Source organism: Desmodus rotundus, chromosome 2 (assembly GCF_022682495.2).
Source record: "Desmodus rotundus isolate HL8 chromosome 2, HLdesRot8A.1, whole genome shotgun sequence".
In the NCBI taxonomy this organism is placed as follows: domain Eukaryota; kingdom Metazoa; phylum Chordata; class Mammalia; order Chiroptera; family Phyllostomidae; genus Desmodus; species Desmodus rotundus.
In genome coordinates, this window is record NC_071388.1 from 47177742 (window position 1) to 47466099 (window position 288358).

At 38.0% G+C, this 288358-nt stretch overlaps 1 protein-coding gene and 2 pseudogenes across 10 annotated transcripts; all 3 read left to right on the top strand.

Moving 5' to 3' along the window:
• The first annotated feature begins 4160 nt into the window (after nucleotides 1-4160).
• Nucleotides 4161-234331, top strand: TP63 (tumor protein p63). 10 transcript variants are annotated; one of them, XM_045199286.2, is made up of 14 exons: nucleotides 4161-4242; nucleotides 99149-99277; nucleotides 100062-100194; nucleotides 160046-160300; nucleotides 202260-202446; nucleotides 204372-204487; nucleotides 205608-205717; nucleotides 206377-206513; nucleotides 208080-208162; nucleotides 211136-211272; nucleotides 224348-224505; nucleotides 226723-226867; nucleotides 228226-228319; nucleotides 231181-234331. In XM_045199286.2, the coding sequence occupies exons 1-14, from the start codon at nucleotides 4181-4183 to the stop codon at nucleotides 231475-231477; spliced, it is 2043 nt and encodes a 680-aa protein (XP_045055221.1). In that variant the 5' UTR covers nucleotides 4161-4180; the 3' UTR covers nucleotides 231478-234331. The 10 variants fall into 10 exon arrangements, with proteins under 10 accessions (XP_045055221.1, XP_045055224.1, XP_053774187.1 ...); XM_045199289.2 differs by having other exon boundaries at nucleotides 206377-206501; XM_053918212.2 differs by lacking the exons at nucleotides 226723-226867; nucleotides 228226-228319 and having other exon boundaries at nucleotides 231181-231342.
• LOC112308566 (acyl-CoA synthetase short-chain family member 3, mitochondrial pseudogene) lies at nucleotides 63896-64480 on the top strand (annotated as a pseudogene).
• A 14936-nt stretch (nucleotides 234332-249267) lies between the features above and the next one.
• Nucleotides 249268-249885, top strand: LOC112309531 (COMM domain-containing protein 3 pseudogene; annotated as a pseudogene).
• The last annotated feature ends 38473 nt before the right edge of the window (nucleotides 249886-288358 follow it).

A 288358-nucleotide genomic window follows, 5' to 3' on the forward strand; every position in this document is an offset into this window, starting at 1 on the left:
ATAGAATATTTTCTTCACCATGGAAAGTTTGATTGGATAATGCTATTCTAGAATATATACATCTTGTACCTGATGAGAAAAGCAAGAGGGCAATTCTCTAGGGTCAGCAGTGGGGAAGGTTAACTGCAAAGAGGTGTGAGGGAGCCGTGTGGGTGATGAAACATCCTTTATTTGGTTGTGGTGGAGGCTGCGTGGCATGTGATGTGTCAAGACTCCTCAAGCTAAACACTGAGAACTACTGGCTGAATTTCATCGAATGTAAATCAGATCTACATAAGGTTGATTCTAAAAGGTCAGTTGTTTGATGCAAACTTTGTTTTAATCGCTTATAATACTTATTGTTAGTTTATTTTTGCAAATATATAAACATTTTATTCATCTAACCACATTTTGCTGGTTCCTGGAGATACGGAGATAAATCAACCAGTAAACTCACCTTTAAGTTGTTCCTGGTCAGTGCAGTCGATGGGCCCTATGCTAAGGAGTCAAATCTGGGAGGAAGGTAGCAGCTGCCCTTACACAAGTGCGTAATGATTCAAGGCATCAGAAAGCGAGCAGCTTCCTTTTACCTGGAGGCTTAAGAAAGGCTTCCTGTTTTTTTTAAGGATTTGTAAGATGACATAAGATATATGTCGATGGGGTCTAAAAATATTCTGGATGGAGGACAAAATACGATCCAAGGCAGGTGAGCAACCAGAAGAGTATGTGACTAGTGGATGGAGTGCTTGAAAGAGGGCACGGGAAGTAATTCACGTGAATGTAAGCGAGCCGGGTTTTGAATACCTGTGTGTGGCAGAGTGCACATGCCCACCTGCAAGGAGCTGTGAAGGAGAAAGTGTTCCTTTCTCTTACATTATGTCCAGAGTCCCAGGCCCTCATGCTGCGGTTTCCTGAAGTCCTTCACTTTCTCTTTTTCTTCATACAAATCAAAGTCTTCACACACGGCATCATTCAAACATGTAGGTCATAGTCAGAAAAGCAATTGCCTCTCTAGGCATCTGAGCACCTTATTCTATTACAATCTGTTGTCTGAAACTTTAATTGCTGAAAACATATCTAACTTGCACACCAAAAAAAATATGCATTTGTACAGTAACCTGAGTCCCCTGGGAGAAGAAGGATGGAATATATATGTAAGTGGCAATTATGGTCATTAAAATATAATTGTCACTTACTTTCCCAGGTTGTGGATGGCTGTGAGCTGCTGGTGTGCTATTGGATCCTAGAGAGTTTGTCTTTTTGCTCTTAGTCTAGGTAACTCTGCATTTATTTTCACAATGCAATGGGAATCAATGTTTTCCATAATTACTTATATAAAATTGTTTGCCATTTAGTATCTGTCCCTGTTAGTTAAGTAAATTTAGGATTTTTTATAACAACTATTCATGTCAGGACATGTATTTTTAATGTTTTTTCAAGTAAATTAGGCTATAAACCTTTTGAAATTAAAAACATGTTAGAAATGTTTACAAATGGATGATTTATTTGAGAATCTGGAGCCCCTGCTGGTAATTTAAAACATTTAGAACAGTTCTGCTTATGTCCTAGAGTAAATAAACGGCAGGCCCGAGAAGTGCAGTCGGTCTTGTTACTCTAAGTAGGACACCAAGAGCAGCAGCATCACCAGCCTCACCTGGGAGCTCACTGGGAATGCAGAGTCGCAATGCACAGAGAACCTAAATAGTCACTAATTCAAAAGAACATGTGCACCGCTGTGTTCACTGAAGTGTTATTTACAATCGCCGAGATTTGGAAGCAGTCCAAGCGCCCATCAGTAGCTGAGTAGGTAAAAAAAAAAAACGGTGGTACATTTCCTACCAGTCCATTAAAAGAAAAAAAAAAAAAAGGAAATCTTAGCTTTTGCGAAGGCATGGTGGACCTGGAGAGCATGATGCTGAGTGAAATAAGCCAGTAAGAGAAAGATAAGTATCATATGATTTCACTTAAATGTGGAATCTATTGAACGATGAAATCAACAGCAAAATAGACGCAGACTCATAGAGAGCAGGATGACAGCCATGGTGGGGGTGTGGAGGGTAGAGGGAATGAGCAAAAAACTCCAAAAAGAGAGAAAACACTCATGGACAACAGTGGGGTGGTTGGGGGTGGGGGAAGAAGGGTGGGGAGAGATGAAGGATGGTGTGGGGGAATAAATGGTGATGGGAGACTAGACGGGGTGGTGAGCCCAATGCAGTGCACGGATGATATGTCGATATGTTGTGGAACTGTGCACCTGAGACCTTTACAATTTTGTTAACCAGGGTCACCCTGATAAATTAAATAAAAAGGTTAAAAAAAATAAGTAGAGACTCAGGCTCCATTCCAGACCTTGGAAGAGAATCTGCATTAACCAGATTTCCAGGTGACTTGGATCATTAACATTTGAATAGCATAGCACTAGAGATCATTATGTTACTTTTCGCTTTATAAATGGGAAAGGCAAAGCCCTGTGTGATGGAAAAATTTGGCCAATGCCAAAAAGGATATTGTGTATTTTAAGTTTAAGAACTTCGTATATCATGGTCATCTGTATTTGCCAATAGCAAGGAATAAAGCCAAACACTTTAACTCCAATTAACAAATCTATAATTAATTAGTAAAATGATCTTCCCTTCAAGTTTCACATTTTGTAGAACAAGCTGTTTGATTTGGCTGGGGCTCAGGCCGGCGTGTCTGTGAGTTTCACAATTCACAGATGTTAGACACTCTCAGGCTAAGTAAGGGAAGAGAATATCAAGTTTTAAATAGCTTCTTCCTTCTATTCTGACTGAGGCAACAAATAAAATAGTTTTTACAAAATACTTTTTGAATTTGAATATCTTATAAGGAAATGTCAAATTCTCTGAAAAGAACTCTGGATTGTCTCACGACTTTGACAAATACTGGTGTCACCAGTTCACAGGTAGCCTGTGAGTAGAGGCTGCACGGAAGATGTAAACTTGTCACGTTAGTGACACTTGGGCACACACTTTTTTTTTTCTGTTGGAGTCTATTTTAACTTAGCTTCTGAATCATATTTCATTCAATTTCCAAATCCACAAAACCAGGATAGGTTTACAGCCTGTATCGCAAAAGGTAGTAAATTATTCCGTATGCAAACTTTTCTAGTATTATATAATTTTTGGATATATGAATAATTTAAAAGTCTTACTCCCAAGTAGGTTCAGACAAAGCAAATCCAAAAACAGCAAAAACAATAAGACATAAGTAAGAGAGTGAGACTGACTGATAGAGACTAAAATCAAGTAGAATGTTTTTGCTGACCGGCAATTTGAAATAATTTTGTAAACTTCAAAATAGTCTCAAATATTATAGTATTTTTCATTTTAATATCACTTTAAGAAGAGTGTGTGTGTGTGTGTGTGTGTGTGTGTGTTTGAGGTAAGATACTTAAAAAAAACCAACAAAGGTTATTTTCTTTTATTTGGGGCAGGCAAAACTTCTAAGGGGTTGTGAATAGATATCTCTTTCTCTTGGTTGAGAGGAAGAGTGAGTTCTAGGTTAAATATAATCAAGGAATTTCCCTGTCTTTGCTATTTGAGATTGTGACCACAACAGGCGGTTGGCTGAAAGGGAGAATGAAAGGGGGTGGGGGTTGGGGGGAAGTGGAGATGAAAAATAAACAACCTTCCTAAGCAGCTCTGTACAAAATTTAGCTCCAGCGCAGCTACAGAAGCCCTCAAGTCAAGTCAGTATGCAAACACAAGGAAGTGTTAATTAGCTAGAGCAGAGTGGACACCGATAATCTCAGTTCTGTCATAAAAGTCCAGGCTGCTGAAATTAAACTCTGATGCCATTCATGCCAGCATCCAATCACCAGAGAGACCAGAAGTTCAGAGATGCCTTCAAGTTGCCAACAAGCGTGGCCACTATACGTCAAGGATTGTAAAGCCGTGATAGAGGAGGAAGAACATATTTAGAGAGGATGCCCAGCTGGTAAGATTTGACTGTTTCTGATGTTTTAGTTCCTTGATGAATCTCATTGGTTAAAATCAAGACATGCTCCGCCTCTTTGCAAATGTGTGTGAAGGGGAAAAGTGTCTAAACTTCTATGTCTGATAGCAGTTGACCCTATTGCTTTTAGTTAGCCTTCTGGCTTTCTATCTCTATATACACAGGTATATGTGTATATGTTATATAATTGTTCTCCATCTGTTGATATCAAAGAGAATTGAAGGAAATGAATTTTGAAACTTCACGGTGTGCCACCCTACAGTACTGTCCTGACCCTTACATCCAGCGGTGAGTTTAAATGTGACATAACTTCTATCAAAACTTAATTGCAGTGCCTTGTGTATTATGAGTGTTTCTGCCGTGTACAAACAGCCACCCTCCTTGTTTATGAGCACAGTGATATTACTTTGGACTTTCTGTGGACTTAAAGTGGTCTGTGGGCATCTGTTTTTAAATTAATTTTTCTTTTTCAGTTTAAGTCTAAATGGACAAAATGACTAAGTTTGAAGACAATCTTCCCACGGTTTCTTTTTTAAAAATCACACCATTTTAAGGTGTTTAAACTCTGTTATTTGCCTTGCTCAGCACTCACCCACCCAAGAAGAAGAAATTTCATTGGATAAGGATCATTTATGAATGATCTCTATGTCAAAATAAACACAGAATAGTTTTGACTTATTAAAAATAGGTAGATAGCCATTGTATTTATATCAAGGAGACTATGGCTTGTCATTTGGACTCTATGGAATATTTTCTCCTTAATTTGTTTCATAACAAATGTCATCTTTGAGAAGTTTGACTTTTAAAACTCATGATTATATTGAAGTTGATTTATGTTTACAGGAAAAAACATTTGCCTAGCACTAAGAAGGAATATTAGTGAGCATGCACGATGTGTGTATGTGTTTCAAATTAGAGTTTGCTATTTTTAAACTGGTAAATGTAATCTGAACAGTGTTTTTCCAGTCATAAAGTTATGGGAGATATTCAAGTCGTATATAGCAGTGTGATGTTGTTAATTCAACAGCATGAGATTTGATGTTGGAATTTCATACTTTATTTTATAAGACTAATGAGAGAGGACCTCTGAGTGTTGAAAACAGTCGGGTTACGAAAGGGTTAAATTGTCACACACCACAGGTGTCTGTTGGAGCCTCACACTCGAAGTGGGCCTTCTGGGCAGAGCTCAGTTACATTTCCCAGGAAATTATGGAAGATGTGTGATCTTTTTTCATTAATATAATTTGTTACCATGTAGAACACTAATGTGGACTATGTAGGCTTTGCTTTGCTTTTTGTGAGGTTTCTGGTGGGCTGTGTGAAAAAGCAGAAGAGAAAAGTAAATGGAATGATTGAAACAGAAAGAAAAGAGAGAGAAAAGGAAAGAAAGAGAGAGGGAGGGAAGGAGGGAGGGAGGGAGGGAGGAAGGGAGGGAGGAAGGAAGGAAGGAAGGAAGGAAGGAAGGAAGGAAGGAAGGAAGGAAGGAAGGAAGGAAGGAAGGGAAGAAGGAAGGGAAGAAGGGAGGGAACAAGTTTGTGGTCTTCCAAGATGAAATGGAAAATGTGAATGATGTTTGATTCCTTCCTTGCTCTCTCTGGAGTTTATATGTTTTTGGATAGCTTGAAAATCAGATTTAGTTGGAGTTGGAGATTGGATCGATAAAATGCAGAACACCAAAGATTTTCTCATTTTCAAAATCGTTTGCAGCCTCAAAATTTTCTGTTCCACTAAAAACCCTTTGAAACTATTTCTAAGAGCATAATTCTGATGAAACATTAGTTGGGTTATGCTTCCCTTGAAGGCATCTTTTTAAAAGTGGGTACTTGGATATACTTCAGCTCTAGAGGAAACTTTTTCCATTGATTAGGAACCCACACATTAGTCACCCTGTACACTTCTGTCTACAGCAGCGATTTTCAACTGGTGCGCCACAAGAATTTTAAATTATGCAATATCTGACTATTTAGTCAGGGACGCTGACCTCTTTTCCCTCAGATTGTCAAATAAAAACAGACAACAGCCAACATAATAGCAAGCCAGTATGAATGAATCAAATTTATATGTAATTTTTGTCAGATCAGCAAAAAATATATTTTTGGGGTGCTGCAGAAATTTTGTAATTAGTTTATATGCCATGAGATGAAAATGGTTGAAAATCGCTGGTCTAGAGGCATTTGTAGTGATTGATGAGAGAGGCCTGTAAATATAAATAAATGAGGAAATTGCTTTTCATGTTGTTCCAACAAACCGTTACTTCATGGAGCACATCTTCAGAAAGCTCAGTTTTGGAAGATTGTAAACTTCAAAATAGTAACAGTATTTTAAAATAGTTTTAAATTTTGCTGAGTGCCCTCAGCTTAATAATGGTGACTGTCACCTTTGGGGAAAGGGGGGACATATGTTGGAGAACTGTGAGACTGTGGAGCAGAGTGGTCAGGTCATTGTTATTTGCCTAACGGACTGTTTTAGCCATGATTATGCACTTCCCATTTGTAATGAAACTTGACTGGCAAATAAAATAAAGAGCAGAAAAATATTTGTTACTGAGCATCTACTCTGTGTAAAGCACTGGAGATACAAAATAAATAAGCTACGACATAATGTTTATTTAACTCTACAGTACCTGTATATTTAATAATATATTTTCTCAAATACTCGGTTGGCCAAAAAGTTCGTATGGTTTTTTCCATAAAATAAAAAACACGTTTTTCACTTTCACCTATAATTTTACTGATTTGGATGTTTTGAGTATGTTAGCTATCTCCCACTTGGTGTAATTGTTATGGTGGGGAGAGAGGGACCCGAGTCAGGAGGCCTTTTTTCCCAACCTTGGTTCTTGTCTCACCGTAAGAGATGAATTCAAGTAAGAGACAAACACGTGTATAGTTTATTTACACACTTGAGCAAAAGCTACAAGTGGGTACTTGGCTAATCCGAGTGCCCTGACTATTGGGGTTCGGGGGCTGTATCCCTCAGCTGGCTTCTAGAGGTATCCCTCCTTCCCTTCTAAACCTTGGGAATAATTTACAGCTACAAAGGCTTTCTTTCTCAGTTAGTAAAAGCTCTTTGTCTTAGTGAAATTGTTACAGAGGCCCCCTTTTCCAGTACAGAATCTCAAGGACTCGGTATCCCTTCTTCCTGCTCGTGATGTTCAGGACACCCCGCAATCTTAGTAAGATCACTACAGAAGCCCCTTTTCTCAGCACAGAGTCTCAGGGGCTCGCTCCTCCTCCTGCGTTATTTTGCTCGTAATGCTCAGGGCACCTGGCAAACTTATCAAACTGAGTTCAGGACTGCTGAGTCAATTGGTGAGACTTGTTTTCATTTTACTTCTAGCTTCCTGTATTTAAGTTCTTTGTTTGACTGTAATGGCGAGGACTCTGCCTTTAATTCCCCTCTGGCCACTCATTCTTAGCTGCAACTTAACATAATGTTGATTGTTCTCAATTAATGTCTCCATTTGATCACTATCAACCTCAACTATCAACCCGACAGTGGAGCATTGTCTAGAGAGAAATCTCCAGCACAAAACTTTGCAAACCACTTTTGACACATTCGATCAATCACAGCACCTTCTCCACACACTGCACAAATCTTTTTTTTGCATTTCAGTTGCATTTTTACTTTTCTTGAAATAATAAAGCATACTATGCCAAAAACATTGCATATTTACCTTCATCTTCAATGTTAAAATGGTTACACAAAAATTCACCAATTTTAATGTTTTTTTTTAATGCATGCTGATATAACAGCCATGACTATACAATCTAACAAAATTGTTTTGAATGAAGTTCATGACAACTAAGCGCTACTGGAGCCATCTTATGGGGAAAAAACCAAACTTTTTGGCCAACCCAAAATTCTTAACTGTTTTCTTTTAAAGAGTGAATTATTAGTACCTTCCCATCTATTCTATTTAGTGACTAAATAAATTAATGAATAAGTGAAAAAACACTGTAAGTGATATTGTCAAAGTGTAAGAATCATACATATAGTGTGATTTGGTTTGAGTTGGTTTTCTAAAGGGACAACACGTATAGTTCTCGGTTTATAAAATCTATTTCAAGATAGACCAAATTTAATCATTCTATAATCATAGTCATCTACATAGTTAAATTTGTCTTTTCACTGACTTTGTCTTTAGAAAGAAGTCACAAGAGAACTTTCAAAAACAGAAAGAAAAATATCTTGTTATTTTTAACTCCAAGCCACCTTAATGCATGAATTTCCTTTTATCACAGAACAGAATAAATGAGAGATGCTATTATCATTTATTACTGAATGTTAATGCCTTCCCCAAAAGCCAATTTTAGTATACATTTTACAGTACTATAATAATCATTCTTTCAGTTAAAATTGAATGAATGCTTTTTGTGTGTGTCTTAGCATATTGACATTTTATACATTTAGTTGATCTCTGAAGTCGATTCTAATTTATTTCAGTCTTTGTAAAAACTTCTCTGAAAATCAAAAATGCAGTTCAACTACAGAGCTTAGATTTCCACTTCACTGACATTGACCATTATAAAAAGAAGCTAACAGAATGATGTCTTGTCCTTTTATTGCTCATTTACTTTTAACAAAATATCAAAGCATAGATGAAATTCTATAAGATCGATAAATAAGAGCCAATGGGTAAAGCAGTATTTCCTTATAATAAAAATTTTATAAAATAAGCTCTGTTGATTTTTTTATTAGGTCAACACTCAAAATAAATCTAAAAGTTAACTTTTTACAAGATAAATCTTCATTAATTTGTTTTTGGGGTTGTATTTGGGCCTCCTGGAATCCCTGCAATTGCCATCCAGTTTTTAAAATAGGTATTTTAATCAAGGAATACTAAAAGATTAATTTTTTTTCAAAAGAAGCTGAAACTGTTAAAGTGCTGTGTGGGTGAGTAAGAAGTATTTCCTGTGAAAATTACATATTGATTGTGAATTTTATGCTTTTCTAACTTAAAGGTCAACTTTATTAACTGTTCTTTCTAAATATATCCCAAAAGGAAGGGTGGTGACAGTGAACTTATTAGTGGGAGATTGTTTCATTAAAATCGCATAAAGACATATGTGCTTCTGGTTGGGTGCCCTCTTTACATCTGCCTTCCATCCTTCTGCTTCTTGTTCTGTACCCCAGAAAGTTAACTTCTAAAAATCCATTGACACTTCCTTTCACTTCCGGTTCCCTCTTGTGTTCAACCCCTGGGAACCTCTAGCAGGATATTGAAGGATACAAGGAGAGTGAAGTTGGGGTATGTGTTTCCCTGCCCACCTCCCTGTTGGGTTTTCTACTAAAGGCTGTATGTAGGTTCTGTCAGAGACCCCTGCCCCAGGTCTGGGTGTCCTGAGTTCAAGTGACTGCGCCTTCCTCTCACTTTCCTTCAAGTTTAGGGGTGGTAACCATTCCCAGCCACTGTTAACCCCCAAAACCCATACCAGATCTCTTACCCCTTGATAAATAGTCTCTTCATTAAACTCTCTTCAATTACTCTTTGTTCAAGCACTCTTTTTCCTGCCAAGATCGTGGCAACTACAAAAATTAAAATATGACCATAGTGTTATGTGCATAGGAAGCCTTCCAAAATGGATATTACATAATAATACAATAAAATTTCTGATGTGCGATAAAGGACATGTCCACCCATTGCAATAAGCAAACCAGTTTTTAGTAAGGCCAGTTTATTAATTTTAGTCATCTCCATAGTCACTAAGTTTCTGTATCTGACTGAAAAGGCTGAGCCTACAGGCTGCAGTCTGTGTATGTTGTTCATGCTAGTCCTTGAAAGCAGCAAGGCGGAGAACAAGGGAGTCATTTCATAAAGAAATAGGAAGGTACAATTTATCAACAGGCACAAATGTATCCACCAGTTGTGGCCAAGGAAGAGTTGCTTTAAAGCCTTACAATTTGCACAAGAATACGTTTTAAAAGACCTTCATGGCCAGCTGTGACGAGCCAAAGGATGGTGTGTTATATTCTGTGTGCTGCTCCTGAGCCGTGAGTGCACTTAAATGGTGGGGAGGCAGGGAAATGTGTTAGCGCAGTGCACACGGGACTTGCCAGAAATCCAGACAAGAGTTTTAACTCTACCACTAACTCATTCTATGACCTTCATGAAATCACGTAAGCTGTCTAAATCAAAGATTTCTCATCAGGTAAGTAAGGATAACACACCTGGTCTACTATTCACAAATAAGACTTTGAGAATTAAATATGAACCCAGCTAAACTGTGAAGTTCATTTCCTTAGTGTATTTGCTCAGCCCTACTGTTTTGTGGGCAGCACACCAGCAGACTGGGGAGTCTTTCGCAGCAACAATTGTCTTCATGTAGGCATACCTTACATTCCATTTTGCTCCATATCATCGTTAAATTAAGGACAAAGGTCATTATGGGTCTTGACAGGACCTTGGCTTGTCTCCCTCAATTCTTAGATTTTAGATTTGAGAAATCTGAATCCCAGATGGGTTAAGTGATTTGCTGAAAATCACACAACAAAGTAGTAGCAGAACCAGGTCTGGAATTCAAGTCTTTGACTCCCAGTGCAATGCCATTTCTACAAGAGTCCCCAACATTCTGAGATATGCATAGGACTTTACAGTTAAGAAAGTGTTTCTCAAAACATCTATCTATCTGCTGGAAGGCGAGTAGGTGTGGTAGACAGAATAATGACCTCCATGGTAGCCATATCTTAATCCCCAGAACCTGCAAATATGCTATATCGCACAGCAAAGGGGAATTAAGATTGCTAATGAAGTTAACACAACTAATCAGCTGGCTTTAAAATAGGTGGATTAACTTGGATTATCCACATGGACACAGTGTAGTCATGAGTCCTTCCAAGTGGAAGTGGGAGTAGGAAAAAAAGTCAGAGTGATGTGATGTAAGAAGGCTCCACAGATTTTGACGATGGAAGGGGATCGTGAGCCATGGAAGGCTGGCAGGCTCTGGGAGCCTGAAAAATCTGACCTACAGAAGTGTAAAATAATACATTTGTATTGGTTTAAGCGGTAGATTTGTGGTAACTTGTTATAGTAGCATTAGGAAACTAATTCACTGGATTAAAAAATTTTAATCCCAATTTGCAGCCATGGAAACGAAAACTAATTTTTTTGTTTTGATTTCTTTGTTAAAATAGCCCATGAATTTATGCATTTATTTATTTATTTTGATGCTGCATGGGGAAGGTAGAAGCTATGAGTCAAATACAATCTTGGACCTCAGAAAATCCAAAGTAGAACCACATGCATAGGCATAATACAAAAAGGTACAAGGGAGGATAGAAGGACCTAAGCAACCTGGCTATAGCCTGCAATTGCAAAGCATTCATCCTGGAGGCAGCAAATTGGAAGGCCAATTTTTGTTAGTAGCATCTGTTAAAGTATCTCAAAATGCTTTACACGGACATACGCCTGACTCTTAGTTAGTAACTGAAAGTGTGAGGCCCAAATTCAGATTCAGGAAAATACAGTAATTATATACTTTCACTTCTGATCCCAGGCATTCAGAGGGATGTGAAAGCAACACCCTGGGACAATGATTTGATAAGTCTAGGTGGAGCTTTGGAATTGCACACAAGCAAATACAAACAATTTTCATTCATGTAGCTCTCAGACCACTCCTGGAAAACAGCTCCACTCCTTCTGGTGCTGTAAGGTTCCCAGTCATCCCTGGGTTTTGTGATGCCTCCCTTTGAAAAACTGACGTTGAGCAGCGGAAGGAATTAAAAATCAGCATTTTTATCAAGCACCCCAGTTGATTTGTTTGTTTGCAAACCTAAGTTTGAGAACTGTTACCTATAGTGAGGGAAACTTGGATCTAATGTCCCAACAGAAGCTCATAAAACAGTATCCAGGGGTATGAACAACAGACACATGCCTTCCAAAAGACAGACTTCATGCGCTCATTTTACTTAAAAGCCAAATGGTTTGTGAGATTAAAGTGGCAATTTTCAATCTGTTTCAAGTTAAAAGAGCCAAGTTTCTGATTAGCTGTTTTGCAGCTCAAATTTGTCCTGACAGGGTTTCTATCTTCTTTAAAGCACTCAGCAAGGAATAGTCCTCAAGCAACAAGTGATGGATGGAGAAAGCACTATAATTATGATCAAAGTCCAAAGACTCTGGTCTATATAATTATGCACTTCCCAACCTCGGAAAGTCACTTTGTTCCATTTAAAATAGGATGAGAAATGGACATGGGCTGAGGTGTACTTATTGGTTAGTCAAGGTTTTGGAAATGACAGTTATTAACATTTCTGTTTTACCTTAAGCCATAATATTTGTGGATGATTTAGATGGAGAGAATTGTCTATTCTCGTTCTTATCATTTGCCTCCCATGCTTCACTTATACCTGACCTTATTATGAATTAGACTCTTCAAGTTCAAAATGAAATCATCAAGTTTAACAGAAATGTAAGGACTCAAAATCCCCTTACCACTTTCAAATTTTCAGTACCTGTATTTTGTTTGTTTTTTTGAAATGAGTAAAAACTTAATTTGCCAACTTGAACAGCTACCAACCACTCTCACTTCCCATTTACCTAGGTAGGTGTCTCGTAATTGAGGGCAAAACCAGCATTCTAATAATGATAAGACTGATAAAGCATTTTAAGGCAAGAAGTACAAAATTGAAAGCGAGTGAGATAATTTAATCAGCCACATGGCTACCTAGAGTAAATTTTTAATGTAACCTTTATTACAGATGTAGTGTAGATTGAAGTAAATAATATATTACATATAAATTCATGATGGGGTAATAATACAATGGAGACTTAAAGTTAAGTATCTTATGCCTTAAGGTTGTTGATTGCATTTAACTTAATCCCCCATGATATTCTGACATTGCCTCAACTTTTAGAGCTTTCTTAAAAATACCAAGCTTTAAATCTTTTAATTGAAATTCATCATTAGCTTTTTTTTCTGACTCATTGAAGCATCTATTTTATATTTGATAAACATACATAAAACTGAATATAATAGTGCCATTTAATTCTTAAGTCCATAAATAATTATAGTATATTTACTGAGTTATTTATTCAATGAGAAAACTTTGTTCCAACTTTTTCATGATACTGAAAACTCCTCTAACTAAAAAGTGCTAATAAGATGTATATTTCATTTTATTATTTTTTAAAGCACTTGTTATCTCAGGAAATGAATAAAAACTTTGTGTTTGACAGGATTTTCAGACTAAATTAGGAGCAACAAAAAGACTTCTGGAACAAAAGAATTTTTTTCAACATCTCAATTGATAATAAAATACACCTAAAATATCACAAGTACAATTTTAATGCTGTATAAAGGCTGATGTGGCTTTAATCGTGATTACTTCACTAAAACTTGAAATATGAATGAATGACTTCTTCAAGTTGGCACTGATATGAATGTGGGCCCTCTTAGATTTTACACTTGCGCTGACTCACTTTTATATAGAGTCTCATGGGGCATCGTGTCTTCTCACTGAGAAAAACCTTCAGTGTTGTCCTGTCTGTGAATCCACTACTGGTCTTTCTATTTGGCATTTGAGGTCTGACCTTACTGTTCCAAATACAATTTAAATACAATTGCACCTTTAAATCTTGAATCCTTCAACATAGTAAAATAGAAAGTTCAGTTTTTCCTTTGTACTCTCTTCCTCTCTCTCTCTCTTTTTTTTTTTGTCTTTCTCTCTTTCATAGAAGCTCTGTATTTCTTTGGTTCTTGAGAAAACAGGATGTACCTGAATACGCTAAAAATATCACAAAACGTTTTATTCAACCAGCCCATGCTTTGCTCTGCCAAAGTAAAATTGGAGCATTTTGTAAGAAAAAGTGAAACATTGTGACAGCAAAATCTCAAAAGTAAAAACATAAAACTGACGAAATATACGACTTGGATTTTATAGGAAAAAGTTGTTTTTAAGTATTAGTTTATCAGAGTTGCTAGGCACATTTTAAAGGAGGTTTATAAATTAGCTACTATTTAAATAAATGTAAAATACTGTTTGGGGCGACAAGGAGGAATAGAAAAAGGGAAATAATAATGCCTGAAAGAGTTCAACCGCTTTGTAAACTATAAACTATTTAATATGTTCGGTAAATATTTACTAAATGCTAGATGTTGGATATGTGGTCAGTTTAAAAATTCAATGTTTATAAGTATTTGTTTTTACTACTGAAAATCTGGTTCTAGAATCATCTGAATTAAGTGAGAAGTAAAGGAAGATCTTTGAAGCTCAGGCAAACACGTAAATGTCAGAGCACCTTAGGTATCTCAGATGAGCCACGTACAGTTGAGAGTACTTGTGACTCGATATTAATCATATCGAAAATTATTTATTAAATAAATGACATGTTCTCAACAATAATGGAAGCCAGAAAAGAAAAATCTAGTTAAAAGAGTTGTTTTCCATGTCATCATCTAGGTAGATAATTTTTTATACACAGGAGTTAAAATCATAAAATAATTTCAATGTTTTATTCATTAAACTACATAAGAACTCTCCCTTTGTCATGTATGTTTGCATTTATCATATAACTAACTGCATAATGATCTCATAGCAATACAACTCAATACATTTATCTTCTTTATTGAGCCTTTAGGTTGGTTATACGTTTTACTATAAATTAAAATATCATATAGCCACCTTTTTTGAGTTACTTACTTGAGATTGTTCCAGGGAACAAATATTGAAAGAAAGCAAAATAATATATGTTCAATTCATTCAAATTGCCGTGTATTTACCTGCATTATGTCATAAAATACATCTTTTTTTAGTTAATATCCACAGTTTCCAGAAAAGGAAAATGATTCTCAGAGAAATAACCTATTTAACAAGGGTGACTCAACTAGTAAGTGGAAGGAACTCTTTGTGTTTTCACTCTCCCCTGAGTCAGAATTTGAACACTGGACTCTTATCTAAAGATTTTGCTTCTTCCCCCCTAGAAAATACTACCCCCTAAGAAGTGAGAGAGTGGCAAATAATAGGATGCATTCTTTTTTAAGTTTCTGGAAAACATGTCTATTTAAAAGGGTGTGCTGGTATATTTTGCCAGAGTTCCAGCTTTGGATGTTATTACATTTTGCTAATTTAATAGATGTAAAATGAGATGTAGTTTTAATTAGCACTTTTTTATTAACTACAATTACAATTATAATTACAGAAACTACAATTACTAATTTTAAAAGATCTCAACTTTTGATCCTGTATTTTTAGAAAATGAGGATGAGACACAAACAAGCTAAATATCTACTATTTATGGAATTCTTACCATGTGCCAGAAACTGTTCAAAGCACTTGAGATATTTAATTTTGCACTTTAATCTTTGAACCACTTAAAGAGGTATTTGACATTATTATCTATTGCTAACCAAGGGATAGTAGTATAATGTTTAAGGAACTGCAGTCGGGGGCTGTGTGCCTTGGTCAGTTCTCTCTCTACCAATAGTTAGATCTGTCAACTCAATCTCTATGTGTCTGTTTTTTCATGTATACATGAGCATGATAATAGTAGTGCCTAAATGACTGGATTGTTTTGAGAATTGAGTCAATTGTAGAAATAGCTGAAGACAGACTCTGGCACATGGTACACACATATAGGTAGTAGCTCAATTATCATTATCATTTCTATAAAGAAAGATTGAGGCACTGATTGACTGTGTAACCTGCCCAGGCTAGACAGAGCGAAGATGGGTAAGATCCTTATTTCTGCAATGTGATTTTTTTATGGCCAGTAAATACTATGTAGGAATGATTTTTAAGCACAAATAAAACTTATAAAAGGGACCCTAAATACTTATTCACATTCTAGTGAAATGGTTTGAATCTGAAGAGGGAAAATGTTACCAAGTGTCATTTTTACGATTAATACAACCCTGGAAAGCCAAATTTGAGGACAAATAGACCTATGGAAATACATAACTATCAGTCAGAATAAGTAGGGCCTTATACACAAAGTTTCAACTACACAAGCTTGGAATTGCCCAATTTGGGAATTTGGGACCACTTCCAAAACTCTCTTCTAATTATATTATCTTCTTTTCCTCACTACTTTTTTTTTTTTGGCAAAACAGTAATTTTATTTATTTTTTAATTTTTATTAATGTTTGAATACAGTTGTCTCCATTTTCCCGCCACCACTTTCCCCCACTCCACCCACCCCCACCTCCCACCCTCAATCCTACCTCCCTTTGGTTTTGTCCATGAGCCCTTTATACGTGTTCCTCATTACTTTTTCCACCTTTAATAATCTTTTATTCCTTCACTCTTTTTGCTACCTCTTTGCTGTTGATAACTCATATCTGCACTATATAACTAATTCTGTTATTGAAATTTTCCAATTTAGATAGAACACTCTTCCACCTACTTTCAACCCTGTCCAGATTAATCCTACTTTTTTTCCCATTTCCACTCTACTAATATGATATTCCTTTGCTATTGTGATATTTTGACTTAACAGCATCTTTTGAACAAAGTTTCTCTGCCTATTAGACTTTTTTCCTTTTACTCTCTGCTAGAATATCTTAATTAAAAGCTGTTCTTTCTCTGAAAATACTCGTATTGCCCATTGATCCCAGTTGAAGCAAAGCCTTCTACACTCACTTCTTTTCATTCAGAGGGCAAGAAAAGAAACTAACACATTTCTTGCACAACACTGCTGTTTTCAGATTCTTCTTTATCTACTATCAGTCAACAATCTCATGTCTTCTGCAGTCTCTTTCATCGAAGTGATTTACTGAACTTCGTGACAATGCATTGATCTTTAGGAGATCTGCCTTTGTAATTTGGCTCCATTTTCCTCTTCTGCCATTCTTTGGAAACTCTTCCATGCCTTTGATGACCTTCCTACAATATAAGTCTCACAGTTCCTGGACTTCCTCAACGCAAGGTGTTCCAATTTCCACCCCATTCCAGACACCAGCCCACACCACCATGTCCTAGACGTCATCATTAACTAAAGTTATTCTGTCCTAAATCATACTCTCTTTACCTCCCTTTCTGGTCACAATCTATTATTGGCCTATCTCACACCCCAGTCTGCACTGAGTCTGTTCTCTCTGGTTGCCTTCACAACCTCCCCTGAGAAAATGTAATCCTTTCTTCAAGTGTTGTATTCATTTTTATTTATTTCATAATGTCTTTTGTGCATGCTTACTTGTAAGTTTCGGTTCACCTACTAGACCCTCACTATTCAAAGTGAGTGTATAGAATAATACAGAGCCTGGGGGCCCACATCAGGCCCAATAAATGAGGATTTATATTTTAACAAGAACTCTTGGGGGAGTTGTGACTACATTAAATTTGAAAAGCATTGTTCTAGACTAGTAATTCTCCAGGTGTGGTCCTGAGAGCACAACAATAGAAATGCAAATTTTCAAGCCTCATATCAGCCCTACTGCATCAGAAAACCTGGAGTTGTGGCCCAGCATGGCGGTGTTCAGCAGCACGCTCTTCAGGGCATTCTAACGCACACTGAAGTTTGAGAACCCCCCTGTCCAACTTTCAAGGGAAGGGATGGCTTGTTTATTTTGATATTCCTGTGTTGCACATTTTCAATCCTCATTTTCTTACTATGCTATTTTGTCTATATAACATATACTACCTTCCAAAATACTATTCCATTTACTCATTTGTCGTTTTTTTTTTCTTATCTGTCTCTCCACACTGGAAAGTACAAAACATGAGGACAGGGTATTTGTCCACTTTGTGCCCTGAGTTATTCCAGACACTTAGAACAGAGTTTGGCACATGTGGGTGCTCAGTAAATAACTCCTGACTGAATGAATTATGCAGAAACAGTTCATAAAAAATCATTAGTTGCTTATATTGCTTTTCCTGATGACCAAGAAACAATTTCTTTAAAAAGAGTAAAAAGTTTTTATTGGGACAGGGTTGTTTTTTTTTTTTTCCTGGAGGGTGGGTGTGGGAAGAGGGTTTAAAGAGTTGGGTAACTGAATCAAAGTCACAGAGCTGATCACTGGGAGAATCTGGATTTATATTCAGCCTTTCACATTCAGAATTCAGTGTTCTTCTCACTAAACTTCTCACCTACCCTGTTTATAAGCCTACACATCCTGTTTGTTCAAATTCCTTATAAGTTGTTCAGGGTTTTATCTTATAAAACCTTTTCACATAGAGTATTTGAGCCACACAGATATTTTTAGTCACATTTTAGAGATAAAGACACTGAAGGTAGGGACCTAGTGACTGCTGAATGTCCCTCACAGGGATGCTTAATTGAGGACAAAAGAGGACTCAATTCCTGGGATCTAATCTAATAAGCTTTTTGTTATTGTATACTATTTCTTTCTTGCAACTATTCATTTAAAAAGTATACTGAGTACCATCTATGGCCTATTCCAGGCACTACTAGTAAGAAGAAATGTACCCCTGATACCTTGGATCTTATATCTTCACTCCACCTGTAAGCACAGGATATGTTGAGTGGCTGAAAGTTTCTGCATAAAAATGAGGCACAATAAGGTATATAGAGAAAGAAAGTCAATGCTGGAAGGAATGCTATATTAAATGAGATGTTTGTTTAAAAAGGCCTCTTACGTAAGGTGACCTTTGAGTAGAGATTAGAAAAGAATAATCAAGGAATTTGAGAAAGATAATTTCAGGCATGGAATGCAAGGAGATCAGAGTGGCTGGAACAGAATAAGTAAGAACAGGAACTTAGGAAATAAGATCAATTCTCAGCGAGTAGGGCTGTAAAGAATATATACTTTTTCTATTCTTTCATAATGCTTTTTGTCTTACATTTTAAATAATAACTTTTGTTGTGTGGTGGGTGGGGAAGAAACTATAGAGACCAAGTCTAGGGGCTATTGTTCTAGATAAGATAAGATGGAAAACAGTGGAAGTGTCAAAGATGTGTGTCAAAAGATGATGAACAGAAGTGTTGATGTTTACAGAGATGGACCTTATTTTGGGCATATGTGTCATCTGTAGCAGGCATGGCATTACCTGAGTACCTCTCAAGCTTGAAAGCTTATACACCTAGTGTGTCAGCATAAGATTAATTTCTTGGTTAACCAAACACTCAGATATTAATATATGAAAATATGAAAGCCAATGTACTACCTCTTAAAACGAGAAATACAACTGCCTTGAATAAGCTTCTGCTAACCAATAAGCATATGTTTTCCTGCAGACATATTGTTGCAGGATACCAGATAATATTCAGCATATTTGTAGGTAAATATGGCATAGCAGAAAAAGGGAAGGTAGGTGGATAATTCAATAGCTTGCTGCATTCATCTCCCCGCAGCTAACTCTATGAAGGTATACCATATAGAGACTCATCTTCTTGGGCCAGAATATGCATGTGCTGACACAGAGTTAAAGACCTGACCATCAGAATATATCTCTCTCTTCTTACTCTTCAGCCCTAACCAATAACCAACAAAATCTCCCCACCATCCACTAGCACATTCTCCCTGAGATATGTTAATATATTTGATCAGTTTCACTCTAGTTTTGGCAGAGATTATTTCATTTCTTTGGTGACCTTGCCAAAGAGATCCACTTTATTTTTGTATTTATACAAGGCAATCAATTTCATTTCTCAATTTCTGATTTGTCCCAATTATATATGTCATTGTTATAAATGAACAAATTCTCCTAAAACTCTGCTCAATAGTGCTATTGCTATTTTATTGCTATTATAGTTATTATTATTATTTTATTTAATTGTTATTATAGTTGTCATTTTTGTCATAATAACTCAACCCAATTTTCCAGATGTCCCAGCTTAATCTACCTAAAACTAGACCTTTTTTAGGTGTATGGCAGGTAGATTTTCATGAGCTATAATCGTTAAGCAAAAATTCCTTGAGTGTTTAATTTTCGTAAAGCTTTTGTCCATGTTTAATTTATAATAAGATGCCTGTCTAGTTTTCTATAACCTTTATATTTTTAAGGGATTAAACCTAAACTTATTCTTAGTCTTTGTTATTTTAGCACCAAAAGAGTGTGTTAAGGGGAAGCATCTCAAGTCTTTCATGTGGTCCTTTGTGCTTGGGGGAGAAATGGTTGAATTTCAGCCCACCCTCCACTAAGACTGAAGAGATTAAAGAATCAAATGATGATTACATTTTCTCTTTATGTGTGTTTATGTTATTCAGAGTAAATGCTATATACTTAATCTCTCATTTATTTGTGAGACAACTTTGTGCTTATTAACTAAAGCTGGAAAAGCATAAGATCCATTTGCCAGAAAGATGTCTCAAATACAAAACCAGCTGAAGTATCCCTCTAAAATATGAAATGAAATATTTAAGTAAAAGAATGTTAACACCAAGTTTTTAATTTAAAAAAGTTAATCATTCCAAAGAAACAAATGACAGAGATCATTTATGATGAAATAAAAATATAGCTTATTAAACAGAAGTGTATGTGTAAGAAAAGTAATTAAATTGGAAATTTAATATCTGCATAGGATAAAAGTGCCCAAATTTTTGGTGTGCATACTTTTAATTTTGTATGAACTAATTTTAAGAAGTATTTTTCAGCTGCATCTTTGTGGGAGAAAAATAATATTACTAATGGTGGTTTTTTGTTTGTTTGGATTTTGGAAGAGACTGAGTTTCTCAGGTATGCCAATGTTGTAATGGCTTTTTACAAAAATTTTTTTTTAATCACCTTAAAGAAATGATCAATAGAATAAATAAGTTGAAAAATTTAGAAATTACAAACTCTTTTCCTTTTTTTTGTATTAATGACCTAATTATTTAGAAGTCTCTTATGTTCAGAGGCACCTAACACTCAGATTTCAACATAACATTTCCTGGCCCAGCTTTTTCATGCCATGTTTTATTATTTTCCATTGTCACATGTCCTCAATACAGTTTTTGTTCAGCCTGATGAGTTGGAAGCTATCTTAATTTGGTTACTGGAGAGAAGCCACGTTTCAGCATTTGCATTCCACTGAGAACACCTGAATGAGAAGATCATGAGACAGCTCTTGAACCACAGCACCCTGCAATGAATTCTGTAGTGATGTCAAGCCCTGATTATCAGTTAAGAAGAAATGCCATAGTTAACGTGTTCATGGACTCACAGAATTTGAGGGAGGAAAAGAAACGTTAGTGACATTTTAAAGCTACTTTTGACCTCTTGGAACACAAATGAATGAAAATTGTGAGATCTGCTTCTACATAATCTTTAAAAATATGTTAGGTAGAGTTCTGGTTTAACTCTAACATGTAAAGCAGGGGTGTCCAACCTTTTGGCATCTCTGGGCCACACTGGAAGAAGAAGCGTTGTCTTGGGCCACACGTTAAATACACAAAAGTAACAAAAACTGATGAGCGAAAAAAAGATCCGTACATAATTTCCATGATATCTGCCACCAATGTAAGCAAAAAAGTTCTTTATATAATAACCCAATTATGCAGTGGCCCTTTTGATAATCTTTTAAAATTGTTGAGCAGGTCTCAGGCTCCTGACCACTAATATAGAAAATGTACATATCTAAGTAATAAAATGTCATTGATTTTAAAAAATAGTTTTTATTATAAAAGTAAAAGAAAAGAGGGCAGCATAAAACTAGTGGGATATTTGACCACTAGTGCATCGATATCTGGTTTGAGAAACAAGTGCATCAGTATCTGGTTTGATATAAATAGTTGCAATTCTCAGTGAATTCTCAAGGGGCTCATCAGATATTTTGGTTCTAATTTTACTCTTAATGTGTGTCATTCTTGAATATAGTTGCTCACAAGTATAGGTGCTGCCAAATAGCAATGACATGAATAATGTGTGATTATGAAGCAAGAGATAGTTGTCTCTGGGAAGAAAGGAGCTATAAAAGTCCAGTAAAGAGACAAGAACACATTTTTCTTTAAGGTGAATGTCAGATTGCAGCTCTACACATTCCATTTGAAAGTTGGCAGGTAAACATATTTATATCAACTGAAAATGGAGTTGCAAATATAACAAAATATTGATTATTTTCCAGGAAATCTTGAAGTCTGTTTTCAAATTCTTGTATCAAATCAAAAAGCAAGGCTGCGTATTTTTTGCTGTTCACAGGACTGTCTTTAGCCAATGTGTTGAAATGCATAAAATTGTTTGCCTTAATTTAAGATTGCCATCATCTCAGTTTCATTTGGAACACTGTTACAGTTTGAAACATGGTATTGATAAGTTGGTTGTCACCTTGAAGATGCATGTTTCACTCATTTAAATGAGCAATTAAATCCACTAAAAATGCTAAATCTGTATGCCAGTTTTCATCGTCAAGTTCCGGCACAAATTTGTTTTTTATACCCTAAATGACTTGATAACATGTCTCAAATCATAAAATCTTTTCAACATTTGGCCTCGACTTAGCCATCTTACTTCCAAAAAGTAAATGATGTCGCCATAGTCAGCATCAATACTTTTAAGGAATTCCTGGAATTGGCGATGATTCAATCCCTTGGCTCTTATGAAATTCACAGTCTTGATGATGATTTCCATGACATTATCTATTTTTAAAGCTTTTGTGCATAAATTTTCTTGATGTACTGTGTGATGATACTTCACCAAACATAAGATTTGGGCAGCAATTGCATCATCTTCTATTAATTTTACGAGCCCTTCTCTTTTACCTACCATCACCGAGGCACCATCCATAACTATACCAAATGTGTCACCAACGGACAAGGAAAATCTCTTTAACATATTTTTTACTGCCTCATGTAAATCTATTTAGTTGTGTCTTTTAATGGCACTAAAGAAACCATTTCTTCAGTGACATCATATTTGTCATCAATGCCTCTAATAAAAATGGCAAGTTGAGCCATATCAGTAGCATCAGTGCTATCACCCATCCCCGAAGCATGCAATTTAAAATTAGCTGCTTTACTCTCCAAAGTTCTTTGGATAGATTTTCCAGTTTCTTCAGTTCGCGTGGCTATGGTCTGGTGAGACAAACTGATTTTAGAAATATCCCCCTTTTTTTCAGGGCAAATTATACCTTCCATGCTTTCTACACATTGTTTAATAAACTCACAATCAGTAACTGGTTTTGACATTTTTGCTATTAAGTATTATACCACATAACTAGCTTTTACAATGGAATCTGCCCAAGTTGTAACTTTTTGAAAAAAATTTTGTTGAGAAGACAAACTTTTTTTAGTTCCATTATTTTTTCCTTATGACACAATCTTGTATACGCATTGAATTTGGCAGCATATTCTTGCATATAATGCCTTTTCAAATTATAGTCTTTGAAAACGCAAAAATTCCCTACAAATTAAGCAGAGTACCTTACTATTTGCCTCATCAAAAAGTAGTTACCTGTCTACTTTTCATTGAACAATATTTCTTCATCCATAACTTTTCTTTTTTAGGTCTTTTTCCCTTTGAGATGTTATAGAAGCCATACTGGGTTAAAAAAATAATAATAGATAAAGGACTTCATTTACTTTTATTATGAAAACTAATTGACAGGAAAATAGAAAGCAAGGTTTGGGCCCTTCCATGGCCCTCTCGGCTGCTGATGCAGGGCGAGGCGGGAGGCCAACTGTAAAGTATGGCAGGGAAAGCATGAGGTGCTGCCAAGGACTGGAGGTACCTTTAATAATCAAGTAAGAATGCTTACCTGACTTCTAAATAACATTAAATGCCTAACATTGCAATGGCTGGTTGAAATATTATTGATAATCTCTGCCTCACTAAGTCACCACAAGCACATGTAACGTCTGATTGTGTCAATTCTACTGTCTGCCCTTGGAAGATAACACACTGGAAGCCGCACACCACCATAAAACTGAAGCCGCGCATGCGTACAAATAGTGAGAGCATCTGCACGTTCATTTAACGAGACATTGTGACACGTAATCACAAAACAATCTCCTGATGTTTTAAGTAAATGGACGATTTTGCGTTGGGCCGCATTCATAGATAGCCATCCCAGGCTGCATGCAGGCCACAGGCTGCGGGTGGGACAGCCCTGATATAAATTGGCCAGAAATTTTTCACTATTTCTCTTACAACCAAGAAAAGCTGAAGAAACCGAAAAAATCAGTAACTTTTAAAAATATTTTTCAGAGAATTGAGATTGCAGGACAAATGGCATCATAAAATCTGAAGAGATGGTTGATTCAGAGAAATATACTAGAGATTTGCTTAGTTGAAACAGAAGCCACAAAGTGGTAGGAATACTTAATTGGTAATATTGATGAATTACTTGAAGTTTTATCAACCAGCTGAGTGAGAGGCCCCTTGGAACTGCAGTTTGGGGGAAACCCTCACTTTTGGAGGCTTCTAATAGGAACCTGTGGCAATGTTTAATATGAGGATCTCAGTGAGGTCCCTCACTGAAGGCGAAAGAATGAGGAATCATTGTGAAATATACAGAGATTTCTCTCGTACTCCACCACCGGCCCATGATCTCAGGAAAAAACTTTGCCAGAAAAGTTCATCACTCGGGGATCTTCCCACTCAGGCCACATTCTGGCTTAATGTTTTAAGAAAAATAACATAGTTGACAGGGGTCAGGACTTCAAGGAAAAGATTGGGAATATTGCAGTCAGAAAGGGGAATAAGTGTTGGAGGAAATAAAACTATACCATTGAGAAACGCTTGTGAAAATAACAACCCTATGATGCAGACCCACTAAAAGACTGAGATTTAATTAGAAATTATAGAACCTTTCCCCTCCTCAATACTTTACCACTACAGCAACCAGACTCCAGTATAATTGCGGTAGATTACAGCTGAAAGACCTGAAGAGCGCAGACTCTAACAGAGGAAAGCCCAAAGTCAAATGAGATAATGATAAGGACAAGGGATATATTTGAAGCCTCTGATATCTATATCTAAGCAAACTTTAATCCTAGCCTGAATTCTAGCTATATTAACATAAATCATCACACTTAAGGTCACATTACTTCAGTTCCTATTACCCTATTACATGTCTAGCTTCCAGCATAGCATTCCAAAGCATGTAAAAGGTAGAAAAGTTACAAAATGAACAAAATAATCAAGATAAACAGTCTCAGATATGACACAGGTGCTGGCATTATCAAATAGGAAACATGCAAGAATAGATGAGTAAGATAAAATGAGAAATGGAAATTTTAAGAAAGGAAAAGGAAATGTGGGAATCAAAAATACTGTAACACTATGACCAAATATGATTTATCCCAGTTATATAAGGCTTGTTCAGTGTTCCAAAATCAATTAATGTAATCTCAAGAAAAATCACATGATTATATTAATAGAAACCAAAAAACATTTGAAAAATTCAAAACCTGTTCATAATAAAAGAGACTCTCAGAAAACTAGGCATAAATGGAACTTCCTTCAGATGATTAAAAATATATATATATATATAGCTAACATACTTAATGGTGAAAAACTAGAAGCTTTCCTCCTAAGATCAGAAATAGGCAAGGATGTTTCCTCTTACCACTCTTTTCAATATCATGTTTGATATCCTAACTAATAATGTAAGATAAAAAAATCAATAAATGCCATATAGATTGGAAAGAAAGAAATCTCTTTTGTTTGTAGATGGCGTGCATAATTGTCTATGTAAGAAATTTGAAAGAATCAATCCAAAACTCCTAGAACTAACTAATAAGCAATTAATTATAAGTCAAGTTGCAGCATATAAATTTAATATGTAAAAGTCAATTGATTATTTACATATTAGCAGTGAACAAGTGGAATTTGAAATGACACAATGCTACTTACATTAGAACACAAAAAATGAAATTCATATAAATCTAACAAAATATGTACAAGATATGAGGACCATTATATGAGATCCTCATTGTATAAGGACCACTGTAATACAGTGATGAAAGAAATCAAAGAATAACTAAATAGATGGAAGATTTAATATTGCCAAAATGTCAGTTCTTCTCAATCTGACCTATACGTTCAACAGAATCCATACCAAATTCCAGGATGTTATTTAGTTGCTATTGACAAACTGATTCTAAGGTTTATATGAAAAGGAAAAAGACCCAGAATAGTAAACACAATATTAAAGAAGAATAGTGTTAGAGGACTCACACCACCCAACCAGAAGACTTAACAACACAAAGCTACCATAATCAAGACAGTTTGGCATTAGTGAGAAAATAGGTAAACCAGTGGAACAGAACAGAGCCCAGAAATAGATATATGTAAGTAGAGCCAATTGATCTTTGACAAAGGAGCAAAGGTAATGCAATGGAGTAAAGACTTTTTTTCCCAAAAAATGGTGCTGGAACAAGTGGACATCCATATGCAATAATAACAATAAAATAATCATAGCAACAATAGTGATAACCTAGACACAGACCTTACTTACACTTTACATAAAAATAAACTCAAAATTTATCACAGACTCAAATATAAACCTCAAAGCTATAAAATTCCTAAAGTATAACAGAAGAAATGTAGATGACCTTGGATATGCCAATAATTTTTAAGTTATAACATGAAAGGCACCATTCATGAAAGATATACTGTATTTTTTGGACTATAAGATGCACTCCCCCCCCAAATTTGGGAGGAAAGTGGGGGTGCATCTTATAGTCCAAATGTAAGTTACCTGGCTTGCTGGGGGGTGGGTGCTAGTGGCGGAGTGGGTTTTTTTTTTCCTATTTTCCTCCTCTAAAACCTAGGTATGTCTTGTGGATCGGTGCATCTTATAGTCCCAAAACTATGGTAATCGATAAGCTCAACTTCATTAAAATTTTCAAAACTTCTCATCCATAAATGACAATGTCAAAAATGACTAAACAAGCCACAGACTGGTAGAAAATACTTGCAAAAGACACATCTGATAAAGGGTTGTTATCCAAAATATACAAACAACTCAAATGAAATTTAACAAACCTGTTAAAAAGTGGGCAAAAGACCTGAACAGACATCTCAACAAGGATGATATACAGATAGTAAATAAAGATATAAAAGATACTTGACATCATGTGTCATCATGGAATTGTGAATTAAAACAATGAAACACCATTTTCCATCTATTAGGTTGGCTAAAACCCACAACTTTGACAACACAATACGCTGGCAGCAACACGGAGCAGCATGAACTCTCGTTCATTGTAATGGGAATGCAAAATGATACGGCCATTTTAGAAGACAGTTTGGCAGGTTTTTACAAAACTAAACATAATTTTACAATGTGATCCAGCAATTGTGCTCCTTTGTCTTTTTCCCAAGTAAGTTGAAAACTTATGTCCACACAAAAATCTGCACATGAATATTTATAAGTTTTATTCATAATTGTCAAAAGCTGAAAGCAACCAAGATGTACTTTAGTAGGTGAATTGATAAGCTGTGGTACATCCAGATAATAGAATATTATTCAGTGTTTTTTAAAAATGAGTTATAAAAATATAATATATGAAGAAACCTCAAATTCATGTTTCTAAGTAGAAGAATCCAATCTGAAAAGGCTACATAGTGTCTGATTTCAATTATGTGACATTCTGGAAAAGGTGAAACTATAGAAATGGTAAAAGCATCAGTGATGGCTGGGGTTTTCGGGAGCGATGGATGAATATGAAGAGCACAGAGGAGTTTTAAGGCAGTGAAACTACTCTGTACCATACTAATGATGGACAAATGTCACTGTATATTTGTTCAAACCCATGGACTGTACAACACCGAGAATGGACACCGATGTAAACTATGAACTTTGGGTGATAATGATGCATTTAGGTGCATTAAGTGTCATAAATATACCACTCTGGTTGATACTGAGAGAGACTGTGTACCTAAAATAAAGTAGATTTTAGAAAAACACCCACAACCAACAAACCAACCAAACAAACAAAAAAAACCAGTAAAACAAGAATGAAGAATGCCTTCTACCTAGACACAGACAACAGTATGGTGATTACCAAAGGGAAAGGAAGGTAGGGGGAGGTAGAAAAAGATAAAGGAGGGATAAATAGTGATGAAAGGAGACATTACTTGGGGTGGCGAACACACAATACAATATTCAGATGGTGTATTATAGAATTGTACACCTTAAACATATAATTTTATTAACCAATGTCACCCCAATAAATTCAATTAAAAAAAAAAGAATTCTTTGAGTTCATCAGTAGACTAATAGCCCACATCCAGGGAAAAAAACAGTGAACTGGAAGGTAACTCAACAGAATCTTCCAAAGCTGAAGTACAAGGAGAAAAAAAAAAGTGCAAAAATAAAATAAAACAGAGCTATGAGACTATATCATAAAGTGTCGAAAGAAATATTTAAAGTAACAATGACTGAGAAATTTCCCTAACTACTGAAACAAAGAACCACAGATCTCAGAAGCTCAAATAAGAAGAAATAAGATGCATACACAAAAAAAAACCAAATGCATACACATACCTAGGAACATCATATTTAAACTGCAAACAAACAAAAACAAAAAACAAAGACTAAGAAAAAACTTGGAAAAAAGATGAGAGATTTGGAGGATGTGAGGGAGTCACCTTACCTAGAAAGAAACAAGGATAAAAAAGGGATAATAATTATAGCAGACTTCTGAAAATCTATTCAAAAAGTAGACAGTAGAATGAAACACTGGGGAAAAAACAACGCATGCCTAGAAATCTGCACGTCCAGTGCAACTATTTCTTAAAAGTGAAAGAGAATTAAATACTTTTTAAACAAACCAAAATTAAAGGAATTTATTGTCATTGAGTTTGCCAGAAAGATCTTTTAAAAAATCTGTTAGATCTGGGCAGGCCTAGGACAAATGAAAATCACCAGGCGAAAAAATGGCACCGTGGGAAGCTGCCTGCAGACCCTACCCAGGAAAAATAGATGAAGATTAGGGTCTGGGCTCCATTTATTTGACATAACAGGATGCAGCTTTCACCCAGGAACCTGCCCTAGCCAATCAGACTCTGATACCCCAACTGCAGGTTTTTGCACTTAAAAACCCTGATCTAAGAACTGAGCGAGTCCTAACCTCCATTGGTTGGCTCCGCTTTCCCTCTTAATCCGGCTAATACACCCTGCTCTCCTTAGCTCACTGCATCCGTCCGGTTTCTTGAGAGACTCCGACCCAACAAAATCGGTAAGGCAAAAGGGAAATAATATAGTTAAGATGCTTGAATAAAAGTATTTTTCCTATATGAAGCAAGGAAGAGGACTGGAGAAAGAAAATGCAAATAAAATAAAATCTATATTTTTCTTATTCTTAATCGATCTTAAAGAAAACAGTTTAAAACAATAATCTTAACAATGAATTGGGTGATTAAAGCATATACCTATGAGAAAGGAATGACAGCAGTGTCCCAAGGAATAAAAACAAGGAATTGGCAGGGGTTTTTTGATTATAAAGTACCTACACTACACATGAAGTAGTATAGTGTTACTTAAAGGCAGACTTAAGTAGTTAAAAATGCATACTGTGAACTCCAGGCCAGTTACTAGAAGAATGTTTAATTGTATGTAACTGATACATGAGAGAGATGATAACATGGTATCATATAATATGCTCAATTAAAACTAAATAATGCACCCTGGCTGGCGTGGCTCAGTGAATTAAGCACCGACCTGAGAACCACAGGGACACTGGTTTGATTCCCAGTCAGGGTGCATGTCTGGGTTGCAGGCCGTGTCCCCAGTGTGGGGCACGTGGGAGGCAACCACACATTGATGCTTCTCTCCCTCTCTTTCTTTCTCTCTTCTCCTCTGTCTAAAGATAAATCAATAAAATCTTAAAAAAGAACCTAAATAATGCATAAAAAAAGGTAGTTGGGGCAAAGAACAAATGCAAAGAATAAAAAACTCTTATCAACAGGGTAGGTATTAATCTATCAAGAGCAAAAATACCCTTACTGTGAATAGCCTGAACATACCAATGAAAAGACAGAGATTATCAGAGCAGAGTGGAAAAAATCTAAATATATGTTGTGTACAGGAAACTCTTTTTAAATATCAAGATTCAGATAAGTGAGAGGTAAAGGGATGAAAAGATATACCATCCTAACAGTAATCAAAAAGAGAAGGAAGGAAAGGATGCCAAGATGGCTGCAGAGAAGGTGGAAGCCACACTCATCTGCTCCCATCCCCAAACCAGATTTACAGCTAAATTATAGAGCAACTAACCTGAATAACCAGCTGAAAGCTAGCTAAACTGAAATATAATAACCAAGGATACAGAAGAAGTTACAGAGAGATTGGTAAGAAGGATGGAGATGCAAAATAGGCTAGCCCCTGCACTCAGATATGGCGGCGGCAGTAACTGAGAAGAGAGGGAGCTGCAAAACTCCCTCCCTCAAGGAGTATTGGGTCCCAACCCCATGCAGGGATCCTCAACCCCAAGCAACAGAGATGGAAAAAGGAGTCTGCATCACATCTGGTGGTATAAATCAGTGGGGATTCAGTCTATCTGAGAGACCCAGATCCCACCTTCCCAGGGATAAGAACTCCTATTGTTACAGCACCAGCCAGGGAGTGCACTGCCTGGTCTCGCACTGCTAATGGGGACACACTGCTCTACTGAGGTGCTGGACAGGGGTCTGCTGGCTTCACCCAGCAGTAACTTTAAGGGGTCCCCTTTTTCTTTTGGCAGAGACTCAAACAGTGATTAAACTGTGTGGCTTGGAGAAGAAGGCCTGCCTCCTTCACCTCAAGTGCACAGCTGGTGCTCCTCCTTCTAACCTGTTTAATCACTTGGCCAGCCCTGGGCCCTGTCTTGCTGAGTTCAGCAGTGCAGAGGATCCCGAGTGCTATGTGGAGCTGGGACTTTCAGACTGTGTCCCCTAGGGAAGCTTTTGTCTGGGAACCAGATAGGTGAGTTCTGGGGTATGTAAGTGTGTTGTCAGGAGGGGGCCAAATCTTCTCTCTCCTCTGAGTTCAGCCCAGGCTACCCTGGGAAGGAGAAGAAGTGCCTGCCTTTCTCCTAGAGGTTTGCAGGCGCTATTCCCAACAGGAGACTGGCTGGATTAGTCCTGCCAAGTACTAGGTACCTTCATTTCTTTGGGGGTAAAGGAGAATGGCTTAAAGCTGGGACATTTAAAGTGTGAGACCCTCAGAGGCTATTTTCTGGAACTAGAACAAAGTGCTTAGCCCCTCCTATGAACTCCACAATAACCCAAAATCTATGGGACACGGTGAAAGCAGTCCTGAGAGGAAGGTTCATAGTTATAGGCCTACCAGAAGAAGCAAGAAAAATCTCAAACAATCAAACCTGATACTGGAAAACTAGAAAAAGAACAACACACAAAGCCCTGAGTAAATAGAACAAAGGAAATAATAAAGATCAGAGAGGAAAAAAAATGACATAGAGACTATAAAAAAAAAAAAAAAGCAAAAGATCAATGAAACCAAGAACTAGTTCTTTGAAAAGATAAACAACATTAGGAAACTTTGACCAGACTCATCAAGAAAAAAAGAGAGAGGACAAAAATAAATAAAATCAGAAAAGAAATAGAAGTAACTAACAACTGACATCACAGAAATACAACGGATTGTAAGAAAATATCATGAACAACTATATGCCAAAAAATTAGACAACCTGATAAGGGCAAAATAGATAAATTCCTAGAAACACACAATTTTCCAGAACTGAAGCAGGGAAAATCAAAAAACCTGAATGTATACTGATTACAAGTAATGAAATTGAAACAGGAATCAAAAAACTCCCAGCAAACAAAAATTCTGAAGTGGATGGCTTCACAGTCAGATTTTCCAAACAGTGAAAGAACTCTAATACCTCTCCTTTTCAAATTATTCCGAAAAGTTCAAGAGGAAGGAAGACTTCCAAACTCTTTTATGAAGTCAGCATTATCCTAATTCTAAAGTCAGAGAACACAGTAAAAAGAAATAAAATTATAAGCCAATATCCCTGATGAACGTTTGCTAAAATCCTCAACACAATATTAGCAAACTGAATCCAGCAATACATTAAAAAGATCATACACCATGATCAAGTGGGATTTATTCTTGGGATACAAGGCTGGTACAATATTCACAAATGAAAAAATGTCATACATGACAAAAAAAAATAGAAAATAAAAAATAAAAATCCCATAATCATATCAATAAATCCAGAAAAAGCATTTGATAAAATTCAGCACACCAAAGCTCTCAGTGAAGTGGGAATAGAGTGATTCATACCTCAATATAATAAAGGTCATATATGACAAACCTACAGCTGACATCATACTCAATGGGCAAAAACTACAAGCATTTCTCTTAAGATCAGTAACAATACAGGGATATCTACTTTCACCTCTCTTATTCAACATAGTACTGGAAGTCCTAGCCACAACAATCAGACAGAAAGAGAAATAAAAGTCGTCCAAATTGGAACAGAGGACGTTATTATTTGTGGATGACATGATATTATATATATAGAAAATATATATTCTAGGGGCTCCACCAAAAACTACTAGATCTAATAAATAAATTTGGCAAAGTATCAGGATACAAAATTAAAATTCACAAATCAGTGACATTTTTATACACCAATAATGAACTATTAGAAATAGAAACCAACAGACAATCCCATTTACTATTGCAACAAAAAAAAATTAGGTACCTAAGAATAAATTTAACCAAGGAGGTAAACGATCTGTACTCGGAAAACTATAGGACATTGAAGAAAGAAATTGGGGAAAACACAAGCAAGTGGAAGTATTTTTACTAAGTAAAAGAATTAATATCATTAAAATGTTTATACTACCCAAAGCAATCTAAGGATTCAATGTAATTCCTATTAAAATGCCAATGGTATATTTCACAGATATGGAACACAGATCTCCAAAAATTTATATGGAACCAAAAATGACCCCAAATAGCCTTATTAATCCTGAGAAAGAACAAAGTTGAAAGTATCACAATACCTGATACCAAACCATAACACAAGGCCACTGTAATCAAAAGAGCCTGCTACTGTCAGAAGAACAGGCATCTAGATCAATGAAAGAGAACAGTGAGCCCAGAAATAAACCTATGCCTTTATGGTCAATTAATATTTGAAAAAGGAAGCAAGAACATACAATGTAGTAAAGACAGTCTATTCAGTAAATGGTGTTGGCAAAACTGGACTGGTACATACAAAAAAAAAATGACTACCAACTTACACCATACATGAGAATAAACTAAAAAGGGGTTAAAGAATTAAGTGTAAGTCACAAAACCATAAAAAAGATTGTAGAAGAAAACATAGGCAGTAAAATATCACACATCTCTCACAGCAATATTTTTGCTGAAATATCTCCTATGGCAAGAGGAAAAAAGGAAAATTAGCAAATGGAACTACATAAACTAAAAAGCTTTGACACCACAAAAATATCAACAAAATGAAAAGATAATCCATTGCATGGGAGAACATATTTGCCAGTGATATATCTGATAAGGGTTTAATTTCCAAAATATATGAAAGACTTCTACAACTCAACACAAGAAAGACAATCCAATTTAAAAAAGGTGCAAAGGACTTGAGTTGACACTTCTCCAAAGAAAACATACAGGTAACCAATAGACATATGAACAAATATTCAATGTCACTAAATATCAGAGAGATGCAAATTAGAACAACAATAAGATACCACCTCATACTTGCCAGAATGGCATCAATAAATCAACAAACAACAAGTGTTAGCGAGGATGTGGATAAAAAGGAATCCTTGTGCACTGTTGGTGGTAATGCAGACTGGTGCAGGCACGGTGGAAAACAGCATGCAGTTTCCTGTGCAGATAAAGTTTAACAATTCTGAAACCACTACACTTGTATACTGGAATTAAGTAATTAAGTTAATTATTTGTGGATGGTGATGTGAGATTTCCCAACATTGGAGTGAGAGGTTAAGGATAGACAATGAGAGGAAACTAGACTGACCCATGTGATGATGGATTCGAGTTGGAGACATCAGTATGAATTCATGCATGTTTTGCTTAATGTAGATACCAACACCTACACATTTCTTTCCTCTATCAGCTAAAGAATTAGAAGCATTAACATCCCAGTAGCAATTAGAATGCCTAGCACCAGGAACTTGGTTTCTAATGCCTGTCTCAAATATTGTAGCTCCTTGGAAAAATGATTTACTCTTGGACTGGGGCAAATACACAAGTTAAGTCTGGAGCATTTTGTAGTTCTAGAAAGTAAAGATTTACTAAGATTAAAAACCACAAACACGGCGATGGGATTATGTTGAAGGGACAAAGGCACCAAATATAAAGCTTGCAAAGCCCAAAGCTGAAACCATAGGAGTAACAACATTAATAAAGGAGTATTGGATCATAATAAAAACATTTAATCAATACCTATGAGTCCACACTAATATGAATTACATGACTCAGTAAATAAAAATGTGGCAGAATAGGCAAATTTCCTGAACAGAGGAGTTCTAAACAATTTAGGTAGGTACTCTGTCCTCAAGTAGGTGGATCAGAAGTCCCTACCCTTTCAATGTAGACTACACATAGTGACTTCCTTCCCAAGAATGCAGTACGGAAAGGGACAAAAAGGAGTAACTTCTCAGTAGAGAAAGCAAACACTGCCCAGATGAGTGACCAAGGTAAACACCAACAGTGATCTGTAACTCTTTGTAATAATTCAGAGTTTGATTCTACACTCCCATTCTAAAATTAAAGTCACTGGGAAAAAAAGGAAAATATTTTTACATAAATATATCACTTCCTATCTGCTCTTTCAACCAGTCTTTTTTGTGGAAGGGGTAGTGGTTCTTCAGATTCTTAAACATACAGTTTAAAGAGAACATTAGTAAAGATGAGGAAACATAGTTGGAATCCAAATTTGACCACTAAGAGATTTTCTTGGATTCATTTTTTTCTGTTTAAAATGAGGAGTCTGTAACTTCTATAAGGCCCTGAAATGGTTTTTAAAATGAGCTTTTGTAAAATAGATATATTTCTGGGGTACAAGTTTATGGTTTTGACCAAATTCTGAAAAGCATCTATTACCCATAAAATGGTTAAGACTTTCTCGTCCTGCTAATTTCATTCTGTGAACACCTGGAAGATGGTAATCTTCACTAATGTTTACAAATATGAGTAAATACACAACTAATGTTTAAAACACCATTTGAGTTCCATAGAAGAGTGATTATAGTTAATAGCACAGGATAGAGTCTGAAAGGACTTCAAAGTTGGCAAGAACCATGGAGCCCATGTCATTTAAGCCCTATTTCATCAGTGGAGGTAGTCAAGACTCAGAAGAATAAATTTACAGAAACATCAAAGGGTCTCAAATATTTTACACTATTCCTTGCAGTCCACAAGGATGAGCTGCTATAGATCTAAAAGAATGTCAGTTCTAAGCAAGATAAACTAAAATATCTAGTTCATAATTTGAATGTCTCATTCATTCTTTTGTTGCCATTCTTTAATTTACTTATGCTTTTAGCAAACAATAAGTGTCTAATATGTGCCAAGCACAATGTTAAGTGCTTTGGATACAAAAAAATTACATATGTATACAATTTCTTGAATACAAATTAAGTGCTTTAACCCATTGAATTCACAAAATATTTTAAAGACCCAACAACATGGAGACTCATTACTCATCTCCATGAGACAAGAGATTACATTACTTGTCTATGCTTATTCAGATGATAAAATACATATTTGGCCTTTTAACTGAGATCTGACTGTCCCTCAAAGCTTTATTCTTTTACCTTCTTTATGTCTTTCCCTCACATCTGCCCTTAAAGAACTTAGAGGTTTGGGGGAAAAGTGGACATGTAAAACAATAATAGACATGCCAAAAATAATAACAACAATAATAAAATGCCCAGCAATATTAGTCAACATAAATTGAACAAATTATTTGTTGAGAGTCTTATTTCATTACTCATATCCTTCTTATATAATAAATTAAAAATATAAAGGTTAGAAGAGTTCTATTCAAAGTCAACATTTTTTTTTAAACTGTCAAAATGACAAAACTTTAAAGCTAGAATAGTCCTTCAAGATTATCTGGCATTGCTTCCCTTGACCAGGATCACATAGGAATCAGAGCTAGATCAGAAACATTGAGGACTTCTGCTCAAGAGGGAGGCATAGGTAAACATGCTTCACCTACTCACACAACCAGAGGGAAAATTATAACTAGACCTCAAAACAAATGACACCCAGAACTGTCAGAAAATTGAGCTATATGGAAGTCTGATGACCAAGGATTTAAAAAAGCCACATTCAGCTAGACAGGTAGGAAGGGTGAAGACTCAGAGATATGTGAAAGAGCTCGGAGATATGCTGTGGCACAGAGAGGAGGTGGCGGTGGACAAGCTATCCCTTTTTTATATGTGGTGAATAAAAATAGGGAGGGATACCTTGGGAGTGAGCAAGCCCAGCCCTAGGCCATACTGCACAGCTCATGGTTCCAGCATCAGGAAGATAAATCCCCATTACTTCTGGCTGTAAGAATCAATGGGGTTTGGGGCAGTGGAAGAAACAGCTGGATTTTCAGAAGACTCCACTTAAAGTACCCACATGGACTTAAAACATATGCAGACTCACCCCCTCTGGGATCCAGCATCAGGGCAATAGCAAAAAAGGGCACCAGTCACACAGGACGTGCGGCAGGCAAACCTCCAGAATCCAGGCAGCCACATTGTCCTCTCCCCAAACCATCCCTCTTCACAGAGCCACAAAGCAGTGAAGCGGGTTGCACTACCCTGGTGATTACCTACACAATTTACATGCACCTTTTCTACAACAGGCCACACTACTAAGACGGAATCAAAACAGCTCTAGCTAATACAAAAAAAACAAACACAGGGAGGCTATCAAATTGAGGAGACAAAGAAATATGGCTCAAATGAAAGAATAGAACAAAACCCTCAAAAAGAACTAAACCTATCAGATGCAGATTTCAAAACACTGGTGATCAAGATACTCAAAGAACTCACTGAGAACAGCAACAATATAAAAAAGATCCAGGAAAAAATGAAGGTTACAGTAAGTGAAATTTTAAAAAAATCTACAGGGAACCAACATTGAAGGGGATGAAGCTGGGATTCAAATCAACAATTTGGAACATAAGGAAGAAACAAGCATTCAACCAGAACAGGAAGAAGAAAAAAGAATTGGGGGGAAAAAAAAGATAGAATAAGTTGCCTATGGGACGTCTCCAAATGTACCAACATCTGAATCATAGGGATGCCAGAAGGAGAAGAGAAAGAGCAAGAAATTAAAAACTTATTTGAAAAAATAACAAAAGAAAACTACCCCAGTTTGGTGCAAGAAATAGACATGCAAGTCCTGGAAGCACAGGGAGTTCCAAACAAGTTGGATGCAAAGAGGACCACACCAACACACATCATAATTAAAATGCCAAAGGTTAAAGATAAAGAGAGAATCTTAAAAGCAGCAAGAAAAAAGCAGAAATTACCTACAAAGAAGTTACCATAAGACTGCCAGCTGATTTCTCAAAAGAAACTCTGCAGGCAAGAATGGACTGGCAAGAAGTACGCAAAGTGATTAAAAGCAAGGACCTACATTCAAGATTGCTCTATCCAGCAAAGCTATCATTTAGAATGGAAGGGCAGATAAAGTGCTTCCCAGAAAAGATGAAACTAAAGAAGTTCATCATCACCAAGACATTGTTACATTGAATGTTATAGGAACTTATTTAAGAAAAAGATCAAAACTGTAAACATTAAAATGGCAACAAATTCACAATTATCAACAACAGAATCTTAAAAAAAAAAAAAAGTAAGCAAACAGAACAGGAACAGGATCACAGATATGGAGATCATTTGGAGGGTTATCAGCTTGGAGGGGTAAAGGGAAGAAAGAGGGAAAAGGTGCAGGGATTAAGAAGCAAAGTTGGTAGGTACAGAATGGACAGGATGTTAAGACTAGATATAGGAAATGGAGAAGCCAAAGAACTTATATACACAATCCATGGATATGAACTAAGGGGAGGGATTGCTGGAGGGAATGGGGGTACTGGGTAGAGGGGAACAAGGGGGAAAACTGAGGCAACTGTAACAGTATAATCAATAAAGTATGTTAAAAAAAGAAACTGACTCAGAATTCAAGACTTCTGGCTCCATAGTTTATTCAAGATGCTATTTTATAGTTTTTTTTCTTGATAAAATATCAGCAAAATGGTATAATAAGACTTTATTAATTATGCCTTTTTGTTCTGTTTTAACTTATAAAATATCTTAGTGTTCTTAGGCTATTGCTCAATTTTCGGCCTTGCATATTAAATAAAATGAAGTTTTACCTACTATTATAATGAATGAAATAGTAACTTTTTTGTATAGTGTTTAATAAAATCCTTAAGTTTTCACATGTCCGCATGGAATGAGGGTATAATTTTATTAAAGGCATATGGGAAATGGCTGGTGTGGAGACAGTGTGTGCTGGAGCTGCTCATATCTGCTCAGAGCAGCCGGCTATTAAACTTTCAGGAATTTTGCACACCAGTTTATAAACAAAGGGAATACTTAAAAATGAAGTATATAAACTTATAACTAAATAACACTAAAAATAAAGGCAAAAATAATCAAATTTATCAACTTAATTATTTTACTGCTACTATGCTCTTCAGGTATATCCTGATGGCATTTGTGAGGTGAAGCTCCTCCTTATCAGAGAGTGCTGCCACACATCTCTTGTATATTCTGCATTCAATGGCGTTATTTTTATAGCTTAAAGTTGGCCATGGCTGTAGTTGTTACACAATGGAAATTGACATATACTGCAATTCAGGGATATTTTCCTCATGTATCAGCATTCCACTGGGAATAAGAGAATATCACAAATATCAGTTGGCTCCTCCAGCCACAAAGGCAAGCCTTGTTTGATATTTTAATCTGGGGCTTATGTTAAACTCCTTTTGTACAATATCAGATCCCAGTTTGGTATATTCTATGTAAAAATCCTCAGTAGATTTGAGTCTAAGATACTTGGGGATGAGGTAAATGTGATACTTGCAGCCATCACAACTTACTTGAAACTATGAGGGGACACATCTGAGGATTAAAGCCAACATGTTCAGGATGATAGAGAAGGAAAAAGAGAACTTCAGTCCTTTGATGATCTTCTTGAACCACTGAATGAATTAATTCTGGACTCACACTTCAGACATCCTGTAATGTGAAAAATACATTATTTTAAAGACACTTTTAATTGGGGTGTCTATTACTTACAGCAGAAAAGTAACCTAGGTAATATACCAATTACCCTTTTTATAGATAAAGTCAGCTAATTTCTACAGCCAAGACAAGAAAGTTCACTTAAGGTCTTATTAGCACTTCTATTTTAAAGGCTTGCTTTTTTATTTTTAATTTTAAGTACAACTTTGACTTAATTATAGCCTCCAGCCCATGAAAGTGTTATTTGAACCTAAGTTCTTTATGTAAAACATAATCAGAAAGAAACTTTTTAAAAAGTATGAAACTCCAAATTTATATTCACATAATTATTAGTGCTAATAACTATGACAAATATCCAATATCTAATCTCAAATAAAAATAGTTTTCTTTAGCAAAATAAGTGGTGTAAGAATCCAGTTATTTAAACGTTTATGCCTTTCTTATTTTTGGAGGCTGTTTATAGTCATAACATACTTATCAAATATGTTATCAGTAAGCATGCATCCAATTATAAACTAATGAGTAACATTTCATTAAACACCATTCTTCCAATTCCTTGGATATTCAAGTGGTTATGGAAATAACATCTACTGATCTGATTTTATGCTATTAAAAATATGATACCTTAACAAAGAAACTCCTTTTTGGTTGAATAAGGAAAAAGTAAACGCTCTACATTAACCAAAAAAGTATCACACAAAAGCAATACCAACTGGCACAAAAAGAATGATTACTGGTTAGGGGGGAATCATTTCTTCTATGCAATGGAGGGACCAAGGATAGTGAAACAGATTTCTATGGTAAGCATAGTATTGCATATTCTAACAAAAACAATACACTTGAAAGTGTTCAAATTCAACCTACACTCTGAATTCCAATATTCTATTGAAAGAAAAGTGAGAAAAAGAGAAAAATAAATAATTAATATTAATAAGTGATTTGGAATAGACAAACAGAGTAAAATAGTAAAAGATAATACAATATTGTTTAATCTTTTGCTTTTTTTTGTCTTGTGAGTTATCAGGGATCTGGAGGGCAGCTAAAGAAATTCTTTGCAGCTTATGAAAGGAATAAAATGATGCACTATCTTAAATTTAAGCTTATTTTATATTGATGGTTCTCTAGTAAAATAATTTGAGTGTAATCTTGTAGTTGGCTCAATGTATAGTAAAAAATAAATGTTTATATGTGTTTACCCAGTCATATATATTTGCAAAAAGTGGATTTGTTATTTTAAAGTGACAATAGTGGAACTTATATTTGTGACCATATACAAACACTAACATTGACCAAATATTTGAGAAAACTGTCTTCAGGTATTGACAACAAATAATGCAAGCTTGCTATGCTTGAAAGAAAGAACACCCATGAAGTGTGTTCCATGATTGTCCACGCTCTCCACCCGAGAACAATGTCCTAAAACTCTGACACATGACGTTGAATCTTAAGCCGAACACAGAGGTCCCCCTGAAGTTGGAGTGCAAGCAGAATTTAGAGTTGCTGCCGTAGCAGGAATCTGCAGGAGAAGGCACCAGGAGGAGGACCTTCACTGAGTGGAGAATTCCAAAAATTGCACAGGTGTTTCTATCAGGTCTCTGGCTAAGGGCCGAGCTTCCCAAGTTCAGGAAGAGACTAAGTGAGGCTTACAAGCAAGCAAGTGCTCCAGAGGTGAGAGCAGAACAGAAAGACTGCAGACTTTTGGAAGACATTGATGCTCCAGAAGTAGACAGAGTGGAGAGTTCTTGTTAATGTCCTGAGCGTTCAGCTGAGATATCAGAGAGACCATGCCTTAAGAAGATGGGCTATGCCCTAGAGCAGATATCAGCATACTTTTTCTGTAGAAGACCAGAGAGAAAAATTTTAAGGCCTCTGGCCCAAATGAACTCTGTTGTAAAAATTTAACTCTGCTTTGTAATATGAAAACATTTATAGACAATATATAAATAAATGGGTGTGACTGTGTTCCAATAAAGCTAATTACAAAATAACCTAGCGTTGGCCAGGCTTGACCCGTAGGCCATGGTTCGTTCACTCCTGTCCTATAGTAAAGTCTACTCTCTACCTCCTTTTTTAAAGCCTAAAACTAAGTGTTGATAATATCCACAGAAGATACAGAGTTTATAGGTTAAGTCTCACCAAGTTATAGGAGGTTGAGAAACACTTTAGGACGATACAGATATGTCCTGACAAAGCATAAAACTAAGCTAATACAAGTTCAAGATAAATACTCAGTATATAAGCTACTTGTTTGTACAAAAACTCACAATCTTAAAAAAAAAAACACCCAAATCCAGTGTATCTACATCATACAACCCCAAATACTCAGTATAAAATTACCTTATCCAATTACAAGACAAGAACAAAAAGTCAATATCAACAGACTTTGAGATGGCCCTGAGGTTTGACTTAGCAAACAAAAAGTTTAGGGAGCGACAATGAGTAATATCAAGGGGTAAAGGAAAATATGTGTTTAATGATAGACAGATGAGGGAATCTAAGCAGAGAAATAAAAACATAAAAGACAAAATATAAAATCTAATATTAAAATGTACAGTAACTGAAATTTTAAAAATCCACCATAGGAGCTTTATAGTAGACTGGAGATAGAAGAAGAAAGTATCAATGGATTTGAAGCAAACAGAGATTATCCAACATTAAAGAAAAAAAAAGACTGAAGAAAAATTAACAGCACCTCAAGGGCATATGAGGCAATATCAAATAATATTACAAATGTTAAAATTCTAGAAGAAAAAGAGAGTGAGAATGGATGACAAAAGTGTTTAAATAAGTAATGGTTACAATTTCCCCAGATTTTATGAAAAACATACACTTACAAACCTTTAAGAAACCCAGGAAACTCCAAGCAGAACAATACTGGGTTGGCCAAAAAGTTCATATTTTTTTTTTCTGTAACATGATTTTAGTAACACTTAGTTGTCTTTAACTTCATTTGAAACAATTTTGTTAGATTGTATTGTGACAGTTGTCCTAATAGCATGCATTTAAATAAAAACATCAAACTTGGTGAATTTTTATGTAGCCATTTTAATAGTGAAGGCGGAAGAAAATGTGCAACATTTTTGGCATATTATGCTTTATTATTTCAAGAAAGGTAAAAACGCAACCGAAAGGCAAAAAAAAAAAAAAAGATTTGTGCAATGTATGGAGAAGGTGCTGTGATTCACTGAACATGTCAAAAGTGGTTTGCAAAGTTTTATGCTGGAGATCTCTTGCTGGATGATGCTCTGCAGTCTGGTAGATTAGTTGAAGTTAATAGCAATCAAATCAAGACATTAACTGAGAACAATCAATGTTATACCATGTGGAAGATAGCCAACAAACTCAAAATATCCAAATCAATAAAGTTATTGGTGAAAATAAGAAATATGTATTTTATTTTATGGAAATAAAATACATAATTTTTTGGCCAACACAATACAAAGGACAGAACACTTAGGTATATCATAAATACATTTATAAAAGCCATCCCCCCAAAAACCAAAAAAACCTTAAAAGGAACCAGAGAAAGTAGAAGAGCTTTATTGAGGGAACAATATAAATTATGGCTGGTTTTGAATTAGAAAAGTGGAAGCCTAAAGACAATGAAATGACAACTTTTAAACATCAAAAGAAAAAACAAAATTAACTGAAAATGAAACAAAACAAAAATATACCCCCTTACATCAGCATTCTATATTAAGTGAAAACATCCTTCAAAAAGAATGGTACTTTGAAGACATATTCAGAAAAAAAATGTGGCAAATTTGTTGTTATCTAGTCTGTACTAATAACGAAAATGTTAAAGGAAATTCTTCCAGCTAAAAAGAAATTATACCAGATAGGAACTCAAATATAGAGGAAATAATAAACAGCATCAGACGTAATAAATAACTGGGATGCAGTCAAAGCAGTATAGAGGAAATTTTATAGTTTTAAATATCTATATTAGAAAAAAGGTTTAAAGTAAATGACATGTTTCTACATTAAAATGACAGAAGTAGAGCAAATTGAAGCTTGAGAAAATAAAAGGAAAGAAAAGATTAAGATATAAGCAGAAATTAACACTAGAAACAATAAACAAAGCCAACAGTTAGCAAGACCAATAAAGAAAAAATTAATAAAAATCACAAAAGGCAATATCAGGGGTAAAAGAAGAAGTATCACTAGAGACACTGAAGACAGAAAAAAAGATAATATGGGGATGCTATGAACACCTTTATGCCAATATATTAAACAACCTAGATAAAATTGACATGTTTTTAGAAAAATATAACATACTGTATATATTGACTCAGAGAGAAATAAAAAGTTTTAGACAGCTCTAAATTTATTAAGTCAGTTGAATTTGTATCAAAGACATTCCCACAGAGACAACTGTAGGCCCAGATAGTTTCACTGATGAAGTTAATTATACAGTTAAGCAAGAAGTAATAAGAATATTACATAAATTCTTTCAGAATGCAGAGGACGAAAGAACTCTCCCTGAAGCATTGTTTGAAACCAGCATATTCCTGATGCCAAAATGTGGTAAAAACATTACGAAAAAAAGAAAGAAAATTTCATACTAATATTTTTCATGAACAAAAAGGCAACATCCTAATAAAAATATTAGCATATCAAAGCTAGCAGTATATAAACTAACAACATTTAATGACTAAGTTGTTTTACTCCATAAACTTAATGTTTGTTTAAAATTTTAAAATCAATTTATTTTATCACATTATTGGATTAAAAGAAAAAATTCTTAATTATCTGAACAGATTCAGAAAATGTGTTTGATGCAATTTAACATCCTTTTGTGGTAAATCTAGGGAGGAAGAGATTCTCTTTTATAAAAGACATCTATAAAAATCTTCAGCTCACACCTTACTTAATGAAACATTGAAGTATTTCCTGTTAAGTGGGGAAAAAGGAAAGTTTGTTCTTGCCAATTATATTCAATATTATTCTAGAGTTTCCAGTCAAGACAATAAGTCAAAAAAACAAACACACAGACAATAAAATAAACCATGATCAGAAACATATAAAGTAAACCAAAGAAAATCCTAAGGAATTTACAAAAACAGCCTATTAGAATAAATAAGTTTAGCATGGTCACACAATATAAATGCAAAAAAAAAATCCATTAACTTTCCATATATCTGGAAAACACAGTGAAAAATGAACACTATTGCGTACACTTGTATAAAAATAAAATTATAAAATATTTAGGAGTAAATTTAACAAAAGTGACAACTATATTGAAATACTGTTGAGAGAAATTTATGTGTTTTAATGTACCATATTTTTTGGACTATAAGATGCACCAGACCATAAGACGCACCTAGGTTTTAGAGGAAGAAAATAGGAAAAAAATTTTTTGAAGCAAAAATTGTGGTAAAATATTTAATAACATAAGTAACATAATATTTCACCAATATAAATGTAAACAGAACTCAACAGCATCATTAACAACCATTATTACTGACTTTAAGCTTTAAGTGCGGAAACTCCTCTAATCATCAGGGAACCCCAAGAACTCCTCAACACTACTGTCCACATTTATGAAGCTCAGTTCCTCAGAATCACTAGTATCACTGTCTTCACTCTGTTCATGGAGGATGCCATCTTCAGAGCCGTCTAAGGCATCGCTGACACTGTTATGGGGAGATCTGCTGCTGGAGGACCAGATTTGTGCAACACTCTTGTATGGGGACAGCAGTTTTGCACAACCTGTGTGGCTCTGCAGCTGCTGCCAAATTACAGCTCCCATCATCCCAATCTGTCCAAGCATGATGGGAGTTGTAGTTTTGCAACAGCTGCAGGGCCACATTGACAGGTGACCCTGCAGTGGAATTTGCCTATGCTAATGGGGGACACACCAGTCATGTGATGGAGGCACGTAAGGGCGTCACAGGCTTTCTTCTCCTAACGTGCCTGCACCGCCTGTCCCCTCCTCCTTAGCACTACAGTATGCCGCAGTGGGGAATCTGCTCCTGCCTCCCTTGCTTCGCACTGCTGGGATACCCCCTCCTCCCAGCCCAGGGCCCGCAGCATCGCCCCACTCCTGCAGCCGCCGGCTTCCTGCAGCAGCGACCCTACTCCTGCCCCCTGTGACCCGGCTCCACCGCTGCTTCCCCACACCCAGTGAGCCAGGTAAGCTACATTTGGACTATAAGACGCACCCCCATTTTCCTCCCAAATTGGGTGGGGGGCGGGAGAGTGCATCTTATAGTCTGAAAAATATGGTATGACTTTCTGGAGTAAAAACAGAAAACACAATTCCATCATCTACAGCTCTTTGGCAATGTACTTAGTTTAAACTGTTTCATTACTAAAATCCACTTTGCAGATGTGTTGTTAATAGAATTAGAAATATAATATATAAAATAATTGACACAGAGCCTGTATGTGACAGAGGCTCAGCAAATGGAAATAATTTTGTAACTATGAGTACTAAGATACAGAGATACTTGTGCTTACTACTTAGTAACAAAGAAATCATGGGCAAGGCTTTGAATAAAACCAACAAAATATAATTTATATCATGAATGAAGATTAACTTTCATAATGCTGAGAAAACCAGGCTTCTTTAGTCCTGTATTTACCAATAAATTCTGAAGATAAGAAGTAGTAAGCAATATATGGATAGTAAACACACTAGTGTACCTATTTTATCCTAGATCTCTACAGAAGTGGCAAGTGACAGAAGAGTGTGTCAATATGAAGGATTTTTTTTTTCCCTAAGATGATCAGGACTTCTAATCAGGGCCCATTGGATCCTGGGCCATACACCTAAATTTGCATAACACCAAAAATCATAACTGTCATTATTAAATGGAACGAGGATCTCAAGTGTCTTAATTCAGGTTCCCTCTAAAGCAGACACTGAGACAAACTCTTGACTGCTGAGACAAGCACTGGGGTTTACTTGGGTGATGACCCCAGGAAGCGAGAACAGAGGAAATAAGATGGGGAGGCAGAGTCAGTATAAAGTGATTTATTAAGGTTACTGCTGTGGGCATTGGGGGCTTGTTTTCCTTTTCACCAGGATCTCCTGAGAGACATACAGAATGTGTCCGAGAATTTTCTACTAAAAGAATGAAGACTACAGCGCTTATCCACAGACTCATGAATTAAAGATCATTTTGGGGAGCATTAAGTCCTCTAATACTCTCTGCTTATCTGGGCTGAGCCAACTCTTGTAGCATCAGAGAAAGCCTTGAGGCAGAACGCAGCAGACACCCAGTTTGAGCTGAGACTCCATCACTGTGTGGTGGATCCAAACTGGCGTGGAATGGCCCTGAAATCCAAGATAAACTGAGGTGACGTGACCTCAAGTGGAAGAACCAATCTGTGACACAAATTTGAAAACACAGGTTAGGTTTTAGTTGTTAATTCTGGGAAGTAGATAGTATATTCTAGAAATATTTTCCTCAAAGGACAATTATTAAATTAGAATATTTAATGTTATTCTACATAGAAAAAAAATCACCATGCCTGTAGGTCATTTTTTAAATGTTTATAAAAATATAGGTAACTCAAAAGAAATTTAAAGATCAGAAATATATTCTAACCTCATATTCTTCTCAAGTCCAGGTTGCCACTGCTCTTTGGCCCAAAGACTGCAAACAACCAGTACATATATATATAAAAAATGCTCAACTTTGCCAGAAAGTGAAAAAAAAAAAGCCAAACTAAGAATGAGCTGTCATTTTCTGCTGAATAAATTGGCAATTTATTTTCTTTTTTAAATTTAATACTCAGTGTTGAGTGGGTAACTTCTTATATGGTTAGTTTTAAATTGTTATGCCATCCTGGATGAAAAGAGGATAATCTTTTGCAAAAACTTTCAGGAATTTCACCATTTGATCTAACATATTCATTTCTGGGAATTGATCCTAAGGAAAAAAAAATCAGGTGTGGACTGTATACAAAGTGCTTCATTGAAGTGATATTTACAATAGCAAAAACCATCCCAAAGAATATTAATAATAAAATGCCTTCCACAAATGTCTTCAATAATAAAATGGCTTTCAACAATTGAGTTTGTCTCAGGAGCCTTTTGCCCTTGTTCTGCTCTAAAAATTCCTACTCACGAGTAACACAGGCATCACTCCTGCCTGTGACTCTACGGTCCTCTCTACATGTTTCCAGGGTTCTGACCCCACTGCACCAAAACCACCCTTTCACTTCCTGCAGTTGACTGAGATTCTTAGAGAGGATGAACCTTGGATCCCCAGAGTCATAGTTGTAGAATGACACAAGGAGAGTATTATAAACAACACTGATGAGTTCTTAAACACACCCAAAATCATGCTAGATACTTTCCACATAATATCTCACTTAATGCTCACAAAAGTTTTGTGCTTTATATGCTGCTTTTAACATTTCCAGTAAAGGTGAAAAAACTTAGGGTAGGCAGTGAAGTTGAGATATGAGCCTAGGATTATCTTGTTCTAACGGTCAAACTGTTAATGATTATAAAGACCTAAAAAAAAACCAATAATATCTAACTCATATTAGATAACTACATGCCAGGCATTATATTAAATGATTTATACATATCTATTTATTTCAGCTTAACAACAACTCCATAAAATGGAGACTATTATTACCTCCACTTTATACATGAGAAAATAGTCACAGAACAATTTAAAAAGTTGTCCCAGGGTTTATAGCTAGTGAGTCACAGAGCTCAAATGAAGCCACATCCATTGCCCTTTTCTGCCTTGGGAAGCCCCTACCATCTGTACAATGCTTGATAATTTATAACACATGCTAAACTCGTTTGCTTCATTTAGAAGCAAACAAAGGAACTTTTCAAATCTTCCTTTGAAAACTCGGTTGCTGAAATATAAGATGCCAGAGCAGCAACACAGTAAGAAGCAGGAGAAATGCCATTTCTAAAGACGATGGCTATATTTCTTCCTCAGCATCCGGTGAATCAGTTTCATCCCTTATCATACTCAGCATATTGAATATCTCACCATATAGTTGGACAACCTCAGTTTCCAAACACAGCCCAGAGAATGACTTCATCCTCTGTTCCTTCATTGGGAACATGCTCTCCTCTTTATACTTGAACATGAAGTCATCACAGTAGCCTGCCAGTCGTACCCCTGCTCACTACTTCTGAATCTCTAGAATCTCTGTCTTGCATGACCAGGAATAATAACTCAGCACCTGCTCTCAAAGTGTTAAAGCGCCCAATGTTCTCACCAGAAGGAAATCTGTAGAATTCAGACATGTCACCTAGGATCAGTAAGGTTTTATATTCAAAGTTTTGGAGACTAACAAGATTTGATTACACCCTAGACATCTGCAGTTTCAACAACTGCAGGAAAGCAGTTGGTGAAATATCATTATGACTAAATATATGGGTGTGAGTGGGTGAAAGAGAACTCATAGTGTGATGTGGTCTTCCTTTAGAATTTTAGCAACTCCTCATGATTATGGGGCAGTGTTTTTCAACATTTTTCATCTCATGACATATAAACTAATTACTAAAATTCTGTGGCACACCGAAAGCTGTATTATATCTTTTTGCCTATCTGACAAAAAAAGTATAATTCTGATTGATTTACAAAAAAATAGTAATTACCGACCCTTTTTGCTCCAAAGTGACTTTTTAAAAAAAATCAGGTACCTATATTTGTATATGAGGATTTTGGTACCAAGAATTAACAAATCAGATGAAACGTTATCATGTGACATGACCAATAAGATGCAACACTATTATACAACCTATATATTTGTGGTTCAAGACAGGGCACTCATACCAGAGGGCTATTGTTGTGTTGGCTGTGTCATTTTTCCATTTGACAATCTATGGGGAGTAAAGGTCAGTGCCCCTGACTAAACAGTCAGCTATTGAATGTGTTAAAAATTGTGAAGCACACTGGTTGAGAGTAGCTGCTATTGGGCCATATTGCCCAAAAGAAATGTTTTCCTTTTATTTTTATTCTTTGATTCAGTACTTCATCATTTATTTGATACCTATGGTTTGCCAGGTGCCAGGAATATAAAACTGAGCAAGTTTTCTGAAAACAATATTCTTTGTTTTCAAAAAGCTAACATCCTATAGGGAAGAAAGATGGTTAATAAAATAATTTCCATGCACATAACTACTATGGTGGACAGCTAGACAGGGAGCTGTAAAGATAATATAGACATAGTGACCAACTCCTCTGTAGGAAGATGAAAATGCTGGGAAAAGGCCCTGGCTGGTGTGGCTCAGTGGATTGAGCACCTGACTATGAACCAAAGGATCACTGGTTAGATTCCCAGTCAGGGACATGCCTGGATTGCAGGCCAGGTCCCCAGTGGGGGGGGGGGGCACATGAGAGGCAACCACACACTGATGTTCCTCTCCCTCTCTTTTCCCCTCTCTTCCCATCTGTAAAAATAAATAAATAAAATCTTTTAAAAAATGCTGGAAAAGGGAATTTCAGAAAGTGTGGATTATATGTAAGTGGGCACAAAAGTGTGAATAAAGCTGTGTTTTAAGAATTATGGTTAGTTTAGTGTGTCTGAAGCTTGTGGCAAAAAGTGGGAGTAGTTTAAGGCAGAGGAAAATGTGTCAACCTTGTGGGTGATGCTAAGGGATATAGACTTAATCTATGTATCTTTAGGGTATTCGCAGCTATTCTTGGAATGGGAGTATAAAGAAATATGGATGTAGAGGCAAAAATAGAAAAGTATTTGTTAATAATGCTAACTGTGAGGAGAAAAATGAGAGTGTGGAAAAATAAGAGTCTCTGTGTCTTACTCTGTAATTATCTGTATTATTTGAATTTCTATTGTGGGAATGTACTAATGTAGTATGAATATAAGAATAAAGACAAACAAATATATAGAGAGTAAAATTTTTTTTAAAGAAGAGAATAGGGAAGAAATATGACAGGCCCACTAAAGATGAGGACAGCCAAACAGAATACTAAGAAAATCATAAGCAGTTCCTAAAAATATATGAGATCATTTTTAATATAGCCAGAGATAGGGACCAGTGAATAGATAACCATAGCACAGATGGGACTCCAGAAAAGGGAGAAGATTGCACGAGGTAGGAGGGACAGAAGGAAAGGCTGTGGAGGGGATCTTAAGGGATCTGGATGAATTAGAGTTTGCAAAAAGATCAAGAGCCAAATGGACTGGAAGTATTGGTTTTTGGCTCTTCTTCCAGTTGTCTTCCTACTTTTGTCCCTTGCATGTGTTCCCTCTTTGGCCTCACTTTGTTTTGAGTATTTCCAACAGTTTTCTTCCCTGCCTTCAGTATATTACTTTCTCTGCACTCCTGCTTTTACTCATCTTATCCAGCTTCTTCTATTTTCTAAGGCCCACACAGATGAGACTTTTCAGATTACATCTGCCACTTTTAGGTCTTCTCTATCTGACTTCCTGTAGTGCTTATGTTGAACCTCTCTTGTAGGACATGGTTTTCTGTGTACTCTATAATTTTTGTAACAACCCACGTGGGGCCAATTTCTGGGTTTGGTTCATAGTCTGTCTTCAGTAACTGTGTGTGTTCAATGGAAGAAAGAAGGAAGGATAGAAAAGAGGACAGAAGGAAAAGAAAGCTCCTCCTCTCTCAGTTGGTTTTTCGATAAAATTAGAAATTTGAGAACAATATTCATGTAATGCATTTGTCTTACCTTTAAAGAGTGAAGGGGTGTATCAGAAGTTACATATTTCTCCTTTTTAAAGAAAGCAACAACCTGGAGACAGTATGAACACACACACACCATACCCACATACACACATGTGCACACACACAATGAGACTATTATATTAAAATACAAATGAGCAGGGAAAGGAGAAAGGAGCAGTGAAAAGAGCACGGCTTTGGAAACTGAAAACCCCATATTCCAGCCTTGCCATCCAACAAGTAACTCGGCAGTCTTGAATGTTGCACTTCGTGTTTGAGTCGCAGTTTTCCCCTGTACAGTGAGGACTTTGGCTGGAAAGTCCATAGATTTTTTGGTAGAAGGACAGGGAGAGAGAGAGAGAGTGCAAATCTGTGACTAGTCCTTCTGGGAGAGGAAAGTCAGGTAAGAATGTGTGCTCTGAGTGTTCAGGTCCAGATCCCTCCCAGGCACCAATTTCTAAGTTTGGCCCCTGCTCTTACTTGCTTCTTTTGTGAGGAAAAAAAAAAAAAAGAAAGAAAGAAAGAAAAAGAAAAATTAGAACCAGTCTTTGCATCTTGTCCTTCTCCACACAGGCTTGGAAAAGAAGACAGTGAATAACCTCAACAGGAGAGGCTAGGGGCAGGACTCACATGGTGGCAGGGCGGGAATGCCATTCAGAGAAACTGAGACATGGCAAAGCAGAATGCCCTCGATTCTTTGCGAACATAGACCCTCACATACTGGTTTTCAGAGAGTGAATTGCAGGCAGCTTTTTCAGAAACAAAGATTCATGGACTGCTAAAACTAGATAAGATTTTACAGTCCACCTAATTGAAAAAGAATAACTCAAAAACCACCCAAGAGCTAAAAAATAACTACAAAGTTCACTGTCTTTCGAGGTAAGGGAACACACCACCAGTTAAAAAAAAAAATCACTGACATGTCTATTGAGAGAAAGATCAAGGTTTTTAAGGGTTAGAAATAAGAAGTTCATTTTGATTGAGCTACCGCAAGACTGAAAATTTACACTCTGAACAAGAGAGAAGTAGTTTATGGGTCTATACACAGCTGGGCAAAATAAGTCACACCATTCATTGGTCAGGAAAAAGTCTTCTGTTAGGTTGATAGAGTATGAAGAAGCAGGATCACTCAAAGTCCATGGTCCCTTATTGGCTCACTTGATCTCACTCAGTTGTAATGAAACAGAACTGTTTCAATATTTTCTAGGCTAGAGTTTATGTAAATGCAAAGCTTTCCTTTTACACAACCTAACCCTTTCATTTTAGAGATGGGAAAACCAAGACAAGAAATGGAAAAGCACTTGCTTGTTTTGAAGGACCTCATCTCTGTGTCAGAAACCAGTTTCTTTCTACCCTTCATGGCAGCCTGAGGCCCTTGATGGGCCTTGATTACTTTGATGGCCCCTTTCCCAGCCCTGCCCTTCCTGAACACCTATACTTCTATATAAATTGCAAACCTAATTTGTGCTGTTGTATAATTTCAAAGGAATTTGAAATTAGAAATGAAAATGAAGTGGTCAGCTATAAGAAACACTGAGACATCCGATTATCTGAGTTGGCCACCAAATACCCAGACAACCACATGGCAGGGCCCCCATGAGGAAATACCAAGCTTTAAATGGGGTGAGGGTCGGGGTCGCACTCAATCAATGCCTTTTAAAGTGCCCTCGAAATCTAAAACTTTATGATTTCCAGCCAAGATGGAGGCGTAGGTAGACACATTGTGCCTCCTCGCACAACCAAAAGAAGGACAACAACAATTTAAAAACAAAAAACAACCAGAACTGACAGAAAGTCGAACTGTGTGGAAGTCCAGCAACCAAGTAGTTAAAGAAGAAACATTCATCCAGACTGGTAGGAGGGGCAGAGATGAGCAGCTGGGAGGAGAGGACTTGTAGCAAGGCAGCTGCTTGTGAACTGGGCAGTTCCACATTCATGCGCAGATAAACCAGGAGGAATAACTGGGGAGCAAGACAGACCATGCAACCCCAGAGTTCCAGCATGGAGAAATAAAGCCTCAAACCTCTGATTGAAAACACCTGTGGGGCTTGAGGTGGCAGCAGGAGAAACTCCCAGCCTCACAGGAGAGGTCATTGGAGAGACCCACAGGGTCCTAGAACATATACAAACCCACTCACCCGGGAAGCAGCACCAGAAGGGTCCAATTTGCTTGTGGGTAGTGGGGGAAGTGAGGGAAAGCTGGCAGAGAGCTGAGCAAGCACCATTGTTCCCCTTGAACCCCTTCCCCACATACAGTGTCACAGCACAGGTGGGTTACCCTGCCCTGGTGAACACCTAAGGTTCCACCCCTTTATGTAACAGGCGCACCAAGAAAAAAAAAAATGGCCCAAATGAAAGAACAGATCAAAGCTCCAGAAAAAATACAACTAAGTGACAAAGAGATAGCCAACCTATCAGATGCACAGTTCAAAACACTGGTAATCAGGATGTTCATGGAATTGGTTGAATTTGGTCACAAATTAGATGAAAAAATGAAGGCTATGCTAGATGAAATAAAGGAAAATGTACAGGGAATCAATAGTGATGGGAAGGAAACCGGGACTTAAATCAACAGTGTGGACCAGAAGGAAGAAAGAAACATCCAACTAGAAAAGGATGAAGAAACAAGAATTCAAAAAAAGGAGGAAAACTCGGAACCTCCAGGACATCTTTAAATGTTCCAACATTGGAATTATAGGGGTACCAGAAGGAGAAGAGGAAGAGCAAGAAATTGAAATTCTATTTGAAAAAATAATGAAGGAGAACTTCCCTAATCTGGCAAAGGAAATAGACTTCCAGGAACTCCAGGAAGCTCAGAGTGTCCCAAAGAAGTTGGAACCAAGGAAGCACACACCAAGGTACATCATAATTACATTACCCAAGATTAAAGATATGGAGAGAATCTTACAAGCAGTAAGAGAAAAGGACACAGTTACCTACAAAGGAGTTCTCATAAGACTGTCAGCTGATTTCTTAAAAGAGACCTTACAGGCAAGAAGGGGCTGAAAAGAAGTATTTGAAGTCATGAAAGGCAAGGACCTACATCCAAGATTGCTCTATCCAGCAAAGCTATCATTTAGAATGGAAGGACAGATAAAGTGCTTCTCAGATAAGGTCAAGTTGAAGGAGTTCATCATCACCAAGCCCTTATTATATGAAATGTTAAAGGGATTTATCTAAGAAAAAGAAGATAAAACATATGAACAGTAAAATGACAGCAAACTCACAGTTAATAACAACCACACCTAAAACAAAAACAAAAGCAAATTAAGCAAACAACTAGAACAGAAACAGAATCACAGAAATGGAGATCATATGGAGGGTTATCAACAGGGGAGTGGGAGGGGGAGAGAGGGGGAAAGGCACAGAGAATAAGTAGCATAAATGGTAGGTAGAAAATAGACAGGGGGTGGGTAAGAGTAGTATAGGAAATGTAGAAGCCAAAGAACTTATATGCATGATCCATGGACATGAACTAAAGGCAGAGAATGTGGGAGGGAGGGGGTGTGCAGGGTGGAGGGGAGTGAAGGGAGAAAATGGGACATCTGTAATAGCATAATCAATAACATATATTTTTTAAAAATCTAAAACTTTATGATAGAGGGACTGTGAACATCATGCTATCACTATCCCAATATCTTCTCTACCATATGGGTATTGACAACACTAGTGGTGTTTTCTTCACGGTTCTCTGGAAAGCAGCGACAGTCCAAAAATACCTGCTAACTGAGTGAACATATAAAATGTGAAGCAAACAATCGGAGGTCTGTTTGGAAGGACTTCTATCAAGATTAGGATGTGTTATTGCTCTTTACTTCCTTTTCATTACAAAGAAACTTTCAATGCACTGTGGTCTGAAAAGTTGCAACTTGCTTAAGTATTATAGCCCTGCAATTTTATTGGAGACAAAGTAAAGCAGTGACTGTATCAGAAAGTCCAGAAATAAGATTTAATGACTGGTTCCTTAGAAAGAATTTGGGGTTGGGCTGCTGAATTTAAAGAAATGTTTTTGATTTTGACAAAAATACACTAAAAATCTTAAAAGTTAAATGCCTTAGAGGTCGTGTCCCTCCTCCTCCACCCCTCCCCTCACCAATCATAGAAATGAGTAACTTCAGACCTAGAAAAGGGATATAATTTAACTCACGTCTCCAGATCTCCAGGTCTTGAAAATGTGGAAATGTTATCAGTCAATGTGAATAAGGGTGTGATCTTTCCTAAGATAAGAAAGATTTATTCCAGGCCTTTCGTGCCTGGGGAAACCTCCTTGACTGCAGACAGACTCTTGGGATGCAGTTTACACACACTTCTGACACTGAAAGTATTGACCACAATTCCCCTGTATCCAAGAAACAGCTGTTTAGTTTCCTCTCACTCTGAAGTTACTTCCTGACTCATTCTGCCCCCCAAACCCAATTGAGTCTTTATCGCTGTGCCCTTTAGCAAGTGAAGATGTGGCTGCTGATAGCATTCAATCTTCCGGGGATTTATGGCCACCAAGTTTGGCTAGGGAGCTGATCAAAAAACTGTTATCCACTGCTACAGCGTTCCTACTCACCTGTCACACCCTGTGACCGAGCCAGGAGCAAGTAGATGTCCTGACTGTGTAAGTGGTAGCTTGAGAGGTCATGGGAAGGTTTCTGTTTACAGCAGGTGACTCCAGCTCTACATGCTTATTAGAGAGATAAAACTGTTTCCGGCACCACATTGCTCTTCACCGAATTAAGAATCTCAAAACATTAGAGCCACGAGGTACTTTACAGGTATTAATTTCTCACTCTACAGTGGCAGAAATAAAGCCCCAGAGAGAGGCAGTAAACCTCCCTGAATCACGCATCTCCAAAGGCAGATGTGGTTTCCCGAATCCTGGAATACTTTCCACCATACTGAGCTGTATCCATCAGCAACAGAGTGACAGAGTGGCCAACATACAAATCTACCCTCTTATAGGTGGTGAAACGGAGACACTGAGGTTTATTTAACTTTTACCAGGTCATACATCTGGTGGCAGAGCTTGTTCTAAAACAAAATTTCTCCACCTAAAAGTTTGAGGTCCGTTGATGGGCTTGCAGGGTTCCCATGAATTGTCTGTATGTAAAAATGTGTCAAAACAGTGTGCACATGTGTACCTTTTTCTGAGAGCTTTGGTAACTTCCACTAGATTTTCAAAAAGGTTCTGATCTCCCTGAAAAATAAGTATGTTTTAGATTAGCTGCTCTTAATGGCAGTTATGATTTTTAAAAATGTCTGAAGCTCATACACACGAGGAGATTCTGCCTTGAATTGTTGGAACACTCTTTCCGATCATTCATGTCTTTGTTAAAGTAATATTTCTATAAATCAGTCTGCTATACATATTATTATCTACTTTATCAGACAGGCAGTTGAAGAAAGACAGAGGGTAGATATTGAAAACAAGGAGTCAGTTTTCTAAATTTTTATGTATTTTTATATAAAAATCTTTATATTTTTATCAGTGAAAATCTTTGGGTATTTCATCTCTAATGTAATGGTAATCCTTGGCTTCTTTCCTCCACCTCACTACATCCCTGCCCCTCTGAATAACACAAGCAATTAAATATTTTGAACTTAGAATGAGATAAAATGGGTTTAAATCCAAGCTCTGCTACCTGCTAGCTTTGTACCTTGGAAAAGTTGCCTTTTCAGACTTCCAATCTCCTGGAAAACCTTTTCAGTCAAATAAAATATAGTGTTTTCTACTACATGGGTGAAATCAACACCATATACAGAAGCCAACAAATATTGTATAGAGTATGTTTTTACTTAACCTGCATGTCCATCATCAGTTTAATGGGGGTCAAGCTATTCAGGAGCACAGGATTCTGGCTTTAACACTAATTTCTTCTTTTACACGGGACCAGTCATTCTTCTTCATCCCCATTTTAGGACCTCTCTTTCCTTGTCTGATGATTAAGGTACTTAAAACAGATTTCTCCTTTATTTATAGCTCTAACATTCTGTGGTCTCTCTAGCTGTCAATGAAGTCTCATTAGATCTGTGGAAAATATTATTATTGCATGATTCCTTCATAGCTTCACCTTGTTAAACTTCCTAGAGAGACTTTTCTTTGCATTGATCTTGGATGATACTCTCACAGCCCAAAAGTTGAGTTCCTCAAGGAGGAACCTAAACCTGTCTAGAATAGGGGAAAATGAAGACTGATGGCTTAGGCCTGTTATTGGCGTACTTAACTGTTCTTTGTGTTTTCCCTCTCTGTTGTCCAGATCAACTCAATCTAGGTATTATTCATTTTATTCATTAGTGAACTTTCTGAAAATTACAAAACTGTTTTTAGAAGTATATCTAATTCTTCTGTGTGATACCTTATACATGTTTTCTACCAGAGTTAGAATACATTCCTACCCCTCATCCCTTACCTCTGGCAATCACAAATCTGATCTCTGCTTCTATGAGCTTGGTTTTCTTTTAAGTTGTTTCCTTAGGCACTTGACATTTACTTCAACAAATGTAAAATACTTCTGAAAGACTTCAATTTTGTTTTTAGAACGTATGCTCTTTGTTTTTTCTTTTTCTTTTCTTTCCTTCTGTTCTCTAATGTTTTTATTCATTCCATTCTTTTGTATTTATTCATTATATTCTTTTTCTTTACTTGTCTTTGTGTTTTATTTTTATTTATATCTTCTGTTATTAACTTTCTTCCTTTTCCTCTCCATGCTTACATTTTTAAATATAGATTACACTTCATCCCAATAGGAATGTGACATAACTTGCAATATAATAGGCTAAAAATAGACAATGGTCATGGTGAAAAAATAGAAACTTTCCTCAATCCGTAAATGAAAATAAATTTTATATCATTTATAGTAGAATGTAATAAAAACACAAAATATAATGAATAAATGTGTTTTATTCTGATTTTGAGAAGGAAAAGACTCTGAGCAATTGAACAATGGGAGAAAAAAAGTATGGCTACCACAAAATCACTGAACCAGAAAGCATTTGATGAGATACAACATTCATATATGGTTAAAACACTGAATAAAATGCGTATAAAAGGAAAGTACCTCAACATAATAAAGGCCATATATGACAAACTGACAGCTAATATCATCCTCAATGGTGAAAAACTGAAAGCTTTCCTCTAAAATCAGGAACAAGAGAAGGACATCATCTCTCACCACTCATTCAACATAATTCTGGAACTCCCAGACAGAGAAATCAGGTGAGAGGAAGAAATAAAAGGCATCCAAATTGGTAATGAAGAAAAAGTGTTACTTTTTACAGATGCCATGATTCTGTTTACAGAAAACCCTAAAGACTCTGCCAAAAAAAACCCAACAACTATTAGAAACAATAAACCATTAAATATAGTTGCAAGACACGAAAATCAATGTACAAAAGTATACTGCATTCCTATACACTAAGAATGAAATATAAGGAAAATAAATTGTAAAAATTTATTTTACAATTGCAACAAAAAGAATAAAATACCTAGGAATGCACTTAACAAAGAATGTGAGAGACCTATACCAAAAACTATAAAACATTATTAAATGATATTGAAAAAGACACAATGAAATGGAAAGACGTTTTGTGTTCATAAACTGGAAGAACCAACATAGTTCAAATGTCCATATTACCCAAAGCAATATACAGATTTAATGCAATTTCCATAAAAATCCCAATGCTGTTTTAAAGAAATAGAACAAAATTGTAAGATTTGTATGGAACCACAAAAGACCCTGCATAGCCAAAATGATCCTGAGAAAAAGAATGAAGCCAGAGGTGTTATACTATCTGACTTCAAATTTTACTACAGAACAATGACATTCTAAACAGCATGGTTTGGACAGAAAAACCGGCACACTGACCAATGGAAAAGAATTGAGAGCCCAGAAATAATACCACATGCATATGGGCAAATAATTTTTGACAAAGGAGCCAAAAACACAATGGAGAAAAGAAAGCCCCTTCAACACATGGTGTTGGGAAGATTGGAAAGCTACATGTAGAAGAATGAAAATAGACTACAATTTGTTCCCACGTACAAAAATTATTTCAAAATGTATCAAGATCTAAATATAAGACCTGAAACAATAAGTTACATACAAGTCATAGCTACTAAACTCATGGAGCTTGGTCTTGGAGAAGATGTTATGAATTTGACCCCAAAGGCAAGGGATATAAAGGTAAAAATAAATGAATGGGACCACATCAAATGAAAAAGCTTCTGCACAGCAAAAGAAACTACTAACAAAACAGAAAGGCCACCCACTGCATGGTAGATGATACTCACAAACAGCAGCTCCAACAAGGGATTAATATCAAAAATAATTACTTCAAAAAGAATAAAATACCTAAGAATAAATCTAATCAAAGATGTGAAAGACCTGTGCTCAGATAATTATAAGACACTGAAGAAGACACTTCAGATAATTGGAAGCACGTACGTGTTAATGGATAGGAACAATTAACATCATTAAAATGCCCATACTACCCAAAACAATCTATAGATTCAATGCAATTCCTATCAAGATGCCAATGATATATTTCACAGAACTAGAACAAATATTTCAAAAACTTATATGGAACCACAAAAGGCCCTGTACAGCCACAGCAATCCCAAGAAAGAAGAACAAAGTTGAAAGAATCATGCTACCTAATATCAAACTGTATTATAAGGTCACAGTAATCAAAACAGCATGGTACTGGCATAAAAACAGACACATCAATCAATAAAACAGAACAAGGAGTCCAGAAATAAACCCACACCTTTATAATCAATTAATACTTGACAGAAGAAGCAAGCATATACAATGGGCTAAAAACAGTTTGTTCAATAAGTGGTGTTGGGAAAATTGGACAAATACATGCAGAAAAATGAAATTAGACCACTTTCTTATACCACGTTCAAGAGTAAATTCAAAATGGATTAAAGACTTAAATATTAGATCAGAAGCCATAAAAATCCTAGAAAAAAACGTAGGTAGCAAAATCTCAGACATGGCATGTGGCAGTATTTTTTTCTGATATATCTCCTCAGGCAAGGGAAACAAAAGAAAAACTAAACAAATGGGACTACATCAAAATGTGTAAAAAGGTTTTGCACAGCAAAGAAAACAATCAACAAAATAAAACCAACCCACAGAATGGGAGAACATATTCACTGATACATCTGATAAAGTGTTAATATCCAAAATTTATAAAGAACTTTTATAACTGAACACCAAAAAACCCAGAAACAATCCAATTAAAAAATGGGCAAAGGACCTGAATAGACACTTCTCCAAAAAGGACACACAGATGGCCTGTAGACATGAAAATATGCTCAACATCACTAATCATCAAAGAAACTCAAATTAAAACCATAATGAGATTATTACCTCATTATGTCAGAATGGCTGTCATCAATAAATATACAAACATCAAGTGCTGCCAAAGATATGGAAAAAGGGGAACCTTTTTGCACTGCTGGTGGGAATGCAGATGGGTGCAGCCACTGTGGAAAGCAGTATGAAGTTACCTCAAAAAATTAAAAATGGAATTGCTTTATGACCCACCAATTTCACTTCTGGGAATTTATCCAAAGAAACCCCAAACAATAATTCAAAAGAATATAAGAACCCCTATGTTCATTGCAGCATTATTTGCAATAGCCAAGATTTGGAAGGAGCCCAAGTGTCCATCAGCAGATGAATGGATAAAACAACTATGATACATTTACACAATGGAATACTACTCCACCATAAAAAAGAAGAAAATTTTACCTTTGTGACAGCATGGATGGACCTGGAAAGCATTATGCTAAGTGAAATAAGCCAGTCAGAGAAAGACAAATGCCATATGATTTCACTCATGTGGAATCTAATGAACAAATTGAACTAATAAGCAATATAGAGACAGTCTCATAGATAGCAGGCTGACAGCTGTGATGAAAGGTTAAGGGGAGTGTTAGGGAGTAGAGGGATCAAGTAAAAAAGTAAAAGGACTTATGGACATGGACAACATTGTGGCAATTGTTGAGGGGTGAGTGGAGTGAAAGAGGGTGTAAGGGGAATAAATGGTAATAGAAAACTACAATAAAAAATAAATTTAAAACAATTCATACAACTCAACACCAAGCAATCTAATTTAAAAATAAGCAGAAGACCTGAACAGACTCTTCTCCCAAGAACCCATACAAATGGTCAACATATATATGAAAAGATCCTTAACTTCACCAGCTATTAAAGAAATGCAAATCAAAACCTCAATGAGATACCACCTCACACTCATTAGAATGGCTATTATCAACCAGACTAGTAATAACAAGTGTAAAGGTTGTGGAGATAAGGAACTCTTGTTCACTGCTGGTGAGAATGTAAACTGGTACAGCCACTTTGAAAAACAGTATGTAGGCTCCTCATAAAATTAAGAGACCTGACCGGGTAGCTTAGTTGGTTAGAGCATCATCCCAATACACCAAGCTTGTGAGTTTGATTCCTGGTCAGGCACATATAAGAATCAACCAATGAATACATAAGTAAGTGGAACAAAAAATCAATCTTCCCCTCTCTCTCCTTTTCTCTCTATCTAAAAATCAATCCAATTGATCAATCAATCAATCATTTTTTTAAATTAACAATATGGTAACAAGAGTTACCATATGACCCAGCAGTCCCTCTTCTGGGAATCTACCCTAAAAACTTGAAAACATTTATTTGCAAAGATATATGTACCCCTATAGTCACTGCAGTACTATTCATGGTGGCCAAGACATGGAAACAGCCAATTGTCCTTTCAGTAGATGATAGGATAAAGAAGATGTGGTCCATATACACTATGGAATACTAGTGAGTCAAGAAAAATACTGCCATTTGCAACAACAGGGACGGACATTGAGAATATTATGCTAAGCAAAATAAGTCAGACTGAAAGAGTTAAGAACCATATGACTTCACTCAAATGTGGGGTATAGAAACTAAGAACCATATGATTTCATGCAAAAACACAGACAACAGTATGATGATTACCAGAGGGAAGGGTGTGGGGGTGTAGTAAAGGGTAAATGGAGCCAAATATATGGTGATGGAAGATCATTTGACTTTAGTCGGTGGACACACAATGCAATATACAGATCATGTATCACAGAAATCTACACTTGAAACCTATATAATCATGTTAACCAATGTCACAACAATAAATTTAATTTTTAAAAAGTGTTAAAAAAGAAAAAGAAAACAACCTAGAGCTGTACGAAGAGGCAAAGAAACTGAGGTGTTGGGAAGAGCATCCACACAGTTCTTATGAGTGGCTAACCTGTCTACCAAACTCAAGATCATCATCTCCATCTCTGAGCAGATCTAGCATGATTAAGTTATTGCAGCGTGGCCTTTAGCAAGTGTATTAGAAACTATTTAATATGGTCTCAAGACCAGATTTCAATAGAATTTATACAAAAGAAAATATCTGTACTTATCCTCCCCCTCAGGAAAAAACAAAACAAACAAAAATGAACAAACAAAGAAAAGAATCACCATTGTTTTCAGTGATGTTACAGGCACCTATTACAAACAGCCTTTGACTTGTGGTCCTGTCTCAAGCATCCACTTGCATGGACTCATTGGTAAAATGACAGGAATAGACAAGATGGGTACTCCCCTGACTCGAGATTTTTTTGTAAATGGAAACAAAACACTTTTAAAAATATGTGCATTGTAGTATTCAACTAAATACTCAGATTATTTTAACTAATTCATTAAAGATTTTTTTATACATTCATATTCCTCAGAACAATTTTGGATTTTGAGCAATAGATATCCAAAGAAATGCCTTCTTTCAAAGTACACATTAGTTAAACCCAGGGGAGACGAGAATGAGATGTGACAGATTTTCTGTATGAATTAAACTTGGTTAAATACCTGAAACATAAGCACTTATTTTGGGATATCACCTTAGGTTCCTCTTTGCTGTGACATATTCTTAGATTTTTCTAGATTTTTGATGAACTTGACTGTTTTAAGAACTGCTGGTCAGATATTTTATAGAACACCCTTCAATTATAATTTGTTGATTTTTTTAATGATAAAACTGGGTCTATGGGTTTTGGGGAGGAAAACCACAGAGGTAAAGTGACATTTTCATCACATCACATTAAGAATACATACAATTAACTTGAATAATCGCTGTTGGTGTTAATATTGGCATGGGGCTAATGAACTGTTTATCAGGTTTCTCTAGTGTAAAGCTATTTATTCCCCCATCTCACTCTGGAAGAAAGTCCCTATGTGCGGCCCACACTTAAGGAGTTATTTTCTACCTCCTCAAGGGTAGAGGATCTGCACAAATTATTTGAAATTATTCTGCATGGGAAATTTGCCTTTTCTTTGACATTTACTTCTTTATTTAATTATTTGTTGATGTGACTATGAACTCATAGATAGTTATTTCATACTCTGGGATATAATTCAGTACCACTTTCTTTATTTTGTTGTTTAAACTACTCCAGTTTGGGCCATTGGGATCATTCAGTTGATTACTGTGTTGCTTTGACACACTTTCATTACTGTCTGTGTATGTTACTGTTTCTTTAAAATGTTTTTGGCTCTTTCTTAATTGATGCTTATACAATATGTTCCAAACTCATCTTGCATGTTTTCCATCCCAGTCTGAGAGTCAACTATTTATTCAAAGATTCCTGTTTCCTATTATTGAAGAATAATATTATAAACCAAGATCTGGACATTAGGTATTCTCATTGCTGCTGGATTGTTTTGCTTCTAGGCCATCTCAACAAACAGAACAAAGAAATATTTGTATGAAAACATGTACAATATATAATTATTTTTATATACAACTATCTATTCTGTATTAAGCTAAACATGAATTTTTACTGATGTTTCCAACTTTTATCCAATACCACATGAACTGGCTTGCTCCCCTTGTTTATCTGTATCCACCCATGTTTATCTGTATCTGCCCATGTCTCATCGACTTCTATGTTTATTCTTTTGCCAACACCGAGCTGTCTTGATTGCTGCAACTTTACAGTATGTCTTGAAATCACGTAGGGTCTTCCAATTTTATTTTTCTTTGTTATGTTGCCTATTTTATATCCTTTGCCTTTCCACATAAACTTTAGAGTCAGTTTTACTAGTATCACTGTGAACAAGCAAATGTGTCTCAGGATACGATGGACAATGACTAGGTAAGAAAACGAGAATCATTTGGTTTCACCCAGAAGATGTATTTATACAAAGACACAAGAATTTTTTACAGGGCAGAAATAAATGTCCCATGGAGTCAATGACACCTCTAGGCATGGAAAGTTAGGGTTTGGGATGACAACATGCAAAACTGAAGGCTCGGTGTTTAGGAAATATGGTGGTAAAGTTGCCATTACCTCCGGGGGCTTTTTCAGGACTGAAAGAATCAGAAAGCAGTCAAGCATTTATACTTTGAAAATTTTCCTAGATACTATGACACCATGGGTGATGGCCACATGGATGAAAAAGGCTATTTTATATATGTCTTGGGTTGATGACGTGATAAATGTTGCCGGTTACAGGATTTCTGCAGGTGCTGTTGAAGAATCTGTCCTTTCCCATGGCACTGTGGCAGCCTGTGCTGTTGTTGGCAAGGAAGATCTTTTGAAAGGTCATGTCCCTTTAGCCCTCTGTGTGTTGAGAAAAGGTTTAGATACAACTGAGGAACAAGTTTTGGAAGAATTGTGAAACAGATTAGACAGAGCACCGGCCCTGTGGCTACTTTTCAAAATGTAGTGTGTGTCAGTTACTCAAAACTAGATCTGACACAATTCCCAGGGCAGCTCTGTCTGCCCTTGTTAACGGCACACCTTATTTGGTAATGCGTACACTCGAAGACCCCAGCATTTCTAGTCACATAGAAGAAATGCTGAAACAGGCATCATAACTTTCTTTTTAGTCACCTTGAGTCAATTTTTTAATTGAAGTCAAGTTTTTAAATTATTTCCCAAAGATAAATGTTTAAATAGGTTAAAAAATAACTTGCTGTGATTTTGATTGGGATTGTGTTAAATGTATAGATGAAGTTGAGAAAAATTGACATCTTGACAATACTGAGTTTTCCAGTCTGTGAACCAAAAATATATATCCAAGTTTTCAGATCTGTCTTGATTTTTCATGAGTTTCATAGTTTGCTTTATATAAGTCCTATATTAATTTTGTTAACTATAATATTGTTAGCTATAATATTTAGCTATACACTAAATATTTCTTTTTGGTATTATTGTAAATTTTTTTTAAATTTTGATTTCTAATTGTTCATATCTGATATATAGGAAATTAACTTTTACATAGTAACCTTGTATTTTGTGAATTTCTTTTACACATTAGTTAAAGAGCTTCCTATAGACTCTTTGGGGTTTTCTACACAATCATATATCTAATGAATAAAGGCAGTTTCCTATCTTTCTTCCCAATTTGTATACATTTCGTATGCTATTCCTGTCTCATTCTATTAGTTAGGGCTTCCAGTACAATTTTGAATAGAACACCTGAAAGAGAACACCCTTGCCTTCTTCCCAATCTTAGGATCTTATAAAATGTCTGGTCCCTTGCTATTACACGTGATATGAGCAGTTTTATTTTATTTTTTGTAAATATTCTTGATAAACTTGTGGAAGTTCCCCTTAATTCCTACTTTCCTAGATGGATATGGAATACTGTCAGATGTCTTTGCTGTATCAATTGTTATGATCACATAGTTTTTCTTCTTTAGTCTGCTCACACAGTCCAATACTTTTTAAACATTTAAATTAAAATGTCTCTTGAGCTTTGATAATTAGCGCTTTTTTTTCTTGCTTCTTTATATTTTTCTTTTCTCATTTCCCCCCTCAATTAGAGCTGGCAATTATTTCTTCCTTTAAGGTGGGAGCTATAAGTTATACTTCATAGAGGGAAATAGAGTAGTTAATGATACTTTTCTAAAGCCAGAATGCCTGAGTTCACAGTACAGCTTTACTTTTTAATTGGGTACAAAGCCATATATACATCACTCCTTCATTTTCTCTACTTGTAAAAATAGACTAGTAATAAGACCTGCCTTGTTATGGGGATTACATATATTGATTGACACATTTAAAGTTCTTAGAACAGTATCTGGATGTAGTAAATTATACAACTGGTTTTTTATTACTATATGTCCATCACTCACACTTAGCACATTACTCTGCCCATTGTAAGTAAAAGCCTATTGATTTTACTTACACCAAATGATATTTAGATTACTGCTTGAGGTAACTTTTTAAGTAATATTTGATTACTTTATATCATGTTTTATTTAAATATAGAACTATACTATTGTAGACTTGACAATGTATAACAGATTAATATCAATTATACTTATCTCACAAAACTTCTATTGGAATAAAAAGTAACAGTAAAAATTAATACAAGTAGATTCAACTAAACTATTATTGAATGCCTACTAAGGGCTGACCATGGTAAAGTTTGTGGCTCGCAGTGAAATGGCCACATGGTTTCTGCTTTGACAGAACTTACAGTCTAGTAGAAAAGACTAATTTTCCTGTTTGTTTTTTAAATTAATAAATTCTTTCCTTCATTCATCACAGTACCTCTTCTGCCCCAGGAGTTCCACACTCCCTGCCTCATTTTAACACTCATAGTAAGCCCTCTGAAGTTGATCTTAATACCCTTATTTTTCAGAGCTCTCAATTCTGTCCCATTGGCCTGTGTATATGTTTTTCTGCCAATAGCATGCTGCTTTGATCATTGTAGCTATGTAGTATAGTTTGATGTCAGGGACTGTGATCACTCTGGTTTTGTCCTTTTTTCCCTCATGATTGCTTTTGTTATTTGGGATCTCATATAAATTTTAGGATTATTTGCTTTAGTTCTGTGAAAAATTCCCATTGGGACTTTGATGGATATTGCATTAAATCTTCATTGTATTATATTGCTTTAGGTAATATGGCCATTTTAACAATGTTGATTCTTCCTATCCATGAACACAAAAGATCTTTCGATTTATTTGTATATTCTTTAAGTTCTTTCAACATATCTTGTAGTTTTCAGTATATAGGTCTTTCACTTCTATTGTTCAGTTTATTTTATCTTTTTTTTTGCATTTATAAATGAGATTATTTTCATTTTTTTCCTGATACTTCATCATTAGTATATAAGAATGTGATGGATTTTTGTATATTGATTTGGTATCCTGCAACTTTACTGCATTGGTTCTGATAGTCTTTTGGTGGAGTCTCAGAGTTTTCTATATATAGAATCATGTTATATGCAAATAGTGACAGTTTTATTTTTTTTTTCCCAGTTTGGATGCCTTTCATTTCTTTCCCTTGTCTGGTGGTTTTGGCTAGGTGTGCTATGTTGAATAACAGTGAGAGTGGGCATCTTTGTCTTCTTTCTTATTTTAGAGGAAAAGCTTTCAGTTTTTCACCATTAAATATGGTCTTGGCTGAGGATTTGTCATATATGGCCTTTATTAATTTGAAGTATTTAATTTCTATATCCACTTTATTGAGTGTTTTAATCATAAATGGATTTTGTATCTTGGATGTCAAATGCTTTTTCTTCATCTATTTACATGACTATATGATTTTTTTATGTTGTTAATATTGAATATCACATTGATTGATTTACATATGTTGAAACATTCTTGCATCCCTGGAATAAGCCCCATTTGATTGTGATTTACTATCGTTTTAATGCAATGTTGTATTCAATTTGCTAGTATTTGGTTTAGAATTTTTGCATATATGTTCAGCAGAGATATTGGCCTATAACCATTGTGTGTGTGTGTGTGTGTGTGTGTTTTCCTTGTCTGGTTTTAGTATTAGAGTAATGTTGGCATCAGGAAATTAATTAAGAAGTATTCTTCCTCTTCAATTTTTTGGAAGAGTTTGCAAAGGATAGTTATTAAATGTTGTTTGAATGTTTGATATACTGCACCAGTGAAACCATCTGGTCCTGGACTTTTGTTTTATGGGAGGTTTTTGATTATTAATTCAATTTCCTTACTAGTGATCAGTTCATGTAGGTTTTCCAATTCTTCATGATTTAATCTAGAAAGTTATAGGAAACTAATTTTTCACAAAGGTACAAAAAAGCATACAATGGAGAGAGAATAGCCTCTTCAATAAATGGTGTTGGGAAATCTGGAAAGCACATGCAAAAGAATAAAACTAGACTGCTATCTGAAACCATAAAAGTAATAACTCAAAATGGATTGAAGACTTGAATATAAGACCTGAAACAGTAAAGTACATAGAAGGAAACACAGGTATTAATCTCATGGACCTTGGGGTTTTGTGAACTTGACCCCAAAGGCAAGGGAAGTAAAAGCAAAAGTAAATGACTAGAACTACATCAAATAAAAAGTTTCTGCACAGCAAAAGAAACCATCAGCAAAACAGAAAGGCTACCAACCAAATGGGAGAAGATATTTGCAAATGATACTTCTGACGAGGAGCTAATATTCTCATACAACTAAAAAACAAAAAAAGCAAAATTCCAATTAAAAAATGGCAGAGGATCTGAATAAACACTTTTCTAAGGAAGATATACAGATGACCAACATATATATGAAAAGATGCTCAACTTCTCTAATTATAAATTATATATTCATCTGTGCTTGAGGATTAGCCCTGCTGAGTTGGCCTTTGGGGAGTACTGTGGCTCAAGCTGCATTAGTGTGCTGGTTACTAAGCTTCCAATGGATCTCCTGTTGTTTTAGGAGCTTCCCTGGGAGAATTAAAGGTTTTTTAAGTGAATGAGAAACATCAGAGAGAAACTGTAGGGAAGATGTATTGACAATGAATCTCAACTTTCCAAATTCATTTGAAACCAACTTCCTCCTCAGCCAAAATGATTCAGATTTAAAAACCTCCAGGGGCCTCTCTGGGACTTCAGAGCATTTAGAGAGCTTTTTTTCTGGCTGCCATAGATTATCTTTCCATTGTTTCCTGACTTGTTGAGGGGGAGATTTGATTGGTAAATCACCTCTTCCCTAAGGCCTTTAAATTCTTTACTCATTCAAAGATAAGTAGGACTCTGACAACACATTCCACCAAGCTTTTTTCCTTGCCTGGATCCCAAGGCAATCAGCCTGTGCCATGCCAAGGGTGTAATGAGCAGGGCAGAAGCCAAAGGGAAAGAGCCAAAGGATAAAGCCCAGGTTGAGCAGTGTTGGAGGGGTGGGGTTGGGGGGTGTCCTGTTTGCTACTCAGTTTTGAACTAGATAAAGAAGCAGAACTGATCAAAAAGCACAGAGCTGAATTTGAGTCTTAGGTCTATTGTTTGAAATGTGATCTTAGGAAGCACTGAACTCTCGTGCTTATTTTCCTCTTCTGTTACTTTCACTAAATACTTTATTTCTCAAAGTGTTATTGATAATTCTGAATATAATGTATGTATACAGAATAGTAGAAAATTAATAAATCACATCATTAACAATAGAAGTTGATCATTGACTCAGGCAATATGCTATGTGTTCCATACTATTTTCACATTTCATCACCTTGCAATCTTCAAAGTAGGTGCCATTTTCATTCTTATTGTTCAAATGAGACATACCAGACTTGGTAAATTTCTTCCAGACAGTGGGCTAGAGGTGTGGCCAGAACTAGAGCCAGGCCTGACTCCAAAGCCCATCTCACGTCCATTAACCCCCCTTTCACTGCTGCTGTTTCACGGCGCCCGATCCAGAGGGCTGCCTACTTGAAAAGGCCTGCCAGTCTGAGCTGAGTTTGTATATGATGGATTGAAAGGAGAAGAAGAGAGACGAGTTATTTATGGCTTTAAATAAAAGTAGTTTTCAAAATCCAGTTGCTTAAATCCTAAGACAGAGGATCCTAAGACAGGAAGTGCACCAACACTGTAGTTTGGTTACCCGGTCATCAATGACCCATAGAATTTAGACCTCTGCAACTTGTTCTTGTTCTCAAAAGGGAAGGAAACAGAGGGTCATAAATGGGTGTTGACTTATCCAGGGTCACACAAGTCAGTTGTTGGGAGAATTAAGGCTGAAATACAAGTTTCCAGCATGCCAATCTACCACACCTGTGCAACCTCAACCTGGCCTCTAACGGAGGAACCGCAATAAATGAATAGCCTCATGATTTCAAACAAAATCTTACTCACTGGAGAGGACCTGATAGAATCACACTTCAGTGTGAATTAAAGGCACTTTGTTGTTACCCGTCCCAGAGAGGACTTCTCTGGGTCTCTATTTGGAAAACCAAGCCACATATATCCTCTTTCCACTTACCAGAAGATTTCATTTACACATTAGGCTAGTCCTGTGCAATGGGCTTGAAGAAGGAAGAACCACGGTGGTGGCAGGAAAATGCTCAGCACGGAGGAGTGGGTAAATATGTGCGGATAGCTGTGCGGATGCCTGTGGGCAGGTCTGCATTGTTTTGACTTAAAAGGTCACATAGCTTATGCTATTTTCTCCCAGAATACTCTTCATTTGGCTTTCTATGTGGCAATCCTGAATTAACTTTTCAAACCCCGTTCTCATCACTTCCTTTGTGAAGCAACCTATAGCTAATGAAATAGTTTCTTCAGCTTTCTAGACACGACACTTAGATAACACCTACCCAGTGTTCAGGTCTCAGTTTCACCATCTCGGGGAAACACCTCGATACCAGGTTTGGGCCTTCCGTACGCGTTCATTGCGCCCTCTATTCTTTTCTTCACACACTTGGCAGAGTCAGGTAAGGGCAATTACTGTGTCTGACTGGTGTCTGTCCCCCTCACTAGGCTCTAAGTTTGAGAAGGGACAGGTCTCTTGTTCAACGCTTTGTTTCCTCAGGGCCTGGTATAGTGTTCAGCATAGAAACCACTCAGTAAATATTTCTTGCTGAACGAATAGTGTGGCACTTTGTATTATGGATAAATTTTTGTACCTTGTATGATCATTGAATTTTGTTTCCTTAGAGTTTAGTACAATGTTGGCACTTAGTAAATGCTAATTTTTTAAAAGTTTTGAAATAGTACAATGAATAAAATACGCTGAAATCCCTTCTCCATGGAAGTTTTATAAATTTTGAAAAACCCAGGCAGCTAGAAAAATCCCTCAAACTGACTTTTCCTCCTTGAGAGGAAAAAGAATATAGAAATCTAGTGTCCCAAATATCTGTAAAATGCTATGGTTTTAGCTTTACATGTATCTAGCTGTATGACTTCCTGGAAGTACTGGCCACATTGGTATAATGTTTTTGTATAACATGGTCATTAAACATGTTACTTAGTCATTGGCAGCTCAGGTTTACCCGTGCCTGAGCTGTCTGGGAAGCTGTATGGTACAGGCTCAAGAGCTGGGACTTGAGCATCAGAATGGGTTATATGTTTACTCTGTCACTTTCTGGGTGTGTCCTGCAAGCAGATTGCCTGTCCACTCTGTGCTTCAGTTTTCTCGTATGCAAAATGGAGATAACAGTGAAACCTGCCTGATAGGATTAGTATAAAAGTTAACTGGGTAATATAAGGTTCATTGATAATACGGGCTAATAATTCATAGTGTTTAATAGATAATCATAGTTGGTAGGTAAGTTTGAGCTACTAAAATAAATGTATCTAGTTATTTGGGTTCTCAAAAAATATTCTTATAATAACAGATGTTTTTATTAGCTAAAAACTTAAGTAGCTATTTTTAGGACTTTGGGGCAAGAAAATAAGAGGACCATAAAATCAAGCAGGTGTAAGTCACCAGTCTCAACTTGTGCTAAGCACGTGTGTTCTAGTTAGTGTGCAAACAATCCATGTTACATCAAATAATGAACCACTTCATAAGCCGATTCCAGATGGTGACACCCTAATGTATAACAGGAACGTCAATACCATAAGAACAGTATCGTCATTGTGAGGGGGTTACAACCCTGGAGGGGTCCTGCCTCTCACCCTTAAGTTAAATCACAACCACTAGTGGGCTGGAGAGCATGTATACTTCATAAAAACAGATTTAATATAAGATTGAAAAATTCCTATTTAGAAAAGTGAAAAGAAGCCTGTTGCTTTTAAGACATTCACTAAAGGAACATCCTCTTGGGGATATATTGGATTCTCCAAGCGTGTGAAAGATTTTTTTAATGTCAAAAGGTAGAAAGGGAGACTGGTTTAGATTTGAAAGGAGACCATTTGCCACTTTAAGTTGCTCATATTAGGAAGAAAACAGCAGTTTTCTGTGGATGGATAATGCCAGCAGCCCTTTAACACGAATGGTGACACTTCGAGGCCTAGAATGTCCTAAAAGAAAGCCAAGATTGGCCTGGCTTGCAAAACTAAGGAAGAATTTATTAATTCTATATTGCCCAGCTGGTACCTTGTCTACCATGGACTTTCCTTACCTTCCTCTGAAATGTGCTTTTTAAATATGGAGAAAATCTCTACATTACATTGGAATGTTTTATGATTATCCCCTGGTCTCAGCTCCACCTCCCCCAATACAAATAACTGGTGTACAGGATGACAATTACGGCAACCATTATTTTGGCAAGAAAATAGAGAGGTCGGGTTGCCATTGTGACCTTTGTCCTTAATTCTGTTTTATGTCCCAGAGACTCTTCCTATCTTCTGCCTATGGGCTTTTAGAATCTTATGACATCCAACCATACATCTGATGTTGGCAAACTTCTCTAACACCCATAAATCAGAATTTCATAGATCCTAGGTATCAGCCAAGAGAAAGGTATCTAATACCAAGGAATACAGGCTATCTCCTGCTTTGTGAGGGCTTGAAACATTGCCCAAAGCAGGAGTCCTGACCCCAGACCCTGCTGCTTCAATGGAAAAGGGCCCCCAGACTCAGGAGGAACAATCCTTCACACATTGCATAATTCTTTCTCCCCACAAAAAGATCCACACCCTGTATATACTAGGTCTCATCTCATTTCGTTTCATTGTGATTCCTTGAAAACAGTCTTGCTAGCTCACTAACCTAAGATTTTGGTGATATATATGTGGATGAAGCATTTTAACTTTGCTGATAATTGCTGTCAACATTGAATGATTTTAGACCCATAGTAACATATAAATTTTAACAGCACAGTTTTATGATAACATTAGCTAAAAACAGAATTTTTAAAAATCATCTATTTTTTAAAAATCATCTATCAGTATTTTGGCAAAACATCAAATCGCCCAGGTGACTCAGCCCCCTACAGCCCAGATTTGGCACCCTGTGATTTCTGGCTTTTCCCAAAACTAAAACCACCTTTGAAAGGGAAGAGATTTCAGACCATCGATAAGATTCAGGAAAATAGGATGGGGCAGCTGATTGGGAAAATGGTGTGAGGTCCCAAGGTGCCTACTTTGAAGGGGACTGATGCATCATTGTCCTATGTACAATGTTTATTGTATCTTCTTCAATAAATGCCTCTAGTTTTCATTGTACATGACTGGATACTTTATGGACAGACCCCACCATATAAGTTCAACCATGATATTTCATAAAACTATATGCACTAGGATCTGATATACCCCATTTGTTCCATTGCTATTTATTGCATTCCAGAGTCATCTATTACCCTCTCTCTCCTTTCCCACTTCTCTCTCTGTCTCTCTCCCTTTCTTTTCTTAAGCTATCTGTAGCCTGTGACATTGATTTCATGATCTTGGCCTAGAGACTGATAAATACTCCTTAAACGCAGCTTTGACAATATGCAGAATAAAATGGCTTACTAACATTGAATTCAAACAAGATATGTACTATCTGTTAACTTAATATGTGGAACCAGTTTCAGCAAATAATTTCTCTGCCAATGGTAGTTGTCAAGGGAAAGATATTCACTAAAGGAAACCAACTTGTTTTGTGAACAAAAGTCTGAAAGAAACCACAGTCTGTTTGTGTTTCCTCTTTTGTTCATTGGCTAGAATCAGATTTTTGATTGTCATTTTGTAAATTTTATATTAAAATCTTAACTCTGACTAATGGTATATAACGGCATTCAGTTTGGTTGCCTAATGTCTTCTCTGGCCTGAATCAATGTAATATCGGAGGATTAACTCCGATGCTGTATGTTCCCTGTGCGGCAGTGGCGCACGTGAAGTGGCTCCCTAAAGCATGCTTGCTGACTGCAGATGGACAGATTGCAGAAGGGGCACATGCAAGAGCAAGTAGAGCAGCCCTGTCGGGGGCGTAGGTCCCCACGCCCACCTGCACTCAGAGACGCAGAATCATTCGTTGATTCTTTCGTTACTTACTATTTTCTTAGACTATAATTAGTACTGCTTAAATTGCTAGAAAATAACAAAATATGCAAGGAAAGGAGAACTTTTAACTTTTCAAAGTACTTAAAATTATCATTACTGCTCATAGATTTCTTACACCCACAAATTGCTCTATGGCTCAGGGATATTGATAAAAGAGTAGAGTTATAAACCTTTCCGTTGTTCAATAAATTTTAGAGTGTCAACGTATTTTTTCACATGTTCCTACGAAAAGCAATCATCTCACACATTTAGAATGTAAGTTTTGTGGTGTACGGTAGTTATTACATACCCCCACGGAGTTATTCAGTTTTCAGCCCTGTTTTATCTTTCTTCTTTCATATCACTTTTGACCATTTATGATATAATATATCACTTATTTCAATACAACTTAAATTTAAAATTCAGCTGAAATGTGGATATTTTTCACACAATTAAGTCAGCAATCACTCTTTGGTTTTATTGAAAACAAGAAAGATAGAATATTAAATAAACATTAAATAAACTACTACTCTCCTTTTTTTATATGCTTTTAAATTTCCTTTTGCAACAAAATTACCATGATGTTTTCCTACTTATAATCTAAATACCTTTATTTTTCAGAAGAATTGAATCTATCACCTACTTGCAGCTGTGTTTCATCAGTCTTTGGCAAACATTGAGATCTATTTTTGACCAACACTTAGTATTTTTTTGTTTAATTTTGTTTCTTTTTCCATGATGAGGACAAACTCTAAAACTGAAATATAATGTTGAAACTTTCATTTCCCTTTAGTTTAAGTTTATCTTTTACTTGATGGAGTTTTATGGTATTTATTCTTAATGGAAAATGTAGTGAACAGAACATTGATTTTTTTTATTTATTAAAGAATTATAGCCGCTTTTTAATTTATAATGACTTTAGTAAATATTTCTGTGGGTCATTCATCTTGTCTTCAATTTCAAACAGTTAGAGGCAGTGCAGTATAAGGAAGGAAGTACATAACTAAAGGGTTGCAGTTAAAGATTTGGGTCATGCCATTTAACCTTTCTCTACCCATAGGAATGATACTTGTGCCTTTGCTTTACTTTACAGGAATAATTTGGAAATGGATAAATATATGTATCAGTAAATGCTTTGAATTCCTAAAATAAAGGCACTTATCATTTACTTAGTAATAGCAAGCAGAATGTGTTGTGTGAAGAATAGCAAGAAGATGTATAATAGCAAGAAGGACAGATATTAAGTACTTAAATCTATTATGCTGTAAAAAGCAGTCTCGTTTTTATTGAGCTTACACTACATTATTAAGTCATGCAGCTCTGTGTATGTGTTGGGGGGAAAGGGTGAGGAAGAAAAGGACAAGAGGAAACATATACAACTGAATATCCCTACGTGTTAGATCTTGTAAATGTACTTTCTCAGGCAATCCTTCCAACAACTTCATTGGGTATATCCTATTACTCCTGTGTTGTAGAGGAGGGAAATATCACTCTAACAGGTCAAATGACTTGCTTATGTCTGACAATAAGTTACCGAGCTAAGGATTTAAACCCAACTCAGCTTTACAGGGCATCACAAGGTTTTCCTAATTGCTGCTTTGGAAACTTCTGTTTGCAGCTAACGTGGGAAAGGACAGGGCTAATGTAATTAAAAGACATAATTTACATTACCCAAAGAGATTTCTTTTTTTAGCTTCCCTCAATGTTTCCACTACAGTTTTAGCTGAAGCTGTAGATCCTGTCTTATTTTATCTTGCTCATTTGTCGAACTCTGTGTCCTGGACTTACAAAAATACCCTTGCTCAAGATGAGTTAAAGGGCAGGACTTATACTGCAATTTCTCAGCTCAGTTATTTATGTAATTAAAATGTGGTTTCCGAGAGTGACTGGAGGTTGAATTGGGCATTAGAAGGAGAAGCAGCTTGTGAGTTAGGGAAATTCCAGATGACCAGGATTGCCAGATTTCCCGCTGGCCCTTTATTGCCAAATGCTGCCTCCTGCTCTTCTTGCACAGCTATGTGCTTCATTAAATAGTGATGTCTACAAATCACAGCAGTGTTAAAATGCAGAGTTGGGGGAAATTCCCCTATACTGGTTGCTGCCAAGTTCCTAGAGTTTTCACAGCACACTCACCAAACTACCTTCTTACCCTGCAAAAACTGTACGTTCAATATCAAGAGTGTATTCATTAATCATAGTGCCTCTCTATTCTCTTGGAGAGTGAAATATGCTCTTGGAGAGACACATTGGTAAGAGTGCCCATGTCTAAGGCAACTTGGTATGGCTCTTGTTTTGGCAGATAAAGCTTGAGACCTTGATATTGCCACTAGTTTTCTAATTGAGTCAAGGAACATTGCCTAATCATTTGAAACACAGATTTTTTTTCCATCCACAGTGTGGGTGTAGTGCTATTCAGAAACCTGCTTTGTGGAATTTAGGGCCAAGAACCCAGTTGCTACTGCTCAGGGAAGGAATAAAAGGTACATGAGTTTAATTCAGCAATATCTGTGGAGAATTTATGTGTGCAAGACACAATGTTGAGTGAAGTAGAGGATGACAACATAAGAAAAGGCTAATTAATATATGCTAATAGGACTAGTACGAGATTAGCTCTGATGAGTTGTATACTAAAGTTGTTGAAAAGGTACAATGGGAATATGGGAAAAAATACAAATTCCAGCTGCAGGGACTGGAAAAGTTTCAAAGGGGAAGTAACATTGGCTCCAGGCCTTGAAGGACAGATAAATGGAGGCGCTTCTGGTGGAGAAAACAAATGTAAAAAAAGATACAGAAAATGGAGTTTAGTGGATTATTAGTAAGGTGTGTTGCCTTGTGTTGCAGTGGTAGCATTGTAACTGTATTATAATACAAACAACATGTTTGTCTGGCAATTAAAAAATAACAGCCTGGTTAACTTCATAGGGGCATATTGTCTCCAGCTCTACATTTTACCTTATAGCAACTGGATTCTTGCATTTATATCATATGCCATGCACTTACAGGCATTTGAATTTGTGACCCTTGGGCTTAAATAAAAAATAGAAGGGGGACAGGTAGCGTGAGGGAGCTTCAGTAATAGAAGGCTGTTGGTCTGCATGTTGGTGAATGGACAGAAGAAGAGCAAGAATTGAAGGACCAAAATGGAGATGATCTGTCCCTGGGAAAAGACAGTAGTAGCTAGTGGGTGGGCAGGACTTGAGCCTGCTTTCTTCTTGAAAGTTTCACTCAATCTGGCCAAGGAAAACACAGAGTAATTCAAGTTAATGTGCATTTATTGAGCACATACTTGCACAAACACTGTAATAGGCACAGTGGTAGATATTGAGATACAGTAATGCATTGTCCTTGTCTCTAGTTATAAGGAATAAAAGCAGACAGACACGTGAGCAACTAACTATTGCACAAGGTAGAATTCAGTAAGAGCTAGCAATTTGCCATGGGAGTGCGAAGGCAGATTTATTTTGACTCAGAATGGATAAGGAATATTTCTAAAGAATTATATTTGAAGTGAGATGTAAAGATTAGCTAGGCTGTTAATTAGCAAACAAATGTGAAAAAGTATTTTGATTGATGGAAAGAGTAAGCCATAAAATGCAAGAATTATTTTAGAAACTAAGACTAGAATGCAATTTATACTTTATTATGATATGAAATTAGGGTCAGATCTTCACACACCTTCAAAGTCATGTCATTGGGTTTGAACTTCAAACTCAGCCAGGAGCCACTGAAGATATCTGAGATGTGAAGTGACAGCCAAATCTGTATCAGAACTCGGGTGTATCAGAAAGTTCTTTATTGCCACACACTATAGCTCCAGAAATGAGCTATATTTGTCTGATAATTCCTCAGATCACCATAGCATAGGGACATATGTCAGGACTGGAGTTCTTGATTATTTAAAACAAAAAATCATTTATTCACTTGAGAGAGAGAGATTTGTTATTCCACTTATTTATGCATTCATTGGTTGCTTTTGGCACGTACTCTGACCAGGGATTGAACCCACAACCTTGGCCTATCAGGACGACACTCTAACCAACTGAGCTACCCAGCCAGGGCTGGAGCTCTCAATTATTTGCGTTAAGGGTCAGATGTATACTGAAATGCACAAACCTAGCTCTTAATATGGGTTTGAGAGCCACTCCATCTCCATCTCCACCTCTTCCGTGGGCTCTCGTAGCATTTGATTTACTCTCTGCCCTTCTGTCACTTCACACACTTCACGGCAAGTAGCGGGTACTTGGTAAACGTTCGCTGAGTGAACAAACTGCAGATTTGCGGGGAAGATCCCGGTTATCGGCGCTTGAGTAAACAATCCACACAGGAGCGTCTGGTTTTGAGCAGGACAGAAGACTAGCCTCGGGTAATTTCATCTGGTCCTGGGATAAATAGCTCATTTTCCTGAAGTGAGTGTCCTTTGTTTTGATTTCATAACATTTATAATTGTATGTTATATTAATAAATAAGTCAATCATAAAATAATAAGTACAAATCAATTTCTAAGTCTTTTAAGAGACATTCAAAATCACTAATTAGGAGATATGTGATCAAGGGAAAAGCTTTTGTCCACTATGGAAAGAGTGGTTAAAGCTTGGTCTTCATTCTCTTCAAAGTATGTTTTTAATAGTTTCCATTTTTGCTTAACCCATCTGAAACCTACACGCAATTTGGATAAATTTGGATATCTAACTTTCCAGTTTGTATAGGTTTGTCATTAATACTCAGTGTTACACTGTTATTACCTGTAGGTAAATTAGAGCACACCGTGCAAACTGAATTGTGTGTGTGAATGTTGTGTGATGTATGACGGCCCAGGATCCTCATAGGCTGGGATGCGGAAAAGTCTCATTAAATTTCTCCGTGTTCTCCCTTCAAGTTCTGTGCTCTTCTCTGCTGTGACATATTGAAGTGTGGTCATATTTCCAGTGTTCTCTCCTATTCCTGGTGCTCTGTCTGTCCAGAAAGTTCACAGAGACACATGCAAAGAGATTAGGTCTTAGCTCTGGTCCCTTTTCATAGTACAGACTTATTGCCCAAGCCATAGAATTCATCAGAGAAAAATACAAAGATATCAACATTCAAAAGCTAAGTACATAAAAATATTCTGCTTTGGTAGAGATTTGATAAGGTTTGCATTTATAGTCAGGTGTCTGGAAATCCTGAGAAGTTTTCTTTCCACTTTAGTTTGAATAAGTGTCTCGAAAACGTCTCTTTCAAGATCTTCTTTCAAATTGGTGTTTACCACAGATTTTGATAGATTTCCCTTGGTTGGGGATCATCTTTACATCATTCCAAAGTACTGTACTCTCTCCCATCCAAGTACTAACCAGGCCCGACCCTGCTTAGCTTCTGAGATCAGACGAGATCAGGCGCGTTCAGGGGGGCCAAAGTACTGTACTCTAAAAAATGAGAGATCTCTGGTTTCTTAGGAGAGAACATGAAGGGGTAAAAAAATGCCAAAGATTTTATACAGCATGTTTCTCAGAATTACTGAGTCAGTTTTACACACACACATGCCTGTATGTGCACACGCATTTACATAGAAGGTATTTTTTAACTTATTGATTTTAGAGACAGGGAGGATGGAGAGAGAGAGAGACTTTAGTTTATTGTTCCATTTACGGGTGCATTCATTGGCTGATTCTTGTATGTGCCCTGACTGGGGATTGAACCCACAACCTTGATACATGGGGACAACGCTCTAACCAATTGAGCTACCTGGCCAGGGTTTAAAAGGCATTATTTTTAAAGTGCTATATAGAATCCCAAACCCAACACCCCTCAAAAAAATCCAAAAAGGATTTTTGGTATGTGTTCAGCCAACTGTTTCATTTTTCTTCTGGGCACAGTTATCCACATTTTTCAACTTCCCTTTAAGTTTGACGTGGCCATGTAGCTTGTTCTCACCAATGCACTATGGGCAGGAGTGTATCAAGCTACTTCAAGACCTCCTCACCTAAGATTACCATACATTCTTTTCATACCCCCTCCCACCACTCCCCTCTGGTCTCCTCCTCTGCTTGCATGCAGGCTGGATCAAGAAGACCCTGAGGCATTATTTTGAGCCCTGGGGGGTGGCCTGGGCAATAGATGGAAGGATTCTAGTTCTCTGAGTCACCACCTGTAGGGAGCTGCTCAGGCGAGCTGCCTGAAAGGAAGTATCTTTGTAAGACTTTGTGTGAGTTAGTAATAAAGTTTGATTGTGGCATTTGTTTTGAGATCATGGAGTTTGTTTCTCACTATAGTTAACTTTTACTGTAAAACAAGGTCAGGTAGGGCATGACCTGGCAGTTAGAAGAAGTTATCAGGGAGGATATATTGTGCCTCTCTATCAATAAACTACTTTTTTTCTTCTAGGGAATATGCTTTGATCAACATAAAGACCTAATAGGTGTGAACATGTGCACAAAAGATTATTGCAATTTCATACTACCATTGATAGTAAATGACTCTACCCTTAATAAGGTCAAAGTACCGAGTCTGAGACCATCCCTGTGGTGCTTTTGGGTGTAGCCACCACAGTATGTAAATCTGATGCTAAAAATTAGAGCAATTAGTCATGTGAAGAATTTGAGTACTATATATAAATCACAATGAACCTTAGTGTGGAATAGTAAAGATTTATCATTGCACAAAATTTGGTTTGTTTGTTTTTTTGTTAAAAGAGACCATAAAATTGTCAGAGGATTTACTTTAAAGCTCCTTAAATACTGAGTCTCCCAGGAACTGAACCATACTCCTCATTGTAATGCCTGTGCCTCTTCATTCCCAGAGGTCTCAGGATTTAACTTTAGATCACGATCTAGAATGGTTATAACCATTACCTCCCTTTTATTGAGTACATCCCAGGTACTGTGCTAGACATATGACTCTTACAGAATTAGGTATTTGTATTCCTGTTCTCTAAATGAGGAAACTGAGGCTTAGATGGGTCAAACAGCTGTAGTGTGGCAAAGCCAAGATTCCAAAATTCATGTTCCCAATCAGTGCTCAATGCTCCTGTTATGGACCTTTGTATTCTTTCATTATATTAGTTACCTCTCTTTTATGACTAATGCTCCCTTTTATGAAATATATATATATACTATCCCCCCTTTCCTTGAGTGAGGCCAAACTCCAAGGAATATCGTATTTGTTCAAGATCATTACATTGTAATGAGTTTACATCAGAAATTTTTTCTCAGATTCTTAGTCACCAAACTTTGGGTATAAGTAGAAACAATGTAATAATTTACTCACTTTATGTTCTTCTTATTTTGAACTTGAATTTCAAAAGACCAGGGAAGCATTATTCCAAGATCACTTCTCTCTTAAAGAGATGGAATTTACCACTCACACAGTAACAAAATTGGAATGGCCTCATTAGAAAAGGAACATTTCAGCTTTTGCAACAGTAAACACTGTGGAGATGCCAGAATTCCATAGCTCTTACTGTGACAGGACTGAAGGGTTTCATGATAGCCTGAATTTTATAGCCAAACCTTTGAAAATGAACCCAAGTGAGATAACAGTTATCTCATTCGCATCCTTTTCCTATTGTGGCACTAATCTATTTTCCTGAAAATTTTCTCCCATGCATCTACCTGTCATAACTCTTTCTTGGAGGAGACCAGTGCTATCAGAATCTCCAAGTATCTTTAGATCTAATTCACAACATTGCTTGCAACAGCTTCCTGAAACATAATTGTACACATGTATAAACAAAAACACACAGTGTTTTCTGCCCTGAAGCCGCCCCTGTGTTTCGGCATCTCTGAAATTATAGTTACTAAAGCTGTTCAATGACCTTCCCAACACATAAATATATAAACATCAAGTGGACTAACCACAGATCATCTCATAATAAATAACATATTAAATATCACCTTTCATGTGGATCGAACCACTTACTTAGCTGGGAGAGAGGGTGTTTGCAATAATTGTGACAAAGGTAATTACTTTGAAAAATAAAGATGTTTTGATAACTAAGATGGGCACAACATTACTACAAATAGCAGTTGACTGCTCTTAGATCTAAATGGAATGGGAAGGGAGGACAGCTATGGTGTTCTTATACAGCTAAGGCTATAGCTTTTTAGTTTTTTATGTTTGTATTTTCTTTATTTTTACTTTTTAGTTTTTTATTGTTTATGCTATTGCAGCTATCCCAATTTTCCCCCCTTTGTCCCTCTCCCCCAGTTCCCATTCCCACAGTCAATCCCCATGCCATTGTTCACGTCCATGGGTGATGCATATATGTTCTTTGTCTAGCTTTTTAAAAACAAATATACTGAATTTGAATTGTTCTAAGCCCATACAGTAACAGTGTGACCTCACAAGCCTGCAAGTCACAGAGACTATCTGATATCAGAGTTATAAACACCTTGCTTAAAAGAGGTTTATCTCATTAATCAAAAGTAATCATGTTTGTCTAATCCCTAAATTGTTTTCCCTTAAGTAAAATCTGAGAATTAGTCCTGAGGATATCTGTTCTGCATTGGATAAAGCTCTTTCCTTTAGAGCAGTTTTCTTCCTTTTTTAATTTTTCTCTTTTAGCTTTCAAAGGTCACTCTTTATCCTAAGCTTAGAAAAGGAAGACATAGAATTAGTAGTAATAGATAACTTATTATATTCAAGGAATAAATTAAGAAATATATTAATGTGGAAAAGGAGAAAGCCTGCTGTGTAATCCTGTGGTTTCACTCCGGCTCCAGGAAGCTAAAATTAAAAATTGTTAAAGACATCTAATGCTCTGAAGGACCAGAGATGCATACTGAAAAACAAAAAACAAAAACAAAACATTGACTACCAAGTGTCTGGAGGGAACTCCCGGGGACAACTTGGCAGTGGCCAGAGAACCATGACTGAAGAAGAGGACGTAGATTCCTGGAATAGGAGTGACATTATGTTTATTTTGAATAAACTAGTTATAGGGAAAAATAAACCTGAGAGTGCTGCCTAAATAACATTACACAGACTAAGAATGAAGACCGCTGCCATCTCATTTAGAAATCAAATGATGACTAGAGAAAATAGTCGTATGTTAAAGAAACATACCACATTTCAAAATTAGCCAAGTAACGGAGATTGATTTTCCATGGAGTTAGAGAAACCATGAATGTGAGGCTGGCTTGTTGGGGTGGGGAGGTGGGGGAAACAGGTTAAAATAACTTGAAATTTACCTAAAAAAAATCAGCTGTTGTAGATATTTTTACAGAGGGATATATTTAACGTAAGTCAGAATATAATGAAGGAGATTCAGATGTGTGATCGTCTCCAGTTTGAGTGTTCTGTGTGAGGAACAGGGACATAACTGCATGAAAATGGGAAGAGTTCTCAATTGGCAAAATCGAAGAGGATGGTAAAAAAATGTCAAAAATAAAAATGCATATATGCAAAAGGAAAAACCCATCCACAGAACACAGAGTTCCAGATTGTTCTGGTGGAAGGCAGAGGTCTTGTTCTTAGGAAAGTCACGCCGCTCCTAGTAATCATAACTTTCTACTATACGGTCTCATTCCTCATCTATTTTAAAACTCATTTGTAGCTTTTTTGAGAGAAGCTTGTTCTGAGTTACAAACTTCCTAATCCGATCTTGCAGCATGGATCACCTTCGGTCGTTCACCCTTGATGATTTGCCCATACTTCCACTTCCCTAGGTGCTCTTTTTGCATCTCATTTGTCACAATGTTTTTATACACCCAAACGATTTTTAGAAACACCCCACCGGACCGACTGACATGCTTGCCCAGTCTCTCCTTTATAATTTGAAGTATAATTAAAATTTTATTTTTTTAGGTCAGGTCAGCAAACACCTTTTATTTATTTATTTCTTGTAAAAGATCAACTAGTAAGTATTTACAGCTTTGCAGGCCATAGAGTTTTTGTCCTAAGTACCTAACTCTGCCACTGTGGTGTGAAAGCATCTCTAAGCAAATGAGCATGGCTGCGCCCCAAAACTTTATTTGCAGAAACAGGCAACAGTAGGTTTTGTGAGTGGTCATTTGTAGACTCCTATTTTAGATGAGAGTCTTTCATTTTTCTTGAACCAAATTTCCTTTGAAAGACTCTTTCTATAGAATTATGCCTCTCCTTTTCTCTGGACTATTTTTGAAATTCTTTTCTCTGAAATGTAGATAAATGTCTTTAATATGATTTTGCTTTTTATACCCTTTAATCTATCACTAGCATGGGTTTGGTGAGTGGAATGGTATTTAAGAAGCACAGAGCTGCCCTCACTATGAGGCTCAGTCGTTTGGAACATTGTCCAGTGTACCAAAAGGTTTTGGGTTTGATCCCTGGTCAGGGAACATACCTAAGGTTTTGGGTTCAGTCCTCAGTTGGCCTCACATTGATGTTTCTCTCTCACACTCTCTCCCTTCCTCCCTCTCTCTCTCAAAAAAAAAAACAAAAAAAAACAAAAAAATCAATATACATATCCTTGGGTGAGAATTTTTAAAAAAAATGCACAGAACAATCAAATAGAACTTAAAAGAATTTTCATTAATTTAACTCCATTTTTAAAGAAGTCTCATTTGTTCTTTTGTCTCTAGACGGGTATTACAGAAGAACCAATTCAAACCTTGTATAACACTTTTTTTTCTTTTTTACTCTTTTCTCCTGTTTTCACACATATTATACTCCACTGATCTCCACCAAACCCTCTCCCAAATTCCCCTCCCCCAGCAAGTTCAACCAACACAGTTTTATTTTTTCCTCGACATCTCTGACTTAAAGCACTTCATTTATAATAGCAAATAGCCTTGCTGATTTTTGTCCTTTTTGTTCTCCTTCCTCCGTGCTTAGATTCAAAATTTGAAGAACTAGGACAAAAAGGGAGAATATAGGCCGCCAGAAAGCTGATCAAAACCCAGCCTGAACACTCCTCATTCTAATTTTTTATCCTGCCAATATTGCCTTTACTAGTTTTAGTACTATTGTTTGTTTAAGTATATTTTAATTACATTTAAAACACACCACATTTACACACAGTACCTAGAAGGAATATCATTGTAAGTGATATTCTTTAGAGGCCACCCTCTCTCCCGTACTGCTAGATGTTGCTCTCCTGAGCTAAAGGACCGGAGGCTGGAAGAGAAAGGAAAGGGCGAGACCCTGGCTACCCTGGCACTGCCACACTGCCATCAGCCAACACCCGCTAACAGACTCGGCCATGTCGCACTGACACAAAGCAAACAAGCGAAATAAATAAGTAAATACATAAATAATAAATAAATACATGGAGGGAGGGAGGGCTGCAGAGCCACACTGCAACCACCTGTAACCACCTCCTGAGCGTCACTGGGTTGCCGGAGTGGTGAGAGCAGAGGGCCTGTCCGTGAACACGGTTCATCTCTCTGAGTCACGTTCAGAAAGGCAGCCTTCCTGCAGGAAGTGGGAAGCCCAGAAACGCGGAAGGGGTTGCTGTCAGATGTGGTTGCTGTCAGAGAGCACTGACAGAGATCACTGTGGAGATTCAGTGGCCCACGCTGCAGTGTGGGCAGTGATAGATCGTGGTATAGTGAGGAGCCCTGAAGCAGTCCTTGCAGCCCCAGTATTGGCTGGCAACGGGCAGTTTTCACCAGAGGTCGGAAATAGGCATGTCTAGATGCATTGTCTGGTGGCAGCTGAAGGTGGAAAGAACTGGGCCTGGTTGTGTAATAGTTGAGGAACAATACATTTGATGCCTTAAAATAATACAGTAATAAAATAGAAAGGAAGCTTAGTGATTATCTAGTAATTTGATAACGTTCTTTTACATTCAGGGGAAAGTGAAGCCTTAGAAAAGGGATTCCCCCAAAGTCACCTAGGCAGTTAGTTCAGACAGAGAAAAAGAATGTGGATTTTTGCTCTCAAGTGCTTTTCTCTGCATTGCTCTTTGTGATTAGAAATAGTAACTAGGTGAGGACACCCTGAGAAGCCTTGGGTTATTCTGCTAAGGTGAGTGTCGGGAGGGTACAGTGACCCATCTTGCTTTAGAGGTTCAGCTAGAACTTTGTTCCATAAAGGGACTTCTCCAAACCACCTGGAAGGTCTGTCCTTGTTTATGTCACATGCCCAGACTCCCCTCCTTGGGAGTCAGTAGCAACCAGCTGCCCAGGTGAGTCTGGTTTGCTTATTCTTCCCACTTGAGAATCACAGGGCTAGACAATGATTCTTAATCATGCCGTACATTAGAATCGTTCACAAAACTTCTACATTTTAAAATAATACTCCTGCGCAGATCCCACTCTTCAAAATTCTGACTTTGTTGGTTTGGTGTAGTACCTAGGCATCTGTATTTTAAGCATTCCAGGTATTCTAATGTGTAGCCAGTTTTGAGAAACAGGAAGCTACCAGAAGCCTGAGAGAGAGGGAGCGCAAGCCTGGAAAGGGGCAATAGCAGGCACGTGAAGAGGTAAGAACTGTTTGGAGAGATGTTATTGAGGAGAGAATTAGGTCAGAAGAGAGCCATTGTTCAAGAGGAGAGTGGAAAGGGAGGGGCTAGAAGCTGGTGGGCCTTTTGGGAGAGTAATGAGGCTCAAACAGCCTCAGGTAGAAGCACTTGAAAGCCTGATTAAACAAATACAGCAGGGCTCAGAAGAAAATCTTTGAAGACACCATCTCTGTCTCCAGGCTGAAGAACTTTTGGCTTCCTCAGCAAGAAAAAATGGCATAGGAAAAATGACTCAGAAGGAAGTTTTTTGAACTGACAGGTAAAAACAATAATAATAATTGGGCAGTTCTAGAAGGGAGAGTGTGTCTCATGCCAGCAATTATAAGGTTTTAGTGCATGAGATAGCAAAGTCAAAATGATAGACTCTTTGGACTGGAGAGCCTTAGAGATCGTCGGAGTCAGCCTCCTCACTTCAGAGAGAATGAACTTGAATCCCACAGAGGGGCAGGGACTTGCCAAAGATCACCTGTGAGCCAGGGCTCTGACCTCTGTCTGTCCCTGGGAGAGTCAGTTCAGTGCAATAGGAACACGGAATATGGAGTCAGCCTGGTGGGTTTGCTGTCCTCACTCTGTGGAAATTACCTACATTCTCTGTGTTTAACTTTATCATGGTTGTGGGGTGGATTAAATGAGTTAATATCCATAATGTGTTTAAAACAATGCCTAGCGTTTATTATGTGTTATATTAACTGTAATTGTTACACCATACTGTTTTTTAATCCTCACTCGAGGGTATGTTTATTGATTTGAGAGAAAGAGTGAGAGAGAGAGGGAGAGAGAGAGATGTGAGAGAGAAACATTGATGTGAGAGAGAAACTTTGATCAATTGCCTCTCATATGCGCCTCGACTGGGCATCAAACCCAAAACTTTTTGGTGTATGGGACCACGCTCCAACAAAATGAGCCACCCAGCCAGGGCCACCATACTGTTTTATTCAATGATTAAAACATAGCATAGTGAACAAGACTGTGATAATAACTTGCCTATTTGAAGATGGATATTTGGAAAAAATTCAGATTTAAAAACTCCAAAGATATTAAATTTAGGTGAATCCCAAAGTTTTCTGTTAAGTGCCGATTCCTGAGTCTCACTCCAGATCATCTGAAACAGAACCTCTTGGAGGTAGGAACAGTGCCTCTGTATTTCCTAAATGTGGGCCAGGGGATTCTGTTAAACTTGAAAGTGTGCCAGACACCTCCTGCCCCTTGCTAGGGAAGTGGAGTAGCCTTCTCTGTTAAGGATCCAAGGTCCTTCTTCATGTGAGATAGGTACTGTTCTCCTTTTCATTGTTACAGGTATGAAAATGAAGGCTTAGAGAGGCTGAATAACTTGCCCAGCATCATTAACTCTGTAAACGACAGACCAGAGACTCTGCAGCCAAAGGAAGCCTTAAGGAAGACCCCAGAGTCACCATCTAGCCAGTTGTCCTGTGATCTTAAGGAAGTGAATTCCCTCTAGGCTTCAGTTTCCTTATCTGTAAAATGGGATAATGTTGTTGGGACATCATAGAAACATAAACATTAATGCACCTCGGGCACATTGTAGAGGACCTTGTTGTCCATAGAAGTGGTGAAATATTAACCGTTGTTTCTACTATAGATGTTTGCATTGTTATTTCTACTTTCCACACATTTTCTCCAACAAGCATTTATGTGGCACCCTCTTGGTGCCAGGTACTAGGCTAGACTATGAAGCCACCCAGAAAGGCCAGAAACTAAAGTAAATGAGGTTATTATCTCTAAGAACCAACCACTTCAGTAGAAACCGTAAATCAGAAACTGTACTATAAGATAAGAAGTGCTTCTGATCAGAAAGGAATAAGAAGTTCCATATAATGATTTAGTGAAAATGGGACTTATCTACCAGGAGACTCTAGGAAATATGTCATTTTGAGTAGTTGAGTTTTCTAGATACACGTATAATCTTTAAATAATACTTTATTTTTTCCTTTTCTATTGGAACCTAGATATTTCTGAAAATAAGGCATACTTTGCTGTCTTTTTAAGCCAAGAATAGTGTGTGCTATGGAAACTTCTCTCAGTGACTCAGGGTCACTACTGGGAACCTCATTTTTGGGGTTGTGTTATCCCCCCAAAGTCCTCAGGAACTTCTGAGGGGTTATGTGTCTCTTTGTTCTTGTTCTTGGTTTGTAAATTTTTTTCTTTCTTGTTGCAAAGTACCCACTTTCCTCCTCACAGAAGTCATTGCGATCTATCAGGAAAAATAAAGACTTGGAAGTCGATCTAACCTGTATTTTTATGCTAAACCCTACTAGTCTGTATAAGCAAAGGCCATTTATTCATTCACTCAACAAATGTTTATGAATGCCCCATTATTATGTCAGAAATTTTGTTATTTATAGGGATGCAAAGATATATATTCATGTAAGTTTCTGTCTTCAAGAGGCTATAATGCAGAAGTTTCTTAATTGTTCATAGCTATAATTTCCTCATGTCTCTAAGTGGAACTGACGCAATAACTAACATTGAAGTGCTAGGAATTATTCTGGAGGGTAGGAGAGGGATACCGTTAAATATACACAGGAGGATTCCAGTCCATGAAATCCCCCACGCTCCCATTCTTTATCCGCAAGCATTCTAGAGTACTTCCAGATAGTATTCTAGGTCTTGAAAATGCAGCAGGGAACCAGGCAATTGTCTCCCATTGAGTTTACATTCTGGAGGTGGAAACTCACAATAGACAAGTAAATACATGATACATTTGCAGGTAAGTGATCTAAAAAAAAATATATATATATATATACATATATGTGTATATATACACATACATATATAAAAGACGTGCATATAAGATGACCCAGAGGTGGAGGGGTCTCTCTTTTTTTTCCTGGTTCTTTTCACAGTGATGTATGTCCACAAATATGTTGCTCAAAAAATAAATCCTTATGATCTATGATTAAACAGAAGATATTACTGCTAGGTACTATCTTTTAACATGTGTCAGATCTTATTCTGAAAAAAAAAAACCCTCTAAAAAGTTGTGGTTTCTTATTATATAAACTGTTTCTTCCCTTTTGTCAATTTGTATGTTTAATGTATTGCTACTAAGGCAGTAATTGGTTAGGACAGAGGGTGGGGCACAAAATATGAGACTTTGAGGATTTGGTAACTAAGAGAGGAAAAGGTCGCTCCCTCAGAGGTAACAGAACTTTGATGAGAGGATTTGGGGTTGGGGTTGCACAGTAAAGGGTTATGGAAGAAGCAAGCTGTGGGCTATGACGTCTTAAGACAGGTAGTAATGGGAAGAGAAAAGTCTTCTGAAGATTAAAGGGAAGTCAACTGTCTATGGTTTAATGAAGGAGAAATGGACGTTGAAAACACAAGAGATTTTCTTAAGACTTTCGTTTACTAGTTCAGTAAAATTATACAAAAAAGAATTCTTTGGTTATGAAACATTGTTGTTCAAGTGGCGGCAAACTGAAAATGTTAAGGCATAAGTTATACTCTAAGTGCATTTTACACTTTTAAGTTTTGTTTCCAAGAAGCTGACATATGGGTTTCACTTTGGGGTGAGCAGAGTAAAGGAACAAACTGGTCATTTTCATCACGAAGTTGAAAAGAAAAAAATTTCATCTAACAAAGGAAAGTTGTGAATGGACCTGATTTAGATTATATAGGTGACTTTCTGGAGGAGGAAAATCCAAAGCATGTGGATGAATTTTCTGCTCCAGGGCACTCAGGCACTGTTGGGTACAATAAAGAGGTAATTTACTAAACGGCATCAAGGTGCTCTTTGGCATCCTTAAAACTAAGCATGATAGTTTATAATGATAATGGTTACAATAATAGCAGAGTAAACTGAAAGTGTGAAAATGTTTCTGAACTAAAAATATAAAAGGAAATGTGTGATTTAGAATGCTCCTGAGGCCAACCAAAAGACTTGTCTGGGGAGGATCCAGGGAGGGTGGTAATATAGGCTTAAGCAATAATGTTAATGGATTTATAGATTGGCTGGAAGAAGGAAGGGAGGGAGGGAGGGAGGGAGAGAAGAAGAACAGAAGAAAATCCATGTTCAGAATTTTGAACCACTTTTATCTGAGAATTGGGGATAATCCCAGAGTATTTGTGTGCTCTCATCCCCTTGGAGAGCAATAATGACTTCAGCTACTTTCTCTAACACTACATTTAGCAGTCAGCTACTTATGCAACACTGCATATCTGCAGAAAGGTCAGATACTCTGTAATATCATTCACCGATCAGTACTAGTTTTCTCATGCCATTTCCCTGCTTATTTTTAGGAAAAATGGTTACTATTGTGATAAAACAGAATCAGTAGGATATTTTGTCCTTTTACAGAAAAAATAATTATGCCAACTATGAAAACTTCATATTGCCCAACTTTTATGATAAATAAAAATTAGATGTCATATGTGTAATTTACTAAGGCATAACTTTTGAAGGCTTATAGTCCTAACTTTAAATCCCAGCTCCATCATTTACTGAGTGACATTGAACGACTTCCTTGTCCTCTCTGAGCCTAAAGGGTGTCCTATGTAAATGAGAAAACAGGCCCTGTGCTGTGAAAGCTTTCCACAGTCCATGGCAGTTCTCGCCTGCCACTCAGCAGGCAAATAGAGCAAAACCAGAATGAATGACCTGTGCTGGTTTTCCTGCCCTTAGGAAGCTCACCTTCCAGTGGGAAGTTAACAGTTGGAACACAAGAGGTTATGACAAAGGGTAAAAATTAAACAAATTGAAGGTGTTTCATTTCCAGGACTAAACTTAAAAAAAAACTTTCAGAGAAGCAACATGTCTCATTCATCACTAAATTCCTACATAGCCTTTCACATAATAAATACTCAATATATATATTGTTGAATCCTTTGCACATAAACCTTTAATTGAAATAAACTTAGACAGGATGTTATTAGTTTTTTTTTTCATCTGAGCAATTTTAGTATATTTTTCCAATGGCTTTTAAAAACAGATAATAGAAAAATAAGTAGGAAGTGATCAGTTTGAAGTGTTTGTTTTCTTTTGTTAATATACTCTAAGTTTAATATTTATAATAATAAATGATAACAATGATTGTGTTTAGCAGCTGGCTTGGGAAATTACAGAAAATTTAAGTCTGCTTTCATTACCCAATACTCAGCACAACAATGGATCTAGGATAAGTTCTTCAGATCCAGGCCTCTGTTTCCTATAAAATAAGGAACAAGACTAGGCAGCCTTAAGGGCACAGCCAGCTTAGACTTCTATAAGTTCCTCAAAGGTTTAGACTCCTGTGTGAACCCATCTTCCCAACTGTGAGCTCAGTTGGTGAGGGGGCCCTACCAGGTCTACTCTCATGGAGATTCCTGATAGCATATTCTCTCTCTCTCTAGCAAAATAACTGACACTCTATCAAGGGGGGCTTTAAGTAAGAAAATCTAAGAGCAGCCAGCGAGCTTCTGGGCTGAGTCACTACTAAATGCTTTTCTAAAATTTTATTAAGTGGGTTCGGGGTTCATACAGAATCAAGTATATTCCTACTTTTATAACTTTAAGTTTGGATGTTCTAAATCAGAGTAAGGAAGCTTTAAATATCCAGAAAATTTTAAGTCTGGAAACTGGTACAAGAGGCCACATGGTTGGTAATTCATGATGAGAATTAGTGTCTGATGCATAAACCTATTCCTATTGGTTATTGGTAAAGACCCAAGTTAAATACAGTGTAGCTAGAGTGGACCAGTTCTTTTTAAATTTCATCATTTTCTTCAATAAGAAAAAGTGAATTAACCTCTGAGATCTATTTTAATTCTATTCAATTACAGTTGTCTGCATTTTCTCCCCATCCCTCCACCCCACCTCAGCCAAACCCACCTCCCTCCCCCACCTTCACCCTCCCCCTTGATTTGTGTCCTTTATAGTAGTTCCTGTAAACCCCTCTCCCCACTATCCCCTCCCCACTCCCCTCTGGCTATTGTTACATTGTTCTTAATTTCAATGTCTCTGGTTAATTTTGTTTGCTTTTTTCTTTTGTTGATTATGTTCCAGTTAAAGGTGAGATCATATGGTATTTGTCCCTCACAGTCTGGCTTATTTCACTTAGCATAATGCTCTCCAGTTCCATCCATGCTGTAGCAAAGGGTATAAGCTCCTTCTTTCTCTCTGCTGCGTAGAATTCCATTGTGTAAATATACCATAGTTTTTGGGTCCACTCGTTTGCTGATGGGCACTTTGGTTGCTTCCAGTACTTGGCTATTGTAAATTGTGCTGCTATGAACATAGGTTGCATAGGGTGCATAGGTTCTTTTGGATTGGTGTTTCAGGATTCTTAGGGTATAGTTCCAGCAGTGGAATTGCCAGGTCTAAAGGCAGTTCCATTTTTAGTTTTCTGAGGAAATGCTGTACTGTTTTCCACAGTGGCCTCACCAGTCTGCATTCCCACCTGCACTAGGGTTCCCTTTTCTCCTCATCCTCTCCAACATTTGTTTGTTGATTGGTTTATGTTGGCCACTCTGACTGGTGTGAGATGGCACCTCATTGTGGTTTTGATTTGCATCTCTCTGATGGGTAGTGATGCTGAGCATCTTTTCATATGTCTCTGGGCCCTCTGTATGTCTTCTTTGGAGAAGTGTGTGTTCAAGTCCTTTGCCCATTTTTTAATTGGGTTGTTGGTGGGTAAAAGACTTAAATATAAGTTGTAACACCATAAAAGTCCTAGAGAAAAACATCGCCAGGAAAATCTCAGACATTCCACACAGCAACATCCTCACAGACACGTCCCCTAAAGCAAGGGACATAAAGGAAAGAGTAAACAAATGGGACCTAATCAAAATAAAAAGCTTCTGCATGGCTAAAGAAAATAGCATTAAAATAAAAAGAGAACCAACCATGTGGGGAAATATATTTGCCAATGATACCTCAGACAAGGGCCTGATCTCCAAAATATATAAAGAACTCACACAACTCCACTCCAGGAAGACAAACAACCCAATTAAAAGATCGATTTTAATTCTAAAATCCAACTATAAAACTAAGGTTGTTTTAAACTCTGAAATTTTAGGGATTTGGAGATTTTTCAGGAGCACAGAAAGAAATTACAAGCAAGACAAACTTGGGTGATAACTTTTAGGGCAAAACAGGAAAAGCAAGAAGAAATGCAAATGGTTAGCAGGTACCCCTTAATGTTTTCAGGTGAATTCTTTGTTTTTGTTTTTGTTTTCTGAGTTAATACAGAGAGTGTAGGATAGTTAATCCAGAGAGAAGAAACTGGAAAAAAGTTGAATTCAGGCTTCCTATTATTGGGTATGACTGGTTTGACAAAACCATTTGAACAGAGTGATTAATCTATGAGTAAATTTATACTGAGATTTCACCCAAGGGCAAAGCCCTGGAGGAAAATAGGATTTATCTCACTCCTCCTGCCTTATGGCACCAGCTGATTTCCTTCCTTTCTTTCACTCAATGTTTTTACATATTTACTTAGAAAATGGGAATAGAAGCTGAGTTTTCAAAGAAGAGGCTTTGAAGATCTTCAAACCTAGACCATTGCTTTTTTTAAAGATTTTATTTATTTGTTTTTAGATAGAGGCGAAGAGAGGGAGAGAAACATCAGTGTGTGGTTGCCTCTTGTGCACTCCTCACTGGGGACCTGGCCTGCAACCCAGGCGTGTGCCCTGTCCAGGAATCAAACCAGTGACCCTTTGTTTCACAGGCTAGCCCTCGATCCACTAAGCCACACCAGCCAGAGTTAGACCATTGTTTTTTGACTTTTAACAACACCCTTTTTCAAAGGAAATCTTACTCAGAACCCTGAGACAAGCAAAAGCCACACTTCATGGTGTTAAGAAGGGTGTGCAGAAGCCTACTACTATTGCTATTCTTTTACATATGTGAACACAGAGGCACCAGGAGCCTCAGGGCTTCATGAAACACAGTCTGAAAACCATTGGCCTGTAATGCTAACCCCCATTTTCACCTTTCACAATGAAACCCCTTGAAACTTGAATCCCTGAATGAGGAGGAAGTGGCCCAAGTTAATGTAACAAGTTGGAGACAAAAGTGATCTACAAAAAAGTGAGAGGTGATGGGGGCATTGTTTTGGTCCAGGGACATAATTAGAGGAAGAACAGTCTAACCTGGAGAGAATTGAAGGATAATTCAGGTTTAATAAAATTATTTTTGTGAGACACTATAATATCTTTAATGGACCTTTCAGATACACTATTTAATTAGTTCAATTCAGCAACTATTTTCTGGATACAAATTACTTAGTACTTGTTACAAATAAGCCCAACATATTGACTCCTAGGCATAATTTCAAGTAAATTTCTCAACCAAGCCACAAAGGAAGTATAGGATAAAAAGACCTCACAGTATGTCAATAGTAGAGCTAGGACTTGAATCCAAGTCTGTCTCACTCCAAAACCAATGTTTCCTCGGCTCTAAAAGACCATATTTTAAATAAGGGATGAGGATATCCTCTGTAGGGAGGAGAGCTCCTAGGACGGGGTGGGCTTTAATGAGAGTCTGCAGAGCAGAGGTCACAGTCAAGGAAGCTAAAGTTCCTGGAGTAGGGAGGCTTGTCCAAGGTTTTGCAGTTGGTTAGTGGTGACATCCAAAACACAGGAAAGGTTTTTTATAAAGGAGTCCGAGCGAAACTAGAGGGAAAATGTAAAACAATGGAATGGCAGAGTAAGCACAGAGAGAAAACACAACTTCCATGAGGAAATACTGAAGAAAACAAATAGATCAAGACAATGGGGCCAATGGTACTTTTCTCTTTTGCTTTAGAGGGACCCTTTCTTTCTTCCGCTGACTTTCTTGACTCAATCTCATATTTTTTGTTATTCAAGATCTAGGTTAGATTAAATACCAATCTTTTCAGAAACTACACCTAAGTTTCTGCAAACTTAAAACTTGCATGTTTTTTGTATTGATTCTCACATAGTGACTATCATTATTGCTGAGAATCTACTTTGTGTTCTGTGTTTATGTTCTAGGGCTCACCTGGCTGTCAAGCTACCAGTCATAGGGTATATACGTCTTTGAATAAACTTCTGGGTCCATGTATATCACAATTCAAATTTATTTGCACTTTGGTGTTTGAATAATTCACTTCTTTACCTCCATATTTGTCGCTGCGAAGGAATTTCTTGTACTTATATTTTCCCCATTTTCTTCTCCTTCAGTTTTACCTGAGGAAAATGTTTATTGTAAATCAAATGTACCTAAAAGTATCACTCGTGGAGTTATTTTCCATAATGCTCACTTCAGTATTAGATCTATAAAATTTCACTTCTTTTTTAGTCACTAGACGGAAGTGTAAAAACCAAGTCTGTCCCAACTCTAAAAAGAAAATAAATAATTAATTTACCCTTTCAATTTAAAGGTAATGTATTTTCAGATGTTCTAACTATAGGTAATTTTTTTAGATATGGTCTTTAGGGACAACACATACTCTGATAGCCCACTCTTCCTTACTTCTTCACGAGTTTAAATTTCTCACCTTTCTTTATATGTACATGCTTTTTGATGCATAATAACATCTAGTTTCTTTGTTCTTGCAACCTTATCCCCATTCTAGCCCCTTTTTCTGCTCTTTCCAGTTTGGATCTCAAGCTAGTCTTCACAGTTCTCTCAGTTCTCTGGCACCCACAACATAATCAGTGAAATAATAGTAATGGTGCTTTTATCTATTTTCCTCTTACTGTTCTCAGATGGTATAAACCAAAGAGAATTACAAAACTGTGCAACTGGGACTATGGAAAAATCATGTTTCCTAACCTCACCCACATTTTTAAACTCTCATCTTTTATCTGCAACTCATTACTCAATTCCGTATTCCCTCATCTTTAGCAGATACCCTCACCTCCTGCTTCATCAAGAAACCTGAGGTTATCAGGTATGAACTGTGTCCTCTGTAAACACATATATCCACCCTTCATATTGTCTCTTCATTTCATCCTGGAATGAGGATTTAGTGGCTTAAATTCAAGGCTATTATCTCAACCTATGCTATTAACCCCTTCCTGTCTGCTTCTTTCAGGACCATTCTCTAAGCCAGAGGTGTCCAACCTTTTGGTGTCTCTGGGCCTCACTGGAAGAAGAGTTGTCTTAGGCCACACATTAAATACACAAACACTAATGTAAACAAAAAAATCTCATAATGTTTTAAATACACTGACAATTTTGTGTTGGTCTGCATTCGTAGTCATCCTGGGCTACATGTGGCCCGCGGGCCATGGGTTGGACACCACTGCCCTTTCCCCATGTCTTAAATTTCTCTCTCTCCCTACTGGCTGCTTCCTTTCTTCTTTACCTTTTCAAGTATAATTCAAGTTCTTCTCATTCAAATATATCAAAGTAACATTTCCCTTTATCCTCTATTTACTCCTCAAATCACCAAAATGTACTTGTGCTTTCATTCCTCTATGGAAAGTATCAGTGTCAGGGACTCCAACGACCTTTCATCAAACCTGGTAGATGACTTTCAGGTCCTGGCTTCCTGGATCCCTCTGCCACATTCAATAGTGTCAGGCCTTTTTAAAATCATTTTTCTTCTGGCTCCTAAGACCCATGAACTTTTCAGTGTCTTCTCGTAAACTTCTTAGTTCTTAGTCTCTCCAAATAGATCCCCTCCTCTCTTCATTAACCCTGCTGTGCATACGTCATGGTATCTACTCTCATGGATTCTCTTTTACCTTGTGATGAGGACTTCTGCTTCTAAACTTCTAATCCATTTGTCTTCCTAGTGCTTAAGCTTTTTCAGTTGCCTGCTTTACTTTTGATATATTCCGTAGGTACTTCAGACTGAATATACTAAGGTGGAACTCATCTCTCCTTTCACTTTAAACCAGGTCTCCCAACTGTATACACTGATTTAGTTAGTGGAGTCATCAGCCACTCAGTCCTAGACAACTGGAAACATGAAGTTTCCTTAAGTCTTTCTTCTCCCTGCATTCATAACATACACAATATTTGATTTAGCCTTTTCCCTAATAATTGAATTTGTCCACATCTTTGCACCCCCATGTCTACTATCACCTATTGTCTTATTGGGACTGGTGCACCAACTTCTTCAATAACCATTTTGCCTATAAACTGCTTTGCTCTAAATCCTTCCTCCCCACAGCTTTCAGATGTATCAATATAAAACATATTCTGACTGTGTCAGTCTGACCATGTCAATGCTGTAGAGGTGGATGCACTAACCTAAATATGTGATAAAAATTTTTATAGGACTAAATACACACAAAAAACACACTTGTTTGTGTGTGTCTTTATGTGTATTTAGTTCTATAAAATAAAGTAAGTATTTCTGAATAAGTCAGTGGATTGTGTCAATGTGAATATCCTGGTTTTGATATTACATGGTAGTTTTGTAAGATGTTACCATTGGGGGAAACTGGATAAAGGGTACTTATGCTCACTCTGTATTATTTATTATAACTGCATGTGAATCCACAATAATCTCAAAATGAAAAGTTTACTTAAAAACACCTTGTAAAAGTATTCTCCAATAGTCAGAAGTAATGAAGTATTTGAGCTTTTATTTTAATATAGTGTACAAGTTTCTACTTCCCTCTTCAACTTCACTTCCCAACATTCTCCACTACAAGTGTTTGCACTATACTAACATTAAGTTGCATCTAATTTTCTGAAATACATCAAGTTATTTTCCATTTTAGTATTTTGTCTATGCTCTTGCCATAGGTTGATCACGCATACTATTAGTCCTAACTTGGCCTTGCAAATTTCTCATTATTAAAGGTTCTTTCCTTGACCCCTTAGTTGAGATGATATATTTCTTCTTTGCTTTTTATAATTTTATGCAGACTATTACTACATTTATTAGAGATTTGTTTTCCTATCTTACTTTCTACACCATAATCTCCTAGAGAATGAGAGCATCTTATTCACTTTTTATTTCCAGTGCCCATTGTACTCTCTGGCAAGTAATAGATGCTCTATGTACATGTTTGACTTTAGTAAACGAAAGTGCTTCTCCATACAGTTTTGAAATCAGTCAATTCAGTGCTGTTATCTTCTATTATGTAACTAGACCAGAGCATTCATTTGCAAATTTAAAATGATTGACTATTCTAGTACACTATTTAACTCTTTGTAACAATAGAAGTAATGTTTAACAGCTTAGCTAATTTCATCCTGGAATAAAATTAGTCTACTGATAATGATAATGAGCTACATACTAAGATGATCTGTGCAGATAACATGCAGATTTCGAGAAAGCATCAGTCAAGAAATCTGATATTTTCCTTTCCATATATATGGATCAAGGTTAATTTTTTTAATGTGAAGGCAAACTTGAGGATCCAGCAACCAAATAAAGCAAACAGAAATAAGATTCATTTGCAACATATTCAGATGTTTGCTTATCCTTTAGTCTAACTAGAATTCCACTCTCCAATTAAAAACCACCCACACACACATCAAAGTAGGTAACTAGTGATTAAGAAAAAAAAGTCTAGGTCCAGGAACTTGAGTTTATTGTCCTTGGGCATGATGCTAAGATGGTAGTTATGAGAGGGGTGATTATGCTGAGGGTGAAATTTAAGTTTCTGAACTCGCTTCTGTTTTCTGATTCTGCTTTTTACTTGCTGGAGGCCGAATGAGCAGATAATCAGTTAAGACACTTACAAAATGAGTTTAATAATAGGTCAGACTTACTGTCAGACCTAATGAGGGAATGTTTATTTTCTTTTTGAAATATGCAGAACATAGACGTTGGATAGCAGATGTGTAAGGTGTAGCAACACTATTAGTTAAAGAGACAAGCTTTGGGAGAAGACATGATTGCCTGGTTTTATTGCAAAATGAGATCCGTGACACTACCTGCAGAAATACAATTTTGCAACTTATAAAATTTACTATATATATAGATATACACACTTGCATGATTTTGAAGATTCACTTAATTTTTTCATCAAGTATGATTTAATTTAAATATTTTGTATGCATAAATACAGAAACTATAATCCTAGTTTCATATTTGTCCTTTTAAGGTTCGTAGAAACCCCAGCTCATTTTTCTTGGAAAGAAAGTTATTACCGATCCACCATGTCCCAGAGCACACAGACAAGTGAATTCCTCAGTCCCGAGGTTTTCCAGCATATCTGGGACTTTTTGGAACAGTAAGTATCAAATCAGCAGAAAAAAAAATGTTATCTTTTAACTAGTATAATTAGGTAAATATGAATTGACATAATATTGCATTAGTAAGGCATATTTCTAGAATTGATAAAAATCAGTTAATATTATTGGAAAAGTTTTATTTCTCCAGTGGCATCTCTGTGTTCCATTTTCCAACACCAAAAGATCATTATTATTCCAAGGTGGTGTAGTTTGGGAAGATCAGAAGGTATCTCTTGCCCAACCCAAAATAACTTCTCCAACAATTCCCTGATACTCAAAGTCTGTTTGGCTTAAAGACTCATTTACTCTTACAATGGAAATACACCACTGAGAAGGTAAAACACTAAATTTTTTTGGTCATTTATGTCTTGCTGAGAAAAGGATTATTATATTCTCTCTGAAGATCTGGATTGGATAAATGAATAAATTAAATGGAAAATGAACGAATATCAGAGCACTTGGGACCCTAAGGGAAGAGTAATAAAATATTCCATCCTTGATACCTTTGTTCCATCCTGTGTTCCACCCAGCAATTCTTTGATGGGGGCAGGGTCCAGATTCCTATTTTACAAATAGGACCTAGATTTGAACTGCATATGATGTGCAGTGGTTATACATGTGGTAAGTGGTTAAGCCAAGATTCAAATCTAGGGTTTCTGATAGAAACCGCTGAGCCTGGCCAACTCTGAGACAGAAAGAGCTAATGTTTACCAACTGGTAAGTGTGTTGTAGTCCTTTTCCAAGCCCTAACATACTTTTTTGTTTGTTTTTCCTTTATGATAGGCCCATATGTTCAGTTCAGCCCATTGACTTGAACTTTGTAGATGAACCATCAGAAAATGGAGCGACAAACAAGATTGAGATTAGCATGGACTGTATCCGCATGCAGGACTCGGACCTGAGTGATCCCATGTGGGTGAGTGGCATGGGCCTCTCCTTTGATGTGTGAGCCATGCTAACCTCTGTTATGCCTGGCTTGTTCCTGGTATATGAAAAGGCAGGGGCCTCTTTATGGGCAAGGCCATTGGAAAGTGAGTCAATTTGGTCCACAGAGAGAAACGTAGAAGCTTGTAGATTCTGCATCTGCCTCCATAATACATGTTTCCACTGATGTGAGGGGTAGGCTTGGAAATGGTTTTTTACATCATTTATCTGAATTGCTCTTCATGCCTATTTTGATTTACAGAGCATGTACCAGCCCAAGTTTTTACTGGGGGAGACAGAACCAGAATCCAGACCTGAATTCTGTCCAAAGCACTTTCCACAATACTATGGCAGACTGCATCTCTCACGGAACTATCCTTCTTTAATGAAGGAGCTCTGAGAACACAAATTTCATTACCTAATAATAGAATACGAAGAAAGAAGAAAACAAATGCATAGAATAGGCTTTCTTTGGCTCCACTGCTGAGTCATGTATGACCTTAAGCCTCGGTTTCCCATCTATAAAATGATGAGAACTTCCATGCCACGTACCTCCTAGACAGCCAAGGAGCACAATGGGTTAATGATAGTAAAACACTTTTCTGAGATGTTTAGTTAAAATTGCTTGTATCTGTGCAGTCCCTAATGCTGGGGAGTTTCTCTTTCTCTCTCTTTTTACATTTTTAAAAAGATATTTTACTTACCACACAAGGCCTGCTGTTTTTTCTATAAAAATTAAAAACAAAAAGAGACTTCTAGAAAATTTTTTAAAAAATGAGAAAGAGTGTGGGGTGTTCTAGAGTATCCACTGATGTGATTAAAGAGAGAGCTTTATAAAAAAAGCCTTTTTTGGAAGGGGGGCGTTAAATGACTTTATTTTATGGAATGGCATAAATGAAAGGAGATAAGTAGATGTTTTGGAATGCCTTGCCTATCCTGTCTAATATAAGATTTTACAAGAATTTTCACAATATACTTTTTGATATGAATTGTATTTTTATTATTGGTAGAAGCCGAAGTGCGGAAATAGGAGAGGAAACAACCCAAAATAGAAAGTTGTAACTTTGCAAATACATCATGTTTTGTTACTATATTGATCAGAGAACAATGTTATTCTTCCCTGGCTCCTTCCACTCTAATAGGAATATAGTCCCCAGCTGTCCTTGAACCGCTGAAAAGAAACTGACAGATAAATCCGAGGGGCAGGTACTTCTAGGCCTCGGAGTATATCGTTATTGAATATGAAGGTGTATGAATTCTGATTTGGCAGTGACTTAGAAATGTCCTCAATCTACTAAATAATATTGCCTCAAATTAATAAGTAGCACCTGCCTAAGAAAACCTATCTTTTTATATTTTCTCCAGAGATTTTCTGTTCTTACTCTTGTACTCATAACAGCAAGCAGAAGTAATACAATTTAAAATTGAGAATCAATCCTTTTCATTTCAAGTTCCTATTATTATATTTTTCCATACTGAAGTATTTTGTTTAACATGCCATGCTATTTCTTGCTTCTTTGTTTTATTAAAGATTTTCTCCTTGAGAACATCCCATTTTTTTTCTCCTCTCAGGTGAATTTCTATCCATCCCTCAATACCCACTTATCCTACCTTCTCTGAGAAAACATTTTGTATCACTATTATCCACCGGTCTGAATTAGAGATCATTCCTCTGAAGCAACCTACGCATATTTTTAGGCATATGACTTATTACGCCACACTACAGTTTATTTCTCTGTCTCTAAAGGGTACAGGGAACACAGCACAGCCTGACTAGTAAGGAGTGCGGTGGAGACTCCAGAAGGCTGGCAGGGCACCCACAGGTGGCAGCACCGAAAAAATAATTAAGCAGCTGGTTGGATCCCCCTGAGAAGAGTGGGGTCTAAACCCTAAGCTGGGATCCCCAGCCTAGAACACCAGAGCCCAAAAAGTACACAGATAACAACCAGCAGTGAAAAGCGGCAGAGTTGCTCTCCGCCACAGGCAGATGGCTGGAGACGCAATGAGCCGTTTAAAGGGACAACACACAAATTTTCATTTGCTGTCACTTACTCAGGGTTCTGGCAAAGGTGGGGGCAGAGTGGGCTGGAGACACCTGAGGAGAGACTGGGGACTGAAGCTCTGGGGAGAGAACTGAGAGAGTAGACTCCGGGATCCCAGTGCAGAGAGTCATCCACCATACTGCAGCAGCCATTGTGCTCAGGCAGACCACTCCCCTGAGCTGCAGCAGCCAGAGGGGAAACAATAGCCCCAGCCCCAGTGGGGACTCTGCCCCGCCCTATGGGACTTAAGCCTGACTGCAGGGTGATTCAATTAACAACTGACTGAGAGGGCCACAGACAGTATATCCCTGGAAGTCTCCAACAGGCTGCCTAAGGTCAGATGGGGTCAACATCTGACATCACCAGAGGCAGATCCAGAGAGAAAAAACAGTTCTAAATACTAGAGGCTACCAAGACGAAATCCACTGTGGTCTTCTCCATGATTTGTGATATTTTCTTTCCTGCATAGCTTTTTAACATTCATTTCTTATCCATCATATGGATATTCCACCTTGTGCATATTCCACCTTCTTCATTCCCTTTTTTATTAATAAAGTAAATTTTACTTTGTCTCTTCGGATTGCTCCAACTCCCAACTCTTATTAGTGTTCCTCCCGCTACCCTCTCAAAATCATTTTTCTTTCAGTAGGTCATCTCATACTCGCTCTCTTTTCTTATAATAGTCTTAATCTCTTTGCATCCTTATTAATACTGGTTCATTTGCTGTTGGTAGTGGGATTGCAGGGGAAAGTTATTTTTGCTGGCGTGGGTTTGTTTCCTGGGCTTTGTGGTTTTGTTCTTACAGCACCTGTACAATAGCATATAAGATGCGGTGGGTGGAGTGACCCTCAGTCAACCAGCTGGGGGGAAGGATCCACCAAAGAATGACCCAACAACAACCAAAACCCAATTACATCCAGAAAGACAACAAAAATGGCATAAAGAGCATCCCAAGAGCATCCAGCTCAGGAGATCAAGGAGACTGCACCACTGAATCTCACAGGTCTCCCACCGTAGAAGATCAAACCACAAAGTCAGGGAGTGAAAACAGATTATTTTAAGAAGCAGAAGCAAGCAAAGAGTCTCACAAATAATGGGAAGGCAAAGATCCCCCATTCAAAAGGAAAGGAGGAATCCTCAGAAAGAGTGCTAAATGAAATAGAGGCAAGTCAACTATCAGATATCGAGTTCAAAACAATGGTTATGAGGAGACTCAATGAGCTCAGTGAGAATTACCAAAAACTGCAGGGGAGCTATGACGAACTTACTGCAAACTGTATCAGCATGAAAAAGGACATAGAAAAAAATCAATAAGAACCAAGAGGAAATGCAGAATTCAATTTCTGAATTGAAGAACATAGTAGAAGGAATCAAAAGCAGGCTAGATGAACCAGAAGATCTAATCAGTGGGCTGTAGGACGAGGTAGAAAAAAAAAAAAAAACGCCAAGAAAGAGTAAGAAGAGGAAAAGAGACTCAGAAAGAATGAAGTGGGGTTAAGGGAACTGCAGGACAGCATGAAACATAATAATATCTGTATAATAGGGATACCAGAAGGAGAAGAAGAGGAGCAAGGGATAGAAAACCTGTTTGAAAAAGTAATGATGGAAAACTTCCCTAATTTCATGAGAGAAAAAGTCACACAAATCCAGGAAGCACTGAGGGTCCCAATCAAGAAGAACCTAAAGAAGCCCACTGCAAGACACATCATAATTAAAATGGCAAAACTCACAGACAAAGAGAGAATCTTAAAGTCAGCAAGGGAGAAACAGGAAGTAACATACAAGGGAGCCTCAATAAAACTAGCAGCTGACTTCTCAAGAGAAACTCTACAAGTCAGAAGGGAATGGCAAGAAATATTCCAAGTAATGAAAATTAAAGACCTGCAACCAAGACTATTCCACCCAGCAAGGCTCTCAATTAAAATGGAAGGTGAAATAGTTTCCTGGACAAAAGAAGGGTCAAAGAATACACCTCCACCAAACCAGCACTGCCAGATATGGTAAGGGGACTGACTGCTTTAAGAAGATGAAGAAAAAGAGTGAAAGGGAGAGGAACACAGGTGCAAGGGGGGTAAAACGGCAATGAATAGATACCTATCAATAATAACTTTAAGTGTAATGGATTAAATGTTCCAATCAAAAGACATAGGGTATTTGAATGGATAAGAAAACATGACTCACACACATTATGCCTGCAAGAGACACACCTCACAACAAAAGACCTACACAGACTGAAAGGGAAAGGTTGAAAAAAATATTCCAAGCAAATGGACAGGAAAACAAAGCCAGCCAGGTAGCAATACTTATATCAGACAAAATAGACTTCAGAACAAAGGCCATAGAAGGAGACTTCATAATACTCAAGGGAAGAATCCATCAAAAAGACATACATTTATAAACATATATGCACAACATAGGACACCTAAATATATAAGAAAAATCTTGGAGGACTTCAACAAAGATACAGACAGTAACACAAGTATAGTAGGGGACTTTAATATCTACTGTCAACAGTGGATAGATCTTCCAAACAAAATAGCAATAAGGATATGGTGGAACTGAATGACGCATTAGATCAAATGGGCTTAACTGATATATACAGAATATTTCATCCTAAAGAAGCAAATTACACATTCTTTTCAAATGCACATGGAACATTTTCAAAGATAAGCCACATGATAGGACACAGAACAAGCCTCAACAAATTCAAGAAAATTAAAATCATATCAAGCATTTTCTTGGAATGCAAGGCCTTGAATCTAGAAACCAACCTTAAAGAAAAAACTCCAAAACATTCAAACTCATGGGGACTAAACAGTATGCTGTTAAACAATGAACAGGTTAATAATGAGGTCAAGGAAGAAATCAAAAAGTTTCTGGAAACAAATGAAAATGAACAGAGGACTCCCAGACCTATGGGACATAGCAAAGGCAGTCCTGAGAGGGAAGTTCATAGCAATACAGGCCTACCTAAAAAAGATAGAAACATTTCAAATAAACAACCTAACCGTGTATCTACAAGAACTGGATGAACAATAACAAAGTCCAGAGTGAGTAGAAGGAAGGAAATAATCAAGATCACAGCAGAATTCAGTGATACAGAGACTAAAAGAAAAGTTCAAAGGATCAATAAGTCCAGGAGCTTGTTCTTTGAAAAGATAAAATTATCAACAAGCCTTTAACCAGACTCATCAAGAAAAAAAGGGAGAGGACCCAAATAAGTAAAACCAGAAATGAAAGAGAGGAAATTACAACTGATACCATAGAACTACAAAGGATTGTAAGAAATTACTACAAAAAAAAAATGCCAAAAAATTTGAAAGCCTGGGTGAAATGGACAAACTTCAAGAAAAATATAATCTTCTAAAACTGAATGAAGAAGAAGCAGAAAACCTGAACAAACCGATAATAGCTGGTGAAATTGAAACAGTAATCAAAAAACTCCTGGCACAGGAAAGCCCTGGACTGGAAGGTTTCACAGGAGAATTTTACAAAACATTTAAGAAAGAGCTAACCCCTATCCTTCTCATACTATTCCAAAAAATCCAAGAATAGGGGAGACTTCCAAACTCTTTTTATGAGGCCAGCATCGTCAATAAAAGGCATACAAACTGGAAAGGAGGAAGTAAAGCTATCACTGTTTACAGATGACATGATAGTATACATAGAAAACCCTTTAGACTCCACCAAAAAACTACTCAGCCTATTAAATGAATTTGGCAAAATGGCAGAATACATAGTCAACATTCAGAAATTGAAAGCATTTTTGTATGCCAACAATAAAATATCAGAAAGAGAAACTAGAAAAAAAATCCCATTTACTATGGCAACAAGAAAAATAAAATTCTTAGGAATAAACTTAAACCAAGGAAGTAAAAGAACTGTGCTCAGAAAACTACAGAACACTAAAGAAAGAAATTAAGGAAGACACAAATAAATGGAAGCACATACTGTGTTCATGGATTGGAAGAATTAACATCATCAAAATGTCTATACTACACAAATCAATTTTAGATTCAACGTAATTCCTATCAAAATACCAGTGGCATATTTCACAGATATAGAACAAATATTCTAAAAATTTATATGGAACCATAAGTGACCCTGAATAACCTCAGCAATTTTGAGAAAGAAGAACGAAGTAGGAGGTATCACAATACTTGATATCAAACTATATTACAAGACCACTGTAATCAAAACAGTCTGGTACTGACATAAGAACAGACACATCGATCAATGGAACAAAATAGAGAGCACAGAAATAGCCCCAACTCTCTATGGTCAATTAATATTTGAAAAAGGGGAAAGAGGCATAAAACAGGGTAAAAATAGCCTCTTGAACAAATGGTGTTGGGAGATCTGGACAGCTACATGCAAAATAGTGAAACTTGACCACCAACTTACAACATACATAAAAATAAACTGAAGATGGATAAAAGACTTAAATATAAGTCATGATACCGTAAAAGTCCTAGAGGAGAACATAGGTAGGAAAATCTCAGATATTCCATGCAGTAATATTTTCACTAATATGCCCTCTAAAGCAAGGGACAGAAATGAAAGAATAAACAAATGGGACTTCATCAAATTAAAAAAAATTCTGCACAGCTAAAGAAAACATCAGCAAAAAACCAACCATGTGGGAAAATATATTTGCAAATGATACCTTGGACAAGGGTTTGATCTCTAAAATATATAAAGAACTCACATGACTCCACACCAGGAAGACAAACAATCCAATTAGAAAAATGGGCAAAGGACCTGAACAGATACTTCTCCTAGGAGGACAGACAGAGGGCCCAGATATAAGTGAAAAGATGCTCAGCATCACTAGCCATTAGAGAGATGCAAATTGAAACCACAATGATATACCATTTCACACTGGTCAGAGTGGCCATCATAAACAAATCAACAAATAATAAGTGCTGGTGATGCTGTGGAGAAAAGGGAAGCCTAGTGCACTGTTGGTGGGAATGCAGACTGGTGCAGCCACTGTGGAAAACAGTATGGAATTTCCTCAGAAAACCAAAAGTGGAACTGCCTTTTCACCCAGCAATTCCACTGCTGGGATTATACCCTAAGAACCCTGAAACACCAATCCAAAAGAACCTATGCACCCCAATGTTCATAGCAGCACAATTTACAATAGCCAAGTACTGGAAGCAACCTAAGTGCCCATCAGCAAATGAGTGGATCAAAAAACTATGGTACATTTACACAATGGAATTCTACACAAGAGAGAGAAAGAAGGAGCTTATACCTTTTGCAACAGCATGGATGGAACTGGAGAGCATTACACTAAGTGAAATAAGCCAGGGGGTAAAAGACAAATAGCATATGATCTCACCTATAAGTGGGACCTAATCAACAAAACAAACAAGCAAGGAAAATAGAACCAGAGACATTGAAGCAAAGAGCAAACTGACAGTAACCAGAGGTGAGGGAGAGGGGGATAACAAGGGATAAAAGGGGAAATGTCATCAATGACCATGTATAAAGGTCCCATGGACAAAGCCAAAGGAGATTAGGATTGAGGGTTGGAGGTGGGAGTGCGTGGGGTGGGGGGGAAGTGGTGATGGGGAAATGGAGACAACTGTACTTGAATGACAATAAAAAATAAATGCAAAAAAAAAATTTTTAAGAGTACAGGGACCATATTTTGTCATGTCCTTTATTTGTTACAGTGTTTTGCACATAGTAGACCCTCAGGAATTTTTGAATTAAAAAAGATGAGACTTTGAAATTATCTAAGAAATCAAACGTTCTCTTTCAAACAGCCCTGTTCAAAAGAACTTTCTTCCTTCGAAGTATTGCACTGGAGAAGAACCTGAGCTCCATTTGTTCTTGGGTACTTCTTTTTCTATGTATTTTAGAGATGCTATATGGGAAACCTCCACCCTTCCCCCATGGGGTAATCATACAATACAGAATCTCAACACTTTTCACTCCTCTGAAGAGACTGTTGCTAATTAGGATTGATGAAACAGAGTTTGACCATCATTTATTAGCACTTTTGAGCTTGAAACTGTCTACCAGATTAAATTGAAGGTAACAAGAAATTAGAAAATAACACTCAGGATAGAAAAATTTGAAATAAGTGTAGGATTGAAATGAGTAAAAAAAAAAGTGGAACACAAGAGGATATGGGGTTTTGTCAGTAGAGGGAACAAAATAGGTTACTTGGAAACAGCCCTATTGAAAGAAATATACTAATAAAGTAAGAATGAACTTAATTAGTTTTTAAAAATTGCCTGTCTGTGGCTGCCTTATTTTTGTTTCCAAAGAACTAAAACATTGGTAATAAATTATTGGTCTATATGAAGCCTGGGTCTAATTCAGTCTGATGACTATTCCAACATTTTCTTAAATGTCCATGTGTGGCCACATAGACAGGACTAGATAATAACAACAGTTCTACTCAACAGGAGTGGCAAAATTGTGGGCTCGCTCAGATGTTTTACCTAGTGTCCTGCTTTGGAGGTTAAGAGCTAGGATCCTCTGAGATTCCTAGTCCTTCTAAAGTGACAGTGGCTGCAGCTGGTGTGGAGCTCTTTTGTTCCACTACGTGGTAGTATGTTTTTCACTTTTCCGTGTATAGGTTAATAGCTATGTAGTTCCAAAACTCTGCACATAAATTCCTTTCCTCTTCAATATAATATAAAAAATTGGGATCTCAGCCAAGTATTGTTTTACTATGCAAGAAATGTGAATCTGTAGACATGAAATGACAAGTCAAATTAAGGACAGAAATCTTGAAATTGAGAGTGTTACTCCATTTTTATTGATTTTTTTTATATACCCTTCACCTTAACACCCAGTCCTGAAATGGGATCATAATGTGTTGTTCTGGTTATTAACAAAGGAAAGTTGAAATGTAGACAATGTTTGTGCCTTCTTCATTAGAATGATTTTAATGTCACTGAAGAATGTGCTGCCTTGGATTAGCAAGGCCCTTGTTGGCTCTTGATTCTGTATTCAGTTGTCTGATATATGACTTTGCATCTCAGCTTTATATTTGTGAACTGTCTGATCATGTCTATCATATTTTCAAGAGGTGGATAATGATGTTAACACCTGAATGTTCTACTGACATGATTGCTGCAAACTACCTAACTCTTTTTTAAAACATGTTTTATTGTTCTTCAATTACAGTTGTTCCCGTTTTCCCCCCATTTCTTTCCCCTTCCCTACCCACCCCTCACTCCCACATTCACTCCTCCCCCCATTGTCTTTGTCCATGGGTCCTCTATTCATGTTCCTTGACTTGGTCCTTCCCCTTCTTTAGTTTTGTATTTGTTTATTCTTTATACTTTGAAAGAAGCCCTGTTTAGCTGAATTAAATTTTTCCCTAGGGATTTGAGTGGTAATTATCTGACCTACCCATTTTTATAAATTCTTACTATAGCAGCCCAGATATACCTGAAGACTCTTCAGCTCTACATATCAAAAGAGCATGTAGTGTGTTTGTATTTGGAAAGGCTTACATCATAGCACTAGCACAATGCCTTATGTTTTTACATGACCCAAGATTCATATAAGATTTCATTTTTATATACTATGTTCCATCTTCTTGTTCAATCAATCCTTTTATCATTATGTAATATTTCTTTTTATCGTAATTTAGTTTGCTCTAAAGTTAATGTCTTTGTTTAAATTAATGTAACCAATCTAACTTTATTTTGATTAATGTTTGCATGGTAAATCTTTATCCTTTTACTTTTAACCTATATTTATTATTATATTTAAAGTGAATATCTTCTAAACAGCACACAATTAAGTTGTTTTTTATCCATTTTGGCAATATCTATCTATTAATTGATATATTTACATCATTACATTTAATATAATTATTGATTTTTTTCAATCATTTATATTTTGTCTGTTTCCTTCTCTGTTCTTCTGTTTCCTTTTTAAGCTGTTATATAGATTATTTGACCCATTTTAATTATTCAATTTTAATTTTTCTATTTTGGTTTCTGCTATATCTCTGCATATTTTTAGTGGTTGCTCTGAGGATTTTTCAATATTCATACTTTTTCAGTGTATTGATAGTCACTGTTTTACCACTTCAAATGCAATGTAGAAAACTGACCACAATTTTGGTTTTATAACCCTCTCCCATGATGTTGTACTTGTCATATATATATAAATAAAACATCTACACACATTGAATACTTCATAAGGCAGTGTTATAATTGTTACTTTCAACTGTCAAATATACTTTAAAGAACTCAAGGAATAGTCTATTTTATTGAACAGAATATTTATTCTTGATATTGCCCTTCCTTTGTACCAATGCCATAGTTGTCACTAGACATTATCAGGAAGAATACAAAATTCCATGAATATTTTCATTTATCAGAATGAATTTTTTAAGGGAAATAAATATCTGTATTTTCTAAGCAAGATCATGCATCATGTCAAAGCTCTAAATTGCTGAATTTTTAATTGATTAGAAGTTTATAAATATTCTCTCCATAGCTCTTTAGCTCTTTCTTTTTCACCCTCCCTACCTTCACATAAACACATAAACACACATACAATTCCATATACATTCACTCACATATAACTCAATTTGAACCACATCTATAGCTATTTTCAAATATTCTAGAATAGCATCATAATAGTTTTTGGTATGCAAAGTGTTTTAAGCTTTCATTTGGTAAATGTGTGTGTGTGTGTGTGTGTGAGATACTCTGTGTACAAATTATTTTTCAGTAAGTCACTGCAGTTCGGCCGCAAACATCTGGTTGACAGCACTGCGGCAGGAATCACTCAAACAGTTGAAATCTCCCTTCCTACATGCCCCATCCTGGGTCAAAAAACAGAAAGGATATGATTCCTGATATGCCGTACAAACATCAATTATTTTCTATGTGTCTTGGTCTCCAGGCACTTGAAATGCACAATGTTACCCAACTGTAGGTCTGACAGCAATATCAATAGCTCACTTCAAGGACAGCATCTCTGTCTTTCTTCTCTTCTTATTTTGCTCTTCTTCAGGCTCCCAGAGCTACCCTCACAGCACTGCTACCACCCTCCTCTCGTGCCTCCTATTCATTCCTTTGCTCCTTTTCAAGTTCCCTAATTCTCCCCTGTTTCCACTTTCCCCCTTTTCTGGTCTTCCAGAAAATCACTACGGTTCAGAATAGGCAGATTTGAATAAAGGCTTAAAAAAACCCCAAAACTTTTATAACTACGTTATATTTAAAATGGGGTTTTATGATGTATTACTTACATTAGAATTACAGCATGAGATTTGTATTCAGGCCTGATGGAACTGAAATCTTGTCTTTACCAATTTCAGCTGTGTGACCTTGATGGTCCATGAGCCTTTCTTTGCTCATTTGTATGGACAGATATAATATCTATCATAGGCCTCAGAGAATTGTGATGGTTATTTTCATTATCCGATTTGTTTTCATTCAAAGTTCCTAGCATGTAAATTTATATAGTCAATTAAAAATTATTATTTTTGTTATCACTTATCTATGCTATTTTCCTAAGAATTCTGTGAGATAGGTGAATATGTATTACTTTTTATACTAAAATACAAATAAATATATCACTCTTATTACAAGAGCAATGCACACTAATTAAAGTAACTTTAGAAGTATCAAAAGCATACATAATTCCCACCTAGTAACAATAATTATGAACATTTTAGTAATTTTTCCAGTTATTTTTCTAGAAGAAATAGATTTCATTAAGCATATTTGGATCATGTCATATAAATTTTGTCATCTGCTTTTCATTTGTATTCTATGGTAAGCATTCTTTTATTTATAAATCTTTAAAACAACTTAAATCACTGTATTATATATAATTACATAGATATACAATAATATATTTAACTGTTCTTTTACTCAGGTTTTTAAGAATATTTATATACAAAATATTTTTGTGCTAGATACTTAGAAATGTAATCATTAAGTAACACTGTATGAACACCAGTGTTCTTGATGCCTATTACCAAATTTCTTTTCATGAGCCCTTTTTTGCCCTTAATTTGCATTCCCACCAACCATGCAAAATTGTCTCTAAACTCAAATTCAGTTTTGGTTATACAGTCTCTTCCTCAACATATGCAACTACTTCTAGGTGATTAAAGGAATTTCTCATCATTTGCACATCAAGATGAAATAGTTTTTCTTGATATATACCTTTGACTGTAATCTGTGGAAGAGAGTAGTAGTTTTGACTGGAGCTGAGTAGGACATTTTGGAGAATGGAGCATCTGTGAGTGGAGTGGGCAGACTAAGGATAGGAACAATACGAGGAAGAAGGGGTGAAGGAAGAAGGGGTGAAAGGATTATGGGCAAAGTACATTTCCAAGCGTTCCCCTAGGATTAGTCTTAAATATGGGAATGGACATAACGTTTCTCCTTTCCATCCAGCAATCGTAACTCTTTCTTTAAGGAATCCTATTAGCCTTACCGCATGGCTAGTACCATTAAAATAATCATTCAACCAAAACTTATGCCAGATAGAATTTTATGAGTTAGTTCTATGAACACAAATGAAACAAAAACATATTACACATAGCAAAACCCCTGTAATTTTTGGAAAATGGGTTTGTAGTTACTTATGTTGCTAATGAGGCAGCTCAATATCCATTCAGTTTAGACTGAGTTCAGGTGTCCCGAGAAGAGCAGATTGTTTTTCTGTTCTGTTCTTTGTACAGCGTAGCCAATCGGAAGGCACCACTTTGTTCAGGAGTGCCAAGCCAGGGACTTTCACCTTAAACACAAGTATGCATTTCAAACCTTGAACAAATAGTCTACTTAATAAAATGTAGGAAAGGTTTTCTTTTCTTCTCTAGAAATTCACAAACATCGCTTGATAGGCGACAGCCCCTCCCTCACAAAAGGGGCCGTCTGCTTTCTGCTTTGGTGTGTGGGTAAACGGCAGCACTCGCCAGCAGAGAATTTATTGCCTGCGGGGAGGTGTTTGCAGTGTGTTTAATCTAAGAAGAAACCCTTCCCTCTGTTTTTGAGGAGGAAGAATTGGAAATGATAGCCCCAGGGAAATAGTTCCCCTAACACCTGTCTTTGGTGTAACCTCAACAATGTTACTCAAGACACTGTGCTCCCTGTGTATGCATTCAGAATGACAAAGTTGAAGAGGGCAGATAAACAGAAAGGGATTTTAGCAGAAACAGGGGAGCTGATTCTGACCTTGCTCTTCTTAAAACCTGATCAGGTTGAAATCCCAGCATGCTGACATAAAGGGAATCTGATTTGTTTGAAGTAATACCCATGTTACTCTGGCAACCAGTTTATTTAACATGGTTTTAATCTATAAAAGTTGGAAACTTCTAGAATACTAGATTTAAGAAGTTTAGGCATGATCTAGTTCTAATTCAGCTTTCCTTTAATAGAAAGGAAGACTAAAGTACAAGTTGATTATCGTTGAATTCAACATTTTTAACAGTTTGTGGATGAGTCAGGATTAAACCCAACTTTCTAAATTTCTAGATCTGCCTTTCCTTCTACTATCAGAGAGAGTGGTAAAGAGTTCAGTCTCTGGAGGTTGGTTTGAATCAACCTCCTGTATTTGAATCAACTGTTACTCACTATTTGAGTTTTAGCCATAACTGTGGCTACATTGTGGTGTATTTCTGAGACTTGGTTTCACCATCTGCCAAATGAGGACGATTGTGTGGGGGACACACCATAGAAAAGCTGTTCTGAGACTTGAGATGTGACATAGGAAGCAGTCAGCATGGTCGCTTTGCATTCGGTTCGTTAGTGGTGATGGTTGTTGCTGTTGCTCATTAGAACATGACAAGTCTGGAAAATGGTGATCATTAATTCCAATTAGAGCAATTACTAGTACAGGAAAAAAATATAATTTGTATAGATTTGTATTTTGGTATTTACAAAAAGGAAAGTAATATTTGAAGATATTCTAGCATGCTATAAAAGCTGACTAGATCATTCTTTTCCATTTGAAACTAGATGATGTTGAGTTTTCCTTCAAATTAAGATCATTTATTATTTTAATCCTCACCCAAGGATATGTTTATTGGTTTTAGAGAGAGAGGAAGGGAGAGAGAGCAAGAGAAAGAAACATCTGTCAGTTACCTCCAGTATGCACCCCAACAGGCAAACGGACCTGCAACCTAGGTATGTGCCCTAACCAGGAATTGAACCCACAAACTTTTGGTGTATGGGAGGACGCTCCAAACAACCAGATTTGAGAAACCTGGCCAGGGTTAAGATCAAATTTTGGAGCAGACTTTAAAATCTGATAGTGAATGGGAGGGTGAACTGGTTGCAACACCTGGTTGTCACCCCATTGATTGCCAGGGTTGATTCAGCTGATCTTGCTGGATAGGTATCCTCTTCCTCCCTCACTGCCCCATGTGCATTCCTCCTGAAGCTGTGTGCTTGGTGGAGGAGGTCAACTTTCCCTGATAGAGGAGAGGACCGTTCTTCAGTCACAGGTATAGGAGTAGCTGTGTTCCCCTGCTAGAACCACAAAACAAGCTCTCAGGGTCCATTTATAGGACAATGTAGGGTAGTCAAGCTTCCAAGATTCCAGACACATCCAAATAAGGTTCTGTATGTGGCATTCTACCTTTCTTTTCAGAAAAAAAATAATTGATAGTCTCTTGTGCCTATTAGGCCTCATAGACAAAAATTTTGAATTACTAAATATTATTTTTAGTTATTTAAGATTATTCAGTAATTTTGACATAATGAAATATTCTCTTCTCCACTATAGTAATTAAAAACTCAAGCTTTGGAATTGGATATACTACTGATATACCTAGGTTTGAATTTTAACATGATAATGAAGTCACAGCTTCATGGACTACTAGATAGTTTAATTCATTGGTTCTCATAGTGTGGTTTCAGAGCCAGCATCATCAACATTACTTAAGAACTTGATACAAAGTGTAATTTTGGGGGTTCTACTCTAGATCTACTGAATCAAAAACTGGAGAGGAAAGGCAACAATCTTTCAGTAAGCCCTCCAAGTGATTCCGATGTTTAAGAATCACTGAGGAAATCCAGGGATCCAACATATATGTTTTCATAGGCAAGGAAACTCAGGCTTCAAATGGGGAGGGGCTTACCCAAGGGTATGCCATGTTGAGAAGAAACTTTGAGGCCAGTATCTATTTTGAAATATTTATAGTTGTGACTCATCTTAAAACATGTGAAATGGTCTTCAGGGTTATGCCATTTAGAAAATAAAAATATAGAATACTTCAGAAGAAATAACTAAATATACGATGAGGTCTGTCTGGAAAAGGTCCAAACATTGTTAATGTAATGAGACTGGTTTGAGCCACGTCAGTGTAACCTGGCAGCCAAGGAGAGTGGACTGGAATGTGCATGCGTAAACAATGTCAACTTCGCTGTACTGGTCAGCAGGGACATTAGACACCGTTGAGTGGGCATGTGTACTGTGTGGCCTTGGCATTTAAAATGAGCAAGTAGAGCCACGAATCTGCATCAGATTTTGTGTTAAACTTGAACATTCATCCGTGGAAACTATTCAGATGATTCAGAAGGCCACAGCAATGGGCAACTGGTGATTGGCAGCTTTATCACAACAAATGCATCATGTCTCATGCAGTTTTTGGGCTTAACATCAAATCACCAAGGTGATTCAGCCTTCCTACAGCCCGGATTGGTACCCTGTGACTTCTTGGTTTTCCTAAAACTGAAATCACCTTTGAAAGGGAAGAGATTTCAGGCCAGACCATTGATAAGATTCAGGAAAATACAATGGGGCAGCTGGTGGCAATTGGGAGAACTGTGTGAATTTCCAAGTTGCCTACTTTTAAGGGGACTGAGGCATCACTGTCTTCTGTACAATGTTTCTTGTATCTTGTATCTTCTTCAATAAATGTCTCTATTTTTCACAGCGCATGGCTGGATACATTCTGGACAGATCTCATATTTATGAAATAGCTTGGCTACATTTGTCTTTATCAGTAAGATGGTGTTAAAGAAACTCTCATATCTGCATTTCTTTAATTGTAGAGATGATTCATAGGAATCTTTTTCCTGGCAAAATGCTTACATTTCAAATTTATATTCTTGCCAATTCAACAAGTATTTACTGATGATTTTCTAAGTTCAAGATACACTGCCAGGGCACAAAGTTTTGTTACAATAGCTGAGTCAGTGGGGAGACAGACATAAGGCCACTGAACTAGATTATCAATTATCTAAATAATCATACCAAGAAAATATTGCATGCTTAGTGCTGAGGGATAAATAGACCCTAAATGGGTATCCATCAGGAACAGACCAGAGTTCAGTCATTAGCAATGACTGCGGGACTGTATGACTTCAGAGACAGTATTCACGTCATACTCTGTGGAAATGATCGCTCTTAGGCATTAAGTAGCTCAGTCATCCTGCTTCTAGCAAACATTTAATGCTTGCTATACTTCAGAGAATTTGGAGAACTTGTGAATAAATGAAGAGCACATTCTGCTTCTAAGAACCACCTAATTTGTAGGTAGACATGTACAAACTACCCTCAAGTTAGAAAGTAGATAGAACCCGAGGAAGGTATAGATCAACCTCAGCGGGAATTCTAATGAACATTTCTATTTGAAAGCTTGGCAAATACTTTGGCCATATGAAGGCAAAGGGAGAGAAGTTATTTTAGGCAGAGAGGATCGTTTATATGAGTAGGCTTAAATGTGTGAAGCAGTCGAAAAAAGAAGAGAAATGATGATGCTTAGAGAAAACTGGGGAACACTGTGTCACCCAGTAATGCAATGATTATTATTTTTTATTACCTGGATAAACAGAACAACAGAATATATACACACGTATGGTTATCAGATTGAGACTCTTTGACTTAAGTGTAGACATGAATCTGGTAAACTGTGTAATGGGAGGAGGGTCGATTTGGTTTGGCTGGAACCCAACAGGCAAAAGGAGTATGGGAGCACACAAATCATTGAGTTGGGGGTCAGTTCAGGGAAAATTATAAGACATTCTAACCTGATAGCCTTGCTGAATGGATTGTAGGACACAGAATGTGGCTAACTAGAGGATGGGTGGCTGAAGGTGTGGAGGTGCCTGCGGTGCATGTGATCTCAAACTCTGCCACGCCATGTGCTTGTTGCCAAAGGAAACAGTGTGTTGAGATTGTGATTACATCTCTGTGGAGGACTATGGCACCTATTCATTTTCTCCTTTCACTTCTTCAACATTTATTCAGAATATATTAAGTGCCAGTTCTTGGAGTAGGACCAGAGATGAAAATGAGAGAGTCCCTTTGCTTTACAACCTAATATGGGATAAAGGTGCAAATCTCACTAACTAGAGAACAAGGATCACATTGATTAAATGCTGACATGTAGATATAAAACAAGGTGGATACAATCAGTAGCTGTGTTGATTATTTCTGGTTAAAGACATTATGAGAGTCTTCATTTGGTAAAATTCAATGTGTGTGTGTGTGTGTGTGTGTGTGAGAGAGAGACTCAGCTTGTGCAGTATGAGCCTCTCACTTTGTTGATACCGGTTAGTTGAGTGGAGTGCCTATCAGAAGTAGATTGTCTGCAGTGATTTGAGCTTAATTTTGGTCTCTTTTGTCTAGCAAAGTTATTCTTTGTGTTTAGGAAAGACATAATTTACCTATAGATTTAAAAAAACAGTTTTTACTTCACTGTGTTTACTTACCATCCTTCCAAGAAGCCGAGAGCTCTTAATGGATATTATTCAAGCCATTTCTCACCACACCCTCTTAAAGAGGTAAAAAGAGAGTAACTATTTTAACATCTCAATTTCGTACCTCTGTGGCACAGAATAGTGAGCCAGAAACTAAATTAGAGGTAAAATTCACATGATTTGTCTTGGAAGTAAGTATACTTTCTTTCAATAAATGTTACAACCTGCTTTCTTTCAAATCAGAACTAGATGGCCTTATCAAACATGGCTTTTAAAAATAGCCATGTCTTTTAGATGTCTGGGTTGGATATCAAGATGACTTTTCCATAAACTGAACTTTAGTGGAGCATACCATGGATTTAGTGATGTTGGTTGCCGTAGGTGCAGGCAATCAGCACAAGCCATCTCTGCTACTGAATTAAAATACATACAGCCTACTTCCCGTCTAACTAGGGTATTTTAATAGCACATGTAAAATTGAGCCCATAAGAAGTCCTTTCACCTAGGAAGGAAATTTAAGTTTTTAAGTTTTATACTTTTACTATCCCTTGAGTTTTGAAAGGCAGTCAGACTTCAGCAGTCATGAAGTTTAGCAAAGAAACAAAAAACAGACAAAAACAACAAACAAACAAAAAACACTGGCCTGGGAGTCAGGAACCTTGGCTTCTAGGCCCCATGCTCCTGTCACTAATTGACTTTACTTCCCCCACCGGGCCCTGGTTTCTTTCTGTGCAAAAACATGAGATTGGACGAGGTGATTACCTACTCAATCCTCTCATTCTCTATGATAGATAAATTGCCAGTCCCTTTCTTCTGACTTCAGTCCTGCCAGGACTCCTCTTGCGTCTTAGTGTGGCTTTCATGGGAATAAGCCAGGCACGCATTTTCCAGAACCATTCGTGAAAGCACATACACCCATGTGTCCTGTTTGAAACATATAATAAAACCTACTCTAAATAATAAGTTGTGTGGCATGGAATCTAAAGAGTTTGTGACTATCTGTCTTTCTATTCTGCGGGGCAAGGAGGCTGGGGAGACTTGCAAAAATTAGAACACACAAGCAACATTTTTATATCTGAGAAAATGAATGCTTCCTAATCAGTGCTTTTTGTGGAGGCGAGGTGGGCGGTGAGGGATTACACTCATAAAGATTAGTCATAAATACGAATACTGTCTGGAGCTGGTGAAAGGAGAAGTAACTAACTCCTTCTGTTACTCTCCCACTCCCTCCTCTAAAGCACTGCCTCTCTATCTTCTTCCCAAGTCCCGGAGGCACTGTTCCTTCCAAACAACTACTTGCCTAACCAGTTCATTGGAATGTCTTTCTACAGACTGTCTCCTCATTCAGATTTCTTCTGAAAATGAACCTCTCTAAAAGCATAAATCACCTTAAAAAAACATTGCTAAATGTTGCACACAAAATCTTTTCTTTGTTTAAAAAACATGCACAAGCAAACTTACCTACCCCACCTTGAAATAACAACAGCAAAGAAAGCAATTAGGACAACAGTTGCCTTGCTCCTTTTAAAGAGAAGACTTTTTTCTTGGTTGCATTTGTTCTTTGGGGTGACAGAAATTAAACTCTTTTGATGTAATCTTTCCTGCTTATCACACGCACACCTCCTTGATCCCTATCCCACAGCCTAGGGGTGATTGTATGAAAATATTATGTGTATGATGTCTTGGCTGGAATCTCAAAATTAACAAATAATAAAATGTGAAGCAAAAGATATAAACTACAGACTGACACAAATCTTGTCATGTAACAAATCTTGCCTTTGTACAAGCATATAAAAAGGTCTCGATCTAGGAGTGAATGTAATAATTATGGAATAATGTACTTCAAAACTTTACTTCATTGTGTAATAGTGTCTCAGACAATAATTAAAGTATCTGTGAGGTTTCTTTTTCTTTTTCTTTTCGACCTAGTTGCCCATCTAGTCCTACTAATAATCAGGAGTTTAAATGTCTTGCTTCATCTAGCGAAAGCATAAATGATGTGGAACAAAATAGGCTCTTTATTTGCTGTTTTTGTTTTTGAAGAAATTCCCAGAATCACTTTAGGTTTGGCAAATTTGAAGTTTGGTTTTAATTTCTAATTCTCCTTCAGTGAGAATATGATGAAACTAACCTTATTCATCTGTCAAGGAGTTCAGCTAAAGAGTAGCTCATGGCTGGGAACCCATGAATCTTAATTTTTACCATGTAGAGTCTAGAGAACTAAGTTGTCTAATAAGCAATAGAAACAAGCCATTAACTTATGACTGAATTACAAAAAGAAAAAAATTATCAATTCAAACATCCCTATAGACTCTACAGTCTACATGCAAATAGACTATTGTGCAGAAAGGAGGTTTGGGAGCCGAAGCTGGTCATGAATTCTGTACCATTGAGCCAAGCGATCTGACACGTGTCACAAACCCTCTCTCGTTTCAGTTTCTTCACTTACAAAGTAATCTAGACAACAGATATTCAGATCTAGGTATTTTGTTTTTAGACTTAGGTATCAAGGGTTTCCTAGAACAACCTGTAAGAGTGAAATCTCATGTGGTATGCCAATACATAAAATAAATCAAGTAGTAGTTTATTACAGATTTATTTCAAGGGCTCAGTACTTTGGGCTCTGTGTTCTAATACCATGGGTATATGAATCACTAAACCTCTCTGAGCTTTAGGGTTTTTTTTCTCTTTTATAAAATTGGATTAATATGATTATTGTAAAAACTAAATGAGATAGTAAATATAAAGAGATTATCCCAATAGCATAGCTCCATAAATGTTGACTTTTAAAAATATTACTTTTTATTAGATCAGTCATGAGATGGAAAGGGTTGTTTTAAACAAACACAAAGCAAGAGGTGGTTTTGTACAGAAGTTACACTGTTCCACCAAGCTCAGGATCCAATTCTTATTTTATTTTGGTGTTGTTTTAATTATTATGTAACTCTTTTTAAAAAATGTTGAATCACAAAGATTATAAGTAGTTGCAAGTTATTTTTTCGTCACTTTCTTGGCAACCTATGAATAATTGCTCATCAAACTGCTCCAGAATCCTGAAAGAGTAACAGTAATTTTTTTTTAAGTTAGAGTTCTATCAAACAATTGCTTTTATTTCTTATCATAAAACAATAAATGATTCTGACCCCAAAATCAGAACTTATCATATGCATTAAAACTACCTGTGACATAATAGCACCTGCTGTGCAGTAAGGGCTGACTTACCGTGTAGTTGACAACACTGGGTCGTGACATGGGCATGAACTGAAATTTTTTGGCCGTGGCACATGGATGCCATAGTGGGAGTTCATGTGTAGATTCGAGTGCATCTAATGGATAAAATGCAGGCCTGGGGTCGGGGGGAGGAGAGCACAGGTGCACAACTTTCTAGTCAATGATGACATTTTTATAAGAAGTACTGGTATGGGCACAGAGGTGGCCAGAGAAGTTTTACTCCATTTTCAGCACAAAACCAGGTTAATTTGGCTGTACAACCCTGTTCAACGCCGTGCCTATCATTTAGCTAGTGATGTGACATAGGGCACGTTACTTCAGTTCCCCGTGCTGCTTCCTCCATTTGTGAAATGTGGATTATAATGCTAACTTCCTCAAAGGCTAATGCGAATATTCAATCATGCCACATAAATAAAGCACTGAGAATCATGCCTACGCTTAGAGCTTAATAAATATTCGCTATTGCTGCTTTCTGACTCTGTTCATGTGCGTATTTTTGAAATGTTTCATTTTAAAGGTACTGTAATTTCTATCAGCCTCCAACATAGAATCAGCTAGGATTCTATGCAATGATCAAGGTAAATGGTAGAGTAAAAATGAATTGTGTGTAAAAGAAAAAAACCCTAAAATTTTATTTTCTTAAATGTTATCTCTAGTGAGTCCCTTTGAGAATGTTATGGATGTTGCTACCTATGTGTGTGTGTGTGTGTGTTTATTGTGATTTGTGTCTGAGAAATCAGATTTATTATCTATTTGGGTTAGAGATCATATGACCAGTGGATGTACCAGGGGTGTCTAACTTGCGGCCCGTGAGCCATGTGCAGCCCAGGATGGCTATGAATGTAGCCCAACACAAAATCAGAAATTTACTTAAAACATTATATGATTTTTGGGGGATTACATGTTGCAGTATATTTAATGCGTGGCCCAAGACAACTCTTCTTCTTTCAGTGTAGCACAGAGATGCCAAAAGTTTGGACACACCAGACACAGGCTATGTTTGACCCTTCCTTGGAATTCTTCCACTTAGTTGGCATTCATTTGAAGCATAATAACTTGGTAGAATTAATCAAATAGAATAAATATGGTCTCTGAGTGAAAATGTGATTATAATAAATTGTATACAATAGAGATGATTTATGTACTCTGTCAGGGATGCATCAAAAGAGAAATAGAACTGTTTAAATGACTAAACCCATCTAGACATTCAAATGTGCCATCTTTCAAAGTGACCATCTTGGGCAATTCAGTTGCTGGCCCTTCACCTTGTCACTCATCTTTAGTGAAAACTTATCAGGAGCATAAGAAAATGTGTCCTTACTTTACTGATTTTTTTTCTCAGAATTGTTTTATCCAGTTTGATCACTCACTGTACACACTAAATGTGGTAGTGCTGATTACATTTTTGGTTAATTTTTTTAAAGGCTAAAGATTTGTCATCATTGATTGTATTCCAATAATGAGTCACAAGCTGCTTTATAAAGTACAACAGATTGTTCACCAGGCTCAAAGCTCCGTGAAAGCAGAAATCATACTTTCTTTCTGTAAAACCCCTTACAAAGCTTGGTGTCCGTGCCCAGCAAATGTATTTTCAATGGTTTGGAGGTACAGTGGGCTCCTGAGAGAAGTGGTGCAATCTGAGCTCTCAGAGTGTCCCACAGAACCTAAAGGAGACTACATAATAATTCCTTAATATTCTGTTAATGTAAAATGGGGTCAGTCCTAAAGTTGGAGTATAATGCTACCTAATATCAAACTATACTATAAGACTATAGTAATCAAAACAGACACATAGAGCAATAGAACAGAACAGAAACCCCAGAAATAAGCCTATGCCTATATGGTCAGTTAATCTGTCACAAAATAGGCAGGAATATAGAATGAGATGAAGACCATCTCTTTGCGAAATGGTGTTGGGAAAATTGGAAATATACATGCGAAAAAAAAAGAAACTAGATCACTTTCTTACAACATATACATGAATAAACTCAAAAATGGATAAAAGACTTAAATGTAAGACCCAAAAACCATAAAACTCCTAGAAGACAACATCGATAATAAACTTTTGACATTGCCCTTAGTAATATTTTTTTGGATATATCTCCTTGGGCAAGGGAATAAAAGAAAAAAAAATAAACAAATGGGACTACATCAAACTAAAAAGTTCTTGCACAGCAAAGGAAACTGTCAACAAAATGAAAAGATAACCTACCAAATGGCTGAAGATATTCATCAACAATACATCTGATATGGGGTTAATATCCAAAATATATAAAGAACCCATACATCTAACACACATACATGTATATACAAACACCACAATCCAGTTAAAAATAGGCAGAAGACCTGAATAGACACTTCTCCAAAGAAAACATACAGATGGGCAATAGACATATGAAAAGATGCTCTATGTCACTAATTATCGGAGAAATGCAGATTAAAAGCACAGTGAGATAACCCCTTATACTTTTTGGAATGGTGATCATCAATAAATCAACAAACGACAAGTATTGGCAAGAATGTGGAGAAAAGCAAACCCCCATGCACTATTGATGTGATTGCAAATTGGAATGGCCACTATGGAAAACAGTATGAAAGTTCCTCAACAAATTAAAAATAGAACTACCTAGGACCCTGCCATTCCATTTCTGGGTAAATATGCAAAAAAAATCCAAAATACTAATTTGAAAAGATATATTCATCCTTATGTTCACTGCAGCATTATTTTCAATATCTAAGCTATGGAAGCAACCCATGTCCATCAATAGGTCTTTAAGTAAAGAAGGTGAGCTGCATATAAACAATGAAATGTTACTCAGCCATGAAAAAGAATGAAATCTTATCATTTGTGACAACATGAGTGGACCTAGAGGGTATTATACTAAGTGAAATAAGTCAGACATAGAAAGACAAAATCCATGTGATTTCACTTATATGTGGAATCTAAAAAATAAGAAACAAATAAAACAGAAACTGACTCAGTGACACAGAGAAACAAATTGATGGTTGACAGTTGGGAGGGGGTTTGGGGAACTGGCTGAAAAAGGTAATGAGAGTAAGAAGTACAAATGGCAGTTACAAAATAGTCACAGAAGTAAAGTACAGCACAGGCTGTATAGTCAGTAATATCGTAATAACTATTTATGGGGTCAAATGGATGCTAAACTTACTGGGGGATCACTTTGTAAGTTATATAAATGTCTAATCACTCTGCTGTACACTGGAAACTATTAAAATATTGAATGTCAACTATAACTGGAAAAAATAAATAATCTTAGCCATATGGCTACTAACTATTTTTCAGTTTCATGCCTCCTCCCACCCACACTGGTTCCCAGCCCACCCTTGGCTCCAGCCAATATTTCCTTAACATAAGCTTTTTATTTTTTTTTCTTAATACTGTTTTCCTTGCCAGGAAAGACTTCTTCCTTCAACTAGCAGGTTTTAAATGTAAAATTTGCTTACTAAGACTATTTGAAGTTTATTATATAAATTAATTTTTATTTTGTGTAACTTTTGGGTGGAAAGTTTAAAAACCTTACCAGCTTATTTTCAGAGTCAAAAGTGTGGACTTAAAATTTCAGAGCTCACAAAAATCATTTATAAATCCAAAAGTAATGAAGACAAAGATCATTTTCCCAGTATTTTTCTCTGAAAAAGAAGAGGAAAAAGAACAACAACAAGAAAAACTTCCATATTTATCCAATCCACAGACAAAACACAAAAAGCTCCATTCTTTTTCTCCCTAATGCCATCGCTAGTACCTAATTAGAATATGGAAAACCGTGACCCAAAAGAAGAAAATATTAATAATGTTACTGAAAATTAATTAATGCTATGATTCAAAGCAAATTAAAATAAAGATTAAGTGTTTAAAAAATAAAATAAAATCAGGGCAGTTCTACTTTGCCATTTTCTTGACATAAGGTTTGAAAACTAGATGCAATCCCCCCAACAATCTCTTGCCCGTCCTTGTTGGATTATTTTGCTATTTCCTTATGTTATCTATCAATTTTTTTGTTCATCTGGAATGTGTAAATATTCACTTAAAATGTTTCTTCGACATCTATTAAGCAATTTCCATTAGAATTAAGCAACAGAAGTTTGGGCATTCAGGGAATTATCAAAAGGGATTGTGCCTAGAAGGCTGTTCTTTTTTCTTTGAAGAACACTTTTTCTGAGTTTATGCAAATTTGAAGACGCTGATCCAAGGACTCTCTAAAGATTATTAGGCAGGACAAAACATTTAATATTGCAAGTTTTCTCTTCAAATTAGTCACTTTCAGTGTATAAATCATGTTCTATGTCAGAGGCATTCATTTGAATGAATCAAAGTTAATTGTAGTATGGATTTAGAAAATGGTACCTATTCATCAAAAACAAACAAATAAATATCTTGTTTGAATAAACTTCTGCAGTTTAAAAGTTATTTCACATCCATTATCATCCTTGATCTTCACAACCACATGCAATGTATATTTCATGCCATTCTAATTATATTAGCTCTTTGGATTTTTGGTGTAATTAAATATTATTAAAAGCCATTTAACTTCATTAGTGTACAAGTTAGTATGTATGACTAAATGAAAGACACCCATAATACGTTAGACTGTCTAACTATTGAAAATATGGCTCTTGTTCTGGATTTCCAAGTTTAAATAATAGCATCTCAAAGATACATGTTCTTTAATATTTTTTCATCTGCTACCTGCATGTGACATTTTTTAATAAAGCCACCAAAAAAGGTATTTGCAGCTTTGCTTACTTGATTGGCCATGAAGAAACCCTTACTTTCTCTAATTACTCATGATTGTCTTCTTTTTAATAATACTACAAACTCTATTCAGACCTCCTGAATTGAATAGTTGGGCACACTCAATAGTATCAATACTACTTAAGGTTAAATAAAGGTTTGGTTGATTGTTTGGTTATCAGAGAGTGAGATCTTGGCTCTCATTCAACTAAAGCAGAAAAATGTCTGGGCAGTGTCGGTTAATGTTGGCCAATAGGTCATTTCTCATCAACATTCAGCAAATTCATTGACTGATTCACTTCTTAAAATCTATTGAAACCTTTCTCGGTACAAGACCTTGTTTAATATTTGTATGCCCAGCCTAATGGTTTTAGTTGGGATATTCCTCAGTAGGATTTAATAGTGTATTAGAAACCTTGTTTACTGAGCATGGCAAAGTGATAAATTGTACTTTTGTTTACACGGCTAATTGTAAGGGTTTAGAAACACTCCTTTGATGTACTAAGAGCAGCTAATGAAGACAGTTAAATAAACAAATCTTAATAATGAATCTAGGAGTTCATACAGACATAGTCTGCAAATTTGCCTCTTGTCCTTGGCCCAAACTTTTGTGTCTCTCTTTCCAAGCAGAAGGTCTATTTTGAATTTAATGGAAAACCAGCTTTTTAAATTCATAACTTAACACTGACTCCCTCACTTAGAATGTCAGTGTTTGTAACTAGCTTTAGAAATTTAGTAGCATATGCTTTTTTTTTTTAACCAATATGGAAGCTGAAGCTCAGAGAAGTGAAGTGAGAAGCCCTAGGTTACCCAGCCAGTTGGTCAAAGAGCCAGCCTAGAATCCAGGTTTTCTGTTGGTATCCATTGTACTAATTTTAGTTAGTTTCAAGAGATATTATATATATATTATATCTCTTGAAACTAACTATATTTAGTCAATTGATATATACCAACTTGAGACTACTAAACTTTTCTTTGGCTGATGTTAAATATTTGCTCTCACATTGTCATTTTTCCTAACACAGCTCTTATTTACTTGTAGAAAGGATCAAGACTTTTCCTCAAATGTGTTTGGTGCTTATTCAATGCCAAGTATAGTGCCTAGACGATCATGTTTGGTGGATTGAATTTCTGTTTCATTTTCAAGAATTGTGCTCCAAGAGCCTGCCACCCCCAGCCCCCAGACAATCTCGTCCTGCAGCCTTGGTGGTATAATGAATTAGCCTGCACGAGTCTGTGGCTTCTGGAGGGCTGAGCAGGGGATCAGATCCTCTCTTTGTAGTGAGACAAGCTGCCAGAGGAGTGATTGATACTGCTACAGAAGTAGGACTTCAAGGAAGAAATAAGCAGATAAGTGGGGTAATAAGTACATAATACTATTACTTTTCACTTAATGTCTTTTATCTGAGCATCTTCAAGGCAGCTGTATCCTCAAAAACATCAAGGCACCAACGTGTAAAGAGAGAATGGGGTCTCTACTTTTACTCAGTGGCCTCTTCCACAATCAATAAATCATTAAAAAGATTCCCAAAGAAAAACCAATGATAAAGATTTTTATTTCCTTTCTCTTGGAAGGTAAGCCACCAGGATATGAAGCAATCACTCTAAGAGTTATCTTGATCTTGATGCTATGTTCTCTAAGCACTTCCCCTATAATACTTGGATCTGAAAAAAAATACAAAAAGAAAAAAACAACTTCTACCATATGAATGAAGGCATTTACTGTATTTTTAAATCCCTTCTGATCATGTGAGGCTCACTGACTCCCTTTGAGTAATTCTCATTCTTGCATTCATTTTCCACCTCAAAAATTTTCCTTGTAAACCTTATTTTAGGTCAAAGTCCTTAGATAGTAAACCTTGCAGACAGCTTCAGGCCATTATGGCTCCAGGAACTACTGTGAAGTGAAGCTGTGTTTAAGAAGGTTGATGGATCCAGTTAGAGATCTCCTTGAGTATACCTTCACTAATTTTGTACGCATCTTGTTCATTCAGACAAAGAAGCTAAGTTGCCAAGCCCAATTTTTTTCCTTTTAGCAGACCAGGACTCAAAATTCAGAAGCTACTTCCTAGGAGAGTTAGAGAACAATACTGACTGCCACATGTTTTTGTAGACAGCTCTGTTCCTTATTTTAAAAAGACAAGAATAATTTTCTAGAAAGTCAACCACCAAATATAAATACTAAATGATATTAAAAATAGTTGAATTATCCTGCCCATCTTTGCCTTTGTTTTTTCTGCTGTTGTTACTTTAACTATGTTGTGTGTGTGGGATTGGGGCCATGTTAATTTTTGTTTGTTTTTTTCTTTAATTAAAGAAATGTTACGGTTAGGAGAGATCTTAAAGGTCATCAGATGTAACCACCCAAGCAGTCTGACCTTTTGTTCCATAGTTATAATATGTAAGTAACTGGCATAACTTTAGGAGGGAATGAGAACATAGATTCATCCAATCTGTGTTCCCTGAAGATCATAAAATATCACTGGATATGTAAAATATAAAGAAAAAAACCACCACTGATTCATGGCTAGATGTTTCAGGTTTTATGGTTTGTCAAAAGACAAATTTGCTTTCTTTTAACAAACAGCATTTCCTTTAAAATACATTTCATACTTGGCAGAAGATGAAAAGGAACTGTGTATACTTAACTGTGCCTCTGCAGCCATCTTTCAATGTGACCAAATTCTTTTGTGAGCTGATGTTTTTCTAGCTGAGATAATGGAAGAAAGAAATTACATGTATGTCTGTGAGTGTTTGCAGGGAAGGGGTCTGATAAGGAGAACACACAGATACTGCATGTATCACCGTTTTGGGCCATCTCAATATACTATTGGTTATTCTAATCTCCTCTATTTTTACCTTCCTCCTTATAATTTATAAAACACTATCTCATTTGACAATCCTCAGTTACCTTGAACGTGAGGTCATGTAGTTGGTGATATCCCCCATTTAATAAAAGTGAAATGCAGTTTTAGGTTTTCCTCTATCCCACAGATTTAGCAACTATTAGAACCAAGACTTGAAGGCAGACCTTGTGACTTGAAGCCACTGCTCTCCAAGCCAAGTTTGAAGTGCTTTCAAATGTAGCATCAGATACAGCACATCAGCCTGTTGTTATAAAGTGCTGTACAAAATGTTCATGTATCCTCTCATCAAACACATCCTCAAAACCCAGGTACTCAATTGGCTATATCGGGTACAAGTCAAGATCCTACAGAAGAGAAATTGAGTTAAAAACTACCTATAAATAAGTCATTTGCCATGAACTAAGTACACTTGATTTGCCTTAATAGATAGATAAGTTTTTTTAAGAATCCAAACTCATTCTCCCCCAAGTCAGTCTTTTTTTTTTGTTTTTTTTTTTTTTTACCCTGTATCTAGAGGGTGCTGTTCCTCTTGCTAGGTTCTAAGCTCTACACTTTCAGTGTAAGGTAAGAACTATCTTCCACACAACTACCAAGATCCTCATGTCCCTTTTTCCTCCCTGTGTCCATTTTGTTTTGTTGTGCTGTTTGCTTGGGTGTGCTCTTTGCTTCCAGGCTTTTGTGAGGTATCTTCTGATGTACTTGTGTACCCATCATTATTCTTCAAGTGTCTAAAGCATCTTGCCATCATTTTTTACTGAAATCTACCTTTCCCTTTCTCATTAAACTCACAGATTTCCTTTACCTTTTAGGATGCCTAAATTAGAAATGAAAATATCTCTACCAGAGAGAAATAGAGTGTAGCATTTACTAATACCTTAATGTGTTTATTAGAAAACCTGATCTAGCAACCAAACTTTAACAGATTTCAAAGCAGAACTTGAGCTGGCCCATGAGATGCAGTCTGGTATCCTTGGAAGACAAGCCACGGTGACATATGCAAACATGCATTTCTCTTAGTTAAATGCAGTGGGTAATGCAATTATTTCAAATAGGGATGCAGTACTAAGAATGAGGAGAACCATTTCAAATTCATAAAATAGTTGCAAAGCACCAAGACACTTAGTTTTCTCTTTTGGGTTGTATATCATCTGTCTTTAAAATGAAAGTGTTTGGTTATATGATTTCTAAAGTTTCTTACTAATGTAAGTTTCTTCAGTTCTACTTTATCAGTGCTTAGAATTACTGCTCATATATTCTCATCACTATAAACTAGGCATTCTCTTCCATCTCTTTTCTTTGGAATACCAATTTTTTTCCTAAAAAAGTGACAGAGCCCTGTCTTCTTTCCCTGCTGTTCTTGCTGAGGCACAAGAAGGGAAAGTGACACTATTGTTATGGGTGTGTCCACTTACACTCCTAGGAAATCATGGAAAGAAGTATTTATGAGCCAATGCCTAATTGGTTACTAACCACGGAGACTCAAAGTCTTATAGAAGTGTAATGATGAAGAAATGAGACTTTGTCTTTGATTTCCTCAATTATCCTGAGAGCAGAGGCCAGCTCCTGCTGGGCTGGAATCCTCCAAGCCTGTAGTTCTAAATGTAAATGTCAGCTCTGGGCGGAGAGAACGTTGAACTTTCTAATTAACCTTGTAGGTAAGTCCTTAAAGAAACAAGGATGTAGCACCCAGCCGTTTAAAAAGGCATTCTGTGCATCATTTGCTGAAGGTCAGGGGGCAAATGCTGTTGTGACAGTTGGGTAGGCTTGGAAGGCAGGCTTCTCTGGGGAGGATGAGACAGAGAAGAGCAGCTGATAATGATCTTTGGTGATAGCAATGGCAGAAGACATTACTTCGAATTTGGGGTATTGTCGATATTCTTTCAATTCACATGAAGATGTTCTATTTTTAATCCAAGGAGTTAGAAAAATGAAACCATAGGAGATAAGAGGTAATCTACCTCAGATCTTTATCTTCAGGGAAGTTAAATCATAAATTATAAATCATAAAGGCTTAGTTACCTTAAATATGAAAAAGAATTCAACTCTACCACAGTCTCATACTAATATATCTCTCCTACTCTATCTCCAACTCCCATGTCCTTCCACGCTCATCCAACTCCATCTTATTTTTCTCAGTACATAATTTAATATCTCTTTCTTTGGGCCCGTGTTGTTGTTCTATTTTAGGAGTGTCTTCCTCCTCTTCTTTCAAAATCCTGCTCAACCATAAAGCCTTCGCTCCTTACGTCCTCATAGGGAATCGATCACTCTTTCTTCTGTTTCCAGAGAACTGCTACATGTAACTTGACACTTATATAGCATTTATTTTAGTTACTACTTCATATATATATTTCATCTTGGTGGTAAATGTACATATATATATATATATATATATATATATATATATATATATATATGATTTTCCACTAGATTAGGAAGTCTGAGGACAGGTGCTGAATCTTATCCTTCATTGGGTCTCACTGCAAAGCCATATACGATAAAGTATAAATTGAATGCTTAAAATGAAATGTGCAGGTGTGTGAGTGAAGAGAAATAAAATGGTCTCTACCCACTGGTCTTTAATATCCCTTCTAGCATTAACATATCCCAAATGGATCTATGATTTGACATTAGAATAAAATCAAAACAACTAATTTTTAATCAGCGACTATTTACTTTAGCCTTGACTTTCATTTTTATGTCTAAATTCCCCAGTTAGGAAGAGAGAAGAGGTAAAACCCAAACTTGACAATTTCTCCAGTGAGGTGAACTGATTAGACATTTTTGACCTGTCCCTCTCTAAAACAACAGTGGAAATCAAAAGGCAAGCAGTCTGATGTTTGGGGATCATGCATGAACTTTAGTCTACCTGGTCTTCTAGCTATTAACCATGGGTAAGATTTTATTATGGTTGCTAAATAAAAATGATAGGAATGTGGCCCATTAGAGAAATGAATTTAGAGAGAAAAAGTTAAATATATCTTTTAGAGAGATGCCCAGACTGAAGCACCTGTACTATGGTTTGGTCAGAATCTTACAGATTCAGGACATACCACTTACACTGTCAGCAACTCGGCCCTTTGACACTGTAGCTTATACACCTTACCCAGCAGAAATCTGTCGGAGTTGCAAAATCTGTGAATGAGAAGGAATAATGAAAGAGGACTGTGTACTTGATTAAGATGAAAGTAGTATACCCATTCCATTCACTTAGCAACTGACTTAGCAAATAATCTCTCAGTTTTATTTTTCCTTGTGTAGGGGCCAGCTGCTCCACTGTGTGTGTGTGTGTGTGTGTGTGTGTGTATTCAGGTGATTTATAAAGCGTTCAGACTATTTACCACATATTCTTTATCCTTTTTGTGATTTGAACACAACTGTACTTGTTTCCATCTGAAGAAATGATTTCTTCATCATTATTAGGAAGCTATAATACTTAGTTTCTCTTCACTTTTAAGCAACATATGTTTTAATTCTAAAGCACATTTCAGTCTTTGCCTGAAATTACCTATGTATTTTACAGTAGCACTCTGCTTGAGTCTTTTTGTTAATCTCTTTGTGATAACTGTTGCAGGTAGTCCAGTTAAAGATCCATACAGATAATGACCCACCCCCCTCCCTGCCCACAAAGTCAAACCAGTGGCCTCTTTAGGCCAGAAGATCTTGTTGAACCACCCAAGTCACAGAGGCACACCTACTTGGTTGCACCACTTTTTAATCGAGTTGTGAATCAGGCTTGGGAAGCTGGAACTAGGTTAGTTTATTGTGTCTGTAGCAGAAGGAAGCTCAGGAGATCAACATTAAGAGAAAAAAGCTACTGAAAGTGAAAGAATATCTTTGGGAGTCATTTGTGACCACAGGATCTCTGATTTCTCCTACAGACTGTGCAGACAAATTGATTTGCTCTAGACAGAATTACTCCCCATTATTGGGGCGTGCATGTGAGAGGCTTATCTCTTCTGTGACAGAGCAACTTGTGTGGCTCAGGAGAGCATGCAGCTTTAAACATAGTTAGTGTGTGAACTTGAACATAACATTTACCTCTACTGTAACTTGAACTCATTATCTGCGAATTGGGCATATGTTATGGTTCAGTCCAGAATAGGCATCTGACAAACATAATTTCAGTGCTGATTCTGCACACTTCCTAATCTGCAGGGACTATAGAACTAAATCGGGCATCACCCTTGCGTTCGAGCTCATATTTTAGTGTGAGGTTCATGAAAACAGAATTTAAAAAGTAATGAGATGGATCTATAATAATTTATGTATACTCACAATTGGATAAATACTTAGAGGCAAAAGCAACTGGCTGGCTAGGGAAGACAGGAATGGGTCCACAGATGCTAGTGCAAGGCTGAGTACACAGCACACGCTCGGATGTTGACTAAAATGAAGGTAATGAGTTATATGAGTGTTAGAGAACATATATGAGTTTGCCTGTCAGAGAGAATAGAGGAACTGGGGTGTACAGAGCCAGAAAATTATGACATGTAAGATATACGTACTGTTAGACTGCAATGCCCGATACATGTCCTAATGTTCTTATTACCAGAGCTACACTACTGCTGCCCTCTTGGCCATTACCAGGACTTTCTCAATAGAAGGACTTGATCAAGACCATCCTAGCCAGAAATATCAAATATTTGAAAACTAGAATCGTGCATGCGGTTCTTACCACAACACTGGTATGTACTTTTGAAATTGGACTTTGTTTTCCGTTTTGGTGAACAATCCCCAGGTTTCACCTCCAAACCTTTCTTTGCAGGCCCTGCTTTCTAATTCCAGAGATGCTTCACTTTCTTCTCTACTCAGGACAAAAATGACACCAGAAAGCCACTTATCTTGATGTCTTTATTATTATTAATAATATTAGTTTTTATTTATTTTATGCTTTATTTTTTCAATTGCCACTTATAGTCAATATTTGTATTAGTTTCAGGTGTACAGACTATTGGTTAGACAATCATATACTTTACAAAATGTTCCCCTGATATTTCTCATACCCACCTGGCAACATACATAGCTATTACAATATTGTTGACTATATTTCCTATGCTGTGCTTTACATCCCCAGGACTATTTTGTAACTACCAATCTGTATTCTTAATCCCTTCATATTTTTCACGCATTCCCCTAACCTCCTTCCCCTCTGGCAACCATCAGTTTGTTCCTTGTATCTATGAGTCTATTTCTGTATTTTTTGTGTGTTTATATTGTTCTTTAGATTCCTCATATAAATGAAATCATATATTTTACTTAGCATAATACCCTCTAGGTCTGTCCATGCTATTGCAAATGATAACATTTCTTTCTTTTTCATGGCTGAGTAATATTCCACATGTATATGTACCACAGCTTTTTTTATACACTCGTCTATTGATGGGCACTTGGGTTGCTTCCATAGCCTGACCATTGTAAATGATGCTGCAAAGAACATAGGGGTGCATAAAGTTTTCATTATTTTTGTACGCCAAAGTCTCCTACACTCCAGCCATAGAGTGAGTGGAAATAGTTTCCAGAGACAGGTCTTCTTTTCCCATGGCCTGCTGCCATAGAGAAAAGACACTGGAACTCTCTGAGCTTCTGAATTAAAAGAGACAAAATGTAATTTTGTCCCCTGGAGTTCATCCAGGACTCCAAAATAAATACACCTTCTTTTTATTTTGCCTAGATTTCTTTTTCCTAGAAAAGGCAAAGAGGATTTATGTAAGAAAGTAAGTTGCATTGCCTCAAAATACAGCCTCCAGGAAGAATGAGGTGTCCTCTGCCCAACCTATTACTTATACTGAGGAGAGAAAAGTTGATCGAAATAAACTTTAATAAAATTGACTGCCTCACAGGCTCGTTAGGAAGAAAATACCACAAGGAAAAGGTGTGAAATATAAAGTTATATATAGGGATATTGTGTGTCTTTATCAATAGTGAAACTCAGACTGTGGTGAAAGAGCCACATGAGCTCCCAGAAGACTAGAATCGCAGCAGTATAGTATGCCAAATATATAACGAAACTGAGCCCAATAAACAGTTCAGGATGGAAGTGAAATGTCCGTCTTCAGGTAATATAATCATTGATAGCAGAGCCAGAACTTATCCCAAAGCCCATGACTCTTGGGACAGACATGATACTTAAAGGCAAGGTAAGTTGTCTTTCCTATGGTTTTCAGTAGGGAAAATTATTTAAAAGCTGTTATTATATTGGAATATATCCCATAATGAACAAGAAGGAAAGATTATGTGTTATGCAGTTAGCTTGAGTGAATATTTGTTCATCTATCCATTCAACAAAAGGGACTAACTCAAAATCACAGAGGTGAGAACTGGACCCCAGGTTTCTGCTGTGGATTCCAGTGCCCTTCCCAGGCGCCAAGCTGGCCATTGACTGCATGGTCTGTGACTACCTACTACGGCGGCAGCCATGTGGAGATATAGCAGGAAGTAGATAGGAAAGTAATTACATATCATTTTAATCAGACTACTGTTGAAACATTAGGAGGTCTTGTGTTTAAAATAAGACTTTATAGAAGGTATTTAACAGCCATGTCCAGAGCTACAGATGTGGATAAACAAAACAAGAAAAGGGTACTAAAATCTATTTTAAAATTATCATAAACTAATTACTGCTATATGGTTGGTTAGGAAGTTAAATGTTATAATGGGAGGTGATATTTTGATTTTACCAATAAAGATTATTAAAAGCTAAGGAAACATACCAGTTTTCAAACAAACACAAGTTGGCTTGACTGAAAGACCTGCTCTTACACAGGCAGTCCCATCAGTGGTGATGGAGATGAGCGTGTGTACTTTAATGAACACTATGTACTAGCAATAGGAGGAAATTGATTTTGTTTGTCAGATTTTTCTCTAAAGTTTCAAAAATATTTTAAGTAATGGTAGTTGCTAATGATGTAGATTAAGCTCTGTTTTTATTGGCCAAAACATAAACTGGTATAATATCTGGAAATCATTGTAGTAATATCTATTGGCCTTTAAAATACTTTTATTTTCTTAATTAAATAATTTAGCTTCTGATAGTGTAGTACTTTCACTTTAAGGTTATAGTGCTAAAGAAAAATAGAAGCAAAATAGAAGCCAATTAATGAGAAACAGCTAAATTAAATCAATAAGACAGTTTTAAAACATTATTTAAAAAAAAACATGTCATTACCTGAGTATGCACTCATGTTAATAACAGGTTAATTTTTTAAATTAGACAAATGCATATATTTATACAGACACATGTAAGCATACTTAACAAAATATATATTTTAATACATATTATCACATGCACAGTTTGTGAAACACACACAATTGCCTGGAATGTGTACCTCTGGAAGGTACAAAATTTTTACAGTGATTACCTCTATGTTCTGAAATAGATGACAAAAGATGTTATTTTTATGTAATAAAACAATCAGAGTTCTTCTTCCAATACACATAATATTAAAAAGCAAATAAACGTGGAAAATACGTTAAAGGGTTAGTAACTTTATTAGTGAGGAAAACACTGCTACACTTACGGAGTAGGGCTAGGGGAAGGCAAAGGACATTAATAGATCATTTATAGAAGAAATGCAAAGGGCTAGTAAACATTGAAATGCAGGTAGGAAAATCTCACTAGCAATCAAGGGGATTCATATTAAAATAAGAAAATATTTTTTCTACTGTAAAGTTGGGAAATATAATCCTTAATATGTGGATCTTATCCTCATAAAAATGCAATTTGATGCAGTCCTTTTGGAAAGTGACTTAATTTTGTACCTAACAAATAAATATGTAACCTTTGACCCAGTGTTTTTAATTATAAGAATACTTAAATGCTCATAGTATAATAACTTAAAAAATAATGTTGAATATGATACTAATTTTGTTTACAGAATACATGCATAAACACAGAAGAACAAGTAACATTTCTTTTTTATTTTGATTTTTAAAAATTTGTCTATGAAAATAATATTTTTGTAACCTAAGAATTTTTAAATGCAAAATGAAAGAAAATGTGAGCAGAGAAAATATCTCTACATTTATTTTGACATGAACTGTTTTGGAGCCCTTCAAAAGTAACAGACTATTTAAATCTGGGGAAGTGGTTAAAGATAGTGCTGTTATTACAATCATAGAGCGAGGTAGCTCTGGTCAGTGAGCTGTACCCCTGCTATAGCCGTGACTTTGAAGGAGGGCAAACACTGGCTGGAGGGTACATGAAGACACAATCTAACTGTGCACCACATTTGGGGGGCAAGATATACAGGCTCTAATCTCGATTTCAAAATTTAGTATTTGCACCTCAGTGTCTTCATCTTCATCTGATATAGGGGTAAGAACAATACAGAAATTGTATACTTTTTGATAATTAAATTAGTTTGATATACAAAGTGCTTTGAAGAGTACCTGACCCATTAAAAAACACCAAGAGAGAGAATCTAAACCCTGTCCACCACTTTACTTCTACTCAAAGGTCTACAAAAGTAAATTCTAGCTTGAGCGTAACCATAAGATTTAGGACAAAACTCATCTCCCGTCCTGTGCCCATAAGGCTTACACATTTTTCAGAGCTTTGGAATTTGATCTTGAACTAAAGAGACAGTTAATCTAGTTGAATTAATTTAGTGGCCTTCAATTTTTTCTACAAATGCTAATTTTCTTACCTATTTGAGGCAGGAGGGGAAAGAAATCACTGAACTTGGGAACGATTAGAGCTTTGCAAGTTACTCCAGGTGTTCTGTGGGTCACCCTTTGGCTTCAGGGTAGCAGGAGTTAAAATAATCTAATTGATTTAGTTCTGCAGCAGTTGGAAAGTCCCAGCATTTCTTAACTTTTACACATGCTGTATAAAAGCCCAATCTTTTTTGACTAATGAAGGTCTATAATGTTGATAATTTTCCTTTTTGAGAAATAATCATCGAAGGTTTGTAGTACTGTGCTTGGATTGAAAGCATTATTTTTTTCCTCTCCGTTTTCAATTAGATATTGTGCATTGATTTCTATAGGAAAGGCATCTGTGTCATAACAAATACTTTGGGTAAGAAATCTACTGTTCAACTTTCCAGTTCTTACAGAATTAAGCTATTCATTTGAATTCTTCAAGCTTTTCCACACAAAATGGGATATGATAAACAGACATGCACTCCGACCTCCAATGTTCATAGCCTAGTGGGGGAGACAGAGTATACCACTTTTTGCATTGTAAGATTGTGTTTTATTATTTTTAAATATACATCGTATAAGAGAAGATTGAAATTCAACTGTAGAATTAGAAAAATCCTCATGAAGGTGGCATTTAAAAATTTGGAAATGTTTTAATTTATCAGGTAAAGAGAATGGAAGCATTTTAAACCAAGGGACCAGGTTGAGCCCAGGGCCGAAGTGGTCATCAGGAGCTAGAATGTGGCAAGCAGAGAGAAATATGGGCAAGGGGAGGATGAGAAGGTAGCTTGGAACCAGACTCGGAAGGGCCTTGAGGGCCTATGGAAATACTGGTTTTGTCAGGTTGGCATTGAAGTAGCCTGAGGAGTGACATGATCAGAGTTATTTAGGAAAGATAAACTGATGGTGAGGGAACTCTAAAGGGGAGGGGAGAAAGTGGAGATAGTGTTGGATTTCTTTTCTTTCTTTCTTTTTTTTTTAATCTCCCTCAGGTAAATTTTGGGTTAAGCATAGAAGGATTGATTTGATTAGAACCCAGTACATATTCTTTCTTGAAGTCTCAGCTGCTGCTATAAAAACAACCTTACTTTAATAAATGACTACCCAATTCTAGCCAAACTTACCCAACCCTCTTCTAACTTCTTTTTTCTCATAATTCAGTGGAATTAAGGTCTTCATGAGGGAACCTACAAAAACATTTATCTTCATTCCATGGCTTCATGAAACCTAAGCATTTCCCTACTCTCTACACCTACCCTAACCATTGAATGCAGACATAGATCCAGAAGCACAAAATGCCCCAGTTTTTACTTTCTAGAATTCTATAGGGACCATATTGGTCTTTACCTGACCTTACAGACACATACTTTAGCACTTATGATAAGGGGTTGATATCTTCAACATATGAAGAGCTCTTCCACAAGTAACTTTCAAGAAGGCTATTCAACAAAATGTTAACAGTGTTATTTCAGGAAAGCCTATGTGTTATGCCCTCATCTTGGAAGACTTCTGCTGCCCAAAGACTGCATTTATAGCAGTGGTTTCTTCTTCCAGGAGGAGGTGCTGACCCCAAATTCTAAGGCCATGAAGCTTTGATAAATTCGAGGGAAATGGCTGAGAATAGAAAGTTATGAGCTGTAAATATAGTTGTTCTGACTTCTGAGGGCTTGGGAAACCCACTTAAATTCTTTCAGTTAATTTATTTGCAAAATGGGGATAATAATACTTACCTACATCACTAGGTTGTTATGAAAATTAATACACATTACTAAATCTTTGAGATCCAAGGATAAGCTGTTTTGTGGCAAGTGCACTAAATAACCTTCAGCTTAAGTAAATATATGGTATTTATATCAGGTATTCAAGCTAATTCTGAAATTAAATGTTATCAGATATACTTTAATTAGCTCTTTTATGGAAATGTTTGTGCTAAATTCAAATTTAAACGCATTATTACGTAATTTGTTGTTGTTGTGAGGATATCTTAAAGCAATCGACAGAAATTTTCTACAAAACATTGTACCTTTTCCTTTGTCATTTCAGCATTTTAGTATTTGCACAACAAACTTGACTGCTTCAATTATACAGTTCAGAGATGAGCAAATTAAGGTACAAATATTCTGGTAAAATAAGAAAAATGTGAATAATCCTCTCAACCACTTATGTGAATTCAGGACAGGGACTCTTATCTTTGTAGTGCTCTTTAGAAATCATTTAGTTCTGCCCCTCATTTCGCAAATGAGGAACCTGAGTCCAGAGTGGTTAAGTAACCTGCCCCAAGGGCACAGAGCTAGCTAAAGACACAGCTGGGAACAGAGCCTGTGTCTTCTGGTTACTCAAGTTACCCCAGTCCAGAGCTCTTTTCCCTCAACTACCCAAAGCAGCCAAGACAGATATATCATATCTTATATCTAAGATATGTCGGGCTTAGATTTTGTCCAGAATCTGGGTAGTTAAATTAGGCAGAGACCATAGTCAGACTAGATCGAACTGAAAGCTGAGATAACAGATAGATGAAATTTGACTCTTAGCCCCTCAAATTCTGATGGAAATCTTCTGACTTTGTAAAAGATGAAATTTGTTTACATTTTGATAGAACATCACCAATAGTTGAGACTGTGAACCCTAGATTTAGGGGTTCAAACAGTTACAATATCCCACTAGTGTAAAAAAGAATCCAGTAATGACTTTCTGGGAAGTTGTGCTACCTAGTGGTAGTTACTCTAGAGCACAGATTCCCAAACCTGACTCCTTCAGGATGACCTACTAGGCTATGCAAAACACAGACATAGGGGCCGCATTCCTGGAGAGTCTGCTCTGGGAGGTTTGGGGGCAGGTCCAGAAACCTGTTTTTAAAAGCACTTGGGGTCACCCAAACTTGTGAACAACTGGAATACAGCACAGGTCTAAGGAAGCCATCACCTGCTTTCCACTAGTGACCCTAAGTTGGGCAGTAGGTGTAGAATTTAAATACATGGTACAAATAATTATACTGCATTTTGTAAGTAATTTCTTTTTTTTTTTTTTTTTTTGCCTTGTAGTCTGTGCTCATTTGGTTAATTACAGGTAGTAAGAGGCCATCTTCCCAATATTTTAGTGAGAAACTAAATGTGTTTAATATAAATTTGTCATGTTTTTGGACACTTGAGATCAAGTGAAATTACTGAATTCTTTTTACAAAAGAAAAGAAAAAGAAAAAAGAAACATCCTTACTAGGAACTCAGAGGCTTTAAAATAAATATCACCCCGAAGATCCCATCATACTTTATGTGCGTGTTTTGTATTGATTTGAAAGGAGAAGTAAAGAGGAGGCAATCCAAGGTCGTGAATATATTGGGAGACTTTATTTCTAGTGTTTACATGCCAATCTATTCTGGATTTTCATTTTCTTCTAATCTTCTAATTTTTAGGAGGAATCTAAATATTCACTTATAGGTATCTTGGCCAGTTTTAACTTTGAGGCAGCACAAAGGGAAATGACTTCCCAGGGGTGGGGAATGATGTTTAGATATAAATCTAACTGAATTACATAGAATACTCTCTCAACAGTAATGGAGTATTGTAGTGACTCACACAATAAGCATCGGGGTGCATTTCATCCTCACTAAGTCCACGGGAACCAAGGTCAGATTCTACAGGAATGTTCTTATGTATTTATATAAATCTATTTTTAAGACAAAGGCTAATTTGTCTCTCATACTTTAAGTCTTTCTATTAGTAATTTGTTACTTATTTATAGGAAAGGATGTTATCTTTGAACATTGATAAAAAATAAATGTAATAGAGAAAATAAATATTCAAATAGATGAACTATTATATTGATTCATGTCTCCAGAGATAATGATAAAAAGAAAGTTTTTAATAAGGGCTTTAAAAAATGGGCACATTTCCCAGAATGTCTATTTCCTGCCCATAATATGGGTGTTTGTTTGTTTTCACAAGTTAACGGGACCATGCTCTAAAGAATCAAGTGGCTAATGTTGACATAGCTTTGTATGAAACCACTGATATTTCTTTGGGGAGAATGAGTTGGAACTTTTCACCTATCAGGCAGTGGATTTTAATTTTTATACTGAGGAAATATAACCATGGATTTGAGGGTTTTCCACATATTTCTATCTTTGTGTAATCATTTTTGAAACCACACATCTAGGTTAAAACAAAACAAAACAAAACCAAACAAAACGACAACAACACCCTTCCAAAAGCTTTCCTTGAGTTTTACTTTTCAGTTGCAAAGTGTAAAATAACTTGCTGAAATGCCTTCTGTAAGTCTTGGTGGTGGTGTGCTTTGTGGTTTGTTTGGGGAGATTTGGTGGTGTTTTTAGGAGAGGGTGTACTTTCTTGTGAAAGAGACAAGGGAAAGTTTTACCTGTCTGTCTCTCCTGCTTTTTTTTTTTTTCCTTCTCTTTCTTTCTTTTTCTTTAAAGATTGGTGATAAGGAATTCTAACTACTTAATGAGATGGGAGAGGCCTCACTCCATTGGAGTGGAGGAGTCCAGGTGGAAGTTGATGGATTGGACAGGTAAAGAGAAGAGTACCGCCCCCTCATGCCTATAGTTGGGTATATATTAAGGAACCTAAAATTATGTACAGAGACAGAAGGAGAGAGAGGGACTTGAGTTCTGTTATCTTCCTAGTAGATTCCTATTGTAAGGGTCTCAGAGGGGGTGGGGGGGTTGGCAAAATCCTGGAGCCAGAAGAACGGACAGCGGCACTGATCAATCTTACAGCTAACATGTTGTACCTGGAAAATAATGCCCAGACTCAATTTAGTGAGGTAAGGATTTTAGATTTTAGCTCTTCATTTAGAGATGCCTTTTCATTTTTATTTCTAAAATAAAAGCTTATGTATTTGTGGTTCTCAGTTACCCAGCATAATGTTTTTCTAAATTGTGTATAGGAATCTCCTTTTTTTGGTGAATATTTTCTGTGGTGACTGTAAGATTTGTATTCTTTAGTAGAACATGAAAAAGTAGGAAAAACGGGAAAAGAAAACTTTCCGGTGACATTATACATTTGAAAAACCTAATATTCAGGAGTTTATAAAATCACTTTTTATAAGAACAGACTGAGAGAACAGATCACATTCTGCTAGATACATTGAAATGACTCCTCTGTGGAGTATTCATATACCAGTAAGACATAGTATGTGAATGTGTCTCAACTCAGTTACGTTCTCAGTTCTATCTTCAGACTTCATCCTAAAAGCAAATAAAGATGATTTCAAACTAATCGGGCAAGAATTTTAAAGTCATCTTTGTTTTGAATTTTATCCATCCGGAGTCCCACCGAAACCCCAAGGAGACTTCAATCATGTCTCTGTTGTCTGGTGATTGACTTAAACTTTTTCTGTGTTATTTTGGAGCAATATGATATTAAATATTTATACATGCACCCATATAAATGTGTGTTATTACATAGAGGATTTTATTTAAGGAATTAATGATCTGCCTCTCTGATCTCTCCTCAGCGTTTGTCTCAGGGATTTAAATCACTGGGCAAAGGGATAAGAAAAAAAAAAAACCTCCTGAAGAGACTGTAAGGCTTTGAGGAAGTTTCCTAAGGTTGAGGGAGGTCTAACAACAATATTAGTTTACATTCCTCAGAATAGGGCAGCTGTGTTGACACTAATCACATGGGGGGGGGGGTTGCTGTGTGAAGAGAGCGAGTTCAGTGTTTCTGATGAAAATGCTTGCAGGCGAATGCTTGGAAAAGTAGACTAGAGTGCTGAAACTGAGCTCCTGAAACTTTAAAACAAAATGCAATGCGGGGTGCTCTGGTGTGGACGGCAAAGGGAAGAATCTGGCGAAGGCAGCAGAGCAGGGCTTGCGCTGTCCGATCGACCATGCCATTGTCTAGACACCCGGCCTGTGTAACTATGACAGGGGAAATATCAAGTTATCTAACGAAGGAAAAGGAAGCGCCTCTTTTCCTTTAAAGCATTCAGCAGGCTTGCTTGTCCTCGGTGGAGAAACTTGAGTTTCTTGTTTTACTTTAACATTGAAAGTTAACTTAAAAGGTTACCAAAACGATTTTTAAAAACAGAGGTAACTTTTAAAATTACCTTGTTTGTATTTGATCCAATGTGGTCCAGTTTTAATCATTAAATAAAAAATCTATCAGTCTTACCATATCTGACTTTGTGTTTGTTCATGAGCTATTTTACGACCAGTATGTAGAAGCAGGCTGGGGTTTGACTCTGTGTGGCTGAGCATAATGGGGTAGAAGCAAATGTTGGTTTAGCGATGTCTATAAGAAAAGAATGAAGTTGACGAAAAGTGAAAAGAAATGATTATTTCTCCCGAAAGGAAAAAAAGCCCTGTGTAAATGCTGTGACTAGAGGTTATCCGTGGGAATTATTGCCTTTACTGGAGGCAGAGTTGTGCTATAGGTGAGAGTATGACATCCGTATGGTGAAAGAACATACCTATACATGGGTTTGCGCTTTTAAAACTTTAGGGGAATATGCGGTCAGGTGCTCAAAAGGTACCGGTTGTCTGTTTTCTGTTGGAATGTTGCTAATGTACATAGAAAATATCTATGAATAAATATGGCTGGATTTCTCTCCCTGCCTCTTTTTGTGTATTGTCACTGTGAATGTCATATCCTTCTGCCAGTCCATGTACTAGGCATTATCTTCATGACTTGATTTGCATTCTATTCTCATGAACAGCTTTCTTTTTCTGTATAGGGTTGTGTTTAACCTCTGTAAAAGTGCAGTTCTACATCTGAGTACATGAAGTGCCTGGGAGTACGTGGCTCTGGGACTCCTGAAACTTCACTCAAAGTTGTAACATTTTAGGACTCACCTTAAAGCAATGTTTATCAGTAATTGTCAATACAGAAAGAGCAATCTGCTATTATCACAGAGGAATTGCTAAAAATTGGGCCCATGAAGAATAAAAAGGCATGCACTAAATATAGAGGACACAGATGTAGTGACGGGTGTCTGGAAGCAGGTTGGTATAACTCAAAAAAAATAATAGGCCTCCTGGGTAATGGAGCCACCTGTGATTGGAAAGACAAATGATGATGTTACCTTGCTGAAATAAAAACAGAACTATGGCAGGAAAAAAAAGGAATAAAAAAGCATATAGTGCCCCATGAGAGTCAATATTATTTTAAAACTATAACCCATTCTCAAACTTCAAGTAATTTTTAAATTTATTTGCTAATAACTTCTTTGGGTTGATAACTCAAAAATAATATAAGAACACAGTATACCATTTTCCCCAAATTTCCAGTTCCTTCCCCTCAAGCAGAATTGGACCTTGGGAAGCTGTTAATGAACAGGAAGGGAAGAGAGCATGGGCAGGATGTGACAGGCAAGGCTTAAGGTTCCACCCTTGGGTTACAATGGAGAGGCCTCAAGCAATCCCCGCACCATTGTGCCAGACTTGGAATGACACAGCCTCTGGTACTGGTCTCAGGCTTTGAGAGAGAGGCTCAAAAGAAAGGAAATTCTTGACAGATTAAGTTTTAGCTCAACTTTCTGCCAATAAACTCGTGTGTGTGTGTAAGAGAGAGAAAGAGAGAAAGAGGGGAGAGAGAGAGAGAGACTCAAACTCCTCATTAGAAGGACATTTTTATTTTTTAAAATCCCTATCTGGGGTCCTAGGGGATGAGAGAATGGTACTTTGAGGAATGGGTTACACTATTCTAAAACTAAACTGGACTTCAAGGCTTGTATATTGAAACACCTCTCTTTATAAAATGAGTTTAATAATTTTTCTTTCTGTAGTTGAGAGAGCTATATAGGTTTAGAAATGTGTCCCATTTACCTAACCTTCTTCTCTTTACTATCAAGGAAAGAGATATCTAAAAATGACTGTTGTGGAAGTAGATGCTCCAATCTAGAGAACAAATGCACAAATCTAGAGAACAAAAAGAAAATGCTGAGGCAGGAATATAAGCTCTTGAAGTCCAGGTCATTGCCATAGTTGTCCTCAGGGCCTGCATGGCCAAAGGAAATAGTCTTTCCTGTCTCAGTACTAATTCCAAGGGCTGCATCTTATTTTCCACATGGGAGTCATTTTTCTCTTAATAAATGCATTATCTTAAGCTTGTCCATGCTCTACCCCTGACATGTTTAACACCTTAAGTATAAGCACAGTCGGTAAGGAGCAAAGGCTGCAGGTTTAATTCAGGTGTCAGCCAGGCTGTGTTTCTCACTCCATGTCTCCGTCTTAGATTGCACTTCTTGTTTTACAATCGGTTGCCCTCAAGCCCAGAGGGGACTAGGAGAAAGATCTTAGATCACAGATCATAGCTCATACGTTCCTTCACTACTATTGGAGAAATGAGTGGTGGTAATAAATCACTTATCCTTTCTCTAGATAAGGAAAAAGCATGTTTGGTTTGGTTTGTTTCTTAGAAGAGCAGTGATCCTCAACGGGGGCGTGGAGAGTACAGTAGGAAGCGTGAATGAATGCCTGGGTTAGCCAGAGCAACCCGAAATACACTGGGTGTTCTTTCATCCTATCATACATTTTCTGAAAGCAAAGCTGTGAAAGTTTTCTTAGATAATGAGAATATGTACAATTTAGATCCTATGTTTTTCCTATTAAGAGAGCATACATCTGAGGTTACGGGATCTATGTGACCTTCAGGGAAGGATATGGGTCGAACTGTTGAGAAATATATGACTACAAGTGTACTCAAGCTTTCTGTGAGCTGGCGTGACTCCTTTGGGGGGACCTGAGCTGATGGGATAGAGGGGGACTGGTAAAAAGTCCTTCCTGCATGGTAATGTTTCAAGTTAAGCTTTTTTCCCCTGTTGAGTACATGTTTAACTTCTAATTTTTTTATGTCAATAAATAAGGAAGAGCCAGCACAGATGCCTAAAAGACATCTCAGTGAAAAGTAACTGGGCTATTTCCATAAAAGTCTTACTATTGTGAAAATAAAAATTCTCCAAGCCCAATGGGCTCAATTTTCTTTCAAATGTATGATGAGGGGGAAAAAAAGTCCTAACACTGATATATCATTATTTTTCAGTGTCCATTTAGTGGACTGGGTTGCTTGTGAAGGATATTTAGTAGGGAGTGAATTTTGGTTTTGGAAGAAAATATATTGAAATAAACAGGCAGAAGAAAATAGTAAGCAGTGGCTTATTTGTGTACTATTTTTCTAAACATTTTATACTTTTCAATTCTATCTTTCAGTTAGGTTGTGATATTCATGAGTAATAGTATGGAAGAGAAGAAACTGAGGTTAGAAGAAGGAGTGACTTACTCTTTTTAAATCAATGTTTACTGAGCATCAGTTATATAGGATGCTAGCTCTATGGCTGTAAAAATGAGTAAGAAACAAATCCTGCAATGAAAGTAAACAGTTTATAGGGGGAATGACAATATACATACATAACAGAGAATATGTATTCAGTGTCATATGAGAAGTGTGAGCAAAATAGTGTAAAGGTCACAGAAAGAGAGTACCTTGAAGCAGGAAGATCGAGGAAGTCAACATGTATATGCAGGATGCAGCTGTACTTGGAAAGACAGGTAGAGCTTTCTAAGTCCTAGAAAGAGAAGAGGGAAGGAGAATTTCAGGTGAAGAAACAAGCCTCGGCAGAACAGAGGTGGAGTGAATGCTGGTGTACTCAGAATTCTCAAAAAGTTCAGAAAGAATTGAAAGCATGAAAGAAGTGGGAAATAAAGTTGGAAATGTAAGACGGAATGGCTCACAGAGGGCCATAACACATTTAGTATAGAGGCAGTGATAAGCCCTGGAAGGATTCTGAATGGAGGAGTGGTGTAATGGGATCTGTAGGCTGCACTTGGGAGAAAAAAATGGCTTTGCTTAGGGCTGCCTACAGTATGAAACCCTTTTCTCTGTGTTGCACTTCAGCTGCCTGTTTTGCAAGAATATCCATTGCTTCTTTTTGACCTTTGGAAGGGTAAAAATGGATTGTTTCTAAACTCTCATGTGACTTGTGTGTTCTCTGCCTCCAGGTCTCTTTAATGGTTGTGGCCCCTGCCATAGATAAGCGGGGAACTGCTAGTTTTGGTTTGTCCTTATGTAATTATGTTCTATTCAAATATAATTATTAATAGCACCACTTGCACTTTCAAATGTATTCCAGTGAGAAGACAAAGTATATGGTCATCCTATAAACAAAGACCTCACTCTCTCGTTTATTATTTTCGCAACCCCTGACTCCAACATGATAAAGTAGTTAAGTTTGTAAACTTATACTACTGTAAACCAGATAGAGTGATTTTGATATCCAAACCCCAAACTATTTAGATGATTTCCCCCACAAAAAGAAGCATTTCCTTACAACCCAGTGTTTACGAAGCTAATTAAGTATAGTCATGGTGGTAGGCAACATGAGGAAAGCAGAAATTACTAAGTTGCAGTCACTGGTCCCTAAGAATTCACAATCCTAGAGGGCACATAAGCCTTCATAAATGACTCCAGTATAAAATGGAATGTAAAGAGACACCAGAAGGTCTCAAAGACAGTGAAGTGGCTTCATACTGTTCATGACGAAGGTCATACTTCACATAGTTTGAGGATCAGAATTTAGCCTAGGGTCAAAGGAGGAAGGTCATTCTGTGTAGACGGTAGAAAATAAATAAAAGTACAAGGAGAACAACACATGACCAGATAAAAGAGCATGATATATTGACTTGGAAAGAGAATGTTGATTTAAACACTGATCTGTATTCATTACGTAGGTCAAAATGGAAAGATTTTGTAGAAATAGCAACAAGAGATGATACGGGCTTTTATCTCACTAGAAGCTAGAACCCATGCATATTTCAAAAGCATGGATAGTGTTCAGAATTCGAGATTCAAAACTTTGTCTGTGTGCTGCAGGCATGGTAAGTGGCATTATGCAGGGAGGGGGCAAATAGCCCAAAGGATTGCTTGCGCTAGGTGAAGTGAGGGTTTCCTGTTCTCATTCCTTAGGCGGATAAGGTGCCTTACCCATTTAGGGGTTCAGTAATCACATTTTAAAGTTAATCAAAGCTGGGAACAAAGTCCAGACTGATTCTCTATGTTAATTAGGATCAACTTTATTAAGTGTTCATCTTAGAATCAGGACAAGAAAACCTTGTTCTCTGGACACTTGCTCGAAATGCAAATAGCAATCCTGGAGCGAAATGTGAGACAATACCCCAAGTATGACATTTGTCCAAGAATGGGAATTCCCAATTCTCATTGGGAAATGATAGAGCTGAAGCAAATGTGGATGTTCCATTTAAGAAACAAACAACCCCTGAAATCAAACAATAACAACAACAACCAAAAAACCCCAACAATAAAAATCAAGATCTTGGTATTTCGAACAGAAATCTTTGCCATAAATTTTTCACATTTCATTTTGTTTAAGGACACACATTTGCATTTAAAATTTGAACAGAAATATTGGACAAAGACATGTGTTTACTCATATTAATATACTCTCCTTCCACAACCTACCTCCTTCATTACTTCCATTCCACCCAGGAAGAAAATGTGGGCAATTAAAGAGATAATAGTGGGGTAGGCGAAGGTAGGTTCTGGGGGAAGAAACTCAGTGACTTGATTTAAAGGCCTTAGGAGTAGGTGGGAGGAAGAACTGGGCTCTAGGATAAATAAGGGGATGTGGAAGCTTGTAGCTCATTCCTTTCTCTTCCTTTCCCACTGAGCCCTCCACTCGTGTAGACTGTCTTTGGGAAATCATCCAGCGGTAGCATGTGATTGTCCTGAGTTTAACTCCGTGAAAGCATGACGGGAAACAATGAATTTCCACAAACTACCACATTGCTATACAACCTCCTTTGCAGAGATAAGTTCAATGAAGTGTCTGTCAAGTCTTTTCAAAGACAGTACTTAATACTTCCCCACATTTGGTTTTCTTCTTTGAACTGATAATATAACACATCTATACTGTTAAAAAAAAAAAACCCAAAACATTCCTTTCCAACTTTTGCAACAACAACAAAAAGGAAAGTTTCCTATTTCATGTTTGACAATGACTGACTTTATACACACTAACTTTCTTTTCCAAGGACAGGGTACAATAGTACTGTCGTATAGGTTTAAGCTAAGATGGCTTCACAGGATACTGTTCGCCTGCCAAAAATTCAGTGACTGATGGTAAGCGTAAAGGGCCATGTGGGTTCTAGGTGAGGAAATAACTGGCAAGAATGAAACGTGTGGAATGTTAGTGGATGTGTGTAGAGTGTAAACTGGTATCTCACGCAAAAGTTGTGATCTGAATTGCATCTTGTCTGTGTTTCTGAATGGGAAAAGAAAATTCTTGTGAAAGCTGAATTTGAGTCAAACTATATGGTGTGTTGCCGGAGGCGGAAATTTATGAAACACTCTCGTCAGCTCTTCTGGAAACACTACAAAAGAAATTGTTCTACTTTCTTATTGGTGCTAAAGCCACTAATAGGTGCAGTTTAACATAATACCCCTCTGAGAATTACCCCCCTCCCCAAAGTGAGCTTGCCTTGGAAAGATCTCAGTACAGGCATTTTCTTTTTCCTTTTAAGCTTGCACAAAACACCCAAAGGGGCCATTTCCAATCCAGGCAGCGATCTTCCTCAGGTTTATTCTTTCTCAGATCACAGAGACAATGAGCAATATGCCCTGTTTACTCAAATCAGTCTGGATTAGTGTCACTCTATTGATGGAGTCAGAATTTAAAGGAAAACCATTACCCTCTCAAAGGGCAACATCAGATGTTTTGGGAATGGCTTGATTACTTTTAAATAGACCATGTGAGACTCTGTCAGCAGACTAAGTTTGAAGACTCTAGAAGACAGACGCAGAGAGTGGTTTCACTGGGTGAAGCAGAACAACCTTTGTAAGCCTCAGGCCTGGGAAATTATTGCAATAGACAATCACGACAAGCTTGAAAGGCTAAAAATCTAAACAGTGAGATTTTAGGGAAGATATTTTTCCTGACCTATTTCTGCTGTCCAACACCACTGCCCAATTTTTTACCTCCAGGACAAATCCTTTACAGTTTTTAAGTCTCTGCTGGAGGCTGCTTTCCATTTAAAATTTCTCAGACTTCCCCACCCCATTCAGAATAACCTCTTCTTCTTCTGAACTCCTGTGCTTCTCTGCTCCTCTCTCATTACTCTCCATGTGCATGAGATACCTTCTCCCCATCTATAGATTGAAGACTCTTGGAGGGCAGAGGGTACGTGGTATGCTGGAAAGGATATCTTCACATAACAACGTGGCATATTTATGTACACTGACAGAACTAGCTCTTTGTAACTGACCTGTGCAAAAATCCATGCAATCGCACACATTGTATATTATGAATCATATGGTTTTCCTTGACATCTTGCTAGTCGTGTGTGTGTGTGTATGAGCCCAGAGAGTTATTTATTTCAATTATATTTCAAGTGGCAAAAATGTTTTCAAAAGACAGGGCAGTTTCCTAAGGAAGGACATGTACTCTAACAGAAGTAAACAGTGTGAAGTGTGTGCTGCTTTTACTTAATTGATTACTCATGAAGACAGAGAGTGCTTTTGATTTAAAAAAAAAACACCAAAACCCTGAACAAATCAGATTTTTATCTGGCTTTGCAGTCTCTTTTCAAAAGTGTTTACTTGCTTCCACACTGTTCCCTAGATTCATTTTGTCTCCTCCATGTCTCTCCATCATCACCAGAGATGAAGGCGAAATGGATGAGTAAGCTTGATGATATGCAAACACATTCCCCTTTTTGCTTTCTATGGCTACTACTAAAGGATGTCTGAGAAATCTTTGTCATTTTGCTCTTACAAGTGGTGTCACAATTTTTTTCTGTTCAAATAAGACACTAATAAGCTGTTGTAATTACTAAGCTGGTTGATTGATTGTTACTTCTCTAATGGGATAAACAGAGTGAAACGAATAGAGGGTATCCTTCAAAGCATTCTTCTGCATAGCTGGAGACTTCGTCTTTATTTTGCTCTTAAAAGTGACAGCTTAAAGGGAATAGCCCGATGTTTCATAAGTCACCATGCCTAGTTACAAAGCATAGTAAATAACTAAAATCTTTAATTATCTCAAATATCGTGACAAATGTATCAATCAGGAAGAACTTGACAAGCAAAAGCAAATTAGAACACTTGAAACAGTGTTCCTCATTTGAATATGTGTGGAATAGTACGACTGAGAAAAATACTCCTTGTTTCATTAGTTTTCCATTTTTCAACCTCTGAGTGTCTGCTTTCCAGTCTGGAAAACGAAGTCATGGACTCAGACCATTTGTAAGAAATGATCTTTAGGTTTGGTAAACTACAATCTTAGTTCCTCAAAACATACATTTGTAAGCCCTTAATTATGGCATTATTCGAAAATGCATTCTGGATAACTGGGCAGAAAATCATGGAATTTAAAGAGAGAGGGACCAATTTTGTGGCCCATCTATCAGAACAAATTCTAGACCACCAAGTAAAAAACACCACTTTGGCACAAAAATGTGAATGTATTTGTTTTAAGGAAGTAGAAGCTCATTAATAAACTTCCCAGCTAGGTGTGAGCTATTGAGTATTAGTCACTGCCTTGTGAGTGACAGGACTGGCTATTCTGCTACTAGTTCCCGTAAAAGCTGAAGCTAAAAGCACAATTCCCACCTACGAAAACAAAGCACAACACAAGGTAAAGGTCACAGAGATTATTTGGAGATGCACCATAACCTTCACCTGGCAGTAATTTATAAAGAGGTGAATCCAGTTTGGAGACAGACTTCAGCCTAAAAATCAATACCTAGCTGTGTTAGAGGAAAAGGGATACTTTGTGCAAGGGGTTTTTATTTTGAAAGGTTTTGCCTTATTCTTTTAATAAATATTTCCTGAGCACCTACTATGTTTCAGACACTGTTCCAGATATGAGACTCAACACTGAACACGCCAGATAAATTCATTCTCATAAATTTATGGTCTAGCAGAGAAATCCAACATTAAAAATTATTAATACAAATAATTAATTGTAATTATAATTATATGACGCAAAGGGAAAATTAGAGTGTTATGGCAGTGTTAAACGAAGAACACATAACTGGTTAAAGGAGGCTTTCCCTGAGAGATGCTGTTGAAGCTAAAAGTTACAAAAGGGGTGGGAAAAACTTACACGTGCAAAAAGCTTGAGGACTGAACGAGCTTTTTGCTTTTGAAAAACTGAAGAAATGGCTTTTTGGTCTTTAGTGAGCAAAAGAAAGTTTCAAGTAGCCATGTTAAAGACTTGCAGCCTTTATTCTGAGAGAATTGGAACACACTCCAGTCCCTGCAGCGTGGGAACGACGTGACCGGGTCTGCAATGCGTTCCAGGTGGTGGTAGCTCCAAGGAGCTTGGTCTCTGACTCTTTGTAACTACTCTCATTCCAGGAGCAGTTAAAGTTTGATATCCTGTCTTTAATAAATAGAAAACATTTTCTTTAGGTATAAAAAAGGAATGCTTGCATTGAGTGTAACTTTTAGGAAAGAAAAAAACTTTAGGCAGAAATCTGAGTGACTCCGATTTACTTAAGAAAGCGGGTTCTACAACCAGATTTACTGGTTTTCAGGTTTGGGCTCTGTCACTTACTACCCTGAGCTAGTTACCTAATCTTGAGGTGCTTCAGTTTCCTCATCTATAAAATATGTGTAAAATATGGGAGAATAATGCCCCCCTGCTCAGGAGGATTAAATGAGTAAATACATGCCAACACTCGAACACTGTAAGGAACTTAGTACTGACTCGGAGTGTTCAAAAGAGAAGCGATAGGAATACCTAACAAACACTCTTGTGAGTATTAGAGGACGGAATATGGGTGTTCCACATGTTTCATATTTTTAAATAAATAATTGTTTTGGAAGGAACAGGTCTTTATTTACAATATTCCAGCCTGGGGGAGGCTCAGAGCACTTAGGCTCGGCGCTCTCCTTCCCTGCCGCACTCCCCTTGTTCCCTAAAAGACTATAAGCCAATTTTTAAATAATCTGGATAGTCACAATTATTTTATTGAGATTGAGATGTCTTAAGTTTCAAATCATGGTGAGCAAAGCTATTCCCTGTGATAACATGTGGGGGGGCGTGGAGTGGTGAGGGGAAAAGGGAGACAACTATACTTGAACAACAACAAAAAAAAGAGAAAGAAAACATAGAAATAAAAAATAAAAATAATGTTCATCACATTTGATCATCCCATTGTTTTAATTCATAATTTCTGATATCAAAATTATTTTTAAATGCTTTAGACTCACTTTAAAAACCAACAAAGCATTATTGATGAGCTCCTAAAGTCACCGTGGTATGCTTTCCATATAAATGGTTTTTAAACTTCACTAAAAATTTTCATTACTGTGTCCTTTCTTCACTTAATGTTATTATGTTTGCTAAATAAGTTATCAAAACAGGGATTGCTATAGATTGAAAATGTCCTCAAACATAGTTTGTTCCAACTTTAATAAGTCCTGGTTCACTTTAAAGAAACTGAAACTCTATATTTTTTCTTTTATCTGGGTCAAGAATCACTGAATATTGAAATCACATCTTCCCCTTTTCTGCTAAGCCCAGTGCTTCTTTGGTATGTAAAGTGATGTAGGTTTATTTCAGAATTGAGATGCTCATGATTATAATTTTGTTCAATTGTCATTATTACTAGAAGGGACTACTTACTGAAATCATAGAATTTTATTTTTCCTTAATTGAGCTGTACGCAGAGTAATTTAGCTACATTTGGATCAAGTTTTAATTTCAATACATTTCACACTTCCTGGCTTTTCAAAAACCATGTCTGCTTTTTGTTGGCATTGTGGCCACCTCATCAGCCAGTTTTATATTTATTTGTCTCCCCCGCCATGACTGGTGTTAGAAGGCGCTTTTAGAAAACTCCTAGATTATGGAAACTTGGTGTTCAGAGGAATCTTGACACTTAGCGTCAGAACATAACACATTCTGGTAAAGATCTGCCTACTGTCTGTCTAGGTTTGTGTGTGTTGATTGCTTTGCTTTTACATATTGTTTATTACAAGGTATGAGTGCACTTTACCTCCAAACATTCACTCTTTAGGGTCATTTGAACTACAAAAGAAGTGCAATATTTTACATCTAACAAAATCTGGTTTTGAGAAAAATGTAATGCTAAAATGGAAAGAAGGTACTTTAACTTGACATTATAACACAAATATCTTCTTGACCTTGAATGGAGCACTTTAAGTCAATTGTGTATAATTCTAGCATAAAACAAACTATTATTCTTTGAGGTGAGACAGGTGGTAGAAGACTAAAAAATGACAAGTATTTCTCCCTAAGGCAGTGCTTGTTGAAAAGTCACTATCCTGCTGATATTTGTGGATGAAAATGTAGTAATGTCGGCTAGAGTATAAGCGAATGAATGCCTTGTAAAGCCAGGGTCATGAAGAAAACTGTTTTTCTTGTCCCAGGAGGGGCTTTAGAATGCTCACAAAAGCTTGTCCATGAAACCAAAGGTGAAAGGTTATATCAGCTGAGGAAACTCTATATGCTGCCTGAAACATTTTCAATTTCTGGGTTTGGCTAGACAAATCTGTGTAAAGAAAAAAGTTATTTTCTTTAAAGTAATCTCATGGCATTTTAAAATAGCTCTGCAGACGAGCATTTTCATTTCTAGAAGAAAATTAGAATTGACTCATTCTTATGTTCGATTATCAGAATCACTCTCCCAATAGGTAACTAAGATCCAGGTTGTTCCGGTACCTTGCCCTGGGGTAGGCAGCTCATTAGGGGAAGGTTTGGGACTTAGACCCCCACATCACCAGAGTTCTAAGTCCAGAGTTCTTTTACATTAATAGGATTCATTCAGGAATGTAAGACATGCTGAAAAATGTTCAGTTCCCTAAACTCAGATAACAGTCATTCAGTGCTTGTAAATACAACTTCTTCCAAATGAAATGTGGGCAAATAATTACTTCCTGTGACAAGGGAACATTCAAATTGAGGTAAATGAATACATTGTATATCCTAACAGTAACCTCTCCCATCCTTGATTTATCTCTCGTTCCCATTTCCCTCTTACCATACATTGTTGGCCGTCATTGCCATGTGGCCATAGAGTAGTTATTATAGACAGTAATATCTAGGAAAGAGGTTTTCAGAAACACGAATTACATCTAAGCCCCTGTTTCCATTGTACTGATCATATGACTTGATTGGAATACTTTTCTGATGTTAAATCCCTTTAGAGGAAGGTAAGTGCATTAAATAAGTAAAAATCCAGGTATTCAATAATGAGTCTTATTTATAGCGATATCTACTGATACATTATTTCTGAGTTGATGAGAAGAAAATTCAGGCCTGTGCTACATTCAGAATTTAAGATCATTAAACAGTGTAATCCAGGAAAGAAAAATACAATGAAACCAAAGCAATTACATTTATAGGACACTTTTGAAGCATTGACCAGTCAGAAAAATATTTTGATTTTTTATATTGTTATTTTAATTCTAAGCATCCAAATTGAATTTTAGTGAAGAAATAAATTAGAGTATGTAGAGGCTATGAGAATGCACAACGGCTTATGGGAGCGGGGATAAAAACAGAACAAGAAAACACTTTTCCTACATTTGGCAAATGTAGTTATACTTGTTTTTTCTTAATGATGAAAGCAAGTAGTTTGAGATTCAGCCCCGGGTCTCCCTACACTTATCACACCAGCCTCATGTTTCAGAGCACCCCAGGCTCTTCTGTAATTATCTAGAATATGCTAAGTCTCTGTGGCCAAAGCTGTTTCATCCTTTCTGTGGTCAGATGAGCTAGTCTGTAATGAACCTGAATAGATTCCAGCTACAAATGTTGGTAATTTTCCTGGGCCAAGGCAGTGAGTCTTCTATTTGAAAGTTGTTTTATAAGAAATGAGGCATCTGTTTGAATTCAGAGGCAGTTGATTATTTTATTTTATCAGGCTTACATTAGATATCATACAAATTGTGGTCACTTTCATCTTTTATATTTTATGGAAAGAAGATTGTCACCTTTTACAGATTTGAAAGGAGAAGTAGGAAATATTTTTTATTCATTCATTCATTCATTCATTCATTGGCTACAGAATATGTTAAGGTTATTCAGAAATCAAGATACCTAGTAGTTATAAACCTAGGGACAGTCTACTTCCTATTTCATTTCAAATATTCTAATAGCTTTTGTTACATGAGAAACACATGGGACAAAGGGGACCCCCCATAGAGTTCTTCCAAGGGCAGTTTCTATGACTTATATGAAAATGTCCCGGTCTAACCTCTGACCCTCTTTTGTCATTGTAAATAGACATTAAATTAGCATTCTAGCATAATGCAAATTTCTCCCCTCTGTGTTTATGGATTACTGACAGTAAAGAAGGGGCCTAAGTGCTGTTCCCTTCACTCCACCAGCTTCACTGGGGTGGAAAATAAAGGACAAATATTATGCACGTTAACTTGGTACAGAACCAGTTTCACAGACGTGCGTGTAGAGTACCATCCCAGGAGCTCTGCTCTTGGTTTAATGCCCTGCCGTCACCATTTTGGAACTCTCACTAATTTATGAGCACGAGACCCTGCATTTTCATTTTACAGTGAACCCTGGAAGTTATCGTGTGGGTCCTGCCTGTGTAACACTTCTTCTTGGCTGTGTTGGTCTGTCGTCACCTCCAATCGTACATTGTCAACATGTCCACTCTCTCTTCAAATCAAAGAATCAGCAAATAGACTCCTGTTGTTGTTAACTAAATGCGTTTTCAATGAACTTCTATAGCACTATTTCCCAAGCAAGTTTACGACATTGATTTTTAATAAAGCTGTGAAAAGTACCCCAGTGGATTTCTAATAATACAACTTTTTCTCTGATGGGTTTGTTCTTTGTGTTTGCAGCTAATTAATTCAAAGTCCATAGTTTTGATTTTATGCTTTTTAATTTATTTTTAAGATTATTGAGCATACTACATGGCTTATGTTTATTTAAAGTAAAATTTGAGAAAAATTTAAATCAAAATGTATTTTTTCATTTTTCCCTTGGATAGTAAGCAGCTTTGACCAAGCCTGAGTAATCTAGCTTTAAGTTATAAATTGCGTTTGCTTTGAAAGCAAATCCTGTTGTGGTCAAGTGAAACATTTCACCTGGAACTGTATGGAATTAAAGATTATGGCACTCACCCCTGGCTGGTGTTTGCTGCTCAGTGGATTGAGCCCTGGCCTGTGAACTGGAAGGTTGCAGGTTCGATTCCTGGTCAGGGCACATGCCTGGGTTGCATGCCAGGTCCCCTATTGGGGGTGTGTGGGAGACAACCAATGGATGTTTCTCTCCCTCTCTTTCCCTCCCTTCCCCTCTCTCTAACAATAAATAAATATTTTTTTAAAAAATCATGGCACTCAAAGTCATACTATTAATGAATTTTGCTATATAGTTTCAGCTGCTTTGGGGCCACCCAATATGTTCAGTCCAGGGGTCTCCTTCGTGCCTCTAAGACAAATGGAGTTTCCATTTCTCTTAAGTACCGAATGTTTATTCATTGGCTTTTAAAACTGGGTCCCAAAACTTGACTGTACACATATTGCAAAGAAAATTTAAAGGGCCATGTTTCTTTGTTCTCATCCAAGCCCACAATTAGCTTAAGTTCCATGCTGGGTGGCTAGAAGGAGGAAGAAAGGGGTGGCCCAGCAGGCATTTTACTGCGTGTGAGAAAGTGTTCCTCCAAGTTTCTTTGTCCTTTTGGTCAGGGATGGCTGCCTCCCTAATTGTACTGCTGTAGGGAAGCACGTGCCTGCTGGAGCATTATCTGATTCCCACAGGACGTTCAGAAGTGCTTTGTATATTGACCCTTAACTTGAACACAAATATCTTTTCAATCCCCTTCTTAGGTTCTCGCCACATGCTTGGAAACCTAACAGCTTTAATTTAGCCAGGGGTGTGGATGCATTTGTAGGGGCCTCAGGTTTTTTTCCCCCTCTAGTTAGTTGTCTTACCTACATTTTTGCTGTTCTTGTCAAATGGGGAAGCTGAAGGTGGAGGGGAAGAGATGCAGAAGTCAGAGGGGAGAGAAGGCGAGACTAACAGCTGCTCTTGTCAGCATGGGGATAAGTGTAAAGAGATTAATAGTTATTTGAAGAGCAAATGGGGACATGGCATCCAGCAGTGGAATGCGAATGTATGAATGTGATGGGACGAGCAGGCGACCATTAACATTTAGACAGATGCTCTCTGGACTGAATGGAATGGCAGAGTTCGTTCCTTCTCCCCACGTGAAGTGAATACATAAGATTTAGTAAAACACTTTTATTAAACGTTAAGTTTAATTCAATTTTTTAAGCGTCTATTCCTCTGTGAGTTTTTTCTTCCCCATTGTTTTACATAGTCTGAGTCTCAGAGTCATACAGGGTGGGACAGAAGTGGGTTTACAGTTGTGAGTATGTGAAACACAGAGTTTATTCTTGTATTATAATTTATTAATTATTAAATTTTCTAATGAATGACTGTAAACCTACTGTATCCTACCCTCTATATCAACTGAAGAGCCAGACAACTAATTTCCTTGATAAAATAGGTACCCCAGTGCCACAGAACTGCCTTCTTCTTCTTGGTTTTCGTTTGGCCTCCCTTCATTAACTGGTAGAAACAATGAGATTTCCATGTGTCAGAAGGTTTCACAAAGGAAAAACTGTACAATAGGCCCCCTTCTGGAAATGTGTCCGATTTGACTCAGGTTTAGGAATGACTTGAATTATCTGATCAGGCTGACAGTCGTGCTGGCCTGGGCAGGGCCCTAGACTCTGAACCAGAAGACTTTGTTTTGGAATCCCCATTCTCTGCCTATTAGCCAATGCTCCAGGAAATTGCTTCCCTTCTCTGACAGCACTATAGTAAAGTTGTTTTGCAGATTAAATAAGAAATTAATTCATTCTTTCCATAAACTCTTACTGAGTACCTCCTCTGTGCTCAGCTCTGTTCACATAAAGGCATCTGACAGAAGAGCTACATGAGCTAATGTACTTCTGAATTATATTGAACATAGAATATTAATCATAGCTACAAGGTATTGCTTACATATATTCTGTTCTAGAAAAGAATAAACTGCTAGAAAATTAAAGAACAGATTAAAAATTAGGTTGTGTTTGTACTGGCACGTTACCTTTCAAAATACACAGTTGGCTGTAACCCCTCTACGTGTGCCCCTCCAGCCTTTAAGAAACTAGCCCTTGGGGGCAATTCTGTATACCCTGGGACAGAATTTAGAGTTATAAAACTATATAATGTATATGTTTCATATACAATAATCTGATTCTTAAATTCCCTCAAGAACATGTCTACCCAGTGGTCTCTTTCTGAACAGCATGGCAAAAGAAAAGAAAAAAAAAAAAAAAAGGAAGAGCAGGAGGTATTCATTTATTTTAAAGAATTCCTGAGCAACTACTCAGGACTGGGCAGTTTTTGCCCCGTTTGTGAATAAGAACGTATATTCTACTTTCAAATGCTCTTGAGAAGGCCACTCTCTCCAAAGGTTGCATCCAGGAGCTGTGTGATCCGTGCAGGTCAAACAACATACACAGGCATGTCTGAGTCTTCTCTTGTTTCCAACTGTGTAACGCCAATTGGTCATTTAGCCTTGATTGTTAGGGACCTGAGGTCGAACCCATGGAATGCTGCACCAAATGATGCCTTTTCAGGAGCATTGATCTGCAACTTAAATGGCTAACATTGGGGTTTCTGGGTGTCCTGCAGCCACAGTACACAAACCTGGGGCTCCTGAACAGCATGGACCAGCAGATTCAGAATGGCTCCTCATCCACCAGCCCCTACAACACAGACCACGCGCAGAACAGCGTCACAGCGCCCTCGCCCTACGCGCAGCCCAGCTCCACCTTTGATGCCCTCTCGCCATCACCTGCCATCCCCTCCAACACCGACTACCCAGGTCCGCACAGCTTCGATGTGTCCTTCCAACAGTCCAGCACTGCCAAGTCGGCCACCTGGACGGTAAGAGCACCGAGAACCAATAGACAGGCCATTAAACCTGACCTCTAGTACAAGGGCCATCTTTAACACCCCCCAAAGACTTCTCTCCCTGCATAGCTGAGAGATCCATATTAAATGGTGGAAAAATTTCCCTGTCCTCTGAGGGCATTTTGTGTCTGAATATTTAACAGTGAAATAGAGAACAAGTGCCATTTAGTGGGAAAAGCCTGGATCTGGGAACCCAAGCCTCGTGTTCTGGCGGGCTCCTAGCAGTTTCAGCGGATGTGTTTGTTCTTGCTTGATTCACGCTGCTGGGAAGTTCTTTGCGTGTTAAGTTTTTTGAAAAATGTAAAGCATTATGCCAACAAGAATTATCATAATCATAGGATATGTGTTTGTAGTCCCTAGAATGTAGGATGGTTACCAGTTTCATATTTTGGAAAAGTAAACATTAAGGGGTGATTAAAAAAATAGAGTAAAACCAGAAATACAGCATCTGTAACAAGAAATTAAAACCTCATTATTAATGAATGCCTAAGTTTGTTTATACATGTAGGTTCTATAACATTAATTATACTTTATTGATACATATATATTTATTACTTAGAAACATTTTTCCCCAAAAAGAAGCCTCTAAAGCTATGTCTTAGTGCCCTGAATTAATCCAAAAATATTGTTTTAAAACACTGAAAAAAAGTTTTCGTATATAACTTTTCTAAGAAAGCATGGAAATATTTTCAAAAATTCAGAAGGTACATGAATGTTCAAAGTTTATTTTGTAATGGATTATAACATGAGCAAGTCCAAATATAAGGGAGGGGACCTATAAGACTGGTTTTAACTGGTTGATCAAAGAATGCCCAAGACCTAAGTGGCATGCATATTTGTCAAACAGTTTAATGTCTTCATGAATTATAGAAATGCTTCCAAATACCATCATCTTGTAAAGAAGTAGCTTTAAAATTGTTTTAATAGGTTTTTTCCCCCTCGCTAGCAAATAGGCTTCTTTGGAAAGCATTCTCTTGTTGTGTTATAGTATTCACTCACTACAGGCTTTGATCCAATTGAAAGGAGTTTATGAAATAATCTGCATTCGTGACACTGCATTCCAACATAATTTCACATGTGCTCTCATTTTGACCTCACTTCTTTGCGGACAAGGCAGAACATGTTTTATAACTCCCATTTTACTAGTAGAGAAAGCTGAACAGTGTGGAGGTCAGGTGAGTTTCCTAACGTTACAGAGGCTTTTGTGCAACTGGACCTATTTCTGACTCTGCTTTCCCCCACTAAATTGTGTCCTTTCTTCTTTCACCATTTCACATCAGGATGTCCCACATATCTACATATCTAAACATTTTAGTGCTTTTTTTATGGTTTGAGAAGTGGTTTTGTCATGGTTCACACTTCAACCATCATGTCTAAGTATTAGCTTAAAACTTGATCTCTCCTTCATGTGTTATTTGTCAACTGCGTCATGATCTTTAGTCTCTTTTATAGTAATAACCCCGGAGATGGACACTAAAGGTAAGTAAACTTAGAGTCCATAGGCTTTAAATAAATATTGGTTGATCAATCTAAGTGATCTTCTGCTGAAGAACCAATCAAATGAGCATGTCCTAAATAGAACATTGGTGTGTTACAGAATAAGTGTCACCAGTTGGACATTTAAATCACTGTTGCTCAAGGCTGTTTCTTGCTCGGCATAGTCAGGCAGAGTTCCACTTTATTAAAAGTGAGCACATCTGAAGGGATGATGGGTAGATTGGGGCCACTAAGTGCTAATCACTTCTCTTCTAAAATGGTTTAAGAACAATAGGGATGGAGGTTGATACAGGTACAACATCCTATCAGTCTTCCTCTTTCCTTCTGCCCTGCCTCCTCATACAGATATTTGAAAGCTTTTTTTTTTTTTTCAAATTTAGCACAACCCTCAACCATTTTTAATCACAGCCCCTCTCCTACAGAAGTAAATTGTCTCACAAGAAAAGTTTGGAGATTTCAACACCATATTCCGCAACACCTATTTCTTAGGCATTTGTGTACTTTAAAGCAATTCTTCAGAATAAAGTAATATATTTTAAAACTGCCCACAAACTGGAAGCAGCTGAAGCAGCTGTCTTTAGAAAGAGGCCACACTTATTGCATACTGTTCTGCTGATTCTTTAACAAAATCTTTTTAGTATCATTTTATCACTTGTCATCCTTTCATGTTGAGTTTTTCTTTAATTTCTGGTTTACTTAGAATTACTGCCAAAATGTAATTAATATATTTAAAGTATATATGCATATTTTTCTTTGCTTTCTCTATATTTTAAATAACAAATGTGATTGTGTTTCCAGTTTCATAAAAATATGGTATTTATTTTAAACTTCTTCCAATGAAATGAAGTGTGATAATGTTGTTCCATATTCTCTATTTCACACACACACACATCAACACTGAATTTAGGATTTAGCTTCAGACTTCTTATGTCTACAGTGTAATTGCCACTAGTTATCAAGGACTACCATTTAATTTAATGGAGTGCTGGGCTAGTACTGTAGCCAGGAATCATCAGTCATAGGACACTTGACAGAATGATAATTTGGAAATGGCAAGAAACTTCGGTGCAGATTTCAACCCTGAAATTTACTAGCAGCATATGGAACCTGCCCAAAGAATTCAATCTCTTTAAACCTCACTTTCCTCACCTACAAATGGAGATGTTAATACTTTTCTTATCATGAGGATTATATGACACGTGTGGGGACACCTACCAGCCCCTGGCTAGTCATAGGCACACGTAAGTGTTAATTGAGTATGAGTTTGAATCCCTTTGTTTTATGTGTTGATTGTAGTTTTGTTGAGGGTTCATTTGTACAAGTAATAATTTGAAAGAATGCAAAGCAAGGTATCTTCTACTTCTTTTCTTAGTGCTTTTGGGACTGTGATGATAATCCACTATCGAAATAGATGAATAGATGACATAGGGTGATAAAGGGCTCTCCCGCACATGGACTTCAGGCTGCTGTGCTCCTTTCCTAGGCCTGCCCAGACAGATGCCAGCTCAAGGATGGGCCCTTTCCAGATTTAAGGACATTAGACTCCTGGCATTTATTTCTCATTTTTAGTTTTGTTTTTGTTTTTATCTTTCCTGGAGGATTTTTTTCATTGCTTTTAGAGAGATAGGAAGGGAGAGAGAGAAAGAGAAACATTGATGTGAGAGAAAAATATTGATTGGTTGCCTTCTCATAAGTGCCCTGACCTGGGATCGAACCTGCCACATGGGTATGTGCCCTGACCATGAATTGAACTTGCAACCTTTCGGTCCACAGAATGATGCTCCAACTCACTGAGCCATACTGCCCAGGGCTATTTCTCATTTTTAATCTGCCCCTTAGTTTATAGGGATATCTTCTTTTATTCTCCATGTTAAATAACAGATAACAGTGAACCACACTTGTTGAAGGGTCAGCATATTGATTTGTGGCAGCAAAGTACTGTAGGTCGCCCAAACACTCATCAGGGTGGAACTGGGCCAGCAAATTGTGGCATATCCATATAGAGAAATACTCTATGTCCATTTAAAAGAATCCCAAGTACTGATCTGCAATGCTTTTGGCAGTGCTAGTGGGGAAAAGATAAGCTTTCTATGGCCCCTACTTGAGGATGAGAGTATCGGTAAGGACAGCACTTCTGGGGCCAGAGTGTTTTCTCTTGCTCCAGTGAAGAGGCCTGTTTGTGAATATAGGTCAATGTCTTGATTCTTAGACTCATGTACCTCTGTCAGTTTGAGAGCTGGGGGTTTTTTCTTCCACAACCAATGGCACACTGTACTCTGTGTGCAAGCAAACACTGTGAAAATCCTCAGATTAGTGTTTTTCTGTTGTGCTCACCTTGAGATAGTGGCCCAGCCTTAGGATGTATGACCACTTTGTGCTAAGGACTATTTCTTCCTTCATAGACTTCAAGATCTTGGACGGCAGACACTCTGACCCAGGTCCCAGCACAATTTCCAACATACAATAGGCCCTTAATAAATATTAAGAAACTTTATTTTTCCCTCATGGTTAAAGGAAACAATTATAGTTCCAAGGAGTGTTCCGCAATTCTTTCTCATCTGGCTTATTAACTGTCCATGAATTTGGTACCTTTCACCTCCACCCATGATTAATAGCATTCTTCCTTTGCCTTTCCTAATCATGCCAGCCTCATGGTGTGCTCAGAGCTTTGAGGAATCTGACTTGAGTAAGTGGAGAGTTTAAGGAGGTGGCATTTGAAAGGGGAACAGCCAGTTCCCCGGAGAGTTTCATTGATCCCAGCACATTGGCCTCACAAGCTGCTCCTCTTGGCTCGGGAGGAGGGGTTAGATGCGTGCCTGTGGCCCACCCTCCCAGTCATCAGGTTACCTGTAATGTAAGACTTCCAGAATAAGGCTGCCAGCTCTGCAGAAACCTAATGCAAGCCAGCTCATTACGTGGCTTTCTGGAATTTTGGGACTCTCAAGGATAGCTCATCAAAGGACATGATGTACAGACAGGCTTTTCAATGGTGAATATGATTTATCAGCTTCCTTTCACAAAGGGAACACTTCTCCCCTAAGAATTGGAGCCTTTAATTGGAGCTTGAGCTGGTCTTACATTTGAGTGGCTGCTAGATTTCAATGGTGAAGGATGGGAGGGAAATGAGTTGAGTTGGCTCCTGCCAGTGATACATTTGTTAATCATAACAAGGTTATTTTCGCTTCCTGCTGTAGCCGTCCTGTAAATCTCCCAACATACATTTAGAAGTGCCTTTTTATACCTCTTCCATGATTGAGAAAATAGTAAGTTTGAGCACATTCACCTGTTGCCTAAGCTGTGTCTTAGTTCAGAATATTAAGTAAGAATATTGTAAATAAAGTACTTGGAGACTCTTGGTAATGGTTCATGTTACTTACTCAACTCTTGACTTTGGACTTACAAATGAATTTCCATTGTAAGACATGCTTCAGCGGTGTTGTCTCAAGTCCAGAGCAGAATAACTTCATCAGGATCTTTGCCTGAACTTACTTAAATTGATTCTAGATCAATGCATTTGTAAGAATCTAAGTTCCCCTAATATATTGTTTATGACCCCTACCATACGATACTAATATATTGAATGCACTGTAGAGTTTCTATTTTTAAAAAAATTAATATTGACTCATTGCATCCAATATTAGAGCATACTACTGATTAAAGGGAAATAAATAGCAAGTTTAAATAAAATTGGCTTTTCCTTTACTATTGCAAAGAACATAACAGCAAAAGCCCTTTTTGTGTTTCTTATTCTGCTCCTCCTCCTTTCCTTTTACCTTTCTCTTTTCCCCTCTTTCCTCTTCTTCTCCTTCTTCATTGCTGCTATCATCAAGAGTGGTCAATTTGGTTTTGTAGATATTACCAGCCGCTAAGTATCTTGTTTTTTCACTACAGCTCCATTTTCTCAGAATGGTGGATTTATATGGGAAAGATCCCAATGTGAATCAATCACCAAGGAAATTTCCATCAAGAATAGGAATATGATCATCAAGCCCTTTTCGTTGAACAAATCACTTTGGTAATGGAGATGGCAAACCTAAATATCAGTGGGACACAGGAAGACAGCGTACTTGTGTCTAGTGGTGCCAACAGAGATGGGGGCCAAATGAGCTTACACACCCTGTCTACAGGGGTAGCTGCTTTACAACCCCAGCCTGTTGTCATGGAGGAGAGCTGGCCTGATGTTAAAAGAGTAATTTTTCAAGAACAGCTAGAAACCTGGATTAGCACATAATATCTCCATCTCTTTAAATTACAGTATATATATTTTTAAAGTTATAAAACACTACAGACCAGACAAAACAATAGGCAGGCTGAATGTCATTCTTACAATATATTAATGATGACAAGGGATGATTACTTAATGTTTAAATAAAATACCTAGAACCTAGAGCAAGCATCTAAGAAAAAGTTACTAATAAATATATTCCACTTGGAAATAATAATTCTCTATCCCTTTCAAATGTTTTTTAGATTACTTTCTTCCTAAAAAATCTAAGCAATATATTGTCAAAGTAGATTTTTATATTGCTTTATAGATTACTTTTTTCCTAAAAAACCTAAGCAATACATTGTCAAAGTAGATTTTCCTCAATTTGTTTTCTTGTGGTAAATGACCTCCTTATCTGCACATTCCTATAAATAAATATTTATTTTATAAAAAAAGTTATGTAGTATTGAATCCTTTTCAGAAAGGATCTCATTTGTTTGTTTTTGTTTTTATCATTACAGAATGTATGGGTTTCTGTAACTTAACTATAAAATTGGCCAAAGCTGTAATTAGAAAAGGGCAACAGGATTTAAAGGGCTTCAAATCAATTTTCTAAGCTCACTAACTGATGGCCTGTTTCTAATTGGCACATGGAGAGTGTGCGGGAACAAAAACCACCTGAAAATTGAGCTATAAACAGAGAATACTGTCATGAGAATTTTTTAATGACTCAAGGAAAACACAGTATATCATTAAGCTCGATCAGCGATCCCTTAAAATCAGCCCTGAACGAGGTGGGCCATTTACTGTGGGATTGCTGCTCTTGATGCATTCCCATATGAGCTTTGCACCTTCTTCCGTTTGCCTTCCCCAGTGTTAGCGGTTTCCGGAGGGCGGCCAAGTCTTGCAGAAGTTTCCACCCGTTCGGGTGGAAAAGGGCAGATGTATTTTTCTCAGGAAAGGTGTCTAGCAGTCAGCTGTCATGTCATGAGTAAAAGCAACTGCATATGAAATAAATCCTCATAGTTTTCTATCAGCAGCAATTAGTATGTCTACTCAGCTCACTAGGACCAGAAGGTGACTTGAGATAGCATAGCTTTCTGCCCAACTTCCAATTCTTTGAGATTAAAGAAGAGTTTATTGTAAAATAGAAAGGAAACATCTTCGACTCTTTGATGTCCTGCAGATGTTCTGTAGCTGTGGAATGGTTTTTAGAACAAGGGGTCCTGTAATTAGGCAAACAGAGGCCTAAAGGTAACAATATGAGCAGCTGTCTCTCCCGTGGCTTTTAATAATGATTATAGCCCATCATCAGGTTCCTTTCAGCTGAAATTTAAAACAAAATTGGTGGTAGCCAGAGATCCAAATGTAGTTTATTGTGAGGCAAATTGAGGAGGTATTCTCACTTTACAAATAGAATGGGCCTTCTCTTTTTATTTGAATTTAATAGTGAAGACTCATGATTTCTTAGTGAAAAAAAAAGCCCCTATAATTTGCCACCATACTATTATAGTAGAAAGGTCTAAGGAATTGGAACATAATTTTTGATTGTTTTACACAGAGTTAATACTGAATTTTCAAGTCTATGAGACAGGTATTCCTTCATGGGTTACTCATTTCATTTTTCTTTTTGCTTTAGTTTTTATGCTGCATATTTAACCCATATCACTAAATCTTGTGAAAATTATAATGAATAAGGACACCATTGCAAAAGACTTTTCTTTGAGTGGTTTTCAAGTTGTGTTAAATAAGAAGGCTGACGATTACTTAACAAGAATGCCAGTTTGAATTTAAGAAGTCGTCTGACAGGCTGGGAAGAGTGTGGCTCCAGACGTAGAACACAGGGCTCAAGGACACCCTCCGGGGCCTGCAAAGCTGTGTGGTCTGAGGCGAGCGGCTCAGTCTCTGTCCATCTGTCATGTAGGTACTGGAATACGGCAGGATCTCGAAGAATGTCGTTTCGTTATACTTTTGATGAGCTGCTGCAGGAACTTAACTCTTATTTATATCAATCAGCCTATGGTAAAACTGGTTTCTTTATACGTTGCTTTGCCGCTGTTCCGAGAACCTATAGAGGATGTTAGGCAGACTTAGATTTACCTGCATGAATAGATGAAGACAGAATCATACCCATGCTTACAGTTCGGGCAGTTTTCGGAGTTTTTGCATTTATAAGCACATATAAGTGAAAAAATAATATATATAAATCCCAATAAATAAATGAGATAAAAATATATTATATACGGGTGTATATATACATATTTTAATATAAAATAATTTTTATTAAAATGAATTGGGTCCTGTAACTGTTACTTAGTTACTTTTTTCTTAGAATCTCAGAGTTTTATTGCTAACATTTAGTAAACCAATAACAAAGTTGTAATTATGATCATTTTGACTGAATCATTAGAGGATAATTTACTTTTTCTTTGAAATGCAATAAATAAATATGCATATCTCTATAAATTCAAGTATGTTACTCTAGTCGAGTAACAAAAGAGTTAATTTATAATACTTATAATTTGGGCTAGAAAGATATTTCTTCCTTTTCTCTCCCCTTTTATTTACCTTTTTCTTTTACCTTTGTGTTTTGAGATTTTCATATTTATGACTATACAGCCCCAAGGTGAAACAATGTAAGTTACATCTCCTTTTTTCTTCCCTCCTTTGTACTCTTGGAAAAAAAGCGAGTTTCCTTTTGCATAAGAGCAATGTTATAATTATGGATTCCATTTCTGAGCAAAGGACTGTGATCGAGTCAAAGACCCGATTCACTCGGTGTCATAAAGCCGAGCTCTGACTACTGTAAACCACTGTAATCATTTAAAATAGCAAAGTCATTCTCATAGCCCTATAAAATTTGCTGAAATATCTTGTGTGCTTTGACATATGTGTATTAAGTTTACTTAACATAAAATGTTATTTTTATAAATGTGACATCAAAAACAGACATGCTATTATAATTAATATTTTATTTAGCATTTTGACATGCCAGAATTTTGAGGCATTTGATGTATAATAATTTTATGTTTCTCAAAATTTTTTTCTAGGAAATTAGAATGAACACTGATCCAACATTGTTAAGAATGATACTGGGAAAAAGAAATTCTGTAGTATAGACCATTCTGTCAGAGATTGGATCAACTTTTGAAGATATTACTAAGAATTTTACTTATTAAAAAAGTCAGATCTTATTTAATCTGAAAATAATAGGCTTTGTGTGTGCCCGCCACTGTGCTCTCTACATAGGCCGTTGAGAGGGTGAAATGCCCCAAAGGCAGCTGTCTGTGAGAAGGGCTGGGAGTGCTAATGGACAGAGTTCTGTTCCTTTGTTTTGGTAATAGCGAGGTATTTAAGGACACAAGTTTTGTACTGGATACAGGGTTGGCGTTGCCTTTAAATATTATCTGTTCGTTACCTACACTCACTCTTCTAACCTTTCTGTACAAAACCATAGAAGTAATGGGGAAGGCTCTTGGGAAATAATGTTTATTGATAACTGGATAAAGCAGATTGATCAACAGGTAACTGGGAAGGTATTTTCATAATAAAAGTTGGGAATAATATTTTTTGTCCCTCCACAGTTAAATGGATGCATAGAAAATCTATCCTGTTGTGAAGACACTTGGAAAATAACTATTTTAATCAATCTATTAAAAAGAAAGTCATCAACCTGTAGGAGTTACCATGGATACTTCATTCATAGGCTTATGTTGTTCTTCCACAGTACTCACTGGTAATAGATGATATTTTATATTTATCTTCAAAGAGTATGTCTGAGAATCATCATATAATTTCACAAATATTAACTCACCTGTGACTCTTTTGGTGTAAAAACTAGAATGTCAGGTGATTGGGAACTTGCATTCTAGAGAAAGGAAAATACTCAGCAGCAGAGCCGCAAGGAAATACAGACTTCTTCTAGTCCAGTCTCCTACTCCAGAAGCAGTTAAATACATAGCGATCTGTATGAGTTTTTCTAATGTACTCATTTTGCAGAATCGATTTCTTTACTAGCACTCCTTGATTTTCAGCTATAATGCTTTTCTTCACACGAACATTGGAGGTAGGTGTTAAAAGGCATAAGAACTGGGAACAGATTTTTTTTTTAATTTAAGTTTTTATAGATTCTTTCCTCAACCACCACCCACGTGGAATTATCATCTTAGATACTTTGGGATTAGGAGTAAGAACAGGAAGAGGGTAATCAAAAGGGAGAATATGAAAGAGAGGAAGTGAAGTGCTTAGAAAACAGTGACTAGGTCCCTCTATAAAAGCACAGCATGCTCACTTCAAATTTGTTAGTGGGTGTTTTCTAAGGTAATATTGCAGCTTTTGTGGTATATTTTCAAGGTGTAGACATCAATTTAGAGGAAAACAGCCAAACCAATTCAAACAGAATGTTCAAATTCAGTCTAGAATCTTTACTTTCTTAATCACTGGCTTCTATAGTTTGCTCTAAGTTTTTGCTTCAAAGTATCAGAACATACTCATTTCTTTGTCTTCTTAGTGAATTTCTGCTCCTTGACTGAGCTATTTCTCAGTCAAGGAGCAGAAAGGGGTGGAAATGGAACTTCTTACTTTCTTTGGTCTAGAAAGTCTTGTTCCTTTTTAAGAACTGTGCATTTTTTTTTTCAAAATAAACCCAATACTAGGTGGTCTTAGTCAATGAATATGATCAATATGTCATTCTCTATACTTTCCTAAAATGCTTTGAAATTTCCAAGGAAGAAGGTTTCCATAATTATCTGGCAGTATTTTAGAGAAATAAAGATAGCAGTTAAAATTTAAGGTCCTTTTTCCATGCAGTACTGATAGTTTTGTTTTGGTAAGTGTGGAGCTTGACTCTTTAGTTCGTGCCATAATGTAGTTAAAGCAGTACTTCCATGCAGAAGCACTGTAAACATTCTAAATGTTCTTTCTACCTGTTAGAAGGATTCTTTTATTATGATTACTTTCCATTCTAAGCTTCCCTTCTCACTGACTTAGAACACAACCTAACTCACAGAGCTTGGATCTGATTATGACATTGTTTGCCTTCGCACAGAAAATATCCACATACACTATGAAGTAATGACCAGAGCTACTTGGATATCTCTTATCACTGGTCTCAAAAGAGGGTCAACCATGCTCACCACATGGAGAATAAAGATTTCAAGACAAACTAAATTAGAAAGGGGAGGAAGTAGAATGGGTGTATTTTGCCTGTATGCTACTCACACTGTTAAATGAACAGTGAGAGAGGTTACATCCTTCTAAGACTTGCTTATAAGCATTTCTACGCTAACAGATTTTTCTTTTTGTTTTTTTAATGGTTTGAAATTTGTTTTGAAGTTGTTACTTGGGCATATGGTTATGTGGCATAGATTTACTCCTAATTTATTGCTTTCTTAATTTGTTTGACATTGGAATTTAGACTTCAGAAACAGACAATTTAGTACTTTGAAACATTGAAGCAGAATAGGGAATTATTTTTTATAAATTTCTGGTTTAAAATTAAAATGTTCTTTCAACGGCTAACTTATAATGAGATGTGGTATAAGCACATAATCCTGTAACATGAGAGATATTTTTAGTACACCTGTTTTAGTTATCTTGCAAAAATGAAGGTAACTAATTTTATGAGTTTCTTATTGTTTAGTGCCCCAGCATATCCTTGCCTCCTCCTGAAAGTGGGGCTGGCTATGGCTCTTTTACTAAAGGACAGACTGAGGTACCTAAGGAGGCCGGGTGGTGAGTGGAAAGCATTCAAGTTTTGTGGCCATATAGACCTGCGGTTGAGTTCTGTCTCTCTCTATGAATGGCCTTGGGCAAGACACTGTCTCTAGGGCAGCTTCTAAATGGGCTAATGCATCTTAGGTAGTGGCGTTATTGGTAGGATTGGATATAATGAATGGAAAGTGCCTCAGACTGTCAACCCTGTGCCTGGTAGATGTTGATTTTCATTAGGATGGATCATAACTTAAGGGTTATAATTTAGACTAAACTTGCCCCCACTCACAGATTCATCAGGTCTGTAACAGGGTAGAAACCCTTTGTGGAATAATTCCACCTTCTGGTGCCCAGCCTTCCACTATGTAGAGGAGACAATAAGTTAGAAAAAAGTCCTTTAAATCTTTTACCTCAATTAGGAGCAGTGGCATATGAATGTCTACTTTGGGCATCCTGAGGGTAAAATCTTTAGTGTTCGATAAAAGACATATGATTTCTAGTTTTTGTCCTGTAACATTTATTTCAATCTTGCACTTCACTATAAATATATTATTTAAATATAAATGTGTCCTCTCCTCATTGAAAAAAAAAATGTCTTTCAAACTGAAGTTCCAGGAAGACGTGTAATATTTGCCTTGTGGCTTTGAGTTATACCCAGGCACACTGCCATGCACACTTCCGATGTACAAGTACCTGAAACGACTTCTTAAGCAGCACGTTTTAGATCAATTAATGTGCTCTGGAAGAGAGCACAGGTGTATTTATTGATTACAGCTGCAGTTCCCAACTTACGAGGACCCGTGCTATGAAATGGTGATATTGTTAATCTGTCGTGCAGAGCTCCTTATTTATTGCCAGCTTCCTTGAAAATAGCCAAGTTCTAATCCTGTTTGGAGAGCTCCAGAGGGCACAATTACCACAAAAGAAGGAGGCCGCTTCCAGCCCAGAGTGCAGAATGGTCAGGGTTTTCTAGGGATGGGATGCACTGCCTCTAGTGGCAGTGAGTGTTCAGCTACTAGACAGTGTGAAAATAGAGGCAGGCAAGACACTGACACAGGTTTTAGATGAGGAAAGGAATTCTGAAGTTCCCTTCGAATGGAAAATGCTATGCATCCAGGAGAGAAGGTTTCTGTGGCTACCAGGAGAGAGGAGGATGCGGATTGGCCTACTCTGAGCCAGGCAGTCGGTGATGTCTGCTGGTGCGAGCAGATAAAGTAAAAACACAGGGACAAGCCTGCTCTGCTCCCCCCAAGACACCAATGCTAGTCTTCTGCCTGGAACTGGGCTCTTGTATAGGAAACTGCAGAAAGTAAGGCTCAAAAGGTGGGATGGAGCTATCCTATGTAGGTTAAGACATATGGACTATACCCCACGGGCTAGGTACTGACACTGAAGACTTTTTGAGCACAGGAATTATCATGCTCATATCTGTACATAAAGTCAATTAACTAGTAGTATATGGAAGAGCTTAGTTGGAAAGGGATTGGAGTAACAGAAGCAGTTTGGAAAAGGCCATGGTCGTGCAGACACGAGATGATGGGGCTGAACCCTCACTTTGTTATAGTGCACTCAACATGCAAAAGACAGAAATTGGAGAGGGCAAGTGTCAGTTGCCGAAGACCCTGCTCCTGGGGGCTGCAAAGGAAGGTAGTGAGAAGGAATCGAGACGTGGGGAAGGCCTTACTAGAAGAGATTTGTTAGTAATGGGTGGGCAGCCAGACATCTTCTACCTGGGACCTTGGTAAATCCCTTTACTTCCCTCATACCTCACTTTTCTCATCTTTTAAAGCGAGATCGTGATGCCTAATCACTAGGGTTGTTGTAAGGACCAAATGAGATCATGAGGGGAAATGGTTTGTCAACTCAGAAGCCTGTCTGCCTGCCGCTGTTACCGCTGCTTTAGGACACACCGCAGAGAAGGCTTGGACTCTCCTATCTTGTAAAACTGCATCCACATTCTTTCAGCTGGGATCCAAGCCTAAGGTTCTGGTTGAGTAAGATGATTCATATCCAACCTATTTCAAAACTTCCTACCATATTCTCTCTCACCCCTTGTCATAAAAGCAGGAAACCAACTAGCTTGCAAACTCTTGACCCTGCTGCCTTTCCTGTCTAGCTGAGGAGAAGCCCAAGGAGTCTCTAGGACAGAATTCACACTCTTCTCCCGGACTGATGGGAATGGCTGGCTGTGGGAGATAAGGACCTTTGTATAAGGCTCTTCTGCCTGGCGTGTGCGGCAGATGCTTCCCTATGCAGACAGTTATGTTATCGTTAGAGTGGCTGCTATCACTCAGGTAACACTGCACCTTTTTTGCAGTATTTAATCACAGACACAATGACACTGTGCCTAGGTCATGAGCCATGCCTCCCAGGGACTGATTTCCCCCTTGAAGCACTGGAAGGGGCGAGGCTCCTGTCAGAATTCTCATGACTGAATCACTGCCATGAGCTAACGTCTCCAGCCTTATGAGTCAGTGCTGGTCCAGGCCTCAGTCCTGCAGGTAAGAAAAAATGAAGGTGCAGGTTAGATTCCCCTATCGTCATCAGTCTATGCAGAGGGAAAGCAAACCAAACCATCATCAGCTGGTGGCATTTGGGTATTCAGACATTTGGTTCTTCTCCTCCTTAAGGAGGTAGAATGAGCGTAAGAGTTTTCTTAACACTTAATAATAACAGTTTTAAAACGCTGTGATTTTTGTGTGTGTGTTTTGTTTTCCTTCAGGCAGAGTAGGTAAAATGATGTGTTTGAGAGACGGATGTTCTTGTAAGAGGCAAGATGGAGCTTGCAGGAGAACATCTGCAACCAACCCATTCTGTGTAAGACAGGGCCAAGACTTGTTTGTGTTTTGGTGCCTGTTCAAACATGTCTAATTTTTAAAAGATTTATAAAGTTTTAGAGGATTCCCTTTAAAAGGAACGCTATTTCTTCTCATAGTAAGTATATGTATTTATAGCCCAATGGTTAAAATGTATCCCTCATGGTGTGTGGGCAATGCCGACATGGACCTCAGTGGTAAAAAATGCTTGTCAACATAAAGTGTGTACATAAGTATTAGGAATGTCAGGAGTAGTTCATGAGTCTACCTATTAACCCAGTGATACACAAAACTGTGTTTTTTCAAAGTTTTAAATGATCATGATAGAGATTTGGGGCAAAGAATAACAAGAGAAGCACCTGGATATTTGCTCCAAAGTACCCAGAGGTGTTGCTCAAAACTTGACCAAAAAGAAAATAACAGAAGGGGAGTCATTAAGGAAGAATAACTTGAATACTGTCAATCTCAAATATTACTTGTATACCTTTCTAAGTCTATGTACTTTAAGAAGTAGTGATATTTTGTGGCAGTGATCTACTTCCTGACACACCTTTGGGACTGTGCTGTAATGTGTAACAAACACACGGGGTTCACAAGAAAGACGGATGTTCCCCACTACTCCTGGAGCCCCTCCTGTCTTCTCCTCCTCTTTTCCCTTCCTGCTGCTTTTTTGTTCTGTCCAGAGCATGAGCCACATGGACCAAAGACAAAGAAAGCAAGGAAACGATAGGGAATGATAAGAAAAATAGTAAGGGAACTTCCCAACTTAAAGTTTAGTAGTTCTTTTTCATAAAATGAATCTCTGGGGCTCCTAAAAGGGGGGTTAGCATAATGAAAGATTTCTTGCCCATAAAACTGAATCTTTTCATACTTTCTGAGGTAGCTGTAAGTATTGTATGCAGCAAAAACAAGCGCTGCCCCTGCCTGGGAAATTCAGAAGCAGCTGGTCACTGAAATGAATCTGGGTTGATTGATTATATTTGATTGATTTCCTGGAAAGAAAGTAGTTCACCTCCAGAAACTTAATTTCCCTTTTGTTCATAAAGATTTTAGAAATGATTTTATGGACACCAAAATATTAAAAGTGTGTCTTTCTAGGAAGTGAGGCTATATATATTTTTCATTTTAACTATTTTTAGTTTTCTCTTTTTAACTTTTCTTGGCACTTCAAGACACACACAACTTTTACTGGAGAAAATATTAAGAAAATACAGAATGAATTAAATTAATGAAATACAGTATGAATACAGAAGTAAATATCTGAGTGAAATACCCTTAATCAGCAATTTTAAGAAATACCAGCTATGTGGGGAGCTCAGTAATTGCGTGAAAAAGACACTGTCAAAATGGATTTCATTGAAATGTTCTACATTTCCATCTTCTCAGAAGCTTCAGAATTACTACCCACCCATGCTGGGATAATGACGTATCACTTACCATGGCTTGCATAGGGTTTCTCCAGCTGGTGCTTTCTGTATTTTCCATCATATGCATGTGCACACATGTCCCTCGGTGCCTTTGTTGAAGTTACTCGGAAGACCCTCAGCTGTTTAAAATTCACTAAATCACACGTTTAGTCTCAAAGTGCGTCTCGTGAGCACCAGAAAGTGCACGTACTTTGATGAAAACAGAGATAACTCCACAATTTACTACAAGTGACCTGGGACTCAATTTCCTCCTCTTCGAAGTGTGGATAGCCACCTTTGCAAACTGTTGAGAGTTCAATGCGTGAAGCCTGTTAGCCCAGTGCCTGCCACTGAGCAGGCCCTTGATAAATCATGCTGGTTACCATCAGAGCAAGATGCTATAGAGTAATCATATGAATAGGTAAGTTAGCCCTTCTTCAAAGAGCTTGCAGTCTATCAGGGCAAACTGCTAAACCTAGCTGTAATTCAGTGTGACAGGTGCTATAATCTGCCTGGAATGTCCCCTACCTACCACCCTCCTTGTCTGCCAGGCAGACTCCTACTCATCCTTTAAAAGTCACTGGAAGCCTTCATTGCAGATGAAGTCTTCCCTCGTCACCCCGCTACCCCCGCTACACACACATACTTGCTCAGGATTTTCTTCCCTACGCTTTGTTCACATACTCAGAATGACAGTGTGCAGCACGCCTGCTCACTTTACCCTGCGGACTCTGAGGCACCGACTTTGTGTTTTCATCTTCGTGTCTTAGTGCTGGCACATAGAATGGGCCTCACAAATATTTGTCAAAAAACAAAAACGATCCCTTGTCTGAACAAAGTGTGTTGTAGCACAGAAAACAGACTGATTTACCTTAGCTTCACAGAGGATTTGATATTTCAAGATGGCTCTCCAAAGATGATCAGGGCTGTGCAATGGGGAGGAAGAAAAAGAGCATTCCCGGGGGTGCATGAGTGAAGGTCTGAGACCGAGCATGTTGTACAGGTGTAGGAGTGGTAAACAGTCTGCTCCGCCTGGGCCATGTGGCATTTAGAAGAATGGGAGAGAAGCAGAAATGAGGCTGGAGAGAAGTCCACAGAGCCAGGTTGGGAAGGGCTCTGAATCATCCTGAGGGGCTTGGCTCTAATCTTGCAGGCATTGAGGAGACATGGAAGGGTTCTGCGTGGGGAGAATGACCTAATATTCTACTGCGGGGAAGATAACTGGCAGCAATGTGCAGGTGGGAAGAAGAGTAAAGGCAGGGAGGCTGATTGGGAGGCTGTTGCAATAATTTAGGTAAGAGGTGAGGGAGAGGGGAAATGGCGTTGAGAGTGTGAGGTTGGGAGTTGATTTGCAGTATGCATTTCAGAGCTAGAAACCCACTTCCTGTAATCAGGGTTGTTTTGTATCATCCTAACATAGTATCGTTTCCTACACAGTTGTTTAGAGCTGTACCTTACCAGCACTGTGGTAACCAACAAGTCAAATGCTGTATCCCTCAAGTGTTTGGGGAGTTTGGGGTTCTGTGCTTTACCTTCTTCTTCTAGGATTAGCCTTGGCTATTCATTGTCCTGCTTTCAGAGGACCCACAGGTCTATAGTTGGCCAGATAAAGGAACAGGTTTTCTTCTATCTGGCTCTGCCTTACACTGGAAATTTCTGGGAGGAAGTTTTATTGACTGAAGAAAGGAGTGCTCTGGCCAGGAAGCCAGTTTGTCTGCAGTTTTGAGCTTCAGTTTTCTTATCTAAGAAATGTATTGGACTAAATTCTTAAAGTTTCTTCCTATTTCTGATCCTATATATAAGGATGAACACTTTTGGCCTTTTACTGAGTAAAAAAGAATATATCTAACAGTAGCTCAAAGAAAATGGAAGGATCTTTTGCTTTGGGAATAAAAAAAAATGCTAATAAAAATAGCACTGTTGTTTTTATAAAGTCAGTTAACTAGAAAAATGCATTTGTGCTTTGACCTGTGGTTGGTCCTCAGTGAATGTTTAGTGAATTCAATTATGAAACTTTTTATTCCTTTTTGAACATTAGCTATGATGGATATGTAACAAAGGGTATTTACTGGTAACAAACTTCTTTCATTTTCATTGGTACCCAAAGAAAGAGTCGAAATGTTTGACTGATACCATGTTTCTAAATCTAGCATTGGGAGCTGGACTAAGAGAAAAGACTTTGCAAACCCCTGACTAGAAACTCATATGAAAAGAGGAGTCAGGAGTCCTATCAAATATTTCTGCTTGCTGTAGTGCCTGGAATGTGCTGTTTCTGAGATGTGTACTACAAAGATTGCTCTAATTAATACTACATTTAATATGGTTAAGAACTTTGAACATCCATTCTGAAGGTTAGATCCCTGCAAACAAGTTAGAATATGACTTTCGGTTTATAGAGAATCTGCTTCCCCTGCCCCTCCACCTAATATCTGACCCAGATATTAAGGGTGGGAATGAAAGAGCTAGGGAAGAGTGCAGGCATTATTTTTAAAGATATAACTAGGCAGTGTTTGAAACAACTTCCTTAAAAATTAGTTCATTTACTTCTAACTATATTTTAGTGTCAATGATATCTATACCGCTCTGAGAATTTTATTCAAATATTTGTCCTTTTAATCATTTAGTTAGCAACCCAAAATGTAACCTTAACTTTTTTTCAACTAAGATAAATCATTTTTTCTGGGATAAATTTGTATTTATTTCACAGGCACATCTCATCTGGTATACAATATTCTCTCTGCATACAATTTGGGAGTTATTAATACTGATTAAATATTCGCTGTACAGTCAACCTGCATTTTCTGAGACTCTGGAATGAAAGGCAAGTGGCTGGCTGATCACGGGGATTAGAGCACGGTGAAGGAGGGGCTTTGGTAAGAGTATGAAGCTCTCCTTGACACAAAGACAGCCCAGTCTACCTGGAGCTCAGATTTTAGATCTGACAAAGGAAATCTAAATGGTGAATAAAGCTAGACCTTAATAAATGGGACTTATGAGCTACCTTTTTACAGTCTGCCACAGTTCTTGATGCAAAGGATTGATAACTTGTGGGTTTGAAAAACAAAATCTACCTTTCAGTGTGATTTACTACAACTCCCATTTTCATAGCAAAGGTTAGGGACAAAGTTCATTTGAGCAAACTAAAAAAAAAAAAAATCCTGAAACTGTCTGGAAATTGGATATCAGTGTTAATTTTATTGGAGTGAAAACTTCTGGTTTAGTAACAGGAGTTGACAACATTAGCTCATTCTTTTTTATAGTAATGAGTTTGTATCACAGACCTCAGTGATATATTTATTAATCTTAAATATATTTTTCCTTTTATTGGTTTTATATGTATCATTTTCCTTTCCATAGCTTTACACACTAAATTTTGTTGTCCTTGCTTTAGTATGTATGCTTCTGCTGGAGTCAAAAATGGATAAAGTAGGAGGTCTCCATCCAGGAGTTCATAGTCTTTTGGCAGGGGAAACAAAGGAGACCTGTAATTATAATACAAGACAAATTAATATGTATCACAAGAAAAAATGAAGATGCATTTTTTTCTGGGCTTTGAAGGAGTAAAAGAATGTATAGACATTCAGTAAAAATTGTTGGAATAAAGGAATGAATGTGTAAACATTGAATGGATATCACTTCAAGGTCTGGAGAAATTGAAACAAAAAATCCTGTGGAATCCTGTAAAGTTTAAAACATTGTGTAAAATTGTCCCGTTACAGTACGCGGGAAATGGAAAAACCCAAAAGCTCCTGTACCAGCATTTTCTGAATGAGGTGGGCCACAAGTGTTAACTCAGATGAGCAGCCTGTCTCTGTTGTCAGCCTGGTTTCCCTGGCCAGTGCCAAAGCTGCGAACTTCCCCTGAAATGAAAACTGATAGGGGCTTCAGAGTCTAGTTAGGTGAGAACAGGCTTGTGTCAGTGACAACAACAAAAACCTTGTGATATTGATGTGGAAGATTGTTATTTAAATCTGCTGATTCAGGTTCCTTGGCTTCTGAGTTCTTTCTGTGCCTATGAAATATTTCCACTTGAATTGATTAGTTATCTTTACTATTAATTTTTCACCCAGTGAATTGAGCTCAATATAAATCTATTGAAGAGGATAGCATAAGTAGGGAGAACGTTTCACAGATTTCTTGTAGGTATTGCTTAAATTATTTTTGAGTAATTTTTATTTATACATTTATAATGTACAGATTAGTTTCATTTCCACACTATTGAGTTTCACAACACTCCAAGCTCAGTGTTGTTATCCTCATCTTCCTTTTAAGGAAGGGTGCTGAAGCTCACAGGTGAGGTGAGGAACCTGGATCTCTAGGCTACTTACTAGGTGGCAGAGTTAGGACTCTGGTTTTCCGATCAGTTGTTCATTTTACAGTAGCTTTGCAAGTCTGTTCCTAATCTGCACTATTTGAGCTCCTCCCCCTTTCTAATCTTATTCCTTTATTACAGGAGTACTATAATTAAAGAAGTGGCATTTGGTTGATAAATAGTAGGTTGTGATTTATAACATATAGGGCTTACATTTTGATTTTTGTCCTGGAACTTGGTGTTCCATGAAAGCTGCCACACTCTCATTAGGAGATGGGAATCTTCAGACAATGTGCCCATTCAGATTTCTTCTTCTCATTGGATTTTACTAAGTGACTGACTAATGGAAAACATGGAAGTTAGCTGAGGCTCCTCTGCACAGGGCTTGACTATTCTCAAAGTCAGCCCCAAGGACTGCCAGACAGACAGCTGTTAGAGGCAACGTCCCAAATCCAAGGACATTCCTCAGAGTCAACTTTCTTGAGAAGGCTAGTAGCTCTGATAAAGCTTACATGAAATAGCTGGAGCAAGAGACACCTTAGCTCCCAAAGCCACAAATTAGACTGATGACATGGGAAGGATGAGTAACTAAAAGCTCTTTGCTCCTTCCTTCATTTTCTAATAAAACATAATGTCTGACTTTACATTTCTTCCTCTGTCAATAGAATCAATTATGCCTATTGTTCTGTGTATGGTGTTATGGTGTCAGAAGTTGGCAAATGAAGACCAGCTCCAAAATTTAGATAATGGAGACGAAACTGGAATTGTCATTTATTGAGCATCAGTCTAAGAACCACATAAGTCACTTCATGTTACGGTAACTGATTCACACAGCGATTCTGCAAGGGAGGTGACTAACACTCACATTTTACAGGTGCAGAGGTATTTACCTCTCTAGGCCTAAGTCACCTGGCAAATACATAGCAGAGCTGCACTCTAACTTAAGGAATGAATGACCCTTGAAAGGAGGGCCCATCTTACTAGTGTCTTGACCTTCATTATTTTTACCTGTTTCTATTATAGCTATGATTTTGCCTGTTCAAATTTAAGTGCTTCCCATGTGATAAGCAGATCAAGGGCGAAGGAGACGAGCTGGATCTTTCCTTATTTCCTATTGGTATACAGTAAATGGTATCAGTTTCTCTCAGGCTTTCCCTCATTCTGCTTCCTTTACTTTGCCCCCGAGGTGGGGACATACCGTAAATGAACTTCGCTCAGCGTAAGCTCTGCGTCACTCATTACTTAATTTTCTTCACGTTTCTCTGTTCTACCTAAAATGAAGTAAGTATGTGGGGGTGGGCAAGGGGGCCATAGTGGTGATAGTGATGGCATCAAGAAGACAGGGCAAATGAGTGGGAGCAAGTGCGTGCTTCAGACCAATACGTGAATACATTTATCTCTAGTGTAAAAACAGACTGTGCCTTTGGCTTGAAAACTGCCCTCCCAATTTGTGAGCATATTTAGGATTATGTAAGTGCAGTGTCTTAATAGCAAGCCCAACACCTCTCACCCAAAGAATGCAGAGTGCTTTGCAAACCGTACAATACGCAGTACACCTCTGATCTAGGGACCTTCTGTTTTTGTTTTTTTAATGCCCTATTTTGTAGACTGGGGATTCAAGTCATAGACCTCTACTGATCTCTCCACATGGACAAAATAGATTTAGGACTCAACACCAACTCCAATTTCCTGTCTCCTTAGACAGAGGCCACACCGAAAGATCAATCTGATCTCAAAAAAAAAAAAAAAGCAATTTTCTCTACTTTCCCTTTTTATAAGAAGGAAAACACAAATTACTTAGTAAATATATTTGCATGAAGAGTAGATCTTGAAACATTTGTTTTATTAAGACAATAGTACCTGTTTCCCACCCAAAAAGGGAAAAGTTAGATCTCTGCTCCACTGATTTCACAGCTAGAGTATTTTAACAATTAGAAAAGATTATTCTTTTGCACTTGGCCATTTGTTTTCACATCAAGAACCTGTGAATTCAGAGTGGAAAATATTTTCTTTTGAAAGATGCGCAGGAAAGAAAGAACTGTTGTGAAGAGTTGTTCAGAACATACATATAAATTAATTACAGGTAAAAGGAAGAAAACAAGCGGGATGTGTGTGCGCATGCAAAACAGAATTTGCAGGGTCAGAGACATGACGATACTTGTAAGGTATGAGGGAGACAAGACCAGAGGCGCCGGGAAGCTTGACTACTGTGGAGTACTCCGTTGAGACTTGTCTCTGCCCCATGGCCTGCAGCGTTTATGTGGAAATTGGGGACGCTTTTACTCGTTCCAAAGCCTTACCTGATCAGACCTGTCCAGGTTTGAGTTTGGGAAAAAAAGTGTTTGAAGTAAACAGGAAAATTACTCACCTTAATGATGTGTTTTACTGGCACTGACAATGCTTTGATAGTCTGACAGATTCTTTTTTTTTTTTTTTTAAGTTTTGGAAAGGAGAGACTTGGGGGGAGTTTAATAATCTATTTGGGCAACATAGACTCTTATGCTTACTCACTTGCTAGTCAGGTGGGGGTGGAGGGAAGTGGGCTTCATGCCATTCAAATTATGGAATTGCTCCTCCTCCTCCTAATAAACTGTAAATCAGAAATTTTCCATTAGGACTTTCTACTGAAAACCAGCAAAAGTACAACTCCATTTATTCTGGCACTTTGTGAGCGTGTTTTCTCCTAATTACACTGCTGCTGTTCCTTCCCGCAGGATGGATTCTCCTTGTGCTTTGGCTGTGGGTTCCCGAATTTGTGGGTTGCTTTCATCTATGATGGTGATTAAGACCATAATCCAACTGGTTTGATGAGAGTTTGGTGCACCAAACAGAGCAAGTACACTGCTTCCCCCTGCCCCTGTTTTCTGTCAGAAAACACAATTCCTAAGTCTCTGCACCTACATCTCAGCTGAGACTGTAGTCATTTTGGGAGGGAAAATCATGTGTCTGTTGATACTTTGTTTAAATATAATAAATGGGTGTTGATTTAATAAATTTTTTTTTCATTCTTTTTTCTTTTGCTAAACTGTTAAAGGGTACACATTTCAACTTGGAGAGCTGAGAACTGGATCACACGTTTCTAAATAGTTTAGTCTTGACTTTAATAGAGATGCGCGGTCTGGTCCCATGAAGAAATCCTGTAAGGCAGAAAACCTGAATTCTTAACTCAGTATGTCCCTGATTCCCTGTGACCTTGGTGGAGTCCATTCTTGGGCCCAGATTTGAATCTAACACATGTAGAGTTATAGGGTTTGAGCATTAAATGCTTTTGAGCTTTCTATTTTCAGATTTGTATAGCTTATGAAGTTACACATAGGGTGACTTGTAGAGTCTGAAAAAATACAGATAGGTAATTAAATTTGGTAAATTTTAATACCTAAGGCTAACAAACTAAGAGGAAGGAGAACAAATTGTAGGTATAACGGCCTTAAAACAGGAGAGCTTTACTAGCTCTCTCCCCTTAGTCTTCGGGGAATACTTTGAGCATTTTTTTTTTTTTTTGGTCTAAGTCCTAATTGGAAACGAATCAGGCAGCCAGTAAGATAAAGTGAGTGGAAGTATTGGCGATGGTGTATGTGTACCAGACTTTTGGTGTCTTGGGTATAATAAGCATAATGAAAGCATTGCCATACATTCTTATCTCTTGCTTAGTCCCTGTTCTGTTAGCAGCCGTCTGCCTGAAACCAGAGCAAATCTGGGTCTAAGTCAATGTAAGATGTTCCACAGAAGTGGGTTAGGAAAGATTTGGCTTGCTAGTCAGACGTTTCCATCAGCAGGTCTATCTTTGAAGCAAGTACTCAGAATGAACATTCCTTTGGCCAAGTGGATAGTGGGTTATTTCTATGAGTATGTGCTGTTTTCAAGAGATTTCATTCTTGATTCAGTGCCACTCCACATTCAGGAAAATGGCAATTTTGGAAGAAGAAATATTTTTTACTTGGTTTCTCTGAGATAAATCAAATGTAGATGTGCAAATTAGAATGTCAAGAATCCTCCTTTTAAGAGTACATGTTCCTATTTCCGTTGACATGTTATGAAATTGAATATGCCCAGAGTGTTGGAGGTTTACAAGACTCATCGGCATTTATTCAGGATAATTTCCCCTAAGGAAAATGGATTGTTTCCGAGATATCTTCTAAGATTGGGACTAGGAAGCAATTAGAAAGTATACCTTGTCTAGGGTTGGACAAACCATGACAGTTCTGCCCTGTGACCTGTAGATATAATGACATCAATTAGCCAAATTATACTACTGTTTCTCATTCACTCTCCCCAGAAACTTGGAGTCAGCGGCATGTTGCTGATTCAGTTTTGACAATATCTCTTGTACCTCTCCTAAGTATTCCTGTTTCCTAGCAAGCCCACATACCTCTAGTTCAGCTGGTGCGATTGGCTCCATCCCGGCTCATCCCAGCTCTTCATCTTCAGTGTCAGACAGAGGGATCTTTCTAACGCACAGCTCAGACGAAGGATCACTGATGGACCCTTGTTGGTGACTGCATACTGACCTCTACAGATGTCATATTCTGATCAAAGTGTTCCTTTTTGGCCCCATCTCCCACTATAATAATAATAATAATAATCCCTTTCTGTTTGTAAAATGCTTTATATTTTTCAAAACACACATATATGTTATCACATTTAATCCTTACAACAAACCTGTTCATTTGGCAGGTATCACCCTCACTTCTCAAATAAAGACTTATGTAACTTTTCTTGAGATTACACACCACTTTGATGCACAAGGGAGTGAACTCTCTGCCTCTCTGTCCCTCACAGCGGGCCTCGAGTGCAGACACGCACTCTGCCCCACTGCCACGGGTGGCGCTCCACCGTCATCAGAGACGCTTTTTATTTCGCCTCTTCCACTCCCGTGCTTGCTCTTCTACTCTGCCCTCTCTCCAAAATAGCCCTCTCTCTCCCCTCATTCCTGTCAAAATTCCCTATGTCCTGAAACACTATTGGCAAAATGTTACTAACTGTTGAAGATGGGTGGAGATATTGAATGCATCGGTAGCATTCAATAAATTTAAACATTTTAATAAAATGTATACATATCTTTCCCAACTAAGGTTGCCAGATTTAGGGGGGGGGAAATCCAAGATATCAAGTCAAATATGAATTTCAGATAGTCAACAAAACATTTTTAACGTAAGTGAACCCCATGCAATATTTCAGATATATTTATGCTAAAAATGCGTCATTGTTCTTGAAATTGAATTTTAACTAAGTGTGTTGGATTTTATCTGGCCATCCAGTTCCCAGCTCAAAGAGCAGCTCTTTAAGTAGAAATGAATTTTACATCCCTTTCACCAAACTGAGTTCAGCATTAGTGAGGTGACAAAAAAAAATTGCACATGAGTTTAAATACAAGCTGAACCACCGCTCTCGTCTCCCACAGCCTCTGTGTCTCTTTTTCTTCCTCTTCTTTCCCCTCTCTCTTTACTCTTAGCCTTCTCCCCCTCCCTTCCTTCCTGCCTTCGGTTTTCTTTGTAAGTACCATATCTCTTTCCTTCCTTTCTTGTCTCTCCTGGTCATGTTTCAGATTTGTTGGCAAGGGCAGCTGCTCTATACAGGTTTGTTTTAATATTTTTCTTGTTATTGCTACAACATTTTAATAGATGTACTCAGTAACTTCACAGTCTAAGACAGTCAGGTTGCATTCTTTTCTGCATTGGGGCTAATTAGAATATTAAGTTTATAAACAGTGAAGAAAAAATGAGCAAGATGAAGCAGGTTTCCATCTTAAATAAACTGTAAGGAAATAGGAAGTAACATTATGATAAGCCTTTGAGAAGTGTTATAAGTAGAGGAAAGGGTTTGCTTAAATTTCTCCCCACCTGCCTGCTCCTACTCCCTCCCCCACTTCCCAACAAACGCAGATACTAGTAGTGACCCTCACCGTCCCAAACTAGCAGTCCTGGAACGAGGCATCTCAGAATCACTACTTCCTACAGCTTTATTTTCAAAGTGGGAGGTGAGCAAAAGTTTAAGACTTGGTGTAAAGGTATTAAAAGGCAATTCTGATCTAATTTATGAAGTTACACCTTTCCTTTTTGGCAGTGTATTCACAATGCTCCTGACGTCTCAGCATTTCAGCATGTTGACTTACTGTACTAATCCGTAATAAAGAAACTCAGCAGTTTGCCTGTAAGATGGTGTAGCCTTGAAAGAAATTCATCTCGTCGTTGTTCGCTTGGAACCTTAGGGACAGCTGTAGTTGAAGGAAACTTAAAAAAAAAAAAGTTTATGTCCCTCAAACTTTTCACAAATTCATTACAGTGCACTTAAAAGCACCTGGTTTGCTGAGTGTCATAAAAACACAGTAAGTCCGAGGAGATCAGCATGCATGGCCTCTGTTTATGTTCTGAAATCCATTTGCCACTCACTTCCCTCATTTTTAAACCCTATTATGTCTACACCTGGGCATCCATTTCTCTGAGGTGAAACAATGAAGGATATAAAATATCAGAGTAACAATGCTTCTCAACAATTATTGCTGAAGAGATTTAACCCCCTTTGCTAGTCTGACTTAGTTCCTGACACAAGGCCGGTCCAGGAGGATTACAGTTTAAATATTGTGGGTAGAAGCACGAAGTGGAACTTGTAATGCTTCCCGCAACAGAAAACAACATAATAAAACGTGATGCATTATGAGGAATGTCAGAAACAGAATGAAGAACCCAGTGATATTGATTGGAGTTATAGTGGTAAAACTGACCCTTCCAATTTGTTTTCTTTCTGTCTTTACTTCCATTACTCTGTTTCCTGATTCACCCAGAAGCATAGCTTCCCATACAATATTAGCTAGTACTTGAGTCAAAGATTAATCTTTAGAAGTTCACATTGAAAATACTTTGTGCCACTAAATTAATTTTGCTGTTTTCTGGTCTGTCAATAACGCCCCCCATTGGAAATGCTACGGAGACTCACCACGGTGATGCAGCGATGAGAGCTGCTGTTCGTCCAGCTCCTGCTCAGGCGCTGGACTCTGTAAACAAACGTCACATGCTTTCCCTACCGTTGAACCCCCACAACAAGCTTCTGGAGGTTAGTGGTGGTATTTCTGTCTTGGAGATGAAGGACCTGAGGTTCAGGCAGGCTTCACCACATGGCTCAAGTTTTGCAGTGGGTCTGGCTGTTCTCTGCCCTGTTGCCCTGAGCTTTTGCCAGGCAGGTTGAAGCAAGGGCACTACCAGCAGGGGGACCTGGAATTGAACCTGGTCCTGCCACTGAACAGTTGGGGAAGACTGGGCAGCTTATTTAAACTTTCTGAGTCTCAGTTCACTTAGCTGGCAAATGAGAGTAATAATAATCTACTCCCAGGTTACTGCAGTGGTTATATGGCATAAAGAACTAAGCAAAGCATCTAGACTAAATCATGTTCAGTAAGTGGTAGCTTTTTAAAAATGCATATGCTTCCAACATGGATCCTATTTTCTCAAGCTGCATCATGCAGCCCCCAGTACGGAGACCGTTAGATCATACATTAGGCATGGCGGATCATACATTAGGCATGACTCATAAAAATGTGCAGATATTTCCTTTTCATTCAGTAATCTTCAAAACTGTAGGTGTCGGGGGGGGGGAGTGGTGGGGAATAAATGCAGACAACTGTACTTGAACAGCAATAAAATAATTTTAAAAGAAAAAGAAAAGAAAACTGTAGGTGTCTATTCTACGGTTTGGAACCTGAAATTGGAAGCTATACAATTACTTCAGGAATGAATCGAGTTGCTTTTCTTCTCAAAAGAAAAGAAGTGTTAAACTCTTGATTTTCTAAATCAGAGTTTGAGTGCGTGTGTGAGAGAGAGAGAGAGAAATAGATAAATGAGTAATGGTAAGCACACGCAATAAGGGTTTGAAGGGCATTCGCTGCAATTTTACAAGCCTACGTCTGGCAAGGTGATAAAAATTTTTTCAAGGCCGCTCCATACCTTCTGGGACTTTGAAGGCGGAAAGCACTTTGGTATTTATGTTTCATTTGTGTGTGTGTGTGTGTGTGTGTCTTAATTATATATTCTGCTTTACATCATAAATATGTATATATATTGATCTTTCCTAAGTGGTAAGTTTCTGGAGAGTACTGACTTGGTCACCACCTTTTTGCGTCCTAGCATGCAATACTGTGACGTGAGCAAGCAAGAACTCCATGAATGCACGGGGATGCATCCTACAATGTAACATACGATGTGCATATATGTACAGTCACTGCCCTGGATTTGAAGTCAAAGCCGAGATTAGGGGCTTGGCCTCATCTTCTCCCCTTATTTTGTGAACAAACTGGTTTACCTACTTGAGTATCTGATCCTTCATTGACAGGAGGGGATGCAGATGCTTTTCTCAGTGTTAGCTGAAAGTTAAATTAATAATGTGCATGAGAACGCTCTATAAATTGTTAAGGACTGCCCAGATGAGTGGGTAATGGTGTCATTTATGGAAATCAGTAGATGCTATTACCCTTCCTACTGTTTAGACATATTTTCCCACCTGTTCCTACCTAGCCTTCCCATAGAAAGTGTATTCCACAGGTTTAAACAAATCACCTTGATTGGAAAAGAGGGCTCACTTTTAGGGCCAATGTCTAAATGAAACTCCTAAATAAGCAATGGATCGGAAGAAAGTCAAACAAATGTGCTATTGTCTTGCAAAGGGTGCCTGGCATATTACATAGTAATAGGGGCATACGTGCCCCCAGCAAAGAATGGTTTCTAAATGTTTCAGTTCTCTGGAAAGAGGTTTGGAAACTGCACACTGTGGTTCATTTTAAAAGAAATCACAGAATGTGTATAGAAGTATACACAGTAACTTCAGCTCTAGCATTGGGGTGGGGGATGGAAGGATGGCCACCAGGAGGGACTCTTCTTCATTTGAGAGCCATAGTGTGAGTCACTTTCCTGGACCAGAGGAAAGGACATATTCCTGGTGGGCAGGACCGCTGCCTTTGTGTCTCAAGGCTGCCTTCTTGATATGCCAAGGTAGGGGCCATGGAAACAGTGGGGGTGAAGGGGAAAGCATCAGGTCTGGGCCCCAAGGGGAGAGAAAGAACAGGTGGAAGAGCCCAGGGCTTTGCAGGGTATCGGGAACAGTGAGGTGGATGGGAGACTCTTTCTTTCTCCATAAGGGCAAATGATGGCTGAAAACCTGGAGGGTGACCTGCTCAGTCAGATCCTCTACCTCTGTGGTTAAAGGGAAGCAGATGAGTGGCCCAGATTGTCTCCCGTCTAGAGAATGCGTGCCTAGGAAGCTCCCCAATGTGCCCACCAACCCCGCCCCAGGAGAACACCTTGGAGAAAAGGCTATAGGAATGTTTTATACTGAAAAGATCATGGGGATGGGAGCTGGAGTCACAGGTTCTCATTCTTTCTGTCTTAGTGCTGACTTCTGGTGTGACCTTTCCTCTGAGTCTCCTGTCTCATTTGTATGTTGAGGAATTAGGCGAGCTATGTCTAGTGCTGAGAGGGAGAAGAGTTCTCTGCCCACCAGGGTTCCTGCTAGGAGAATTTTTGCTCCCCGGATCATTGTATCTTCCTGTATTGCCGAGGAATGTTTAAGTTATTTTTACTGAGGGACAAGGAGCACATGTATGACAGGTAGTCAGGACAGTTGTTTGTAGGTGTTTAATCAGTGCTGAAAAGAAGACAAACTCCCTGACATGCATTCTTATTTCTACTGTTCATTGGAATGTCGCTTTAAACATTCACGCCCCAGTCTCTGCACATGGAAACTAGGAAAGGCATCTCATCCCAGCTTTCTTTTCCTTATTGTTGTGACTTCAGGAAACATCCAAGGGAAGCTAACACTGATTGGGCACCTGCTGTATACCAGTGACTCTGACAAATGCCTGCCAGTGCCTGCTTTGTGAAGGTAACTGCGAATTACTGGTCAAGTAGGGTTGGCTGGCAATGGTAGTGGCAGAAGACAATAAACAAAAGGTCAGTTTACTCTCCTAGGGAGATAAAATGCAACATTACCAATCAGGTCTGTCAATTTTTTTTTCAACTTGGCTTTGCAAATTCATACCCTCAGGCAGCTAGAATGAAGCTGGTGGGCTCCACCGCCACTCTGTCCCAAGGTTGGTGATAACATGCTGTCCCCTCACTGGGCAGGCTGCAGCTGCCTCCTGGGCTGGTGCCCAGAGCTGACCACAGGGCTGCCCGTGGCCTCCCAGATTAGTCCCAGGGCACATTCCGCCCTGCCGAGGCTTTGCTGCTTTGTGATGCAGTCCCAGTGCCCCCTACACACACACCTGCCAGGCCCTGTGGGCTCCGGCCGTCTTCGTGGTGAGCAGGTAGCAGACAGCCCACCTGCTTGATGTCAACATCTGTGGGTGCGGCCCCAGGAAGAATGTGCCGCTCCCAGCCTCAGCTCAGGTAATTAATCCCCACAACTGACAGGTGGCAACAGGCGGCCCTTTGGCTGGGGCCATCAGGAAAAGTGCTTGGAGGAAGGATTTTTTGTAAAACTATCAAGAGCACAGTTCGTGCATGTCTGGCACCTAGACAACTGTGGCAGGAAGGGAGACGGGGAGGAGAAGTGAACGCCTTGCCAGACGACTCTGGAGCCAGTTTTGGGATCTTTTCCTGCCGATCATTATGATAGATCCAGTGGGATATGGTGGCTCAGGACCTCCTTGCAAGCTCACTTTGCAGATTTCCCGTTCCTTTGAAGTAGATACCATCTGAAGTGCAATGCCTTAGATGTCAATAAAGAGACTGGAGCCCAAGAGGGGAAATTATTTGCCTAAGATAATGCAAGAAAGAAGTCAGTGGGCAGGTGTAAGACTAGAACCTTATCTTCTTGACTTCCTGTCCACAATTCTTTGGGCAATATTTTCTGTCCCGTTATACAGATGCAGGATAGAAATGAGGTGATAAGACTGGTCTAGTCCCAGGAAGGATTATTAGTTAGCTCCTGAATGATATTTTGGTTTTCTATCTAACCTTTTAGAGTTGACTTCTCAAAAAGAAGACCCCCATTCCGTCCTCCAGCCGTAGACATGCATGCACTCTCTCACTTAGTGTTTGGCATTTTGGTACACCATCCATCATAGCCATCGTGCACGCTAACCTGCTTCTTTAGAGTATATTTGCTTAACTAAAACTTTTGACCTGATGACTTTTTAATTATTAAATGTTTTAAAAAGAAACCTCTCTTTCCAGAAGTAACATTTATCATGTTTCTCCAGTGAGTTTATTTGTAGAGGACAAGTCTGGAATACAGCATTTAATTAGCCCCGGCGATTCTATATGATAAGATTATTCAATGTATTTCAAGCAGATTGCACTGAAGCTGCGTCTATCTCTTTCTAGCTAAGACTCTTTTTGTGTTTCAGTGGATTGGATATATACAATTAATTTCCCAAAGCCTCTTGGTCAAAAATTGGGATTTGACCCTTACATTTTTTACTTTCAAGTATCGTATTTCTTCCTCCATTAGACTCCCCCAGCAAGTCAATGGACAGAACTTAATTTTGAATGTGCCATATGCTTCGTATGATTTTTTTCAATACTTTTCAATTACTGACTTCATTACCCTCTTTCCCTTATAAAAGGGCCTTCTTAACTTGTCAGTTCCCCAAAATATAGTTTAGAAAAGAAAAAAGTAAGTCACTGAATGTTTTAGGACAGCTCTGTCTAAATTAAGACAGGTTTGCACTTGATAGCTGAACGGGGTGAATTGCCTCATGACAGCGTCTGGCCTTGCTTTCTTTTCCCCCGGGAAATACTTTAGGTTGTTTGAGGTAGCACAGACCCTACCTTACACCTCTTGGGTTCTTTGAACTATTTGAAAATAAGAAACATAAATTAGAAGTGCACCTAGCATTTCCTGTTAATGGTGGTTGTGGGCTAAGTTATTTGTACACCTCATTACGTCTACTTTATTTTAATCAACCCAAATTCATTCAGAAGGCCAAAAATATTGTTGATGTATTTAAGCCTTAACTTACCTTTCACTAAACCCCACCCACCCTCAGTTGTAGGTAATTTGCCCCAAGTGTAGGTGGCCACAGCTGCCTCTGGCTTTATATACTGAGGTGAGTTCTGTGGGATAATGGCCAATAGGTCATAATGCACATGGCACCGCATTACAGAACATTTAAAACATTTCCCATTAGCATTTGTGCATGCCAGGTATGGGTTTACCTGGAAGCTAGCATGGTAGTATCAGGATGGCTTGGACACTGCTCTATATAGTTGCTTCCCTTGACAATGGATTGAGCCGTGAAGTGGTTACGTCATTATTGATTTCTTTATTTTATGGAATTTTGTTGTATCCATATCCTTGGACATTTGTGGGTCATGGTAGTCTTGTGATATGGGATTTACAGAAGGTATGTTGCTTTCTTCTGGGAGAGGTTAATAGAGTGAAGTTTTGAGTTTTTAAAAACTTATTGGGGTGACATTGGTTAAGAGGGTCATATAGGTTTCAAGGGTACATTTCTATTACACTAGATCTGTATATTGCACTGTGTGTCCACCACACAAAGTCAAACCATCTTCTGTCACCATATATTAGGCCCCCTCCACCTCCTATCACCCCTCACCCCCTTCCCTCTGGTAACCACCACACTGTTGTCTGTTGTTTGTTTGTTTGTTTGATGGAGTGGAGAGGGGGGTCTTTGCTGCACCTTTAGGAAAGGGAGCTGTTGAAAAATTATGCAGGTGTGTGCTGATATTAGCTGGCATCTCTATGCATTGTGATACCGAATTACCAGTCTGGCAGCCAAGAACATGTAATATAGTATGTGTACTGAGGCAGGTGGTGACGGTGAGGTTGTAGTTACGGGAATGCTCCCCCCCCTTCTCTTTGCAACATATTATTAGTAAAGGAGCTGAATTTACTCTTGTTTTCCAAAATCCCCTGGAATTATTTTATTTGAACACGGTATTTGGCTTTGAGCATCTCACTTCTCAATACATTAGTTTCCCTCCTCTCCCTCCCTCCCAAAACAAAACAAAACTTAGGCAAAGTTTGCTTTTCCATTTTTTCAGGGATATTGTATGGCAAGAGTTTAGCTCGTGTGTTAGTTGTGAGGTATTTCTGCCCCATGCCACTGTAGAAATGCTCTGTTTGTGTGCATGTTTAACACTGTGTAAGAGGAAATTTGTTTAAAGCTCAACAAAAAAAAATGGCTCTTCATTCTTGCTCATAGGCTGTTACTTCCAAGGAATAAATACACTGTTGATATGCATACATATGAATGAGTACACACATTGATTCCTATACTTTTTATGTATTTCTGATCAAAAATCAGAGTGAATATCAACCCTTTTTCTTCCACGTTCTTTTTAAAGAGTTTTCCTTGTCAATGTGTACCTGGTAACTGGCCTCTAACAAATTTGCCCCATTTAATAAAATTTTCAAAATAGAAGAAACATTGTAGGCTAACTAATATAGCTCCCTTGTTTTCTCCCTTTGGATTATTAACTCAGGGTTTCAGGAGATCACATGAGTTGCCTGAAATTTCTCAGTGAGGGTCAGAAATATGTGACTTCATCTGAGAGGTCAATTAACTTCCATCTTTAGAAGTGAATCTTTCACATATGCTTTTTTAAAAATCTATCACAGTATTTAATTTTCCAATTTTACATGAAGATTTGCCCAATTTAAAGAGACATGAGTTTATGTGCTGTCTTACCTAAATATGTAAAAGGAAGAAGGATTAGTACAGCCCACTGCCGATTTCTCAAGCCTAGGACCTGAAGGAGTAAAATTGGTCCTTAAAACATTTGGTGGGCATTTTGTGTTATTCCTATATTCAAGATTCTCACATAACCTTATAATCCTGTAGGAAATTGGTGATCATATTTATTTTTTAGATGATCTCTGGGCTTTATACTTGTGTGTCTAATCCTATTGTGTATTTATGTAATTCGTTCTGGTAGCAGATCTACCAGATCCACTTTGGTCCCCTACTGTGAGCGTTAAGACTACATGGTACATGGGGAAGAATGTTGGTCTGTGGGTCAAGATGGTCCTTGTTGCTGTGTGTTTTTGAGCAAATCTTGTCTTATTTCTGGTGCTTGGATTTCTCCTGTGTAACTGAAGTGGCTGAACCAAATCATCTCTAAGCTTTTCCTGGTCTAACTTTCTAAGAAAAGCTTAGCGATGTTCTCTTGAACTAAAAATGCCTTGAAACAAGTGACTCAGCAATAGAAACATAAACTCAAGTCCTTGGTTTAAAATATCAGTTTGGTTTTCTGTAGAAACTCAGTCACTAGAGTATGTGGTGTACTTGAAAAGGTTTTCATTTTCTGGAAGAAAGGAAATCTGACTTCATCTCCACAATGCCTAGATTTAGTTGTGTAACCTTTAGAAATCGTTTTTTTCAGGGATGCTCTCCTGACTCTTCAAACTAAGTGGAGCCCCACATTTTGGCATGTCTTCCTCTACTTTTTCTTTAGAACATGTATCACAATTTTAGAAAGAATGTATTTAATGTCAGATTTCTTTAAACCGATTCCCTTAGGGTAAGAGATACTGCTAGTTTCCTGGGATCCAGGACAGAGCCTGGCATGAAGCAGGTGCCCACTAAATATCTGTTGAATTAACCAATTGCACTTCTGTAAGCCTAAACTTTATATCTGAAAATTAAGGGGAGAAGAAGGTTTGGACAATACATGGTATAAAATTCCTTCTGGGTTCTAACATCTAATTTCTATGTCCTCTATCTTCTAAAATCATAAGTCTGAAACAATTTTACAGGTTAGTGCTGCTTGTGTTAAATTCATTCATTAAAAGTTTTAATTAAGAGATATTTCAAACATATAAAATATGCAAGTAAATTTAGACACCTTATGTGTATCCACCAAATGTTAAAAAGTCTCCATGTTGCTTTAAATATTTTCTTTAAATAGAATATTACAGGTAAAGCAAAAGGTCTTCATTCTATCTCACTCCCCGGTCACCTACTATTAAAATAAATGACATACATCTATGGGCAAAAACACAGGAAGTGCAAATAGTGGATTACTAAGATTAAGTTTTGAGCAGCATAATTTAAGTACGTTTTAAGGACACAAAATTATAGTACATGTACTTACGGACATATGTATGTGTATTTTAAGTATATAGAAGCAGATAAACCAAATTCATTCGTTTTTAAAACAAATGAATCTAACAACATGGTTTAGAACATAGTGATTACTAGCAGATCAATATGAAATGTGTGATTCATTATTAATGGTTAATATTCAAACTTCAGCAGGCTAATTATTATCTGGCAACAACCACTTCCTGACAAAGTTGAAATAATGTTTTCACAATGCACCCAAAATTATTTAAGCTACATTAAACACTTTATGTGGAAAATCTTAGAAAGATGAGGCTTCAGTAATTATGCATAATATGTGGCTTCTACGATGCTCTTTGCAGTTGACTAAGGCTTCTGATACCCGTAATTTTTTCCTCCATTCTAAGAAATGTATATTATATATTATATATTTTTTTCTTTTTTATGTTTGCAAGAGGTAAAGTGACTGCATATGAGACTAGGGATAAATAGAAGAGGCAGAAATCAAATCTCGTCTTTGGTCCCTAGTCCAGCAAAGTTGCTTACTGTTGTTGGTGTTGGCTAAGAGTCCTTTTCCAATGTTCTTGGCTTTGAGAACTAAGCCTTTTCCTCTTTCACAACAAAATTGGCCTATTAATTCCAGTGTTACCTCATGTTATTTTATTTTCTTTGTCCAAAAGTAAAACTAATTATCCTTTCCTTTTTCTATTTGTGTAAGAGTCCATTGATTAAGTCAGGTCCCATTTAGCTATTGAATATTGAGAGCCCTGTATTAACACTAACTCTCATTCATTCTGCTTTGCTTTTAGAGAAGAGATAAGCAAATAACATATTATTTATGTAAGCATCTTTTTTTCCTAATGAATTACAGTGCTTGGTCTCTTTCACTGCTTCCCTGCATATCTTTTATGATGAAAACTAGTAGACTGACTTTAACTAAGTCTAAAACATCTCTTCCATCTCTCCACCTTTCCATTTATTCTGCTGCCTTAGATTAGGCCCTCTTCATTTCTTGCCTAAATTGTTCCTGATAAGTCTCTCTTCTTCCTACTTTGTTCCTACTTCTTTCTACTTGCTCCTACCAGCTTTATTTAACCTACTACATGGGACTGATTAGGTCTTTCCCCTGCTTTACAAATCTCATTGACTCTCCTTCATCTGTTGGTAGAGTCCACCTGTTTTTTGTAACACGTAAGACTCCTCAGAATCTGGTAACTACCTTCCTAGCTTAGACTCATTGTTTCTGCTCCACCTCTCTGTGTCCTTCTCCCAGCCCATGTATATATTTCAGCCATAGTTCGCATCTCCTTGCTTATACTCGTGATGTTCTCTCTTTGTGGAAACTGTGCTTTCTGCCTCCTAACTTTCCCTTTTTCCTATTCTTAGGTGCACCATCTAGCTGGTGAATAACTTGGCTTTTAATGCCTACCTTAAATATCACAACCTCTATGAAACTTTCCTTCTTTACTTTAGTGTAATACATTTACTTTTCTCTTTCTCTTTTATCTCCAACCAATCCATCAGCAAATCTGGTAAAATATATCTAGAAACCAACTATTTCTCACCAACTCCACAGCTGATCTATGCCTCTCTCATTTTTCACTTGGGTTATTTGCAGTAGCTTCCTTACTGGTCTCCCTGCTTCTGTCTTAGAACTTTAAAGTCTGTTTTGTTCTTCACATAACAGCTAAAATCTTATTAAAATGAAATTAAACCATCTCACTTTCTCAGACCTCTCCCAGTAACTTTCTATCTCACATTAAAGAAAGTTGAAGTCCTTAACCTTGGCCTGTAAGGCCTTGCATGATCTGGCCCCCATATTCTCTCTGATTTCTGACCCTATCCCCCATCATTATAGCCTTTGCTTACTTCTCTCCAGAATTAACACATTGCTTGTAAATGTTATATGGAAATTCAAAGGGCCTAGAATCACCAAGGCAATTTGGAAAAAGGTGAACAAAATTGGAAGACCTAGATTACCTGACTTTAAGACTGACTTTAATAAAGGTAGAGGAATCCAGACAGTGCGATACCAATCTATGAGTAGACACATACATAGAACAATAGAAGAGAAAGCATTGTCTAGATAATAATTTGAGCACACATGGCCTATTAGTTTTCAAAAAAGATGTCAAGGCAATTCAACAGGGGGAAAAGATAAAGCTAATCTTTTCAACCAGTGGTGTTGGAACAACTGAACATTCATTAAAAAGAAAAAGAGAGAGGAGGAGGGGGTTGGGAAGAAGAGATCAAAGAAGAGACTGAAAATAGATATAGGACTAAAAGCAAGAGCTAAGATCATAAATCTCCTACAAGGAAACATAGAAAATACTTCTAACATGGGGTTAGACCAAGATTGCTTAGGACACAACAAGTTGAGCATTAAAGGCAAAATATTGACACATCTTCAAAATTAACTGTTTTGGAGAAGCACAGAAAATGGGGTAAAAAAGGCAAGCTATATACTGGGAGAAAATATTTCTTAAAAATTCATATCAGATAAAGGGCTTGTATTAAGAATACATGCAGAACTTATTCAACTCAAAATAACAAAAACAATACAATTAAAATGTATAGAGTATGAAAGATTTGAACAAACACTTCAAAAGAGTAGTAAATGAGCATATAAAGGAAATATAAATAAGTGCATCACTGTATTATATAAAAGTATAATTATAAATATATATAAAATAACCATATGAAAAGACACTCAACATCATTAATAATCTGGGAAATGCTAATTTGAACCACAAGGACAATCACTACACACCTTCTGGAATGGCATTAAAGCTGACAATACCAAGTGCTGGCAAAGATAGGAAACCCTCATCCATTGCTGGTAACAATGTCAAATGGCACAGCTTCTTTGTAAAATAGTTTGGCAGTTTCTTATAAAGTTAGGCATACAGTTATCCAGCAATCACGCCTCTAGGTCCTAATCCAAAAAAATGAAAATATATGTCCTCACTAAGATTTATAGATGAATGTTCATAATAGTTTCATTCTTAGTAAATACAAACTGGAAATAATTAGTGAATTGATAAATTATGGGATTCCACTAAATAATAATATGGAATATGTGGAAAAATATAGATGAATCTCAAAAACATGCTAAGTGAAAGAAGCCTGACACATAAGATTATATACTGTATTATTCCATTTTTATAAAATTCTAAAGAGGCAAGTGCACAGTGAGAGAAAGCAGGTATTTGATTGCCTGGGAAAGAGCTGGGGAGAGGATTAACTGCAAAGCAGCATTAAGATAATTTTGATGAGGGAGGTGAGGAAGAAGGTGGAAATCTTTTATATCTTGATTGTGGTAGTGGTTACACAAGTGTGTACAGTTGTCTAAAGTCATCAACTTGCACACTTAAAGATTGATCTACTTTATAGTAAATGATGTCTTAAGACTGATTAAAACAAACATACATACCCAAAAGAAGAAATTAGGTGTTAGAATTAAAGAATCTCCAATCAATGTTGGGAGCATTTTAAAGATGACTGAAAGTCCCAGTGAGAAAGTAAGAGAGGCATTAAAAGAAGCCAGAGCTGTTCCAATTTTTAGTCTCAGTTGAATTACTAAGGTATTTAAAAATCTTGGCATATATCAGGTTCTCATTTTTTGTGATCTTGCAGGAGCCTGGAAAATTGGTGAAGATGATAGTGGCTCTTTGGTAGGCACTAAGAAAGCAGGCAAGTCTAAGGAATTATGCATATACTAAAGGCTAGGGAGACCAATTTTAGTACTGGAAAAATATTAAACATCTTCATAGAACCAATTAACAAGCAGTGAAGCTAATACAGTGGCAGAAATTTGGCTTTGTAAAGAACCGGCCATGCCAGACCACTTCAGCCCCTCTAGTAACTGACTGGCAGGTGTAGTAGCTTAACCAGAAACAATAATCCAAATGTTTCTTGGCCCTGGTCACCTATTTAGATGTAGTCAATAGAAAACCCTCATCACTAAAATTAGAAAATATGGCCTATAGTACTAGATCAGTCCTAGCTGAGAAATGATAGCTGAATTGGCCTGGCCTGGTGTGGAGAACAGAGGAAAAACATGAATGCTCCAGATAGGGAATAGCATGTTCGAATTGTGGATGGTGTGAGGCATTCAGAGGTTTGTGTGTGTAGAACATGGGGTGGAAAGTGTGTGGGTTCGGTGGGGGGAGGGGAAAGAATGGGAGAGATGGGGCCAGAACACAAAAGGCCTTAAACAAACCATGCAGAAGAGCAGAACCTTACTCGTGAATTCCCCAGCACTGTAATAGAAGTCTTAGCAGACAGCTGGTACAGTATGAGGGTTCAAGGTGGCTTCCAGGGTTAAATCACTTCTGACACTTACAGCCTCTCCGTCCACTTAAATGAACAAAACATTATTATACTGAGAAATAAAGAGAGGAATTATTGGTGTTAAGTATACAAATTTTGAGTTCCATTTTAATGTTAAAGAAGATTGTATACTTTTAAGTTGATTTTTTAAAAAATAGCCATGTTGTTGAGAATTAGAAAAATGTACAAAACTTTTGCACCCCTAAGTCGAGAGAACAGAGGGATGAGGGACTGTTACCAGACAAAGACAGACTCCTATGAGCTGGTTGCTAGCCACCTCTTCTCTGTGACCTCAGAGAAGTCTCTATGCCTCCATTTTCTTATCTGTAAAGTGGGTGTAAAAATACTGATGCATTATCTGTTATCTGCAGTTCTGAAATTCAAAGAGCTCTGAAAACCAGCGTTGGTTTTGTTTTAGTTTCATAAGTTTCTGCCAATCTCATCTGGTAGGGAAATGCAGCCTGAGTTTGAGGCTTTATAGTTTTTTCCCAGATGGTACGCATATTCATGAATTTGGCAGAAATGTTCAGGTTCGGTTATGGGGCATTGCCGTGTACAATACATGCTGTACAACCTTCACTCCCTTCCTAAAGTCTAAACAGTTCTGGATCCCGAAACCTCTGGCCCCAGGATTTTCAGATAAGAGATCATATGTCTATAATACCTTCCTCGAAGGGTTACGTGAAGATTAAATTTCTCACAAGAGAATTCAGAAAATGGAGAAGCTATTCTTATTTATTATTATTTAAGTTCAAAAATTAGATTCCCTTCTCCCATCCCTGAGGACAAGTAAGAATTAACATCTGATGAGGCCTAAATTTATTCTTAGTAATCTGTATTTTAGTCTGTCAAGTTTGATTTATAGTATATCAATTATTGAAATGGAATGTTTCTCTTAACTGTCCTCCTCTAAACACTTATCACTCTTTTTTTCAATCGACATACTTGGACGGATGCCTTCTTTGCCTTCAGGTGGTTGCTGACAGACTTCCTTTTTAAACGTCTTTCCTATGGTGCACCTTATGAAACTCATGGTTAGATTACAAATAAAAATACAACTTATTTTCTTGGAGTTCTCAATAAAAGTGAGTTCTTAACTTTCCCTAAGAAAATGTCTTTGTTTTTAAAGTCATTGGATAAAAACACTAGAGCAGAAATATCCACCTAGATTTCAATCAGTGCTTCCCGAGCAGAATTTTATTTTTGTGGTTGATTTTTTTTGGCATGCGTCCTATTTCTTCAAGCTATCTAAAACACTTTCATTGCATTTAATCCTTGACCTGCGGGCAGGGAGAACTGATTATGCAATACACTTTTAATATTAGGAAGTTTTTAACTGAAAATTTCATATGCTGAAATACTTGGGATAGAAAGAAAAATTATTTAAATGCATATTATATTTCAAAAAGCAAGAGATAAAGCACTTTTAAATGTGCTTTTTGCCTTTAGTCAGTGTTGGGTTAGAACATATCAATAATGACTCTTTGCCTCTTTGGCTCCTGCTCCTCCATGTCTTTCCCCTAGAAGGATGTTGCTGCCAACTTATAATTACAACCTGTGTGTGTGTTTACCCTTGTTTGGGTAAGTGTTACTAGGTGCTCCACTCTTGGCTGGCAGTTTTAGTGCTTGGGTGGTTTCACTCCAGCATCAGAGTGAGTAGGATTGCGGTGATGGGGGACTGACCCTGAGAACAGGGGTGCTAAGGTTTAATACAATCAAAGGATTGGAATGGAGACTTTCTGTGCCGGTTCAAAGGTGGAAAGAGAAAGCAACACAGGATAGGACTCCCCCCTCTCCTTTTGTTTCTGATTGGTTCTAGGTCTCATACTTTCTCCATCCTATTTTGCCAGTTCTATAACCAAGCACACAATTAAACAACCAGCCATTGAAATTCCTCTCCCTGAAGAAGGAAGTGTGGGCAGGAAAGGCTTCACTCACTTATGGGTGAAGAAGTCTCCATCTTGATCCTTTTGCTGCTGTGATTTTCTGTGTTACATTAAGCCAGTCATTTTTTTCATGAAAACATAGAATGGTGTGGCCACTTCCAGATTTTGCATTCTCTGAGGCTATGTTGTTAGAAGTGTGGCGGGTTGGGGGCACTTTTGCTTTGTTGTTTTCTAGCTAGTTAGCTTTGGGTAAAATCTCCTCACTCTCTGCCAGACATTTCATGTTAAAAATTTTTCCCATAAACCCTAATTCCTGTGAGTCTTTTCTAAAGTGTTGTAAGGGCAGGATTTATTATAATCTGTTTAATATCACTCAATCCATGTGAACATTATTTTTCCATTTAGTTTCTGGTGCTCTATAAAGCTGCTCATGGTAGTAATCATTTAAACCCCTCTGAGGCCCAATTTCTTTATCCTAAAGAGAGGAAATAATTCTATAAATGTGTTTTGAGAAATGTGAAACCTTTTGTAAACATTGGATTTTACTTAAAGTAGAAAAAATTATTGGGTTCATTAATGAATATAGTTCATTCTACTAAGATTGCTCACTGTCGTGTACATAGTAGCCAACGGTAAATGTACAACTGTAAAGGCTCTAAAAGATAGACATAATTTCCTTGCTTTGATTTGGGGTGTAACAATATCTTCTCTATATTCTTCCTTCCATCATCCGCCCATCTCTAAGCAGTATTCCACTGAACTGAAGAAACTCTACTGCCAAATTGCCAAGACATGCCCCATCCAGATCAAGGTGATGACCCCACCTCCTCAGGGTGCTGTCATCCGTGCCATGCCCGTCTACAAGAAAGCTGAGCATGTCACTGAGGTGGTGAAACGGTGCCCCAACCACGAGCTGAGCCGTGAATTCAATGAGGGTAAGGAGGAGAGGGTTCTTTGGTTATTCAACTAAGCTCCTGGAGAATAGAGGTGCTGTTTGGAGCCCAATTACATGGTTCCAGCCTCTGCAAACTGATGGCAGCTCAGTCTACCTTTTATGGCTGACAGAGTGTCTGAGACTAATGACCAATATATTGGTGGCTTTCACAATGACTCACAATGATTGAACTATTTACTTTAATGTTAATAATGATTGGATAATCTGGACCTGCCTCTCTTTTCCCTACCTCTTATTTTTTTTTTTTTTAATAAGAGGTATAAAGAGAACAATATGGCATTTGGTCATTTGGTCTGTTCAGCGCAGGCTAGAGAATCCAGCTTTCATGCCTTTCCCAGAATAATTGTCAAGGTCTGACCAATTGAGAGCTAGAAGGGTAAGAGGAAGGAGCATAAAAGGTGAGAAATATGAAAAAATAGAAGAGAAAATTGAGGAAGAAGAAAAATGAGAGAAGACAGGTAACTGGCAAGAGGAGTAAATAGAAATCTGCAATATAAGCCAGGGAGGGGGCAGGAAAGTGAGGGACTGGGCATCGGGGAACAGGTGTCTTGGGGCCACCTTTAGGGACTGTATCCATGTCTGTGTTCTGAGCCACAAATCCAACAATCACTTCACAGGACAGCTCAGTGTTCCCAAGGGTTCCCTGACACTTTATATTCTACGGTTCTGTACAGGAAGTCTAAGGACACAGAGAAGTAGAAAGGAGGCAGAGGAGAATGTAAAGGATTCCTAAGAAAGATGAGGGTGCAAGAGGGTTGGGAATTAGGATGCTTTCTTTAGAAAATACATTTAAAATGGAAAGATTACTTGGTAGCTAGAACATGTGAATGTAGAGAATATACGAGACAATAGAGAAAATTAGTAGAGGAAGAAAAAGAGCAGATAAAAATTTCAAATGAGAAAATGAGGTTTAAACCCTCCCACTTTAACGCAACTAATTTTTACACACTAATTTCTACTCCTTTTCTACAGGGCCTCCTTATGCATTGCACCTTTGCATCTTGCTTGTCATTTAACAATATGCCATAAAGAGTATTTCCTAAAACTAAGCTTTATTATAGATTTTTATAACTGCCCTCGATCCATCAAGGTGACATAACTGTTTATTTTTTCTCAATGTGACATAGTAGCTGTTTTTAGTTTTTGCCATAATAGATGATGTTTCAGAGGGCCTCTTGACACACTTCGCTTTTCACTGTTCTGAAATACCAGTTTTGGGGGAATGATAATACATGGTCAAAGGTTAAAAAACAACCTTTATGGTTCTCAGTTCTTAGATCAGCCTCTTTCTTTTGGAGCTCTGTACAATATCATAATTTTGTGAAATTTTGCCTACACTCTTAAAAAAAATTGCTTCCCCTTTCTTATTCTTCAACCTTGGGCTCTTTCAGCACAACAAAATCAGTAAGTTTCTCATCTTGATGACCAAAGCAAGGTCTAGGGTTGTAGACTTTCTGATGGAGAAAAAAATAGATAAAGGGCAAGTGATGTTCTTGCCATCTGTTGCCATTTATTTATTATTTTTGCTGATCTCAAGCTGATTTTTAAAATTAAATTGTTTCTTTCCCTCCCATTTTCCATCAACTAGCAAAATCTCCTCTTGAGATTCAAAGATACATTCATAAGAGTTCTCTAAAATCTTGAATTATTAGCCTTAAACACCAGAGTCATAGGACTGGTGCCTCGAATAGACATGACTGTTTCAGTGCTGTCTGTTGCTGTAAAGGTGGTGACACCTTCATGACATGGGTGTCCGGCAATAGGATCTCTTCCTTTTTTAAGGATATATATTTCCTCTAAAAGTCTCATTGCTTTGACCCCCAACATTCTGTCTACGCTGTTTCATTTTGTTTTCTTCATTTCGAGGGTGAAGAACTAACTGTTTTGTCTTTTTGTGTTCTGCAGGACAGATTGCCCCTCCCAGTCATTTGATTCGAGTGGAAGGGAACAGCCATGCCCAATATGTAGAAGACCCCATCACAGGAAGACAGAGTGTGCTGGTACCTTATGAGCCACCCCAGGTAAAAAGATAAGGGTTGGGCTGAGGGGGGAGAGGATTCATTTGAGTGATAGAGGCTGTTTCAAACATCTATTTCTGTCTTAGTCCTTGTTATCAAACATGTAACCTTGTTGTATCTCTTCTCTCCTTCTCCACACATGGCTTCTCTATCTCCTTCAAAACTAAATTGGCTCTGGTGTGGATCAGTGGATTGAGTGCTGGCCTGTGAACCAAAGGTCCCTGGTTCAATTACCAGTCAGGCACATGCCTGGGTAGCGGGCCATGTTCCCTACTGGGGGGCGTGCAAGAGGCAGTCAATTGATGTATCTCTCACATGTCAATGTTTCTCTCCCTCTCTTTCTCCCTCCTTTCCTTCTCTCTAAAAATAAATAAAATCTAAAAATTTAATAAAAGAAAAAAACTCCTAAATGGTTCCCATCTTACATGATAATAATTGAACTTGTAATTGGGTTAATACACGACCTTCTCTTATCCAGAGAGCACCTCGATGCAAGTATTCTTACTCTGCCATTGGGAGACCCTGAAAGGGATCTCTTAGTTGAAATGTGAATGAACAGGTGGCAGATTAGAAATGCAGAACGCTGGCAGAGGGAGACCAGTGTCTTAATTGCTGGCTTGCTGTGTGAGCCTTTCACTGTTACTCCTCCTCTCTGGACGTTAGTTGCTTTGGACTGGAAGATTTAATGCTGAGGACCTTTTAAGCTCCAGAGTGTTATTGTTTATGGAAGTGTATCCTCAAATCTACGTAATTAGGGAAAATATTCATGAAGCATTGCTGCTATTTTTGGTAATCTTTTCAGTTCTCCCTTTACAGTGATATCCATATATTGGGTGAACACTTTGAATTGGGTGATACGTTATCTACTTTCAAATGAATTGCGTCAAAGATGATTCTTTTAAAAGGCCTATCGCCCTTAGTGTCCCATGTTGCAAACATTGGCTGTCAGCTTCCCAAGAGGTGAGGCAGAGAGAAACTTTAATGGGTTTTGGGAATTTGTGTTCCTAGAAAAAAACGTTATCACCTCTTCAGAAGTGGAGTTATTTATTTAAATAGAGGAAGAACTGAGAAGGAAGAACATTAGGTCAAATTGTTAACACAGACTCTTTTTCCCCGTGTTCAGGTTGGCACTGAATTCACGACAGTCTTGTACAATTTCATGTGTAACAGCAGTTGTGTTGGAGGGATGAACCGCCGTCCAATTTTAATCATTGTTACTCTGGAAACCAGAGAGTAAGTGGCATAGGCAGAATTCTCATTCTGCAGAAACCATGGGCAGAGGGCAAAGGGAAACTGTGTTTGCTTTATCATTACTTTTGCATGTACAGCAGGGAGCTACCCTTGATTTTATCCTTTGTGCTTTAAATCCTTGCTGCAAATACTTACATAAAAGATCTAAGAAAGCAGAGACAGAACAGGGTGGGTAAACAAAGAGGGGGAAAAAAAGAGGGGAGGCGTGCAAGTCGCTTCATACCTGAATTCCTGACATTTAACTGGAATAGTTCTATTAGACAGTGTTTGTTTTCTCATGCCCCCCAAGGCATTTAACAGTTTCTTTGAGTAAGTCTGGGCTGCCTATGGGGGTTTTATCCAGAGACATCCACTGACTTAATTCAAGCTTCCTTCAAAATATGTAGCTAAATACAGCTGTTCAGCTAATGGCTTGGAGGTTCTTGGCAGAACAAGTGGAATGTTATTTACTAATATTGCTCGTGGCATGTAAGCACTTTCGTGTTCTGCCAAGTGCTTTGGGGTGCACCCTCAAAGCAGCTTTGACTGAGCTGGTGGTGGTGATGGACTGATGATGACCAAGAGTGGAAATGGAAGAACTTCGGGGCACTTTTAAAATCCTTTTAATTTGATCTTTTCCTGTCCTCTTCTGTCCTTCCTAGTGGGCAAGTCCTGGGCCGACGCTGTTTTGAGGCCCGGATCTGCGCTTGCCCAGGGAGAGACAGGAAGGCCGATGAAGACAGCATCAGAAAGCAGCAGGTCTCGGACAGCACAAAGAACGGTGATGGTACGAAGCGCCGTAAGTAGCTGTAGTGGCCAACGGAGTAGGGTTAAGTCTGTCTCCAGATATAGGGGTGGGGTGTGATATTTGAGAAGCTGTATAAAGGACCAAAGGTCTCTAGAGGCAAGTATGACTTGTGGCCCCAGAGGCAGTGGGAATGGCTCTTGCGTTGATGGAGGTGTTGAGATGAATTCAAGGTGTGCATTACACTTTGACAAAAAACAGTCATTGTGAGGATTTCTTAGTTCCGCAACTCTCCAAATGTGACTCCCAGACCAACAGCATCAGTATCATCTGGAAACTGGGGAGAAATATAAATTTTCACTTCCAAGGCTTGCTGAATCAGAAAGTCTGGGTTTGAGGCCCAGCAGCCTGTGTTTCATAAGCCTTCCAGATGACTGTAATGCTAGCTGAAGTTTGAGAATCAGTCTCTTAGCCCATTGGTATCACCTTATCTTTCTGTTATGGAGCACAAGGGCTGACAATACATCTGCCAACCTCTCTATGGGGACAGTGAGATGTAAGAACACATTTTGTAAAGCTCTGTCTTGAGAATATACAGATCTGGGTCTCACCTAGTCTTGACATTGAGGCCACAGTCATCTTACCGATAGTGAGGCTAATGATCTGGGTCAGTTGTTTTCAAACTCATTTTGTTAAGCAAACAAGCGTTTTGAGATATTGTATTTTACAGGAGAACAACAGAATGTTATGATGTCTGGTCACTGTCAAGTTCTAACTGTTTATTATGATTTGCCCTTCCTATTAGGCTCTTTCTCTCTCTGATTATTCCTCAAAAGGTCATATATGAATAGTTTACATGTGTATAGTATGTGAGTTATATAAATTAATTTTAAAAAATAATATATAAAACACATAAATATAATTATATTTCCACCCTAATTTTGCTCTTGAGGCTGCCTGGTGGCCTAGTTCCTATAGTGTTTCCTGAGCACCTCAAAAGTGCCTTACAAAATAAGGAATATCAGTAGGAATGGATTATCTGAACTTCGGTGGAAGGATCATCTCTATGCCCTGGGTCCTGGATGTAGTTCTAATTTTGGAAACCACAGGGATGTATGAGCTTAATTTACTGAAGAGAAAACTGAGGTGCTGGGAAGTGAGCCTGCTTGTCAGAAGTTATGTGACGCGTATACTAACCTGGGAGGGATGAAAGTACAAGGCTGAATACATTGGGAAGACAACCTCTACAACATGCATTTACCACCTTGGAAGATAAATGACCTGAAAAATACAACACAGAACCAATTTATCTTCCTTTCTGTAACAGCTGTTCACAGACACAGGCCAGTAAGACACAGGAATTCCTGCAGCAAGACGTAAGCCACAGGCCATTTCCTCATATCCCAAAATTTTTCCTTTCACTTGTTCTGCCTCACCTATCCCCCACCTCATTATTATTAGGTTTGCATTTAACGTAAACACAATAATCACCGATTAAATGGGTGCTCAGAACTAGAAAGTCTAATTGTGCAGGTATGGCTGGTGCTATTGTCTGTTTAGAAAATGTGTCCTTGCTTCAGAAATGTTCCCAGGATGAAGTTTGCATTTTTCCTCCACCAGCTTTTCGTCAGAACACACATGGCATCCAGATGACATCCATCAAGAAACGAAGATCCCCGGATGATGAACTGTTATACTTACCAGTGAGTCGCCCTTGAGTCTTTATGATTGCTTCATTTTCACCTCCTTTGAATGAGCTTTTACTCTGTGGTCACATTCTTATCATCTGTGATAATGAGAATGGGGTAATGAGGGCTATGAGATAAGACAGAGAAACTACTTGTTTTTTAAAGCAGGAAATAATCCCTTCACTCCATAATCTTGAAATATATTAATCGTATGAGCTCCTCTACTTACCACTCACCCTGTCAAAGCGACTCTCCTAAGATAATTTTTCTTACTCAAATATTTAAAATTGATTTGTACTTGATTATTTAAGAATGATAAGATTATCCTAGACAACATGGCCAAACCAATTTAGGATTAAAATTTTGTCAGAAGGAGTTCACAAAATCAGTCATACAACATTTATAGAGAACTGACTATGATTCCTTTTATGGAGTGCTATAAAGAAAGCCAAAGGCAGAATCCTCAGTAACATGTGAAAAGCCAGAAGACTTAGCCCAATGATTGTGTAAGAGAGTTGTTCGTTCTGACAAGGAGCATTAGTCCTCTCAAGATCCCTAGGGTGCCTGTTTTAGTCTGTGGTTGCGGTTTGTTGAAATCTTATTCCCTTAGATCTTTGCCAGTTAGAGCGGCAGCAAAGTTTTGGTAACCGGTATAGCCCTTGATGCCATCTAACCTGACATGAGACACAGGCAATCATGGTCAGATTTGACTGGGAGATGCCACCCTGGGATTGAAACTAAAGCACCTCAACAGGTTTAGGTGTGCCATAGCTGTTCACTACTTTCTTCGAGTCCTGGCTATCAGGGAAGTAGACTGGGGGCAGGTAGAACAGTCACGCGGTGAGTTTGCTAAGATTCTCAGCGTCATGTTTCTCGGGCTACATATAGAATCTGATCTGTGAACTTTAAGGTAAACATTATGCTGATATACTAAATACAGTTGTCCGTCCCCTCAGCTGCAGATACCAGAACCCTATGATTCCCAAGTCCTTTATGTGAAACAGCATAGAACAATGCGTAGTCTGCCCTCCACACCCACGTTCCCAACCGTGGCTCAACAATACTGTTTTCCATCAGATGTTGTTCGAATCCACGCATGAGAAACCCAGGGATATGGAAGGCTGGCTGTATATTTATTGAAGAAAAAAATCTGTCTTTAAGTGGACTAACATAGTTCAAACCCATGTTGTTCAAAGGTCAACTGGAATACAAAAAAAAAACCCTAGTATGTTTTTAGCTTCTGACACAGGAATCACTTGAAAAGCTTTTTATTAATGAAATCTCAGTTTGTACTAGTGAGGGAAGGTACCCTGTAGTCAGTTACATCTTATGTTTAGTGAAAAATTAGTCAAAACATATGACTTCACTTACATGTGCAATCTAAAAAAGAGAATAAGTGAATACACAAAAGAGGAATAGACTCATAAATGCAGAGAACAAATTTATGGTCACCAGATTAGGGGAAAAGGGGAGGGAGATGAATGAAAAAGGTGAAAGGGATTGTAAAGTACAAATTTCCAGTTATAAGAAGTTCAGAGGGATGTAAAGTACAGCATAGGGAATATTGTAATAACTATGTATGGTGGGTACAAGACTTATCAGGGTGATCCCATCATAAGTTATATAAATGTCTAATCACTAGGTTGTATACCTGAAACTAATAGAATATTGTATATCAACTATAATTGAAAAATAATTTTGTTAAAAAGGATTAGTCACACCAAAGTATGTGAAGAAAAAGAAACTCTTAACATAGTATGAATATGATGGGCATTTGCTGAGTGGCAGTTACGCTAGACTTCAAGCTTTTAGGGATCAGAAAGCTTGCCTGCTAGTGAGGAGAAAAAGAGGTATAATGACATGAAACAATCGTCTCAGTAGAGCTAGGCATGGCACTGTGGGAGCACATAGGAAGGACAGAGGACTCAGCCTGAAAGAGTGAGATCAGGAAAAGCTTCTCAGCAAAGGTGATGCCAGAGCTGGGTGAATAGACATTAACATAACAAAGGGTAGAGTAAATCTTTCTGAATTCTGACAAATTCTGGCCGTCATACCAAGGGTGGGGACTGGGGTGGGGACTAGGGTGAGGCGAGTGAAGTGCCTAGGGCACAAAATTTAAGTAGGCACTCACTCATTCGCAGGGCCCTGCAAGTCCCCTGCTGGCCTCTCTTTAGTCCTGGCCCTGCTCATACTTTTTAAAGCTTTTAAGAGATTCTCTTAAAGAGAGAAACACATTTTACCCCAGCTGAAAATTTCTGTCCTTTCAGAGGTAGTTACAGGTAATTTTCATTATTTGTGATAGTTATACTTTAAAAAGTCACTGCAAGCAATGAATGCACTAGCAAATACAGAGCCGTTCGTTGCTCCTAGGGAAATGCAGGTTTAGGCTTCTTCAGCCCCTGGTCACAGCACTTTCAGCACCTGATCAATATGTAACCTAGTTTTATGCATGTTTCTGTTTAAAGGCACCTTATTTAATATATGCTGTTGACTCATTAACATTGAACTCACAGCCAATAGCACTATATTCATGCCCAAACGAAGCTTATCTAACCTGTATCTTCTCTATAAGGCACATATATCACAGCCTTCTTATGCTCAAAACACTAGACAACACTTTAGCACCACGCTCGGGAACTACTTTAAATAGCAAAATCACCACCAACAAACAAAAAACATGTGTAAACGTGGCACTAAATAGCCCCCAGAAAAGAAGCTTGTTCACGGCACAAGCACTGAAACACGAAGGCAGAGTTGTGTCATGTTCAAGCTCAGCTGGAACATGCATGAGCAGCTCAACTGTTTGTCACTCGGCTCCTATCTGCAAATGACCACTAAGTGCTGCAGAATATTGATTTTCATGTGACAAATGAATGTTCGCAAGTAGGCGAATTCATCAACACAGAACCCATGAAAAATGAGGATTGGCTGTCCCGATGGTTCTAGAGGTCTTCATTTTTCTTTCTCTCCTTCTGCCCGTTTTCCTAGGTGAGGGGCCGTGAGACGTATGAAATGCTGTTGAAGATCAAAGAATCTCTGGAGCTCATGCAGTACCTTCCTCAGCACACAATTGAAACATACAGACAGCAGCAGCAGCAGCAGCACCAGCACTTACTTCAGAAACAGTGAGTGTGTCCATGTGTCATTTTAGGAGGCGTTAGTCAGAGTGATGTCTCATTAGAGTGATTGGTGGGTGATGCAGGAGGTGAGGCTGGGAGACAGCAGGACGTGATAAGTTCAGGTGAGCTAGTGTGGGACACCTTTTTCAGTTTCAGCAGCCTCCTGTGTTTATTATCATAACCTTCCCTTTGAGAAGTTCCCCCTCCATTCTGAAATTGAATCCAAATTATTTCAACTGAATTACAAAGAGATACTAGCAGAGTTAGTTCTCTTCTCTCTACCCCATCCATACGCATCTAACAATATAAGAATTTTGAGTATGCATTCTATTCAAGTAATAATGTGTATATTTCAAAACATGTAATCTTCCCTTATCCCAATGGGTTATCTTGTCCATTTCCTTGGATACACACAAGCCACATTTGGGAAAAACCATTATAGAGTAGGGATAGCACATAGGTTTTACCATAAGTGACTTCCTTGAGTGCCGTGTTGGGAATGATTCTGAGACCCAGTGCATGTTCCTTGGGAAAATGCCTGCATGCAAAAGTGCAAAGTAGCATCATATTGTTGTCTTTTAGCATCCCTGTTCTAGGTTGTCTTCCAGCAATATGTTTTTGCATAAATTGGGCCAGATTTTGGAACCATATGTATATACAACCTTTTATATATTAATTTTTACCTTGACTCTTGGATCTTGGATGATGTGAATTGGTTTATGACTAACTAAAATAGAATAGCTCTTACAAAAGGAAGGGAAGTTGGTCAATCAGGACTCTACTTATACTTAGCCCTCTGTGGTTAAGAATAGCATTTGTTAGCTTAATTAAAATACTATGTCTGGACCGGAAGCATTGCCAGAGTCCCTGTAGATATATATAAAATGTATACATTTGGGGCCCACTTGAGTAATTCAAACATTTGACTTTACTTTTCAGGCAAAAAAAAAAAAAATGAAGCTGAACAATCTTGCCTAAGGCAAAGATTATCTTTTACAGTAGAGATATAAATGAACAATACATAAATTTTTCTCATATATTATTAACTACTATAGAGAAATAGCTATGGCAGGTATAATAAAGAAGGCTCTAAAGGAAAAAAAAAAGAAAGAAGGCTCATTGCTCTTTTTTTAATAAACATAAATGGAGTTGAGGATGTTGGACTGCATCTCTCGTGGTTGGGAGACACCCTCTAAGCCTTGTCGGCTATGGGGCGTGGGGTGGCAGGAGAGGGATAGAAAAGATGTGCTGTTTTAAAGGACTTTCGGCTCTTGAGTGTTAATAACCTTTGTCCTTGGAAGAGATCTCACCATTTACTTCTAGCATGAAAATTTTGCAAACCACAATTTTAAGGTTTTAAGTAAGGCAGAATAGAAAGGTTAACCATGAGGTTCCTTGGGGACATGGTTTTGAACTAGAATTTGGACTAGAAGTTGTAGGCAAAATTCCCATTGCCAATCCCAAAGATTTTTTAGGACATCAGATGGAAATATATGTTAACATGCTGAAGTGTAAACCTGATTTAGTTCTTACAAAATCATACAACAGGGAAGAAAGAAACAGACCTGTAATACCACTTACAAACCCAGAGAGAATAAGAGCCTTCCCCAACATGTGCATGCCATGGTATTAAGAAACTCTCCAGAATTGCCTCCAGTTCTCTCTGGAAATGTTTGGCTCAGCCAAAATGACCTCAGAAGAATGACACCGTAGCATATCTTGCTGACCTAGTTGCTCTGTAGTCCTCTTTTTGGTCTTCTTTCTAGTACAGGAAAAGTACTGCCAGAACAAATCGATGCCTATTAAGTGGTGTGGTTTTAAAAATCTGACCACCTGGCTTAAAGTTGGCAGTTTCTCCCTATAACGCACCCACAGTAAATACCGTGGGCTCTGTGGTGCATGTGCCCCGCTCCTCCCTTGCCGCACAGACACCACAACAGCCAATAAGGAAACGAACGAGAGTGGCTGTTACAGCAAAGCTTCACTCTATGGCCACGGAAACTTGAAATTCATATAATTTTCACATCATGAAATATTCTTCCTCTTTGAATTTTCTCACCCTTTAAAAATGTAAACTACATTCTTTACCGAGGGCCCAGGTTTGGCCCATTCACTTTATTTTGCAGGGCTTGTTCTAGACACAGGAGTGGCTCTTCCTTCAACGTTTCTTGAGGCTCAGATCCTTTAACATGTGTCCTTGGAAGCTGATACGTGTGTTCTAAAGTGGGGAGGTGTTAGAGATTTTGTTTGCCCCAGAAGGTTAGGCACACCCTTCCAGACTCAAAAGGTAAATGATGGTGCAACCCTATTATCAGTTAGACTGGAATAATTGACTTGATTCATATGACAAACTAGCAGTGAAGATATGTTGAGTGAAAGCACTAAGGATGGACATGAGAGAGATGGGGTTCCTGCCTTCCCATAAGTTTACAATTTAGTGATGAGTTCATAGCCAGAACACCTTTTGCATTTTAAGAAAGCTCTGGAAATTTATTCTCAGCATCCTGTAAAGTAAGACAATTTGAGACAGCTTCCCTAGATCATACAATAAGGGGAATAGCTTGGTGTCGTAGTTGCAGAGACTTTACAAGCCAGGAGGATCCACCTCAGTCAGTGCCGGACACGTGCTGTTAGTGTCTGTCTACGTGGCGTACATGAGAATACATTGCCTGGTACCCCTACGTGATCACTTATCCGGTGCTTACTGTCTGACTGGCTGGCATTGTGTAGAGAGAAATTATTTTCTAATTTTTATTTCATAAAGCAATCTATTTCATCAAAGAAGAAAATGCACCTTAAAATTGTTATTTTAAAAAGCCCCCCCACATTTTAGAGATCTATTATCACTTTTTTGCATGTGTAGGCACTGATATATAGTGAGGAATGAGTCGCCTCATAATGACCTGGGGTGTCCATTTAAAGTATCATTGCATGTTTTTGAGATGCTTTCTCAGTCTTGTAAGACCTAACTTTGGATATGATAACTTGTGCATGGAAATCTAACAGACTGCAAAATGAACTCTTTGCAAAATATAGACATTTAGTCTGATTTTGCCTTTGTTACGTTATATATACGTGGCTCTCCAATGATTGATATGCATCTATATAAATTCTCCATTTGCTGTATTCTTCAGCTGAGTTTTTTCAGCTCTTATTTTCATGTGTATTTCCCAGAAAGAGCATGAATAACTAGACAAAGAAAAATAGAAATTTAGTTTCCTGGTAATCATTTGAAAAGAATAAATCAGCTTGGAAATGCCTCCAATAGCCTATGATTTTTCTTTCCAAAAACATAGTTCCAAGGGTATGCTGGTAAGGAATCGATTTTATGCTTTTCTTTCTAGAAGAGAGAAAATTAGTGGGAAGGAAATACACTTCCTACAAGGTACTACTAACATATTTTCAGTTTAATTACTTCTATTAGATGCTCACTACTTGTGTTCTCTCTGCTTGGTTTTCATTCATGCATGGTTTTCCTTTTCAAAAGTTCCCCTCCAATTACCTTCATGATCATAGGCTTTATGAAGGATAAAATTTACACTGAGGTTTTGTGAATCAAATTGTTACAGGTATAAGTAGGTTTTGCACCATTTATAAATAAGTATGATTTTAGTTGATTTTTGCTCATAGTGGAATAAACACAGGGGTTATAGTTATAGAGGCCAGAATCTAAGGGGAGAACAAATTGGACCCATTTTTGAACTAAATGCCTTATACCTTCTTCATATTTTCAAGGGACGTTAACTCTCCAGATAGCTTTACAGAAACCACTTGAAACATTTTTAGCAATCTTTCGTTTTGTGTATTTTAGACCAATACTACTTTGTTTTCACTTTTCTTGTACTCTGTTCTCCTTGGCTTCCATCCTGATCTCTGGCCAACATAACTTAAATTTTTACTTGGCCTAACTCTTGATTTCCCATGGAAAATTACAATCTTTTTGAGTTTCTACAGGATAGACTCATTTTAATTTTAATATGATTATGTGATCTACTGAGGAGCCCTTAGCATTTTCTTTCCCCTTATGATCACTTGATGGTTGTGGCTCATTAGTAATACAGGTCAGAGAATATTAGCGCAGAGCAGGGTCTTCAAGACCAACGATCTAATGCCCTGAGGCCCCGATGAACTACACCTGTGGTTTTTATGGCCAGTTCATAATAAAGCTAAGATGAGAGTCAGATTTGGAAGGAACAGTTCTTTGCAATGTTCTGGGCTGCTTCATTAGTTAATACAGTTGTAATAATAAGACAAAAGCAAGCACCTATTCAATTTTTCTGCCTCTCTATCAGTCAGCTGATACTTATCCTTGTGGTTTCAATGTAAAATCCAATCTCCTTAAGCTAATTTGGATATGATTTTCTTCAATAAAGTTGATAATTTTTCCTCAGATTCATGTATCTGAGGATGATCATCATTGTAGGAAAGAGTAAAGAATGCCAATGTCAATGCTAGATCATATTTCTAAGTTTTATTTACAAATCTTACCCATTTCCAGAATATTTGTTTGAAATTGCCAGTTGCATAGATCAAAAACCAGAGGAGTATTGGCAGCTGCATGTGGTTTAACCTTATAAGTCATACAACTGCCCAAGCTTTTCTCAGTGTGCACGGTGTTACTCCCTGAACTTCAACGCTATGTTGGGAAGTCATCAGGGCAGAGATTCAGTAGCTCTGAATTGGTCACAAGGATAAAAACTCAGATTAATTAAATTCAGATAGATCAGATCACTTTTCTAAGCTCTCATATCTCACCTAAGAAATTATCTGAGTTCTAGGTCTCAAAGTTTGAACCCCTATGGTCCATACTCTCTTATCTTAACTAAAACATGATTTCTCTGTGCTGTCTCATTCAGGTCTTAGTCCATGAAAAGCCCCAAATGTACCATCCAAACAAGTTGTAAAAGCTATAGTCCTTCAGCTGACAGTAAATTACTTCTTTACTAGTATATTCTGGCATGTTTTTTAAGATGATCCTGGCTCTTGCTGGTGAGATAGTTTACTGCATCCCAGCCCTAACAAAGTAACAATGTCTTTGTTCCTTTGCAAGCAGTAAGTAAATGTGATTTAAAAGCCAGTTGGGAAACGATTTCCAAACAGTTCATGGAATTGCATAACCTTTAGCAAAATAAAGGGATTTGTTCCTGGCCTCTTTGTGGCATAATTGATTTCTTAATTATGTAAAAGTTGCTTTCATGTATTTGATACGTGCATTTATAGGCCAAGTTTGTGACTAAAGGATTAAGATATTTATCCATTTCAATCTGGGCACATACAAATGCTCATTAATAGTCCTTTACAAATGCATGATGATGCAGCCCCCCAGCCTGATAAGATCATATTTCTTCATACTTCATAGCTGGGCTAGACAGGAACAGTAATGAGGTGTCTTAATTGGGCAGATGACATTTTTCAAAAGATTAATTCTTGTCTCTGCATTCCCTTTTGCAAATAATCAAGTGCAATATGCCAACCACTGTGCTGAGCACCTTGACCTACCTTGTCTCAGTAGTTCTCACCTGGGTCAGTGGTGGAGCTCGTTAAAATATATATGTGAATACCTGGGCCCCAACCTGGTCTCAGGAGGGATCCAGGAAAGTGCACTTAAAAAAATGATAGGTGGTTCGGACCCTTGTGATTAATTACCACCACCTTACCTAATTTCTTCTTCATAAAAGTCTTGAGGAATCATCTCTGTGTAATTTTAAAAGAGAATAAAGAGGAAGGGACAGAAATAGCTTTCCGGGTGTTCTCTTCTATCCTGTGATCATGAACGTAGGAGGAGGGGTTTCTCTGCTCAGTTGATTTGAACATATGAAGTCCTAAGCTTTCACCTTTTGTTTTCTCTGGTTCCTCTCTGCAGTCTCCTTTCAGCCTGCTTCAGGAATGAGCTTGTGGAGCCCAGGAGAGAGACTCCAAAACAGTCTGACGTCTTCTTTAGACATTCCAACCCCCCAAACCGATCAGTGTACCCGTAAAGCCCCTTCTTTGTATTTTGAGTGTGTGTATTTGTTGTGCTTCTGTGTGTGTGTCTATTTGCGTACGTGTTTGTGTGTGTATCCAGCCCTTGAAAGCAGGACTTGAAGACACTGGCTCAGAGACACGACTGCTCAAAGTCACTAGTGAAAAGATCTTTGAAGGGACTCAAAACTTTACAAAGAAGGACATTTCCCGCAGATTCTGTATCCTTAGATCTGGCATTGACCAGTCAGGAACACCTGTGTTTATGAGCTTTTGTGTTGTTTCTTGGGAGGGAGGAGCTTCAGTTGGGAGAGGGTGTCAAGATGGTTATTAGAACCCTTTTCTGTTACCTTCTGTTGTGTTTCTAAAACTCATAAAGAAGCTTTTGAGCAGGTCTCAAACTTAAGATGTCTTTTTAAGAAAAGGAGAAAAAAGTTGTTATTGTCTGCGTATAAGTATGTTATAGGTGACTGAGAGATTCATTCAGGCCCTTTTAATGCTGGTCATGCAGTAATACTGCAAGTAGTAAACTAAGGTGTCAGGTGTACTGCTGGACAGAGAGGTGAAAATTACTGTAAGCAGCTAGTGTGGGAGCTGTTCTTTCACTCTTTTGAAGAACTGGCATTATTAGTATCCTCTCCTGCTACATAGGTAGAAAGTTCATTAGTGGTTACGTCAGATCCCACCATTGCCGCCATATGTCAGCATCTATGGTAGTCTTCCTTGCTCATGGAAACCCTGGAGACCTAACACCCGAAACTGTTGTTTAGGAGCCAAGGCAGGTAAACCTATTTTGTCATTTTAATAGGAGGGTAAAACTACTTTAGTAATGTTGTTCTAGGCAGTTACATAACATTCTTCAATTCCCAAAATGGAGTTAAAAGTCTTGTCACCAAATCCGTGATTAATGTGTTTGATTAGCACTCCTCTTCCTCTGTTCTACTCTGACACTAGCCATATCACTGACACTGCCCAAACTCCTTTGTCCAGGAGCCTGGTGTTTTGCTTATGTGATGTCCAAGCAGACACATGTTGAAACCAACACTCTTGGCCTAAAAATTAAAGATAGGGTTGATTGCTTTCTTTCTTGCTCTTTCTTTTTCTTTCTCTCTTTCTTTCTTTCTCCCTTCCTTCCTTCCTTCCTGCCTTCCTTCCTTCCTTCCTTCCTCTTTCCTTCCTTCCTCTCTTTCTTTCTTTCTTTCTTTCTTTCTTTCTTTCTTTCTTTCTTTCTTTCTTTCTTTCTTTCTTCTTTCTGTTCAGAGAGTTTAGAGAATCTGTTTCTTTCCATTTTAAAACCTGTTTTAAAATAATGTAAAGAATTAAAGAGTTTAGCGATCTCCTTTTTCCCTCATCTCCCCACACCAGGTCACCAGCTCTTGACTCTGTGTCACCACTAAATGACTTCTTGTTATTGAGGCTGTTGCTTTATGGATGTGTGATTTTAATTTTCAATAAACTTTTGCATCTTGGTTTATCCTGCAGTTTTTTCTTTTCTGTCTCTCTTGCCTTTTAAAAATTCTTTAAGTACTAGAATATTTCCATGTAGCGTTTCAAGTACCTATACCCACCACGTGTAAGTCAAAAGAAAAAGAGTAATAGAAGAGTTACTTTGGTTCTGTATGCACTCTGTCATTATTTCCTGCTTTTATGTAAGATTTTCTGTATCAAGATCATCAGTCCTAAAAATAAATTGCAATGCCTACACCAACTTGAAAATATACTTTAGTGCTGTGTATTCAATTTTATTGCAAGGAAACATGCACTATACTATTGGGTTGGCCAAGAAGTCTTTTTAGGGTTTTTTTTGTAAAATGAAAGATACATTTTTGATTTTCACCAATAACTTTATTGATTGAGATATATTGAGTATGTTGGCTCTCTTCCATGTGCTAAAACACTGATTGTTCCCAATGTTATACTTTTAACATGTTTAATCAGCCACAGCACCTTCTCCATACACTGCACAAATCTTTTATTTTTTTGCAACTACTGCACAAATCTTTTTTTTTGCATTTCAGTTGCATTTTTACCTTTCTTGAAATAATAAAGCATAATATGCTGAAAATGTTTATTTCCTTCCATCTTCAATATTAAAATGGCTACACAAAAATTCAACAATTTTGGTAAGTTTTTTTTAAAATACATGCTTCTGTGACATAGGCATTAGAAAATTTTCATCCAGACATTTTAGTGGAAGCTGTTGTCTAATGCTTTTTTTAAGAAGAAATAACAATATATTCCCATCTTTGAATAGGTGTGTTAAAAGCTTCAAAAACAATTGTTCTAAATAAAAATAATTAGTTTAGGGCTTAAAGAGTACTTAAGAAAAACATCTTTGAGAAAAAAAGTATATTAGTAAAATCAGGTGATCTTGTTACATTTGCAGAGTATTTTAATTAATCTAATAATTTTGATTTACAAATCCCAAAAGGGTTAATGTGTATGTTTAGTTCTTTAATGTTTGCTTTTTTTCCCCCAGAAGTTTTTTTCTTTACCCTATTTTATGTAAGTATATTGACGTATTTATAGTGACTTTTATGTAAATGCATATATTTGAACTGATGGAAAATATTTTAGAATTACAGTTGATCTGCCTAAAAATTAAAATGTTGCCCTTTGTATTTGGAAGCAAAATTACCCAGCTGGTGAAAAAGTGTACAGGCAGGGTTGTAGAGGGTGAAAAGTAGAGGAGAAACAATCATTTTCTGATGGTTCATATCTTCCCTTTTTATGACCTTCCTCACACCAGGGGTGTTTTGCTCTACTCAAACCTCTTTCCCCTCTCAGATTTCTACTCCAGAAATGGTTTGGTGAAATAGGTTTACTCTGAGGTATCACCAAATTATATTAAAGAGTTGCTTTTTAATTGGCAATGGAAGATTTAAGGCCAAAGAAGGAATCCTTTGATGGAATTCTAGGCATCTCCAGCAAAGTGGTAAAGACAACGTTAAATTTGTGTCTTCCCAAGAATTTTGACTCTCTACCACCTAGATCGGGGTGTCAAATGCATTTTCACTGGGGCCCACATCAGCCTTGCGGTTGCCTTCAAAGGACCGGATGTAATTTTAGGACTGTCTAAATGTAACTCCTCCTTAACAGTTAAGCGAGAACTCGGCACTGCCGCCAGGTAGAAACAAGGCGCCAAGCAGATAAAACAAGGTGGAGGGCTGGATTTGGCCCGTGGGCCTTGTGTTTGCCACCTGTGACCTAGATAGTTACTGGACTTAGAATCAGAAAACGTGCTTTCTAATCTTGGATGATCTAAATATCACTCGTAGCTCTGAGATGCTGAATTTAATCTTAGCAATGTACACAGAAGCCTAAGTTGTCAGAATTAAGAACTGGGATTTCACTCTACCAGGACTTCTCCGCAAAAGTAGAAATGCATGAAATGTGCCTTTTTGCACTGCTATTATGTTGGATCCCTAGGAAAGTCTAGTATGCCTCGGAGGAAACAGCCTGAGACTTATACCTTATTATTTTTCAAGAAGAATTGTGTTCTTACTTTTTTGTTTTTTGTTTTGTTTTGATTTGGTGGTGGTGGGAGTGGGGTATGAAAACCATAATAGCACAGGTCCTGTTGTGCTTGAATATTTTGTTCATCTCTTCAGATGCACCATCAGTCTTTGGGATTGTCTACTCAAGGACTGTGACATTATGTGTGTAAAGGAAAATATTTTTAAAAAGGTTGTTCTTCAAGGCCACACATTTGGCCATGTTCACTTTGCTACAGCACAGAGTGGTTATCAGAATATTATTTGTATGTCAGACATTGCAAACTTAACGTTGAACAGACTACCCTGACCTTTCACCCTGGGGCTTTAATACTCACTTCTACGTTAAAGGAGAAACATCCGGAATTTCTGACCTTTTCAGACTCTCTTCTTCGCATTCATTCAATCATCCTAATTACTGTATTTGCTCAATTAAGAATCCTTGCCACTTCCTCCTATTCTTAAACATATACCTCTTATCCCCTTAACCAAACACTAAAGCATTAAACATTTGGGGCTTGAGAGGAAGAGTAAAGGTAACCAATGTTTCCTGAGCACCTACTGATTATATGACAATTTCTAGGGTTCTTACACAATCTAATCTTCATAGCAACTCTTCTAGAATGTGTATAATGGCTGCTGTACAGATTAAGGAAATGAGACTCAAGGCACTTGCGTAACAAAGGCAATTAATTTGCGTCAGATCTGGAAGGTTACCCCAGACATTTTGGTTGACCCCAAAATTCATGTTCCTTTTTTGTTCATGTGTGGTTTCTAAACAACTTTCCTCAAAAATAGGTTAGGTGGCTTATAATAAATGAACTAATAAAATGGTCAAAAAACAGACTATAAAGGGAAAAGCAAAAGAGACTTGTAACAGGATTTGGAAGAAGGCATTTACTATAACTGAGCATCCAGGGAAAATGCAAAGCTTTCATTATATTTTTATTTTCCTAGTGGTGGACGTTAATGGTTCAGATAATGCTTCCATCAGCTCTTGTTGTATATTTGACTGATTTGGGGGAATGGGAGAGATAGACAGAGGTCTCTTTGGGTTGCACGGACCACCCTGCCCCTGGAGTACGGGCAAACAGGCTTCCTCGGTAATTTGTGGTGGGCAGAGCTAGAAGAGGAAACACCTGACAAAACATCTCTTGGGCACTTTGCTTGTGCTTTCCTGGAATGAACAGATGTTCCTCAGTATATCCAACTGGGCTGACTCTTATACATCGTGCAGTAGATTTGATGGTAGCTGGGGGGCTCCCTGTACTATATCCCTTGCTGCCTGATCTATTTCAGTTTCCCACGTTTCTCTTATGACTTTCTTTTTTAACATTTTTAAAAATATTTTATTTATTTATTTCCAGAGAGAGGGAAAGGGAGGAAGAGAGGGAGAGAAACATCAATGGGTGGTTGCCTCTCGTACACCCCCTAGTGGGGGCCTGGGCCACAACCCAGGCATGTGCCCTGACTAGGAATCGAACCAGTGACCCTTTGGTTCGCAGACCTGCGCTCAATCCACTGAGCCATGCCAGCCAGGGAGACTTCACCCATTTCTTGATTTTGTAACCTATTGCACACCACTATCTTATTTCCGGGAAGGTGCCACAGAATGGGGAAAAAAGAAAAGCACTTAGAGTAGGAGCAAGGAGACCTCTCTACTCATCATTTGGCAATGTGTGACTAGGGCACGTTTTTTCTTAGAGATTTAGATTTACCCATCTTTATAATAGGCAGAATGATTTTTGCCCATGCCTCCCCTGCTACACCATGTCCTCCTCCACAGGGATGTGAGAATCTTTTAGCAAATGGGTAAAGGAGAGCTTAGTAACCTGAAGTATCTTACAACTGGGAAAGCTTATTATATAAACATCTGTTTATACAACATGGATCTATTGTAATTTTGAATTCTTGAGAAGGACTAAAAAGAAAAATCAGTGCCTTCCTACCTTAAAGGCAGTGATGCTAATATGCAGCTGAACAGTTAATCGTACATTAATTGTCATGTACATTTATGCAAATGTGTATAGAGCATATTGTGTGCATCCCCTACCTGTGGAATGGGGCCACCCCTGTCTTGTGTAATCATGGAGAACAAGTGTGGCAGCATCACAGATCAAGTATACAAGTGTAACACTTAGGTACTAGAAGCATTTCTATTATGTTTTCAAACATTACTATACCATGTTTGTTTGAAAACTGGGTTCATTTGTGGAGCCTTCAAGATTTGTATTTTATATATAGTTGTGTGTGTATATACATACATACACATGTATACATGCAAATAAAAAGGAAAGAAACATTATTTCTCTCTCCTCTAATATGTCACTGCAGCAGTGAGGAGGCAAACAGAAACACAATAATACATTTTGTTGATAAGTATAGAAGGGGAGCTTCTCCCATCAAAGGTTTGAAACATGCTCAGAGTCTAATCTCCACTCTTTGGTCACAGTAATTATTCACTGCTAATGCCACATGATCTATAAAGCTTTTCATATTATCTACTTCAGTTTTCACTACGGCCCTACAAGGTAGGTTGGATTATTATCCCTATGTATCCAAATGTATCCACTCTATGAGCTTCCCAAAGGTGCAACCATCTCTCATTAGTTTTCCTTCCTCTGGCGTCTAATTCCCACAGCAAGTGTATATATGTACTTAGTTTACACAGTTTCCCTGTGAGAAAACAAATGCAGGGATGTTTCGTGGCTTGCACAGGGTCTTATAGCTTCCTGAAGACTTAAACTTCCATTTTCTGACTTGCCTGTCCTGACTCTAGTGGACATCATTAGTTCTATATTCAAAGAAGAAGTCAGAAATGGCATTTGAGTCTGGAATGCCACATGTAATACAATACATAGTATGACAAACCAATTCTAGTAAATTTGCCTTCAATTTCCAAATTGAAGTTATGCTGAATGGAAAACTTTTTTTCCTTTGTCTCTCCCAGGAGACTTGTGGAAAGTCAACAAAACAGTTACTTGGGCTCCAGGGCTCTCCTGCGTATAGCAGCTATAGGCGTTCCAAATGGTTACTCTGTGGCCCATGAACATCTAAACTGACAAAGCCACATTTCCACACTGAGGCCTCTGCATAAAAGCATGCTCTGTTGCCAAAGGCCCTGTTTGATTGATTGGCTTTGTAGTTATTTTCTGGATATATCAAATGGCCTAGGAAGCTACAAATGAAATGCCTCAGTTACCATTTGAGCTTGGCATCTCCACATCTTTCATAAGCCTTTGCGTCTTCACTCAGTTCTTTTCCTCACTGATTTTTAAACTTGTTTAAGTTGACAGGCAACAGAGGGCAAAAGGGCAGAGAAAATGACAAAGGAAAGAGGAGAGTGCAGTTATTCTGCCTCTCACAAAGGAGAAGCTTTAGGAAGATATTCAACTTTGTAGTCTACACAATGAGGAAAAATATGATTTGATGACAGCATTGTGACCCTTCCCTAGTCAGAAAAAGTTCTCAGATGGGAGTGCAGATAACTTCTTATCAGTTCTGGAGGAATAGTTCTGCAACTGTACAGTTTAAGGCCATGTTTTAATCTAAGACCTGTTGGAAATGCCCAGTCCCCATGCTTCAGTGTCCCTTGCTCACCGTCATTCTGACCTTTGTGTTCCCAGGACCTCGATGCAGTCTCAGACCTCATACGGTAACAGCTCCCCACCTCTGAACAAAATGAACAGCATGAACAAGCTGCCTTCCGTGAGCCAGCTTATCAACCCTCAGCAGCGCAACGCCCTCACTCCCACCACCATTCCTGACGGCATGGGAGCCAACAGTAAGAGCATCTCCCTTCAGCAGCAGCTGAAGGGTCTCCAGGGCTAGTGTGAGAGGAAGACTCTGCTTTGGGACGGGGGAAAGGCTTGCTCTTAAGCTAAGTGAGAGGCACAATGGGACAAAACAGATCCAAGTTGAGTGGTTTGAGTTTCTCACCGTAAACATTTTCTTGCTTTTGAGCTATGTGGTTCTTTACAAAGGACTTGTAGAAATGAAGAAGGCCATTTCTTTAATAGGGATAAGAATCTCTGTGAAAAGAATAGTCCACTCCTATCAACATAGGCAAAGGCTCACCTCCTACATCCTTTGAGATAGTCAAAGGCAAATATATCCAACCTGTGGGAAGTAGCGTGGTGTGGTGGACTTAAAACCTAAAATATAGTACAGTCTGGACCCTATTGCAGTGTTACCTATGTAACTATGGACAGCACACCTCTTTGCTCTAATGCTCAGCTTTTCGTTCATAAAATCATCGCTCTGCACAATTTAACATTTTATGATTCCATGTCCCTGAAATCTTAGCCTTCTCCACTTGTCTAATCCATTCCGTGCACAATCATTAATGAAATGACATAGGGAAAGGAGTTTCCCTTTCACTTATTTACACACAGATTCCTCATAACAACTGTAACTTAAGTGGAAGTTATAACTTTGTTTCTTAAGTATAACTGTAAGAAACAAAGTGATATTTGGGCATCCAAGTTGATGATGATTGGTATATAGTTTTGTTGTAAATAAAATTATTTTGTCCACTAGAACTAAATCTAGCAAAGTGGATAGCCAAAGTTGAAAGAAAGAAAAAGGATGGTAAAAATGCAGAAGGATATATAACATCTTCAGGGATGCAGGAGCCTGGATTCTGTACATGCATCCTGTAACCCTCCCCCACTTCATAAAATGGTGCCTCAATACTCTCTTTTGAAATTTTCCAGCATTTTTACTAAGCCTTTTGTATTTTCAGTGTTTCTTTGAAGAGACTGGGTTTTCTTAAAGAAGTTAAGGCAGGGTAGAATTGGGACTCTCTATGGTCTGTTGGCACATGTTCAGATTTTAATGAGCTGGAGACGTACGTGGTAGAGCAACAAAGATGTGAGAGCCAGACTGCCCACTCAGTAGGGATAAATGAAACCTGAGACTCAACCCCTGACTCCTTGGCAATAAAAGAAAAAGGAATCATTTACTTTTTCCTTAATTTCTTTTTTATGAGATCTTAGAGTCCTCAAGTTTTTCTTGGGATGACCAAATAGTAGTAATGATCATTAGGTCCTTGACATTTGTGTAACAGGATTTGTCTACTTTTTCTTATGTACATATCACAATTTTCCTTTGCCGTCATCAGGAAAGTCAGAGGGGAACTGGCGAGACACGGGAGTCCTGTGCTCTTCAGCTGGCCCATCAGTGGCAAAGGTCTTTTCCCTTTGGCACACTACTGCTCACTAAAGTAGAAAAATTAAATTTCATCCTTTTGTAGACATGTTGTTTGATACATTTTTACCTGGAGACAATGTTGGTTTCATAAATATTAAGCTTCTCTTCTCTGTAAGTGAAAGCTCACAGTTTATGATTTAGTAAAAAAAGTAAATAAATTCAGTGTGTTGATGGTGTTCCCAAATACAATCCTGAAATGGGCCCAAACAAAGAACTAGAATGTGTTTTTTCATTCCTCCTTATTAGGTTTATGGGTCTCTACAAATACTGCAATAAATCCTCCTATTCCTATTCCTAAATACATATAACTCCCCCATTCACAGATTTGTTCATTTGTTCACTTACCATAAGGTGACTGAGCATCCAGTCTGTGCCAGGCACTGTGCTAAGATCTTTGGGGATCTTTGGAGATAGGTACAAGGTCTGATCGCCATGTTTAAGGGGATTAATCCAGTAAGGGAGGCAGAAATATAACCCATGAAGGCTGATGCAATGAGGAAAATATTAACATTGGGAGCAATGAGCAATTGAATAGAACTTTAGAACTAGAGAAAAGTGGGAAGAGATTGTCTTAACAGATTGTCCAAAAGTCAAGAAGTGTGTAATCAGGTTTTAGTTCGGTGACTATTCTGACTGATGAGATGTAGGGTGTGTGAAAGGCTGTAGTGAGAGATATGACTAGAAAGGAAGCCTGTTAGATTAGGTACATTAAACCATGCAAGATGGACCACTGGGATGCTGGTACATGATGATGGTAGTAACCCTCTCTGTTCCTCCTGCTTCTGTCCAGTTCCTATGATGGGCACCCACATGCCAATGGCTGGAGACATGAATGGACTCAGCCCCACCCAAGCCCTCCCTCCCCCACTCTCCATGCCATCCACCTCCCACTGCACCCCCCCACCTCCGTACCCCACAGATTGCAGCCTTGTCAGGTGAGTCCACAGCATGTGCCCTTGGGGGCCTGTCCTAAGCATCTCTGGGTGGTGGAGGGTGGACATTGTCCAAAGTTAATAGCACAGTTGGAAAGAAAGAAAGCATCCCTGTGGTTGAAGTTCAGCTGCTATTATCTCTGATCCATGGAGTGATCAGCAGTGTATAATCAAGGAACATCACTGTAATCAACATGGGGAAAAGTGAAAATATAATTTTATAGGCATATAATTTTTCATGCCTGTTCCCCCAGCTTCACTTGCTCCCTACTTCCTCCCTCACATTTTTAAACTGTCAGTTTTGGCCTTCAAATTGGTGCCCAGGGCTGGGGTTCCCCAAATGGCAGTAAACTTGCTATCTTGCTCCCTTTTCTGCTCTCTAGGACTCATAGCTCTCAGCCACCATGGGATGATCAATTTGAAATTGCATGCCCATAAAAGAGTTTTCACGTTAGTAAAAATGATAGTGACTTTCAAGGAGCTGGTGGCCTCTGCTGCTTTGCTATATGGGAAATGGGAACACTTGAGGCAAAGTTCATAGCAAGAAGAGAGAAATGCATGAAGCCTGAAAGATCTGTTTCCCACAGAGGCAAGAGTATGTGCCCAAATCTCATGCATAGGGCACATCATCTGCCCCTGCTTCATGTGCAGAATGATGCTTTCACTTGGCTGCTAGAATAATGTGTGTCGATCTCCATGTGATTGGTGCAATAAAACTAGCAGCATCAGTCAGAGGGGCAGTAAAATGCATAGCTCATCCCACCCAGGGTCTGGTTCTGTGACAGACAGTGGTGGCATCATCAGTCTGAGACCAGCACCAAAAAAGGAGGGAGCCTGTATTCCAAGGAGGACAAAAAATCAAAAAGCATTAAATGACTTCATGGCAGAGAGTGGCCTACAATTTATCATAGTTTCATGAACCTATCCTAAGGACAGGATCCATTCTCAGAAACATTCTCAGAACCCTCATATACAAAACAATTACAGTAGATGATGTTTTTAAAGTGAAGAGCCAGGAGGCAAGAGGGCTGAGAATGTGACCACTGGACTCCTTCCTTTCACCCCCCTGCAATGGCTCCTAAAGCACTTATATGGAGACCCTGAGGATTTAGTCACCATTTGAAAATTGCTGCCCTGAAGCAATCCTTACAGTTGATTTTAATTTTCCTGGACCTAATGTTCAAGTCACTAATTATCCCCGAATCTCAAAGCCAAGCACCACATACATTTCACCTCTCTCTCTAGTCTCCTCTGTAGGGCATCCCAGGGCAAAATGTTGGGTTTTCCTTTATCTCTCCAATGCAGTTGGGGTGAACTTTCTTTTTCTGTTTCCTCCTTCCTCTTCCCTCCTCCCGCTGCAGTTTCTTAGCGAGGTTGGGCTGTTCATCATGTCTGGACTATTTCACGACCCAGGGGCTGACCACCATCTATCAGATTGAGCATTACTCCATGGATGTAAGTAACTGTTAGACTTTTCTCTTGAGTTTTATTTCTTCGTTTCCTCCCTCTGGTGACATCCACCTTCTAGTTTAATCCCCCTGGCTTTAAAATATGTTTTTGTCATACCCCTAATCCTCAGTTTGGATGGAATCCATAATCATATTAGAAAGATTTCCAGACCTCAGCTTGTACACATATGAGATGCTTAACAATCAACCTTCCTCAGCTTGTCTGGTCAGTCAATTAGCTATTGCTTGCATACTATGTACAGAGTGGGAAGAGGAGATCTAATTCCCACCTTCAGGAAATTTATAATCTCTAAATTCAGAGAACTTTTGGGATGTTCTCATTAATTGGTATTAGATCCCAGGGAGTATAGCAGGAAGCAGGTGATATTTTTCTCACTTTAAAACATGGAGAGACGAAAATATAGGCATTTGCCATGATGAATTGATGGCAGAATCAGGAATATAAATGTAAACTTCTGGCCTTTAACTCTGTTCACTGGCCTTTTCTGACCTTCCTTAAAGTTGGACCTGAAGGGGATCAGCTGCTCCTCTCGGTGAGAACCATATGTTCCTCATCTTCAGTTCTATCACAGGAGGGCTCAGACAGCCCTGATCACTGGGAAAGATCACTAGTCATGGGTTGAAATCCTATCTCTGCTTTTCAGTTATGATGCAAACTTATGGTTATCACTTTGCCTTTCTGGGCCTCAATTAATCTAATTGGGTTCAAAATCATGCTCTTCTGACTTTTACATTCTTTGGTTTGTATTTTGGAGCAAGCTGGGTGGAAGGGGACATTTCTTGCTTCCTACACCACTGCTTGAACTATTGCTCACATGGGAGCTTGTATTAATCTGATTTTCCTCCCAGGCTGCTGCCCCCTGTGCTGCTCTTTTTGGGGTTAACTATCCTTCCTGTCTACCAGCTTCCAGAGGTCCCTTTGGACTGGTGGAAGATCCTCTCTGCCTCTGCTTCTGCATCTGTAGTTGGGACTTTTTTCCCTCTCCTTGAGCACCGATGCCAGAGATGCCCTTGTAGCATGAGAATGCCCCAGCCCTGTGGTGACAAGTATATGCTGTGCTGCCCCATGCCCGCCCTTCTTCACCCCATAAATCAGCTCTGGCTGCTGCTCCCTGGTGGTGAAAACTATAGAGAAAGCTTTCGGAGTTAGTTCTGACAAATTTTAGATAACTTTACACTGATACCCATCCATTGAAAACAACAGAGGTGCCCTGTGATTGAGAGCCCTACACGAAGGAACAGAGAATGTGTCTCTTCCCTATTTTTAAAGTTATACCTTCTACCTGCTCATTTGTCCCCACTGGGGAGTGTGTCAGGATGGCTATTAGGATATGAAGATGTTCTCCACAAGTACATCTCTGCTGGTGTTGGCTAGGTCTTGTGCCAGTGTCTGGACCACAGCTTTCTTACCTGTCAGTTATGGGCTAAACTCTATCTAGAGAGTCATGCAGATTAATGGAGCTCAGTTTATAAAGAGGTTTGGACTTACTTAGAGTTTCCAGAGCCTGAAGAACTATGTTCACTTGTCTATTTATGGATCACCTTCTCTATAATGTATTCTTCTGCTAGAATAGGAAATTGGAGTACCCATACTGCAAAATTCCAAATCAAGAAAGATTGGGAAGCTATCTAATTTCTGCATCCTCCCCTCAGCTTCTTCCATCTCATCATTGGAAATAGACACCTCTTTTTCAGCTTGTCTCTCAATACCAGTCTAAGTTATTTGGCACCCCTTCCTGGAAAAAGAATGCCATTAAATTTGGGAGTTTTCATAAGTATCCCCTCTAAGATACAAGGACGGGTTTATAGTAATACAACAGTAATAATACAAATGGTTTAGATTTATATAGTATGCTTTATAATTTGCAAGATATTTTCATATCCACATTTACATGAGTTCACAATGACCTAAAAAGGAATTGTATTTCATTTTACCAATGAGGCCAGTAGAGAATAAATGACTTGATGGAGGTCTAGAACCAGTCAGTGACAGCAGCACCTTTGCCAAGGTCTTCTGGCCCCAGGAAAAATGTTCTTTCTACCCACCATGCCTTTTCACAAAATAAAGGAAAAATAAAATAAAATAAATGTGCCATCACTAAAACAAGCTAATGAAGAGCTACTATAGATAAATGTAAGAGATGCCATGACCATTAATTAAGATCAACCATGTTTTTAATGCCTTCTACCCTCACCCATAGAACGTGGGCACATCGTCTGCATTTTGGTACCCTAATTTATCCGAGCATTGGGACAGTTTTGGCTGTTAGGGTAGTTTTAGGTACAGAGGCTGTCCTGAGTCCTCAATCCATTCCCTTGTGCAAATTTACACTTGTGGATTTCTCTGATCTTCAGCTTTCCTACCTAAAAATAAGTGTAATAATATCTACCACTAATCTGAGCATTAAGTGAGATTATGAATATACAATAATTAGTTAGGAGGCTGGCATGTAGAAAATGTTTAATAACTGATAGTAATCTTTTCTTCTCATTGCCTCATTTGCGTGGTAGTGATAGTCAGAAGGTACTTTTTTACCTTATGTTTTTGTTTTGGGATTTTTTTTCCCTCTGATCTAGCTGTTGTCCCCGTCTTACTAAGGAAGGAACTAAGACCAGTAAAGAACGAGTGAAGTTCTGTCCGCAAGCAGAGATGGCATCTCAAGGCTGTCCCCTTGTGCTTCGTTGCATGTAGTGCCAAAGGTTCTTGGAGAGCTACTTTATTTTCTAATTTAGGGATCAATAAATTGTGGTCAGTTAAACCAAAGCACTGGGGAATGACAAAATGGTATAGACTAAATGTCAGTCTCTCAGTCCTAATTCTCCCTAACTTCCTTTCCTGTTGTACAGGATTTGGCAAGTCTAAAAATCCCTGAGCAATTCCGACATGCGATCTGGAAAGGCATCCTGGACCACCGGCAGCTACATGACTTCTCCTCCCCTCCCCACCTCCTGCGGACCCCAAGTGGTACTTCTACAGTCAGTGTGGGCTCCAGTGAGACCCGGGGTGAGCGTGTTATTGATGCTGTGCGCTTCACCCTCCGCCAGACCATCTCCTTCCCACCCAGGGATGAGTGGAATGATTTCAACTTTGACATGGATGCTCGTCGCAACAAGCAACAGCGTATCAAGGAGGAGGGGGAGTGAACACTTGCTATGTGATCTCTTTCCATCCTCTTGCCATCTGCCCACCCCCTACAAGGCCCTACAGCTTGACCTTCAAAGCATTCTCTTTATAATCCTCTTCTCAGTCTGGTTTTTTAAGGAAAGGAGAAGTAAGAGGCTACATTTATCTGATATCCAACCTAAAGTCTGATTCTGATTCTGGCTTCAAGCCTTCCAGTCTATTGCTTGCAAGACTAACATTGCTATGGATAGGTAGAAATGAGCAAAAAAGCAGTTAGTGTCCTCTTAAGCTGTAGAGATCTCTCATTGACTTTTATAAAGCATTTTCACTCTTATAGTCTAAGACTATATATTTAAATATATAAATATACAGTATATATTTTTGAGCGGGGGGGCATTGAGTATTGTTTAAAATGTAATTTAAAGGAAAGGAAATCAAGTTGCACTTATCAACTTTTTTTTTTTTAATTTACTTGTTTTGGATGGCTTATATATACCCCTTCTCTCAAGGTATAGCATGTATGGTAATACCTATTTAGAGCTTGTGGCACATGTGAGTGACAGTTATGTATATGTCCTTCAGTTCTTTTGATGCTAAACAAATGCCATGTCAGACCTTTGGGTAGATCAAGTTGAACTTATCATTACTTATTATGTAGGTGAGACTATATACACGTGTGCATGATTCCCATGTTGGTATATTTTATGTTACTGATATCCCTACTAGTGACGGTGATTCACTCTGGAGTTATTTAGTCCAATTGCAAGAAAAAGTTCATATTCACATTATCACACACCACAGAGAGGAAATATCCTCTCTTGCTTGGAATTTGGGTCATGACTAAAACTCAAAAGGACCAAGGCAGCCAATTCAAAAACACCTGGTATCATCTATCTGGATATATCAATAATTCCCTCAAGTTTAAAAACAGACACATGATCTCTTAGTATTTACTGGGAAAACATTTGTGGCCACTGTAGGAGCCTTAAAATGAAATTTATGACTAGATTGACTTACTCAATTCCACATTTGCTACCTTGCATATAATTAAGGTTGAGTTGATTGGGATAAAGGCCATCTACCTAGTTCTTACTGAAGTCATAATGTCTGTTAAGAATATCCAGGAAAAGCAGATATTACATGGAAATAATGAAGCTCCACTAAACAGTAGGAGATCCCAGTGAGCCATGTACTGAAATTCCTGGAAGACCTCTTGGAATATAGATAATATTATTTCATAAATGTTTCTTTTAAAGACCCTCCTATTTTATAAAATTCTGCATGTAGAGGCTTGTTTATCTTTCTCTCTCCAAGCTTTAAAACAGGAGCAGTGGTTTGGAAAACATGGACTTAGGAGATTATTTTTCTCCTGTGGAATCAGTTAGATCGCTCTGTCACTTTTCTTTTTTGATCAATGAGAGTTTCGCTTTGTTGGAAAGTAACTGTGAGAACCCACTTCCCCATTCGCTCTCTTCTGGACTGTGCATAGACATAAAAATGTCCCCACAGTCCTGGGGATACGCCTTCCACAGGATGACCTGTTGCTTGAACCATATATACAAAGACTTGTCTTCAAAGTTTAAAAAACATGACAATATTCCACTAAATATTTCAGAAGCATATTTTGTAGCAAATACTTTTTCACACTATAAAACAAATATTTTGTATATATGCTAATGAGCTCTAAGACCCTCTTCTATTTTCTAGTAAAGGGCTCTCATTGCCCATAAGATTCCATTTTTATTTTAAAGTGCAAAAGGGCTAATGTGGCTCTACAATATGATGTATGAGTGTCATCTGAAAGTGTATATATGTTTTGAGTGTGAAATTGCATATTTTGTGTTTCAGTTATTTTTTTCTTTTTGGGTTAGTGGGTTTTTCAGAACCACAGTTGAAACATTTTATTATTATTATTACTATTATTATTATTATTGTTATTGTTATTGTTTTTATATTTTCATTGAAACACCAGTTAGTAAAACTAAGAGGTCAAATTAAAAAAATGCCATAACTGTAAGATGCGGGGAGGGAAACTTGATGTTTTTTATTATTTTTGTTTTGTATGTTAAAAGAGAGTGAGTCCTGGATTTCAAAGGTTCATTGTGCTTCAGTGGTAGTATGCACTGGTAACTTGTGGAACAAGCAGGCAGCTTTGAAAACTTATTGAGGGGAAGAATAAAAGCTGTGCCTTAGCAAAGCTAAGAGGACAAATGGCTTCCTCTGTTGTCCTGAGTGTTTGAATAAACTTAAGGGCTTCTTCGGAGCTATTTCAGCACTATTTCGATGGCACTAGGGACTCAGAAATTCGTGTACTGTATCTCATGGGTTTGGCATTAGCCCAGCCCAGGTGCAACTACTGGCCTCACCTCCTGGTGGAAACTCACACTCTTTGAGTATATGAGTAGCTAGGAGAATGGGGTGATAGAATATTGAGGGTAGATGAGTAAGAGTGTGCTTAATGAAGTTCTCGTGGCCTCAGCTCAATGCAGTTAGCTGAAGAATGGATAGGTTTTTGTTTGGAGGTGGTTAGAGACACAAATGGAGAACAGAACTTTCTTCGTTAAATCCATTAATATTTGTCTGTTGATATTCCCCTAAAATGCAGTATGTGGGATGTTGAATGTTAAGGGTTCTGTTTTTTTTATTATTTTTATAATTGTACAAAGATTAGTAAATGTTAAATGTTTTATGTACCTTATTAATGTTTTTGAAAAATAATTTCTTATAGATGTGATACTTTTTTTTTGAGCTTCAGTTGCTTAATTTTTGGTATTTTGTATTATGGGCCATTAGTGAGCCAGAGGCAAATCTATAAGTCACTTATGTTTACCAAGACATGCAATAAAATTTAAAAATGAATAAAAATGCATTGAGAAATGGTGTTGATAGTGTGTGTGTCTTTAGCCTTATTTTAAATCATTGATGAAGAGAATTATCATGAGAAAACATTAAAGAGGTTCCAATTGATACTTCTTATCCCAGAACAATGTAATCATTATTTTCTCCTTTTAGCCAATCCATGAAGCAGAAAAGACCAGAAAGATATTCTCATTTGGTACTCACAGATTTAATACTTTGACTGAGGGTCAGAATGAGTGTGCTTTGGAGCAGAGATGAGATACTTCTTATGTCTGCTTGAGGGACTTTCCCGTGGTGCTCAGCGATGACCTGAGGACCAACTCAGCACTGCGGGGCTGGGATGCAGATTTCCCAGTTGTGTGTGGGAACTGCATTGCAGATGGTGGGCTCTACTCATATTCCCCTATAAATGCAGTATTAAATATCACCTTTCAATTATATGCATTGATTCAGTCAATAAAATACCGGCTATCAAAATGGTTTATTTTATTGAAGAAATGAAAAAGCTCATTCTTTTATGAGCTAACATCAGATGGCAATTTAATACCTTAGATTTATAGATAACTTTACAGAATAACATTGTATATAATATATAGTATTTAAAGATATTTTTCCTTTTTATAAATGGTATATTATATATATTCATATAGGCAAGGCAGGTTCAGGCTGAATTAGGGGTGACAAAGGATTACAATTCTCATTCCTTAAAATGTAAGTGATGAATTCTCTAAAAACGGTTGATACAATGGTGTTGTAAAAAGGAACATAAAAAACAATGAAAGTGATTAATCCTCAATATACTTTTTAAATTAATATATTTATTGATTATGCTATTACAGTTGTCCCATTTCCCCCCCTTCACTCCACTCCATCCTGCCCACCCCCTCCCTCCCACATTCCCCCCCTATAGTTCATGTCCATGGGTCATACATATAAGTTCTTTGGCTTCTACATTTCCTATACTATTCTTACCCACCCCCTGTCTATTTTCTACCTACCATTTATGCTACTTATTCTGTGTACTTTCCCCCCTCTCTCCCCCTCCCACTCCCCTGTTGATAACCCTCCATGTGATCTCCATTTCTGTGGTTCTATTCCTGTTCTAGTTGTTTGCTTAGTTTGCTTTTGTTTTTGTTTTAGATGTGGTTGTTAATAACTGTGAGTTTGCTGTCATTTTTACTGTTCATATTTTTTATCTTTTTCATAGATAAATCCCTTTAACATTTCATATAATAAGGGCTGGGTGATGATGAACTCCTTTAACTTGACCTTATCTGAGAAGCACTTATCTGCCCTTCCATTCTAAATGATAGCTTTGCTGGATAGAGCACTCTTAGATGTAGGTCCTTGCCTTTCATGACTTCAAATACTTCTTTCCAGCCCCTTCTTGCCTATAAGGTCTCTTTTGAGAAATCAGATGACAGTCTTATAGGAACTCCTTTGTAGGTAACTGTATCCTTTTGTCTTGCTGCTTCTAAGATTCTCTCCTTCTGTTTCATCTTGGCTAATGTAATTATGATGTGCCTTGGTGTGTCCTCCTTGGGTCCAGCTTCTTTGAGACTCTCTGAGCTTCCTGCACTTCCTGGAAGTCTATTTCCTTTGCCAGATTGGGTAGGTTCTCCTTCATTATTTGTTCAAATAAGTTTTCAATTTTTGCTGTTCCTGTTCTCCTTCTGGTGCCCCTATAATTTGGATGTTGGAATGTTTCAAGATGTCCTGGAGGTTCCTAAGCCTCTCCTCCTTTTTTTGAATTGTTGATTCTTCATTCTTTTCTGGTTGGATGTTTCTTACTTCCTTCTGGTCCACACCGTTGATTTGAGTCCAGTTTCCTTCCCATCACTATTGGTTCCCTGTACAGTTTCCTTTGTTTCTCTTAGCATAGCCTTCACTTTTTCATCTACTTTGTGACCAAATTCAACCAGTTCTGTGAGCTTCCTGATTACCAGTGTTTTGAACTGTGCATCTGATAGGTTGGCTGTCTTTTTGTTGCTTAGTTGTATTTTTTCTGGAGCTTTGATCTGTTCTTTCATTTGGGCCATTTTTTTTTTTTTTGTCTTGGTGCACCTGTTATGTAAAGGGGCGGGGCCTTAGGTGTTCACCAGGGTGGGGTAATGCTGGTCGCTCTGCTGTGATGCTATATGTGGGGGAGGGACTGAGAGGGAGCAATGGCGCTTGATCCACTCTCTGCTGGATTTCAGTCACTCCCTTCGCTACCCACAAACTGGGCCCCTCTGGTGCTGATTCCCGAGTGGGTGGGCTTGTGCACGCTCTAGGCCCCTGTGGATCTCTCCAGCAAACTCTCCTGTGAGGCTGGGAGTTTCTCCTGCTGCCGCCTTAACCCCCACCGGTGTTTTCACTCAGAGGTTTGAGGCTTTATTTCCTTGTGCTGGAGCCCTGGATCACGAGGTCTTTTTCGTTCCCCCCACCATTCCTCCTGGTTTATCTATGAGCAAAAGAGGGGCCACAGGGTCTGCTAGCAGTTGCACTGCCTGCCCCGTTCATTCCACAATCCACCACCTCTCTGGGTCCTGCCCTCCCAATTTATCTGTGCATGAATGTGGGGCCATGGGGTTTGCTAGCTGCAGCCTGGCCTGCCCCGTTCCGCAGTCTGCCCCCTCACTGAGTCCACTAGCTGCCGCCTTGCCACGAGTCCTCTCCACCGGGCTGCTCGTCTCCGCCCCTCCTACAGGTCTGGATGAATGTTTCTTCTTTATCTCCTTGGTTGTCAGACTTCCATACAGTTCGATTTTCTGTCAGTTCTGGTTGTTTTTTGTTTTTAAATTGTTGTTGTCCTTCTTTTGGTTGTGCAAGGAGGCACAGTGTGTCTACCTACGCCTTCATCTTGACCGGAAGCCCTAATCCTCAATATACTTTTGAGGCACTTTGGATTCAACTGTAGTTTTTTATTTATTTATTTTTGAGTAGTTCTAACATTTGTATGGATTGGTACTTTGTGACTTTTATTCTGTTAGCTGTCCTTTGAAGTGCAAAAATACTTTTAGTTTCATAGCAAAATTGAGGGATAAAATGGATATTTCCCAAAGAGCCCCTGACTCCACATGTGCCTGGCCTCACTCATTATCAACAACCCCACGAGAGTGGCACCTTTGTTAAAGTTGAGAAACCTACGTTGATGCATCATTATTACCTGAAGGCCACAGGTTACATTACAGTTCTCTCCTCTTGGTGTTGTGCATTCCCTGGGTTCAGACAAATATTTATGTCATATATCCACCATTATAGTGACATGCAAATGGTTTCAATGCCTGAAAAATCCTATTCAACCCTTTCTCCCCCAAACTCCTGGCAACCACTATTACCCTCTGGCAATCTGTACCATCGCCATGGTTTTGCCTGTTCCTGAATATGATCGTCATATATCTAGAATCATACAGAATGTAGAATTTTGAGAGGGATGCCTTTCACTTAGCAATATTCATTTAAGTTTTATTCAAGGCTTAATAGCTCATTTCTTTTTAGTGCTGAATAATATTCTATTGTCTTGATGTACCAGTTTGTCTATTCACCTACTGAAGGACATCTTGGTTGCTTCTAAATTTAGGCAATTGTGAGTAAAGTTGCTATAAACATCTGTATGCAAGGTTTCTGTTTTGGGTTTTTTTTTTGTGGACAACTATTCACTCTTTTGGGTAAACACCCAAGAGCATGATTGCTGGATTGAATGGTACGAATATGTTTAGTTTTGTAAGAAACTGACAAATTGTCATCCAAGTGGCTGTACCATTTTTCATTTCCAGCGATGAATGAGACTTCCTGTTGCTTCACATCCTTGCCAGCCTTGGTGAGGTCAGTGTTCCAGGTTTTGGCCATTCTGATAGGCCAAAAGAAAAAAGGAAAAATGGTGGAATTGTCCAACACTGTGCTATCTAATGGGTAGACACCATTTAAATGTGACTACTCTGCACCTGAAGTGTGGCTATTTCAAATTGACATACATTAGATTTCAGAGACTTATAATAAATACAAAGAATGTAAAATAGCTCATTGATAATTTTTTGTTGATATCATGTTAAAAGATAATATCACAGATTAAATAAAATCTATTAAAATTGATTTTAGCTAGTTCTTTTTATATTTTATGTACCCACTAGAAAATTTAAAATCATATATGTAGCCTTCAATATGTTTCTATTGGACAATTGGCCTAGGATTATGATACATTAAGGAGTCTAGAAGGGTGATTAAATAAATTTACTATTCACAATTATCCAGTTTTCTTACTATGTGGCCCAAAATTATTGCATCATCTTTCAAGAAAGTATAGAATAATATGAAACATTCATCTTTATAGTCTGCTTTTAGTTTTTCATAAGAATTCAGAATTTTTTATTTTCTCCTGATAATGGCAAAGAAATTAAAATTAACAGAAGGAGATGTTTCAAAATTGTTATATCAGAAGGTGAATACTTAAAAAAAACAGTGCCACTTCAGGCCCTAATAATGATGGTAAAATGGATAGTCTAAGTTAAATCTCAGACTGAGTCTTCATGTGATGATATTCTAGATGAATTTTCTCAAACAAAAAGTTCAAATGTTGTGCAATACAGCTCTCAAAATGAAATGGATATATGTTTCTCTTTAATAGTTAATTACTCAACAAATAGAATTTTACCATGTAAATTTTTAAGGACTATCCTATCTTTAAAAAGACCATGTGACAGTATTCTTTCACGATTCTTGTGCACTGAAATTTACCCAGTATGCTTGAGAAGTGGACAAATATTGGAGATTGTTGGGTATCAAAGGTAATAGGAAGAAAACAGATGATGTAGAAATTTAAGTCCTTGAATAGGTCACTGTAATTGGAGCTTATAAATGTAAAAATTAAAATACTTTCAATTTTGGAGCAAAGAATATGGTAATCTTTTCAACAAAATTATGAGCCATCAAATGTTCCAAAACTTTTTCAAGTATTGCATTTTGATAACGCAAATGCAAGGTAAACATTCAGAAGTAATAATAAGCTGGAACATATTTGACATCAAATTTACAAGATGGTTATGTCTCAGATTGCATGATAGTCCATAAGCAGTTAATGCCACTGAGAGGATATTTCTCATTTTGCCTGCATATATGTACATCTAAAATCATTAAAACAAAGAACAAAATTTTAGGTTTACTATACTGAAATTCTTATTAAAATTTCTGATGATGTTGTTTTTCACTATCTTTTCTCTATTTCATTCACAAATTTAATACAATATCTTAAAAGAATTAATAAGCTGCAGATACTAGATAATGACTTTTTCCTGTTACACTGTTAGTTATTAGAATAACTTACCCCGTATTAGTAGTTACAGAACATCAAAGACAATGTCAATTAAACATGCCTGAATTATCTAAAAATTGCAAAGACTTCTGAGATCCAGAAATCATATTTCTGCTTTTATCTATACCTTCTGTATTATTTAGGAAGGTCACCAAAGGACCCTAGTGATTTACAAGGCACTCCTGATAGCAAAATAAAATAATGGAATAAAGGGCTGTACGTGAGTGGTGGTTGTATGTTGGTGCCTTCCAGACCCAGGAAAGATACATGAGATCTTGAATCAGGGCACCCACACACTGGCCAGAGGTGGTGTTCATTCTCCCTTCAATTATTCTTTCTCTTTCATATTTTACAGTCCTGTTAGAAGTAAACTAGAGCATAGGATACTTCCAGCCTTGAGTGTGGATTTCCCAGCATCCTCTTTGCAAAGGTTTAGTGTCCATTTTTTTTTTTAACTTGATCAGTACTGCATTTTTGCCTAGTGCTTCAGACTCATGGTAATGCAGATGTGCAAGTTTTCATGGAAATACAAAGAGGCAGAGTGGAAAGAGCACTGGACTGAATAAAGTGTCGTGAATGGGTTCAGATATTTCATCCCCTGCACCCCAGTTTTAGCGTGTGTAAAATGAAGGGTGTGAATGACTAACTTGTTAGTATTATGATAGTATTTTTTAGGAGGGACCTGCGGGTTGGCATAAAACAGCTCTGCCAATATAGATATGAGGTTATAGTTTTAAGACAAATTAAAATCCCAAAGCTCTCTCTCTGTCTCTCTCCCCTCCCCCCAATAAATGGAAAGATATATAGATAGAGAGATAGATTTTTTCAGATAAGAGTTGTTCAAAGTGGTACTTTAAACTGGTACTTTTAGAGTCAAGTACACATGTTGGGTGTGTTTGAAGTACACATGTTGGGTGTGTGCTTGAAATTGATGAGATTTGTAACTCTCCACAGGATTAGTACGCCAAGTATGTGGCAAGTACTGGCAGGTAAATTTCTCTTTTGTGATTCTGATCAGAATTTGAGCCTAGGATCTTCATTTTGTAATTTGAGTAAAAGTTAGAAACACAGGGCAAAAAGAGGGAAAGAAATTTCTAGCAAAGAAAGCTTGGTTTAGGAAAAATAGATTGTAAATTAAGAATCTTATGACTCTCTAACTCACCTGACAGTTGCACTATAATTTGGGGAAGAGCACAGTTTATCTGTAATAAATCACGATGACTTGGTACAATAGTTTTATATTTCTAAACTCTAGGTACTACCTTCTCTAGGTTGATTGTTCTTTCCTACGATTTTTCAGCTAAGTTTGCGGCAGCCATATCCAATTTTTTACCAACTTACCAACACCTTCTTCATACTACTCATCCCCATTAATAAGTAAAAGTTAGAGAAAGCATTTATAATAACTAGGGTACAGAAGACCTGGAATTTTAAATGAGAGAAAAAGGAGAAAGGACACAGAGTTCAACGCCTTGTCAGGTTCTGGGCTATAAAATGAATAGAAATTCTGCTGTGTCATTCCCCCGGGCCTCCTGCCAAGCACATGATGGGTACATTCAGAACGTTTGTTCCCAGGAATTCTGGGGTTATAGTGGCATCAAGGTGCCAACTCGTTTGGTATATTAAAACAAATCCTGATATTTGTAAATATCCAGCATAGAGTTTGTAAAAAAAAAATGTTCTCGGAAATTCACTTTATGGAATATCACTCAGGAAGCAGAATCCCCAGGGGAATTATATGTAACACCTGGTATTCAAAATGATTTTCAGGCTACTGGGAAATGTGTGTGTATGCACGTTTGCATTTTTTCTTCTATTACTACTTTTGGGATAGGGGCATTTCAACATCCTCTTTTTTTTCAGGGACTCTAAGGTGTTTAACTAATCTACTCATAGGCAGCAAAAACTCTCAGCAAAATGATGTGATAATTTTCTTTGGAACCTTTCCATTTCCTTGCCTGTCTTCCTCTGTACCTCTCTACCAAAGACATCCACATCCTATTCCATTCTCCACTCAAACTTGATGTTTCTAGGTCAGGGGTAACTCCCTCTGTGGTGGATAGGATAGGATAGGTGGATCAGAGTTATTTGTACTTGACCAGGAGTTTCAAGCCATTTCTTGGGGGTAGTTGCCTGCTTCTTCACTCTTATGACCCCCAGCCTCAAACCTGTGATAACTTCAAGTGTCACATACAGAATGGGAAGTCACATCCAAGTGCAGTCTCACCAAGGCTCAGCAGAAGGCATTGTACTCTCCCATGGATGGCTTGTGTTCAGTGAGCACTTGGCAATTAATGGGAGTTCTGTCTTCTCAGGTACTGCCTTTCTCCTTCCTTCATATGGTATCTTATTCATGAGACATAGCTTGGCTGCCTTTCCCCTCCATCCTTCACCTCCTTAGCCTCATTACTTCTTGTCCTGGGGTGCATTGCCACAGTCTTTGCTCACCATCACAGCCTCTGTAGCACTTCAACCTCCCTTAGTGAATGTGGCAGCAGTGGTGAATGTCTGCCTCTGTCCCATGACTGTAATGCATTCTTTCCTTTCCCAAGGAAGAGGCCCTGTCTCTTGGCTGAGAGACTATGTTCTTATGAACTCCACTCCAATTATTTTTGCAGTACTCTTGTGTAATACCAGGATCGCCTGCTCATGTTGAATGAGTTGAGTGCATTCATAATGAGGAAACCAGAGTAGTAAACTTTGACAATATGTGAGAATCTGATGGGCAGGCTGAGCTCAACAAAGGTCTGCACAGAGGTGGTACGTGGGCTTTGGTGCTATGAGGGTTCCATTTGTGCTTTCTGTCCAAAGTGTTGTTCAGCTTTTCTTGATAGTTTCTGGTCTATGCAAGGAACTGTGTGAAATTGAGAAAGTTACCACATTATGATCTTAGAAGCACAGACCAAAAGGAACTTCATCTTGTCTAAGTTCCCCATTTTATGGAGTAGGAAACAATGTCCAGACCTGAAATAAGACTGTCCAGTGTCTCACAGCAGAGCTGCATCCAACTGGTCAATAGCAAGGAATAACTAGTTGGTCCTGACCTTTCTGTCCCACTTTTAGTAAAACAAAACCAAACTTCTACTTAGAAGAGATTTCTTCTCTGTGTTACAGAAAGGCCCCTTTCTGGTTCTTCTTCTTGTTACTCTCTCTTTCTCAGTGGAACTTGGCAATGAATACTTTTAGGTGCTGCTTGCAAGTGAATCTTTCTCTTAACCTCTATTTGCTTTACTCATTTCTCATCCCCTTGTTTTTTGCAGCCACAAATACTCCAGGCCTGAAGCATTCTCTGGAATCCATACAATAGATGTATTGGAACCAATGATGGCTTTTTATGCTATTGGTGCTATACAGGTCACTTTTGGCTGCCTCCACTACTTCATTTTTTTTTAACTTTGTTTTTGAATGCTAAAAAAAGGATGTTCATTGTGGTGCCTGGATTAAAGATTAACAACATCTCTAACTATGTGGATTGTTTTAAGAAAAAAATGTGACTTCTGGTCAAGATGGCAGCATAGGTAAACATGGCTCACCTTCTTGCACAACCACATCAAAATTACAACTAAAATATAGAACAACTATCACTCAGTACTGTCATAAATTAGTTGAATGGAAATCTGACAACTACAGAATTAAAGGAAACACATCTATCTGGACTGGTAGGAGGGGTGAAGAAATGAAACAGGCAGGTCCCACATAAATATGTGTTGGATAAAAATTTGGGAGGGCTATCTCAGGACTGAAGAGTCCCAGCCCCACACCAGGCTCCCCTGCCCAGAGTTACAGTGACAGGAAGATAAGCTCCCATAACTTCTGGCTGAGAAAACCAGTGGGGATTGAGTCAGTAGAAGAAAATTCTGGAGTCCCAAGCAGTTCCTCTTAAAGAACCCCCACACAAATTTAATCAGACTCATTCTCTCTGAGCTCCAAGGCTGGGGTAGCAGCTTGAAAGACACAGGTGGAGGAATAAAGAGAGAAAGTGAAGTGTCTGGCATCAAGGCGAGAGCTGGGGAACAGCTTTCTCCCACAGAAAGGTGGGCCATTTTCCCTTTTCTGAGCCTTCCTCCCACAGAGCCACAGATTCCATAGGTTGGTGTTGTATCTGAGACTTCATCAACCTAGCTAACACTGTCTGTCCTACCCTGGAGATCCCCTGAAACTCTGTCCTATCCAACTTATGGGCCCACCCAATATGCTTTTCCATATGAATGGCTGGTTTTGGCTTATGCTTCACAACTTCCTAAATCATCTCAAACAAGCAACAGCCAGCCTCAGTGAGCTCCCAGCCCCCATACCACTTGTTAGGGGCCCCAGATCTGGCACTAGCAGCAACCCGCCTAGATCTACAGTTTGGCTTTGTCTGGGCATCTCCAAGCCCAGCACAAGTAATAGCAATCTCAGGTTGCTGTATACCTCAGGCAGGATGGCCATGAACATAAAACAGGTGGGGGCTGACCTTGACCTGCACCACCCAGAAACTCCAGAGCCTATGCCCCCAATGGATAACAACAAACCACTTTGAAGAACCATCTCCCTGCCCTTGCAGAGCTGATCCTCCATGGAGGGTGGAGGTTAGCAGTCAGTGGTCACAGTCCTTGCAGCTGACAGGTCTGGATAAATCCCTCCCATTGACATGCCAACAGTAACCAAGGCTCAACTACAAGAGGGTAGTATACTCAGCCGATGTGAAGGGTGCACCTTGAGTACCCATCTTTGGTAGTAGAGGAGGCTGTGCCACTGGATCCTATAGGACACACCTACTACATTAGGTCATGCTACAAAGACAGGGAGTCATAGCATTTCTACCCAATACATAAAAACACACACAGGGAAGCTGCCAAAGTGAGGAGACAGAGAAACTTGGCTCAAATGAAAGAATAGATCAAAACTCCAGAAAAGGAGCTAAAGCTAAACAAAATGGTGATAAGCAATCTCTCAGAAGCAGAGCTCAAAACGCTGGTTATAAGGATGCTCAAGGAACTTAGTGAGGACCTCAACAGCATAAAAAAGATCCAGTCAGAAATGAAGGATACACTAATTGAAATAAAGAAGAATTCATAGGGAACAACAGTAGAGTGGATACAGCTGAGAATCAAATCAATGTTTTGGAACATAAGGAAGCAAAAACAAGCAACCAGAACAATAAGAAGAAAAAAGAATCCAAAAAAAATGGATAGTATAAGCAACCTTTGGGACAACTTCAAGCATTCCACCATTTGCATCATAGGGGTGCCAGAAGGTGAAAAGAAAGGGCAAGAAATTGAAAATCTTTTCAAAAAAATAATGAAAGAAAACTTCCCTATCTTGGTGAAGGAAATAGACAATGCAAATCCAGGAAGCACAGAGTCCCAAACACGATAGATACAAAGAGGCCCATTCCAAGACACATCATAATCAAGATAGCAAAGTTTAAGATAAAGAGAAAATCATAACAGCAGCAAGAGAAAAGAAGTTAGTTACTTACAGGAGAGTTCCCATAAGACTGTCAGCTGATTTCTCAAAAGAAACTTTTTAGGTTAGAAGGGATTGGCAAGAAATATTCAAGGTCATGAAAAGCTGGGACCTACAGCCAAGTTTGCTCTACCCAGCAAAGCTATCACTTAGAAAGAAAAAAAGGGCAGATGAAGAACTTCCCAGATGAGAAAAAAATTAAAGGAGTTCACCATCACCAAGCTATTATTTTATGAAATGTTAAAGGGACTTACTTAAGGAAAAGAAGAAGATAAAAACTATAAACAATAAAATGGCAAAAATACATATTTATCAACAACTGAATCTAAAATACAAACTAAGCAAACAAGAAGGACAGAGACAGAATCATGGATACCAAGAGTGTCTTGTTGGTTGCCAGATGGGAATGGTTATGAGAGAATGAGTGAAGAGGTGAAGGGATTATGAATACAAATAGGTAGTTACAGAATAGCCATGGGGATGTACAGTACAGTATAGGAGATGGAGCAGCCAAAGAACTCATACACATCAGCGCATGACCCATGGATGTGAACAGTGGTGTAGAGATTGCCTGAGAGGGTGGGAGGTGCTGGGTGGATGGGGGCAAAGGATGAAAAATTGGGACAATTGTAATAGCATAGTCAATGAAATATAATTAAAAATGTATATATAGATAGTTCCATTGCCTATCAAAAATTATTTTTGGAAAACCTAGGTGCTTCTTGACCCAAGAAAAACATAATTCTTGCTTTAAGCCTAGCACCCTTAGAGGGACTGGTTCAAGTGTCCTTCTCAGTTGGACAATCTCCTGGGGCCAGAAAATGCTGGGGCCTAATGATTTCATATGACATCTCCCACACTGTAGGTGAGTCAGTAATTTGCTCTGAAGAGTGTGTAGAGGAATATATGCTGAATAAAAGAGTGAACGAGAGTTTAAACTCAGCAGTCTGACTTCCTATGTTCTCACCTAGACTTCCACACCCACCAGTTGGTGACCTTGGAGAGGTTACTTAACTTCTCTTTGTCTAGTTGGCCTCATGTGGAAAATGGGAATAGTTGTGGTACATCATTATTCTTTGTTGTGAGAACTAGATGAGTTAATACTTGCAAAGCACTTTTAAAAGCCTAAAACATACTCAATAGTCTCTAAATGTCAATTTTATTTTATTTTATTAATTTTTTTTAAATAAGAAAGACTTCTGTATTTTTGTCATAAGTGAATCCTGGGAACTTACCAGTTTAAAGCTCCCAGTTTGAGACTCAAAGTTTTACAGAAGAACTTTCCCTAAAAAAGGCCCTTCCACACTTTAGAAGGAACATATTAGACTTTCTTCTCCATTTCATGTTCAGAGGCATGTGGAAATTCAAGTCCAGGATAATGAGAAGAAAGAAGGGATAGAAATGGGAGGAGCTATACTATAAGGCATGGGAGCAACCCAGCCTGGAGAGTCCAAAGTGTGGGTTCTAGTCTTCCCTCTGCTATGAACTTATATGAATCCTTGGAAAAGACACATTGTAGGTCTCAATCTTTCTCATCTCTAAGAGAACGGAAGTTTTTCCCCACCATTAACATGCTAGAAACATACAGTTCTATGGGAGGTTGTTCACCATTTGAGGAAGACAACCAGAACTTGACTAGATACTGACATTACATGACTAACATTAAGAGGCCATAAGAATTAATATCATTTAGGTAAAAGCTGCAGGAGGTGCTGAGGGAAATCCCTGGGATAAAAGCAAAGATATGTGCAAAAGCTATAGGTATTTTCCATGACATTATCCCTTCATACCACGCCTTTCCCAGCTGAGGCATCCTCTTTTAATTTCTTAGTAAATAGAAGACAATGTCAACACAAGGGAAAAGAAGTGGCAATTTTCCAGATCATTCATTATAAATAAATAACTAACCTACCAAGAAAAATAAAGCTAAAGAAAACCTGCTAAAAGGCCTTATGATTTAGATTGCATAAGTAGGTATTAAATCTCTATTTTTCATATATACTGATTTGAATTTTACTGAGAAGTTTTATGTCAATTATCTCCTTTGATTTCCACAACCCTGTGAAATAGGTAAAGCAAATATTATCAGCTATAGTTTACAGTTGAGAGAGCTGAGCCTCTGAGAGCTTACATACACACCCCAGTTAAAAAAGCTAGTTAGTGGTAGAATCAGGGATCAAGTCTTTGCGTTCTACTTTAGAGTTCTTTTATATGGTACTACTATCTCCAAATTAACAAGTACATTTTTAGTGGGTCACCCCCCTTGAGCTGCAATACACACTTAGGAAGCAGAAGCTTGTAGTTTTGCACTAGGCAGTTACAGAATCTGTCAGCCCCAGATTACATCCAATGCCCCCTGCCCCTTAGTGAAGGGATATTCTTTCAAAGGCCATTGGCAACAGGATAAATCACATCTAAAGCCCGTCATTGATTTACTATTTAAGTCTAATGTCATCCAACCAAGTTTGACTACTCAACGTTCTGTGCTAGAATGGAATCTTCACTAGGCAAGGTTCTTTTGTGTTGTTCACTGATGAATCCTAATGTAGTAGTCACTTAAGACTTATTTGTAGAATAAACAAACAATTCTTGAATTGCTATGTTTCTGTGCATTTGTCATGCTCTTCTCTCCAATACAATGCCCTGACTTCACCTTCACCCATCTCAGCAAACATCCTTCAGGGCTACCATCTTTCAAGAATTCACTGAAACATCATCCCTATGGCAGCATCTCCCTGATTATGCACCATGAGAATGATTGTATAGCACTTAGTTGTATTCCTGTTTCCATGATATGGTAAAGATGACCTATACAACTCAGTTTGGTTTTAAGAATTTTTCACTTTAGTTGTTTATGAGTGCAAAAATCATTGTAATTGTTGTGATATAGAATATAAACCACCCTCTCTTTATCCTCTGGGAGAAAAAAAAGAAAAAATGGAAAAGAAAATTACATATATATCCACATCTGCACCTATGTAGTTAGAGATACATGGCTTGACTGACCATCAGCTTACCAGAGACATGCTTCCTCTTGTGGAGAGAAGATTTAGTGTTAATAAATACTACCTTAAGCTCTATGATGTGATATGAAGGTAGTAGAAAATACAGAATCACAAATATCTATAAGGGCTTTCAGAGTGAGGTTGTGATATGAACTACTTGGCAAAGACTAGAGGAAGAAAATGTACTTTTGGTTAAAGAGATCTGAGGCAGTGTCAGAGGCAGCAGCATTTGGACTATTTTGTGTATGAATATCACAAGCAAACCATAACTTGGGTGACAGTGTAGGGAGCCAGTCAATACCGGACTTAAACAGACTAGGGAGATGAATGGGAACCTACAGTGTCACATTTGTATATGACTAAAGGCCAGGAGCAGAGGCCACTACATCTAATTTAGGGATTTTTGCCTTTGAAAGGATTACAGATTTTGGAAAAAGACTTTTCTTGGTGCTCTACAACTCAGTTAAGTATTAAAAAGAGCTAGTGGTACCAGCTACTTTCCAGAATATTTAGGCAATTGTTCTATTACTCCTGAAGTAACTTGCTGTTTTTATACTTCCCAAGATGTGAAGGGAAGAGCAGAACAACTCTGATGCCTTGGGGTAAATGTCGTACAAGTAGTTGTTCAGTCTTCTGTGCTGAGACTAGCTTATGGAGGACCACTCAATGATCAGAGAAACACTGGGTACTACTGAGAGAATGACTAAACCAGAGAATGCTTGCAGTGATGACCTCATAAGGACCACCTCATTCTACAGACAGGGACATCATTGCCCAGGTGACTTAAGTCAAGTCTTCTAAAGTCACACTGCTAGACAGCGATCTAGCTGGGGTCACTTCCAGGTGTCTTCTTCACATCTACTGCAATATTGTTTCCATCACTCAACGGTAATAATATTCCTAAAAGCTTCTCTGATTTTCTTGTGCAAAGCATGCCCCAGTTTGACTTCAGCCAAGCAATAGTCACTAGTGAGATCCTGACAATGAAAATTACTTCCTAGAATATGAAGTAAGGTCTGCAACCTGCCTTCACTGTTCAGGTCATATGGGGTAAAGAGACAAGTCTGCGCTTCCCTAAACCTTCTGAGTGTTTGGAACCCCACCTGGGCCTCAGGGGAGAGGGCCTGTTCCAGTCTGATGCAGTAATTTGTGCCACTGCATCCACATACTGCTGTTCTGACAATATTTCTATGGCAGAGACAGAGATGACACAGGAGAAGGTGACTTCTATGGGCCCCATAGGAGAGACATACCGTGTGTGTCTCCCCATAGGGGAGACATACCTTTATTCTTCAAAGGCATTAAATATTGGAGTCTGTGCAGAAAGGCTTCCAGATGCTGGCTGATCCTGGCTCCTTTGACTCCCACACCTTCATGCTTCTCCTCTGGGTGGCTTTCCAAAAACTGCTGGATGCCCAGGCGGACAAGGCCATGTTAGATCAGCCAGACTTGAAACATATTGGCCCAGTGGTTTTAAGACTTTGTCAGGCAGCAGCTGCATCTTATGTACTGGATACAGGAAAGCAAAGAGCTGACACATTGATTCTAAGCACATACCTAGGAGACTGTAAATTTGATAGAGAGTGAATAGAACTGTTTTGCAGAGAATATTAGAATAATAAGTATTCCCTAAAACCCTACTGGGAAGGCAGATCTCTCTCATATAACCGATGTTCCTTGGTATTTGGAATATCAGATACCAAGAACACTCATTCCCTAACCCACCCAGAGAATAGTTTTAGTTGCAACATGGAACAATTATAGGACTTAGTGGGGAAACTTAACGATCTTCAAAAAGCTTGGATAGAGTAATTCAATTGTAATTGGGGAAGTTAGTGATCTGCCCGGGTCTAGAAGAATACCAGGAACTCCTCGCCATCTGCAGTGCAGAACCATTGTTTGTGTGAGCTGGATATCCTCCTTTTTAAAAGAAAAAAATCTTTTTGGATATATGCCATTTATAAATTTTAACACTTTTTTATACTTGTGAAAGAGTTAAGAGGGCAATTCTGCCTAAGTATTTGAATCTTTAGTATTAACTGTACATTGACCCATTTTGATCATTTTTCAAGTCTTACAAAAGGAAGTGCACAGTATTTACATTTTTAATAAACAAGTTTCCACCAAAACTTTTTTAAAAGCCTTAAGTATTAATTCTGCTCCAATATAGCCAAGGGCCTACTTTGAAAGGAGACCCAGCATGCTTTTTTACAGCAAAGTTAATCCCACTGAAAGCTTCCTCTAATAAAGCAAGCTCTAAGGGCCAAGATACAGAAGTGAATTAAGCCTTAGTGACTCAGCTTCTCCTTCCTCCCTGCCCTTGTCTACCAGCCAGGAATGTGGGGAAGAAATGAGTTAGGTCAAATCTATGCTTGAGCTCCATGAAGCAAGCAAGTAACTAGAATCTGTACACCCCAAGGTGATCTTGCTGCAAAATGCTATTCCTTTGCAGTAAGTCTTCCCTAGTACTTGGTTCCAGTGAATAAAAATCTCATATTAACAAGTCTTGGGAGAATGTAAATGGATGCCTATTGAAAGGTAAATGAACTGTGACCAATGTATTCTCATTTACACAAATAACTAGGTGATTCACTGTCTTAGGTTAGAGTTCCCACTATCAGACCAAGAAACAGAAATTCATAAGATACAAGTGATTTATTGACAAAGTGCTCCAAGGGAAAATAGTAAAAGGGTAGATAAAATAGCAAAAGAAAGGGGGAAATGCCAAGCCAGCAAGGGTACAGTGTCAAACAAAGTCCTAGAGGGAGCAGCTTCAACTTGAACTTGAAGGTGAACTTTGGAATGCCAAGCTACCTCAAAAAGGTCCCAACATGAGGCCAAAGTGCTTGAGTTTTCATAATCCTGGACCTATCAGTCATGGGTAAAAGGCCTCCATGCACTTCTAAGCTATCCATGTTTTCCAATAAAGGACCCAGGAGCAAGCCCCCAAATACAGGCACAACTACAGGCTATTGGAAGTAAAATATACCAAAGCCTGGGGCACATATTTAAGGAAAAATATTTAATCTGCAAACAAACAATAAACCCAAATACATTGTTCTGAGGGTATCTAGATGTTAACCTAATGGCATTTTATTAGCTACATTTCCCAAAGATTTTTTCTTTTTGTTTTGTTTTGTTTTGTTTTTGAAATCTGTGTTCTCTGTAAAGAACAACTGAGCAGAGCCGTGAATGAGGAGTGAGCCACAAAAAGATCTGAGTAGTGTCTGGGAAGAGTTTTCAGTAAGAGCTAAGGCCATGGAAGAGAATACGACATGCTACAGAAACAAGAAGAAACCAGTGGGCCTACAATGGAGTGAAGCGAACTATGAGTACTAGAAGATAAGTCAGAGTGGCCAGGACCAGACCAAATCACACAGAGCCAAGCAACCTAAGGTAAGCAGTGTGACTTCTGTTCAATTGGACTGTGATAGGAAAGTAGTGGAAAGTTTTGACAGACATTGCCAAATCTGCGCTAAGTTTCAAAAAGACTACTGTTTTTCCCACGTGCTCCAAAGGGCATAAGAATATCTATGCAAATCACTTTCGAGAAACAGCTCTGGATCTCACACAACCCCCAAGCTCAGTGAGCAGAATAAATGCTAACAGTAAACATTGATTACTCATTCATTCATGTTGTTATGTTGTCCTTCAGACAGCAGTAGTAATGATCTCTACTATTTGCAAAGCAAGTCTTTATAAGCAAGTTTTAAATTAAAGATGAGGCTGCAGATGCACCATCAGAGTGTTTTTAATTTACAGTTACCTTATTTTGTTGTTTTCCAGTTTGTATCTTTAGTTTTTCTGCCTTTTTGGAATAGAGTCTCTCCCATCAAAGTAACCGCTCTAAGACGATCTTACGTAAGTAACAAACCTGCCTGGTTTGCTAGAAGCAAAATTACACGCTGTTGGGAATTGTTTTAATGTATCTTATTTCACAGAAAGTTCCTCCATTCACACCCCTCTGATGACTCCTCACTGACTATAGTCTGAAGTTCGATCCATAGCTGAGTGCTCCATACCTCCTCTTCCCTGGACCAGGCAGACCCCTTCAACGTGTCTTCCCTATGTTGTAACACAATGGAATCATCTGCTATAATGCAACTAGTCTTCACTGACTCTCAAACACCATGAACAGTTTAACTGCTAAGTCATTATTTATTCATTTCGGTTGCCAAGTTCAAGTCCCACCTCTGTTGTGGGGCCTTCCCTGACAACTAAACCTTCACTGATCATTTCCTCATGTGAATATCTTCTGTTACACTTAGCCTATGATCCTTTGGATTATCACTGATCTTTTAAAGAAGACTTTTATCAATATGGGCCATCTGTGAATGTCTTGAAGGTCAGGATCACATCATACATATCTTTGTACTCTAGATACTCTGCATATATCACTTGACTTTCCCATCAGAGTCATCAATGTTCAATCATGCTGAGTTCACACCTCTGTCTATTCCCAACACACCTACTTGTTTTTCCCCTATTTTTCAGCATATCTGAATCTCAGTCCATGAACTTAAACATGCAAGAAATTTGCCTTTTACTTTTATTAAACCTTGACAATTTCTATTTCAAGCTCTCCTTTTGCCAATATGGGAAAATCTCAGTCAATTCAGGCTTTCTTCCTTTGCCTGATGTTTATTCTAAGTTCTGGTGGAGGGCTTAGGTCTATTCAGCCATCTGTTCACTTAGATATCTGTTCACTCACATCTGTTCGCTAAGAATTCCATGATCCAAGCTGGTCCTTAGTCAATGCTCCATAAGTGTTATTTCTTACAACTTTCTTTCTCTCATGAGAATATCCATCCCAAGCCTGAAGCTCTCTCCATGGCAGGCTTAGAAGCATGATAACTCTGTCCGACACTGTTTAGGGCTTCTCCTGCCTAGATTCACACAAAACTATGTCCATATTGAAGCCTTGCTGCTTCCTCAGACTCTGTTTTTTGAGCAGGAAGCATGGCTCTTCTCTTCAGTGTCCAACAACGCTTACATTCTCATCCTGTTCACATCATGGCTCTTCCTCTCCAATTTAAAAAATATATATGGGCTCTGAAAAGCCCACTCTCATCTTTCAAATCTTTTTGTCTCTGTCTAAATTCTCTAATATACCTTTGGAAATTTATAACCAAAATGCAGGAAAGCACCAGCAAATCACTTTCTAATTCTATCATGAAACTTCTTTTTCTTAAGGCAGTAAGACTAGAACAATTGCTGATTTGAATAAGCAGGTATGGGCACATATAGCTAAATTGCCAGGAAAAAATATGATCATGAGCATGAAATGTTATCCTGTTATAATTATTTTAGTAAGTAGCATGAGCTTTTTCTTCTCTTCTGCCTAATCCATTAACTTGGGAGTCAGTTTAGACTCTTCCACCAGCCCACTTCCATTGGTCTTGTTGTGCATGAAACCCATACCAAAAATAACCCCTTGGCTTAAAATTAGGTCCAATAATAACACTAAGGCCCAGAAGATCCTGCTTTAAAAATAACATATATAAATAATTCAAAAATTCAAAGTAGATGGGGATAATAAACTGTAAAAAAGAAGAGATAATGTGTTCTAAACATCCAGATGGAAAAGAAATCATTGCTACCTAATGGTCTCTCATCCTCCCCAAGGCTCACACAACTGCTTACGTATTCTGGATATTTAGTAGGCATTTGTTCTTGATGATGATAGTGGTCATGATGTCTACTTGAAGATCAACTTGTAATTATTTTTCTTAAGACAAGAATCTGTTGGTCTTTATAACAGAGAGTATATTTTCTTTCCAAAATCTCACTTCATAGAATCAATGCAAGTTGATCAGTGCTTCCAAACTTGTTACCCTTACCATGGATATTACGTACTTGTATATTTGTGACAACAATTTATGGACACCTGAAAAAAAATTCTGTTCTAATAAAACCAGCATATAATGCCACTTTCCAATAGAAAAAATAAAAGTCTTGAAGAAATGTCACTCTTTTATAATTTATGCAGTTGCCATATGGGCTAGGAGCCATTCTTGGTGTCCTAAGAATCAAAGAACTCCCTAATTTGGCCCTCAGAGTCTTGCTTTTAATAGCCATCAAGCTTTAGCAATACATGAAGGATCGTCATTTAGTCGCAATTTTAAAAGGCAGGCATCAGAGATTCCAAGGCCTCTTCTTTCCTTGCACAATTGTTTATTAATGTGTGCAAAACATGGTATTAGGTACCCACCTGGAAGGAGCTAAAGTAAGATTATAGAAGTCCATCAGACCTATTCCTCACCCTCAGAAAGTTCATCACCTAATTTTTAAGTAAAACAAAACTAAATATTTACAATACAATGGGATGAGAGGTGTAACTAGAATAAGCTGTTGAGGTACCACCAAGAGAAAAATGACTAACTTCTGTATCATGGGGTAACAGAAAGCTTCAGTGAGAAAGTCACATTTGACCTTGATATTGTGGAATGAGCAGGGAGTTTCCAGGTATAGAAGGTGGGGAGTACTTCCCAGCGAAAGGAAATAGCACATGCCAGTTTCAGGGAAGTGAATGATTCTGGTATAAAATATTACCTGAGCCTGGAACTTGGGCTGCATTGGGTGTGGAGAAGAGTGATGAAAGGCATATCTGGTAAGGCTGGTTGAAGCCTGGGAAGGTCAGGGAAAACCCTGTCTGCCATGGAGCAAAGAAATCCAACCCTGTAAAGAAGAAACTTCAGACTGAGGCACTGTAGGAACTGAGTTTTAGGATTTTCTTTCTGGTGGCACCATGGACGTGGATTGGAGGAAAGCAAAGGACTAGTGAAGGCACTAGTCAAGGTAGGAGAAGAACAAACCTGGCTTCAGGAACCTCTTAGGAACCTTTGGCTGTGTGGGACATGATACAGAAGCCCTAATTGTCTTGACAACAATAATCTCATTCTAAGACTCCTGTTCTGTCCACAGTACCAATTCCCTATGTGCCAACAACTCCGGAGGCCCACAAAGAGTAGAGGTTCTATTGACAATGCCTTTATTTTTGGCTCTCATAGAGTTGTACTTTTTTTTTTCAGAGTATTGTGCTCAGATTTGGAATGCTTTTTTCATATGTGTGATTATTTAACAACTGTCTGTTGATCCTCACTAGACTCTACTCTGAAAGATCAGTAATTGTGCATCTAATTTTTGTGATCATTACTATCTCTGAAGTTAGCAGAGAACCTGGCATATGGTAGATGCTCAATACATGTTTTTTTTTTCTTTGAAGAATGTTGACTGAAATGTTGAGAAACAGTTGAAGTGATGACATTCTGCTTGGGAGAAGGTTTGATTTTTTAAATAGTAAACAAAATATTCAATCTTTGATTTAATTACTGTTTAGTAGATATTTTTCTCTTTATATCTGAATTTCCTCACTAACACTGCATGTAAACACTAGCTCTGTACATTAAATTCCATATTTAAAATTCACTTGAAATGGAAAGCAAATTTGACCAAATTATTCTTTTTCTGGACTTTCAATTCCCAAAATAAAATACCAACAGCTTAACCTGGTTTTAATTATTGCTCTTTTCTTTTCTTTCATTTCTTTTTTCTTCCATAACTAAATAGGGCTTTTTTAACCTAAGGCAAACAATTTTTAATCATGGCTTTAAATTTGATGAGGTTCCATTAAGAAACTTCATGCATGTCCTACTTCTAACAGGCATACGCATAAAGAGACGGTCAAAGCACTTCATTAAAAGGCAGAAAGATTAAGGCAAAAGATTACACAACAAAACCACCCACGTTCGGTTTTGCAAGTCTAACAGTCAGCCTGAATCATCACCCTAGAGCGGCCTACATTCCATTCCAACCTCAGGCTTCAGCTTACTATTCAAAACCCAAGAAAGTAAAATATTAGTGTTGGTGACCAAAAAGGCAGGTGTGCTTCTCTCTCCTTGGTTATTCTTAGCCCTGGAAGCAGCAATTGTTTCTTAATTTTTACTTAGTAAACACATCCCTTGAGAGGTAATTACAGAACCAGTACAAAGCTTAAAATCACCAAGGAATAACAATTAGTCCTATTTCTAGCAACAGAATGGCTGGCTTCAGGATTACAGAAATTGGTTTTGAAATCAGCCTTATTCATTCCCAGCTCACTTTTACAACAATATCCTCCACATTGTTTATTTCATTCTTCACCACACTCTCCTCTCAAATACCCTATTTTTCTCTTCTTATACCTTTATTCATGTTGTTACCTTAGCCTCAAATAATGATCCTCTTCTGGGAATCTTTCTCATTCTTCAGGTGTCCACTCAAATGCCGCCCTCACGCTCTCCTTCATCATTCCAGGCAAGCCATAATATTCCTTTGTCTGCATTTTTATAGCTCATCATTTATGCACTGTTACATAGTCTTTCCACTCTCTATGATTCCAGTCTTTTTTTTTTTTTTTTTTTTTTTTTTTTGCCTCTTACTCTTCTGATATTTGATTGCAAGCCAAAGTTGGGAAAGGTAGAATTTGTATTCATTGCCCTACTGAGAGCCCAATTTGTGCATCAAAGAGTGTAGGCAGGTCATATAAATAATGACTAAATAAATTCTAAGGAGTAGACAAGAATCTTTAAAATAATAGGTACAGCTACAGTAAGACAAATTACAAATAAATATTTGTTATAAGAACAAGAAGTAAATATACAAAGCAGAGTCAATATAGTTACTGTATTCGAGCATGAAAATTAATATTAACTTCTAAGAAAACAATGAAAAAACAAAAGATTACATAGTTCATGTGACTTGGTTAGGAAAAAGGGGAAACTGGAAATACTCTAGGACAAACAAGATTGAAACTGAGAGTCGAATTATCACAATGTCTTCTAGAATTGAGATGATCTACCTATAAGTTATCTGTGACCCAAAAGAAAATAAAAGGCCCTCCTGAAAAGAAGATACGGAGATGCAATAGTTTTTATATACAATGTCAAGTATTCAATCCAAAATTACTAGTTAGGCCAAGAATAAGATCAAATGATGAAGAGGAAAAAAAATAGCCCAACATGTGAAATATACAGAAAGAATAAAAGTATTTTCCAAAACTGACAAAAGAAATTAATCCAGATTCAAAAGGCTCTATATATCTCAAACGGAATGAACACAAACAAAACCACCCTTGGACACATCAGTGGGAAGCTACTAAAAAAAAAAGGCAGGCAGAAAATTTTAAAAGCATCAGGAAAATCAGATACAGTCCTTTCAAAGAAGTAAAAGACTGATAAAATAGCTCTTCAAAAAAATGAGGAAAGCCAGAAAACAAGAAAATGACATTGTAAAAATATTGAAAAATAAAACTCATGATCTAAAATTATACGTGAAGTAAAATATCTTTCAAAGTAACAAAATAAAAAATTATAAATAATGAGAAAATTCATTAGCAGCAAGTATGCAATAAAAGATATACTAAAGGTCTTTTGGGAGAAAGAAAAAGATCATAAATGGAAATGCAAGGAAATTATTCTAGACAAATGTAACTAAGAAATTACTGGTAAGTATAACTTTGTAAGTAAATGGAAATACCAATATTATAAAATATTAACAGTATACAATACAAATACAAATAGTGATAGTTTAAAAAATAATGGTAATATAATGTGGGGTTTAAAATATAGATAAAATTTAAATACTTAATAATATCAAAAAAGGCTGAATTCAGGGATATATGGAATTTATGTCCTTAAGTCCTCACATTTTCTGAGAAATGGATAAAATGTTGATTAAAATTTGGCACTAATAATTTTAAGTATTCATACTGAGATTCTTAGAGTAAACACTAAAAGAAGAGAAAAATAATTTTTAGCTAATAAGCTAATAGATGGGAAAATAAAATCATAATTGAAAAAAATTCCAAAGAAAAAAACTAAAAGGGAAGAAAGGATAGAATGGGCAAACAAAAAACAAGGACTAGGATGGCAGATTTAAATTTAAAAATACGCAATAAATTATCTGTAAGCTGACTACCTAGTTCATATTTGATAAAAGTAATAAGAGTCACAGCTTAAACATAAATATAGAGAAATGTTAAAATTAAAAAGTGGAAAACGATATACTCAGCAAATAGTCACCAAGTTTACCTAATGTTACTTTAGTAATATTAGGCAATGTAGGCCTTAAGGCAAAAAGCTTTATAAGAAATAAGAGAAATTTATAAGATATAATAATAATAATAATAATAATGATAAACTATAAATCTGTACCTAATAACATTATCTTAATATATAAAGTAAGATGTGACACTACTATAGTCAAGGTGAGAGATTTTTTAAAATTATATTTTATTGATTATGCTATTACAGTTGTCCCAATTTTTACCCTTTTGCTCCCCTCCAGCCAGCACCCCCCTGTCCCTCAAGCAAGCCCCACACCATTGTTCATGTCCATTGGTCATGCGTATGAGTTCTTTGGTTACTCCATTTCCTGTACTGTACTTTACATCCCCATGGCTATTCTGTAGCTACCTATTTATACTTAATTCCCTCACCTCTTCACCCATTCCCCCACAAGCCATCCTACCTGGCAACCATTAAATTGTTCTCCATATCCATGATTATGTCTCTGGTCTTCTTGTTTGCTTGGTTTGTTTTTTAGATTCAATTGTTGATAGATATGTATTTATTGCCATTTTATTGTTTATAGTTTTGATCTTCTTTTCCTTAAATAAGTCCCTTTAACATTTCATAAAATAATGGCTTGGTGATGATGAATTCCTTTAGTTTTTTCTTGTCTGGGAAGTTATTTATCTCCCCTTTAATTCCAAATAATATCTTTGCTGGGTAGAGCAATCTTGACTGTAGGTCCTGGCTTTTCATGATGCTGAATATTTCTTGCACATCCCTTCTAGCCTGAAAAGTTTCTTTTGAGAAATCAGCTGACAGTCTTATGGGAACTCCCCTGTAGGTAACTAACTGCTTTTCTCTTGCTGCTTTTAAGAGTCTCTCTTTATATTTAACCTTTGGCATTTTGGTTATGATGTGTCTTGGAGTGGGCCTCTTTTCATCCATCATGTTTGGGACTTCCTGTGCTTCCTGGATCTCCACATCTATTTCCTTCACCAAATTAGAGAAGTTTTCTTTCATTATTTTTTAAAATAGATTTGAATTTCTTGCCCTTTCTCTTCTCCTTCTGGCATCCCTATGATGCAAATGGTGGAATGCTTGAAGTTGTCCCAGAGTTTGCTAACACTATCCTCATTTTGGGGGAGGTTCTTTTTTCTTCTTTTTCTCTGATTTGTTTTTTCGTCCTTCCTTATGTTCCAAATCATTGATTTGATTCTCAGCTTCATCAACTCTATTGCTATTTCCCTGAAAATTCTTCTTTATTTCAACTAGTGTATCCTTCATTTCTGACTGGATTGGATCTTTTTTACACTGTTGAGGTCCTCACTAAGTTTCTTGAACATCCTTATAACCAGTGTTTTGAGCTCTGCAACTGACAGATTGCTTATCATCTCCCTCTTATTTAGTTCTTTTTCTGTAGTTTTGATCTGTTCTTTCATTTGGGTCATGTTTCTCTGTCTACTCACTTTGGCAGCCTCCCTGTGTTTCTTTCTATGTGTTAGGTAGAGCTTCTATGACTTACTGTTTTGGTAGTATTGTAAATTGTGGTAGGTGTCTTGTAGGGTCCAGTGGCAGCCTCCTCTATCACTCAAGCTGGGTACTAGAGGCGTACCCTTTGTGTGGGCTGAGCACACCCTCCTCTTATAGTTGAACCTTGAATGCTGTTGGCATGTCAATGTGAGGGATTTATCCAGGCCAGTCAGCTGCAAGGACTGGCTATGACCACCAACCTCTAACCTCCAAGGAGGATCAGCTGTGCAGGGGCAGGGTGGTGGTGCTCCAATGTGGCCTGTAGCTGTCCACTGGGTGCACAGGCTCTGGGGTTTCTTGGTGGTGCAGGCCAAGGTCAGCCCCCACCTGTGTTATGCCCAGTTCCATCCTGCATGAACTATAAAGCAATATGAGATGGCTGCTACTTATTCTGGGCTTGGAGATTCCCGGGAGAAGCCAAGCTGTAGATCTTGACTGGCTGTTGCCTGGGGCCTCTTAGCAAGAGGTATGGGGGCTGGAGGCTCACTGAGGCCAGGTGTTGCTTGTTGGATAAGATTTAGGAAGTTGTGATTCATGAGCCAAGAAAAGCCATTCATTTGGAAAAGTCATGGTTAACAGACTGGGTGGGCCCATAATCTGGGTGGGAAGGGAGTCTCAAGGGACCTCCAGGGTGGGGCAAACATGTTGTTAGCCAGGTTGGTGTAGTCTCAGATATGGCTCCAGCCTGCCAGCTCTATGGCTCTATGAGGAGAGGGTTTAGAAAAGGAACAATGGCCTCTGCCCACTTTTCTGTCTGGAGGAAAACTGCCCCCCAGCTCTCATCTTGATGCCAGATACTTCTGTTCTTCCCTGTATGCCATGAGTGCCTTTTAAGCTGCTACCCCAGTGCTGGAGCTCAGATGGAGTGCGTTTGACTAAGGTCTGAATAAGTCCATATGTGGGTTCTTTACGGGGGCCTGCTTAGGACTCCAGAAGTTTCTCACACTGACTCAGTCCTTGCAGCCAGAAGATATGGAAACTTATCTTTCTGGCACTGTAACGCTGGGCAGTGGGGCCTGGTACGGGGCTGGCTCTCCTTACTCCTTAGTTATCCCTTCCAAATTTTTCAGCCTGGAAGATCTATCCCTTGAAGTCAAGGAGATATTAAAACCCCTACTATGACTGCATTTCTGTCAATCTCTTCCTTTATGTCCAAAAAGATTTGTTTTACGTATTTAGGTGCTCCTGTGTTGGGTGTATGAATGTTTACTAGGGTTATATCCTCTTGTTGGATTGTTCCTTTTGCCATTATGTAGTGCCTTTTTGTCTCTTACTATAGCCTTGGTTTTCATGTCTATTTTGTTGGATACAAGTACTACTACCCCAGCTTTTTTTTTCTCTTCCATTTGCATGAAATATCTTTTTCCAACCCTTTACTTTTAGTCTGTGTGTATCTTTGATTTGAGATGGGTTTCTTGCAGGCAGCATATATATGGGCCTTATTTTCTTACCCTCTGTCTTTTGGTTGAAGCATTTAAACCACTTACATTTAAGGTGATTATTGATAGATACTTATGTAGTGCCATTTTATTGTTAAACTGTTTTCCTGGGGTTTTTTGTTTTTGTTTTTGGTTTTTTTTTGCTTTCTCTTTTTCTTCTTCTCTATGAAGCAAGTGATTTAACATTTGTTGCAGTACTGTTTGGTGTTAACAAACTCCTTTAGCTTTTTCTTTACTGAGACACTTTATTTCTCCTTTGATTTTAAGTGATAGCCTTGCTGGGTAAAGTAGCCTTTGTAGTAGGTCTTTGCTTTACATCACCTTGAATATTTCATGATGTTCTGTTCTTGCCTGAAATGTTTCTGTTGAGTAAACAGATGCCAGTTTAATTGTGCTCCATTGTAGGCAACTCCCTGCTTTTCTCTTGCAGCTTTTAGGATTCTCTCCTTGTCGTTAAGCCTTGTCATTTTAATTATGATGTGTCTCAATGTAGACCTCTTTGGGTCCAGCTTGTTTGGGAGTCTCTGAGCATCCTGGATTTGTGTGACTTTTTCCTTCACCAGATAAGGGAAGTTTTCAGTCACTATTTCTTTAAAAGTTTCTCAATCCCTTTCTCACTCTCCTTCCAGCATTCCCATTATGTGAATGCTGTTATACTTCATGTTGTCCAAAATGTTCCTTAAGTTCTCCTCATTTTTTAAAATTATTTTTTTCCTTTTGCTACTCTGCTTGGGTGCTTTTTTTCTACCTCATCTTCCAAAACACTGATTCTGTCCTCTGCTTCATCTAACCAATTGTTTATTCTTTCCAAGGTATTATTTATTTCAGATATTGCGTTCTTTATTTCTGACTAGTCCTTTTTATGGCTTATATGTATTTTTTCATGCTGTTGATCATTCTTATAATCATTACTCTAAACACTATCTGATAAATAGATTGCTTCCATTTCATCTAGTTCTTCTGGAAAATTCACTTGTTATTTCATGTGGGATCTGTTTCTTTGTCTTCCTAGTATGGTTGCTTTGTATTTTCTGCCTTAGCTGTTAAACTAATCAGCCCTTAAACTGATCATCTGTTAATCTAATCAAACTGTGATCAACAGCCTGGCTTAAGCACTATGGGGTGTGGCAGAGTGATTCCTGTGGGTGAGGGCATTGCTTCCCCTCAGGCAGATGCCATTCAGAGAGAAGTGCTCTGTCTGAGAGTGATGACTCCTACAGAGTGGGGAATGACTCAGCACAGAGATCCTGGCAGCTGTGTTCCCCAGGGGTACTAACCCCAGACTCTCCTCTCTCATCTCTAGTCCACTCTGCCTTCCCTTTGCTGGTGCCTAGGGTAAGTGGCTGCAAATGAAGGGCTTTGGCCCTTCAAGAGGTTCTTCGTCTCTACAGCTTTCTCTCTCTGGCTAACAGAACCCTGGTTGCTATTCACAACTTGTTATCTGGGTTCCTTTCTGGCTCTGGTGCTATAAGCTGGGGAGCCCTGTTTGGGGTTTACACAACACACTTCTCAGTGGGAAACCCAGCCACTGAAATATCCCTCCAGCACTTCAGCTGCCACCTGTTGGAGCCCAGCCAGCCCTTTAGCATCTTCCTGCAATTCCTACCAGTCATGTTGTGGTAAAGCGGTTTTTTTCTGTCTGTCCATGGTTATAAAGCTTCTCTCCTGCTAGTGTTCATTTGGTTATATTGGACGATTTCTCTTGAATTTAGGTGTAATTCCAGATTAGTCCTGGGAGGAGGTTAGTGTAGCTGCCACTTATTCCTGCCTGATCTTGGATCCTCCTCCTGAATTTTTATCCACCACACACCAATGTGGGACCAGCCCCTTCTACATTTCCACCCCTCCTACCAGTCTGGATGTGGTTTCTTTAATTCCATAGTTGTCAGAGTTCTAGTCAACTCAATTTTTGATGGTTTTGGGTGATGGTTGTTCTATATTTGTACTTTTTATGTGGTTGTGCAATGATGTGAGCCATGTTTACCTATTAACATGAAAGATTTAAAACTTTCAATAACTGATAGAATAAGCAGACAAAATCAGTACAAATAGAAGTGTGAACTACATAATTAATAAACTTGATCTTAATGTCTCAAAGTATTAAAAATAATAGAGCTTAAGTTCACTATAAAATTACTACATAGTATACTTATAAATATAATGTAAAAATCTCAAATGTTTACACATTAACCAGAAATAACTCATGGGTCAATTAATAAATTACAATGTAAATTATAAAATATTTTGAATGGTATACAAAAAATGTGACATATTAAAACTCATAGTTTGCATCTATAACTAACATAAAGCAATAATTTTTGCCTTTACAGGCATGTGCTAAAAACATAAAAAAAGGCTGTATAGCATGATTTAAGTTTTCATCTTAGAAAATTGGGAAAATAACATTAACCACAAAGAAAATATTAAGGAATAAAGTCAAGAGTATAAATTAATGAATAAAAACCAAAAGTACATTAGAGAATATTAAAAGCCAAGAGTTGGTTTCTGAAAAAAAAATTAATGAAATGGATAAACCTTTTAAAATAATTGATCAAGAAAATAAAAAAGTAGAAATTGCCAGTATTAGGAAGAAGAAGGGGACATCATTATTGGTACAAATATTAGAAAGATAATAAAAGAATGTTAAGAACAATTTTTGAGCAATCATTGTGTAAATCAAATAAAATGAACAAACTCCCATTATCATAATTTACCAAAACACAGGAAATTAGGGGACATCTAAATACTGTTACATTAGATTTTTAAAAATCAGTTTGTTATTTTTAAACAGCTCACAAAACACTTTCTGGGCACAAATGGCTTGTAAAGTAAAATTGTCTAAACATTCCTAAAAAGAAGAATATCACAGGAGGAACAAATAAAGATAAAATAAAATCTTTTTTTCTTAATTGATCTAAAACATAACTCTTTTTTAAACATATGATAAAAAACATACTGGGTAATTATAATATATGGCTAAGTGAAATGTATGGCAAAAATGTCATCAGAAATAGGAGGTAGGACTTGAGAATCCTTTGTTATAAGGTACCTGCATTACGTGTGAAATGGTGTAGTGTTATTTAGAAGGTGGACTTTGATTAACTTGAAATGAATATTACAAATGCCAGAGCAACCATTAAATAATTTAAAATAAGTATAATAGATTTGCTAAGAGAGGAAATAAATGCAATCATATAAAATAATAAATGAACCAAAGAATAAAGAAGAGGAAAAAAGAAACAAAAAATAATTGCAACCAATAGGAAATAGTTAAAAATATGTTAGGTTTCAATTCAAATATATCAATAATCACTTAAAATGGGAATGGCCTAAATACACTCAGGAAGACTGAACGTCAGAATGAATAAAAACAAAGACTAGACAACAATATGTTGTCTACAAAATAACATTTTAAATATAAAGACTCAGGTTAAAAATAGATATACTATGCAAACTTTAATCAAATGAAAGAAATACTACACAAACTCTAAAAGACCAATATTCTTCAGGAACACAAATACAAAAAAATTCTTATCAAAGTATTAGCAACTTGCACTAAGCAATATATAAAAATGATAACATACCATACTAAATGTTTTCCCCTCACAAATGCAAGTTTGGCTGATGATTAGACATTTAATCAATGGTTTTTATAACATAAACTGAATGAGAAAAGATTATCATTTAAATAGAAATACAAAATTCAACACTGATTTCTGATAAAAAACTCTCTTCAAACTAGGAGTAGATGGCAATTTCTTTAACTTGAAGAAGGGCATCTGTAGGGTAAGTGGAAGCAGTCTGGCTTCCTCACCCAGGTCTCTGGGTAGCTAAGGGGAGCAGTGTTCCCATGGCCTTGGAGGGGCCTGATAATCAGTGTTCTCATAGCCTTGAGACTGGGTCCGCTAAACTGTTCCCATAACATGAAGTGAGCTCGCATGCACAGAATTATGTTGTTATGTAATATTCTGGAAGTTTTCCAGCTTTGTTCCCCTCTAGTACTTAAAACAGGTAGGGACTCCCTGCTGGGGGCCATGATGAAGAGACACGCAAGGGGACAGGTGCCACAGTGGGTGCCACGCTGGGGAGCAAGGGCCATAACATGTGCCACGCAGAGACATGCAGATAGACACGCAGCTTTGCAGCGTGCGCGGCTCGCCCACCCGTGAATAGAGGCGTGCCAGACACCCCAACAGCTCCGTGAGTATCTTTCCGTCTGCACGAATACCATGAACCTACCCGGCCTTGAACGGTCGCAACACAGCATCCGTCCAATGGAAACAGAATGTAACTTCATACTTAACGGTAACAGAGGAACCAACAAAATTGCACTGGTAATGAAAGGTTTAAAAAAATCTTTCTTTGATTACTGCTTACGAATTTTCAATCATTAACTTCTGTTTCAGGTAAGGTCAAGTAAGTACTTTATTCACTTCAATGGGAATATAAACAAGCACAGTCGTTCAGGAAATCAGCTAGGCAGCATGTTAAATCATCATGCCCTTTAACCTAGAATTTTCACTTTTATTAAAAGAATCTACTAGAGAATCTTATCAAAGAGACATGTAAATATTTATGTATAAGAAAGTTCACTGAATGATTGTTTGTATGAATAGAACCATATATTAAACTTAACTTTAAAACTATGGTAATTCAGATTCCTTAACTTTCCTATTGGAGCTACATATTCACCTCCAGAACTAGTTAGGAACTCAGTTGTTCCCTCCCGCCCCACACAGACAAAGGCAATCTTTCAACTCTTTTGCTGCCAGTCTTTAAACTGACAGAGAAAGAAGTTTCCTAAGGATGGCAAAAGCCTGCTGTAGGGAGGCCCACAGCTCATAGTCAGATGAGCAGAAAAGACAAAAAAGTAATAATAATGATGTTCCTCAAAGAGTTTCAGAGAGGACAATCCTCCATGAAACTGCCCTGTCTTGGAGCCTGATCAAAGTTGTGACCAGTGGCAACCAGAAGCCAGCCAGTTAGACTTTCTCTTAAGATTTGGGTCCTTTTCTCGCTCTGTGCTCTTGGGATCATTCCATGTCTCCTCTTTAGATTCTAGGCACCATCTCAACAGAGAGGATATATTTTGAACTAATGTTCTTTCTTCCCATCCTCTTGGCCTGTTTACAGAGCTGCAATGTCTATAAGCTAAAAATAACTAAAGTTTTAAAATACCAAGCTGTACACATGTGTATGTATTCACACAAACACACACAGACACAAATTTTACAGCACTGTTTATTGCCTAATGTGAGGTATAGGTTCAAATGGCCCAGAAGATCCTCTGATGAGTTAGGGTTTTTGTTGTGATTTCACCCTACAGTAACAATAATAAATAAATACTAGTAATCAAAATTGCCATTAAGGACAGCTTGGTCAAACATGTTATGGCATAATTATACAATGGACTATTTTTTATCCAACAGTTGTGCTTAACACCAAAGACTCTGAGAAAATTTCTCCATTATGTTAGAATGTGCTAAAAAATATTTGTTGAATTAATTTGTATTTTATATATCTTATAATATTGGTGTTACAGGGGGGGATCTGGCAAGATTGCTGTGGAGTGAGGAAGGAACCCCAGAGTGGCACAGGAGAGCCCGCCTGTCCCCTGAGAAGGGAGTGGTGGGGAAGTGCCAGATGTGGCGGGACTGAAGTACCAGCCAGTGTGCAATAGATTTGCATACCTCTGGGTAAAGGTAACAAACTAGCCAGTTTGTGACACAGCGGGAGGAAACTTGCACAGGGGATGCATGGACTGGAGAGGGCATAGCAACACTGTACCAAACAGTTTGTCATGGTGGTCAGGGGGAGGTGCATACCTGCCAGTCTAGCCAGGATTGGCTAGAAAAGTGAAATGCTTGTGGAGTGCATAGGATTTGGGGCCCAGATGTTTAAACAGAGGGCAAGTGGAACCTCAGACCTTTCTGTTTCCCTTTGGTGGCTGGATCAGGGACCCAAGTGTTCTCAGGCTGGCAGGCCCTGAAGACCACGTGGTCTGGCAGTGAGACTGGGCCCCTCCCAGTGTGAGAAGCTGTGGCTGTGTGGGCAACTGGCACTGCACTGCATGGTGGTCCTGCTTGGTCAGGTGCATAGATGCATTGGCTGGCAATGGCCAGAGCGACAGAGCACAGGTGCTGGGCAGGTGGGCAGGAGCAGAGGATAGGGCAGTGTGCAACAAATAGGATTCCAGTGAGCACAGAGACTCCAGAAAGACCCCTGAACACGACTGCAACTGGGAACTGCTAAAACTGCCTGGATGGTCACGCTGCAGCTGGCTGTTTTTCCCAAAGACCGGTATTTTAAATGCCAGAAGGGATGCCAGGCATGGCTTTGAACTAATCTGGCAAAGGGTTGTGGGGTTATTTGTCTTTGGGTGTTTTAAAGGGAATGGGCTCCAAGGCAGAAGCCTGTCATTCTTCCAAACTTGTGTAACATTTGAATAACCGACCCCTTTCCTTTCTTACCAAACCTCTGCCTCCAGAGTTGCCTGTTGGGCAGCCAGCAGTGGAACCCCACTTTCTGTGCAGTGCCATTGGTATAGTACTATATATACAATTTACATGCTGCTTTTTCTACTTATCACCATGAACACGTCTATAAACCTTCTTTGAAAACATGACTATTAAGTGACTACATAAAATTCCATTGTGTGTCAGTAAACAAATGAGGATTGACTGTAATAAAATAATTATGCTGGTCCCAAGATACAAATATAAATAGTATATTTCCCAGATTTATTTCATTGTACTATATTGATAAATATTATCGAAGGAGTTTTCTCTTAAGATTTACACATCTTTCGCCTTGGCCAGTGTGGTTCAGTTGGTTGGAACTTTGTCTCATAACTGAAAGGCTACAGGTTCAATTTCTGGTCAGGGCACATGCCTAGGTTGTGGGTTTGATCCCCACTCCAGACATGGGCACGTGGGACCCCCGTCTGGACGAATACAATCCCCAGAGGGTGTTTACAGGAGGCAACTAATCAATGCTTCTCTCACATTGAAGTTTCTCTCTCTCTCTCTTCCTCTCTGCTTTCCTCTCTCTGTAAAAGAAATGAAAAAAAATGTCCTCAAGTGAGGATTAAAACAAAAGAGAGAGAGAGTTATACATCCATCTCAAAAATCAAACAAGAGAACAGTGGTCTACTGAAAAGCGAGTTCCTAATTCTTGAAGGATTAAAAAAGACTCCATCATATCTTCCATGAAATGATTATATTTATACAGAATCAATTAGTTTTTATTGGTATGTATAGTTATATATAATTTTATAGTTTAATTGATTAAATTTTAATTAATTAAATTATAATTGTATAGAATTATAGGATAAAATAATGCATGTAACCATATAATTTATTTTATTTCATATATATTTTTTTACATTACCTTTTAGTCCTCTTATGCCCCCTCCCACCAGCAATCACTACACTGTTATCCATATCTAAGTCCTTTTTCCATTTTGTTCAATCCCTCCATTTTTCCTGTAAAAAAAGAGAGTGCAGTAAAATGGTTTAACACAAGATAAACAAAATCAACATTTTCCTGAATAAAAAAAAATAGTAAATGATGCTCTTTCACACTGAACATATTATTTGAAACTTATAATACATTATTACCCTGGCATGACAGGCATTAATCCATTTTTGGAAATGAAATATGGAGATCAGAAACGTTAGGTAACTTACACAAAGTCACATCGATAACTAGTGGAACTTATGGCTCCAGTCTTCTGACAATAAACTGAATCAATGAATGTACTACATCTCGTAGCCTGCCACGTACAGTCCTGTGATAAACAGAAGACGTCTGTAATGGTTTTACATAAGAAGCATAAGACATTTCTTGACTCCATATAACCAGAACCTGTATATCAATATAAAGACACATTATGGTGTTGCCGTGGTTCTTATTTTTACCAGGTTTGTCTCTCTGACACTCAGACATATTGAAGTCCTAGGAGGAATACCTCTAATACCTCAACTACCAGATTTTGAGGAGTGTCATAGGTTCTTGTTGCAGAACAGGAGAAAGGGTTTAACAGAACTGCTAAATCTCGTTCTAAATCCCAGAGTAAAGAACCACTGGACGGACAGTTGGACAATGGGCAGTACTCTGAAAACAGCACTGCAAAGTAGCTCCCTAGCTTCAGGAGACTTAAGAACCACCGTAGAGAACTTTAAAGTGCAGTCTGACCCAATCAGATCCTCTTGAGTTTGGGTTTTGAATCTGCATTTTAACAAAATTCTTAAGGTGGATTTAATGCAAATATCATTCAAAACAATTCTCTGCTACCCTATTTTTTTAATATAAGCTGTTTGACAAACAGTGAAAAAATTTCAGATGTTAACTGTCATACAATTGTGTTCTTTTAAACATAAACACCTCTGCCTAGCAGTTGTCGATCCTCACTCCAAGGAGAACACTAGCTATTAAATAGAAGAAAGCATCAACTTAGAATTCCGGCATCAGCTTCTGACAAGCTGTGTGACCTTGATACCTTCAATATACTGGAGAGAAAGTCCACTTGGACCATTGTACACAATGGTTACAGCAATGAACTGGGATAATAGAAGCAAGAGAGCATTGAAAACAAATTCCCACGATAAAAGGGTATTATATTAGTTCTCAAACTCTGCTTTGTCGTAGAACCTGGGAAATCTTTCAAAATTTCTGATGCCCAGACACTAATAATTTTTTAAAACTCCCCAGGCAATTTCAATGTGCAGCCATGTTCAAGAACAGTGGAGTTACCAATCCTTGAATTTTTGCCCTCCTTAAATGGCTCAACTTCTTTAGAATTTACCAAGCATTTATAAATCACTGCTGTAAAATCAGTTCTCTGGGATCAGCTCCACTTTCACCATAGATCAGCAATGTTTTATCATGGGCATGAGCAGAGCTGTCAAATGGTTGTTTTCTGACAGTCTTTCAACATAGATTCCTTTAGGTACTTAACTGGTTTGGATCAAGGAAATTGGCAACCAAGTCAGGGGAGTCTCAGGGAAACAGCTGCCATACTGTACCTTGCCACAGGGGAAAAGATCAACCCTTCATTTCTGGGAATGCTTAGTCACAAACCACGTGTCATCAGCCGTACCAACTGCTGAGTTCCATTTCCCTTCAGGGGAGACTGAGTCACGTTTCCAGAGTGGTGACAGCAGTAGAAGATGGTGGAAAGAAGAAACGTGTTACCAGTGTGGGTATAAGCGTAGCTTATCTCACTTATTTATCCAACACACATGCCTCCGGGTACAGTTAGTTCAGAAAACCATTAAATTATTCAGGCGCCAGCCTAGATAAGGTCTTTTACCTCATAAAATATTAATTTAGGTTTAAAGGAGGCAGTGGTTTGTTTTTGATAGAGATCAGCACCCATCCCCAACTCTATCTTGAAATTAAAGAGAAGCGTGGTACAGCTGAGGAGCACGTTGAACCAAAATGACCTGGCAGAGACTTTATTTATCATTCTCAGGCTTCTGATGATTTCAGAGACATTTGGACCTGCAACATGGCTCCAATCTCCTTCAGATTTATCTGTGCCAGAGCATCAATCTTACAATTCACTCCCTTCACTATGCGGTGGCTTGAAATCCTCTCCAACAGCAATCCACCATTACCACCGCCATTAATCCTCATTGCAACATCACAGAATGGCAACTTTCTTTTCCACACTTTCTTAAAATTTAATTCTATGGTAAGAATGTGAAGAGCTGTATTTGAGAGTAGGTTTAATCTAGTTACATAACTGTTGGTAGTTAACACATTCCTTCTGAGTCTCATTTTCCTCATCTACAAAATAAAGCTAGGAATTCTGAAAGTGCTGGGAGTTTCCAGTGTCATGTTAAAGTGAAGAAGACACTTTCTAAATTGTAGAACTGTTACAATTAAGATCGTTATTATCCAGAAAACCCTAAAGAGGCCCCAGTGTGTCAGGATGGGAAACCAAATGTCCTTATATGTAGAACTCTGTAGCCCCCTTTTGTGCAAGGAGAGGGTAGTATGATGTAATACACTACTGTGGACTAAAAAGAGGTTCTATAGAAAGTAACCTCCCAGTGTGACATATTCCTAACTGATCAGGGTCATGATGGGTAGTCACACTGCAGGCATAGAACTTTGTTAGTAAAAGGTTTATCTCTGCCTTCAGCAAGCCCTGTCCATTGTTTTCATGCAGGTTAACACACCTTTGAATAAGTGCAACCACTCTCAGAAAAGCACATAATCTTGTTAACTATCCTGTAATCCAATTTTTACCATGCTTTCTATCACCTTCCTATAATCTTCCTTATATTTCTTCCTAATTTAATTTTTTTCCTAAAATTTTATTGATTGATTAGAGAGAAGGAGAGGAAGGGGGAGAGAGAAACATCAATTTGTCATTCTACCTATCTATGCTTTTATTAGTTGATTCTCATATGTGCCCTGGTTGGAGATCGAACTACAACCTTAGCAGATCAGGATAATGCTCTAACCAACTGAGCTGCCTGGCCATGGTTCTTCCTTAATTTTTTTTTTTATTGTTGTTCAAGTATAGTTGTCTCCATTTTACCCCACCAGACCTCCCCACCCCACCCATCCCTACCTCCAACCCTTAATCCTACACCTCTTTGGCTTTGTCCATGTGTCCTTTATACATGCTCCTTGACTTGACCCTTCCCTTTTTTCCCCCTTATCCCTTCCCCTCTGGTTACCATCAGTTTGTTCTTAATTTCAAAGCCTTTGGTTATATTTTGTGGTTCTTTCTTAATTTTAAATGCATTTAAAAAAAAACTGAAAAACTGTCATTCTCCAGAGCATTTGAAGTCTTGCTTCCCAGCAATTATCACAAGTTTGGCCTCAAATAAATTCATAAAAATCCTCCACAGATTTGGATATTTCTTATGTCACCATTTACTTGACAGAGTTGGCAGAATTCCAAAGCCCACTCAGGACCACCCTATGAACCTGGACTTGGTGTGAGGTACCAGCAATGGCCCATGTGCCCCCCCTTGCGTTAGGTGAACTTAGGCAACTTTTTTCTCAGAATCCCAGACCTTCTGTGTTTAAGTAGGAAATTCTGACTTAATTTGGGCTATTTTTAGAAAATATTTGAGGCAGATAAAGGTTGAGATAATCCAAGAAGAGGAGAAGAAAAATAGGTGGCTGCTTTTAATTTCAGCTTTTTAATTGGATTACTTACTGAGAGTGTTGTGGGAGGCTCAGTTCCTGCCAAATTGGTAAAGAGTTAACAGATCAGCAAGGCTATTAGTATGTAAGCAAAGTTTATCAGTAATGCGTTCTCATGGAAGAGAACTGGCCTAGCCACAGCGGGTGAGAAAGGCATAGGCACTCAGTCTCTTGGTCCTGAGGACTAATATAATTTGTGGGGTCGGGGGTGGAGGGAATTACACATTGATTTGGTGGGAGAAAACGCTGCATAGTCTTCCAAGGGAGCACATGACCTCCTAAGTATAAGTATAGGTGAAGGTCTGTTAACTCAGATTTTTATCGTGCCCCAAACCACCTCTTGTTATCCTGTTAAAAATAGATATGTGGCCTGAGGCCATTAATGAAAGTTATTTATGAGCTTTTTCTGCAAGTACTATGGACCCTCTCCCATCCATCCTCTTAAACTTCTACCTAACAAGAATCTGAAAAACAAACAAACAAAATACTCTGCTGGTTAAATGAGAGACAACTTTCTTCAGTTCCAAAAAAAAGGACACTTGCTTCCCCACCCCAAATAGTTAAGGGACAACAATAGTCGATGCAGATCCCAGAATCCGGAGGTAGTGAAGAAGCATGCAGCAAGACTTTCAGGGAGCTAATGCAACCAGTCCTGGAGAAGCCTGCCAGAGCTCCAGGAAGAAGGACATGGTGCCCCAAAAGGATTCATACCAAAAGAGAGGTCTGTGCCCTGGAAAGTGTTGTGATTCCTGTGGCATCTGAGAAGCTCTTGTGGACCCTTGCTCAGGTATTCTTGTATGACTAAGAATCTTTGTGAGGTTGCCTGAACTAAAAATCAGGGGTATCCAACCTTTTGACATCTCTGTGCCACACTGGAAGAAGAGTTGTTTTGGGCCGCACACTAAATACATTGTGACATATAGCACAAAAATATCTCATAATGTTTTAAATGAATTTACAAGTATGTTTTGGGCAACATTCACAGCCATCCTGGCCTGCATGCAGCCAGATGGCCGCAGGTTAGGCACCCCTGAAAGGTGTGAAGTGGTTATCCTATAACTATAACTCCTCTGGAGACTGCAAGTGTGTTCAGATTCTACAGATCTCAAGGGAAAAACTAAAATGAACAAGGGAAATAATGTCTCTGAGGCTGACGAGCCCCAGGACAGCGTGCCTCCCATTCATACGCAGATGGCAGAGATGAGGTTCCTTTGATACTTCTAAAAAATCTTTTGCAAGTACTACTAGAAAAAAGCCAGTAATAAAGTTATGCCAAATAACTAGGAAGTGTATTTAGTCAGCTTCTTGAAGCTTCAAAAAGAGTATTTACATAAATGGATTAATCTATGATGTCATTTAGGTGTCAGCCCAACTCTTTGAGCTATTAAAAATGGCTGTCCTTGTTTTAAAACGGGGAGGTCATTTGGAACTTGACTTGTCAAAGACATATAATTGTAAATACCTCCAAAACAAAATTTAGATACAACCAATCCTTGATAAACTGGTGAGTTTTTCTCATGTCCAAAAGGTCTTTTTCTCTCTGTGTATGTTTATCTATATATCCTGTAAATGTGGAAGGTTTTATACATCCAGATAATATTGTTAAAATTAATTTAAAGGTAAGCACTTGTAAAGATTGTGCATTCTAAAATTCTCAGAAATATAGAAACTAACTCAAATGCATATCAAGTTCATGCAATCTAAGGTTATGTTTGTGGATTTAAATAAAAACAGATATGTCTTTATTTTATTTGGGTTTACAAAAAAATCATTAATTACTGAGCATAGGTTTACTTACCTTGGGCTTGTGAAATGTATTTGTCAGTAAAAGAACTTATGTTTATAAAAGGTTATAAAATGTCTTTGTCGATTTTGCAAGTTAAAGAATGCTAATTGCTTGCTACTTAAGTTTCATTGACAATTGAAGTTTTAAGGGTTAAAATTTTAATATAACTAGGAATTACATGTGGTGTCCCAGAAGGGCCCCTAGAACACCTCAGAAGATTTGTCTTTTATACTAATTTGCATGAGAAGCATTGTAAAATGAGTGATGAAAAACTTCTAGGGTATGTTGCATGGGTAAACAATGGTAGTAAATAAAACAATAGCCAGGGCTATGGGAAACCCAAGCCAGCCACTTGGTTCTTTCAGCCTCCCTGACAAACCCCATTTTATTTTTCCAATTTTTACATTCCTTCACGAATCATAGTGTAATTAAGTTGGACTTAGGTTAGAAGAAGAAATTTATAAGCTGATATTATTGAAAGGAGACATCTTACACTATTGCCAAGGTTTGATAAAGTCACTTCAAGAAAATGCCAAACTGGCATTTCTCTTTCACACCAAACTCTTTCATACCAAGCTCCCAAGAGACAAAGACTTTAAAGATCACTGGCTGCCACTGATTTTGCTTATTGGAAATGACATCAAATAAAAGACACTCTTCAACCTTGTTGGAAGGGACCTTATCTGGCACCTAACTATGAATGCACATCTACCTGTCTCTGACGTTTGCCTCCACCTAAAACAGACATAAAAATCTCCTATACTGTAGGAGACTTTAGGACCTATAGGATGAGAAGCCATGGACATCAGAGGCAGACAGCTATCCCAAGACATCAACAAGGCCTGTATACCTACAAATTGATGTTGAACTTAGAAATCAATTGTTTATTGCCTTTCCTTGTCTGTTAATGATATTAGTCATAATAATAGTTACATTTTTTTCTATATAATCCTGTTAGCAGTGGAAAAATGGCACCAGGCACTGGCCATCAGGCCAGACCTTGGTTCAGCAACCTCTGTACTTGAGTTTGGCTTGAAAAAAATTCAGAGACAAGAAACTCAAACTATAAGGGAAAGTTCATTAAGAAAGTTATGGAAGTAGTAGAAGGGCCCGTGAAGCTTAGGAGAAAGAGGGAGAGAGGTACATGCCCTGAGGGACGAAAGAGGGAGGAGAGGCGCAGATGTGCTCTGGAAAAGAGAGAGTATGCACTGGTTTCTCTTCCTGGGGGCTATCTGAGGTCTCAGAGTATCTCAAGAGAACATTCATCAGTTTTCCAGGTTTGCTCCTTTGTGGCCTCCACTGATTGGTTGGGGCCAGGGGGTCATTAATCAATGCAGCTGGCCCTGACATCAGCCATGGCACCACTCAGTCTGATTTTGCTGCTTCTCTGGGTCTGGAGCTGAAACACAGCTGAAGCCTAGATGTCATCTTCCAGGAGTTAATGCTTAAGGGAGTGGTCATTCAAGGGCTGATAGTTTTGACCATCACTAGGCACCCAGGGCTCCCTGCCCTGGTAACCCTCTGTACCTGGCCTTTCATTCCTACTACAGTCCAACTACTTCTAGTTACTGAACATGTGTAAGATAACTTTTAGTAATCCTTTAATAGCTTATATAAATGTTATATTAGATGCAAAATACAGAAAATGTGACAGATGGCAAAACTTGGATCATGATAGTTCACAGAATAGAAATGACTGCGAGGGTTTTCTGCAATGAAGACCAAAAGATGTGACTGCCTTCCCCTTCCCCTTGCTTTCCCTTTTTGGGAAAATTTGGCCTCAACTTGATATAGAAAGATCTGATCAAATCACTGGGGAGGAGTATGGAGGAGCAGTAGGAGGAGGTTGCCTGAGGCAATGGTAAGCAGTCTAGGACAGGATTGGCTGAGAAATTGAGTGTCTCCAGAATGTGTGGAATTATGGGCTAGAAGATTTGAAATAAAAGAAGGGCTCTCACCCTCTAGGGTTCTAAGGCTCTAGGGCTGTAGGCAGGGGTGTCAAACTCATTTTCACTAGGGGCCACATCAGCTGAGAGGCTGCCTTCAAAGGGCCGAATGTAATTTTAGGACTATACATGTAACTCCTCCTTAACTAGGGGCAAGGAGCTCAGCACTGCTGCTGGGTAGAAACAAGGTGCTGGGCCAGATGAAACAAGGAGGACGACCAGATTCGGCCCGTGGGCCTTGTGTTTGCCACCTGTGCTCTAGGGCTTTTAGGCTGGCTCACTGGTTCTCTCTCTTCTTCCTCAAGGATGCCTGGATGATCGAGCTGCAGCTGCCTACATTTCCCAAGAGAGGCTATCTTGGATGAGAAGAAGCTGGAGGGGCAGCCTAGACTATGGCTGTCCTGGCAGAGGATGGCAGGGTTATTCTTCTTTGGGTGTTCTAGATGGGACTAATTCTGAGGAAAAAGGCTGCCACTCTTCCAAAATTGTGTAGCTTTTGTATCTTATGTTGTTTTAGTTTGTAAACTAACCCTATAGAAATAAGATAATTAAAATAAGGGGAATGGTATGAGACCTCAGGTGTAGAAGAGTTTAACCTTAATTGATAGGCTTAAGTGATTAAAGCTGTAAATAGAGAGTTAAAGAGTTTAGCAGTAATTGATAGGCTTAAGTGACTAATGCATTTGGAAAGCTGTTATTCCAAAATTGTGAAACCTTTGAATAAAGACTGCTTTCCTTTATCACAGCCGAATCCGGCCCTCCACCTTGTTTTATCCAGCCCCGCACCTTGTTTCTAGGCAGCAGTGCCGAGGTCCTTGCCCCGAGTTAAGGAGGAGTTACATTTATAGTCCTAAAACTACATTCGGCCCTTTGAAGGCAGCCTCTCAGCTGATGTGGCCCCTGGTGAAAATGAGTTTGACATCCCTGGCCTAGAGGTTGGCAGGGGGCAGCAAGACCCCACTTGTTGTTCAGTAACAAACTCTTATCCATGGCTATGTCATTGCCCCACCCCCAGTGGTCCACCATTTCAACAAGATGACGTTGATAATGAGAATTCCTAGGAATGAGTCTTCCTAGCACTGTGAGATCTCACTATCTGACCAAAGTTGGTCATCAATGCATCCTTCTGATTGATTTATGGCCGAAAGTAAGAATTGTGGGTAAAAAAGGGGTTCTACAGAAATTAACCTTACAGGGTGATCTGATCATAGATTCCTAACTGGCCAGGTCATGGTGGGTAGTCATAAGACTTTTTAGTAAAAGATTTTATCTTTGCCTTAAGCAAACCCTATCCATTGTTTTTTGAGCATGTAGGTTAACACACCTTTGAAATAATTGCAACCAACCTCAAGGGAGCACATAATCTTATTAACTATCCTATAATCCAATCCCTGCCTCATTTTTTCCCACCTTCATGTAACCTTCCTTGTGGTCCCTCCTTCATTTAAAATGCATGAAAGAAACTTCAAAACTGATTCTCCAGAGCATTTGAGGTCTTACTTCTTGGCCATTATCATCAGTTTTTGCTCACAAAAAATTGTATAAAAATTCTCTACAGGTTGGGCATTTCTTGCATTGACACTACAAGTGTACAAGAGCACTGATTACCATCAGAATATTTGTAGTTTATTCTCATTATTGCTACTAGTAATACAAGTTCCCTGAAATACTATTTTCTCATCTGAAAATAGGCTTGAGAGGAATATGACTTCAATGTTCCCTTGATCTGCTGACTAGTAAGAGGCAATGGGTCCATGCTCATTGGGTCACGCTCTACTTCTGTTCATATCTGCCTACAAGAAAAGAACATGCATTCTGTCTCCCAAGTATCTACCTCTTTTCATCTCATCTGTTATTCCTGCATCTTATGTCCTTATTTCTTTAGAAGAATTGAAATGAGTAGAAGGTATCACAGCTTTGCTCCTAGTGGTTATTCTCGGAAACGAAAGAGAAAAGCGAACAAAAATGGACCAGAGGCAATGCGGGCGAGGCACAGAACTGTCTCCCAAAGATGCCAAACAGGAACGTTTGCATCTCTTTACACGCCCACAGCCAGGGTAGAGTGGGAAATAAGAACAACAAAAACAAAACAAAGGATGAAACCCAAGAAATAACAACATTTAGAAAATACATATACACACAGATGGCTGTTGGGTGGTTCCCAGCCATCCTGGTGTAAAACTATATCAAATAATTAAGTTGACAGATGCAGTTTAAGAATCACCCAGAACCAACTTAGGATGGGTTTCTGAATTCTAAGGCAAAGAATCCTGGAGCCTTGAGTGAAAGGATGGGGGTTCTTTCTTTCTCTCTCTCTCTCCCTTCCTTCCTTCCTTCCTTCCTTCCTTCCTTCCTTCCTTCCTTCCTTCCTTCCTTCCTTTAAGAATGCTTTAAATCAATCAACTCCTACATTTCTACCTTTCTCCCTCTTGATTTGCTGGACTACTTTGGGAATACCAATCTTCCTCTGGGTTTTAAGTACAGAGGTGAAACTTTCATAATAATTTTAGAGAATGGCATGTCTAGGGAGAGCTGTGGAATGTTTAGAAAATGAAATTAATTTTCAAAAAAGCTGGCTTATTTACTCTGCCTTAGTTGTTCCTTTCACTTATTTACATTTGTCCCTATAACTGGCCTGCTTTGTACTGACCAAAAGTGGGAACTGTGGGTGAAAAGGGGGTTCTTCAGAAACCGGAGGCAATGTCTTAGTCATTCTTCAAGACCTAACTTCGGTCAAACATTTATGAGAAGCTTTCACTTTCCCTCTCAGCTGAAAGCTACTCATAACTTTGTAATTCCATGGCTTTTGTGTATATTTTCTTTTATAGAAATTATAAGGCATTTAACATTGTATGGTTAATCTTTTCCTCTAACTAGACCTGAGGGCAAGGACTACTGCTTCACCTTTGTTTTCCCCATAGCAAGTAACACAGTTCTTAATACATTAGGGGCAGACAAAATATGCTAATAAAAGAAACAAATGAGTAGATGCATCAGTTGGCCTCTTCCCTTTTCTTCCAGACACTACAGGTGTAACTGCTGCTTTCTTGAGCACTTTAAGGACCTGCCACTGCCATCTACTATTCTTGTGGCTTGGCCCATGTGAATTTTCCTGGCCTTTGTCATGTAGGTCATCTCATTTTTTGGCTAGAGAGTGATCAGAAGTAGGTGTTGGAAGTCAGCTCCACCACTGAGTCACAGCACCTCTGGGTCCTGTGGTTTCACCCTCTGTGATAGGTCTCTCTGCAACATTCTTACAAGGTGAGTTTTCTCATTAGCTTTCCCTTAGAAGGTGCCAGAGGGGCTTGTTGGTCAGTATTGGGGGCCACAGGTGGGGAAACAGTGGCCAAGGGACTTTGCCTAAGACTACTGAGTGGGCTGAAGCCTTACAGTTAACATTTGGTGAGAATGTCATGATTCAGTGCCCTATTCTCTACCCCAGGTTTCTTCACCCATCAGCTGTCTTCATTCTGCCAGGCCTAGACTTTGAGAACATGAAATAGACTGATGTGATTCTATGACTGAGCTACTGGCTGCATTCTGCATTGGTGCAGGAATGCACAGTCTTAAGTGACTCTGTCTTTAAATGACTAGGAGAGGACAGGATGCTTCACTGAGTACCCTTTGAAACTAGGGCCCTTTAGGGGAGCTGGTTGTCAGGAAAATGTGACACAAGGCCTAAGAATTTACAGAGTGATTGAAAGACTGTATAATAACCGAATGGCAGTACACTCACATGTGTTACCCCTTTTTAACTACTTAAAAGACTCGTATTTCACTGTACTCAGCCTAAAAAAATATGTAATTATGATGTTTATTTAGGATAAAATTGATAAATTGTTGTGTTAAAGATTAGAAAATATGGAAATAAAAACAAAAAGTAAGTTTACTTATAATTCCACCTTTTAGAAATAACTACTGTTGGTTTGAGGTATTTCTTCTTCATGTTTTTAAACACAGTTTCTCTTACCTTAAGAAAAGAGTAATTATGATCTTTATTTAAGGGGCAAGGAACTATAAGGTGGTGAGACTGTAAGGTGCCTGAAAGAAGAACTTAGGAACGGTAAATTCAGTCATCTGATCATTTCCTATGCAATCTTGGCTACATCTTAAAATTTCTCCTGATCCTTAATTCCCCTCTCCTCCCAAAGGAGGTAAGAGAATTCAGAGTCAATGTCAATGCTAGCTCAAAGCCCTGAAATAAAGATTGATCTTTAAATTCCAAGTCATTGTGTGATGAAAAGTTTATGTATGTTTAATTTGTAAAAACACCAGCTAAATTAACCTTTAACTTCAGACCAACTTCCAGGATTTGTATAAATTAAGGGGCTGTCTTATGAGTTAATTACTTACCTGATCCATAGCCTTCTTCACTTGGCACAAATATTTTTTTACAGATTTGTTTATTTAGAGAGAGGGGAAAGGAGGGAGAAAGAGAGGGAGAGAAACATCAGTGTGTCTTGTACATGCCCCCACCAAGACCAAACCCATAATGCAGGTACGTGCCGTGACCAGAATCGAACCCGTGAGTGACCCTTTGCTTTGTGGGACGTTGCCCAACCAACCAAGCCACACTGGTCAGGGCACTTGGCCCAATATTTTTAGGTCTAAAAAGGGAAGGGAGTATGGTAGCTCAAAACATAATTAGATGAGGGATTGGCTACCATTTAGATTCTGGGAATAGCCAAAGAATGAATCAAGCCATCAACCAGCCCTATTCTAGTAGAAGAAAGATCATTTTCTGTATTCAAATAACCTCACATCTTATGATTTGAACATACATATTCTGTGGGCCTCACACCCTCTCCTCTGATGCCCAGACATAATGACAAGGGAATTCCATGTGAACTAGGCAAAGATTGAAGGAGATTGGCAAATGCCCAGTCTTAGTCAAAGGAATGGCACCCATCTTCAGCACCTACACTGTTAGACTGAGAACGTTGTTGGGGTAAAAAAAAAAGATTCAGGGTTTTCATTTTTTAATTGCTGGTCTGTGGTCTCTTGAAATTGTTTTCACCATATTTTCATTTTAGCTAGAAGTTGCTTTCTATTTAGGAAGGAACTTCAATTTGGAGACTAGGGAGACCAGGGTAAGATGTGGAAGAAAAGCATCAGAACTGGAGTTTTGGTTTAGTCCTGGGCTCTGCACTCTGGCTTGTATGACCAAGTTTAAGGTGAAAGACAACAGGCTCTCAGGGCAGAAGTTCCATTCAGGAATAAAGACAGGGCATTACCTGAAGCATTCCTTGTATTATATTGTGGATTGGCAGCAAAAGCAGAGAACTTTTTAGGTATATAATTTACAAAAATACCCAAACATTGTTTAAACTAAACTGTGTTGAGTAATGGTGATAACGATGATAGGGATGATCATAATTACTGCTGTTGAGTGTGTTTTGTGTGCCACTTGGCATGCATTCGTCTCTTGACAACTCTGTAAGGTAGGTGTTATTTATTTCATTGCACAGATGAGAAGATAATGTTTATACAGGAGGTAACTCTTTCAAGATCACCCAGCTAGCTAGTAACTGTACCAGAAACTTGGATTTTCACAGCCTGTAAATTTTTGTCTTAATCCTCACCGTGTTTTTTTTTTTTAATTGATTTTAGAGAGAGAGAGAGGGATAAACATTGATGTGAGAAACCGATTGGTTCCTCTTGCACACGTGTGTCAACCGGGGATCGAACTTGCAAACTTTTTGTGTATGGGACGATGCTCCAGCCAACTGTGCTATTCAGTTTTGGCTGAGAGCCTTGGATTTGGTCCATTATCACTGCTGCAGCCCCTGAGTAGAGAACGCAGGATGCAAAGGTTGGGTTCTCTGGAGGCTCCTGCCCCTAAAATGTCAGAGCTAATGATTTTAAAAAGCCCTCACAAGCAAATGCAACTTCATTAGGTAGTAGAGCTGGATGGCATTTTGCAGCAAAGGCTGTCACCTGAAGGGAAGAATCAGCCCTTGTGAATTGCAAATTATTTCCTAAGGTGTCCTCTGAGGGAAGAAAGACAGATGGGCGGGGTCTCAGGCTGGTGGAGGCGGCTGCAGTGCGGCCTGGGATAGATGCAGTGCAGAACACTGATAGCTATTTCCTTTATCTGCCAGGGCAAATCACAGCTCACTTACCTCCCTTCAGCTCCAAACAAGTACTTCTTTTTTTATTTAGAAAAGAGATTATCTTTAGACTCTGTAGCACCAATATCCTGCTACCCCTGATTAAAAGCAGTTTGAAGATAAAATGACTCCTCTATCCCTCACGGCCCTGGGAGCCAGCACCACCCAGGGAAATGGCCCTCTCCCAGCAGCAGCCAGCTCACCACTTTTGAAGCTTCCTCTAATCCTGTTTGCTTTCAGAGCTCCAATAAGATCTGTGCTCACAGCTGCAGGCTAGCCCAGTGAGGTTGCTCATGCTAAGACCATGGCCGGCTTCCCAGGTGAACAACCACGACAGTCAATTACATCAACCCAATTAGCAGCAGCACCCACCTTGAGCAAGCAAGGCTCACCTGCTGTCTTACCCCTGTCTGGAAAAGGGCCCTGGGGCCTTGGTGGGGAAGCTGGTGAGTTGGGAGGCTAAATGTTTAGCAGTGACCTCCTCTCAGAACTCTCTTGTCTTGGAGATCAGTGAAGGCACTGGAAAAAGACCAATCTCTTATACCATAGCCTGCCAAGCAGCCTGCAGATTATAATGGTTTTCAAATGATTCCACCAGGAAGGAACACAGTCTTCCCTCAGCACCTATTGAATGATCAGAGGTGGAGCTTTATCAGATTTTGCCCTCAGTAATGAGGCTATGTTGGCCCTGCCTCTCACACAACACTGACTAGAGACAGGGCCCACTCTGTGGAAGGTGGGAGGTAGGTAAGGGATGAAGCCAGTGCTTTCTTTGGCTCCACACAACTGCTTTCCATCTTTACAGAGAATCAGAAGTCTGGCTTCAAAGGCAAAATCTAATCACCCACTAGCTGCTTACCTTGAGCAAGTTGCTTAAACTTTCTGAGCTTTGGTTTTATTTCATAAAAATGTGATTATGGTAAACTACGGGGATTGGCAACAAGCCAGAGATTGCCAGAAAAGGTGGGCTGGGAGAGAATGAGTGCCAAGGACAGCGTGTGATGGGATAGTTTTGTGTTCTGGTGGCAAGGGCCACCACAGGACTCCGTGCAGGTGGCAAAACTAACATAACTGTACACTGAAAAGGGTGTGCACACTTAAAAATAAATATTTGTTAAAATGTGATTTAAATAACTTTTCAAAGGCCAATCATAAGATAAAGATGATAAAAGTTTTGAAAATACCTAGCACAATGAATATAAATATTTTGTGTATATTCTAAGTATACATCAGGGGTTTTTTCCCCCTTTCTTCCCAAGCTTGTTTTTCTCATCCATAGAATAGGAAATAAAATATTACTTCTTACAAGTATGAAAAGTCTTACCATCTTCCTAAGCATGGTGCAAAGATAGTATTAGATTCTGAATGTAAAGACTTGATTAGCAGTCAGGGTGTAGCTATCCATTCATTCATTCGCGTGCATTTTTGAACACCTTTGTTGTGTGAGACGCTGCATAGGCCCTGCATTAGGCCTGGCTGGATAAGCATAACAAAGCCAGATTCTCCACTAATGTAGCTCATAGCCTAGGGAGGGCAAGGATGAAAACCTGCTACCGGTATGAAGTTCCAGTGGCTATAGAAATGTTCTAAGGGACAGCTAATGCAGCCTTTTATCTAAATATTTTCTGGAATGAGACTTGGAAAGCAAGTAGGACATGGGCCCAAGGAGTAGCAGGGAAAGAGGAAGGATACTGCAAGCTGAGGAATCTATATACAGAAAAACCTGGAAGCAAAGGAGAACAAGGCTCATTTAGGAACAGAGCATCTTTTATTTCTGGTTGGGGTTGGAGGTGGCTCATTTTGAAGATTCTCACCTTCAACAGGTGGCTGGAGCCAGTGACCATTAAGGAGGCTTCTAACCTCACGAGCATATGATTCTGTGAACAGTCTCGGCCCTGTCTTTGTACCCACTCAAAGGTGACTCGGGTTGGTGCTTTTCTTCTCCTTCAGTGTCTGGATCCGGCCCTAGGAGAAAGTCTCTCCCTGAGGAGAGACCTTTAGTTTCCTTGCATTTATTTTTGCATAATTACCCAGCTTCCAACCAGACAGGAGGTGACAGGAGTCATGGAAGGGATTCAAATCCTCTGAGGCTGCTGGATGATGTCAACCCAATTACCAGAGACAGTGCTATCTTCCTGGCAATGCCCCTCAGGTATCTGCACCTGGGTGGATATGGGTGGAATTCTTTGGTGTGACACTTGGCTGGCAGAAATTTTGCTCCTCCTTGCCTCTTTTATCCCCTTCTGGAAAAAAAAAAAAAGCGAACCAACAGTGGAGCAAAGTATGTACCAGTTACCTTAAAAGTTTTAGCAATCACTAAGAAACCCTGCAGCTCTGGGTATTCTGCTGAAGGAGTCCTTAAAGGGTAGGACTGATGATCTGCTATTATGCACCAGAATGGCTATACTGGCTATTAAATCGTTCCAGACTGTTAATACACAACCACTTCCCCCAGCCCAGCCCCTGGCCTGGGCCATCCTGACCGTTGCTGCATTAGCCACCTCAATGCCTCCTCTCGGACCCCTGGCACATTTTCACAATCCGGCAACCGATAGGGTAAATTCTGCCGTGAAAGGCCTCGCCTGGCCCCAACCCAGCACTTTAGTTGTTCTGTTTGATTAGAGTAAACTAGTTGCTACGTGTTGTAAATGTCACCTCTCTGGGAGAAGGAGGAAAACTGATGAACTGGCTTTCCTGAGCAAATCATTTCCTTTTTCTGGGCTTCTATCAGTCAATAAAAATTAAATTTACTCTCATTGTATTAAGTGCATGGAGTTTTGGGACTTGTTGATTTCCCAGGTCTCTTCCACCTTTAACATCCTATGTATGATTCTGTAAATTATGAAAATATTCAGATTCCCATATCTGAGGTTGGCCTAGTTCCAGTACTCGTTGAGAGGAAGGAGTTGATAGCTTACATCTAATATGAGTAGGAGCCTCTCACAGTTGTAGCACTTTAGAGCTGGGAGCAACTTACAGATCCCCCAGCAGGCTTTTTGGGATATGTCCCACAGAGTTCTTGGGAGCCTCCTGCTTCTACCCAAGCAGCCCTGATGTTTCCTGTTTTATACAGCGGTACTCTTCCTACGATTTTATTTAAGAAATGTTTCTTAAATGTGTTTGGGGAACAAGTACTTAAATCCTGGCTTGGCAACTTGTTCTCACTGGGGCCTTGACTTGGCTACTTAGCCTCTGTGAGCCTCTGTGTCCTGATCTGTGGAATGGAATCAATGGCACCATCCCCCAAGGTGTTAGAACACTACAAAGAGTTCAATGCAATGTCCTCTATGAACTAGGGGTGTGAGATCTACTACCTGGCTCTACGTCCAACCCGTGATTACTTCCTTGCGTTAGAATATAAGTTCCCAGAGCCTTTTTGAAAAGACTGAGGGGGATGGGACACACGCACACACATGGAACTGCCAAGGAGACATTTCAATAGCAACAATTACACTTCCAACACTTGCTACTAACACTTACAAATTAGGTGGCACTAGCAAATCCTATTCAACCACAACACCAGAGGCAGGTCACACTGATAATCACAACACCATGGATTTGGTTCCTGCAAGTAACTCACTGACCTTACTGGGCTCAAGTTTGTATCTACACAGAAGCTGCGCAGGAGAAGTTGAATAACCGGTCTGGTTCCTGGCACTCTGGGTGTGGCAGCTGCAACACTTGAAATGTCTTCTTTAAATGGACTAATTTAGCCCCTTCTACCACCTCTCCAAGTACCCTCTCTGAGATGGTGACCCGTACATTCCTCCCACCTGAGACAGCATGCAGTGGACAAAAAGCGATGTGCATCTTGAATTGCTTTCCTTTTTTGAAAGGATGATAGCTTTCCAAATGAAAAAGCCTAGATTGAATCTCTGTTCTATTAAACCTCTGTTCTCATATGACTAATTTGAGAATCCGCCCACTCTGGAGGCCATTAGGCGGGTACGAGGAAAGATTTCCAAGCAGTGCTCTAATCACAAATTGTATCAGGTAGGGCTTTGTAATCAGATGGGGGCTGGCCCGCCCTTGGTGTCGTTTCCAGGCTGCGGGGGCAACGCATCCCTGGGTTGAGCTCAGCCCCAGCCCTATCATGAATCGTCTCTGTCAGCTTGGCTCAGTCACCTGCCTTCTTTGCGTTTCCTTATAAATCAAATTTTCGTGTCTCTTAAATGTTTTTTCCTCAACTGTAACTTGTGCAATGCATGTCTTTCCCTTGTTGATGTTTTCTTACTTTTGAGCCTTGTTTAACAACGATGTGGATTCTGGTTCTTACCCTTTCACTGATGACTGGTGAACTTTGAAGAGACCACTGCTTATTGTATCCTGAAAGAGCACTGGGTCTAGTGCCTTCACTTTACAGCTGGAGAAAATGAGAACTAGAGGGGGAAAGCAGTTTCATCAAAATCATCCAAATCCGTGAGGGGCTGAGCTAAAACCCGTGACTTAGTCAACCACCTTTTCCACTGTGTTGGTTCACTCCTTCATGTAATCACTTTTACATGCAGGCAGTCAATGTTCCTGAATTTCCATGCCATGTACTACTCTGACCTCTGGAAATAAAGCAATGAATAAAATTCCTGCCCTAGCAACTCTGTTTTGAGTGAAGAGGGACAGAAAATAGACAAACTAAATTAGATGAAATGTAAGTAGGAAGCTAGATCATGATAAGTGCTATGAAAAAAATAAAGCAGAAATGGAGAGAAGGAATGTCAGGTAGAGGAGCTCAAGTATAAAGCAAGGTCATGGAAGACCTCCCTAAGAAAGTAAGCTTGAATCTTGACTTGATGGACATGGTAGATGAGCCATGTGGACACCTGAGGGAAGAGCAGTTCAGGTGTAAACAGCAGTAAATGGAAGGGCCCAGAGGCAGAAGCATGCTGAGTGCTGGAACAGGAGGATGGCCAGGGCCACTGGAGCTCACAGGAGTCTATAGGAGGTAAGAGCGAACAGGTAACTGGCTCAGATCTCGTGGGCCACTGTAGTGACTTAGCCAGTAAGATGGAAAGCTGGGGGAGGATTTTGAGCAGAGGAGTGACATGACCTGGAGGTGGCACAAAGACAGACACTGTGAATAGCAGGAAAACCCAGTCTGTAATTGGGAAAATGAGAAGGGTCATGGAAGGGGAGTGAAGGGTGGAGCTGGAATGCTCAGCAGGGAAATGGAACTTAGCCTGGAGTTGTATCGGGTCAGGGGAGGCTTCCTAGAGGGAGAAGTATGCAAGGAAAAAGCAGCCACCAGGTGTAGCATGACCAGCTTTCCAGGTCTGCTGGAGAGTATCCTGGGTTTAAGACTCCTCAGTCCCAGGAAAACCAAGGTGGTTGAACAGTGTACTGTGAGAGTTTCCCGGTAAAGTTGGAGAGGTGGTGGGCAGTACGAGAGTGTTTTGGGCAGAGAACAGATTATAAACATCTGAGAGGCAGGAGAGGGTGATGCTGGGGATTGAAAGGAAAAGGGGGGAGATGGCAACATGTAGAGGAGGTAGGAAGGGCCCCAAAGTGCAAAGTTCTGTGAGCCATAAGAACAAACAAGCCACAGAATTCATTTTGATGTCAGTGGAAGGGTTTTAAGTATGATCTGTTACCAAACAAAAATACAGGACTGGCTGCCTGTTGCCATAAAAGCCAAACTGGTGAGGCAGATGCTGGTGAAAAAGAAAAGAGGTTTTATTCAGGTGTTGCAATGTCTGGGGAAATGGCAGACGCCTATCTCAAAGCCCATATCCTCAGCAAGACCAAGACAAAAGCCAGTGTTCCAACATAAAATACAGTCCATTGAAGCTGCAGGCAGCTGCTAAGCAATCGTCCAAGTAGCTTTGCTTGTTCCTGGCTACTGTCTGTTTTAGTTTCCCTCCTGGAGCTTGTATGTGGAGCCTGTGTGGCCATGGGCCATGTGACTGCTGGGCCCTCAAGGTAGCATGAACACACTGGCCAGTGCATCACCAGGTGGGCAAGAAACATTTATTTGTTCTTCTGGGACTATGTTAGTTTGGGTGTGGGATGGACTAGGTACTTTCTCATGCTGTGGGTGGGTCCACCTTCCAAACAATCCATTCCTCCCCCTGGTTAGACTGACAGGCCTCTTTGGTCCAGCACCTTCCCCAGCCACCATTTTGACTTCTATGGCACATGTGTCTGCCTTGCCCTTGTCCCACGCCCAATCTGGTACCAGAACGGGGGGAGGAGGCCTTTTTCCTCTATCCAATTATCTTGCTAGCCCTCTGTGCACCCAGTATAAGAGCCTCCCCCTGCTGCCATCTTGGC

Coding starts and splice junctions, on each gene's coding strand:
- TP63 (XM_045199286.2), top strand. CDS start 4,181: ATGAATTTTGAAACTTCACGGTGTGCCACCCTACAGTACTGTCCTGAC. Junction 99,278..100,061: donor ATCTGGGACTTTTTGGAACA/GTAAGTATCAAA, acceptor CCTTTATGATAG/GCCCATATGTTCAGTTCAGC. Junction 205,718..206,376: donor GTTACTCTGGAAACCAGAGA/GTAAGTGGCATA, acceptor TGTCCTTCCTAG/TGGGCAAGTCCTGGGCCGAC.